Here is a 288358-nt window from a genome sequence, read left to right on the forward strand (position 1 = left end):
AGTATGCTTGGGGTCATTGTCCATTTGGAAGACTAATTTGCGATCAAGCTTTTTCTTCCTGACTGGTGTCTTGAGATGTTGCTTCAATATATCCACATAATTTTCCTGCCTCATGATGCCATCAATTTTGTGAAGTGCACCAGTCCCTCCTGCAGCAAAGCCCCCACACAACATGATGCTGCCACCCCCGTGCTTCACGGTTGGGATGGTGTTCTTCGGCTTGCAAGCCTCCCCCTTTTTCCTCCAAACATAATGATGATCATTATGGCCAAACATATCTATTTTTGTTTCATCATACCCGAGGACATTTCTCCAAAAGGTATGATCTTTGTCCCTATGTGCAGTTTCAAACTGTAGTCTGGCTTTATTATGGCAGTTTTGGAGCAGTGACTTCTTCCTTGCTGAGCGGCTGTCACGGAGCTGATAAGAGACGGACCAAGGCGCAGCGTTTGTTCCACATATTTATTTAATGTGAAACTTCTTCAACCAAAACAATAAACAAGCAACACAACGTGACTACGTGGTGCAACAAGCACCACCACAAACAAACAATATCCCACAAACACAGGTGGGAAAAATGGCTACCTAAATATGATCCCCAATTAGAGGCAACGATTACCAGCTGCCTCTAATTGGGAACCATACAAAATCCCAACACAGAAATATTGAACAAGAACACCCCCTAGTCACGCCCTGACCTACTACACCATAGAGAACCAAGGGCTCTCTATGGTCAGGGCGTGACAGCGGCCTTTCAGGTTATGTCGATATAGGACTTGTTTTACTGTGGATATAGATATTTTTGTACCTGTTTCCTCCAGCATCTTCACAAGGTCCTTTGCTGTTGTTCTGGGATTGATTTGCACTTTTCGCACCAAAGTACATTTATCTCTAGGAGATAGAATGCGTCTCCTTCCTGAGCGTTATGACGGCTGCGTGGTCCCATGGTGTTTATACTTGTGTACTATTGTCTGTACAGATTAACGTGATACCTTCAGGCATTTGGAAATTGCTCCCAAAGATGAACCAGACTTGTGGAGGTCTACAATTTTTTTCTGAGGTCTTGGCTGATTCTTTTGATTTTCCCATGATGTCAAGCAAAGAGGCACTGAGTTTGAAGGTAGGCCTTGAAATACATCCACAGGTACACCTCCAATTGACTCAAATGATGTCAATTAGCCTATCAGAAGCTTCTAAAGCCATGATATCATTTTCTGGAAATTTCCAAGCTGTTTAAAGGTACAGTCAACTCAGTGTATGTAAACTTCTGACCCACTGGAATTATAAGTGAAATAATCTGTTTGTAAATAATTGTTGGAAAACATACTTGCGTCATGCAGAAAGAAGATGTCCTAACCGACTTGCCAAAACTATAGTTTGTTAACAAGAAATTTGTGGAGTGGTTGAAAAACAAGTTTTAATGACTCCAACCTAAGTGAATGTAAACTTCCGACTTCAATTGTATATACTAGGCGGTGTCAGATGATGGCCCAATTTTTTTTCAAAAACTCCAGTCACCCAAGTGATAATAAAGTCTGCTCATAATAAAGCGCTGCTCTGCCTTCTTAACAACGCTATCAACAAGGCAGGTCCTACAGGCCCTGGTTTTGTTGCACCTGGATTACTGTTCAGTTGTGTGGTCAGGTGCCACAAAGAGGGACTTGGGAAAATTGCAGTTGGCTCAGAACAGGACAGCATGGCAGGCTCTAAAACGTACACGGAGAGCTAACATTAATGACATGCATGTCAATATCTCATGGCTCGAAGTGGAAGAGAGATTGACTTCCTCATTACTTGTTTTTGTAAGAGGTGTTGACAAGCTGAAGGTACTGAGCTGTCTGTTTAAAATACTAGCACACAGCTCAGACACCCATGCATACAAGACATGCCACCAGAGGTCTCTTCACAGTCTCCAAGTCCAGTACAGACTATGGGAGGCACACAGTACTACATAGAGCCATGACTACATGGAACTCTATTCCACATCAGGTAACTGATGCAAGCAGTAGAATCAGATTTAAAAAACAAGTAAAAATACCCCTTATGGAACAGCGGGGACAGTGAAGTACACACAAACATAGGCACAGACACATGCATACACACACATGATAACATACGCACTATACACACACATACACACAGATTTTGCATTGTAGATATGTGGTAGTGGAGTATGGGCTTGTGAATTCTCTAATGAATGTATTGTAATGTTTTTAAAAATGTATAACTGCCTTAATTTTGCCAGACCCCAGGAATAGTGGCTGCTGCCTTGCAAATAGACTGTTCTCTTTGCACGGCAAGCGAAACCAGAGTGCCAAGTCTACATCCAGAAAGGTCCTTAACAGCTTCTACCCCCAAACCGTAAGACTAATGAACAATTAATCAAATGGCCACGCTGACTATTTACATTGAACCCCCCCCACCCTTTTTGTTTTTACACTGCTGCAGCTCGCTGTATATTATCTATGCATAGTCACTTTACCCCTATCAACATGTACAAATTAACTCGACTAACCTGTACCCCCGCAAATTGACTCGGTACCGGTACCCCCTGTACATAGCCTTTATTGTGTCTTTTTTATTACATTTTTTACTTTAGTTTATTCTGTAAATATTTTCTTAACTCTATTTCTTGAACTGCATTGTTGGTTAAGTAAGTAAGCATTTCACGGTACGGTCTACACCTGTTGTATTCGGTGCATGTGACAAATACAATTTGATTTAGTTTGAAATATGGACCTGTAAGTACAGATATACAATAGGCAGAAATATCAACCATGAATATTTGTTATACTTTTTGGTAGTTGATTAATAGACAACTTTCCAAGTCAAATTTGTTTTCATTCAGTGCTGTATGGTCCTGAAAAAAATACATAGAGTTACACATGTCGTTTGATGTTAAGGCTTTTGTAATCGGCTCTAAGGAAAACAAGTGGGCTCCAAGATCAAAATTACATTTTTTGGGGTCTAAAGCTCCTTGAAGCATTTTGTATCTTTAGCCCCTACTCTTGCAATTTAGCCCCTACTCTTGCAATTTAGTCAGGGCGCCACCACAGATTATCTTTGGGGCCACCCAGGATATTGCCACAAATCCAATATGGAGTCCAAAATCCATAATGGCTGTCATAATACCCTTTGATGGAGGTTAAATCACATGCAAATAGGAATTTTGTATATGAGAGTCATTTTTTCAGAATTGTGTACAACACTCATGCTCATAAAGAGTGTTTTGGTTTATTAAATAAAAACATTTCTATGTCCAATATGTCCAATATGCCCAACATAATTCGTCAAGGTTTCGAAAGCGTTCCACAGGGATGCTAGCCCATGTTACCTTTAAATCTTCTCCCAGTTGTGTCAATTGGCTCGATGCCCTTTGGGTGGTGGACCATTCTTGATACACATAGTAAATAGTTGAGCGTGAAAAACCCAGCAGTATTGCAGTTCTTGACACAAACCAGTGCGCCTGGCTCCTACTACCATACCCTGTTGAAAGGCATTTGTCTTTCCCATTCACCCTCTGAATGGCACACATACACAATCCATGTCTCAATTGTCTCAAGGCGTAATCCTTCTTTAACTTCATACGACACCGGATTGAGTTTGACAATAGACAGCAAAAAATCAGAGCGCCAAATTCAAAACCACAAATTTAATAATTTCAATTTTTCAAACATACGACTATTTTACACCATTTTAAAGATACACTGCTCCTGAATCGAACCACGTTGTCCGATTTCAAAAAGGCTTTACAGCGAAAGCAAAACATTAGATTATGTTAGGAGAGTACATAGACAAAAATAACCACACAGCCATTTTCCAAGCAACTAGATGCATCACAAATACCCAAAACACAGCTAAATGAAGCACTAACCTTTGACGATCTTCAACAGATGACACTGCTAGGACATCATGTTACACAATACATGCATTTTTTGTTCGATAAAGTTCATATTTATATCCAAAAACAGCATTTTACATTGGCGCATGACGTGAATCAGCACAACAATTTACAAAAATACTCATCATAAACGTGGATAAAATATTAAACTGTTATTCAAAGAATTATAGATGAACATCTCCTTTATGCAGCCGCTGTGACAGATTTCAAAAAAGCTTCACGGGGAAAGCACACTTTGCAATAATCTGAGTACTGCGCTCAGAAAAATACACTAGGCAATACAGATACCCGCCATTTTGGAGTCATCTAAAATCATAAATAGCATTAGAAATATTCACTTACCTTTGATGATCTTCATCAGAAGGCACTTCCAGGGATCCCAGGTCCACAATAAATGTTGTTCGATAAAGTCCATAATTTATGTCCAAATAGCTCCTTGTTGTTAGCGCGTTCAGTTACCTACTCCAAATGTAGGAAGCGCGCGGAAAATGTCACAACGAAAAGTAAAAAAAGTTCTATTTACGTTCGTTCAAACATGTCAAACGTTGTAAAGTATCAATCTTTAGGGCCTTTTTAATGTCAAACTTCAATAATATTCCAACCGGACGATTCCATTGTCTTGAAAAACATTTTGGAACACAGCTACCTCCTCATGTGAATGCGCGCCAATGGACTGACGTCCTTCCCTGAGTCAACAACTTCCCAGCCTTCTTGTTCGCACTCTGTTCACTGCAAAAGGCTGAAACAAGGTTCTAAAGACTGTTGACATCTAGTGAAAGCCTTAGGAAGTGCTAAATGAATCCTTAGTCACTGTGTGTTAGATAGGCAATGACTTGGAAAGATTCCACGCATCAGATTTCCACTTCCTGGTAGGATTTTTCTCAGGTTTTTGCCTGCCATATGAGTTATGTTATACTCACAGACATCATTCAAACAGTTTTAGAAACTTCAGAGTGTTTTCTATCCAAATCTACTAATAATATGCATATCCTAGCTTCTAGCTTCTGAGTTTTAGGAGGCAGTTTAATATGGGCACGTATTTCATACGAAAGTGACAATACTGCCCCCTATGCGATTGGTGTCGTACACTGATTGAAGTAGATTTAACAAGTGTCATCAACAAGGGATCATAGCTTTCACCTGGATTCACCTGGTCAGTCTACAGTATAGTATGTCATGGACAGAGCAGATGTTCTTAATGTTTTATCCACTCAATGTTAATTGTCTTTGTTTATTTTGTATTGTGATATTCTATCTTTAAAAGAGTTTCATACAGTTCTTGGTATAACTATGACTATGTGTGGCACTGTCATGCCCCGTTGTGTTTGAATAGCTGAAGCCAACTAGCTATTCAATGTGTTCATATTTTTCACAACACAAGCACATAGCGTTACCAAGTTAGAGAAACGCAGCCTGTAATACAACAGTCAGCCAGTTCTGAGGCCTGACAAGTTTGCACAGCCAACTGGTCATTCTGGGCAAGCTGCAGTATTCTTCCTGTATGACTGGCTGGGTATTCAGGGCTGTGTGGTGATCAGTTTCCATTTTTTTAACAGTTTGGTAGAGGCACTCAACAGATGCAGCTTGCATGCCAACGAGACCCGTTGACTAATTGGAATGTTATCTCAACCTGAGTGATGCTGGGGATTCTCCAGTTCTGGAATGGTTGTTTGTCTGGTTGTGAAGGAGAGACTGTGAAAGGGCTGTCATAAACATACCTGCCCTTAGATCTTTCCAGCACCTACAGTATAATTTACTTGTGGATGGAGTTTTCTTATGTTGAATGTGGCAAAAAGACCTGCAGGTCACTTCCTACATATTCCTTTGGAAGTCAGGTAGTTTGGTTATTTGGCCGATATTTACTGTGGGTAGTTGGCTGTGATTACAGTCTGGGGCAGGCCCAGAAAGAGATGAGGAGAGTGACAGGTTACCTAGAGGTTACTTATAGTGTAGGTCATAGACTATCAATATGAAGCATTGGTTATAAACTTTCATTTGATTTGATGTATGAGGGACGTAGCACAAATCCACAAACATACAGCTAACCGCCAAAATAAAGGAAACACCAACATGAAGGGTCTTAATAGGGCATTTGGCCACCATGAGCCACCAGGACAGATTCAATGCGCCTTGTCATCAATTCTACAAGTGTCTGGAATTCTACTGGAGGGGTGCGACTTACACAAGAAATTCCATAATTTGATGTTTTGTTGATGGTGGTGGAAAATGCTGTCTCAGGCGCCGCACCAGAATCTCCCATAAGTGTTCAATTGGATTGAGATCTGGTGACTGAGACACACACACACACACACACACACACACACACACACACACACACACACACACACACACACACACACACACACACACACACACACACACACCCTTTAAACCCCCTATGCTCATTTGAGACCCCTCTTTTAGTCTTCTTGGAGCCATGATAGTCAAAAATAATGGGCAACTGGGCATTTTTATACATGACCCTAAGCATGATAGGATGATATTGCTTAATTAACTCAGGAACCACACCTGTGTGGAAGCACCTGTTTTCAACATACTTTGCATCCCTCATTTACTCAAGTGTTTCCTTTATTTTGTCAGTTACCGGAACATTTGAAGTTGATGACTGAGCTTTGATGGAAAGTAAAGGAGTTGCAGAGGTGGTGGAACGGATCAAGCATGGCGCACATAGACCACGATCTCACAGTCAATCCCCAGCCACCATACATGGTCGCATATAGCATCTTTGTTTAAGATTGACCATCCTAAGGGGCATCTTGTTTGCCATAGATGCCATTATGCCCTTATAGGGATGTTGGGATTACTGAATCAAGACCAATGCATGAGTCACAGCAGAACAAGAGCTCATTCTTCACATGCAACTCCAGTTAAGGTGTCACATTGGCTGGCCAGCCATGGGTGGTAGCAAAATAGGTACACATGAGGGCAGTGCACACCAACACTTTCCAGATAGCATTTAGGCTGTTGAATGGCCTCCTGACATGTGGCAGTCAAGCTCCATGGTGTCTCTATCTTTATTAACTGCCAGAAGGGGGACTGATGGTGGAGTGGGCCTATCGAGGACAGTTCTGGGAGATTCAGGGCGGCATTGACATTGGATAGGTTTGTTGGTTCAATGTGGTGAACACCTGCCCTATGAGCTTGTCATCATGGTTGCATCCTCCCCATACACCATAATGTCATCAGGTCAACATGTACAGCAACTCCAGGGCAGACTGGAAGATTCCGAATGGCAATGACATTCATTGGATCGGCACAATTCCTATGACATGTGAAGGCCCACTAAGTTGATGGCATCTCTTGTCAATGACTGTCAGAATGTGTTGGTTTATTGTAGTGAACACCTGTCTAATCCGATTGTCATCATGTGTGGTTGCATCCACCCGATACACCCAATAATGTCACCAAGTCAACATATACAGCAGTGGAGGCCCCCCGAGAGAGGAAGTGGAGGACCATCCTCCTCAGTGAATTTCATTAAAAAAAAAAATAGTGAAATATTAATATATATTGATTTTTTTGATAAAACAATACTAAATATATTCACGTCACCAAATAATTGATTAAAACAGACTATTTACAATGGTCTTCAGTAGCCTCAACAGCACTCTGTAGGGTAGCAGCATGGTGTAGCCGGAGGACAGCTAGTTTCCGTCCTCTTACTTCAGTACAAAACCTAGGAGGCTTGTGATTCTCACCCCCTGACAACTTCCCAGAGGACGTCCTCCAACCTTTCAGAGCTCTTGCAGCATGAACTGACATGTTGAACACCCAATCAAAGGATCAGAGAATGAATCTAGTACTGAAAACAGATGCTACAGCTAGCTAGTGCTGCAGTGCATAAAAAGTGGTGAGGAGTTGAATCAAAGAGAGAGAAAGACAAACAAATGAGAAGCAAGAGACAGCAAGAGAGACAGAGTGCTAGCTATATTTTGTAGTTTATTTCACTTTCACTTACTTAGCTAGTGAATGGAGGAAGCTAGTTTAGCCTACTCAAACATCAGGCTCAAACAAAGAGAGGGATGCTATGTTAGCTAGCTGGCTTTGGCTATCCAACACTAGAACTCTTCCAAGGCAAGGTACTCTTTTGGTTTTATTCATTTATTGCCACCGGGGCCTGCTGGTGTAACTGCTAAACTGCTTGCTGCTGACTGTACACTGTACTGCATGATTGTAGTGGGTTTACTAATGTGTTAGTTCTAGTAGCTATGTTGACTAAGACATTAATATGGTGACATACCTGAATTTGTCTAATAGAAACTCATATTTGCAATGTTGGACTAACGATTACACCCTAGATCAGCTACAGTAGAAGAGTGTGCACGGCGGTTTTGAATGTTTATTTGTATTTGTATTTATTATGGATCCCCATTAGCTGCTGCCAAAGCAGAAGCTACTCTTCCTGGGGTCCAGCAAAATTAAGCCAGTTTATACAATTTAAAAACATGTCAATACATTCACAGCAGATTTCAAGACACATCAAGTGTGTGCCCTCAGGCCACTAATCTACTACCACATATCTACAACACAAAATCACATGTGTGTTTAGTGTGTATGTTATCGTGTGTGTGTATGCATGTGTCTGTGCCTGTGTTTGTATCTCTTCACAATTCCCGCTGTTCCATAAGGTGTATTTTTGATTCTACTGCTTGCATCAGTTACTTGATGGGGAATAGAGTTCCATGTAGTCATGGCTCTGTAGTACTGTGCGCCTCCCATAGTCTGTTCTTGACTTGGGGACTGTGAAGAGACATCTGGTTGCATGTCTTGTGGGGTATGCATGGGTGTCCAAGTTGTGTACCAGACAGCTCGGTGCATTCAACATGTCAATACCTCTCATAAATACAAGTAGTGATGAAGTCAATCTCTCCTCCACTTTGAGCCAGGAGAGATTGACATGTATAGTATTAATGTTAGATCTCTGTGTACATCCAAGGGCGAGCCGTGCTACCCTGTTCTGAGCCAATTGCAATTTTAATTAAGTCCCTCCTTGTGGGACTTGACCACACGACAGTAGTCCAGGTGCGACAAAACTAGGGCCTTGTAATGATTTCGTTTAGAGAAGTATCGGAGTCAGGCGCAGGACACAGGGATGAGTGCAAACAAAACGTGTTTACTCAAAACCATAATAAAACTTCTCCCACAGCAATAATACATGGTTGGGAGAAACACCTCCAACAACCACAAAACAGGAAACAATCACGGACAAGACAAACAGGAAAGCCAGAGGGTTAAATAATGAACATAATCAGGGAATCATGAACAGGTGTGTACAATTAAGACAAAACCAAATGAACAGGGAAACATAGATCGGTGGTGACTAGTAAGCCGGTGACGTCGACCGCCGAACGCCGCCCGAACAAGGAGAGGGGCCAACTTCGGCGGATGTCGTGACAGGCCTGTAGGATCTACCTTGTTGATAGTGCTGTTAAGAAGGCAGACCAGCGCTTTATCTTGGACAGACTTTTCCCCATTTTAGCTACTGTTGTAACAATATGTTCTGACAATGACAGTTTACAATCCAGGGTTACTCCAAGCAGTTTAGTCACCTCAACTTGCTCAATTTCCACATTATTCATTACAAGGTTAAGTTAAGGTTTAGGGTTTAGTGAATGATTTTTCCCAAATACAATACTTTAAGTTTTTGAAATATTTAGGACTAACTTATTCCTTGTCACCCGTTCTGAAACTAACTGCAGCTCTTTATTAAGTGTTGTAGTCATTTCAGTCACTGTAGTAGCTGATGTGTGTAGTGTTGAGTCATCCGCATACATAGACACACTGGCTTTACTCAAGGCCAGTGCCATGTCATCAGTAAAGATTTAAAAAAGTAAGGGGTCTAGACAGCTGCCCTGGGAATTGTTGATTCTACCTGGATTATGTTGGAGAGGCTTCCATTAAAGAACACTCTCTGTGTTCTGTTGGACAGGTAACTCTTTATCCACAATATAGCAGGGGGTGTAAAGCCATAACTAGGGCTGTGGCAGTCACGAAATTTTGTCAGCCTGTGATTGTCAAGCAAATAACTGTCGGTCTCATGGAAATTGACCGTTAATTAACATAAACACATTTAGCATCTCCTGGCTTACACACAAGCCACTGATGCAGACCTTTGGAACATATACATTTAAAAAAGTCTAATAAATCCATTTAATATAGCCTACACAAATCCATTATTTATTTTAGACAGGTCTAAATAAGCATGATATGAAGAAAGTGTCGTCTATTTCAGAAGAACAGAATAGCATACTCTGAGGTGTCCTTATGTTAGGTCCTGATCTGGCTATGCTAAATGGCTGTGGGCTACACTAGTTCATTTAGCAGACAAGATTTGCTTAGAATTATTTGGCATTACTTTATAGTATGAAGAATACAATTGAACAAAGCTGAATAAAATAGAAAGGATATTTTCTCCAAACATACGGCTATTCTGTGTTGAGCGGTTAATAAAAAGAGGTATTCCTATATGCTTAATTTAAAGTTGTTAATGTAACTTGAGTTGTTCTACAAACGTTGGGCTATATGTTTAGATGTTTAATACATTGTAGGGCTGCATCATGCCACTCTAATGATGATTTGAAAAAAGTCACTTGAAAGGCATGAGCTCTGCTTAGTTTTTTGCACAGGCTGTACACCAGTCACTCATTCACAATTTGACAAGCAATTGATAATGCCTAGAATTTCACAGTGGCATCCTCTTTGTGTGGCCGTAATGCACCCTAAAAAAATCCATGCCTTTTGCGGCCAGTGGCAGCTGTGCCCTTCTCCCTGAGTGCTGAGCGCTCCGAATCACCTTTCACTCACATGGCTCTCCATCACCTGATCGGGTCTTTCTCACAGGCTACAAGTGAAGATGGACACATCGGGAACCAAACTGCGTGTGTCCTTATCCAATTCCGAGGTGCATATTGAAGATATTGAAAGAACTGTCCACATTTAGTTTTCGTCAGCCAACAAGATCAGTAGGCATAACGAACAGCAAAAGCACTAGCCTGTGTCAATCTACTATTCCCCATAGTACAAAAGTCGACCTATTCTATTCTGTGCGAGAAATAAATATTAAAAACATGGTCTGGGACAGTTGTGGGATGCAATAGATCCAAAATTAATACAACCAATAGAATCAAAAAAACTTTTTTACGCAATGTAGCTGACGCAACAGATCAGAACGTTTAGCTTAAAATGTTGATAATCTATTAGGCTACTTCTTCACATTATAAGCGGAGCAATTATAATGTGCACATGGTAGTAGGCTATAAGGGTGAATGTTCCATTAGTGGAAAACACCATTATCCAAAGTGACCTCAAATGCAATTATGCATGTAATGCTTTTATTATAAAGGTGAATTTTATGGTGAAAATGATCTTCCCCAAACTTGAAACTCACGTGCTGCTTATGTATGCCAGTTAGGCTCTACACTCCTTGTAAAGCGGATTAATGTGCTAACTTTTAAGAAGTTATTTGGCCACTTTAGTTGTGATACAAACCTTATCAAAACATATAGGCCTATGGGCTAGGCTACATGAGGTGTGCGACTACGATTCGAAAGAGTCGCAAAAAAGTAATTGTTTCTTATGCTGGGCGTCAATCTCAAGTGATAAAATATTATTCACAATTGATAGGCTAATATTGTTACCCATCAGACTATTCTTGATTTAATATTGTCTTGACACACACTAAATATTTACTGTGTTAAATTTGTTTTGATTTAGAATGGACCATTATCATGCACCTGTATCGAAACAGTGGCAGCAGGAACAAATACATGTCATCTATGCACTTAAATAACAAATGGAGGGCGCATTTCGCGTGGTTCATTTTCATGCCAGTCAGGTAGGCTATACTCCTGTTGTAAATATAAGCAATGTGCTTAATATTGGGAAAGTTGAGAAATAAATAAAGTAGGTCTAGCCTATAGAAAGCTGATGGGATCCTCCTCTTTTTAGTAGAGGCCATAACTCTTTCTTGCGCAATTGCATAGCCTATAGAAATGTTGCGCAACATGAGCTCATGGGCTCTCATGAAGTGTTTGATTAGATTTTCGATTACATTTGCATTGACGTCAGAGTGATTAGAGGGACAATAGAGTGCTGAGTACCAGGCAGTTAGCAAGTTTGGTAGACTACTAATGACCAGCAGCAGCATCAGAGTTTGAAGAATTACCCTGGAATTTGACAGCCTTCATGACTCTTGACTGCCGGTGTGGCAGTAATATGGTCACCGCAACAGCCCTAGCCATAACACCTATGTTTTTCCAGCAGTAGACTATATCAAAAGCCGCACTGAAGTCTAGCAAAACAGCCCCCACAATCTTTTTTATCATAAATTTCTCTCAGCCAATCCTCACAAATTTGTGTAAGTGCTGTGCTTGTAGAATGTTCTTCCCTATAAGTGTGTTGAAAGTCTGTTGTCATTTTGTTTACTGTAAAATAGCATTGTATCTGGTCAAACACAATTTTTTCCAAAGGTTTACAAAGGGTTGGTAACAGGCTGATTGGTCAACTATTTGAGCCAGTAAAGGGGGCTTTACTATTCTAAGGTAGCGGAATGTCTGTCACTTTGATTACTCAAATTTCTCTCAACCTTATGCACCTACGCTGTAAACTTTCATTCGTAATCTAGGTTGGAGCAATTTCATGATGGGTTTAGGGAAAATTTGAGCATCATGTAGTAGCCTAAACCGATCCATGTTACATTGAGCTGGGTGAATGGAATATGAATGACAGTCATCCAATATGTAAGGGATAATCAATGAGGGGCTATGTGTTCTATGGAAAATAATGAATGACGTGGCCCCATTATCCGTTTTATACCATGGCTATAAATTAACATATTTGCCGGGAGAAATGTGTTCAACATCCACTGAAGTAGATAGCATGTTTACTAGATAGCTACAGTAGTTGCCATAGTAACCAAACAAACAGGCCTGCTCGTTTAGCTAACCAATTCAACAATGCAAAAAATGTTTTCAATTCCACTTTTGCTTTTAAAAGCAGCTCAAACATAGAACATGTAAGAATGAACTACAGTCATTGAATTCTACCGTGCAAATATACCGTGCGTTATAGCGAAATAATGGATGCTCCATGCCCTACAAGCCAATAGGAAACAAGTATTCAACAACGCCATGGAATAAACTATATAAACTGGGTGGTTTGAGCTCTGAATGTTGATTGGCTAACCACTTGTATGACATAGCATTTATTTTTACTGCTCTAGTTACGTAAGTAACCAGTTTCTAATAGAAATAAGGCAGCTCGGGGGTTTGTGGTATATGGCCAATATACCACAGCTGAGGGCTGTATCCAGGCACTCCGCGTTGCGTTGAGTTGAGTTGAAGAACAGCCCTTAGCCGTGGTATATTGGACATATACCACACCTCCTCGGGCCTTATTGCTTAAATCAAAAAAAGGCCATGCTTATAAAAAAATCCTCAGAGGCTTGTGACTTGGAGTACTTCTGCTTGTCATGATTTCCGCCGAAGTTGGTCCCTCTCCTTGCTCGGGTGGCGTTCGGCGGTCATCATCACTGGTTTTCTAGTTGCCACCGATCCACGTTTTCTTTTTCCATTTGTTTTGTCTTCATTGTACACACGTGTTTTCCATTTCTTAATTATTGTTCCCTATTTAACCCTCTGGTTTCCCCATTGGTTTTGTGCGTGTTTGTTCCATGTTAAGCTGTCGCGTATGTTTGTGAGCTGAGTTTGTTTCCCTACGTGGAATATTTTGTTGTTTTACTGAGTAAAGACCTTTATTACTCATTCTCGGTGTCCTGCGCCTGACTCCGTCCCACCTGCTGCACACTGACTCTTGACACTGCTGCCTTTTCTATATCCAGGCAATAGTGTTTGAGTATAATTCTGGCAGGCCTATTAGATTACCAACATAGCTGAGTTCCAGAAAAATAGTATTAAGTACAGTACACAAATTTGAGCGATGTCTCTCATTTAAAACATATACAGGTGATTAAACAACAATTTAATGGTATTGTGGCTGCCATATTGGATTTTGGACGCCATAATGGATTTGTAGTCAAATCTAGGGGGGCCCCTAACGTAACTGCAAGAGGTGGAACATATAAAATGATAGTTTCCACTCTCTTAGCCCACTTGTTTTCCTTTGACGATTAGATTACAGTAGCCACAACATACACGTTTAGCACCATACAGCACTAAATGAGAGACATTTTTACTTGGAAAGTGTCTATTAATCACCTACTAAAAAGTAAAACTTACATTCATCATAAATATTCATAGTTTATATTTTCACCTATTGTATCTCTGTGTTCACAGGTACTGTATATAGTGTATTTCCAAGATGCATTAAGATATCCTAATGCTGTTTATTTGTGTATGTAGTATAGACAACTGACTACTTGTATTCCACATTTTAGCAAAATCAGAGCTTGTAATATAGAGTTACATGAGCTTATGTGCCCCCCCCCCTGCATGTTTTGAGTTTAGGGGGTGTGACAAAATATCTATCAATTTAACCACTTTTGCAGTAAAATATTTTTTTTTACAACCATCCATTTAAAAAATGGGAGACGTTAAAGATGTGAAAAAACATGGTTGTCTTTTGTTCAACCTCAAGTAGGGGTATATCAAATACTAAAGCCCTTTTTAAGGATTGGCCACTCACTGGCCTAGTGCCAGTGTGAGTGTGACTGTACTTGTCAGTGTGTTATATCAGCCAGTACTAGATGTAATCCATGCATAAATTAATAAAGGTCATGTCAACGGAAACTTTTCTTTGGTAATACAAATAAGAGTTTATCAAAGAACTGACCCACTTAAATTAAATTATTTTATCTTTATTTCACAAATTAGACAGGTACATAATTCTGTTGATTTCAAGAACCGTCATCGGGCACAGCTAACTGTTGATTGGCTGCATTAGTCAGGTGTAAGTTGGCGGTGTGACGTGATTGGCAGCATCGTGTCATAAGGTGGTCGGTTTTTTCTTCCCTCAGCAGGAAGTGAAGCCCTTCCAGTAGAAGTTCTTGCAGCCGGCTTTGCGCTCGCGGGGGGGCAGGTTGTTGGGGTTGCCCACTGAGCGCTCCAGCTCCACACGCAGGTCCTCTTTGGCTCCCGCTGGGGACACCTCACTTTCCTGGGCCTCAGGCAAGGACAGTTGGGATAGAATGTCCTCCACCGCTCGCCTACTCCACTCCTACATGCAGGAAAGACACACATACTTTGGGAGAATATAAACACACACATATACACATCGGCACAAGCCAATATCAACAACAGTAAACACAAACCTACACGTCATACACTCACACACAAGCAATCTCGTGTGTGTGCACAAACACACACAGACACACACAAATGTAATCACCTCCACATTAAGGCAGTCAGTGTTAGTTTTCATGTCTCATTATGGCCCCGATTCCGACCTCGGTTAAGCGCTGGTTTTTACGCACTTTTCTCTATGTGCGTATTCTGACCATGAATTTAAGCATGAGAATAGCATGATATTCACCTGCTATTCATTCAGAGTGGAGATCTAAGAAAATAAGGTGTGGTGGAGGTGTATCTACAGATAAGGAAACCATGAATAAGGTTGAGCATCTAGTTACTTTTTTCAGATTGAAATAACAGTATTCTCCATGCACTATAATTTATAAATGGATAAGAACTATTGATAAGAGCTAGGTAAATGAGTAATCTGTCTGGAAAAGGGAATTGTACATACACATAGCAATTGTTTTAGATGATTGTTCCTTAAGATCCCTGGGGACGAATGTGAAACCAGCCATATGGAAGCAAAGTTAAAATCATAACATGACATGGCCCCTTTTCCACAGTGAAATAGGCTTTAAATAGTTTTGTGATTATTCAAAATTGTAATTGTTTGCCCTCACAATTTGCATGAATGAAATTGGGGCACCCAAGCTATTGGCTTCTGTAGGGCTGAACCTGCCAAGTTTATGTATGCGCTTTAGATTGTTTTAATTATAGCCATTGCCCAGGCTTTTCTCTGATTTATTTTACAATTTGTATCATGTTAAATATTAGCTGCTATTGGGAGCCACCATCAGTAATACCCACATACATTTATAACTGTCACTTTAGCGTTAGTTTTTCTTCTTTGTAGCTTACATTTTGTATTATTCCATTCCGTTTACTTTTCTTTCCTCTGTTATGGCCATGTAAGTTGTTCCCGAGGGTTGCAAGCATTAGTGGATCATATTAGGCTAACGTTGTGCAATAATTTGAGACATGCAGCTTATTTGAATCATTATGGAACTCAGACCACATGTAGCAGGTTAAACCTGGAGCCTGGCGCACATTTAACGACGACTGGACCGTTGTCATACAGTTCCATGATTCGTGAGAATTAGGGTAGATTTATATAACTATTGTTCAACCCCTATTGTATGCTTTTTTCCACCTTCCAATATTTCATAAATTTAAATATGACAACTTTCAGGATGAATCAAACCACTGTATTTTTTATGAATCTACATATTTTGTGCGTAAAGGCTCTACAAATCATTTCTTCTACAATTAAAAAAAAAAAAAAAGATTTTGACATACTTTCCTAACCCTAAAGAGTATTTTTTTATCTACCAGTTGGTGCTGAAACTGAGACGAAGATGCATAGATTCTAAACCCGTTCTATCAATGTATTCTATTGAGTCTGTCAACAAAATTATCATTAAAGGTACACCGTATTTAAAGGGATGGCTGAAGATAAATATACTAAACATTTGTTGGCCAGCAAGTGGGGGGGGGGGGGGGGTTCAGCGGTTGAATTACATTTATTCAGGCTTATATTCCTAAATCGGAATCAGCCCTATCTGCACAGAGAACGAAAGCGTTGCTGTAGCACACTCTGATCCAGCCAACTGATTGACTAGAAAATGGAGGGGTGGATGCGGACAGAGATAGGAGGAGAAAGATTTGTTTTCCATCAACAGATAATTGAGAACAGATAACTGTTGTGTGTGCAAAAACACACAACAGCATACAAACAGTTCCAGTGACTTTTTCATGTTCGGTAGAAAACATTTGGTTTGTAAAATGAGAAGCTTTCTAAATGAGGTGCTGCAATATGCACTGTCTGGGTGAGCTGTCAATGACCTTAACTAGTGAGTCATTAGTATGAGAAAGTGGCACTCAGACAGACGTGATTGTCAGTCATAGGAGGGAATGATGGAAATCTCCTTCTTGAGAAATATCGGTGTCTATTGGATGTATCGGTGTCTATCGGTGTCTACCCCTATTACGTGTAACAACTGCATTTTCACAGTGTCTTCTATGCAGATGGATGTGTATATGACACAGAATTAATTAAGAGACACAAACTCCCTACTGGGCACACCACATAATTTCAACTTGGATGATTGGGTAATTGAGACGGTGATCAATGATATTACAACCTATATTCACTCACTCAAAGCCCAAAATGTGTTGAATTTCCAATGCATTAACACTATGGTTGAAAGAGCAGTTATAGACTCTTAGGTGACAACTAAACCAAAAGCCAGACATTGTTTTTCCATTTGAATTTGGTGTGCTTTTAGATGTTATCTAAAAGCACACCAAATTCAAATGGAAAAACAATGTCTGGCTTTTGGTTTAGTTGTCACCTAAGAGTCTATAACTGCTCTTTCAACCATTTAAAAGCACAGCAAAGTTCAAATGGGAATAAAATGTCAGAAATGTTGTTTATTTATACATCAGATGAATATATCACTGTGCTTCATCTAATACCAGAACCAAATTACCTGGATTGCAGTTGAGATTACATTAAAAGTACATGGTGCAAGTAAGTGATCAATGCCGTTCTAGATTCTGCGCAGAATATTATAGCAATTTTTTGAGCAAAATCTCCACAGACCTGCGAAGACCTATGCATGCTATCTTGAACATGCATGCTTTATATGATTACATAGCTATTTATAGCTACAGTAACCTCTAAATGTGGCCATGGATGTTTTACTCATGTTAAGGTTAAATGTTACATTAGTTTGTAAGATAGGCTTAACTTTAGGCTATTCACTGTATTATAAATGTAATACTGAATTGTGTTTGATTGACAATGCAACAAAATACAATTTAAAGGAGATCTGAGCCACTGGTTTAATCAAATTCTTCAAATTGGAGACGTAAATTCAACATATAATTTGTTAACTTGTCGACAAGTTAATAGGCTGTCTATTGTACTTCAAAAGTGATATTGAATTGTGTTTGGTTGTCAACACAAACAAATATCAACATTTGAAGGAGATGCATATTCTGCTTGGATAGTTCCACCGGTGCCACTGACTTAGTATGGCTTTCATTCCAGTTTGTCTACGAATTAATAATTGATATGTTGGATTCACATCTCCATCTCAACCAAAAATCTAACTTAAAGAATATGAGTAAATCAAATCAAACTTTAATTGCACTTTAAATAACATTTAATTTGATATAGTCCTATTATTTAATATTGATGTGCATGGCACAAATGAAACTATGCAAGCAGAAGATACCTCTCCTTCAAATGTTGATATTTGGTTGTTTTGGCAACCAAACAAATCAATATCACTAAATATCATTACATTTGAAATCAACCAGAGCTTGAACCCCTAGGCCTATTGTATTGTCTATTTTAAGTTGAATTCTACGTTGAATTGAAACAATAACTGTTGATTACTTTTCAAATGCTATATAAGCCTAACTAGCATTATTAATGATATGAGTGATAAAGTATGGTCACATTTCATTTGCTCTGTTAAACCTACCCTTTGGAATGTCTTCGATAGCAACAGTGAATCTATTTCGTTTTTATGTAGAGATCTTTCAACAAACATTCTCACGATAGCACATTGGTAATTGTGTGACAAATATCATCACTAAGCAGGGCTGGGCTTGGTTAAAACCCTGGATGGGAGACCAAAAGATAGCTGTAGATAAATACATTCTCCAGTAGGAGATGTTGCCCAACCTGTTTTTTTCTTCTTCTGATAGTGGATATAATGTTGATGTTGTTTTAAAGGTACAAATTCAACATATTTTATACAAGGTGTGTCTATGTTGAAATTTGGTTACCATGATGACATAATCCTGTGGTTGAAATATCACCCTCAAAACAACAGTTTGCGTTGACTTTTTTAAAATCCAATGTATTTTCCCATGTAGATTCCACATCACAAGACATTGACAAATTACATTGAAACAAAGTTGATTCACCCAGTTTATGCCTAGTGGGTCCTACTAGAGAGTGTGTTGACTCTGTCTACCAACAATGACCTTAACCAAACCGTTCCAAATCATGTCTTCAACACAAGAATGAGAGAAAATACTTATGGGATGGGAGTTCTGTATACAATAATGGTATATAACTAAAACAGCAATTCTACTGTATATAAATATCAGACCCCGTTCATACTTGCATGTTTTGGCATGACAACTGAAGTTATTACTTGTAGTCCAGGAGTAATCAAATCTGAGCCTGGAGGTCCTGAGTACTGCTGGTTTTCTGTTCAACCTGATAATTAATTGCACCCACCTTGTGTCCCAGGTCTAAATCAGTCCTTGTTTAGAGAGAAATAATGAAAATCAACAGTGGAACTGATTTGAGGTCCAGATTTGAATTTGCCAGCAGTAGTCACTGCTGTTACTATTGTTGCCAGATTAGAGAGGTACACCAGACCTGTCAGCTGTAGTGAGTCTATGCCCTAGTATGTGTCTGAGTATGTCATAACCTGAGCACAGACTGTTTAATTGAATTCCATTGTGGGTAGGTGTGTAAGTGTGTTCCACTGTGAAGCAAAGGGCAGTGTATGTTAGTCAGTGTGGACTATGCTGTACCTGTTTTACTAATGACACATTCTCATGTTCTCATAGTGTCATTAGTGGTGTTCCTGAATAGTTGTGTGAGTTGTACCCTACAGTACACATTTTTTTTGTGTCATGACACAAGCAGTGCATGCTATCTGCGTGAACATGCCATTGGCTTCTCACCTCACCTCACTTGAATAGTGTAATCCTGTGATCGCAATAACGTAACTGTTCTGTTTATTCCTGTATGGACCTCCTCCTTCTTTTAAGCCCTCTTTGTTTGGTATGTGTGTGCCACAGGAGGCTGCTGAGGGGAGTGAATGGAATGGTATCAAACACATGGAAACAATGTGTTTGTTACCGTTCCATTAATGCCATTGCAGACATTACTATGAGCCTGTTCTCCCCAATTAAGGTGCCACCAGCCGCCTGTGGTGTGTGCCAGTGCCGTAGGCTGCTTACCTGTGTGGCAATGCCAGCGGCACGAGCCCTCTGAAGGAGTCTGCGGCTGCGGAGGTCCAGGTCGGGCTGAGAGGCAGCTCCTTGGCTGCAAATGGCCAGGGCCAAACCCAGCAGGGCCAGGGCACAGTGGATTCGGCAGACCTTCATCTCCAACAGAGCTGGGTTTTGTTTGCAGGGATGAGACGCGGTGAGACGAGCTGAGCTGGACCGGGCTATGCTGGATCTGGATCAGTCGGTATGGAGCAGGCCTGGTTCTGTTGATGGGGGTTCTGTGGGGCTCTTATAAAGAGCTCGCCCTCTCAGCTCATCACTCTGCTTCCTGGGTTGAGTGACAAGTGTCCTGTCAGGGCGTGGGGGGCTGCCTGGCGATGATGGAATGCAGTGTTGTAAACCACTTAGAAACACTGGCTGCTTTCTTTTCGTCACAAAGGCAGCTCCTCTGAAACGTATTGATTTAATATGGAGGCGCGACAATAAAACAGTTAGCCAATATGGATTTAGCACACACGGCTAATCTTAGTCAAATACAACCAGAAAATGTCTGCTTCATAAAAGCCTTTATAAACAGGAAGCAGGAGTCATCACTTAAGTTTAAAATATTGAACTTAAGTGATGACATCACGGAAGACTGCCAAACAAAAGATTCCTCTAACAGATTTTTGGTGGGTTAATTACCAACACATATTGCCATTGTGGGATCAGTGGGATCAACTGATTAGGCTTTGTTTACATACAATATCAACATTATTATTTAGTTTGCAATGGTTAACACAGTTTCCAAGAATTAGGAGGTAAAAATTGTATAAACCATACCGTTGCACTTGCATACAGTATTGTGGATATGTATTTTGTTGAAGTGTGATTTACATATTTGTAAAAGCCTATTCTGAAAGGAATAATAGACTGAGTGCTGTCTGTCTGATATCCCTCAGACAGCATTACATGGAATGTCTTGGAATAAAACCAAATGTTTGATATCACAGACTCAATCTAATTAATTGGAAACATATTTTTCTATAAGAGTTATTTCAGTTTATGCTGAAATATCTGCTTATTTGCACAAAAGGCTGCATCATACTGTAGATCTTGCTACTGTGTTACATTTTACTGTAGCTCTTCACTGCTCCCCTGTGGCCATGGATTACAGACATAAACAACAATATGCTTTGCCGGATGTTGTCAATGCAATTTTAACCCTCATCCCCAGGCTTAATTGCAGCTGGTGGACGACATTAATGCAATTTTGATCAGGATAAAAACACAATAGTATACTTCTTCATAAAAACTCTTTGAATGTCAACAATATAAACTAGCAGGGAAAAATTAACACTCATTTATTACAATTAAATATTGTCATGCCTACTTACATTTCTCTAACTGTGTTACAACTACACTATTGAGCTGGGAAATTACAGATTAACTGTACAACTGTATGATTAATGGTATAGCAGAGCTTGAGGCTTGTTAAAAGGACATGTAAATTACATTTATGGGTTGCAGCATTTCAATGGCACAGCACATTTGCATTGGACGCACATGCACGCACACACACGATCGCACTGTGGCGGAATAATCAGAATTAGTTATGTAACATAGGTAACATAGATAATTAAGATGTCTTATCTGCATAATATGCTTATATGATATGCTTGTTATTAGAATGTATCCCTTTGGACTCTGATGTTGGCAGTTGCACTTCCTCCATCAGCTGGGGCTCAGTCACCTGGTACCCAGAGAGGGGAGAAGTCAGGCTTGTCTTTCACATGTCGCTGGTGCTATGCAGAAATAATTTCCACCACAGCACCAAAGCATGCACATAAACACACAGACAGGTGTGATGAACCCAGACAGATTCCATTCTGAACTGTTTCAGTTCATTAGAACCAGGGAAAAACAGGGAATGCTTCAGACCCTTATTTGTTTAATACATGTGGCTTCTGCTTGCAATACAGAATAACAAGAGCGACCTTTGAGTTAATTTCCATGGGCAGTTATACATGGCAGTTTAAGTTATCATACCCCTATGCTTCTGGCTGAGATAAATTAAGATGATACAGTAGATGTTATACACAGTAGTATGGCAGAAAGTAAAGTAATTCCTTTACCTTTGCGTTAATTTAGCACCTCCTGGAACAGAAAACCATTCAACTCAAGGCTGACAACATTCACCACACAGAAATGAGCATCGGAACACAATGTTAATGAAGTACATAGGTTATACAAAAGAGTGCAACATTATCCACTAATTCATTAAGACAACACTTGGGTATTTCTCTGAATAGCTTTTGTTTGTGTCAAGTACAGTACAATATTTTGTTTGAAAAGCAAGGAAGCACTTGGTACACTATGTCAGTTAAAAGGCTGGAGGCAAGGCACAACATTGAAAAGCTATAAGGAAACCAAGGTGATATTATTGTACAGATAAAAGGGAAATGTATAGCCTACTCACTTTGGTATTAAATGTGATCAACACAGTGGCCATGGTTCCATTGGAAAGAATCAAAATTGAAGTTTATGCAACACGCCAATGGACAGTGAAATTATGATAACTGTATCTCTCCATATAAATACTACACTTTTTAAAGGGCCAAGTTGAGAGCATGTTAACAAATTCTTAATCATATTATTCAATATCTCCCTGACAAAGTTATTATTACAACATAATTGCTCTATGTCCATTGTGGGTATACAGCAGTATTCAACCAACTACAGTGTTTAGAAATGTAAGATAAAGTTACTAAGACCTTCTAATGAAATCAGATCTAGTGATATGAGCGACACGTTTCATCGCTAAATGCTTTTTTGGTAATATTTTACTTAAGTCGGTATAATGCATTATGACTTGTTATAAGCATGTATTGGCTCTCAATCTTTTATACAGATAAATCTGTTCAATCTTTCTTTGTGACTCAAAAATATTGTTAATAACTCAGGATCACTGAGATGCTACTAAGATATTGTTAGAGTATCATATATTTTTATGACAGTGCATTATACTCGCTGGCTTTAAGTGTAATGATAATGCTTTTCCCTCAAAACTCAATTTCTGATATCAAAACTGATCCTAGTACAGCTGTCTGGCCTTAACGGCTGATCTGTAACTGACTGATCATCTTCTTCCATCCCCCTAATGGTTAAGATTAGCTTTGGGGGTAAGGTACCAATCTTCTACCAGATTGCTAGCATACTCAGAGCACCCAATGGACAACATAACATTCAACAAACAAACAGGCCATCAGGTAACTGGCCAGACAGTTAAAGTGGAATTCCACCACTTTTTAAACTTGTATCCATTATTTACAACACCATTATTACTTTTTACTGTTGATGACATCATCATGTGGCACTTTCTTAGGACCTTTTCTTCTTATGTGCCGTTTGCACATATGGTATGGTGCTGGAGATAATGAGGTTTAAAAGTGGTGGAATTCAATCTTAACTTTTCATTCAAATGTATATCCAGTAATGAGAAAAAGTTGTTTCTGCCCAGGCAAAATGTGTTCAGTCAGCATACTGTAGGTAATGGAGCAGTAGTAGCAGTAAGAAGAAGGAGAGGCTATGCACACTGCAAAACATCTCTGGATTCAGAGGGAAATTCATATTTTATTTGACTAAATGTGAAAGAGGGAAAGGTGCAACAGATGATCACTCTTTTTAAAAGCATGTTTCACTTTTGCACCATGAATGTTGCCTTATTTTAGATCTGGGTTTTTGGTGTGTGCATATTTTACTTTTGCACAATACATTTAGTATTATTTTTGACTTTTGTGTGAAGACAGCATTCCTCCTCCTTGTTACATAGCATCCAACAAGAGCCATCAGGCAGTCAGGAACTTTGTCAGGCAGTTAACTTTCCATTCAAATGTATCAAAAAGACTGGGGCCTAGATTCAATCAGTTCAGCGTTAACCCACAATATTCAACAACTGCATAGCATATCATTTGTTTTGTTTAGGGAGGTGTCGGTGGTGTAATTGCATCAGAGCTGTCAAATCCACAAGCTGCTCCCAGCTTTATACAACAAGTCGCATTAGTAAAAATCCCATGCCATTACAAGTTCAAACAGTGGAATGTGTGAATCCAGACCTTGATTAGGCTGATATAAATCCTTATTATTTTGTTTAATGATTTGAGTGTCATTATTTATATACAGCCAGGTATATATTTAGTATTTGGACAGTGACACATTTTGCATCATTTTGGCTCTGTACGCCACCTCAATGGATTTGAAGGGAAACAATCAAGATGTGCTTTAAGTGTAGGCTTTCATCTTTAGTTTAAGGGTTTTGTCAAAATTATTGTATGAACCGTGTAGGAATTACAACTATTTTTATACATAGCCCCCAATTTTAGGGGCTCAAAAGTAATTGGACAAACAATCATAAATTAAATTCTGAGTTTTAATACTTGGTTGCAAATCCTTTGCAGTCAATGACTGCCTAAGTCTGGAACCCATAGACATCACCAGATGCTGGGTTTCTTCTGTGGTGATGCTCTGCCAGGCCTTTACCCCAGTTCCTGCTTGTTCTTGGGGCGTTTTGCCTTCAGCAAGTGAGATGCATACTCAATTGGATTCAGGTCAGGTGATTGACTTGGCCATTGCAGAACATTCCACTTCTTTGACTTAAAAAAGTATTGGGTTGCTTTTGCAGTATGCTTCGGGTCATTGTCCATCTACACTGTGAAGTGCCGTCCAATGAGTTTTGAAGCATTTTGCTGAATCTGAGCAGATAATATAGCCCTAAACACTTCAGATTTCATCCTGCTATTTTTTTTTAATCAGACCAGAGGACATTTCTCCAAAAAGTACGATCTTTGTCCCCATGTGTAATTGCAAACCGTAGTCTGGCTTTTTATGACGGTTTTGGAGCAGTGGCTTCTTCCTTGCTGAGCGGCCTTTCAGTTTATGTCGATATAGAACTCGTTTTACTGTGGATAAAGATACCTTTGTACCCGTTTCCTCCAGCATCTTCACAAGGTCCTTTACTGTTGTTCTGGGATTGATTTGCACTTTTCGCACCAAAGTACGTTTATCTCTAGGAGACAGAACGCGTCTCCTTCCTGAGCGCTATGACGGCTGCGTGGTCCCATGGTGTTTATACTTGTGTACTATTGTCTGTACTGATGAACATGGTACCTTCAGGCATTTGGAAATTGCTCCCAAGGATGAACCAGACTTGTGGAGGTCTACAATTCTTTTTCTGAGGTCTTGGCTGATTTCTTTAGATTTTCCCATGATGTCAAGCAAAGAGGCACTGAGTTTGAAGGTAGGCCTTGAAATACATCCACAGGTACACCTCCAATTGACTCAAATTATGTCAATTAGCCTATCAGAAGCTTCTAAAGCCATGACATCATTTTCTGGAAATTTCCAAGCTATTTAAAGGCACAGTCAACTTAGTGTATGTAAACTTCTGACCCACTGGAATTGTGATACAGTGAGTTATAAGTGAAATAACCTGTCTGTAAACAATTGTTGGAAAAATGACTTGTGTCATGCAGAAAGTAGATGTCCTACCCGACTTGCCAAAACTATAGTTTGTTAACAAGGAATTTGGAGTGGTTGAAAAACAAGTTTTAATGACTCCAACCTAAGTGCATGTAAACGTCCAACTTCAACTGTATATATACGGACATCACACTGCTTATATATATATATATATATATATATATATAAAGCAGTGTGATGTCCGTAGCAGTGGTGGCGTGACCCAGATGCACAGTTGGGCTTAGGTCGACAGCTGGGGTCACTCTCTTTCTAGCGAGTTTAGCCCAACTGTGCATCTGGGTCACGCCACCACTGCTACGGACATCACACTGCTTGATTAGCGAGAACCACTTCCTCCTGATTTGTCTCACACTGAGGCTCAAACCCAGGACCTCTGCTTTGCTAGCACACGTGACAACGTATTAACTTTTGGAGCTATCAAAAATATTAATTTGATAGTACCATCGGCTCCAACGCAGTTACACCTCCGTCATCGCATGATTATGCTAAGCAGTTGTCGGATATCACGGCTTAATGCTGAACTGACTGAATCTAGCTCTGGATCACACTGACCATCTACCATAAAACAGTCCAGTGGTTTAACAATACAAACAAAATACAGACAAACCGTTAAACTGAGAACAAAACATCAGATTGAGCAGAGGCATCTCAATAGTATTTCCTAGTTTCCTTGTGCGCTCTCCTTCTGTCCTTCCCTTGCTGAAAACATCAAAGTGAGGCGAGGAGAGGACTGGAGGGGAGGAAACATGGAAACGAGGATCAGCACTTGTAAGAATTGAGACATCCTTTGGTCTCCCAGGAAGCACCATGATTGAAATGCAAGAATTAATCAGTCTCTTTGTCGCCCTACAGTGGCTGATAGTGGGAGGTGCATCTCCAGTTCATTCCCCATCAGTTCTTTAGCACTTAGGGTCGCTGCCACTGCTTCATACAGACCTGACAACGACTGACTATACTACCCGGGCAGTCTCCCTTCACTGTCTGAGGCCTGGGTTTACTGCAGGAGGAAGAAGTGTGAGCATACGTCAGACCACATTACAGCAATGCATTGATGAGTACTCTGCTGCGATGTTGCTGATGTATGCAGAAAGTCACTTATATAATTATTGAACTAACTGAGACATGGTTTTCAAATTAATATGAACGTCTGCATACGGCACTCACTAGAGTACTCGATAAAGTGAAAACTTTGGGTAAATTTGCACTGTATAATGAATGACTATGCTTGTTTTACCTGAACATGTTTTCGGGGTCCAGGGAGGCCAGCCAGTAGCTGTAGGAGTCAGTGTAGTAGTTGCATGTCCCTCGCCCATGGCACTCAATGAAGGGAATCTTCCGGAACTCTTCTAGGCAGGAGCCCGGAGAGGCCAGGGGCTGGCCAGAGCCCTCCGCTCCAGCCCCTGTTTGCTGTGAACACACGACATATATTACATGATATCATATGATATAGGACAGAATGTCATCTTCAGCACTAGAGCTCTATTACCTGCAAACCAAGGCTCTGAAAATCATTGTGGACATAAGCCACCCTATAGACATTTGTGGATAACATTTGCAGAGACAGTAGTCTAAGAAAGGAGGATCTTGCAGCGTCCATGAAGAATGGAAGATGGACATTGGTCTTCTGCTGTGCCCAGCCCCTCTGACACACACACACACACACACACACACACATTTGGGGCTCGATTCAATCTATATCTCTGAAGCGTTACGGATTGCGCGATCTAAATTTAAAGGTGATTTCCAATTGAGCCCGACATATGCAGCATTTACTGTGAATGCAGTCTCCGCTAGTGCAGGAACATTGCCTTTACATTTTAATCATGCTGTAAATCCGAACTTCAGCACTACGGATTGAATCCAGCCCTTGGTTGAAGAAGGTGGAGTAGTAGCGCTCACTGAGCAGTTTAGGGGTTAAGTGTCTTGCTCACGGGTACAACGGCAGGTGATGGCATCTAGGACACTGATGGCAGCAACCCCCCGGCCCACTCTCAAACAGACTTTTCCCTATCAGACATGGGATTCAAACCAGCAACCGGCCCACTTCTCTAACCTCTCTATTGCTATGGCATTGCGTCACCATAAGCAAGTAAGCATAGTTTTCAGTTACTAATTAACTGCAATTATACTATGGTCTAGATTTCTTCCTGGCCTTGAGGTTTTGCTGATCAGCTAAAAATTCTGTTAAGGTAAGAATGTACTTGCATTCCATTCAGCTACTGAATTAACCCATCCATACAAGTGTTCCTCTTTCTCAGACTGTAGTTCCTACCATGACAAAAGAGTAGCCAGCCCAGAGAGAGAGCCAGCCTCGTGGACAAACAGGGATCTGGTTGGTCTGACTGTGAACAGCGATGATGTTTGCTTTGGTCTCACACACTGCACACCTGAAAGAGAGGGAGAGACCACAAGGTTATCATACAGTGCAAATACGCTATGATTGATTGATTGATTTTATTTGCCAGTTTAAAAAAATACATACTGTATACACAGTATATACATCGGTTCATAAACAGACATCACATTGACTCCGAAGAGCATGCTTGGGCCAGCATAATTGTGAATGACATTTAAATCAACTCAGTTTTGCAAAATTCCGTTAACTTTTAAAAAATTCCCAGGTTTTCAAAAAATCCTGGTTGGAAGATTCCAACTAGAATTTCTGGATATTGGAAAAAGTTAACATCCCTTCAGGGGCATTTTACCCAGCAGAGTTGGGATTTCCCATATTTACTTATGGAGTGACAATCAAGTTCCTCCCTGTGTTATGTCTGGGACAATCTGTTCAAACCAGTGTAAACTAGAGCAGCACCTGCTGACATAGCTCTCCAGTGAACCACCAGAGATGAGGGCCATGTCGGATGGCATGGCCTCATCCGTGGACAGCCAGTAGGAGTAGTCGTTACGGGAGGCGTAGCGGCACGTGCTGTCCGTGTTGCAGAATAAGAAGGGCATAGTAGAGAAACGAGGCAGACAGCTTCCCAGTGTACCTGGACAGCGGGCAAACCAGAGAAATAGAATCAATGTATTTCTATTGGGCAGACAGCAACATATTCTGGAGACGGAACCGTTGTGTGAATGCGTGCATGTGTATGTATATGTGCATCCATGCATGGATGCGCATGCACATGTGTGTGTGTGTACTCATACCCAGATCCTGGCCATGACCTCTGTTGTTGCCATTGATGAAGAGGAGGGAGTATCCGGAGTAGATGAAGTTGCTGCCCCCTGGGCACTGGGGCACATTCTGCCTCTGGCTGTGACGGGTGAATAGGAAGCCGTCCTCTATTGGCCCGGCAAAGTAAGGACCTGGAGAGCCCCGGGGGCCTTTGGCTCCTGGAGTCCCCTGCTCACCTTGGATACCTGAGGAAACAATCCGATGGACTTAGTTTCTTTTCACAGACACTGTTTAACACTTTTGGGCACTCTGCAATTGAGACATTCAGGGATAATAAGTAAGATTCCATATATGGATGAGGAGCCTCTGACTTTTTCCACATTTTCGAGATGTTTCTACAACTTGATTGGAGTCCACCTGTGGTAAATTCAATTGATTGGACATGATTTGGAAAGGTGCACACCTGTATATAAGGTCCCACAATTCAGAGTGCATGTCAGTGGTCGAAAGAATTGTCTGTAGAGCTCCGATACAAGATTGTGTCTGGGCACAGATCTGGGGAAGGGTACCAAAACATTTCTGCAGCATTGAAGGTCCCCAAGATTACAGTGTCCTCCATCATTCTAAATTGAAAACGTTTGGAACCACCAAGACCCTTCGTAGAGCTGGTTGCCCGGCCAAACTGAGCAATCGGGGGAGAAGGGCCTTGGTCAAGGAGGTGACCAAGAACTTGGTCACTCTGACAGAGCTCTAGAGTTCCTCTGTGGAGATGGAAGAACAACCAGCTCTGCAGCACTCTACCAATTAGGCCTTTATGGTAGAGTGCCAAGACGGAAGCCACTCCTCAGTAAAAGGCACATGACATCCCACTTGGAGTTTGCCAAAAGGCACCTAAAGACTCTCAGACCATGAGAATCAAGATTCTCTGGTCTGATGAAACCAAGATTGAACTCTTTGGCCTAAATGCCAAGTGTCACATCTGGAGGAAACCTGGCACCATCCCTACGGTGAAGCATGGTGGTGGCAGCATCATGCTATGGGGATGTTTCTCAGCGGCAGGGACTGGGAGACAAGTCAGAATTGATGAAAAGATGGACGGAGCAAAGTACACAGAGATTCTTGATGAAAACGTGCTCCAGAGCGCTCAGGACCTCAGACTGGGACAAAGGTTCACCTTCAACAGGACAACAACCCTAAGCACACAGCCAAGACAACGCAGCAGTGGGTTCAGGGCAAGTCTCTGAATGTCCTTGACTGGCCCAGCCAGAGCCCGGACATGAACCTGATCGAACATCTCTGGAGAGACCTGAAAATAGTTGTGCAGCGACGCTCCCCATCGAACTTGGCAGAGCTTGAGAGGATCTGCTGAGAAGAAACTTCCCAAATACAGGTGTGCCAAGTTTGTAGCATCATACCAAAGAAGACTTGATGCTGTAATCGCTGCTAAAGGTGCTTCAACAGAGTACTGAGTAAAGGGTCACTGTTTTGCAAAAAAGGTCTACAGTAGCCTCAACAGCACCCTCTAGGGTAGCACCATGGTGTAGCCAGAAGACAGCTATTTTCCGTCTCCCTCTGGGTACATTGACTTCACAATACAAAATCTAGGAGGCTCAGGGTTCTCACCCCCTTCCATAGACTTACACAGTAATCAGAGCTCTTGCAGCATCAACCGACATGTTGTCCATCCAATCAAAGGATCAGAGAATCTAGTACTGAGAGAATAAGCTACAGCTAGATAGCACTGCAGGGCATATGTGGTGAGTAGTTGACTCAAATAGAGAGAATAGTTTAGAACAAATGAATTTCTTAAAAAATGAAGAAGAAGCAGCAGAGAGTGAGAGAGAGACTGCCAAATAGTCACCAATAGCTGGCCTCCGCCCAGTACCCAGCCCTGAACTTAGTCACTGTTACTAGCCACCAGGTAATCTACCCTGCACCTTAGAGACCCTATGTATATAGTCATTGAACTCTGGTCACTTTAATAAGGTTTAAATATTGTTTTACCCATTTCATATGTATATACTGTTCTAGTCAAGGCTCATTCTATATAACTACTGCTTGTCATACTTTTTCTATTCATATACTGTTCATATTGTCTACACACACCATCATATACTGTATATTTATCGTTCTGATATTTATTAATTCCTTTATTTATTTGGGGATTTGTGCGTTAGCTATGTTAGCTAACACCATAACATCCAACACCGCAACTCTTTCAAGGTAAGTTTTCGGTTTTATTAATGTATTGCCAAATACAGAATTTGTTCTTAACTGACTTGCCTAGTTAAATAAAGGTTATATATATATATATATATATTTTAAATGCCACCAGGGCCCGCCTGTGTAACTGCCTAACTGCTTGCAGTATGCTGTACTGCGTGATTGTACACATGGATTGGATTGTGGGTTTACTAACGTGTTAGTTTTAGTTGCCATGTTGACTATGACGTTAATATTGTAAAAAGCACCCTAAGGAAAAGAAAAGCTAAAAAAGTGTGTTTTAACCTGTTTGGGACAGACGTTCCGCTAGCGGAATGCCTCACCAATATCCAATGGTAGAGCGTGGCGCGAAATACAAATACCTCAAAAATGCTATAACTTCAATTTCTCAAACATATTACTATTTTACACCATTTTAAAGATAAGACTCTCGTTAATCTAACCACATTGTCCGATTTCAAAAAGGCTTTACAGTGAAAGCAAAACATTAGATTATGTCAGGAGAGTACCCTGCCAAAAATAATCACACAGCCATTTTCAAAGCAAGCATATATGTCACAAAAACCAAAACAACAGCTAAATGCAGCACTAACCTTTGATGATCTTCATCAGATGACACTCCTAGGACATTATGTTATACAATACATGTGCGTTCAAGTCACTATCCGAAGGGAGCGCTTTTCGTGACAAAAGATTTCTAAATATTCCATTACCGTACTTCGAAGCATGTCAAACGCTGTTTAAAATCTATTTTTATGCTATTTTTCTCGTAAAATAGCGATCATATTCCCACCGGCCGACGTTGTATTCATTCAAAGGCTGAATTCACGAGTCGTCTCGTGAACGCGCATCTCCATTGTCATTGTTCCCTGCCTGACCACTCACAAAAACTCCTGCTCACAAAAACTCCTGCTGTTTTTCGCCCAGAGACTGCAGAGACGTCATTCCACTTTCTGGCGCCTTCTGAGAGCCAATAGAAGCCTTAGAAAATGTCACGTTACAGCAGAGATGCTGTATTTTCGATAGAGATGCCACAGAAGGAGAACAAATTGTCAGACAGGGCACTTCCTGTATGGAATCTTCTCAGGTTTTGGCCTGCCATATGAGTTCTGTTATACTCACAGACACCATTCAAACAGTTTTAGAAACTTTAGAGTGTTTTCTATCCAAATCTACTAATTATATGCATATTCTAGTTTCTGGGCAGGAGTAGTAACCAGATTAAATCGGGTACGTTTTTTATCCGGCCATGAAAATACTGCCCCCTATCCCAATAAGATCTTTTAAATATGTTCAGTTTTGGCCTCTCTCTCTCTGTATGTAATGAGGCGGTTGCAAAGCACCTAAACTTTAGCCCAGTGGGCTTACACAGAGCAATCCTGGATGATCACATTTGAAAGGCTTTATGAATGAGTAGAATATATGTTTGTTTTGATGGAGGAATTGCCTGAGAAAAGGTACAAGAGGAACTCTTAGTAGGTAGTCCATTAAGCCCACCTTGTGGTCCAGGGAACCCTCTGTCTCCCTTGGCTGCCTGGAATCCAGGCAATCCTACTGGCCCATCTAGGCCCAAGACACCTTTTGGACCTGGGAGTCCTGCAGGGGACAATAACACATGGCTTCAGTGATGAACTGGACATAATACTGATGAGTGAATCCTTGATACACTTTAGTTTGAGGCCTATGAGGATCTGTAGGGAGTCATCTACCTATGTAGTGGTTAGTGAATGTCACACTCATTAGGCATGTTCACAGATGGCTGAAAACGTCAAATCTGCATGATTATTTTTTTAAATGTCAAAATTACTCAAGCATTTCATAGATAATGTACAGTACATTCAGAAAGTATTCAGAACCCTTGACTTTTTCCACATTTTGTTACATTACAGCCTTATTCTAAAATGTATTGAATTGTTTTTTCCCCTCAATCTACACAGAATACCCTAGAATGACAAAGCAAAAACAGGTTCTTAGACATGTTTGCACATTTATATAAAAAAATAAAAACAGAAATATCACATTTACATAAGAATGCAGACCCTTTACTTAGTTCTTTGTTGAAGCACCCTTGGCAACGGCTATAGCCTTCTTGGATATGAAGTTACAAGTTTGGCACACCTGTATTTGGTGAGTACTCCCATTCTACTCAGCAGATCCTCTCAAACTCTATCAGGTTGGATGGGGAGCGTCGCCGCACAGCTATTTTCAGGTCTCTCCAGAGATGTTTGATCGGGTTCAAGTCCGGGCACTGGCTGGGCCACTCAAGGACATTCAGAGACTTGCCCCGAAGCCACTGCTGCGTTAGGATCTTGGCTGTGTGCTTAGGGTCGTTGTCCTGTTGGAAGGTGAACCTTAGCCCAATTTGAGGTCCTGAGCGCTCTGGAGCAGGTTTTCATCAAGGATCTCTGTGTATTTTGCTCCATTCATCTTTACCTTGATCCTGACTAGTCTCCTAGTCCCTGAAAAACATACCCACAGCATGACGCGGCCACCACCATGCTTCACCGTAGGGATGGTGCCAGATTTCCTCCAGACGTGACACTTGGCATTCAGGCCAAATAGTTCAATCTTGGTTTCATCAGACCAAAGAATCTTGTTTCTCATCGTCTGAGAGTCCTTTAGGTGCCTTTTGGCAAAATCCAAGTGGGATGTCATGTGCCTTTTACTGAGGAGTGGCTTCTTTCTGGCCTCTCTACCATAAAGACCTGATTGGTGGAGTGCTGCAGAGATGGGATGACTTTTCAACAGGACAACCATCTCCACAGAGGAACTCTGGAGATCCATTGGGTTTTTGGTCACCTTTGTGACCAAGGCCCTTCTCCCCCGATTGCTCCGTTTGGCCGGATGATTCCAAACTTATTCCATTTAAGAATGATGGAGGCCACTGTGTTCTTCAGGACCTTCAATGCTGCAGTCATTTTTTGGTACTCTTCCGTAGAATTGTGCCTCGACACAATCCTGTCTCGGCGCTCTACGGACAATTCCTTTGACCTTGTGGCTTGGTTTTTGCTCTGACATGCACTGTCATGTGTGGGACCTTATATAGACAGGTGTGTGCCTTGTCAAATCATGTCCAATCAATTGAATTTACCACAGGTGGACTCCAATTAAGTTGTAGAAACATCTCAAGGATGATCAATGGAAACAGGATGCACCTGAGCTCAATTTGGAGTCTCATAGCGAAGGGTCTGAATTCTTATGTAAATAAGGTATCTCTAGTTTTTTTAGACAAAAATGTCTAAAAACCTGTTTTCACTTTGTCATTATGGGATATTGTGTGTAGATTGATGAGTCTGGTTAGACTGTAAACTCTCCTTCCAGACTCACATTAAGCATCTCCAATCCAAAATTAAATCTAGAATCGGCTTCCTATATCGCAACAAAGCATCCTTCACTCATGCTGCCAAACATACCCTCGTAAAACTGACCATCCTACCGATCCTCGACTTCGGTGATGTCATCTATAAAATAGCCTCCAACACTCTACTCAACAAACTGGATGCAGTCTATCACAGTGCCATCCGTTTTGTCACCAAAGCCCCATACACTACCCACCATTGCGACCTGTACGCTCTCGTTGGTTGGCCCTCGCTTCATACTCGTCGCCAAACCCACTGGCTACAGGTTATCTACAAGTCTCTGCTATGTAAAGCCTCGCCTTATCTCAACTCACTGGTCACCATAGCAGCACCCACTCGTAGCACGCGCTCCAGTAGGTATATCTCACTGGTCACCCCCAAAGCCAATTCCTCCTTTGGTCATCTTTCCTTCCAGTTCTCTGCTGCCAATGACTGGAACGAACTGCAAAAACCTCTGAAGCTGGAGACTCATATCTCCCTCACTAGCTTTAAGCACCAGCTGTCAGAGCAGCTCACAGATCACTGCACCTGTGAATAGCCCATCTGTAAACAGCCCATCTATCTACCTACCTCATCCCCATACTGTATTTATCTTGCTCCTTTGCACCCCAGTATCTCTACTTGCACATTCATCTTCTGCACATCTACCATTCCAGTGTTTAATTGCTATATTGTAATTACTTCGCCACCATGGCCTATGTATTGACTTAACTTACCTCATTTGCACTCACTGTATTTGCACTCACTGCACTCAGACCCCTTTTGTTTTCTTTTGTTCTACTGTATTATTGACTGTATGTTTTGTTTATTCCATGTGAAACTTTCTATTGTAGTATGTGTCGAATTGCTATGCTTTATCTTGGCCAGGTCACAGTTGCAAATGAGAACTTGTTCTCAACTAGCCTACCTGGTTAAATAAAGGTGAAATAAAAAATGAGGAAATTGTTTTATTTAATCAATTTTATAATGAGGCTGTAACGTAACAAAATATGGAAAAAGTAAAGGGGTCTGAATATATTTCGAATGCACTGTATACCGTACTCCGCACATCAGACATCTCAAAGAAACCCACACACACAGCCACGCATGCACACAAACCCACACCAGCTCACACCCACAATCCATTCATGTACCTGGTGGTCCGTTGCGTCCCTGAGCTCCTGTGGGTCCAGGCTCTCCTCTGCCCCCCAGGTCACCCGGCAGCCCCTGTTCTCCAGGGATCAGTTTCACCATGGTGTGAACATCATTCCCCTTAGGCCCTGCAAAACAGCACCATCAAACCTCAGGATAACCACTGAGTGTAACTGCACTCTCTTAGGAAAAAGGTGCTATGTAGAACATAAAAGGGTTATTCGGCTGTCCCCATAGAAGAATCCTTTGAAGAACCCTTTTTGGTTCGAGGAAAAACACTTTTGAAGAACCCTTTTTCGGTTCCAGGTAGAACCCTATTGGGTTCCATGTAGAACACTTTCCCCATAGGGTTCTACATGGAACCCAATAGGGTTCTACCTGGAACCGAAAAAGGGTTCTTCAAAGGATTCTTCTATGGGGACAGCCGAAGAACCCTTTTAAGTTCTAGTTAGCACCTTTTTTTCCTAAGAGTGCAGTTACACTATCTAGAACCTAAAAGGGTTCTTCGGCTGTCCCCATAGAAGAATCCTAGGCTGTCTCATCGTTGTCGGTGATCAGGCCTACCACCGTTGTGTCATCAGCAAACATAATGATGCTGTTGGAGTCGGGCTTGGCCATGCAGTTGTGGGTGAACAGGAGGGAACTAAGCACACACCCCTGAGGTGCCCCCGTGTTGAGGATCAGTGTGGCAGATGTGTTGTTGCCTGACCTTACCACCTAGGGGCGGCCCGTCAGGAAGTCTATGATCCAGTTGCAGAGGGAGGTGTTTTGTTCCAGGCTCCGTAACTTAGTGTTGAGCTTTGTGGGCAATATGGTGTTGAACGCTGAGCTGTAGTCAATGAACAGCATTCTCACATAGGTGTTCCTTTTGTACAGCTGGGAAAGGGCAGTGTGGAGCGCGATTGAGATCTTGATCATCTGTGGATCTGTTGGGGCGGTATGCAAATTGGAGTGGGTATGGGGTTTCCGGGATGATGGTGTTGCCTTTCAAAGCACTTCATGGCTAACAACGGGAGTGCTACAGGGGGGTAGTCATTTAGGCAGGTAACCTTCGCTTTCTTGGGCATAGGGACTATGGTGGTCTGCTTGACACATGTAGGTATTACAGACACTGACAGGGAGAGGTTGAAAATGTCAGTGAAGACACTTGCCAGTTGGTCAGCGCATGCTCGGAATACATTTCCTGGTAATCCGCCTGGCCCCGCTTAAAGGTCTTGCTCACATCGGCTACGGAGAGCGTGATCACATAGTTATCCGGAACAGCTGGTGCTCTCATGCATGCTTCAGTGTTGCTTGCCTCGAAGCGAGCATAAAAGGCTGGTAGGTTCGTGTCACTGGGCAGCTCATGGCTGGGGTTCCCTTTGTAGTCCTTAACCTCTACGGGCTAGGGGGCAGTATTGAGAATTTTGGAAAAAATATGTGCCCATATTTAACTGCCTCCTACACCAACTCAGAAGCTAGAATATGCATATTATTGTTCAGGTTTGGATAGAAAACACCCTAAAGGTTCTAAAACTGTTTGAATGGTGTCTGTGAGTATAACAGAACTCCTATGGCAGGCAAAAACCTGAGAAGGTTTCATGCAGGAAGTACCCTGTCTGACAAGGTGTTGTTGTTCTTGCTTCTGTGTATTGAAGAGTCAGGATCTTAGCTGTAACGTGACAATTCCTAGGGCTCCAATAGGCTCTCAGAACCCGGGAAAAACCTGAACGATGACGAGGCAGCCTCAGGCTGAAACACATTATCTCCTTTTCCAAGTGTCGCATCAGAGGACCATTGAATTAGGCGCGTGCGTGATTCGCCCCCGTGGAGTTATTTCATTCGGCTGTTTAGCTAATTGCAGATTCCCGGTCAGAATATTATCGCTTTTCTACGAGATAAATTGCACAAAAATTGATTTTAAACAGCGGTTGACATGCTTCGAAGTACAGTAATGGAATATTTAGAATTTTTTTGTCACGTTCTGCGCCATGCGCACGACCGTGATTTAGCATTCTGATAGTGTCTAGAACGCACAAATAAAACACCGCTGTTTGGATATAACGATGGATTATTTGGGACCAAACCTACATTTGTTATTGAAGTAGAAGTCCTGGGAGTGCATTCTGACGAAGAACAGGAAAGGTAAGACTATTTTTCTTATAGGAAATATGATTTTGGTGAAGGCTAAACTGGTTGGGTGTCTAAATAGCTAGCCCGTGATGGCTGGGCTATGTACTTAGAATATTGCAAAATGTGCTTCATCCGAAAAGCTATTTTAAAATCGGACATATCGAGTGCATAGAGGAGTAATGTATCTATAATTCTTAAAATAATTGTTATGCTTTTTGTGAACGTTTATCGTGAGTAATTTAGCAAATTGTTAGTAAATTCCCCGGAAGTTTGCGGGGGGTATGCTTTTTCTGAACGTCACATGCTAATGTAAAAAGCTGGTTTTTGATATAAATATAAACTTGATTGAACAGACATGCATGTATTGTATAACATAATGTCCTAGGTGTGTCATCTGATGAAGATCATAAAAGGTTAGTGCTGCATTTAGCTGTGGTTTGGGTTTTTGTGACATTATATGCTAGCTTGAAAAATGGGTGTCTGATTATTTCTGGCTGGGCACTCTCCTGACATAATCTAATGTTTTGCTTTCGTTGTAAAGCCTTTTTGAAATCGGACAGTGTGGTTAGATTAACGAGAGTCTTGTCTTTAAATAGCTGTAAAATAGTCATATGTTTGAGAAATTGAAGTAATAGTATTTCAAACGTTTCAAAAATCGCGCCACTGGATTCAACTAGCTGTTACGTAGGTGGGACGAATTCGTCCCGCCGGTCCCATAGAGGTTAATAGTTTGCAAGCCCTGCCACATCCAACAAGCGTCAGAGCCGATGTAGTAGGATTCAATCTTAGTCCTGTATTGATGCTTTGCCTGTTTGATGGTTCATCTGAGGGCATAGCGGGATTTCTTATAAGCGTCCGGAATAGTGTCCCGCTCCTTGAAAGCGGCAGCTCTAGCCTTTACCTCGGTGCGGATGTTTCCTGTAATCCATGGCTTCTGGTTGGGATATGTACGTATGGCCACTGTGGTGACGACGATATCAATGCACTTATTGATGAAGCCGGTGACTGAGTTGGTGTATTCCTCAATGCCAATGAACATATTCCAGTCTGTGCTAGGAAAACAGTCTTGTTGCGTCGCATCCGCGTCATCTGACCACATCCATATTGACTGAGTCACTGGTGCTTCCTGCTTTAGTTTTTACTTGTAAGCAGCAATCAGGAGGATAGAATTATGGTCAGATTTTCCAAATGGAGGACGAGGGAGAGCTTTGTATGCTTCTCTATGTGTGGAGTAAAGGTGGTCTAGAGTTTATTTTCCTCTGGTTGCACATGTGACATGCTGGTTGAAATGAAGTAAAACGGATTTAAGTTTGCCTGCATTAAAGTCCCTGGCCACTAGGAGAGACCCTTCTGGATGAGCAATTTCTTGTGTGCTTATGACGTTATACAGCTCGTTGAGTTTGGTCTTGGTGCCAGCGTCGGTTTTGGTGGTATACAGACAACTACGAAAAATATAGATGAAAATTGGTAGATAGTGTGGTTCAGAGGCTTATCATGAGGTACTCTATCTCAGGTGAGGAAATACCTCGAGACTACCTTAATATTAGACATTGTGCACCAGCTGTTATTGACAAATAGACACACACCCCCACCCCTAGTCTTACTGGACGTAGCTGTTCTGTGCTGCCGATGCACGGAAAAACTCAGCCAACTGTATATTATTCGCGTCGTTGTTCAGCCACGACTCGGTGAAACATAAGAAATGACAGTTTTCATTGTCCCGTTGGTAAGATCGTCTCGAACTGTCACGTCCTGACCAGCAGAGGGAGTAATTGTATTAGTATTTGGTCAGGACGTGGCAGAAGGGTATTTGTGTTGTATGGTTTAGGTTGAGGGGTAATATTGTAGGGGTGTTTGATTTATTATTTCCGGGTTTTGGTTTATGTTCTATGTTTTGTATTTCTAGGTTCATTCTATTTCTTTGTATTTCTATGTCTAGGTAATTGGGTGTTGGACTCTCAATTGGAGGCAGGTGTTTTTAGTTGCCTCTGATTGAGAGTCCTATATATAGTTATGTGTTTTGTTTGTAGTTTGTGGGTAGTTGTATTTCGCACTGCTGTGAGTATTAGCCTGTGAAACTGTCGGTCTGTCCTTCTTTGTTTTCTTGTTTTTCTGTGTTCACATTTATTTAAATAAATATAATGATGAACATGCAACCCGCTGCGTCTTGGTCCTCTCTACCCAACGACAACCGTTACACGAACGGAGCTTATCCAGTTTATTTTCCAGTGATTGCACGTTGGCCAATAGAACGGGTGGTAGAGGCGGGTTACCCACTCGCCGACGAATTCTCACAAGGCACCCTGATCTCCATCCCCTGTATTTCCTTATTTTCTTCATGCGAATGATGGGGATTTGGGCCTTGTTTGGAAGCAGCATTATATCCTTCGCATCAGACACATTACATAAAACATTTTTGTCCAGTTCGAGTTGCGTAATCGCTGTTCTGATATCCAGAAGCTCTTTTCGGTCATAAGAGATGGTAGCGTCAACATCATATGCAAAATAAGTTACAAACAATTAAAAAAACACACAAAATAGCAGAATTGGTTAGGAGCCCGTAAAATGACAGCAATTTTTACAGAATTCCTGGTCAGTTCGTGTCCATTGGAGGGCCCAACATAACTGACCATGTGCCCTGACCAGGAAAAACTCAGGACCCTAGGTGTGAGTGCTCATCCTACCTGGTGCTCCAGGCTGCCCTTTCTGTCCAAGGCAACCTACAGGTCCTGCAGGTCCTGCATCTCCTTTCTGACCTGAAACACCACACATTGTGTCATATATTTGTAAAAAAACACAATAAAAAGGACATTGGTTGATTCATTGACACTGATTTAGTTAAGATAACTGCACAAATAAATAACACTACAGTATAGGATGTTGTGAGATGTTTGCTATACAGTGAGAGTTGCTGACTTAGAGTATGTTAGCATGTCATTAACAGTCATGCAAGTATTGCGGTCTGAGACTACAGTCAAATTTTGGATTGCCACAGTAACATTATGGATTGCCTTCCCCAGATGAAGGTTGCAGCTCTGACCTACAGTATAGTAACAGAAATTACATTCTGAATGCATGTATAAAGTATGGAGGTTGTTAATAAGGTGTCAGATTGGTTATTACCGTTTGGTCCGATGTCTCCTAACTGTCCCATCTCCCCTTTGACTCCCAAACCACCTGGATTGCCATCATTACCCTGTGAATACACATCCTATTCAGCACACCCATTCAGTCTTGGGTCAGTTTTGCATTTTCCCCACTACTGGTTAAGGTTAGGATTGGGGGAGGGGGAAATGCTACTAGATTTGTAATTAGGGGAAACTTCACCCTTAATTCACATGTGTGTGTGCAAGGTGACATCTTTATGAATAATGACTAATTATTGGCTCTTCATGTGGGGACTCTCCCTTGTTACACATTCACATTGGGAAGGGGCAACAATTTATGTGGATATCTGTCTATAGGTGGGAAGTTGGCCCAACGTTTATGATGATGTCATCTCACGGAGTCTACCTTTAATCATGGGTGAGTAAATCAGTGGTGTGTGACTCACCGGTCTGCCCTGTACCCCTGTGTCTCCTCTATACCCAGGCGTACCGAGGAGGCCCATGGCACCTTTGTTCCCTTTATCTCCTTTAAAGCCAGGTCCCGGTGGACCAGGAGGTCCCCGTGGCCCCTGCATACCTAAATACACAGAGGGGGGAGCAGGCTCAGAGGTCATGGAAGCAATGAAGCCAAAAAAATAAAAAGAGGGCTCTAGTCACAAGTAGGGAAGAGGGTATCCTTTGAGATGCAGCCTACACACCTTGGGGTCCAGGGACACCATTTTGTCCACGGTCTCCTTTTAGCCCTTCAAAGCACATTCCATCCCGGCCAGGACTTCCAGACAGTCCCATAGGACCAGGGGGGCCTGGAGGTCCAATGTCCCCCAAAGGCCCTGAGGGACCAGGAGGGCCAAAGCGGCCAGGTATCCCCACATCCCCCTTAAGTCCTACAGAAACAGATCAGTGAATGAACAGATCAGTGAAGGGATATCTTTTTGTAGCATTCAACACTTGGGAGGGAATCATTACCATCTGATAGCACTATAGGTTGAGAGACCCAGAGCTGCTGAGCCTTGAGGTGACTTTACTAACCCCATTTCACTGTCTAAACATTCTAAACAACATGCTATTTGAAGGGAGTAAACGTCGCTAACTAGCATAGAGATGACAGGAGATATTATTGGGACGCACACATGGTTTACATGGTATATCCTATGTCATGACGTTGCTCTGTTGGGTGAGGTTTATGACGCCCCCCATAAATACCTTTCCCCCTTTTCTCTCCACTCTACAGAATGGACTCTTGGAAAGCCCTTTGTTATCATTGTGAAAGTATGGTAACTTCAAAAGGTTGGGGAATGGAACAATATTTCCCTTTCTCAACTAGTTGAAAGGGTCTGTTGGCACTTAAAGAATATGATGTCAGATCAGTTGTTGCCTGGGACATTATATCTGATGATAGGACGACATAAATTGTATCTTGGAAAGTCTACACATTCTAGTTATCAGATTTACATGGAATTGTTGTGCAATTTAAATGTTTAAATATGAAACTATTTGTGAGAAGATTAAATGTCATTTTAGCTTCTAAATGAGAGAATTGTTTTCATAAGTAAACTTATGCTCACTCAGTGGCCCCTCCCAAGTGAACAGACATTGGTTGGAGAGGGATGAAACACACCCTTCTCTTCCCCAGTACAAAAGCCACCCGTGACCATATTCACGTTAGACTAAGCAAACCCTGGCGTGAGCTGCGGTTGCGAACGGTTGAACGAAAATTCTATCTAACGGAATTTACATGAGATCAGATCACGTGGGGGTGACGATCACCATGCTGAAAAAGTTGTGATGGGGCTTCTCATGACATGATTAGTAATCGATGTATGATCTATCCTGTCTATATGTAATTCTGTGTGATTATTTAGGTATTTAGTAAACAAATAATTAAGCCAATTTTTGTATTGCTGATTCAACTTGTTAGCCAGGGTTCGTGCAGATAACCAAGTACTTTACGACCATCAGAATGAGACTGAATAAGGTGACGATTAATAATTGACTGCTATTGATATAAAAGATCTTCAGATCTTTAAGAGAGTGGATTCGGGAGATAATCTCTCTATATAAATGAATGCTTCCGTGGTACCCCAGGTTATTAATGGTTTAATTGTTGCATGGTTTAATTTAATCACGTAATCAATTAAACGTTAGGTAATCAATTTGATAAAATATCACTTTATATAATTGAATCATAGTCAGAGACACGACACCTATATTGTACAACAAAACACATGCATGCAACTACAGTATGTGGACACCCCTTCAAATTAGTGAATTCAGCTATTTCAGCTACACCCGTTGCTGACAGGTGTATACAATTGAGCACAAAGCCATGCAATCTCCATAGACAAATATTGGAAGATCAATGGCCCGTACTGAAGAGCTCAGTGACTGTCAACTTGGCACCTTCATAGAATGCCACCTTTCCAACAAGTCAGTTCGTCAAATTTCTGCCCTGCTAGAGCTGCACCGGTCAACTATAAGTGTTGTTATTGTGAAGTGGAAACTTCTAGGAACATCAAGCTCACAGAACAGGACCGCCAAGTGCTTAAGCGTGTAGCGCATAAAAATTGTCTGTCCTCAGTTGCAACACTCACTACCGAGTTCCAAACTGCCTCTGGAAGCAACGTCCGCACAAGAACTGTTCATCGGGAGCTCTATGAAATGGGTCTCCATGGCCGAGCAGCCGCACACAAGCCTAAGATCACCATGCGCAATGCCAAGCGTCGGCTGCAGTGGTGTAAAGCTCGCCGCCATTGGACTTTGGAGAAGTGGAAACGCGTTCTCTGGAGTGATGAATCACGCTTCACCATCTGGCAAACCAATGGACAAATCTGGGTTTGGCGGATGTCAGGAGAACGCTACCTGCCACAATGCATAGTGCCAACTGTAACGTTTGGTGGAGAAGAAATAATAGTCTGGGGCTGTTTTTCATGGTTTAGGCTAGACCCCTTAGTTCCATTGAAGGGAAATCTTAAAGCTACAGTATACAATGACGTCTAAAATATTCTGTGCCTCCAACGTTGTGGCAACAGTTTGGGGAAGGCCCTTTCCTGTTTCAACAGGAAAATCCCGCCATGCACGAAGCGAGGTCCATACAGAAATGGTTTGTTGAGATCGGTGTGGAAGAACTCTACTGTCCTGCACAGAGCCCTGACCTCAACCCCATCGAACACCTTTGGGATGAATTGGAACGACGACTGCGAGCCCGGCCTTATTGCCCAACATCAGTGCCCGACCTCACTAATGCTCTTGTGGCTGAACGGAAGCAAGTCCCCACAGCAATGTTCCAACATCTAGCAGAAAGCCTTCCCAAAAGAGTGGTGGCTGTTATAGCAGCAAAGAGGGACCCAACTCCAAATTAATGCCCATGATTTTGGAAGGAGATGTTCAACGAGCAGATGTCCACATAGTTTTGGCCATGTAGTGTATCTGTGTGTAGCACAGACTCACCAGATTGGCCCGTCTTTCCGTCTGTGCCTTTTGGTCCAATGCCAGGGGCTGTAGAGAGAACAGAAAATCAACACAGAGAGATCATTTCTGTGAATGTGTAAAGGACTATTTATATCACAAGTTTTTCAATTTTCGCATTTTAAATTCAAATCACTTCCTGGATTGACTGACTTCAATTGGAATTGACCCCAAACCTGGAGGGAGTGTTTTACACTCTTAGAAAAAAAGGTGTTATCTAGAACCTAAAAGGGTTATTCGGCTGTCCCCATAGGAGAACTCTTTGGAGAACCCTTTTTGGTTCCAGGTATAACCTTTTTGGTTCCAGATAGAACCCTTTTTTCTGAATGTAGCAGGGTTCTCTGACCTCCCATGTCTCCTTTCTCTCCTGCTGGGCCAGGGATGCCGTCTCGACCCTGGGCACCTCTGGGGCCTGCAATCCCTGGGTCACCAGCCAATCCTGGGCTCCCTGTGACACAGAGGCAGTGCTTAATTGGATCTCAAACACACACAGAAAGTCTAATGGCCTTTCAGTAGGTGTGGACATGCATTATAAATTACCTTGCAGGCCATTCTGGCCATGACAGCCACCATTGCCTGGGAGACCATTAATGCCCTTCTCCCCGGCTGGTCCCGGAGGTCCTAAGAAAGACGTGAGATAGAGATACCGTGAGAATAAATAGAGTGTGTGTGTGAGTGCATTTGTGCATGTGTGTGGAAAGTTATTTTTGTAGTAGTTATTATAAATCCGTTACTGAGGAGGTTGTGTGGGTTTGTATGTACGGCACAGTGATTGTTATTCAGTGGGCGACAGAGACCTCGTGATCCCTGTAGTCCTTCTCTTCCCTTGGGTCCTGTGGGGCCGGTGGCCCCCAGGGTTCCGAACCTCCCCGCTACACCCATCTCCCCCTTCTCTCCTGGAAAACCTGGAAACCCTGGCACTCCCTGAAAGAAAGAGGAAGAGAGCGAGAGAGATATGAGAATGAGAGAGTGAGAAGGAAAGAAAGAATGCAAGAGAGGAGAGAGAGAAGGGGGAGGAGGTTGGACTTAATTTCTGCTGAACACATTTGTACATTGCAAATAATTTGAAATATTAATTGTTGCTGTTCTATATCCGTATGTATGAGTTTTTCCTGGTCAGATCAGGTGATGTCAGGAAAAAAAAAACAGGCCCCTCACGGGTACTGTACTCGGTTTTCACCTTTTCTCCTCGTCGTCCTTTAGCTCCTGGTCCAGGGAGGCTGGGCTCTCCTTTCACTCCATTTACTCCATTTGGACCTGGTCTTCCCGATGAACCAGGCTCTCCACGGACTCCTGTTCCCCCTTTCTCACCCTTTACACCTGGTCAGCAAGGACACAAACCTGAATAGGGTGAAGTAGCCCCTAGATCCTGATCTTGGGTCAGTTTTGCAATACCCCCTCCAATGGTTATGGTTAGGATTCAGGGAGGGGAAGCTGATCCTAGTTCTATATCTAGGGGAACTTCTGCCGGGAGTGACACAAACCTGGGAGTGTCCTTCTGTATATGTCAAGCCTCTAAAAAGCCAAATTATGTATACGAAAATATAACATTTTAAAGTATGTGAAATGTAGAACATTTTGTATGCTTTAAATGCCAGGATGTCATATTAATTTCAGCTTTTTATCTACATGTAGTAGGAATTTGTTGTATGCTACTGAGGAAGAGAATCTTATTTTCAGACCCATGTGTGTCTGACAACAGCTGATAATCAGCTGATAATTCTGAAAGGGAAACGCTATACCAAAATGAATGAATGGCGAGAAACAACGCAATTGCGCATTAGATGACACATTTTTACTAACGAGTAAGTTCTAAATAATATGTAGTACGATTAGTACACAGTATGTAGATTTTAGTAAGTAGTAGGCAGAAGACAGAATCTGGACACAGCCTGTTTCGCTATAATTTGGAGTATGTTACCTGGCACACCCATATCTCCTGCGACTCCAGGGTTTCCATTGAAACCAGGACTTCCTTTCTGGCCATCTCTGCCTGGGTCGCCAACAGCACCTACAAGAAAAGTGTGAGGTCAAAATATTAGTAATAAACAATTGCCTTTGGGGATTAATAAAGTTTACTTAATCAAATTGAATAGCTAGGCATGGTAGTGATTTATTAAGAAGAGGGGTAGCGGGTAGGCAATTGAAACAGTTTTTTTTTCAATAGTGTGTCACGGTGCTTGGTACCTTGCGGCCCGGCACTCCCGGGAATCCCATCCTTGCCACTTACTCCATTGTGCCCTATCACACCTAGATCTCCTTTGGCACCTGTTAGGCCCCTTAGACCTGAGGAAAAAAGAGAGCAGAGTCAGAGATCAGAGGTCACTAGATCTAAAAGGCTTTGCGATTATTATTTTGCGATTATGCTGCGGTACTTAGAGGTAATTTGTGGTTTAGTACGGTACCCTGCGTCACCACTTCATTGCTCCAGACCAGCGCAAGGGGGAGTTAGAGCACTGATTATGCTTTTGGGTCCTACTGTGTCTCTAACTGACAATGAATGGGCGACATAAACCTAAATAGAAACTGATAATTGTGCACGACTTCAGTATTACTTACTAAAACTGTTGTTACACTAAGGTTTTTATTATTTTATTTTGTTAGGATTATTTTGCTCTTACTGTATTACTGTATCCCACTCCCGACCAGTCACATTGTACAGTGCCTGAGTGGCGCAATGGTCTAAGACACTGCATTGCAGTGCAAGCTGTGTTGCTACAGATGCTGGTTCAATACCTGTGCCAGCCTCAACTGGGAGACCCATGAGATGACCGTAGGTTTTTAGTTTCTCTCCCTCTAAAAACAATTGTAAAATATTGTTGATAACAAACTGGCTTTGTTAACAAATTAGCAACAATGTCTCACACCCTGTTCAAGAATGGCCTTTTTCACACTCATTTTACGTTATTTGAAAACAAAATCTCCAAAATATTGTTATTATTAATTTAGAATTATATAAAAGCCCCTTGGATATTCTCACAGATATATTATTAACCCTGTTATTAGCAGGACAATATATATATTGGTCATGGCTCCCGCACTCAATGGGATTGCCTTGCAGTTCTCCAGCTGTATCCACTGACAGCTTGCGAGGTTCAAGGCATGAGGGCAGGGGGCAAGGGATGGGCTGCAGAGCCACGCACAGAAGACAGACCTAGCCCATGGGGAAGGGAGGAGGGAAGAGGAGGGTAGCACACTGGGTAGCACAGAGCAACACTTTAAGGGGCATTGCAATAATAATGGCGCTGACTAGGGAAACGTTTCAGATGGAGGGTAGGGGGAGAATTCTATCGTCAAATGTATTTCTAAGTTAAGTATTATTATTATTACCATTATTATTATGTATCACATCCAACCATGATTGGGAATACCATAGTGCGGCGCACAATTGGAGCAGCGTTTCTCTTCCTCTAAAAAAGGAATAAATGTTTTGGCCTTTACAAATATTATTTTGGCCTTTATTCAGATTACAAAGACTCACTTTAGTTTTTTTGAAAACGAAATAACCTCCAAAATATTGTTTGAAATTATCAAGTTGATGGCACATTCATATAGCATCGCCTACTTAAAGCTGAGTGACTCACACATTCATGGCTTTGGATCAAAATAAGTATTCTTTCTGATAGTCTTTTATAAATAAATGTTTTGGTTATCCTGACCTGGACACCATGTACAGTATTATAATAGCCCGTTATGGGCTATTAGCAGGACAATATACAGTGGGGGACAAAAGTATTTGATCCCCTGCTGATTTTGTACGTTTGCCCACTTACAAAGAAATTATCAGTCTATAATTTTAATAGTAGGTTTATTTGAACAGTGAGAGACAGAATGACAACAAAAAAATCCAGAAAAACGCATGTCAAAAATATTATACAATTATTAGCATTTTAATGAGGGAAATAAGTATTTGACCCCTCTGCAAAACATGACTTAGTACTTGGTGGCAAAACCCTTGTTGGCAATCACAGAGGTCAGACGTTTCTTGTAGTTGGCCATCAGGTTTGCACACATCTCAGGAGGGATTTTGTCCCACTCCTCTTTGCAGATCTTCTCCAAGTCATTAGGGTTTCAAGGCTGACGTTTGGCAACTCAAACCTTCAGCTCCCTCCACAGATTTTGTATGGGATTAAGGTCTGGAGACAGGCTAGGCCACTCAAGGACATTAATGTGCTTCTTCTTGAGCCACTCCTTTGTTGCCTTGGTCGTGTGTTTTGGGTCATTGTCATGCTGGAATACCCATCCACGACCCATTTTCAATGCCCTGGCTGAGGGAAGGAGGTTTTCACCCAAGATTTGACAGTACATGGCCCCGTCCATCGTCCCTTTGATGCGGTGAAGTTGTCCTGTCCCCTTAGCAGAAAAACACCCCCAAAGCATAATGTTTCCACCTCCATGTTTGACGGTGGAGATGGTATTCTTGGGGTCATAGGCAGCATTCCTCCTCCTCCAAACACGGCGAGTTGAGTTGATGTCAATGAGCTCCATTTTGGTCTCATCTGACCACAACACTTTCACCAGTTGTCCTCTGAGTCATTCAGATGTTCATTGGCAGACTTCAGACAGGCATGTATATGTATTCTTGAGCAGGGGGACCTTGCGGGCGCTGCAGGATTTCAGTCCTTCACGGCGTAGTGTGTTACCAATTGTTTTCTTGGTGACTATGGTCCCAGCTGCCTTGAGATCATTGACAAGATCCTCCCGTGTAGTTCTGGGCTGATTCCTCACCGTTCTCATGATCATTGCAACTCCACGAGGTGAGATCTTGCATGGAGCCCCAGGCTGAGGGATATTGACAGTTCTTTTGTGTTTCTTCCATTTGCGAATAATCGCACCAAATGTTGTCACCTTCTCACCAAGCTGCTTGGTGATGGTCTTGTAGCCCATTCCAGCCTTGTGTAGGTCTACAATCTTGTCCCTGACATCCTTGGAGAGCTCTTTGGTCTTGGCCATGGTGGAGAGTTTGGAATCTGATTGATTGATTGCTTCTGTGGACAGGTGTCTTTTTTACAGGTAACAAGCTGTGGTTAGGAGCACTCCCTTTAAGAGTGTGCTCCTATTGTCAGCTCGTTACCTGTATAAAAGACACCTGGGAGCCAGAAATCTTTCTGATTGAGAGGGGGTCAAATACTTATTTCCCTCATTAAAATGCAAATCAATTTATAACATTTTTGACAAGTGTTTTTCTGGATATTTTTGTTGTTATTCTGTCTCTCACTGTTCAAATAAACCTACCATTAAAATTATAGACTGATCCTTTCTTTATCAGTGGGCAAACGTACAAAATCAGCAGGGGATCAAATACTTTTTTCCCCCACTGTACCTTTACCAACACCTCTCTGTATTTTGATACTTTGTGGATGGGGCCTTCCCAGTGGTGCAGCTGTCTAAATCACCACATCGCAATGCAAAATTGCGTTGCTACAAATACCCGTGTCGGCCGCCACCGGAAGACCCATGGTTTTAATTTAGAATCCTCCAATAGTCTATATGTAATTATTGGCGGAGGGTCACATCATATTTTTTTATATACTGTAGGCCTACCGCAGGCGACATGAGTCTCACTAGTGTTGAGTAATGTGCTGTTAAAAGTGGTGTAGGTCTTGTTTATTTAAAGAGCATATTGAAGTTAGAAGCAATAGGATTTGAAGCATTAGCGTACAACTATTTTAACACTGTTTCCAGCTGCTCTGAGACAAGAATAGGGACTGGCCTTGATAAATCAATGAGATTTTTATTTTGACTGAATCTTCGTTTGGGTATTGGTTAGACTAAAATTATGGTGTAGAAATGTTATGCTCTTAGTGTAACCTTTATTTAACTAGGCAAGTCAGTTAAGAACAAATTCTTATTTACAAATGACAGCCTACTCCTTGCTCCCCATCAGGGAATTAAACCCCGGTCTCCCGCGTGCCCCTCTCATGCCCACACGACACAGGGATTCTTTAGCTAAATAGCCCGGTACTGTGTAGCCTACTCCCGACCGTCACGTTGTACAGCTCCATATTTTCCGTTCCATCCTAACGGAAACCCAGGGTTTTTTCATTTTTCTTGGAATATAAACACCATAATTAATCAAATTAATCCCAAACTCTAAAGGTAATAGTATCATCAATTTCTCTATAGTCAAAACGTCTTGATGGACTCAAAAGTTTGGACACACCTAATTATTCCAGGGTTATTCTTCATTTTTAATATTTTCTACATTGTAGAATAATAGCGAAGACATCACAATTATGAAATAGCACATATGGAATCAGTTAAGATCAAATTCTTATTCACATTCATATTTAGTTTTGTGGCGGGAGGTAGTCTAGTGGTTAGAGCATTGGGCCAGTATCCGAAAGGTTGCTAGATTGAATCCTCGAGCTGATAAGGTAAAAATCTGTCATTCTGCACCTGAACAAGGCAGTTAACCCACTGTTCCTAGGCCGTCATTGTAAATAAGAATTTGTTCTTAACTGACTTGCCTATTTAAAAAAATATATATATATATACAAGGACAGCCTACTCCTTCCTCCCCGTCGGGGAATTGAACCCCAGTTGGCTGCATGACACAGGGATTATTTAGCTAAATAGCCCAGCACTGTAGCCAACTCCCGACTGTCACGTTGTACAGCGCCATATTTTCCGTTCCAAAGGGTTTTTCGTTTTTCTTGGAATAGAAACATCATAATATTAATCAAATTAATTAAGCGGCATTTCTTAAAATCAGTCCCATATACTATGTTCTTACAAAAAAGGTTTTAAATTCTCTAGTACAGCCACTATTGAAGGCTATCAAATGCTTCTCAAAGATGCCCTCTGGTGGTCAAACTAACACTAACTAGCATTAATGGTACCAGTGGTTGGCACTTAAATAATGTGCCATAGAATTCTGCGGCAGCCTGCAAGCTGTGCTGCAGTACGTTGCAAATTTTAAAGGACGAACCACTGTAAATGTTTCTAAAAACTCAAGGGGAGAAGGGAATAGTCTACTGCAGATACTGTGTGTAAGTCTATAAAGACAGGGTGCCGCTAATGTTCTAGAATTAGCATTGGAGTTTGTAGTGTTGATTGGGGGTAGGGGTCATTCAGAGTCAGGGGTCATTCAGAGACTGACCTGTAGGTCCTGGGTCCGCAGGGTCCCCAGGGACCTCGATGTATGTTGTGACTCCAATATCTCCAGGAGCCCCAGAATCTCCCACAGGTCCCCTGGCTCCTACATGGCCCTTCACCCCATCAGCACCCATCAGACCTGGAGACAGCAATCATCATCGTCAACATCTTCATCATCATCATAGCGTGTGTGTGTGCATAAAAGTATTGAACAGTTCTACCTTTAGGGCCAAGTCGTCCCCCTGGTCCTGGGCCTCCGTCTGGTGCTGGTGTACCACACGCTCCTGATGGCCCCATGTCTCCTCTCAGGCCTTGGAGAACACACACACAGGTTCATAACAGTTGATCACACAATGGCACATTATCTTCTTCACCTTAAGCAATAGTGGTCTAACCTGGTATCCCAGGTACACCATCTCTTCCTCTGAATCCTTTCAGGCCGGCAGCCCCCCCAGGTCCCTGGAGTCCATCAAAACCGGGCCGTCCAAACGGCCCCGTCAATCCTGGGGCCCCTCTGCCAGGCAGACCTGAATCGCCCTGCACCCCCTTCTGTCCTCTGGTCCCTGAAGCATGTAGAGATCCAAGGATACATAGAGAGGAGAGTGAGATGGGGGAGAGGAGAAAAAGAAAGGGTGAGAGGACAGAGAGATGGGGGAGAGGAGAGAACAGAGAGACAGGGGAGAAGAGAGAAAGAAAGGGGAGAGGAGAGGAGAGAGACAGAAATGGGGAGAGGAGAACAAGACAGCAGGGAGAGGAGAAAGGGGAAAAGGAGAGAACAATAAGGAGGAACACACAGAGAGGACTTTATGAGAGTGTCATACATGTATGTACAGTAGAGTCACAGCTAGAACTTTTATGAGCAGTGTTCTGACAGAGATGCTTACAACATCAGAGATGCTTACATGCAGTGTTCTGACAGAAATGCTTACATGCTTACATCAAAGCTGTCAATGCAAGTGGTTGCTATTTGAAGAATCTCACTTTATTGGTTACTACATGATTCCAGATGTGTTATTTCATAGTTTTGATGTCGTCACTATTATTCTACAATGTAGAAATAGTAAAAATAAAGAAAACCCTTGAATGAGTGGGTGTTCTAAAACCTTTGACTGGTAGTGTACATTCTCGGATAAAAACAAAAAAAACAAAAGGGCATCCTTTGCCACTTGTTTCGGTAAACAGCTGAGTTGTGGGGCTAAGGATATGTACCTGTGAAGCCAATGATTCCATTGAGACCTACAGCCCCCGGAGGGCCTGGAATGCCTAGCGTACACTCCCCAGCATCCCCAGGCAGACCAGGCAAGCCCTCAGCACCTTTACCGCCTGAGGATAGACAGAAGCAACAATCAGACTGTGTGTGTGGGTGTGTGTGGGTGTGTGTGTGTGTCTACTCACCTCTGTCTCCCTGTGGACCATCTCTTCCTGGTAAGCCAGGCGATCTACCAAGCCCAGGCAGACCAGAGTCTCCAGTCAGCCCCAGAGAACCATCCTCCCCTGGGGGGCCTGGTCTACCTGGCAGCCCTGGGAGCCCTGGTCTGAAATCACCCTAAAAACCCATACAACACAGAATGACTATGTATGGACACAAAAAGACAGCCCACAGTAGGACACACACACACGCGCGCGCACTCACAAACTCATTCAAACACACTCACGCATGTGCACACACACACACAAAATGTTTGCGCTCCACTGACCTTAGGGCCTGGCATCCCGGGAGCTCCGGATGGTCCTGGTCGTCCCATACTACCAATCCCTGGGGCACCAGCAACCCCCGGCTGGCTCTTCTCACCTGAGAGGGAAACAGTCTCATGACTGAGTCTGTACATGAGCTCTATCTGCAGTTTTTCTCAATCACGTTCAAGCATTTTTGGAACAGTATAGTTCGAAGATACGTTGAATTCTCTAAACAGCAAATACTTTCAAAACTATAAGATACTGTTAATTAAGCAAATACATGAATCATAAGAACTGCCTACAAAAAAGATTAACACATCAATGAAATGAGCCTGACTTAAAAAATTCCTATTTAATCATTATCACTAAACCATGATGATCAAAATTGGAAATAAAAATATCAAAAGGTGTAGAATTATGGGCAATTATTCTCCTTTTACGCATTTTTCACTAAACATTTACATTTACAATTTATATCCTCGGGTCGGAGGATTTAGGGTCATTAAATAAATTCAACAGTCGCAAGACAGGATTTTAAATAGGCCGATGGCATGTCAAGGGAACTGTAGCTTACTGTTTAGATGGGTTAAATGGAAACTGAAATCTGGACATTGACTAACCAGAATAACCTACTACTACTACTACTGTTTTTTGGCAAACTCCAAAGTCCTCTAATAATACTAGTCCCATGCGAATCGACATCCCTGTGTTTTGAGAGAAATTTCAGTTTTACAGGTGTTGCTCAGTGTTTGAGCAAGAAAACAATAACTGATTCGATAAATTTAACAAAGTGCTGCGTATAGCCTATATATGAAGGCCTTACATGTATCAACTTTCACAGTGAATGCTTTTGTTTTTACGTATTGTGCGAATGAACTGAACATCACCAAGTGCATCACAAAAAATATTGTGCCTATTTAATGCAACCCTTGTTGTTAATAGATCGCAAATCAGCATACAACTGAGCTAAACAAGTTCACTTTCTCCTCCATTGACCTAATAACGCATATCAAGAGCAAGTTAGCTGTTTAGCTCACATCTGAAAGCTGGTGGGCATTTAGGACTTCTTCCACTGCGGATCGCTAAAATATGCTAATGATTATGATCACACTTGCTCAATTACAATATTTTGGCGACACTTTACGACACGGTTTGGTATGGTTAAGAAAGCTCGAGTTCAGTGTAGCCTGACAAAAGAGAAGCTACATGTATCTAATTATAGTTGTAATTATAGTAATTCAAGTTGACTAACAAATAGCCTACCAAAATGTCAGAAATTATAAGCAGAAACATATTTAAATCACTTCATCACATATACTCGGGCGGTTGCGGATGGGTTATTAGCAATTGCGGGTGAGGTGAACAAACAGCTGACCCGCGCACCACTAGTTTACAAACACATAAAATCAAATATTTGTCTTAATCATTTCCGTCAGCAAATTGTAAAGACCCTGCAAAGGGTGGGTTGACTTTCACTAGGCACTGGGCCATGATTTATACCCAATATAGCCCTGATGGAGTGATTTAGAATATTGTGCACTAGTATTTATTGATTGCTGGAAATAGTGAACACATTTGTCCTCTGATAAAAATGTTGTGTTAATATTCTGAAAACAAAACAACATTGAATTTTGTCTTCACATGATGCCATTTGTATTCATAGTTTTGCAAATTGGCATCTAAGATATGTAATCCAAGGCAAGAAGGTGATCAGAAGTTTGAAAAATGTATTTGGGCATTTCATTTTTCATTCAAGGGTTTTTATTTAGTTTGACTGTTTTCTACATTGTCGAATATTAGTGAAGATATCAAAACTATTAAATAACACATAGGGAGTCTTGTAGTAAGCAAAAAAGTATTAAACAAATCAAAATATATTTTATATTTGAGATTCACCCATTGCCTTGATGACAGCTTTGCACACTCTTGGCATTCTCTCAACCAGCTTCATGAGGTAGTCCACCTGGAATGCATTTCAACAGAAGATGGCCCTATTTGGTAAAATACAAAGTCCATATTATGGCAAGAAAAGCTCAAATAAGCAAAGAGAAAGGACATTCCATCATTACTTTAAGACATGAAGGTCAGTCAATATGGAACATTTCAAGAACTTTTAAAGTTTCTTCAAGTGCAGTTGCAAAAACCATCAAGCGCTATGATGAAACTGGCTCTCATGAGGACCGCCACAGGAAAGGAAGACCCAGAGTTACCTCTGCTGCAGAGGATAAGTTCATTCGAGTTACCAGCCTCAGAAATTGCAGCCCAAATAAATGCTTCACAGAGTTCAAGTAACAGACACAACTCAACATCAACTGTTCAGAGGAGACTGCGTGAATCAGGCCTTCATGGTCGAATTCCTGCAAAGAAACCACTACTATAGGACACCATTAAGAAAAAGAGACCTGCTTGGGCCAAGAAACACGAGCAATGGACATTAGACCGGTGGAAATCTGTCCTTTGGTCTGACGTGTCAAATTGGAGATTTTTGGTTCCAACAGCCGTGTCGTTGTGACACGCAGAGTAGGTGAACAGATGATCTATGCATGTGTGGTTCCCACCATAAAGCACGGAGGAGGTGGTGTGATGGTGCTTTGCTGGTGACACTGTCAGTGATTCATTTAGAATTCAAGGCACACTTAACCAGCATGGTTACCACAGCATTCTGCAGCGATACACCATCCCATCTGGTTTGCGCTTAGTGGGACTATCATTTGTTTTTTAACAGGACAATGACCCAACACACATCCAGGGTGTGTAATGGCTATTTGACCAAGAAGGAGAATCATGGAGTGCTGCATCAGATGACCTGGCCTCCAAAATCACCCGACCTCAACCCAATTGAGATGGTTTGAGATGAGTTGGACCTCAGAGTAAAGGAAAAGCAGCCAGCAAGTGCTCAGCATATACTTTAAGACTGTTGGAAAAGCATTCCAGGTGAATCTGGTTGAGAGAATGCCAAGAGTGTGCAAAGCTGTCTTCAAGACAAAGGTTGGCTACTTTGAAGAATCTCAAAAATAAATAATATTTTGACTTGTTTAACACTTTTTTTGGTTACTACATGATTCCATATGTGTTATTTCATCGTTTTGCTGTCTTCACTATTATTCTACAATGTAGAAAAGTTAAAATAAAGAAAAACCCTTGAATGAGTAGGTGTGTCTTAACTTTTGACATGTACTGTATATATACACACACAGTACTCAGACCCATTGACTTTTTCCACATTTTGTTCCGTTACAGCCTTATTTTAAAATTGATTAAATTAATAAAAATCAATCTACACACAATACCCCATAATGACAAAGCGAACAGGTTTTCAATTATTTTTTGCAAATGTACTACAAACAGAAAACTGAAAAACATAAGTATTCAGACTTGAGACTTGAAATTGAGCTCAGGGTCATCCTGTTTCCTTTGATCATCCCTGAGATGTTTCTAGAACTTGATTGGAGTCCACCTGTTGGAAATTCAATTGATTGGACATGATTTGGAAAGGCACAAACCTGTTTATATAAGGTCCCACACTTGACAGTGAATGTTAGAGCAAAAACCAAGCCATGAGGTAAAAGGAATTGTCCGTTGACCTCCGAGACAGGATTGTGTCGAGGAACAGATCTGGGGAAGGGTACAAAAAAAATTCTGCAGCATTGAAGGTCCAAGTGGCCTCCATCATTCTTAAATGGAAGAAGTTTGTAACCACCAAGACTTCCTAGACCTGGCCACCTGGCCAAACTGAGCAATCGGGGGAGAAGGGCCTTGGTCAGGGAGGTGACCAAAAACCCGATGATCACTCTGACAGAGCTCTAGAGTTCCTCTTTGGAGATGGGACAACCTTCCAGAAGGACAACCATCTCTGCAGCATTCCACCAGTTAGGCCTTTATGGTAGAGTGGCCAGACGGAAGTCTCTCCTCAGTAAAAGGCACATGACAGCCCACTTGGAGTATGCCAAAAGGCACCCAAAGACTCTCAGACCATGAGAAACAAGATTATCTGGTCTGATGAAACCAAGATTGAACTCTTTGGCCTGAATGCCAAGCAACACGTCTGGAGTAAACCTGGCACCATCCCTACAGTGAAGCATGGTGGTGGCAGCATCATGCTTTTCAGCGGCAGGGACAAGGAGACTGGTCAGGGTCGAGGAAAAGATGAACAAAGAAAAGTACAGAGAGATCATTGATGAAAACCTGCTCCAGAGCGCTCAGGACTTCAGACTGGGGCAAAGGTTCACCTTCCAACAGGATAATGACCCTAAGCACACAGCCAAGACAATGCAGGAGTGGCTTCGGGACAAGTCTCTGAATGTCCTAGAGTGGCCCAGCCAGAGCCTGGACTTGAACCCGATTGAACATCTCTGGGGAGACCTGCAAATAGATGTGTGCAATGCTCCCCATCCAACCTGACAGACCTTGAGAGGATCTACAGAAAAGAATGGGAGAAACTACTCAAATACAGGTGTGCCATGCTTGTAGTGTCATACCCAAGAAGACTGGAGGCTGTAATGGCTGCCAAAGGAGCTTCAACAAAGTACTGCATAAAGGGTCTGAATACTTACACTACCGTTCAAAAGTTTGGGGTCACCTAGAAATGTCCTTGTTTTCCATGAAAACACACATGAAATTAGTTGTAAAATGAATATGAAATATAGTCAAGACGTTGACAAGGTTATAAATAATGATTTTTCATTGAAATAATAATTGTGTTCTTCAAACTTTGCTTTCATAAAATAATCCTCAATTTCAGCAATTACAGCCTTGCAGACCTTTGGCATTCTAGTTGTCAATTTGTTGCGGTAATGTGAAAAGAGATTTCACCCCATGCTTCCTGAAGCACCTCCCACAAGTTGGATTGGCTTGATGGGTACTTCTTACTAGAGGTCGACCGATTATGATTTTTCGACGCCAATACCGATACCGATTATTGGAGGACCAAACATCCGATGCCGATTAATCGGCCGATTCTTTGTTTGTTTATTTATTAATTTATTTATAATAATGATAATTACAACAATACTGAATGAACACTTATTTTAACTTAATATAATACATCAATAAAATCTATTTAGCCTCAAATAAATAATGAAACATGTTCAATTTGGTTTAAATAATGCAAAACAAAGTGTTGGAGAAGAAAGTAAAAGTGCAATATGTGCCATGTAAAAAAGCTAAGGTTGAAGTTCCTTGCTCAGAACATGGGAACATATGAAAGCTGGTGGTTCCTTTTAACATGAGTCTTCAACATTCCCAGGTAAGTTTTAGGTTGTAGTTATTATAGGAATTATAGGACTATTTCTCTCTATACGATTTGTATTTCATATACCTTTGACTATTGGATGTTCTTATAGGCACTTTAGTATTGCCAGTGTAACAGTATAGCTTCCGTCCCTCTCCTTGCTCCTACCTGGGCTTGAACCAGAAACACATCGACAACAGCCACCCTTGAAGCAGCGTTACCCATGCAGAGGAAGGGAAACAACTACTCCAAGTCTCAGAGTGAGTGACGTTTGAAACGCTATTAGCGCGCACCCCGCTAACTAGCTAGCCATTTCACATTGGTTACACCAGCCTAATCTTGGGAGTTGACAGGCTTGAAGGGGTGGGTATAATTTGTGGAACGTTCCAACAGGAATCTGTTCCAAAAAACGTAAAGTAAAAGGTTGCCAACCAACAACGCATACAAAGTAGCAACGCATACAAACCTAGCTAACTAGCTGCCGAATAGGCATCAACTCACCACGTAGCTTATTCTTAATGTTTGTCTATAGGCAACCAGAGTGAGGACAGACATTTTTCGGAATAAACGTGATGAGTGAAAAACGCAATGAAATAGACCACTCACTACCCGGTATCTTATTCTGCCGCTATACAACTTTGTATGCATTGTTTTTGGCAACCTTGTTATTTACAAAGTTTTTGGAATAGATTCCTGTTGGAACGTTCCACAAATTATACCCACCCGGTATGAAGTCATAAACAGCTTGAAACACAGCGAAGAGCTGCTGGCAAAACGCACGAAAGTGCTGTCTGAATGAATGCTTACGAGTTATGTTATGTCAATGTTATGTCAAAATTACGTAAAATTCTGGCAAATTAGTTCGCAACGAGCCAGGCGGCCCAAACTGTTGCATATACCCTGACTCTGCGTGCAATGAACGCTAGAGATGTGACACAATTTCATGTTAGCAGGCAATATTAACTAAATATGCAGGTTTAAAAATATATACTTGTTTATTGATTTTAAAGAAAGGCATTGATGTTTATGGTTAGGTACATTGGTGCAACGACAGTGCTTTTTTCGCAAATGCGCTTGTTAAATATAAGTGATGTACCGGATGCTGGAGTGAGTAGTCGTGCTGCACCTCGCTCCGCGGGTAATATTACATTTCATTACATTGGAACGATTTGATTAGTGTATTGTTAGCTAGCTACATAGTTGTCTCTGCTGTCTTTGTATCAAGGATAAAGGTGTAGCTCTGAGGAACTAACAAGGTTAGCTAGCCAGCTGTATTCGTTCGTTCGCGCCGTTTTCGAAACGGCGTCAAAACCATAACACCACAGCTAGCTAGCCAACTTTACCAATTACACCTGGATCTTGCAGCTAACTAGCTGCTACCTGAGTGACTATTGGCAACGTCGGTCACGGAATTAACACACATTATTGCGGAGCTGGCCAGCTAGCCAGCTGAGGAGTTCCGTCAGCCACTCGTGGGCTGTTCCTGAGCTAGCCAGCTGAAGTGTCTCCTGGGCTACAACTCACCTATCCTGACCCGTTTTACTGCCGATGCGGAGCCCCATCGGGTCTTCACGACTGGACCACCGACGTTATCTGCCCGAGGGAGTTATCCAACTGGCCCCTCCGTCGCGACGTAACCTGATCGCCCATCTGCGGCCGGCTAATCGTTAGCTGTCTTTTCGGCTGCGATCTGAATAGGTCTATCGGACACTTTTCTTGGGCCACTATAACTAACTATTTTGCCAACTTGGACAGGTCCCCCCTTCCACACGGAACCCCACTAACCCACAGACGGAAACGCACGAGGTGGCTAAAAACAGACCTCCCTCCCATCTTCCACCAGCTTGCTACCTATGGCCCGGCTAGCTGTCTGAATCTCACTGGACCCTCTGATCACTCGGCTAAGCATGCCTCTCCTTAATGTCAATATGCCTTGTCCATTGCTGTTCTGGTTAGTGTTTATTGGCTTATTTCACTGTAGAGCCTCTAGCCCTGCTCATTATACCTTATCCAACCTCTCAGTTCCTCCACCCACACATGCTATGACATCTTCTGGTTTCAATGATGTTTCTAGAGACAATATCTCTCTCATAATCACTAAATGCCTAGGTTTACCTCCTCTGTACTCACATCCCACCATACCTTTGTCTGTACATTATACCTTGAAGCTATTTTATCGCCCCCAGAAACCTGCTCCTTTTTCTCTCTATTCTGGACGTCACAGACGACCAATTCTTATAGCTTTTAGCCGTACCCTCATACTTATTCTTCTCTGCTCCTCTGGGGATGTAGAGGTGAATCCAGGCCCTGCAGTGCCTGGCTCCACTCCTACTCCCCAGGCGCTCTCTTTTGATGACTTCTGTAACCGTAATAGCCTTGGTTTCATGCATGTTAACATTAGAAGCCTCCTCCCTAAGTTTGTTTTATTCACTGCTTTAGCACACTCTGCCAACCCGGATGTCCTAGCTGTGTCTGAATCTTGGCTTAGGAAGTCCACCAAAAACTGTGAAATCATCATCCCTAACTACAACGTTTTCAGACAAGATAGAACGACCAAAGGGGGCGGTGTTGCAATCTACTGCAGAGATAGCCTGCAGAGTTCTGTCCTGCTATCCAGGTCTGTACCCAAACAATTTGAACTTCTACTTCTAAAAATCCATCTCTCCAAAAACAAGTCTCTCACCGTTGCCGCCTGCTATAGACCCCCCTCGGCCCCTAGCTGTGCTCTGGACACCATATGTGAACTGATTGCCCCCCATCTATCTTCAGAGCTCGTGCTACTAGGCGACCTAAACTGGGACATGCTTAACACCCCAGCCATTCTACAATCCAAGCTTGATGCCCTCAATCTCACACAAATTATTAATGAACCCACCAGGTACAACCCCAAAGCCGCAAACTCTGGCACCCTCATAGATATCATCCTAACCAATGTGCCCTCTAATTACACCTCTGCTGTTTTCAACCAAGATCTCAGCGATCACTGCCTCATTGCCTGCACCCGTAATGGGTCAGCGGTCAAACGACCTCCACTCATCACTGTCAAACGCTCCCTGAAACATTTCAACGAGCAAGCCTTTCTAATCGACCTGGCCCTGGTATCCTGGAAGGATATTGACCTCATCCCGTCAGTAGAGGATGCCTGGTTATATTTTAAAAATGCCTTCCTCTCCATCTTAAATAAGCATGCCCCTTTCAAGAAATTTAGAACCAGGAACAGATATAGCCCTTGGTTCTCCACAGACCTGACTGCCCTTAACCAACACAAAAATATCCTGTGGCGTTCTGCATTAGCATCGAACTGCCCCCGCGATATGCAACTTTTTAGGGAAGTTAGAAACCAATACACACAGGCAGTTAGAAACGCCAAGGCTAGCTTTTTCAAACAAAAATTTGCTTCGTGCAACTCCAACTCTAAAAAGTTCTGGGACATTGTAAAGTCCATGGAGAATAAGAACACCTCCACCCAACTGCCCACTGCACTGAGGATAGGAAACTCTGTCACCACCGATAAGCCCACTATAATTGAGAATTTCAATAAGCATTTTTCTACGGCTGGCCATGCTTTCCACCTAACTACCCCTACTGCATTCAACAGCACTGCACCCCCCACAGCTCCTCGCCCAAACCTCCCCCATTTCTCCTTCTCCCAAATCCATTCAGCTGATGTTCTGAAAGAGCTGCAAAATCTGGACCCCTACAAATCAGCTGGGCTTGACAATCTGGACCCTTTCTTTCTAAAATTATCTGCCGAAATTATTGCAACCCCTATTACTAGCCTGTTCAACCTCTCTTTCGTGTCGCTGAGATTCCCATAGATTGGAAAGCAGCTGCTGTCATCCCCCTCTTCAAAGGAGGTGACACTCTTGACCCAAATTGCTACAGACCTATATCCATCCTACCCTGCCTTTCTAAGGTCTTCGAAAGCCAAGTCAACAAACAGATTACCGACTATTTCGAATCCCACCGCACCCTCTCCGCTATGCAATCTGGTTTCAGAGCTGGTCATGGGTGCACCTCAGCCACGCTCAAGGTCCTAAACGACATCGTAACCGCCATCGATAAGAAACAATACTGTGCTGCCGTATTCATTGACCTGGCCAAAGCTTTTGACTCTGTTAATCACCACATCCTCATCGGCAGACTTAGTAGCCTTGGTTTCTCAAACGATTGCGTCGCCTGGTTCACCAACTACTTCTCTGACAGAGTTCAGTGTGTCAAATCGGAGGGCCTACTGTCTGGACCTCTGGCAGTCTCTATGGGGGTACCACAGGGTTCAATTCTTGGGCCAACTCTTTTCTCTGTATACATAAATGATGTCGCTCTTGCTGCTGGTGAATCTCTGATCCACCTCTACGCAGACGACACCATTCTGTATACTTCTGGCCCTTCTTTGGACACTGTGTTAACAACCCTCCAGACGAGCTTCAATGCCATTCAACTCTCCTTCCGTGGCCTCCAACTGCTCCTAAACACAAGTAAAACTAAATGCATGCTCTTCAACCGATCGCTGCCTGCACCTGCCCGCCCATCCAGCATAACTTCTCTGGACGGTTCTAACTTAGAATTTGTGGACAACTACAAATACCTAGGTGTCTGGTTAGACTGTAAACTCTCCTTCCAGACTCACATCAATCATCTCCAATCCAAAGTGAAATCTAGAATTGGCTTCCTATTTCGCAACAAAGCATCCTTCACTCATGCTGCCAAACATACCCTCGTAAAACTGACCATCCTACCAATCCTCGACTTCGGCGATGTCATTTACAAAATAGCCTCCAATACCCTACTCAACAAGCTGGATGCAGTCTATCACAGTGCCATCCGTTTTGTCACCAAAGCCCCATATACAACCCACCACTGCGATCTGTATGCTCTCGTTGGCTGGCCTTCACTTCATAATCGTCGCCAAACACATTGGCTCCAGGTCATCTACAAGACCCTGCTAGGTAAAGTCCCCCCTTATCTCCGCTCACTGGTCACCATAGCAGCACCCACCTGTAGCACGCGCTCCAGCAGGTATATCTCTCTGGTCACCCCTAAAGCCAACTCCTCCTTTGGTCGTCTCTCCTTCCAGTTCTCTGCTGCCAACGACTGGAACGAACTACAAAAATCTCTGAAATTGGAAACACTTATCTCCCTCACTAGCTTTAAGCACCAGCTGTCAGAGCAGCTCACAGATCACTGCACCTGTACATAGCCCATCTATAATTTATCCCAAACTACTACCTCTTCCTCTACTGTATTTATTTATTTTATTTATTTTGCTCCTTTGCACCATATTATTTATATTTGAACTTTGAACTTTCTTCAAACTACAAATCTACCATTCCAGTGTTTTTCTTGCTATACTTTATTTACTTTGCCACCATGGCATTTTTTTGCTTTTACCTCCCTTATCTCACATCATTTGCTCACATTGTATATAGTCGTATTTTTTTTTCTACTGTATTATTGACTGTATGTTGTTTACTCCATGTGTAACTCTGTGTTGTTGTATGTTGTCGAACTGCTTTGCTTTATCTTGGCCAGGTCGCAATTGTAAATGAGAACTTGTTCTCAACTTGCCTACCTGGTTAAATAAAGGTGAAAAAAAAAAAAAAAAAAAAAAAAATAGCAGTACTGTAGAAACTATATACATTACAATGGAAGGATTTGATTAGTGTAATGTTAGCTAGCTACATAGTTGTCTTTGTATCAAGATAAAGGCGTAGTACAGAGTAACTATCGAGGTTAGCTAGCCAGCTACATTTTCTAACATAGTCAACAACGCGCCCACTGCTAGCTAGCTAACCCTACCAGCTAGCTGTATCATTTTTTGTCAATAAGATTTTTGCAATGTAAGCTTAACTTTCTGAACATTCGAGATGTGTAGTCCACTTGTGTAGCTAGCAGGACTGACTTTGTGTTAGCTAGCCAACGTTTAAGTCAAACGACACCGCTAGTCCTGCTCACATTGCCCTACCCTATGCTTTGACCTCTTTCTCCCCTCTCTCTCCAGATGAAATCTTGCGTCTTATGACGGCCGGCCGCCCAACAACCTGCCTGCTTGACCCTATCCCCTCCTCTCTTCTCCAGACCATTTCCGGAGACCTTCTCCCTTACCTCACCTCGCTCATCAACTCATCCTTGACCGCTGGCTATGTCCCTTCCGTCTTCAAGAGCGCGAGAGTTGCACCCCTTCTCAAAAAACCTACACTCGATCCCTCCGATGTCAACAACTACAGACCAGTAACCCTAAAACTCTTGAACGTGCCGTCCTTGGCCAGCTCTCCTGCTATCTCTCTCAGAATTACCTTCTTGATCCAAATCAGTCAGGTTTCAAGGCTGGTCATTCAACTGAGACTGCTCTTCTCCGTGTCACGGAGGCCCGCCGCACTGCTAAAGCTAACTCTCTCTCCTCTGCTCTCATCCTTCTAGACCTATCTGCTGCCTTTGATACTGTGAACCATCAGATCCTCCTCTCCACCCTCTCCGAGTTGGAGAGGCGCGGCTCACTCTTGGATTGCGTCCTACCTGACAAGTCGCTCCTACCAGGTGGCATGACGAGAATCCGTCTCCGCACCATGTGCTCTCACCACTGGTGTCCCCCAGGGCTCAGTTCTAGGCCCTCTCCTATTCTCGCTATACACCAAGTCACTTGGCTCTGTCATATCCTCACATGGTCTCTCCTATCATTGCTACGCAGACGACACAAAATTAATCTTCTCCTTTCCGCCTTCTGATAACCAGGTGGCGAATCGCTTCTCTGCATGTCTGGCAGACATATCAGTGTGGATGACGGATCACCACCTCAAGCTGAACCTTGGCAAGACGGAGCTGCTCTTCCTCCCGGGGAAGGACTGCCCTTTCCATGATCTCGCCATCACAGTGGACAACTCCATTGTGTCCTCCTCCCAGAGTGCTAAGAGCCTCGGCGTGACCCTGGACAACACCCTGTCGTTCTCCGCTAACATCAAGGCGGTGACCCGATCCTGTAGGTTCATGCTATACAACATTCGCAGAGTACGACCCTGCCTTACACAGGAAGCGGCGCAGGTCCTAATCCAGGCACTTGTCATCTCCCGTCTGGATTACTGCAACTCCCTGTTGGCGGGGCTCCCTGCCTGTGCCATTAAACCCCTACAACTCATCCAGAACGCCGCAGCCCCTCTGGTGTTCAATCTTCCCAAGTTCTCTCACGTCACCCCGCTCCTCCGCACACTCCACTGGCTTCCAGTTGAAGCTCGCATCTGCTACAAGACCATGGTGCTTGCCTACGGAGCTGTGAGGGGAACGGCACCTCCGTACCTTCAGGCTCTGATCAGGCCCTACACCCAAACAAGGGCACTGCGTTCATCCACCTCTGGGCTGCTGGCCCCCCTACCTCTGCGGAAGTACAGTTCCCGCTCAGCCCAGTCAAAACTGTTCGCTGCTCTGGCACCCCAATGGTGGAACAAGCTCCCTCACAACGACAGGACAGCGGAGTCAATCACCACCTTCCGTAGACACCTGAAACCCCACCTCTTTAAGGAATACCTGGGATAGGATTAAGTAATCCTTCTAACCCCCCCACCCCCCCCCCCCAAAAAAAGATATAGATGTACTATTGTAAAGTGGTTGTTCCACTGGATATCATAAGGTGAATGCACCAATTTTGTAAGTCGCTCTGGATAAGAGCGTCTGCTAAATGACGTAAATGTAAATGTCAAATGTTAAATCAACACCCGTTTAGCGAAATAGGCTATGATTCAATGATAAATAAACAGGCACCGCATCGATTATATGCAACGCTGGACACGTTAGATAAACTAGTAATATCATCAACCATGTGTAGTTAACTAGTGATTATGTTAAGATTGATCGTTTTTTATAAGATAAGTTTAATGCTAGCTAGCAACTTACCTTGGTTTCTTGCTGCCCTCGCGTAACAGGTAGTCAGCCTGCCATGCAGGCTCCTCATGCGTTGGATTGGATTAGTAACCGGAAGGTTGCAAAAACGAATCCCCGAATCCCCCCTGAACAAGGCAGTTAACCCCCGTTCCTAGGCCGTCATTGAAAATAAGAATGTGTTCTTAATCTGACTTGCCTAGTTAAATAAAGGTGTAAAAAAAATAAAAAAATAAAGTCAAACAAATAATAAAAAAATTAATCGGCAAATCGGTGGCCAAAAATACCGATTACCGATTGTTATGAACACTTGAAATCGGCCCTAATTAATCGGCCATTCCGATTAATCGGTCGACCTCTACTTCTTACGCACCATGCGGTCAAGCTACTCCCACAACAGCTCAATTGGTTTGAGATCCGGTGACTGTGCTGGCCACTCCATTATAGACAGAATACCAGATGACTGCTTCTTCCCTAAATAGTTCTTGCATAGTTTGGAGCTGTGCTTTGGGTCATTGTCCTGTTGTAGGAGGAAATTGGCTCAATACCATCCACAGGGTATTGCATGGCGTTGCAAAATGGAGTGATAGCCTTCCTTCTTCAAGATCCCTTTTACCCTGTACAAATCTCCCACCTTACCACCACCAAAGCACCCCCAGACAATCACATTGCCTCCACCATGCTTGACAGATAGCATCAAGCACTCCTCCAGCATCTTAGAATTTTTTCTGCGTCTCACAAATGTTCTTTTTTGTGATCTGAGCACTTCAAACTTAGATTTGTCTATCCATAACACTTTTTTCCAATCTTCCTCTGTCCAATGTCTGTGTTCTTTTTCCCATCTTAATGTTTTCTTCTTTATTGGCCAGTCTGAGATATGGCTTTTTCTTTGCAACTCTGCCTAAAAGGCCAGCATGTCGGAGTCGCCTCTTCACTGTTAACGTTGAGACTGGTGATTTGCAGGTACTATTTAATGAAGCTGCCAGTTGAGGACTTGTGAGGCGTCTGCTTCACAAACTAGAAACTAATGTAATTGTCCTCTTGCTCATTTGTGCACCGAGGCCTCCCACTCCCCTTTCTATTCTGGTTAGAGCCAGTTTGCGCTGTTCTGTGAAGGGAGTAGTACACAGCGTTGTACGGAATCTTAAGTTTCTTAGCAATTTCTCGCATGGAATAGGCTTCATTTCTCAGAAGAAGAATAGACTGACAAGTTTCAGAAGAAAGTCCTTTGTTTCTGGCCATTTTGAGCCTGTAATCGAACCCACAAATGCTGATGCTCCAGACACTCAACTAGCTGTTTAATTGCTTCTTTAATTAGAACAACAGTTTTCAGCTATGCTAACATAATTGCAAAAGGGTTTCCTAATGATCAATTTGCCTTTTAAAATGATAAACTTGGATTAGCTAACACAACGTGCCATTGGAACACATAAGTGATGGTTGCTGATCATGGGCCTCTGTACGCCGATGTAGATATTCCATAAAAAAATCTGCAGTTTTCAGCTACAATAGTCATTTACAACATTAATATCTACACTGTATTTCTGATTAATTTGATGTTATTTTAATATTGTTTTTAAAAAATGCTTTTCTTTCAAAAACAAGGACATTTCTAAGTGACCCCAAACTTTCGAATGGTAATGTATGTAAATGTGATATTTGTATTTTTTATGATTTAAAACCTGTTTTTGTTTTGTCATTATGTAGTATTATTGTGTATTTTATATTGTATTATACAGGGTGCATTTGGAAAAGAGACCTAGGGCTCAATATGTCTTCCCTGTTTAAATAAAGATCATTGTTGTTGTACTATATGTATGTTCGACCACAGTTCCAAAAAACACCTGTATATAATGGAGTAAAACTGTAATACAGGATGTGCAGTGTGTGCAGGCTTTTGTTCCAGCCCATCTCTAACTCCTGTGATTCACCTAATGGCTGTCTTCAAATTATCATGATTACCTGAATTAGGTGTGTTGTTAGTGCTTGGCTGGAACTAAACTCTGCACACTATGTTGCCCACCTAGGATCTTACCAGGGTACAACAGAGCTAGGGTTCTTGGGTAGCGAAGTCATTCTCACCTTTAGGCCCAGGGTTGCCAGGAGGGCCCCGGACAGACAGACCTCTATCCCCCTTGGCGCCGAAGTTGCCAGGGAAGCCAGGATAGCCATTTATACCAGGATTCCCTGAAAACATATAGGCAATTATAAAATAGTTCACTGGGTTAGAAACTGGTGCTGGCAACCCCATGGATGAATGTTGGATTCCCACATGGGCCACATGTTGATAGTTAACCCTTGTGTAGTCTTAGCATGGTGTATACTCCCCTTGTCCTTCACTAAACCCCTAAAATAAAGCAGCTTAATTGAATGTTTAACGCCAAATCTGTTTTGCATGAAGAAACAACCTGTCATTCATCACAAACAGAAAGACTGCATTTAATCAGTGGACACCCCTCGTTTTTATTACAACACACCTGTCATAATAGTTTTCTTTCCTAAAGTAGAGGTTTATTATTATTATTATTATTGCTAAAGGTACTGCATAGATGTAAATGTAATTTTTTTTGCAAGCGATAGCTCTTGCATAGCCTAAGAAAGTTAGCAAAAATGTGCAGAAAGTAGTTTTGAATGCATTTTATTGAAGGGAAACAATAAGAGTCTTGAACTTTTTTGGCAACATAGTGATATATTCTTATATACTGTACAATGAGGAATTCAACTACAAAATACTAGTCTTCTCCAATGTTTTTAACCAATGCCCCCACCCACAAGGTGTATAAACAACAACAATAAATAAGAATAAAATAAGATAATAGAACGTGAAGAACATAAATCAATCAACTCAAATTAGCAAATGTAGGACAGTATGCAAGTGTGGTTGCAAGGACTTTGCAAATGTATTTCTCACATGTGCAGCACATAGTATTTTACAGTCCTTCTTTGGGGGGGAAGAATTGGCATCTCCTCCTCTTGCCTGCCCCAGCTGCAGACCCAGGTGGAGAAGAACAAGATTCAGCCCCATGGACAACTTTCACAAGCGCTGCAAACGCTGCTGTGTGGGGAAGGCACTCCCTTCTTTGAATGTGTGGGGTTACACGTGCTCTTCCCAGCTGCTCCAGGAACAGCCTCCTCTTGTTCTGCTTATCAGGCATCCAGGTAGGGTTGATCTTGTTCTATATCACGAAGGCATTGTATGAGACACATCAATGATGCTATGGAAGATGACCAGGGGCCAGCGGGCAGTCATCCTCCCGCAGCTGTATGTTTCAATCACATTGTCCAGGTTGTTCACGCCTCCTTTGTTGTGGTTGTAGTCCAGGATGATGGCTGGCTTCCTGTCCTCACGATCACTGATCTCAGCCGTTTTGTGCAGTGTGCTCAGGAGGACCACATTCTTGTTCCTCTTTGGGATGTAAGAAACTAGAGTGGTGGTGGGAGTGAAGGCCAACTTTAATGAGAATGCCTCTCTCCCCCTTGTTGTGAGGAGTGCAGGGGGGAGCTCAGGCTTGTTCTTTCTAACTGTGCCAACCACTATGATCTTCCTCTTCAGGAGCTGCTGGCTGAGTTCAATCAGTAGCACACAATCTAAATTTCGCATTGTGTGTGCACGTGTGTGTCTTTGTGGTTTTTGTGGTGTGTAAATGATTTTATAACTGCCGAGTCAAAAATGACCCTAAGACAATCTTTGTACCCTGGTGGTGTACAACTTTCATGGAAATATGAACAAAGGCAATGTTTCACTTTTTCTAATGTTGGGGTCACTCTAGGAAAAGTCATAACATTTTAAGTTGAAAAAAGGTCATTTAGGGGGTTTTCTCTGCTGTTAAACATAGTGGCCGGTCATTTTTGACCCTTAAGAGAACACAAGGGTTAAGTAATTTGCTGTGGATAAAAATGTATGCAAAAAAAAACCCCACCATGACCAGCCGATGATCCTATCAATTCTCTGCTAATGCCGTGATACTACTGCTGGGCTGTTGCTGTATGTATGATATTGTCTTTATGTCAAGAATCTCCCCCAGAGCTCATGGCTAAAGCCCTCACCTGAAGGTCCTGGGTTGCCTTGATGACCCTTCTCTCCCTTCAGTCCTGGGTCTCCTGTGGTTGTTATCGTCTCACCTGCTGAGCCTTTCTCTCCTGCAGGAGGAGATGAGTGAGAGACAACAGTGAGAAGAGTGAGAGAAGAGTGTGACACATTTACACATTCTGTAAAACAGATCAAGTGAGACACGAATTAGACAAGAATGAGACACACTCACACATTCTGTGATATAGGTCAAATTGCTGGGATGCCAGGTCTCTTGAAAAAATAATGATCTTACTTTACCTGGATCTCCAGGTCTCCCTCTCAGGCCTTGCACCCCCAGGTTGCCCTTCTGTCCAGGGCCCCCTGGGGGCCCCACACCTGGGGGGCCCTGAGTCCCCATCTGGCCTGTCCGTCCACGTATACCCTGAGAGCCGGCATCGCTCCGATCACCCTTGGGCCCCGGAGGTCCCTACAGCAAACAGACACCAAACAGTTAAGTCTGGGTACATCATGGGTAGGGCCCCATGTTTTTCCAAACCACATGGCCTGGCCATGAGAAAACTCAGGCACTAGTTACAGGCTATAACAACAGCCAAGAGCTTAGCCTGTTAAGACCTTGTGGTCAGGTCCCAAATCGTAGTCCAGCATGCTAACGCTGTTCACTTATACAATGGTTCTGATCCTTAACCAGATATTACTGTTACAATGACCCTCCTTCAGTCATTGGCATTGATTGTACAGTGTGTAATGGTGTAGGTGGAGTAGGTCACACTCACAGGGTTGCCCTTTAGCCCAGGCTGGCCTTTCAGTCCTGGGTATCCAGGGACCCCGTCAGTCCCATCGCTCCCAGGAACTCCTGGAGCCCCAGGTGAGCCAACAGGCCCCCTGTCTCCTGGGGACAGGGGACCTTTGTCCCCCTTGGGTCCTGTAGAACCTGGCACGCCTGGTAAACCATAGGGACCCTACAGATACAAAGACAAAGGACAAAATCATTAGAATAAAATCTCCCACATACAATGTAAAAACACCTTAACAAAAAGGCCTATATAAAGAATTTGTATCTGAATCTGGGGTTGACTCCATAATGTCTGTCAGTCCAGGTCAAGTCACCTGTGGACCTGGTGGACCTCCAAGACCTTTGACTCCTCTAAATCCCTTGGATCCAGGATCACCATCTCGACCTGGTGAAACACAAATGCTGTAAATACAGGGGCAGCTATAGAGTATTCTACACATACTAACCTATAGTAGAGAAGCAAACCTGTAAAAAGTGCTTGAGCTGTCATCCATGCTAGGCCAAAAAATGATGGGGTGATACAAAGTTAGGCCGGATGTCATGTGAATTTTTGATTTTTAATGCCATTTTCAAGTGGTCAACGGTCAAATCTGGTGAAAATATACATAATGAAATAGTAATAGATTTGGCATTAGGTTAAAGGTCAAACATCCTGAAATTCACAACAGAAACTGTGTGGATTATCAAAAATAAACACTTAAGACTATGGAAGGGATGCATTAATAGTTACTTTTCATACAGTTATTATGCATTCAGACATGCAAATATACAGAAAATATTAAAATTCAGACGTGTTCAGCTACAGTTGTAGTCTGTAGTGCCACTAAGGACCATTCTCAGATGATGATAGATGCTCTCAGAAAACTGTGAGAGACCCCACCGAACAAGGAAAACTTTACCTCATTAGAATCTGACTTTCTGGGCCAGAGATATTGGAACTTTAATGCCATTTCTAAGGGGTACATGTACAAGCAGGCAAATAGGATAGTCACAGATTCTGACCAAATTTACTGAGCATATCAAACTGACTATTTACTATTACCAACTGACTATTGAATCATTTATACATACATAGACTATTGAATAAACATAGTTTTGGCATAATTATTATGCTTTAACCTGTTAGGGCTAGGGGGCAGTATTTACACGGCCGGATAAAAAACGTACCTGATTTAATCTGGTTACTACTCCTACCCAGTAACTAGAATATGCATATAATTATTGGCTTTGGATAGAAAACACCCTAAAGTTTCTAAAACTGTTTGAATGGTGTCTGTGAGTATAACAGAACTCATATGGCAGGCAAAAACCTGAGAAGATGCTTTATTTTCTGTCGTCTATTTACCTAAACGCAGATTCCCGGTCGGAATATTATCGCTTTTTTACGAGAAAAATGGCATAAAAATTGATTTTAAACAGCGGTTGACATGCTTCGAAGTACGGTAATGGAATATTTAGATTTTTTTTGTCACGAAATGCGCCGTGCTCGTAACCCTTATTTACCATTCGGATAGTGTCTTGAACGCACGAACAAAAAGCCGCTGTTTGAACATAACTATGGATTATTTGGGACCAAACCAACATTTGTTATTGAAGTAGAAGTCCTGGGAGTGCATTCTGACGAAGAACACCAAAGGTAATCAAACTTTTCTAATAGTAAATCGGAGTTTGGTGAAGGCTAAACTTGCTGGGTGTCTAAATAGCTAGCCCTGTGATGCCAGGCTATCTACTTAGAATATTGCAAAATGTGCTTTCACCAAAAAGCTATTTTAAAATCGGACATATCGAGTGCATAGAGGAGTTCTGTATCTATAATTCTTAAAATAATTGTTATGCTTTTTGTGAACGTTTATCGTGAGTAATTTAGTAAATTGTTAGTAAATTCGGCGGAAGTTTGCGGGGGGTATGCTAGTTCTGAACGTCACATGCTAATGTAAAAAGCTGTTTTTTGATATAAATATGAACTTGATTGAACAAAACATGCATGTATTGTATAACATAATGTCCTAGGTGTGTCATCTGATGAAGATCATCAAAGGTTAGTGCTGCATTTAGCTGTCTTCTGGGTTTTTGTGACATTATATGCTAGCTTGAAAAATGGGTGTCTGATTATTTCTGGCTGGGTACTCTGCTGACATAATCTAATGTTTTGCTTTCGTTGTAAAGCCTTTTTGAAATCGGACAGTGTGGTTAGATGCTGTAAAATAGTCATATGTTTGAGAAATTGAAGTAATAGCATTTCTAAGGTATTTGAATAACGCGCCACAGGATTCCACTGGCTGTTACGTAGGTGGGACGATTTGGTGCCACCTACCCTAGAGAGGTTAAGCCATGCATATACACAAGAAAAGCATATGTTCCATCATTTTTGGTCAAACTTGGGCTTTAGCAAACAAAAATATTTTTCTCAAACAGTTTAAGTCCACTCTAGCTACCCAGAAAGACACTTCTGAACAATAAGCACTTTAAGACCATGTGCTACATGAGGATAGGACATTCTGAGGCAGAAATATTTGAGAGATACTACACTGGAACTAAGGCAGAGATATTGGACTAATGCAGTCAAAGTTGACAATGTTGAGGTAATGATAGATTTTGTCCATACTTATCTTCATCTCCATATGACTAACATATTAATGTATATTTAAATATGCAGTACATACTTGGAAAATGACAACGTCCATCATGACAGTTTATTGAATATTTGCTGATGATTCCAGCGTCAAATGTGTTCAATTATAGCTGTAGTATATGCGGGAAAATCAACTCGGGACTGTATGAGTTCTCTAGAAAACAATTAAACTCTGGAGGGTTATTGCCACTCCGCTAGCATGTCGTGGCACACACCTTCCACATTTTGCATTAATTTCCATAGAACGCATAGCCCCTTGTTGATTATCCCTCACTTGTGATACACAAATAAATACACATAATTTCTCAAGCATTTGATGACATGTGCTGTGTGGTACTATTCTATGGGAATTTAGCCACCCTCTCAAGTTTGTCAGGATAAAAACACTTCATCCAAGACAAATGTGTTATGCAGGGCCAGCCATTAGCATTTTAATATCATATCTAATGAATCGTTTGTACATATAATAGAAACCATAAACATTTGGATACGGTGATACATGTTTAGAATTTTCATTGAATACATCAAAGTGTATTTTTTATCTCATGTTTATATTTTATTGTGTGCCTGCTAGTAATGCTACCCCATAAAAAATAAGAACGAGAAAAGTATTGACTTTGTTGCAAAATTTCCAAAAGAATTGAGTACAGTAGCTAGATTGACACTGTAACTATGGAATATAGTCTGTACTATTGCTCACATACACAAAAACCTTGATTACCATAATTTCACAATATGATTACAATGGGAGATATTATCCATCCCATGACTTTGGTCATATTCACTATCATACCTTGATGAATGTTAGAGTGAATCTTCCACATACCCACACAACCTCCGTCAAACTGATATTCAGATCTTAGCACAGACATTTAATTTTGTAAGTATTACAATAATTACAATTCTGTGAAATGTTTGATATTTGTTGACATTCAGAGAAAACATTTGATATCTCTTACAACACTTTTTAAATATCTGTCTAATTTAACAGTAGCCGTATAATGTATATCACATTGTCTGTAAGTAAAGTGTGTTATGTTCCACAGAATCCTCCAGAATAGGGGGTGGCTTAAAACATCCAGCTTTTGTCATTCGGCCTATTTTGTAGTATTTATGGACTCATTGAATATGACATTAAAACATTTGTTATCTTATATGTTATGGAATACCACAGATTTCTCTTGGATGAAGTGTTTTTATCCTGACAAACTGTAAAGGGTGGCTAAATTCCCCTTGAAAGGCCATTGGAGCACAAATGGCATCCAATGCTTTAGAAAGTCTGTGTATTCGTATGTCATTAAGATCAGCATATATCCAATCAACTGTCATGATGGAAATTGCCATTTTCCAAGTGTGTATATTTAAGTATACATTCGGATGTTAGTCATATGGACGTGAATATGAATATGGACAAAATCTATCAACTTTGACTGCATTAGTTCCAATATCTCTGCCTCAGAATGTACAATCCTCACAAGGTAAAGTGCTTATTGTTCAGACGTGTCTTTCAGAGTAGTTAGAGGGGATTACACTGTCTGAGAAAATGATGCACATGCTTTCCTGTGTATATGCATGGCTTAAGCCTTAATGCATAATAATTATGCCAAAAGTAACTATAATCCAGTCTAAATATGTATAAATGATTAAAGAGTCAGTTTGTATTGATATACTCATTACATTTGGTCAGAATCTGTGGCTGCTTGTATATTTTACCCCTTAGAAATGGATATACAGTTTCAATATCTCTGGCCCAGAAACTCAGATTCTTACGAGGTAAAGTTTTCCTGGTTCAATAGGGTCTCCCCCCGCAGTTTTCTGAAAGGGTCAATCATCTGAGAATGGTCCTTAGTGGGCTACAGACCACAACCGTAGCTGAACACATTTGAATGTTCATATTTTCTGTATATTTGCATGACTTAAAGCACAATAAATGTATAAAAAGTAACTACTAATGCATCAATTCCATAGTGTAAGTGTTTTTGTTTGATTATCCACTCCATTTTTGTTAAGAATTGCAAGATATTTGTCCTAAAACTGTTACTATTTCCATTATATCAATTTTCACCAGATTGGAAGCCTTAAATCTAAATTCAATTTTGTGTATCCAACATTGTTTGATCTAGCATGGATGACAGCCTTCAACAAGAAAATAGTTTTTTCAAGCAGTTCTTCCAGATTGGCTCATCTCCTACTAAGCATAATAGGTCGACAACTGGAAATATTGCCTTTTTCCTGAACATGTGACCTAACATGGAAAAACTCAGGGCCATAGTGATATATATAGACAAAACTTCTGGACCTAGTCATTGAATGACATGATATGGCATAAAATAGTTGTTATGTCCATGTATTGGTGTTACCTGTATCTCCAGGCCTACCAGGCTCTCCGGCAGGTCCTGGTGGTCCAGGGCTCACATTAGTGGGCATGCAGAGTCGACAGACATCACCCTTCTCACCTAAGAGAGACATAATGACAGGGAGGAAGTGGTTGTTCAGTGGTTCTTGCCAGTGAAGCAACAAAGTAACTTGAGCTCTCATTGCCCCAGTGACAACTCAATGTACTCAAATCAAATCAAATTGTATTTGTCACATGCGCCGAATACAACAGGTGTAGTAGACCTTACTCTGAAATTCTTACTCAAGCTGGAGGCCATGGGTATCAACCCCTCCCTGTGCAACTGGGTCCTGGACTTTCTGACGGGCCGCCCCCAGGTGGTGAAGGTAGGAAACAACATCTCCACTTCACTGACCCTCAACACTGGGGCCTCACAAGGGTGTGTGCTCAGCCCTCTCCTGTACTCCCTGTTCACCCACGACTGCGTGGCCATGCACGCCTCCAACTCAATCATCAAGTTTGCAGATGGCACAACAATAGTGGGCTTGATTACCAACAATGACGAGACAGACTACAGGGAACAGGTGAGGACACTCAGAGTGTGGTGTTAGGAAAACAACCTCTCACTCAATCTCAACAAAACAAAGGAGATGATAGTGGACTTCAGGAAAACCCTGACAAAGTTTACAGATGCACAATCGAGAGTATCCTGTCGGGCTGTGATGGTACGGCAACTGCACCGCCTTCAACCGCAAGGCTCTCCAGAAGGTGGTGCGGTTTTCACAATGCATCACCAGGGACAAACAACCTGTGCCCCATGACACCTACAGTGCCCCATGACACCTACAGCACCCGATGTCACAGGACGGCCGAAAAGATCATCAAGGACTACAACCACCCGAGCCACTACCTGTTCACACTGCTATCATCCAGAAGGCGAGGTCAGTACAGGTGCATCAAAGCTGGGACCGAGAGACTGAAAAACAGCTTCGATCTCAAAGCCATCAGACAGCTAAACAGCAATCACTAACTCAGAGAGGCTGCTGCCCACATTGAGACCTGATCACTGGACACTTTAATAAATGGATCACACTAGTCACTTTAAACAATGCCACTCTAAATAATACCACTTTAATAATATTTACATATCTTACATTACTCATATCACATGTATATACTGTATTTTATACCATCTACTGCACCTTGCCTCGGCCATCGCTCATCCATATATTTATATGTACATATTCTCATTCACCCCTTTAGATTTGTGTGTATTAGGTAGTTCTTGGGGAAATGTTAGATTACTTGTTAGATTTGTGTGTATTAGGTAGTTGTTGGGAAGCACAAGCATTTCGCTACACTCGCATTAACATCTGCTAACCATGTGTATGTGACCAATAACATTTGATTAGACTTTTTTACAAGACCTTAACCAACAATGCAGTTTTAAGAAAATAGAGTTAAGAATATGTTTACTAAATAAAATAATGTTTTTTTGTTTTAAAGAAACAAAATAAAATAACAATAATGAGGCTACATACAGGGGGTACCGGTGCCGAGTCAATGATGTGCGGGGGTACAGGTAAGTCGAGGTAATTTGTACATGTAGGTAGGGGTAAAGTGACTATGCATAGACAAGAAAAAGCGAGTAGCCGCAGCTTAAAAATAAAGGGGGGGGGGGTTAAATGCAAATAGTCTGGGTGGCCATTTGATTATTTGTTCAGCAGTCTTATGGTTTGGGGGTAGAGTGTGTAAAGGAGCCTTTTGGACCTAGACTTGGTGCTCCAGTACCGCTTGCCGTGCGGTAGCAGAAAGAACAGTCTATGACTTGGTTGACTGGAGTCTTTGACAATTTTTTGGCCTTCCTCTGACACCGCCTAGTATATAGGTTCTGGATGGCAGGAAGCTTGGCCCCAGTGATGTACTGGGCCATACGCACTACCCTCTATAGCGCCTTACGGTCGGATGCCGCGGAATTGCCTTACCAGGCGGCGATGCAACAGGTCAGGATGCTCTCGATGGTGCAGCTGTAGAACTTTTTGACAATCTGAGGGGGAAAAGTCATTGTTGTGCCCTCTCCAAGACTTTATTGGTGTGTTTGGACCATGATAGTTTGTTGGTGATGTGGACACCAAGGAACTTGAAACTCTCGACCTGTTCCAGTACAGCTCTGACGATGTGAATGGGGGCGTGTTTGGCTCTCCTTTTTCTGTAGTCCACGATCATCTCCTTTGTCTTGCTCACGTTGAGGGAACGTTTGTTGTCCTGGCACCACCTTTCCAGGTCTCTGACCTCCTCCCTATAGGCAGTCATATCGTTGTCGGTGATCAGGCCTACCACCGTTGTGTCATCAGCAAACTTAATGATGGTGTCGGAGTCGTGCTTGGCCACGCAGTCGTGGGTGAACAGGGAGTACAGGAGGTGACTAAGCACATGTCCCTGAGGGGCCCCCTAGTTGAGGATCAGCATGGCATATATGTGTTGTTGCCTACCCTTACCACCTTGGGGCAGCCTGTCAGGAAGTCCAGGATCCAGTTGCAGAGAGAGGTGTTAAGTACCAGGGTCCTTAGCTTAGTGATGAGCTTTGTGAGCACTATGGTGTTGAACACTGAGCTGTAGTCAATCAACAGCATTTCTCACATAGGTGTTTCCAGCATTTCAAAGCACTTCATGGCTACCGACCTGAGTGCTACAGGCGGTAGTAATTTAGGCAGGTTACCTTAGCTTTCTTGGGCATAGGGACTGTGCTGGTCTGCTTGAAACATGTAGGTATTACAGACTCGGTCAGGGAGAGGTTGAAAATGTCAGTAAAGACACTTGCCAGTTGGTCCGCGCATGCTCTGAGTACACATCCTGGTAATCCGTCTGGCCCCTGTGAATGATGACCTGTTAAAAGGTCTTACTCGCATTGGCTACAGAGAGCGTGATCACACAATCGTACGGAACAGCTAGTGCTCTCATGCATGCTTCAGTTTTGCATGCCTCAAAGCGAGCATAAAAGGCATTTAGCTCGTCTGGTAGGCTGGCGTCACTGGGCAGCACGCGGGTGGTTTTCCGTTTGTAGTCCGTAATAGTTCGCATTCAGTCCTGTATTGACGCTTTGCCTGTTTGATGGTTTGTCTGAGGGCATAACTGGATTTCTTATTAGTGTCCTGCTCCTTGAAAGCGGCAGCTCTAGCCTTTAGCTCAGTGCGGATGTTGCCTTCTGGTTGGGATATGTACGTACAGTCACTGTGGGGATGACGTCGTCGATGCACTTATTGATGAAGCCGGTGACTGAGGTGGTATACTCCTCAATGCCAATGGATGAATCCTGGAACATATTTCAGTCTCTGCTAGCAAAACAGTCCTGTAGCGTAGCATCCGGGTCATCTGACCACTTCCATATTGAGCCAGGCACCGGTACTTCCTGCTTTAGTTTTTGCTTGTAAGCAGGAATCAGGAGGATATAATTATGGTCAGATTTGGCAAATGGAGGGCGAGGGAGGGCTTTGTACATGTCTCTGTGTGTGGAGTAAAGGTGGTCTACAGTTGTTTTTCCTGTGGTGGCACATGTGACATGCTGGTAGAAATGAGGAAAAACAGATTTAAGTTTGCCTGCATTAAAGTCCACGACCATTAGGACCGCCGCTTCATAAGATATTACAGTTTTTAATGTCCGTTGTCAGGATAGTCTCGAACGGAGCTCATCCAGTTTATCCGTTGCCGCCTGCTATAGACCACCCTCTGCCCCCAGCTGTGCTCTGGACACCATATGTGAACTGATTGCCCCCCATCTATCTTCAGAGCTTGTGCTGCTAGGTGACCTAAACTGGGACATGCTTAATACCCCAGCCATCCTGCAATCTAAGCTTGATGCCCTCAATCTCACACAAATTATCAATGAACTTACCAGGTACCACCCCAAAGCCGTAAACACGGGCACCCTCATATATATCATCCTAACCAACTTGCCCTCTAAATACACCTCTGCTGTTTTCAACCAAGGCCTCATTGTCTGCATCCGTAATGGTTCAGCGGCCAAACGACCTCCACTCATCACTGTCAAACGCTCCCTGAAACACTTCAGCGAGCAGGCCTTTCTAATTGACCTGGCCCGGGTATCCTGGAAGGATATTGACCTCATCCCTTCAGTAGAGGACGCCTGGTTATTTAAAAAAAATGCCTTCCTTACCATCTTAAATAAGCATGCCCCATTCAAGAAATTTAGAACCAGGAACAGATATAGCCCTTGGTTCTCTCCAGACCTGACTGCCCTTATCCAACACAAAAACATCCTGTGGCGTTCTGCATTAGCATCGAACAGCCCCCGTGATATGCAACTTTTCAGGGAAGTTAGAAACCAATATACACAGGCAGTGAGAAAAGCCAAGGCTAGCTTTTTCAAGCAGAAATTTGCTTCCTGCAACACAAACTAAAAAAAGTTCTGGGACACTGTAAAGTCCTTGGAGAATAAGAGCACCTCCTCCCAGCTGCCCACTGCACTGAGGATAGGAAACTCTGTCACCACCGATAAATCCACTATAATTGAGAATTTCAATAAGCATTTTTCTACGGCTGGCCATGCTTTCCACCTGGCTACCCCTACCCCGGTCAACAGCACTGCACCCCCCACAGCAACTCGCACAAGCCTTCCCCATTTCTCCTTCTCACAAATCCAGTCAGCTGATGTTCTGAAAGAGCTGCAAAATCTGGACCCCTACAAATCAGCTGGGCTAGACAATCTGGACCCTTTCTTTCTAAACTTATCTGCCGAAATTGTAGCAACCCCTATTACTAGCCTGTTCAACCTCTCTTTCGTGTCGTCTGAGATTCCCAAAGATTGGAAAGCAGCTGCGGTCATCCCCCTCTTCAAAGGGGGGGACACTCTTGACCCAAACTGCTACAGACCTATATCTATCTTACCCTGCCTCTCTAAAGTATTCGATAGCCAAGTCAACAAACAGATTACCGACCATTTCGAATCCCACCGCTCCTTCTCCGCTATGCAATCTGGTTTCAGAGCTGGTCATGGGTGCACCTCAGCCACGCTCAAGGTCCTAAATGATATCTTAACCACCATCGATAAGAAACAATACTGTGCAGCCGTAATCATTGACCTGGCCAAGGCTTTCGAATCTGTCAATCACCACATCCTCATTGGCAGACTCAACAGTCTTGGTTTCTGAAATGATTGCCTCGCCTGGTTCACCAACTACTTCTCTGATAGAGTTCAGTGTGTCAAATCGGAGGGCCTGTTGTCTGGGCCTCTGGCTGTCTCTATGGGGGTGCCACAGGGTTCAATTCTTGGGCCGACTCTTTTCTCTGTATACATCAATGATGTCACTCTTGCTGCTGGTGACTCTCTGATCCACCTCTACGCAGACCACACCATTCTGTATACTTCTGGCCCTTCTTTGGACACTGTGTTAACTACCCTCCACACGAGCTTCAATGCCATACAACTCTCCTTCCGTGGCCTCCAAAACTAAATGTATGCTCTTCAACCGATCGCTGCCTGCACCTGCCCGCCCGTCCAGCATCACTACTCTGGACGGTTCTGACTTAGAATATGTGGACAACTAGAAATACCTAGGTGTCTGGTTAGACTGTAAACTCTCCTTCCAGACTCACATCAAACATCTCCAATCCAAAGTTAAATCTAGAATTGGCTTCCAATTTCGCAACAAAGCATCTTTCACTCATGCTGCCAAACATACCCTCGTAAAACTGACCATCCTACCGATCCTCGACTTCGGCGATGTCATTTACAAAATAGCCTCCAACACCCTACTCAATAAATTGGATGCAGTCTATCACAGTGCCATCCGTTTTTTGACAACGAAGCCCCATATACTACCCACCACTGCGACCTGTACGCTCTCGTTGGCTGACCCTCGCTTCATACTCGTCGCCAATCCCACTGGCTCCAGGTCATCTACAAGACCCTGCTAGGTAAAGTTCCCCCTTATCTCAGCTTGCTGGTCACCATAGCAGCACCCACCTGTAGCACGCGCTCCAGCAGGTATATCTCTCTGGTCACCCCCAAAGACAATTCCTCCTTTGGCCGCCTCTCCTTACAGTTCTCTGCTGCCAATGACTGGAACGAACTACAAAAATCTCTAAAACTGGAAACACTTATCTCCTTCACTAGCTTTAAGCACCAGCTGTCAGAGCAGCTCACAGATTACTGCACCTGTACATAGCCCATCTATAACTTAGCCCAAACAACTACCTCTTCCCCCACTGTATTTATTTATTTATTTTTGCTCCTTTGCACCCCATTATTTCTATTTCTATTTCTACTTTGCACTTTCTTCCACTACAAATCTACTATTCCAGTGTTTTACTTGCTATATTGTATTTACTTCACCATCATGGCCTTTTTTGCCTTTACCTCCCTTATCTCACCTCATTTGCTCACTTTGTATATAGACTTATTTTCTACTATATTATTGACTGTATGCTTGTTTTACTCCATGTGTAACTCTGCGTTGTTGCATGTGTCAAACTGCTTGCTTTATCTTGGCCAGGTCGCAATTGTAAATGAGAACTTGTTCTCAACTTGCCTACCTGGTTAAATAAAGGTGAAATAAATAAATAAAACAAATTCTCCAGTGATTGAACATTGGCCAATAGAACGGATGGTAGAGGCGGGTTACCCACTAGCGACAAATTCTCACAAGGCACCCTGATCTGCCCCCCCTTTACTTCCTTCTTCAATCAAGTCAAAATGACATTTTATTCATAAAGCCCTAAATAGCAAAATGTCAAAACAAACAAACACATCACTTTACAGTAACCAAGCCTATAAAACATACCTTCCATGAAGCTATGAAAAAAATTAACTGTTACATTTGTCAAGAAGACACAACCCTTCACTTTTACTGGACATGACAGTTGCAAACTGCACCTTAAATTCCATATCCTTATTCCTACAATGCCCTTTACAGAATAACGTATTTGTCACAGAAAATACCTGTTTCTCCGAACCCGCCTCTATCTCCTGGTTGTCCTGGGATGCCTTTGATGCCTTTAGGACCGGGTGGTCCAGGGTTGCCTCTCAACAGATCTGTGCAAAGAGCAAACCCACCAGGCAAAAACACGTTGAATGAATATTGTTGCAACATCATATTGCAATGAACTTAACGTTAAACGCTAATGGAAATTTCGTTGAATTTGCTGAAAGTAAGTTGTTGTTCTGAGGTTAAAACTTCACCATTGTCAACCAAATAAAATATCAATGTACATCCAACGTAATGTCTCGTTGAATTGATTAATCCTGTCATTGACAAATGTTTTATCCACTCTCATATCTAAAACTACAAATATGGAGGAATTAATACTTCACCCTCTCTGAGATGGGAGCCTGTAGTCACAGGCTAGCTAGCTAACTCTAACCCTGCTAACCGTTGTTAGACAGGGGCTATGCAGGGACTTGAATTACATTACAGTGGAATAAGATTTTGGTCACAAGTTACTAAACCTAGATCCAGCCTTACCCCTTGCATTGCTGCAAATGTGGGATTATAGAGTATAGCAGCATAATATTAAAAGATAGCTAACTGCTCCTTCAGATAGTTTCTGAGTTAATGCTGTAGTAATTGTGGTATCTTTGTAATAACCATTATGTCAGACTTTTGAGGATGACCTAAAGTGGCCACTTGAGGACGATAAAGTGGCCAGGTGAGTTGAGCAGGTACCTGGAATTCCAGGGGGTCCACGGTCGCCTATGGGGCCATCGTTTCCAGGGGGCCCAGTGGGTCCAGGGGGGCCAGTTATGTAGGGGGCAGGTTCCCCCCTCTCCCCTTTATCCCCAGCTAAACCAGGGGGTCCAGGATTCCCAGGGGCCCCAGGGAAAGACAACCCTGAAAACACAATACAATGGTCAGCTTGGTGTCTGTGTGTGTGTTCGCACGTGTACAAGGGACCACGTCACCGTGAAGGGCGATGCGTGACAATGTGTGACAATGCGTGTGTGTATATGTTTGTCACTGTTCCTGACAGATTTATGGCAAAGGGCAACCACTGTTGGCCACTGTTTTATCCCGGTGGTCTCTAGTTAAACTATTAATGTGCGCTTAGATCATCCACACAGATGATCTTAATGGTTTCCAAAATGTCCCGCTCACTAAAAGCAGAGCTACATGTGAGGTCGGTGATAACTTAGTCCTACTTTCTCCCCAAAATGTTAAAGCTCTCTACAGGGTTTTATCTTCGGTAGAAATAAAACCTGGTAATCAAGCAGACTAAGGGGTGATTTAACTATTTGACAATCATTCAGTAAAATTGAAATAAAGTCATTTTTCGTTTAAGACAGCAATTATACTGTGGCAATATATCGTACAGGTTATATGAATGGAAAACTCATGTTGGTGACTCATTACTTTTACATTTTCCATGTATTTATTTTTTGTATTACATTTTTTTAGGAAATTCACCTTGTAATACTTCTGACAGCCAACTTTCTAACTCCGCACATACCTTTTGGATTTGATAACATTCCCAGAAGGCATGAATTATTGAGTCATTGTACATTTAATACTTAAAACATGAATCTGCTGTTGTGCTGAAGAATTTGTGAATTTGATCTCTTGTATAATACATTCTATACATTAGTTTATGCTGGATTAAGTGTGAATTTTAACAAATTTGGTTAGTGATTTGTTAAAATGTGTTATTTTTTTGTCTAGTTATTTTCCAAGTTATGAAATCCAATAATTATAATTTGTCTAATCGATTTGAAGAAGCCTCCTGGAGCCAATGGCAGAGAGCCCTTCTTCCATAAAATAACTGCACCTGTCATCTCCTCCCTCTCATCTCCAAAGACTTGAAATCTGCATATGTTCAACCACTGATTAAAGGTGGTGACATCACTGATCCCAGCTCCTACTGGCCTATATCCATCCTCCCCTGCCTCTCCAAACTCCTGGAGCAGATAGAAAACACCCAGTGTACCCAATACCTGAGCCATAACAACATTGTCTCTGAGTTCCAGTCTAGTTTCTGAAAAGGTCACAGCTACATAACTGCCAAAACCAAGGTTCTCAATGACATATTCTCCTCCCTGTACAAAAAACACAACTGTGCTGCACTATTCATTGACCTCTCCAAAGCATTTGACACAGTTGACCACTCCATCCTCATCAATAAACAACAAAGACATCAGCTTCTCTGACACCTCCCTCTGCTGGTTCTCCAAATCCTTAATTGACCACTCCCAAACCATCAGAATTGAAAACATTACATCCAAACCCCTGATAGTGTCCAGTGTCCTTTTTTGGATGCTTCAATCCACCTTTATGCTGACGATATCATAATCTACACCTCTACCCAACCCTCCCCTCTGCTATGGCCACTCTCCAAGCCAAATCCCAGCTAGCACATTAAGTTCCGTGGAAATTCTGGGAATGTATGTTTTTGGTTTCACATTGGTTGTGGGAACGAAGCCATATGTTTCCTTTGAAACGTTTTGAGAACAGAAGTGAACATTTCGCCTGCTCAGGGAACTTCTATTTTTAGGTTGCAGGGAGGTTCTGAGAATGTTTTACTCTGGTTCCTTAAAGTTTTTCCTGTGACTTTTTATTAACACTCTGGGAAAGGAAATTATAGTTTATTTGGAGGTATAGTTTATTAGGGGAGGATTTGGCTGGCCGGGATGTCCTTGTCCCATCACGCTCTAGCAACTCTTGTCGCGTGCCCGGGTGCATGCACGCTGACACGGTCGCCAGTTGTACGATGTTTCCTCGGCTGGCTTCAGGGTTAAGCGAGCAGTGCGGCTTGGCAGGGTCGCGTTTCGGAGGACACATGGCTCTGTCCCGAGTCCGTACGGGAGTTTCAGCGATGGGACAAGACTGTAACTACCAACTACCAATATCACGAAATTTGCTGCACGGTTTGTTGCTCCATCTTGGTCAGGTCGTTATTGTAAAAGACAACGTGTTCTCTATACAGCCTCACAGTGGACATGTCATAATACCCATAAATTGATAACCATGTAAATCTCTCCCAGACAAGATTACTTTTATCAATATATTCAGCTCTACTTACTCTTAGATTAAAACATGCTAATTAGCATCAAATTAGACATCATGCAAGACTACAAATCCCTGCAAGCTCCTACACGTCATCTTTAGCCAACACCTTTGCTAACAGGTATTGTGTCAATTTAAAACTTGCACAAGACAGTTCACAGAAATGTTGCCAGTTTATTAATTACTACATTTACTTAACATTAGCTAGTTAATCCAGAGATTCTTACCTTTGCCTCGATTCGGCAGTATCAGATGTTTGTATGAAATATAATCCTATATTCTTTAAAGTATTTTAGATTAATTATCAGCTTTGCAATTTCAATGTTCCTGGTAGGTCGATATTCATTGGGGGCCAGAGTAGAGAACCTAAACGCAGATGTCTGGTATCAAACTTGTTTGACAAGGTTTCAACCAGAGAGGAAGTGGCGAAGCGAGAGGTTTTACTCAAAGTGAGGAATTGTGTATGGAGGCTAATGAGAGTGTTGAATTTGATCAACAAAATGTTTTATTGTTAATCTTTGAGCTAGGCGTCCCGCTAGCGGGACAATTTCCAGTGAAACTGGAGGGCGCGCATTTCAATTAAGTAATCATTAAAATTATGGATATTTAACATTTATGTACATACAAGTGTCTTATATCAGTTGAAAGCTTAAATTATTGTTAATCTAATTGCACTGTCCGATTTAAAGTAGGCTTTGTAGCAATAGTATGGTGTGAGATTGTTTGAGGATGGAGCCCCACATCAACAACAAAAAAATCCACCGGCACAGGTTTCATAAATTCACAAATAGTAATTAAAAATTGACTTACTTTTTGAAAATCTTCCACTGATTTGTCATCCAAATGATCCCAGCTATAACATGTAGTGTCGTTTTGTTAGATAAAATCCTTCTTTATATCCCAAAAAGTCAGATTAGTTGGCGCCATCGATTTGAGTAATCCACTCGTTCAACAGGCCAAGATAGGAACCCGAAAATCTACCCCTAAACTTGGTTTCAACATGTCAAAATATGTTTCTATTTAATCCTCAGATACCCTAAAACGTAATTAAACTATAATATTTAATACGGAAAGAAGTATGTTCAACAGGAAAACGTTATTAGCAGGTGCGTGTCCTCTTTGTCGCACGCGCATACACGAATTTCCAAGCCTGTGTCCCTCTAGTAATATTTCTTACTCGTTTTGGAAGAAACAAGCCTGAAACCTTGAACAAAGACTACTGACAGCCAGTGGAAGCCATAGGAATTGCATACTGGGAGCTATATTTAATTATTTCCCTATACGTTCCATTGGAAGACCATGGGCTCTCAAAAAAAAATACATTCTGGTTGGTTGTTCTTTGGATTTTCTCCTACCTTATCTATTGTGTTATAGTCTCCTACATTATTTTAACATTTCTACAAACCTCAATGTGTCTTCTTTCCACTGGTACCAATTATATGCATATCCTGGCTTCAGGGCCTGAGTAACTGGCAGTTTACTTTGGGCACGTCAGTCAGGCGGAAATTGAGAAAAAAGTTTTAATTTGCGACATGAGGCTTATTTGATCGAATATACGTTTTTGTAATGGTTAGGTTGTTATGAATGCACTGATTTAAGTCGACGCATGTGGCATTTCGGCAACTTTGAAATACATCAACTATATATTGGAGTTGTGCCTGTTGTCAGAGATAGATATATGATAGGGTCAATTAGGTGGGGATTTCTATGAGTTAGGAGCAAAAAAAATGTGTTTGAGTTTATTCTTGTGGGTTTTGGTTGCAAGCAAGTTTGTCTAAACACACAGGTGCATGTAATCTGCCATTAGTAGCGTTTTAAGAAATCCAGCACTAACATACAGCTGAGTCTTCTGCCCGTTGGTTGCAATTGGCCAATAGTTCTAAGAGTAACATTGATAAACAGCAAATTAATGGATGGGAAACAAATAAAAATTGATTTACCTGGTTCCCCCTTCATTCCAGGAAAACCAATCACACCTAGAGTAGAAGAGAGACAGTACAGCTATTGACAACTGATCGAACATAACACTGGAATTAATGAGCTTTCTACTAGACCTCCCTCATATATATATATATATATATATATATATATGTGACAGAGAGAGAGAGAGAGAGAGAGAGACACTCACTCAGTGTTCTACAGTACATTTACATTTGTCTAACAAAGGCTGCATCCCAAATGGAACACTATTCCCCATATTAGTGTACTACTTTTACCAGGACTCTGGTCAAAAGTAGTGCATTATATAGAGAATAGGTAATTAGTTGTCAGTGTGCTGGTATACCTTGATTACCAGTATAGCCAGGGGGGCCCAGGGGCCCAGGGAAACCCGGCAAGCCTTTGATTCTCCCATTGATCTGAATCAACTGTAGGTGAAGGACGACAAGCAGCGGTTAAAACTAGCCAAAGTCCAAGGGACCAGCGTAGCAGATTGATACACAGTATAGTAGGCTGACTTTCAAGTGACACCCCATTCCCCTTAGTGCACTTATTTTGTCCAGAGCTGTTGCATCTGTGGTGAAAAGTGCTAAGGCTCTTGTAAAAAGCAGTGCACTATATGGGGAATAATAATAACAACAATAATTGATTTAACTTGTATAGCGCTTTTCATTACAGAAAATAATATCAAAGTGCATAAAAAGCAAAACAAACAAACAGCAAATGTACATTGAGATTGTAGAGTTGGAGATAGAATGTCTCAATTTAGAATAGGGTGTATTTTCAGATTTGCACAGGATGTGTATGTTAACTAAGTTAACTAATTGAAGGCACTATTGACTATTGTCAACTATTGATATGGTACTAACATGAACATGATAACAATATATTGTCACTCACATCCCCTGGAGGACCTGTGGGTCCGCGGTCACCTTTGTCACCCTGAATACACACAGCCACAGAGAGGGTGACCCACACGTATACATTACAAATACAGTAGAGTGAACGCAATACTCAACATGAGTGTAGGGCAGGGTTGGGGTCAATTCCATTTCAATTCCAGGTAATTCATGAAGTAAACCAAATTCCAATTCAAAATGTTCCTAATTGAAAAGCATTTAAAGAGAAGTGGAATTGGAATTTCAGTGTACTTCCTGAATTGAAATTGGCCCCAACCGTGGTGTCTAGTCTATTATTGAGGTCGGAATACTGACTTGAGATCCGTGCCCGAAACTCTGACTCTAACAATGCACGATACTCGTACAGAAAATAATCGCACAGATCTTAAGTGAGGATTCAGGCCTGTATGACTGGCTGACTGACTGACCGATACAATAGCCGATTGAAGGCAGTAGGACATACCATTGAACCTTCTGTTCCAGGAGGTCCCTGGTAGCCCACATCACCTTTCTCACCCTGACAGGAGAAAGAGAGAGAGAGATATTTTATTTAAGTCTATTCAACCTTTAATTATCCAGGTTTTGTGATAAAATATCTTACGCAAGAGAGATTTGAGGATTCATGTATACAGGGTAGGAGTGCTGCTTTAGGATCAGTTTTGCCTTTTTGTTCACAATGAATGAGATTACATGGAGACCTGGGCCCAGTTTTTCAAAACTTTTCATTTGGATAATAATGATCCGGATTCTGTGATCCCCTATTTTGTAATCCAGGATCAGATCAATCTAACTGATTTTGAGCCATTTTTTCAGAAATATCCAGTAATAGAGGCTGCAATATGACTTGTAAGTAAGTACATGCATTTATTTGACACTTCTCAAAACTGACCACATACCTGTGCTGCAGTCAATTTAAAATAATGAAAACTGTTCACACAGTTAGTAACCCTTGGTTTGAAGATGACATTTACACTGACATTTCTGATTCAGAGGGGTTGGGTTAAATGCGGAAGACACATTCCAGATGAATGCATTCAGTTGTACAACTGACTAGGTATACCCCTTTCCCTCTCCTTTCCCTTTCTCTGTTGTAGTGCCTTTCAACTTTCTAAATCCACATTGAATAAACCCTTCCAGGGGGATCAAGATTATCAAAACTGTTCAGAATCAAAACGATTCTTATCACTACTGCCTTTGAGCTTTGAAAAATGCAATTCCAAAATGTAATCTTGATTGAAGCAGTGGTGGAAAAAGTACCAAATTGTCATACTTGAGTAAAAGTAAAGATACCTAATAGAAAATGACTCAAGTAAAAGTGAAAGCCACCCAGTAAAATACTACTTGAGTAAAAGTATAAAAGTATTTGCTTTTAAATATTGTTGAGTATCAACAGTAAATGTAATTGCTAAAATATACTTAAGTATCAAAAGTAAATGTAAAAGTATAAATAATTGTACATTTCTTATATTAAGCAATTCCTTGTTTTTTATTTATTTACGGACAACCAGGGGCACGCTCCAACACTAAGATATCATTTACAAATGAAGCATGTGCTTAGTGAGTCTGCCAAATCAGAGGCTGTAGGGATGACCAGTCATGTTCTGTTGATAAGTGTGTGAATTAGGCCATTTTCCTGTCCTGCTAAGCTTTCAAAATGTAAAAGTACTTTTGGGTGTCAGGGAAAATGTATGGAGTAAAAAGTACATAATTGTATTTAGGAATGTAGTAAAAGTTAAAGTTGTCAAAAATATAAATAGTAAAGTACAGACCCAAAAAATTACTTAAGTAGTACATTAAAGTATTTTTACCTAAATACTTTACACCACTGGATTAAAGTTTAGATTGGATTACCAAATCCCAATCCGAATGATCGGAATCATATTTTTCAGTTTTGAAATACCCAATTCTAAGATTTATGGGTTGGGTTGGGGGGTTGGGTTGGGTTCAAGTGGAGTTGACATGGTAACATGGCAAAATGCATGTACATAATGTTGATTAGCAGATGTTTTTATCCAAACAAATCACAGTAAATTGAGTGCACACATTTTAGTATGTGTATGTGATCCCTGCAGGACTCAAATCATCAACCATAACATTGCTAGTGTCACACTTTTACAATGTACAGTACATACAAGTTATGATAGTTGTCTGGATATTTGTTTTACCTGAATTCCATAGGTCCCAGGGTTCCCATCTTTCCCAGGTTTCCCCTGAAAAACAGAACCTCTGTTAGACACAGGTGTTTGTCAGTATTTGTGCTGTGGGCCCTACTATTGTGAGTAGGACACATCCACATGTGAGAATGATAACATCCATTATACCATTGTAAAACTCTACAGTATTTTAAATATGATATGAAGTGACTGGAGTCATTGTGCTACCAGAGCCCCAGGTTCTCCTTGGTCGCCTTTGTCCCCTTTATTTCCACGACGCCCAGGGAGACCCTAAAAAAAGGAACAAAAAATATATAATACCGACAGACAGGCAAGCAGACAAACAGAAAAGAAAGGATGGACAGATGGACAGACGGACAGACAGACAGACAGAGCACAGCCCACAAGTAGTAGTATACATGCAATGGGATTTGAACTGGCAACTTTTGTACTGGCTCAAAGATCATGTCAATTATTAAATTAAAATCAATTAGTTTAATTTAATTCACTGTAATGATCCCCAATAGGTTATAACTCACATGCTGGCCTGTACACCCCTTCTCTCCTGTATCACCTGGCTCCCCCTGCAATGAGAAGAAAGTCAGAACACTGTTCTACTTGTGTGACAATATGATGTATATGGGTAATAATGATGATGAAGCTGATTCGGGTGATGGTGATTGGTAATTATGTTTGCCAGTAACCGAAAGGTTGCTGGTTCAAATCCCTGAGCTGACTAGGTGAAAAATCTGTTGATGTGCCTTTGGGCAAGGCACTTAACACTAATTGCTCCAGTAAGTCACTCTGGATAAGAGCTTCTGCTAAATGACTAAAATGTAAATGTGATGATCATGATTTGTGTCAGTGTGGATTAGTAAAAATTGCTGTGAGAGAAACCGAGTATGTTAAGTGTGGCAAACCTTCAGTTCCTTGGGACCCTCTGCATACAGCTTTATGCCCTTCTGTCCAGGTATCCCGGGAGGGCCTTGGTCACCCTGAGAACAAAACATTTACATTTTGTCACAATATACTGTACATTAGATACACTCAGCATGCATCCAGAACAAACTATACTGAGGCAGGATAATATGCAAGAGAGAGTTGTACTGTACGTGAAAGTAGAAAAGATCGATATCACACAGGTAGGTAATACCTTTTGACCTCTTGGGCCTGGAATTACAGGGCTTGGACCTTCCTGACCCTGAAACAGAAATAAAGCTGTTATAAATAGTGCAACACACCCCTCTAAATGGCAGGAACTGAAGAGGGACATCACTCAATATCACATTACTATATTGTTAGTGCAGTAATGTGAACGGTCAACACCATGGACAGCTCCAAAACATCCAGGAAGAAACGCATGCACATACACACAAACGCATGCACACACACACACAAATGGAAACAAGTATTTACAATGAGACTGACCTTCTCTCCTTGTACACCTGTTAACCCAGGTAATCCCTGGAAATATTAATAATAAATAAAAATTTAAAGTCAGCGATTTATACATTCAGGAAGAGCACATGGAATCATGAATGAGGACATTCAGAAAAACATTACAGTAAAAGCCTTTCAAAATAAACATAGGTTAATAAGTAAAGGGAGGACACATATTGAACTTCATTTAGGTGTCAACTGACTGGAGTCCCGCTCGGTCCCTCCAGCCCAGGAAGACCCGGCAGTCCAGGTAACCCTCGCTGACCCTAAAAAACAGTGGCCAGTCAGTCGATTGCACATAGAATTATTTTTTTCTATAATATTTTTTGTGATTTTGTATTTATTTAATGAGATAGGACAATGTTATTGAGGAGACAGCAAAGGTAGGAGAGATTATGAGTCAAAAGTGCAGTGGGTCGGATTCCAACCCATGCTTTCTCTAGTAGCCTCGGCTATACACATGTAACGGGGTCTGTGGCACTAACTACTCAACCTCACATGCCACGATACACATGAAAGTATAACTGTAATATAGGGCCCCAGGAGTTTTCCCTGACCATGTGAAAACTCTTGGTCCAAGTTACAACTATAGGGGCTGTGGTCAGGAAAGAAACTCCTGGCCATAGTAATGATAGGTACTAGGCAAGTCCATCCTTTTCCTATTGGAATAGAAGCATAAACTCAGAGACATGTGAGTAATGGGTTGCGATCAATACAGTACGCAAAACGTATACACACAAAAATGTTGATTTAGTCCAGGTAATCCCTCCCTGTGCTAGTCAGCTTTCTTCCGTTTGGTGCGCAATGAACAGAACCCAGGTGTAGGCAGGGTGGGAGGTCTCCTTACCTTCACACCATCTCTCCCTTGTGGTCCAAGATGTCCATCAACCTCAGCAGCGGGTGGGAAGTAGTAGGAGTCTCCCTGTAAGGACAATACTTTAATCTTAGGGTCCACAACAAAACACACAAATCGTTTACAGGGTCAGTAGATATATTTGGATGTACCTTAAATCCTGGCAATCCATGAACACCCTTCAATAAAAAAGACAAGTGTGAGCTGCGCATCACAAGTTTACTGTAAAAGCTAAACAAGACCTGACACAATTGTATCTACCACTGTGGGGGCAAAACCTGGAAGGGTGATAACTTGCAGCAAAGGTGATGGACAGCTACATATATATATATATATATATATATATATATGTTTATAATGATTTGTGGTGCTTTGTGGTTACACCATAGCCTATGACATTTTCATAGGACTGAACACGGGGATCTTGTTTAAAAAATAAATTAAACACATAATTTCCATTTTCAACAGTCATTTGTTCATACACAACACTTGTAAGAAGTATAATATATTTTGTATATTTAAATGTTAATTCATTAACTTTTATTTTGTTCACTCTTAGAAACCTTATTTATCAATTCCCATATAATAGGCTAATGATTAAGATCACATGATTGATGGCTGTGATTGATGACAGACAGACAGGAACAGTAAGGTGCTTAGTGACACTTGACAGGATATTGACAGCACTTACTGGTAATCCAACAGGTCCCGGCACCCCAGGTAACCCTGGGTATCCACTGTCCCCCTGAAACACACACAATGATAGGGCATCAGATATGTACATACGTCTCTCTGTGTGTGTGTGTGTGTGTGTGTGTGTGTGTGTGTGTGTGTGTGTGTGTGTGTGTGTGTGTGTGTGTGTGTGTGTGAGAGCTTCTATAAGTACTTAATATCCAAAAGCAAGACTGTACCTTCGTCCCATTGCATCCTGGGGTTCCTGATGGCCCCATTGGTCCTTCATTTCCTGGGATTCCCTGGAAGAGAGGAAGTCATAGGGCCATTCACATACAAACACTTCACATCAATACTTACATGATACGGATAGCTTACAGTACACTATACGAGGACAGAAGTTTTAACCAGTGTTGGGTTCAACATTTGAACATTGAGATATTAAATAAATGATAGAGAAAGAAGCATAGAATCAAAGGAGAAAGTTAAGCAGTCCTCCAGGACTGTTTCCAGGGTTCCCTGTAGAAGGACAGATAGCTGTGGAATGTGTTGGAATGTGTTGGGGGACGGGAGCAGAGCACCGTGTTGATATAGGAAGACAGATGGATATCTGTGGATCAGGAGGTAAGGGGTGAGGTCAGTTCCCCTTAAGGGAGTAATCAGGGTTAGTATCTGGTTACCTTCTTTCTCGTGGGCATAAACTAAGGATTGGAGAGAAGGAGTGTCTTAAGTAGGATGAATATAACCAATGGAAAGAAATGTTTTGCTGTCTGATTACAGCTGTACAGAACCTTTGGGAAGAATTAAACTTGGTTAAAGCTTCTCTAGTGTCCGTGAGTCCATAGCGCTAGGCTAAATATAGTGTAGGGTAGGTTCCATAAGGATTAGGTCCCGAGTGGAGGTTTTTCCTCTGCGAGATCCAGATAAAAATATAAGAGCCAGGCTAACATAAGTGAAGGGTAGGTTCCTTTTAATGATAGGTCCCAAGTGGAGGTTTTTCTCTGCGAGAGCCAGGCTAATATACGTGAAGGGTAGGTTCCTTTTAATGATAGGTCCCAAGTGGAGATTTTTCTCTGCGAGAGCCAGGCTAATATAGGTGAAGGGTTGGTTCCTTTAAGGATAGGTCCCAAGTGGAGGTTTTTCTCTGCGAGAGCCAGGCTAATATAGGTGAAGGGTAGGTTCCTTTAATGGTAGGTTCCAAGTGGAGATTTTTCTCTGCGAGAGCCAGGCTAATATACGTGAAGGGTAGGTTCCTTTTAATGATAGGTCCCAAGTGGAGATTTTTCTCTGCGAGAGCCAGGCTAATATACGTGAAGGGTAGGTTCCTTTAATGATAGGTTCCAAGTGGAGATTTTTCTCTGCGAGAGCCAGGCTAATATACGTGAAGGGTAGGTTCCATATAGGATAGGACCCTAGTCGGGGTATTCCCCTGCGAGATCTGTAAAAAGGACAAAAGTCCCCGTTGCAGTGAGTTTTAAGACGAGAGTTCTAGAAGGTAGTGAGTTAAAAACGAAAAGAAAAGATAGGATATTCGAACACTGTTTGATTTACGTGTAGTAGCAGTATCAATATGGAGAGAGGTTGGTTTATGCCCTATGATGAGAGGGCGCGGTGAGAAATGATGTGGGTTATCAATAATAGTGATATTGGAGGAAGTATTGGAAAAGGACATAAAGTTCAGTCCGTATTCTCCAGTACTAAATTCGCAGACACTATGGTATTGGTTCTAATACAAAGTATTAAGTGCCCGTGACCAATGAATTATTATCCGGGGAAGTGTGTAGTGCTATCTAAGAAAATAGTTAATAGAAGGTGTGTATTAGAGACGGGATTGAAGAAATATAAAATACCTTGAACACCGACGGGAGTGTTTATGAATAATAACTATTGATAGGGCAACAAACGAACCCATTTCTCTCTGTAATAAAGAGATAGCGGAATTTAATAAAGCCATGGAGGCGCTAAAAGAAGCGCACGAGCATTCTACCAATTCGGCTGGAATATGGAAAAAATTGAGCAAATTAGAAAAAATTTGACAACATTTTCCTGCTGACAGAGAATTCAAATCAAATAAAGAATTCAGGGAGGCAATTATGATCTGGCACAAGGACATGAAACCAGAATCAAAAGCTCAATATACCAGCGTTTTGATGTCAGCATTCTATCAATAGAAAATGCATAACGATAAACCCAGAAAGCGTAACACCAGTACTTTACTACAGAAGGCCTGGGAACGGGAGTGTATTGATAAAATTTGCGCTTCTGCTTTAATGACGGGGTTGAACCCTGTGAGCAAAATGGTAATTGCAGAGTAGTAGATTTAATTTGAGACAATGTTTTGAGAGTGGAATATGACTGCGCTCACCTCGCAGACGTGCGAAGGGTTAGTAGAGCCATAAAGAAAATCACTAACTATGGTTTCAATGGCCAGGATAAAACTAAGAAATGTAGCGAAAAAAACATCAAAACGTAAGGAGATGGCTCCCTGTTTTAGATGTGGGACTATCGGGCATTGGAAGAATGAGTGTAAGGTGATACTGGAACCAAGTACATTAGCAGAAAATGCAGCTATACAAAAGTTTGCATCTTTTTCAAAAGAGCAACAACTACTCGTTTTAAGGTTAGCAAGAATGGAACTTTCACATAGCAGTGTATAGTTCTGTTCGATTGATAAGTGGTTCATGGAGATTACGGTTTCTATGTGATGGAAGATGTATTAGATCATGTTTTACCTAACTTTTAGTAGAGTACCGATGGGATTTACAAATAGTCCCACGTGATATCATTTTGCATTGAAACAATCCTTAAAAGGGTGTCAAATGTAGGTTCTGTGTTGGTACAATACGTAGAGGATTTGTTATTAGCGTCAAAAAGACAAAGAAACTCACATGCGCGAACGCACCACATTGGTAGACAATTTGCCGGAACAGGGTCATAAAGCACGTATGACAAAGCACAACATGTTACTAGTGCAAGATGGACAAACTGGGAGTTAACGTTAAAATAGGGAAAATCTACAATTTCATAAGATTGGTGCTTTGAATCCTGCTTTGTTAATGCCGTTGTATGTGATTCACCCTCCCCATGCATGTGACCCAGATCAGATTACTCCAAAACCTAGGCCTGATTTGCAAGAGACAGCATTGGAATCGGGAAAAATATTGTATACAGATGGCTCTAGTTACATGAACATAGAAGGGAATAGAGTAAAGGGGTACGCTGTGTGTGGTAAGCATTTGGAGTAATTCATGATTTCGGTACATTGTGGTCACCACAGGGCATGTTAGCAGCAACAGGAACACCAATAAAAATGGTCTGGAAGTATATGTATTATTAGAATAATATCAGTTAACCAGTAAATTAGCAGTGGTGAAATGTGAAGCTCATACAAGTCGTACAGATAAAATCGCCATAGGTAATCGTAAAGCAGCCGAAATGGCTAAGCGGCTGCCTTGGTGAGAGAAAGTGTTATAAATCCACATGTATATATTGCGAATTCCTTACGATGAGACATTGGCTAAATTTGCCACAGGAAAACGTATTTTGGGTTGAAGATTCTATCCGAAGTGCCACGGGAATGGATTCTAAAGGTAACACATTTGAATTATATGACCGAACACTTATTGCAAATTCAGAAGGCCTTAGGGTTTGTTTATAGCCATAGACATTTTATGTGGTTTTATTTTTAAATACATTTACATTTGATGTCGTTTTATTCTGGAATGGGATTCTAGAATGGACGAAAGGGTAGAGGGGTCACACGGAATTAGCATTGGGGTACCAAACCTAAAATTAACTTACATTTTTTTATATGGTATGATGGTTATGGAGAATCATGCGGAAAAGGAGACCAGTGAATCGTTAGACTCGGTGGAGAGATACTATCGCCGTGTTGTGGGATTTATTGGAAGGAGTCTTTTCAATTCAGTTAAAATGGGTATGCAGGAGGATGAAATGTTTTGAAAAAGGTATTTAAATTGTTTACTTAGGACAGGGAAAGAAAGGGAGAGGAAACATTTTAATGGTGACGAAAGCCCTGAAAATTTAAAATTCCTAATGAAGAATGATCAACTTCATTAGGAATTAAATAGAAGGGGGGTTTCATTATAAAATTCATGGGAAACACTATTCTCTATCCAAATTGTACCATTACTTTAGGATTATTATTATTTCTGGAGGGAATTATAAAGAGTTGTAATTCTAAATTGTTTATTTTTGATTTAACATGTTTATTTTAATCACGTGTTTGAAAGGGGTAAATTACCAGTTCCCTGAGGTCCTGGTTATTGGGGTACCTATACAGTGGTACTGTGTTCAGGCTGCATATAGAAAGGAAAATATATGTTAATAAGGGATGACAGTAACTTCAAATGGACTGTGATATATGTATTGCTATCTTCATGATCTGGTAACTCTTCCTAGAGGTCGCCAGAAGAATAAGGGAGTGTTGACTAATTTATAAAATCTATTTTTTTTAGCAGTAACATTATGTTATGCTTTTTGACACCATGTCTTAGAGATGGTACAGTGAGGGAAAAAAGTATTTGATCCCCTGCTGATTTTGAACGTTTGCCCACTGACAAAGAAATGATCAGTCTATAATTTTAATGGTAGGTTTATTTGAACAGTGAGAGACAGAATAACAACAAAAAAATCCTGAAAAATGCAAAAATGCAGAAAATTGTTATAAATTGATTTGCATTTTAACCTGTCTGGGCTAGGGGGCAGTATTTTCACGGCCGGATGAAAAACATACCCAATTTAAACAGGTACAATGCATAGAATATGCATATTATTAGTACATTTGGATAGAACACACTCTGAAGTTTCTAAAACTGTTTGAATGGTGTCTGTGAGTATAACAGAACTCATATGGCAGGCAAAAACCTGAGAAATTTCCAAGCAGGAAGTGGAAAGTCTGAGAATTGTAGTTCTTTTGATTCTCTATCGAAGCTACAGTGTCTGTGGTGGACGTTGCACTTCCTAAGGCTTCCATTGGCTGTCTAAAGCCTTCAGAAAGTGGTTTGAGCATTTTCCTGTCACTGGGCAGATAATAGGAGCTCAGTTTTTGAGTGGACTGCCTGGCAACAAAGGGATTGGATATTCTCGGTCCTGCGAGTGCGCCCCTCCTTCTTTTTCTTCTTGAATGAATATGCTATTGTACGGTTGGAATATTATCGCAATTTTACGTTAAAAATACCATTGTTTGGGATAGGGGGCAGTATTGAGAATTTTGGAAAAAATATGTGCCCATTTTTAACTGCCTCCTACACCAACTCAGAAGCTAGAATATGCATATTATTGTTCAGGTTTGGATAGAAAACACCCTAAAGTTTCTAAAACTGTTTGAATGGTGTCTGTGAGTATAACAGAACTCCTATGGCAGGCAAAAACCTGACAAGGTTTCATGCAGGAAGTGGCCTGTCTGACAAGGAGTCGTGCGTCTTGCATCTGTTTATTGAAGAGTAAGGATCTTAGCTGTAACGTGACAATTCCTAGGGCTCCAATAGGCTCTCAGAACCCGGGAAAAACCTGAACGATGACGAGGCGGCCTCTGGCTGAAACAGATTATCGCCTTTTGCCAGTGGCCGATCAGAGGACCATTGAATGAGGCGCGTGCACGATTCGCCCCCGTGGAGAAATTTCATTCGGCTGTTTAGGCTCATTGCAGATTCCCGGTCGGAATATTATCGCTTTTCTACGAGATAAATGGCATAAAAATTGGTTTTAAACAGCGGTTGACATGCTTCGAAGTACGGTAATGGAATATTTAGACATTTTTTGTCACGCCATGCGCCATGCTCATGACCGTGATGTAGCATTCTGATAGTGTCTAGAACTCACGAACAAAACGTTGCTGTTTGGATATAACGATGGATTATTTGGGACCAAACCTACATTTGTTATTGAAGTAGAAGTCCTGGCAGTGTATTCTGACGAAGAACAGGAAAGGTAAGAACATTTTTCTTATAGGAAATGTGATTTTGGTGAAGGCTGAACTGGGTGGGTGTCTAAATAGCTAGCCCGTGATGGCTGGGCTATGTACTTAGAATATTGCAAAATGTGCTTCATCCGAAAAGCTATTTTAAAATCGGACATATCGAGTGCATAGAGGAGTAATGTATCTATAATTCTTAAAATAATTGTTATGCTTTTTGTGAACGTTTATCGTGAGTAATTTAGCAAACTGTTAGTAAATTCCCCGGAAGTTTGCGGGGGGTATGCTTTTTCTGAACGTCACATGCTAATGTAAAAAGCTGTTTTTTGATATAAATATGAACTTGATTGAACAGACATGCATGTATTGTATAACATAATGTCCTAGGTGTGTCATCTGATGAAGATCATAAAAGGTTAGTGCTGCATTTAGCTGTGGTTTGGGTTTTTGTGAAATCATATGCTAGCTTGAAAAATGGGTGTCTGATTATTTCTGGCTGGGCACTCTCCTGACATAATCTAATGTTTTGCTTTCGTTGTAAAGCCTTTTTGAAATCGGACAGTGTGGTTAGATTAAGGAGAGTCTTGTCTTTAAATAGCTGTAAAATAGTCATATGTTTGAGAAATTGAAGTAATAGTATTTCAAACGATTCAAAAATCGCGCCACTGAATTCAGGTGGCTGTTACGTAGGTGGGACGAATTCGTCCCACATGCGCCAGAGGTTAAATAATTGTTGTATATTTTGTCAACGTTTATGATGAGTATTTTTGTAAATTGATGTGCACATTCACCAGATGTTTTGGTGGGAATACATTTTCTGAACATCATGCGCCAATGTAAAATGCTGTTTTTGGATATAAATATGAACTTTATCGAACAAAACATACATGTATTGTGTAACATAATGTCCTAGAAGTGTCATCTGATGAAGATCGTCAAAGGTTAGTGCTTCATTTAGCTGTGTTTTGGGTTTTATTGACACATGTCTTTGCTTGGAAAATGGCTGTGTGTTGTCTTTGTCCTCTCCTAACATAGTCTAATGTTTTGCTTTCGCTGTAAAGCCTTTTTGAAATCGGACAATGTGTTTAGATTAATGAGAAGTTTATCTTTAAAATGGTGTAAAATAGTTGTATGTTTGAGAAAGTTGAATTATGACATTTTGTTGTTTTTGAATTTTCCGCCCTGATAGTTCACTGGCTGTGTCCCACAGGACGCTAACGTCCCACCTAGCCCATAGAAGTTAATGAGGGAAATAAGTATTTGACCCCTCTGCAAAACATGACTTAGTACTTGGTGGCAAAACCCTTGTTGGCAATCACAGAGGTCAGACGTTTCTTGTAGTTGGCCATCAGGTTTGCACACATCTCAGGAGGGATTTTGTCCCACTCGTCTTTGCAGATCTTCTCCAAGTCATTAAGGTTTCGAGGCTGACGTTTGGCAACTCGAACCTTCAGCTCCCTCCACAGATTTTCTATGGGATTAAGGTCTGGAGACTGGCTAGGCCACTCCAGGACCTTAATGTGCTCCTTCTTGAGCCACTCCTTTATTGCCTTGGCCGTGTGTTTTGGGTCATTGTCATGCTGGAATACCCATCCACGACCCATTTTCAATGCATTGGCTGAGGAAAGGAGGTTCTCACCCAAGATTTGACGGTACATGGCCCCGTCCATCGTCCCTTTGATGCGGTGAAGTTGTCCTGTCCCCTTAGCAGAAAAACACCCCCAAAGCATAATGTTTCCACCTCCATGTTTGACGGTGGGGATGGTGTTCTTGGGGTCATAGGCAGCATTCCTCCTCCAAACACGGCGAGTTGAGTTGATGCCAAAGAGCTCCATTTTGGTCTCATCTGACCACAACAGTTTCACCCAGTTGTCCTCTGAATCATTCAGATGTTCATTGGCAAACTTCAGACGGGCCTGTATATGTGCTTTTTTGAGCAGGGGGACCTTGTGGGCACTGCAGGATTTCAGTCCTTCATGGCGTAGTGTGTTACCAATTGTTTTCTTGGTGACTATGGTCCCAGCTGCCTTGAGATCATTGACAAGATCCTCCCGTGTAGTTCTGGGCTGATTCCTCACCGTTCTCATGATCATTGCAACTCCACGAGTTGAGATCTTGCATGGAGCCCCAGGCCGAGGGAGATTGACAGTTCTTTTGTGTTTCTTTCATTTGCGAATAACTGTTGTCACCTTCTCACCAAGCTGCTTGGCAATGGTCTTGTAGCCCATTCCAGCCTTGTGTAGGTCTACAATCTTGTCCCTGACATCCTTGGAGCGCTCTTTGGTCTTGGCCATGGTGGAGAGTTTGGAATCTGATTGATTGATTGCTTCTGTGGACCGGTGTCTTTTATACAGGTAACAAGCTGAGATTAGGAGCATTCCCTTTAAGAGTGTGCTCCTAACCTCAGCTCGTTACCTGTATAAAAAACACCTGGGAGCCAGAAACCTTTCTGATTGAGAGGGGGTCAAATACTTATTTCCCTCATTAAAATGCAAATCAATTTATAACATTTTTGACATGCGTTTTTCTGGATTTTTTTGTTGTTATTCTGTCTCTCACTGTTCAAATAAACCTACCATTAAAATTATAGACTGATCATTTCTTTGTTAGTGGGCAAACGTACAAAATCAGCAGGGGATCAAATACTTTTTTCCCTCACTGTATAAAGAAAAGGTTAATGTCATAATTCGTCGTATAGTCAATGTTTGTCTGGTTTCCTGAAACAGAAATGTAATGAACTTAACTGTTATTATGATCTGTGTTTTTTTTTTTGGTTATCATTCAAGGTGACGTCAGATCGTGTTTCAATGCATGGTAGAAATAATTTGACCATAGACAGTGTGTGTCAACCTCAAAACCTTCCCTAACCGGCTGAAGAAAGAGCGACAAAGGTGTGCAATGAGAGACAGTGACTTTTACCACTCCTATCTGAGTCCGAGCCATAAAACAGGGCCGGACTGCTGAGAGTGCGTGTGGAGTGAGCGTGGAGAGAGAACAAGCTCAGGTGAGAGACTCGTGTACGTGGGAGAAACGGAAGTATCTACTCGGATATTAAAACTTGGGACATTATCAAGGGCCATGAAATGTGACATGCAAAAGTTACATGTGCTAACTGTACACAATATGGGGATTTAACTGAACGTTACACATACCCGGACCACGGGATAAACTGGGTCACAGTTAGGGGGTATCTGAAAGTTCAGTCCTAGACTTATCAATAAAACACGAAGACAATAGGAGAGCAGGAGACAAATTCCGAGCAATAGCTAGTCTCACAGCAGTCGCTGTAGGGACAGTAACAGAAGGAGCAGTAGTAGAAGCGTAGAATGCTATATTGATAGCATGGAATTGGACTACTGCGCAAATGAGGGGTATTGTGAGACTATAGTCATGGGCCATGTTGGAAGTAGCAATGGTTACTTTTGTAGCATTGTTGGGATATCAGTTTATGATGACTTATGTCACATGGATTGGTTACTGGTAACTGATGCGGGGATGCGGTAATTAAAATATCACAAATTATGTTGTCAGGAAACAACCCATGTGTTGCAGTGTGCATACCCTCAGGTGGAAGCAGAGATATAACCAAGGACATGGGCTGAATTCTGGAGATTAAGTTTACATCAAAAGACACCAGGCGGGGTGTTGGAACAGCATTGGTTTGAGAGACACTACTCCGTACAGTACCTGCAATGGTTAAGATCGTCATGTCTCTCCGTGGGGGGTGCATAGTTTTCACGTGAAGTGAGGTCCAACTGCATAATGGGTGAGTGAAGACACCATGACACAGGAAGCGGAGCAAGAGAGAGACTAGATTCCACTGTAAGACATACAGATGGGTTGGGTCTGGGAACTACTATAAACATCATAGTTGGTTTGGGGTTTAGCTGCTTTATGGGTTAATGCATCATATGATAGAGGATAGAGGGGTAATTGTACTGTTAACAAAATGTTGAAGGCATTGATGAGAAAGCAGATACAGTGCTGAGTTACCTCAAGAGGATGGAACGTGGATTAGGGATACGCACTTGCATATCAGGTGTCATGCCTATCAGGTGAAATGGAGAAAATGGGGAACAAAGTGAAAATGACATGACTTGGTAACACCTCTCGGAACCTGGGGCCTAAAGGGGAAGACTGGGTGAAAGCATGAGGAAGCTTTCATTTTTGTGGAACCTAGCAGGAAATTATCCTGGAGGCATAGAGTCAGGTGAAGAGAGAGTGGGAATTGTCATGGTTTCAGACTTTGGTTTTCTTGCATATATAAATATGCATAGCTCATCACATTGTTAATACTGTTATGATTTATGTATTTTTGTTGCTTTCCAAGTCTTGTGCTATCAATCTCTCAGGAAGCAGAAGGGGGAAGTGGAGAAAACAACGCCCCTCCATCTGCCATTGAACAAGATGGCAGATTCAGCTGGAATGGCATTTTGTTGTGTGATCATAGTATGGAGGCCATGTCTCTGAATTTGTACACCTCGCGGTGACTGTTTTTTCATTGTTTGTTTGTTGTAAGTCATGTTTTATAATCATTTGTTAGTTTTTTTTATTCATGTTGTCATGACGTTGGCCTGTGGGTAAAGTTTATGACCCCCCCATAAATACCTTTCTCCCTTCCCCTCTCTTTCTGACCCTACTGAAGGACTGCTGTCCTGAAGGACTGCTTTCCTGTTAAATATAGAGTCTGGGAACATCAAACAAATGGGGAAAGGAACCATATTTTGATAATAAAATCAGTTGGAAATATGCTTTGGAACTTAATGAATATGGATGTCAGTTCGGTTGTCATCTGAGACATTATGACTGATGACAGGACGACATAAACTGTACCTGGGAAAGTATACACCCTCTAGTTATCAGAGTCACATGGAATTGTTATGCAATTGAAATGTTTGATATTGAAATTGTTTGTTAGGAGATTACATGTAATTTTAGCTTCCAAATGAGAGAATTGGGTTTTCATAAGGAAAGTGCCCTGCTTGATCAGTGGCCAGAGACAGGGGTTATAAACGATGAAACACATCCTTCCCCCTCTCCACTATATAAGCCTTTGACGAAAAGATAACCACATGTTACAGTACGTGAGGTCTGCAGCCTCTACGTTAGAAGGACACACGTCAAGTACAGAACTAAGCCAACCTCGGCGTGAGCTTTGGTGGCGAATGGTATGAACTTTGAGCTTATTCACTACAGAAGTGATACTTCCTAGCCGTTGAGTTAGCAGCGGCCGCTGTAGACGTGGGCTAGGAAAGGACGGACGACGGATCCAGTCTAACAAACAGACGAAGATACCACCACGTATCCAATTTACCACCAGAGACATTCTTCCGAGGACAGGAAGATCTGTTGGCCAACCCGGCCAGCATCTACGACCAATCTACCGAAGCGCAGCTCAGAGTAAATATTTATTGCATTTTCCTTTTCCAAATGGGCGGTAATTTAGAATGCATAAGATAATGTATTTACGATAGCATAGCGGCTGTTTTTTTGTTCCTAAGTCTTCCCGCTCTTTCATTCAAGCCCAACCCCCTTTCCTTTGTGTAACCAGCCATCATACAGGTTCCGTCCACCGGGACGTTTTCTGTATGACATCATTGTATTCTGTGTATTTGTAATTCTGTGTGATTGGTTTAGGTATTTAGTAAATAAATAGTTAAACCCAATTTTGTATTGCTGATTCAACTTGTTAGCCAGGGTTCGTGAAGATAGCCAAGAATTTACAACTTTCATTATGAGACTGAAAATAAGATAAGGGTTCATATTGACTGCTATCGATGTAAAATATTACTAAGTATTTTAAGAGTTTATTCGGAAGATAACGGCTCTATAAACGTTCTTCTGTGGTGCCCCGACTTTCTAGTTAATTACATTTACATGATTAGCTTAATCAGGTAATATTAATTACAGAGAAAGAATTTTATAGGTTAGCATGTCATATCACTTAATCCGGCATAGCCAAAGACACGACAATGTTTAATTATTGTTGTTTGTTTATACATTTATTAGTAATTTCCAAGTTTATATGAACTGGACATTAGGATGCTATAGTTCAAGAGGAGGGACTGGTGGGTTCGACATTTTGAACATTGAGATATTAAATAAATGATAGAGAAAGAAGCATAGAATCAAAGGAGAAAGTTAAGGGTTCTCTGTAGGACAAGGACAGATAGCTGTGGAATGTGTTGGGGGACAGGAGCAGAGCACTGTGTTGATGTAGGGAAGACAGATAGATTTCTGTGGATCAGGAGGTGAGGTCAGTTCCCCTTAAGGGAGTAATCAAGATTAGTATCTGGTTACCTTCTTTCTCGTGGGAATAAACTAAGGATTGGAGAGAAGGAGTGTCTAAAGTAGGATGTATATAACCAATGGAGAAAAATGTTTTGCTGTCTGATTACAGCTGTACAGAATCTTTGAGAAGAATTAAACTTGGTTAAAGCTTCTCTAGTGTCCGTGAGTCATTTACTCTGAAAAATAAGAACCTAACACCAGGAAAAGCCTGACTTGATCAGGAAAAACTATGGCCCCAATACTTATAATGTAGAAAGGGTATGTTTTCAAGAAAAATTCTGTGGCTTAATTCAGCTGATCAAAAGTATTTTTGATGTTGGTGGAAGAGGTTTAGAAGTTTGAATTGTTAGAGGCTAGAAGTAGTGACTGTAGTAGTAGTGGGAATAGTGACTGTAGCCCAGTAGTATTAGTAAACTCAGCAAAAAAAAGAAACGTCCCTTTTCAGGACCTTGTCTTTCAAAGATAATTCGTAAAAATCCAAATAGCTTCACAGATCTTCATTGTAAAGGGTTTAAACACTGTTCCCATGCTTGTCCAATGAACCATAAACAATTAATGAACATGCACCTGTGGAACGGTCGTTAACACTAACAGCTTACAGACGGTAGGCAATTAAGGTCACAGTTATGAAAACTTAGGACATTAAAGAGTCCTTAATACTAACTCTGAAAAACACCAAAAGAAAGATGCCCAGGGTCCCTGCTCATCTACGTAGGCATGCTGCAAGGAGGCATGAGGACTGCAGATGTGGCCAGGGCAATAAATTGCAATGTCCATAATGTGAGACGCCTAAAACAGCGCTACAGGGAGACAGGACGGACACCTGATCGTACTCGCAGTGGCAGACCACGTGTAACAACACCTGCACAGGATCGGTACATCTGAACATCACACCTGCGGGACAGGTACAGGATGGCAACAACAACTGCCCGAGTTACACTAGGAACGCACAATCCTTCCATCAGTGCTCAGATTATCCACAATCGACTGAGAGAGGCTGGACTGAGGACTTGTAGGCCTGTTGTAAGGCGGGTCCTCACCAGTCATCACCGGCAACAGCGTCTCCAATGGGCACAAACCCACCGTCGCTGGACCAGACAGGACTGGCAAAAAGTGCTCTTCACTGACGAGCCGCGGTTTTGTCTCACCAGGGGTAATGGTCGGATTCGCGTTTATCGTCGAAGGAATGAGCGTTACACCGAGATCTGTACTCTGGAGCTGGATCGATTTGGAGGTGGAAGGTCCGTCATGGTCTGGGGCGGTGTGTCACAGGATCAACGAACTGAGCTTATTGTCATGGCAGGCAATCTCAACGCTGTGCATTACAGGGAAGACATGCTCCTTTCTCATGTGGTACTCTTCCTGCAGGCTCATCCTGACATGACCATTCAGCATGACAATGCCACCAGCCATACTGTTCGTTCTGTGCGTGATTTCCTGCAAGGCAGGAATGTCAGTGTTCTGCCATGGCCAGCGAAGAGCCCGGATCTCAATCCCATTGAGCACGTCTGGGACCTGTTGGATCAGAGGGTAAGGGCTAGGGCCATTCCCCCCAGAAATGTCCGGGAACTTGCCTTGGTGGAAGAGTGGGGTAACATCTCACAGCAAGAACTAGCAAATCTGGTGCAGTCCACGAGGAGGAGATGCATTGCAGTACTTAACGCAGCTGGTGGCCACACCAGATACTGACTGTTACTTTTGATTTTGACTCCCCCTTTGTTCAGAGACACATTATTCCATTTATATTAGTAACATGTCTTTGGAACTTGTTCAGTTTATGTCTCAGTTCTTGAATCTTGTTATGTTCATACAAATATTTACAAATGTTAAGTTTGCTGAAAATAAATGCAGTTGACAGTGAGAGGATGTTTGTCTTTTTGTTGAGTTTAGTAGTAGTATTAGTAGTTGTATTGATTGTGGTAGAAATAGGCCTAATAGTAGTAAAAGTAGCAGTACACTGCAGTAGTAATTGTGACTGTTGTAGAGAGATGGGCTTAGTCAGGTAGTCATATTGGTTAGCGGTGGTTAGTAGGGTAGCTATTGAAAAGTATTTAGTTTGTGTGGGATTGTTATAGTGGGATATTTTAGTGAGTTGGAGTGAGCTGTGTGGCATAATCAGTCTTAGAATGTGTCCTATAACTAGGAAATTCTGAAAGTTTCATGGCAGTTAAGCAGTCAATCAACAGTGGGAAGTGGGCTTAACTTCTTTGGGATAGGGGGCAGTATTTTCACGGCCGGATAAAAAACAAACCCGATTTAATCTGGTTACTACTCCTGCCCAGAAACTAGAATATGCATATAATTAATAGATTCGGTTAGAAAACACTCTAACGTTTCTAAAACTGTTTGAATGTTGTCTGTGAGTATAACAGAACTCATATGGCAGGCCAAAACCTGAGAAGATTCCATGCAGGAAGTGCCCTGTCTGACAATTTGTTGTCCTTCTGTTATATCTCTATCGAAATTACAGCATCTGTGCTGTAACGTGACACTTTCTAAGGCTTCCATTGGCTCTCTACAGCCGCCAGAAAGTGGAATGGGGTGTCTGCTGTCTCTGGGCAAAGTATAGGAGCAGAGTTTGTAAGTGGTCAGCCTGGGGACAGTGAGACTGGAGATGCGCAGTCACGAGAACTCGCCATGTTTTTCTTTCTTTCTTTGAATGAATACAACGTTGCCGGTTGGAATATTATCGCTATTTTAAGAGAAAAATAGCATAAAAATTGATTTTAAACAGCGTTTGACATGCTTCTAAGTACGGTAATGGAATATTTTGAAACATTTTGACACGAAATGCGCTCGGATAGTGACCTGAATGCAAGAACAAAACGGGAGGTATTTGGATATAACTATGGATTATTTGGAACCAAAACAACATTTTTTGTTGAAGTAGAAGTCCTGGGAGTGCATTCTGACGAAGAACAGCAAAGGTAATCCAATTTTTCTAATAGTAATTCTGAGTTTAGGTGACCCCGAAGTTGGCGGATGTCAAAATAGCTAGCCGTGATGGCCGAGCTATGTACTCAGAATATTGCAAAATGTGCTTTCGCCGAAAAGCTATTTTAAAATCTGACACCGCGATTGCATAAAGGAGTTCTGTATCTATAATACTTAAAATAGTTGTTATGTATTTTGTCAACGTTTATCATGAGTAATTTAGTAAATTCACCGGAAGTTTTCGGTGGGTATGCTAGTTCTGAACATCACATGCTAATGTAAAAAGCTGTTTTTTTATATAAATATGAACTTGATTGAACAAAATATGCATGTACTGTATAACATAATGTCCTAGGAGTGTCATCTGATGAAGATCATCAAAGGTTAGTGCTGCATTTAGCTGTGGTTTGGGTTTATGTGACATATGTGCTTGCTTGGAAAATGGCTGTGTGATTATTTGTGTCTATGTACTCTCCTAACTTAATCTAATGTTTTGCTTTCGCTGTAAAGCCTTTTAGAAATCGGACAATGTGGTTAGATTAACGAGAGTCTTATCTTTAAAATGGTGTAAAATAGTTGATTGTTTGAGAAAATTGAATTGTGGTATTTTAGTTGGTTTTGTATTTCGCGCCGTGCGATGCCATTGGCTGTTGGCTAGGGGTTCCGCAGGCGGAACGGGGTTCCGCTAGCGGAACATCTGTCCTCAACAGGTTAACTAAAGTAGTTGATGCAGTTACTAAAACAGCTGTATCTCTTGATTGGTAGTTGGTGGTTCTGTTCTGATTATAGATTTGAATAGCATAGACTAAGATTTCATACACTTTCATACGTTTTTGTCCAAGTTGTAAGGAATGTGGTCAAAACGGCAGTTGTTTATAAAAGTTGTGAGAAAATATAGTTGATTCGGTTACTAAAACAGCTGTATCATTTGATTGGTAGAATATGTTTATATTTTGATTCCAGATTTGAATAGTGGCAAGGTAGATAATGATTTCATATGCTCTGAAGCACGGTACAGATACAACAGCCGGCATAAAGAGTGACGAGACGAGACAACACTAGTCAATTTTAGATGTTCTGTTGCATAACAGCTGACTAAAGACGGGACATTCAGATCAAAAAGACGAAATGCGCGGTTGAGACCATTTCCATGGTAATGGTGCCTCTTTACAATGACAGGATTTCAACTTTGGAACAAAGTGGAATCCATGCACCAGGAGAGCCTTCCCTTCCTCATCACTGCACCAGTGCACAAAGTCACCCTCGGCCTCCCGTGGCTCCAATGGCATGATCCCACCATCTCCTGGTTGAGCACGGAAATCACCAACCGGTCACCTGGATGCAGGAGGACCTTCTCCCCCGTCGCTCTCCAGCCAGACAACCTGGAGGTTTACCAGGCTCTTCGGGAGGTGTTCTCCAAGACTCAAGCTACCTGTCTCCCTCCTCATTTCCCCTGGGACTATGCCATTGACTTACTAGAAGGCTCTGCACCGTCGAATCTACCCTCTGTTGGTGGTTGAGACTGAGGCCTTCGAGGAGTACACCCAGGAAGCTCCCCAACTGGGTTTTGTCCGCTCATCCACCTCTGCTGCGTCGGCAGGCTTCTTCGTGACCAAGAAGGATGGGGGTCTGCGTCCCTGCATCGACTGCAGAGGTTCCAATTCCAAGGGGGTAACGTTACCCCCTTCAGCCATGGAACTGCAGTTTTTATATGAAGCTGGACCTGCTGAGTGCCTAAAATCTTATCCACATCCAAGAAGGGGATGAGTGGAAAACGGCCTTCAGCTCGACGTCTGGGCACTATGAGTAATTGGTTATGCCTTATGGACTTGCCAATGCTCCATCAGTGTTTCAGGCGTTCGTGAATGAGGTGTTCCGGGACATGATCGGGCGCCAGGTGGTCATGTATATCAACGACATCCTGGTCTACTCGGCCCCCTTGGAGAATCACATCGCTCATGTCTGAGTAGTCCTGAGACACCACCTGGAGAACTGCCTTTATGTTAAAGCTGAGAAGTGCCAGATTTTTAGGTCGAGGTCTCCTTCTTGGAATACTGGATTAGCTCGCAGATGGTGAGCATGGCTGAAAGGAAGGTCAAAGCAGTCAGGTCATGGTCAGTCCCAACCACCATAAAGGGGCTCCAACGGTTTCTGTGTTTGCCAACCTCTACCGTCGGTTCATTAAGAACTTCAGCTCCATCGGCTCTCCCCTCACCTCTCTTCTCAAGGGTGGTCCTTGTAAGTTGGTGTGAGTCCTGTAGCGGATGACGCCTTCCGCCTACTGATGGGTGTTTCTCCTACGCCCCGTTGCTGAGACACCCAGATCCTACTCTGCCCTTCGTGGTGGGGTGGATGCCTCGGAAGTGGACATGGAACCATTCTGTCCCAACACCAAGGTAACCCACAGAAATTGTATCCATGTGCATACTTCTCAAAAAGAGAGAGGAACTGCAGAGAGGAACTTTGATGTCAGCGACCGTGGCATTAGAGGAGTGGAGACACTGGCTGGAGGGCACCAAGGAGCCATTTCTCATCCTCACCGACCATGGGAAACTGGAGTACATATGGATGGCGAGGCGAATGAACCCAGGCCAAGCAAGGTGGGCCCTTTGCTTCAGCAGATTCCACTTCACCCTGTCATATTGGCCAGCTTATAAGAACATCAAAGCTGATGCCCTGTCCCGTCTCCACGATTCAGGAGAGGTTCCGATCCCGAGTGCTCCCATCATTCCACCCTCTAGAACCGTTGCTCCCGTGCTCTGGGACGTAGACGTGGACATCCGTAAGGCTCTGGAGAGTGAACCCGCGCCTGTTATATGCCCTCCAGCACGTATCTACGTTCCCACGGGGGTAAGGGATCGGCTGTTGATTTGGGCACACATCCCTCGCTGCTGGACACCCAGATATCACCCGCACTATCAATCCCTCTCCGATAAGTACTGTTGCCCACCTTGGCGCAGGACGTCACCCGCTATATAAACTCCAGCTCTGTATGAGCCCAAATCAAATCTCCCCAGCATGCACCAGCAGGGAAACTACTACCCCTTCAGGTGCCTCAGCGGCCTTGGTCACGTCTGTCCATAAACTTTGTAACTGATCTCCCCCTTTCGGATGGTTTTACCACTCTATTATGGTTGTTGACATTTTATCAATTTCTCTGGTCTACTTACCACTCTCCAGGTTGCTGAGGCACTATTCCAGCAGGTGTTCCAGCACTATGGCGTTCCGGAGGACATCGTCTGTCTCCGACCATGGTCCCTAATTCACATTGCGGTTATGGAGAAGCTGGGGGCCACAGTCAGCCTCACATTCGGGTACCAGCCTCAGTCCGACGAGCAGGTGGAGAGGATCAACCAGGAGCTGGGGAGGTTCCTAATGAGTCACTGCCAGAACCGACAGGGGGAGTAGGTCCAGTTTCTTCCCTGGGCGGAGTACGCCCAGAACTCACTTTGGCACTCCTCCACCGGGCTGACTCCCTTCCAGTGTGTCCTGGGATACCAACCGAGCCAGAACGTGGCCCCTGCAGTGGACGAGTGGTTCCGGCACTCAGAGGTGTGTAACGTCGCCCATGTGAGGCTCCAGCACGCCCTCCGTCATCAGAAGACATAAAAGGATGGTGAGATCCGGGAGTTGTAGACAATACGTCACCTCATTGACCCTCCGGAGGACCTTGATGGGTCCTATAAACTGGGGACTCGGCTTCCGGCAGGGCTGGCGGCGCTGGAGATTCCTGGTGGAGAGCCAGACGTGATTGCCAGGATGAAACACAGGAGCCTCACTACTGTCATGCTTACTCCCACTCCTTCTTCCCAGCGCTCAAGGTCACCGGTCTACTAACCATCAGCCCAGAAAGAAATCATGCTCCCCATCATTACACACACCTGGTCATCATTATATACTTGATTACTCCCCTTATATTTAGCACTCCATAGACAGCAGTCACTACATTTACATTTTAGTCCTATAGCAGACACTCTTATCCAGAGCAACTTACAGTAGTGAATGCATACATTTCATACATTTTTCTGTACTGGTCCCCTGTGGGAATTGAACCCACAACCCTGGCATTGCAAACACCATGCTCTACCAACTGAGCCACACTAGGTAGTATTGTTTTGATACAAGTTCTGTACGTGTCTTGTTTTTATTTATCTGCATTTATCATTATTAAACTTACCTTCTGCACTTGCTTCCTGTTTCTGGCGTATTACGTTAGTGTCGTCTTAGCTGTTGTATCTATACCGAGTTGAAGTATTTGTCTAACTTGTTGGGAAATTGTTCAACATTTGAGAAAAAAAGTAGTTGATGCGGATATTAAAGGAGCTGTATCTCTGAATTGGTAGACGCAATTTCTGTTTTGATTTGTATTTATTATGGATCCCCATTAGCTACTGCCAAGGCACTCTTCCTGGGGTACGTCAAAATTAAGGCAGTTATACAATTTTAAAAACATTACAATACATTCATTACAGAATTCACAACGCACTAAGTGTGTGCCTTCAGGCCCATACTCCAATACCACATATCTACAACGCAAAAGCCATGAGAGATTGACATGCATGTCGTTAATGTTAGCTCGCTGTGTACTTTTAAGGGCCAGCCGTGCCCTGTTCAGAGCCAACTTCAACTTTGCCAAGTCACTCTTTGTGGCACCTGACCACACGACTGAACAGTAGTCCAGGTGTGACAAAACCAGGACCTGTAGGACCTGCCTTGTTGATAGTGCTGTTAAGGCAGAGCAGCGCATTATTATGGACAGACTTCTCCCCATCTTAGCTACTGTTGCTCTGATTTGAATAGCAGCATAGTAGAGTAAGATTTCATATGCTCTAACTTATTGTGAAAGTGGTCAAAATAACTCATTTGTGTTAAGTCACAATGTTTTAGTAAATTGAAAACATCTCTTTAAAAAATATCTTCGGTTTTAGAGGACTACAAAAGCTAGGCACACTAGTCTGGACAGGTTTGCACTTTTAAAAGTTTACTTGGCATTTCTAGCTTAAACGGTGTATGAAAAATAGTTTCAAAGAATGTAGAAAAGGAGATGTAAATAAAATGGGTGTGCTTGCTTGCCTTGACGTATTTACGGTTGTGAGATAGTAAACTTAAGAGAAGTGGCAAATCCAAAATGCACCATTGAAGGCTATGGAGCTTTTATGCAAATGTGAAACATATAAATACTATCAAAAAGCTTCTGCCAAGTAATGTAAGTTGAGTCAGTCTGCACATTTCAACGTTGGTGTGGTGTTTGGAGCATAAACGGTTCAAGAACAGTGGCGAATCCATATATTTCCTATTGAAACCTATAGGGTGCCATCTGAGACAGCTAATAGTATTACTTACTGGCTGCCCAGGTGGTCCAGAGAACCCAGGTTTCCCAGGGAGACCCTGTTAAAACAATAGGTACTGTTAGAGTCGATCCTAGCAGTGGAGTCAACTGAAAAAACAGTGAATCAGAGAGAGTGTGGGTGTGACCAAAAACAATAGAGCAAACCCATTAGGCATAACAAGAGTCTAATAATGTAAACCAATAATCACGTGCAGTCAATCACACACACTGTTTTCCAAACACACTCCATACCCGTGAGCCTTTGGGTCCTGACAATCCAGGAAAGCCAAGATTTCCCTGTGAATCCAAATACACGCAGCCAGTTGGTAACACATTTAATGAACACAAAATCATTCTAAAATCTCACCACACAAAATGATTGTTTACTGATACAATGTTTCAACACACAGGCATGCAAACATACACACACTCACATAAAGAATAATGGAAAAGAGTATTTACTATGAGACTGACACACACACACACACACACCACACCTATATCTCATGTAATAACAAATATAGTGAGACTCTCACCTTAGGGCCAAAAGGTCCAGGATTACCTTCAAAACCTGGATAACCAACCACTCCAGGCAACCCATCATAACCTGGATACCCAGGCTCACCCTGTGAAGAGAGAGAGAGGAGAGAGAATATTGATAAATAAAGGAAAGAGAGACATGTTTTTTTCTTCTAGTTTTTCATTGTTAATCATGCAGAATTACTACAATGTCCAGTTATCAAACAACAGGCTAGAAGAGCTGCAGTACCACCTTCAGCTGATGTAACACCATATTCACTGACTAGCAGCAGTCATTTCAATTGAGAAAAACCCACTTCTTGATAGAACTGCTCTACAAATTCCTTACTGATTTGTGATCGAGAAATACATCACCATTACTGTTCCCAACACACATAGCAATCACACATCATTAACCAACGCACATTCTAGTGTCCCTTTCTTTAAGCTCAGTCATTCATACACAGAGGTACAGGTGTGTGACAGCAGTGATAACAGCTAGGCCTTTGGGAGTCAACGCCTTCACACACACCATGAGATATCGTTAGATAATTATAGACTCACACAAGCATGCACACGCACGCACGCACGCACACACCTGAGGTAATAAACTATCTGGGTGGCCAAACCCTGACACCAGTTCCCTAGCAACTAAACAGCTCAAGCTGCTCAGCAGCACAAGTTGGTTTTGTATCTATATACAGTCAGAAAGTAACAGTTCACACCCATCACAACTGATTCAGCAAGCTAACAAGCAATGTTAAATGGATTGCAAACAGGTTAGCATAACTTTAACCAAACAAAAAATAGTTGTTCTAAATATTAGCTAGCTGGTGTCATGACTTGCCCTCCTGGATGGAGATCAAAGGTGCCGGTTAACCAAAGGTTTCAAGACCCCCTCTCCTGGGGGAGTTGGCCAGTTTTATGACGGTCGTAAATACCTTGCAGGAACTGTCTTTCCATAGCCATGCAGTATTGAGGGGAAAGAACCCTTTTGATACAAGGATATTCTTCCCGCCAAAACTACAACATCCAAAAGTTGATAATGAAACAATATTCCTGACACAAAGAATGTGGGAAATGGTCGGGAGGGACTTAAAGAACATTCATGTCAGATCATTTATTGTTAGGTGATATCATTAAAAATGTTATTACGGAAACATTGTAACTTTAAGAGCTTTCACAATGTATATATCAAACTTACATCTAAATGTTGCCAAACCTATATGATTAAATATGAAACTATTTCTGAAAAGACAGCAACGTGATTTTAGCCTTCTAAATTAGAAATTGTATTTCATATAAAGTTTTATCCAGTCAGTAACCACGTCCACGTGAGCACAGACATTATGCCGGCATGATGGAACGCCCCCTTTGACTAGAGCACTTAAAAAGGACTCCTAACGAAATTTACATTAGACCAGAAAATGTGGAACAGTGGCTACACATTGAAATGGTTGCCATTTAAATAGATCAAAACATGCTGGGTTGCTACCGGTGTGTAGAGTGGTTCTAGCTGTATCCTCAATAATCAACCATTGAGACCAGCCAACAGTGCGAGCTGAACGTGACAAATGGTTTAAAAACTACAAGACCAGACAATGCTAAGACATTCAGACTCTCGATGAGTGAAGGCAAAGACATTCTCAGTCTGCAGCTGGGTAAGGTAACGTAGTCTAGGACACTCGACCGAAGATGAGAGACAAAGAACAATTTCCTTTCACCACCATAGATACCACTAAAGGATCTATTCTAACAAGCCTCTTTGAACACCGCATGGTACACCTCTGGAGGACCCGCTCGAACAGACACTCTGAGACCAAGAAGCTACGACTACAAAGGGCATGGTAACCTCTGGTGGACAACCAGAGACTTACACAACCAGTGACTTCTGTCAAAATGATTTTCCATTGATGGACCGGGCAATTTCAACAGAGAGAGAAGACAAATACATTGAAGCGTAAATACATATACATTGCAATTATTTTCAAATGAGCGGTCGTTCATGTGCAAAGTATTCACATTCCCATGAGTATAGTTTTCCAACTGTATGTACGATAAGTTGACTCTCTGTCGCTCCCTCTCCTTACATGCCCCTCCCTTTTCATTATGTACCAAGCCGTCATATCGCGTTAGTCCACTAGGGACTTTTCAATGCATTACGCTAGTAATCAATCAACCGGGCAATTTCAACAGAGAGAGAAGACAAATACATGGAAATTGTATTTCATATAAAGTTTTATCCAGTCAGTAACCACGTCCACGTGAGCACAGACATTATGCCGGCATGATGGAACGCCCCCTTTGACTAGAGCACTTAAAAAGGACTCCTAACGAAATTTACATTAGACCAGAAAATGTCATATCGCGTTAGTCCACTAGGGACTTTTCAATGCATTACGTTAGTAATCAATCAACCGGGCAATTTCAACAGAGAGAGAAGACAAATACATTGAAATTGTATTTCATATAAAGTTTTATCCAGTCAGTAACCACGTCCACGTGAGCACAGACATTATGCCGGCATGATGGAACGCCCCCTTTGACTAGAGCACTTAAAAAGGACTCCTAACGAAATTTACATTAGACCAGAAAATGTGGAAAATGTGGAACAGTGGCTACACATCTATCTTGTGGTTGTGTTTATGTAATTCTGTGTGTTTATTTCGTTAGTTAGTAAATAAATAACTAAGTCAATTTGTGTATCGCTGAATCATCATGCAGACTAGGGTTCGTGCAGATTTGAAGTCAACGACATTCAGAATGAGACTGATATGAGGTAATAATAATTAATGGGGAGGCAGCATAGCCTAGTGGTTAGTGTTGGACTAGCAACCGCAAGGTTGCAAGTTCAAATCCCCAAGGTACAAATCTGTTGTTCTACCCCTGAAGAAGGCAGTTAACCCACTGTTCCTAGGCTGTCATTGAAAATAAGAATGTGTTCTTAACTGACTTGCCTAGTTAAATAAAGGTAAAAATAATGATATTTCCTCCAATGTTATAATGAAAAGCTGCCTCTCAGTCTGAAAAAACACATGTTACTTGGAGACTTGTGGGGGAATGCTGATGATGTCGCCCACTGTATGAACTTTCGGTAGCCTGATTGAGTCCAGACAGGAGAAATCTGCACACAATGCATCCCTGACCACCTCCTGAAGTGCTCAGCCAGATCTGAACATAATCAGACCACAAAGTAACTTTTGTGCGTCTAGAACTGTCTTTTCAACGCGATCTTCGTATTCTGATAGCAGAAGTTGCATGTAAGTGTCACATGACCTTGCGGCTGGGGGCAGTCATATCACAGTTTGCAAGCTACGGTCACCGGGCCAAATCCGGTGAGATCAGGTTCCGTATTCACAAAGAAGATCTAGAATTAATTTAGATAAGATGTTTTCTTGCAGAGAATGGAAATGTGTCCCAAGAAGACACACAGGGGCTGGAAGTAATGGGTCGGCCGTAATGAGTGCCCCGGAGCAATTATTGGGTGCCTTGCTCATAAGCACAATAACAGGTGATGGTATCTAGAACGATGTCAGTGACCCAGATTTTACCGTCTGAACTGGGATTCAAACTGGCAATCCTCTGGTTGCTGGTCTACTTCTCTAACCACTAGGTAACCTGCCAATCTGTATCAGTTTAGCCTTTAAGATCATAATTAATAAGATAACATGGACAGGGGGACCTGATCCTAAATCAGCACTTCTACTCCAAGAAGCTTTATGAATACGGAGTGGCTGCAGATCCGACTTCTCACAGACCTTTTTGTCTGAGTGCTAAGTGTCGTGAAGATTCTTTGCATGTGCGGATCCATAGACATTTAAACTAGTAGATAGTTCTAGCACTGAATTCTTCCACGTATACCTATGGAAAACTGTCAATGGCGCATGAAGCCGGACTTATTTGAATTTGAAATGTGCCATATTGCTGAATGGCACCAAAAAAATCGCTAAGGATCATAGTGAAAGTGTCTGTAACTAGCAAAGGATCATGGTCGATGTAGACGTTTTAATCTTGCCTGAGCGAGTCAACCGGCAAAGAGCGTGCATGAGAATCTCCTCATAGCCTGCTGGCCGGTGATTTTTTGTATATGTATTTATTAAGGATCCCCATTAGTTGCTGCCAGGGCAGCAGCTACTCTTCATTGGGTCCAGCAACATTAAGGCAGTTATATACAATAAAAAATCTGACATGGTATCATTTTTCACAACACATTAAGTGTGTGCCCTAAGGACACTACTCTACTACAACATATCTACAATACAAAATCCATATGTATGTGTGTGTAGAGTGTGTGTATCATTGGTTTGGATGTATGTGTCTTTGCCTGTGTGTGACTGGTCTGTGTCAGCACGTGGTCCTGTGTGACGACAAACGTAGTAGTCAGAATGGATCACAAATTAATGAAATATCTTGATACTGTATGTAACAAACTTTTGTTTTAAAATTACCCTGGGAATTGAACTTGATCATAATAAACACATTTTAGAGGCCAAAACGTCAGAACCCCCCAAAAAATGGCCCGTTCTGGTGATCACAATTTGCATAGGATTTCTAGAGCAGCGTTTGGCACCACTAGGTTGCTATGCAGCAGCCGACCAGGAGAGCTCTTGATTTCACGCTCCAGAATGGACACTGGGGTCCTGTGAGGATCACGTTCTGCGCATTTGTTTGTTTATGCTCTACTTTGCGCTCTGCCCTACTCATAGAGAATAGGCTACTACGGCAAAAAACTGTAATATCTTGTGTTTCACCGAGTCGTGGCTAAATGACGACACAGATAATATACAGTTGGCTGGATATTCCGTGCATTGGCAGGACAAAACAGCTACATCTGGTAAGACAAGTGGTGGTGGTGTGTGTCTATTTGTTAATAACAGCTGGTACGCTATTTCTAATATTAAGGAAGTCTCAAGGTATTGCTCGCCTGAAGTAGAGTACATCATGATAAGCTGTAGACCACACTAGCTACCAAAAGAGTTTTCATCTATATTTTTCGTAGCCGTCTGCTTACCATCACAAACCAATGCCACACTCAACAAGCTGTATAAGGCCATGAGCAAACAAGAAAATGCTCACCCAGAAACGGTGCTCTTAGTGGGCCGGGGACTTTAATGCAAGCAAACTTAAATCCGTTTGACTTCATTTCTACCAGCATGTCACATGTGCAACCATAGGAAAAAAAACTTTAGACCACCTTCACTTCCCACACAGAGACACATACAAAGCTCTCCCTCGCCCTCCATTTGCCAAATCTGACCACAATTATATCCTCCTGATGCCTTCTTACAAGCAAAAACTAAAGCAGGAAGTACCAGTGACTCGCTCAATGCGGAAGTGATCAGATGATGCGGATGCTAAGCTACAAGACTGTTTTTCTGTGCCAAGAAAGTGAAGGTAACCAGCCTAAATTACTACCGCCCTGTAGCACTCACATCGGTAGCCATGAAGTGCTTTGAAAGGCTGGTCATGGCTCAGATCAACAGCATCTGGCAATGATGCAATCAGTCAGTATGCTCTCGATGGTGCAGCTGTAGAACTTTTTGAGGATCTGAGAACCCATGCCAAATATCTTCATTTTCCTAATGGGGAATAGGCTTTGTTGTGCCCTCTTCACAACTGTCTTGGTGTGTTTGGACCATGATAGTTTGTTGGTGATGTGGACACAAAGGAGCTTGAAATTCTCGACCCACTTCACTACAGCCTCGTTGATGTGAATAGGGGCGTGTTCGGCCCTCCTTTTCCTGTAGTCCAAGATCAGCTCCTTTGTCTTGCTTACTTTGAGGGAGAAGTTGTTGTCCTGGCACCACACTGCCAGGCCTCTGACCTCCTCCCTATAGGCTGTCTCATCGTTGTCGGTGATCAGGCCTACCACTGTTGTGTCACCAGCAAACTTAAGGATGCTGTTGGAGTTGTGCATGGTCACGCAGTCGTGGGTGAACAGGGAGTACAGGAGGTGACTGAGCAAGCACCCTTGAGGGTGTTGTGGATCAGCGTGGCAGATGTGTTGTTACCTATCCTTACCACCTGGGGGCGGACCGTCAGGAAGTCCAGGATCCAGTTGTAGAGTATGATGAAGAAACATGTGACTCAGGAGTTTTGTACAGTTGGATACTCTTCCAAACCCACTAATCTCTCCCCCATTCCTATCCGGAAGCAAATACTTGAAATGTCTCCCAGAAGATTGGGACCCGAGTGACGGTAAAAGGAAAGTGTCAGAAGATTGCTGCTTATTAACCGTTAGGACCCAAAGTTTACACTGTAACGAGGGTGTCCACAAAGGGGTGGGGTGTAGATCGGCCATGGGATGAGAGATGTGTACCTAACCTGAGCACAGGGAAGTATTATCCACAGATACTCACTGTCACTGTAGCAGAACATATGATATTATTGGAGATGTTGGTGGCTAAAAAAACAAGTAGGAGTTGGGAGACAGGTAGGGAGTATCTGAAAGATTCAGTCCTAGATCTATCAGTGAACCACAAAGGCAATAGGAGATCAGGAGGAGACAGATTCAATGCAATAGTTATTCATCAAGGCAGTCGAGGTAGGGACAGCAACTGAAGCAGCGGTAGTAGTGGTGAAGGATGCTATAGTAATAGCATGGAACTGGACTACGGTGCAAATGAAGGGTATCTTGAAGTATGCATCATCAAACGCAGTACTTACAAAGTTATGTCCAGAATGTGAGCAGTTTATTTTTGGATGCAATGTTCAGATATTCACAGATGTATCTATGGCATAACACAATCATCCAAACCGGAAAAATGTAGGCTACATTTGTCCTAGTGCTAACTGAGGAAAGATTGACGCAACACAAGCGGTCCTATTTTGTCCAGCGAAGAGCCCGGATCTCAATCCCATTGAGCACGTCTGGAACCTGTTGGATCGGAGGGTGAGGGCTATGGGCATTCCCCCCAGAAATGTCTGGAAACTTGCAGTTGCCTTGGTGAAAGAGTGGGGTAACATCTCACAGCAAGAACTGGCAAATCTGGTGCAGTCCATGAAGAGGAGATGCACTGAAGTACTTAATGCAGCGGGTGGCTACACCAGAAACTGACTGTTACTTTTGATTTTGACCCCCCCCCCCGTTCAGGGACACATTATTCCGTTTCTGTTAGTCACATGTCTGTGGAACTTGTTCAGTTTATGTCTCAGTTGTTGAATCTTGTTATGTTCATACAAATATTTATACATGTTAAGTTTGCTGAAAATAAACGCAGTTGACAGTGAGAGGACATTTATTTTTTAGCTTTTTTTTTGTTTATTAGCACTTCATATACTCTTGGGTAATAACATTCAATCTGGATAATAACACAAAACAAATCATAAGGCTAGAGAAATGTATCAACAAATATTACGAAAACAAGCAACACTAAAACATGACGGAGAGTAAACATGGAGAATCAATCTCCAAATTAAAACTCAACTACTCCACGGATATAAACAATTTATACTTTTCACCACTGGGACTGGTAAGTGTGGAAAATGATCTGTAAAATTTGATAAGTGACAAACTGGGCATACTTGAATTAGCATGTGAAAAAGGTAATTCAAATAACCAAATTCAACCTAGCTAATTTCCGATTTATACGAAATTGTTTGACCACAGAGGTAGCAAGACTGTACTTCAAATCGATGATACTCCCCCACTTAACATACTGCTTGACTAGTTGGACCCAAGCTTGCTATACAACATTAAAACCTATTCAGTCTGTCTACAAACAGGCTCTCAAAGTGCTCGATAGGAAGCCCAATAGCCATCATCACTGTTACATCCTCAGAAAGCATGAGCTCCTGAGTTGGGAAAATCTGGTGCAATACACCGACGCATGTCTTGTATTCAAGATCCTAAATGGCCTAGCTCCCCCTCCACTCAGTATTTTTGTTAAACAGAAAATCCAAACATATGGCAGCAGATCCACAAGGTCTGCCATGAGAGGTGACTGTATAGTTCCCTTAAGGAAAAGCACCTTTAGTAAATCCGCTTTCTCTGTGAGAGCGTCCCATGTCTGGAATACACTGCCATCAGACACACATAACTGCACCACATATCACACTTTCACAAAATGCATGAAGACATGGCTAAAGGTCAATCAGATTTGTGAACATAATCCCTAGCTGTGTATTACCCCTTTCCATGTTGTCTGTTGTCTGTAGCTTGTGAGGTGTGGAAACACTTTGTTGTTTTTATGGTTTTTGTCTTGTTGCTTTTTGTTCTATGTTGCTCTGTCTGTATGCTACATCTTGCTTGTCCTATGTTGCTCTGTCTGTATGCTATGTCTTGCTTGTCCTATGTTACTCTGCGTGTGCTCACTGTTCTATGATTGTCTATATTGTAATTGTTTTTAATAACCTGCCCAGGGACTGCGGTTGAAAATTAGCCGGCTGGCTAAAACCGGCACTTTTACTGAAACGTTGATTAATGTGCACTGTCCCTGTAAAAATAAAATAAACTCAAGCTCAAACAAACTCAATATAAAGGAGTTGAAGGCGAGCCTTGAAACAAGTGACGAAAGAGCTGCGATAATGGAGAAAGAAACAAACAAGCTAAACGAACAGTCAATAAGATAGAAACGAACGTTAATGAACTAGGATAACATCTTTCTGAGAGAAGCCTTACTAGACATACAGACTAGATCTATGAGAGAAAATCTAGTATTTATGGGTATCCAAGAAAGAGAAGGAGAAGTTCCCGAAAACATAGTGAAGGAATTATTTCTTACAGCGCTTCAAATCACACTCGATGCTGTTGATAAAATCCAACTCGAACGTGTACTCCGTTTCGGACAAAGAGGACAGAGATATGAGAGTCCAATCGTTGCCAAATTAGCTTTCTATAAGGATAAAGTAATGGTTAAAAGCCTGGGTAAAAGACTCGCTGGCATGAAAATAAGCATGAATGAGCAGTTCCCGAGGGAGATTGCAGAACGGTGCAAAGTTCTGTATCCAATCTTCAAGGAGAATAGATTAAAAGGGAAGCATGTAGCTCTCGTAGTTGATAAACTGTATATTGACAACCAACCAAATGTTCCGAGACACAAAGACTATTCCATGGCTATTCTAAAAATTACAAAGTTCTCAGAGTCGGCAAATAATGGAACACCCAATACTAGCCATGGTAGGGATTGTAATAATAAAATAAATAGATTGAAAAGCAATAAAATAAAATAATTGTTGAATAAATAAAGTACAACTACACTGTACCTTTCAAGTGAATGTTGTAAAATAATTAGTATGCAATTTTCCATTTATAGCATTTTATAAATGGATAAGACGGCATTAGAAGAAAGGATAAATAGGATAAATAGCAAAAGAACACATCTTCAAATATAACTAATTGGAACACAAAAGTACTCAATCAACATGGTGTGGATAAAAACACAGCATACAGAATGTGGGTATGTGTGGATGTATTGTGATGGAAGATGTGGTGTTTGGAAAAGTGTGATGTTAAGTGAGTGAGAAAGGAAATGGTTGCATATACCCGAACCAATGTTTGTCTGTGAGCAGAGGTTATGAGAGTGAGCTTTCAATTTTGTGCAGATGAGGGATATACATTTAAAAATAAATTATACAGTGAGGGAAAAAGTACTTGATCCCCTGCTGTTTTTGTATGTTTGCCCACTGATAAAGAAAGGATCAGTCTCTAATTTTAATGGTAGGATTATTTGAACAGTGAGAGACAGAATAACCTGTCTTTTATACAGGTAACGAGCTGAGATTAGGAGAAAACTCTTAAAGGGAGTGCTCCTAACCGCAGCTTGTTACCTGTAAAAAAATCACCTGTCCACAGAAGCAATCAGTCAATCAGATTCCAAACTCTCCACCATGGCCAAGACCAAAGAGCTCTCCAAGGATGTCAGGGACAAGATTGTAGACCTACACAAGGCTGGAATGGGCTACAAGACCATCACCAAGCAGCTTGGTGAGAAGGTGACAACAGTTGGTGCGATTATTCGCAAATGGAAGAAACACAAAAGAACTGTCAATCTCCCTCGGCCTGGGGCTCCATGCAAGATCTCACCTCGTGGAGTTGCAATGATCATGAGAACGGTGAGGAATCAGCCCAGAACTACACGGGAGGATCTTGTCAATGATCTCAAGGCAGCTGGGACCATAGTCACCAAGAAAACAATTGGTAACACACTACGCCGTGAAGGACTGAAATCCTGCAGCGCCCGCAAGGTCCCCCTGCTCAAGAATACATATACATGCCCGTCTGAAGTTTGTCTATGAACATCTGAATGATTCAGAGGACAACTGGTGAAAGTTGTGGTCAGATGAGACCAAAATGGAGCTCTTTGGCATCAACTCAACTCGCTGTGTTTAGAGGAGGAGGAATGCTGCCTATGACCCCAAGAACACCATCTCCACCGTCAAACATGGAGGTGGAAACATTATGCTTTGGGGGTGTTTTTCTGCTAAGGGGACAGGACAACTTCACCACATCAAAGGGACGATGGACGGGGCCATGTACCATCAAATCTTGGGTGAAAACATCCTTCCCTCAGCCAGGGCATTGAAAATGGGTCGTGGATGGGTATTCCAGCATGACAATGACCCAAAAGACACGGCCAAGGCAACAAAGGAGTGGCTCAAGAAGAATCACATTAAGGTCCTGGAGTGGCCCAGCCAGTCTCCAGACCTTAATCCTATAGAAAATCTGTGGAGGGAGCTGATGGTACGAGTTGCCAAACGTCAGCCTCGAAACCTTAATGACTTGGAGAAGATCTGCAAAGAGGAGTGGGATAAAATCCCTCCTGAGATGTGTGCAAACCTGGTGGCCAACTAAAAGAAACGTCTGACCTCTGTGATTGCCAACAAGGGTTTTGCCACCAAGTACTAAGTCATGTTTTGCAGAGGGGTCAAATACTTATTTCCCTCATTAAAATGCAAATCATTTCATAACATTTTTGACATGAGTTTTTCTGGATTTTTTTGTTGTTATTCTGTCTCTCACTGTTCAAATAAACCTACCATTAAAAATATAGACTGATCATTTCTTTGTAAGTGGACAAACGTACAAAATCAGCAGGGGATCAAATACTTTTTTCCCCCACTGTACATCAAATGTATTTATTGTCCTATCATGATGGAACGGTCCATAACCCTATACACGCACCTGAACGACCCATACACTAAATAGAAGTCCCTATCTGTTTCATGGGCCTGCTGTAAGCTGCCTAGATGTAGCCAAAACAGAAGGATAAATGTGGTCAGAGAAGCACTGCCCCCTCAAGATTCTGAGCCTGCCTGGCAGGGTTGGACCTGCAAAGCCAGAGCCCCCTGATGAGAAAGCATAATATACAGTCGTGGCCAAAAGTTTGAGTGACACAAATATTAATTTTCACAAAGTCTGTTGCCTCAGTTTGTATGATGGCAATTTGCATATACTCCAGAATGTTATGAAGAGTGATCAGATGAATCGCAATTAATTGCAAAGTCCCTATTTGCCATGCAAATGAACTGAATTCCCCCAAAACATTTCCACTGCATTTCAGCCCTGCCACAAAAGGACCAGCTGACATCATGTCAGTGATTCTCTCGTTAACACAGGTGTGAGTGTTGACGAGGACAAGCATGGAGATTACTCTTTCATGCTGATTGAGTTTGAATAACAGACTGGAAGTTTCAAAAGGAGGGTGGTGCTTGGAATCATTGTTCTTCCTCTGTCAATCAAGAAAGTCCAACAAGCGCCAGGACCATCTCCTAAAGTTGATTCAGCTGCGGGATCGGGGCACCACCAGTACAGAGCTTGCTCAGGAATGGCAGCAGGCAGGTGTGAGTGCATCTGCACGCACAGGAGGCGAAGACTTTTGGACGATGGCCTGGTGTCAAGAAGGGCAGCAAAGAAGCCACTTCTCTCCAGGAAAAACATCAGGGACAGAATAAAATTCTGCAAACGGTACAGGGATTGGACTTCTGAGGACTGGGGTAAAGTCATTTTCTCTGATGAATCCCCTTTCCGATTGTTTGGGGCATCCGGAAAAAAAGCTACCATCAGTCCTGTGTCATGCCAACAGTAAAGCATCCTGAGACCATTCATGTGTGGGGTTGCTTCTCAGCCAAGGGAGTGGGCTCACAATTTTGCCTAAGAACACAGCCATGAATAAAGAATGGTACCAACACATCCTCCGAGAGCAACTTCTCCCAACCATCCAGGAACAGTTTGGTGACGAACAATGCCTTTTCCAGCATGATGGAGCACCTTGCCATAAGGCAAAAGTGCTAACTAAGTGGCTTGGGGAACAAAGCATCGGATTTTGGGTCCATGGCCAGGAAACTCCCCAGACCTTAATCCCACTGAGAACGTGTGGTCAATCCTCAAGAGGCGGGTGGACAAACAAAAACCCACAAATTCTGACAAACTCCAACCATTGATTATGCAAGAATTGGCTGCCATCAGTCAGGATGTGGTCCAGAAGTTAATTGACAGCATGCCAGGGTGGATTGCAGAGGTCTTGAAAAAGAAGGGGCAATATTGACTCTTTGCATCAACTTCATGTAATAGTCAATAAACGCCTTTGTCTCTTATGAAATGCTTGTAATTATACTTCAGTATTCCATAGTAACATCTGACAAAAATATCTAAAGACACTGAGGCAGCAGACTTTGTGGAAATTGATATTCGTGTCATTCTCAAAACTTTTGGCCGCGACTGTACAAGGAAATTCTCAAAGCTGCTAATGAGAACCTTGACGACCTTGTACCTAGCCGGTGGGAATTCCGGTGGGGTATCCCCACCCAGGTAGTGGCAGTGCTGGCAACACTGGCTGCAGTAACCCATGGGGAGGGGGGGGTCACACTCCGACAATCAGAGAGGCCCTGGTGGCACAAAATAATCAAAGGTCTGACTGCGCAAAGATGCTTGGGAAAAATGGTCACAACTGGGGACCAGCGTGTGTGTGTTTCAGGGGAACATAGTGGATCTGATCTCCATCACCTAGGACTTGACAATGGTTAATCAAATCTAAAATTTTTGCCAAGTTTTGCTCAATCTTGCAGGCTTTCTCAAACAGATTTAACTGTATATGCATCCATAAATCAGGTCCTGTCTTGAGTTGGGCTCTGGGATGTAACAACCGTTGATTATCTGAGCTTATGGTTGATTGTGGGGGAAAGGGGTTGAGTGTGTGTGTGTGTGTGTGTGTGTGTGTGTGTGTGTGTGTGTGTGTGTGTGTGTGTGTGTGTGTGTGTGTGTGTGTGTGTGTATCCCATATCTGTTGCAAGGGTGTAAGGATATTAGGGATAATAAAGGAGGAATGAAAATAATTGTTTGCTAAAATAATTTACATAATTTGAGTCAATTTGAGGTGTACCTGTGGGATGTATTTCCAGGCCTACCTTCAAACTCAGTGCCTCTTTGCTTGACATGGGAAAATCTAAAGAAATCAGCCAAGACCTCAAAAAAAGTGTATACCTCCACAAGTCTGGTTCATCCTTTCCAAACGCCTGAAAGTACCACATTCATCTGTACAAACAATAGTACGCAAGTATAAACACCATAGGACCACGCAGCCGTCACACCGCTCAGGAAGGAGATGGGTTCTGTCTCCTAGAGATGAACGTACTTTGGTGCGAAAAGTGTGAATCAATCCCAGAACAACAGCAAAGGACCTTGTGAAGATGCTGGAGGAAACAGGTACAGAAGTATCTATATCCACAGTAAAACGAGTCCTATATCGACATAACCTGAAATGCTGCTCCGCAAGAAAGAAGCCACTGCTCCAAAACCGCCATAATAAAGCCAGACTACAGTTTGCAACATCACATGGTGACAAAGATCGTACTTTTTGGAGAAATGTCCTCGGGTCTGATGAAAGAAAAATAGAACTGTTTCGCCATAATGACCATCGTTATGTTTGGAGGAAAAAGGGGGAGGCTTGCAAGTCAAAGACACCATCTCAACCGTGAAGCACGGGGGTGGCAGCATCATGTTGTGGGGGTGCTTTGCTGCAGGAGGGACTGGTGCACTTCACAAAATAGATGGCATCATGAGGGAGGAAAATTAGGTGGATATATTGAAGCAACATCTCAAGACATCAGTCAGGAAGTTAAAGCTTGGTCGCAAATGGGTCTTCCAAATGGACAATGACCCCAAGCGTACTTCCAAAGTTGTGGCAAAATGGCTTAAGGACAACAAAAGCAAGGTATTGGAGAGGCCATCACAAAGCCCTGACCTCAATACTATAGAAAATGTGTGGGCAGAACTGAAAAAGCGTGTCTCGAGCAAGGAGGCTTACAAACCTGACTCAGTTACACCAGCTCTGTCAGGAGGAATGGGCCAAAATTCACCCAACTTATTGTGGGAAGCTTGTGGAATGCTACCCGAAACGTTTGACCCAAGATAAACAATTGAAAGGCAATGCAACCAAATACTAATTGAGTGTATGTAAACTTCTGACCCACTGGGAATGTGATGAAAGAAATAAAAGCTGAAAGAAATCATTCACTCTACTATTATTCTGACATTTCACATTCTTAAAATAAAGTGTTGATCCTAACTGACCTAAGACAGGGAATTGTTATTAGAGGTCGACCGATTAATCGGAATGGCCGATTAATTAGGGCCGATTTCAAGTTTTCATAACAATCGGAAATCGGTATTTTTGGGCGCCGATTTGGCCGTTTTTTTTTTTTTTTTTTAGACCTTTATTTAACTAGGCAAGTCAGTTAAGAACACATTCTTATTTTCAATGACGGCCTAGGAACGGTGGGTTAACTGCCTTGTTCAGGGGCAGAACGACAGATTTTTACCTTGTCAGCTCAGGGATTCAATCTTGCAACCTTACGGTTAACTCGTCCAACGCTCTAACCACCTGCTTTACATTGCACTCCACGAGGTTACGTGAATGCAGTAAGAAGCTAAGGTAAGTTGCTAGCTAGCATTAAACTTATCTTATAAAAAACAATCAATCAATCATAATCACTAGTTAACTACACATGGTTGATGATATTACTAGTTTATCTAGCCTGTCCTGCGTTGCAGGTAATCGCTTAGGTACACGTTGCTCCAACCATAAACATCAATGCCTTTCTTAAAATCAATACACAAGTATATATTTTTAAACCTGCATATTTAGTTAATATTGCCTGCTAACATGAATTTATTTTAACTAGGGAAAACGTGTCACTTCTCTTGCAAACAGAGTATATGCAGGGTATATGCAGCAGTTTGGGCCGCCTGGCTCGTTGCGAACTGTGAAGACTATTTCTTCCTAACAAAGACAGCCGACTTCGCCAAACGGGGATGATTTAACAAAAGCGCATTTGCGAAAAAAGCACAATCGTTGCACAACTGTACCTAACCATAAACATCAATTCCTTTCTTAAAATTAATATACAGAAGTATATATTTTTAAACCTGCATATTTAGCTAAAAGAAATCCAGGTTAGCAGGCAATATTAACCTAGGTGAAATTGTGTCATTTTGAGTTCATTGCACGCAGTCAGGGTATATGCAACAGTTTGGGCAGCCTGGCTCGTTGCGAACTAATTTGCCAGAATTTTACGTAATTATGACATAACACTGAAGGTTGTGCAATGTAACAGGAATAACGTTTTGTTTTCGAGATGATAGTTTCCAGATTCGACCATATTAATGACCTAAGGCTCGTGTTTCTGTGTGTTATAATTAAGTCTTTGATTTGATAGAGCAGTCTGACTGAGCGATTGTAGGCACCAGCAGGCTCGTAAGCATTCATTCAAAATAGCACTTTCGTGCGTTTTGCCAGCAGCCCTTCGCAATGCATTGCGCTGTTTATGACTTCAAGCCTGTCAACTCCCAAGATTAGGCTGGTGTAATGAATATGAAATGGCTAGCTAGTTGGCCCGGGTGCGTGCTAATAGCGTTTCAAACGTCACTCGCTCTGAGACTTGGGAGTGGTTGTTCCCCTTGCTCTACATGGGTAACGCTGCTTCGAGGGTGGCTGTTGTCGATGTGTTCCTGGTTCGAGCCCAGGTAGGAGCGAGGAGGGGGACAGAAGCTATATTGCTACACTGGCAATACTAAAGTGCCTATAAGAACATCCAATAGTCAAAGGTATATGAAATACAAATCGTATAGAGAGAAATAGTCCTATAATAACTACAACCTAAAACATATATTCCCAGGTAAGCCTGGGAATATTGAAGCCTGGGAATATTGAAGACTCATGTTAAAAGGAACCACCAGCTTTCATATGTTCTCATGTTCTGAGCAAGGAACTTCAACATTAGCTTTTTTACATGGCACATATTGCACTTTTACTTTCTTCTCCAACACTTTGTTTTTGCATTATTTAAACCGAATTGAACATGTTTCATTATTTATTTGAGGCTAAATTGATTTTATTAATGTATTATATTAAGTTAAAATAAGTGTTCATTCAGTATTGTTGTAATTGTCATTATTACAAATAAATAAATAAAAGTAAAAAAAATAATTTAAAAAAAGCAGCCTATTAATCGGTATCGGCTTTTTTGGTCCTCCGATAAATCGGTATCGGCGTTGAAAAATCATAATCGGTAGACCTCTAATTGTTATAAGGATTAAATGTCAGGAATTGTGAAAAACTGAGTTTAAATGTATTTGGCTAAGGTGTATGTAAACTTCCGACTTCAACTGTATATCAAAAGTTTGGGGTCACTTAGAAATGTCCTTGTTTTTGAAAGAAAATAATTTTTTTGTCCATTAAAATTACACCAAATTGATCAGAAATACAGTGTTAATGTTGTAAATGACTATTGTAGCTGGAAACTGATAATTTTTTATGGAATATCTACATAGGTGTACAGAGGCCCATTATCAGCAACCATCACTCCTGTGTTCCAATGTCACGTTGTGTTAGCTAATCCAAGTTTAGAATTTTAAAAGGCTAATTGATCATTAGAAAACCCTTTTATAATTATGTTAGCACAGCTGAAAAACTGTTGTCCTCATTAAAGAAGGAATAAAACTAGTCTTCTTTAGACTAGTTGAGTATCTAGAGCATCAGCATTTGTGGGTTCGATTACAGTCTCAAAATGGCCAGGAACAAAGCACTTTATTAGCACTGATGATTGGCTGAGAGAAATTGATGATAAAATGATTGTGGGGGCTTTCTTGTTAAACTTCAGTACAGCTTTTGACATTATCGATCATAGTCTGCTGCTGGAAAAACATATGTGTTATGGCTTTACACCCCCTGCTATAATGTGGATAAAGAGTTACTTGGCTAACAGAACACAGAGGGTGTTCTTTAATGGAAGCCTTTCAAACAAGTGTCTCCCGAGTCGCGCAGCGGTCTAAGACACTGCATCTCAGTGCAGCGTCATTACAGTCCCTGGTTTGAACCCAGGCTGTAACACATTGTAAATAAGAATGTGTTCTTAACTGACTTGCCTAGTTAAATAAAACGTGTGTATGGTGTTTAAATAAGATTATAAAGAGTCAATTGTGTGTGATGTCTGAATAGATAATGACCTGGCCAGTTTGCATGGTTGAGTGTCTATGTATGTAACATGAAGTGAGTATAGCCTTAATATGCAGGATGATAATTGTAATCTATAGTATAAACATCATAACTGCATTAAACATAATATTCATAGAAAAACAAATCCCTGCATTTCCATAGTAATTGACGTTTCACATTATTATGAAAGAGAAATTGCATTACTATAGACGGCTTCAATAAAGTACAAATGTACCCCTAACAAGATGTTATTCCCCAATATCTGATATCTTCCCATTGCTTGTTGTAAACATAGATGTACTGTAGACAAAGACAAACAAACAACAAACATATCGAATTATAGAAAGTTTTAGACAAGAGAGAGAAGGAGAGATTGAATCTTTTTGTAGTCAAAGAATTGAGTGAAAAAATGTGAACGATGATGAAGGCCAGTGATGAAGATGCGACTTGCTGATGCCAGCCTGGCATTTTGAATCAATTTGGCATTGTCAAGATGGATGGCTGTATATTTTCATCTCACAGGAGAAAGCCACACCTTCGCCGTTGCAATCTCCAGGTTGAGACATTCCCACAGAAGTCCTGGGGTAACTGAAATGTGACACCTGATGAAAACTTGAATTGACTAAATTAATGTAACTATGTGAATTAAATTGTTGTGTTTGCTTTGTTTCAAGAGCTTATAAAGAGCTGCCCATTTTGAGGTCTTATTGCATTGTATGTTTTCTGGTTGATGTATTTTTAAAGTGACTGGATTGAAATTGTATGTTAGGTTGACTGGTTATCAGGCACATTCCTGTTGTCTGGTCATACCATTCACATTTCGTATGATTAGATTAGAGTCTGGGTGTGTTTTCCTGCCTTTTGTTTCACTAGCAAAGTGCTACGAAATGTTAATTCAGGTTGGGGGTATGTTCACGCTTGAATTTGGTTTAAGGGCAGGAAATTCACTCAAACTTTGCGAACTTGCTACTAAGCTCCTGTGCGTATCAGACACACATGTATTTTTCTCTTAGATATTATTCTAAACTAAAGATGTGTAACATAGTAAATTACTAACAACTAAATAGACAACTATGTTATTCTGTAATGTAACATGTATTTCATGTACACTGGAATTGCTTGAGTGTCAATTATTTTGTGACTAATACATTTTTTTTGTTGAATTTAGTAAATGCATTCCTTGTTTTAGAGAGTAATTCTTTGATTGACAACAGTATATGCCTATAATTTAGTAGGTCTATTGATAGTTGTTATACTTACACTATACACATAGCACATGCTTGGCTACCAACTTGACATCCCTGAGCTGCTTGCCTCAATAAATGAATGCTAGAACATTGGTTGCCAGGATTAGCGATTTGTATCTAGCCTCTTAATAATTGCATAATGTTGCAAGATAGGCAAATATTCATTATAGTCAAAATGAGTCGGTAATGCAATGATTCACTATCTTGCAAGATCCTCCTATTGCATTTATTCACATAATTACATTTACATTTAAGTCATTTAGCAGACGCTCTTATCCAGAGCGACTTACAAATTGGTGCATTCACCTTATGATATCCAGTGGAACAACTCCTTTACAATAGTGCATCTAAATCTTTTGGGGGGGGGGTTAGAAGGATTACTTTATCCTATCCTAGGTATTCCTTAAAGAGGTGGGGTTTCAGGTGTCTCCGGAAGGTGGTGATTGACTCCGCTGTCCTGGCGTCGTGAGAGAGCTTGTTCCACCATAGGGGTGCCAGAGCAGCGAACAGTTTTGACTGGGCTGAGCGGGAACTGTGCTTCCTCAGAGGTAGGGAGGCGAGCAGGCCAGAGGTGGAGGAACGCAGTGCCCTTGTTTGGGTGTAGGGCCTGATCAGAGCCTGAAGGTACGGAGGTGCCGTTCCCCTCACAGCTCCGTAGGCAAGCACCATGGTCTTGTACTGGAAGCCAGTGGAGAGAGCGGAGGAGCAGGGTGACGTGAGAGAACTTGGGAAGGTTGAACACCAGACGGGCTGCGGCGTTCTGGATGAGTTGTAGGGGTTTAATGGCACAGGCAGGGAGCCCAGCCAACAGCGAGTTGCAGTAATCCAGACGGGAGATGACAAGTGCCTGGATTAGGACCTGCACCGCTTCCTGTGTGAGGCAGGGTCGTACTCTGCGAATGTTGTAGAGCATGAACCTACAGGATCGATTCACCGCCTTGATGTTAGTGGAGAACGACAGGGTGTTGTCCAGGGTCACGCCAAGGTTCTTAGCACTCTGGGAGGAGGACACAATGGAGTTGTCAACCGGGATGGCGAGATCATGGAACGGGCAGTCCTTCCCCGGGAGGAAAAGCAGCTCCGTCTTGCCGAGGTTCAGCTTGAGGTGGTGATCCGTCATCCACACTGATATGTCTGCCAGACATGCAGAGATGCGATTCGCCACCTGGTTATCAGAAGGGGGAAAGGAGAAGATTAATTGTGTGTCATCTGCATAGCAATGATAGGAGAGACCATGTGAGGATATGACAGAGCCAAGTGACTTGGTGTATAGCGAGAATAGGAGAGGGCCTAGAACAGAGCCCTGGGGGACACCAGTGGTGAGAGCACGTGGTGCGGAGACAGATTCTCGCCACGCCACCTAGTAGGAGCGACCTGTCAGGTAGGACGCAATCCAAGCGTGGGCCGCGCTTGGATTGCGAGAGAGGAGGGGATAGGGTCAAGTGGGCAGGTTGTTGGGCGTCACAAGACGCGAGATTTCATCTGGAGAGAGAGGGGAGAAAGAGGTCAAAGCACAGGGTAGGGCAGTGTGAGCAGGACTAGCGGTGTCGTTTGACTTAGCAAACGAGGATCGGATGTCGTCGACTTTCTTTTCAAAATGGTTGACAAAGTCATCCGCAGAGAGGGAGGGAGCAGGATTCAGGAGGGAGGAGAAGATAGCAAAGAGCTTCCTAGGGTTAGAGGCAGATGCTTGGAATTTAGAGTGGTAGAAAGTGGCTTTAGCAGCAGAGACAGAAGAGGAAAATGTAGAGAGGAGGGAGTGAAAGGATGCCAGGTCCGCACGGAGGCGAGTTTTCCTCCATTTCCGCTCGGCTGCCCGGAGCCCTGTTCTGTGAGCTCGCAATGAGTCGTCGAGCCACGGAGCAGGAGGGGAGGACCGAGCCGGCCTGGAGGATAGGGGACATAGAGAGTCAAATGATGCAGAAAGGGAGGAGAGGAGGGTTGAGGAGGCAGAATCAGGAGATAGGTTGGAGAAGGTTTGAGCAGAGGGAAGAGATGATAGGATGGAAGAGGAGAGAGTAGCGGGAGAGAGAGAGCGAAGGTTGCGACGGCGCAATACCATCCGAGTAGGGGCAGAGTGAGAAGTGTTGGATGAGAGCGAGAGGGAAAAGGATACAAGGTAGTGGTCGGAGACTTGGAGGGGAGTTGCAATGAGATTAGTGGAAGAACAGCATCTCGTAAAGATGAGGTCAAGCGTATTGCCTGCCTTGTGAGTAGGGGGGAAGGTGAGAGGGTGAGGTCAAAAGAGGAGAGGAGTGGAAAGAAGGAGGCAGAGAGGAATGAGTCAAAGGTAGACGTGCGGAGGTTAAAGTCACCCAGAACTGTGAGAGGTGAGCCATCCTCAGGAAAGGAACTTATCAAGGCGTCAAGCTCATTGATGAACTCTCCAAGGGAACCTGGAGGGCGATAAATGATAAGGATGTTAAGCTTGAAAGGGCTGGTAACTGTGACAGCGTGGAATTCAAAGGAGCCGATAGACAGATGGGTCAGGGAAGAAAGAGAGAATGTCCACTTGGGAGAGATGAGGATTCCAGTGCCACCACCCCGCTGTCCAGATGCTCTCGGGATATGCGAGAACACGTGGACAGACGAGGAGAGAGCAGTAGGAGTAGCAGTGTTATCTGTGGTAATCCATGTTTCCGTCAGCGCCAAGAAGTCGAGGGACTGGAGGGTAGCATAGGCTGAGAAGAACTCTGCCTTGTTGGCCGCAGACCGGCAGTTCCAGAGGCTGCCGGAGACCTGCAACTCCACGTGGGTCGTGCGCGCTGGGACCACCAGGTTAGAGTGGCAGCGGCCACGCGATGTGAAGCGTTTGTATGGCCTGTGCAGAGGGGAGAGAACAGGGATAGACAGACACATAGTTGACAAGCTACAGAAGAGGCTACGCTAATGCAAAGGAGATTGGAATGACAAGTGGACTACACGTCTCGAATGTTTAGGAAGTTAAGCTTACGTTACAAAAATCTTATTGACTAAAATGATTAAAATGATACAGTACTGCTGGCTGGTGAAGTAGGCTAGCTAGCAGTGGCTGCGTTGTTGACTTTGTTCGAAAGTGTAGCTGGCTAGGTAACCTTGATAGTTTCAGTACTACACCTTATCATGATACAAAGGCAACTATGTAGCTAGCTAACATAACACTAATCAAGACGTTCCTTTGTAATGTATTTAGTTTCTACAATGCTGCTCGTCGGTAATAGTTGGCTAGGTTTGGAAATGGCGTCGCGGGGGATGAAAATAGCTGGCTAGCTAACCTCGATAATTACTCTAAACTACACAATTATCAAACTATGACAAAGACAACTGATTGACTAAAATGATACAGTACTGCTGGCTGGTGAAGTAGGCTAGCTAGCAGTGGCTGCGTTGTTGACTTTGTTTGAAAGTGTAGCTGGCTAGGTAACCTCGATAGTTTCAGTGCTACACCTTATCATGATACAAAAGCAACTATGTAGCTAGCTAACACTAGCTAACCTGGCTAGCTAACCTCGATAATTACTCTAAACTACACAATTATCTTAGATACAAAGACAGCAAAGACAACTATGTAGCTAGCTAACACTACACTAATCAAATCGTTCCGTTGTAATGTATTAGTTTCTACAGTGCTGCTAGTCGGTAGAAGTTGGCTAGCTAGCAGTGTTGACTAAGTAGGAGAGTCAGATTGATAAATGAGAAAGGCACGCTTATCCCTCTCCCTCGGTTGCATGGATACAGTCTTTTGCAACTCTTCTGTACAGGATAGAGTCTTTTGCAACATTCCTTATCTCCTGGGGAAATTGATAATTAAGACCGAATATTGTCCCTTTGAGTTCCTTTCCCCTTCTTTTGATCAGCTCCTTTTGTTGGTAGTGATAACATTTTGCGTTGATAGGTCATTTCAAGCTCCAAGTCTGTGCACTCTGAGGCTGAGGAGGAGCCTAGAGTTTAGTCAGAGTGAAATTCTCACGCTCCATGGAAAGAACAAGCCACTCACAGCCAAGGTAAAACACATTTTATTCAAACATAGACTGTGTACTCAGGGAAAACAGGGTGATGAAGGAGTAGCTGTTGGACATACAAACCCGAAGCATGCTCTCTGGAGGAAGTTTCAAGACCTCTGGATTATTGGAAGCGTTTGGGAACTAGCATAGGTGTGATGAGGTATGATGCGGTAAGGTGATCAGGTGAGATGCAGAGCAGCAGTCTTTCTCTCTCTTTCTGGAGTAGGGTTAATGAATAAAGTAAAGTATAATATAGAGTGTTATAGTGTTACGCCACTTACCTTACTGCCTTTTACTCCATCACAGTGACACCTGGACTTTCCGGTGCAGCTACACACCTGGGGACAAACGGGACAACAGTCAGTTTCACACACCCAACTCACTAAGTTGGCGTGAATACAGTATAACATGGAATGGCAACACTCCAGGTAAAACCCTGACGTAACATTCAGCTGATGTTGATAGAACCTTGGTTCAATTTATGCTTCCTAGTGGAGAAAAAAGTGCTAAAGCATTTCAAGTGTTTGGAAGTGTGCTTGTTACACTGATGACTGGTCTATGTTTACTCTGTATTTGAGAAAATCCTCTAACACATCCTCTAACAATTATCACCAACAGCACTATTGAGTAGACAGAAATTCAAAGGATTCCTCGCCAAACACGACATTCTACAGTACCCCGGCACGTACATTTGCATACTGTATTATATTCTGTTTGTCTTCCACTACTAGGGCTGGGAGTGCAAGTCATTGCGTGTGTGTTTGAGCTGATTATCCGCAGCTCTGTAAAGAACAACCAATCTTCACAATGCCTGGAGAGGCATTTAACCAGTCAATTTGCTATAATTATCCTATATTGTGAAATAATCCTATATTTAGCATCTTGAACACTCACGTTGAGTCAATAATCCTCTCACAACAAGGCGTACCCACAAACCCACCCAGAAACCCCAGTGGTTCAGTTCTGCCATGCCCAGGATGCCATGTTGACCTGAAACGTGTCATAGCTCAGACCTTCTTATCTCAGGTGGGTACCTTCCTGAAGTAGGTCAGACACAACAAGAATGTATGATAATCTTGTATCAAGTTAGAGCTGCTGGTTTGATTTGCCTTGTTTTTCCTTGTTTCCCAAGGTAACAGAATCTCCTTTTGTTGACTGACTGTTGCGTGTTCCTAATGAATGAGATTGTCTGTGCCGGAAGAGAGACAGAGTTATCTGGGGAGATGCAGTGAGATAGACACTCTGTCCACAAGGATTGTTTGGGTTTCCGACAGATGGCAACACAAATGGAGCAGGGGTGGAGGGAGCAGGGGCATATTTAGTCATTTGGATGCTCCAGGCAGAGGGCAGTCTGAGGCCCCCCTCCATCCCCTCCTATGTGCTCTTGCACCATTTTTTTGAATGTCATTTTTTGCATTTAAAAAGACATGTAGTTTAACAGTAAAAATGTATTACCTTTTAATATGGCAAGAACACAACCAGTCAGGATGTTTTCATCTGATTTTCATCTGTCAAACAAATCATTTCAAAAAAAGTACGTTACCTTTGTATGTTCATCCAAAATAATTTGCAAGTGGCTAAAACTATCTTACCGAATAAAGCATCTGTGCAAGCGAAACAGCTCCCCTCTGGCTTACTATATGTAGCCCATGTTTCTGATGCTGTCTGGACAAAAACAGTATGACATGCCAAACTTTTTTGGGCCAGACAGCATCAGATACATGGGCTACACATACTGTACATGTCCTCTGCATCTGCCTCATCGACGATGGCAGTATTATCAAATATGCTGTTTGCAATCATATTGTGTGAAACAATGCACAGGAACGCTGTAAGCGTGAAAAAGTCCATTATTATGAACCAGTCTGTGAGTGATTAATGACACTTGTTTCTACTATTATGAGAAAATCTTGAATTATATTAATATCGATATGAAACACCGGATATGCATATGTATGTAAATAAATAATTGCTCTTTTATTAGATGGAGCCTCATTAACCTGGGCACAGTGGAAAGGCAAAACCTCCCTCCCTCCCCATTTCCTTTGCAACTTTGAAGCTACCTGCAGATTTTGCTGCTCCTCAAGCGGAGAATGGGGGGGGGGCTCAAGCAACAACAACAAAAAAAGATTACTAGTATTATTATCACGAGGCCCCTTGATGATGTGAGGCTGAGGCAATTGCCTCTTCTGCCTAATGTTAAGTCCGCTACTGTGGGAGGGAGACAACGAGACAGACAAGGTCCTATCTATTGTAGACAAACACGCACAAAATCTCTTTCTCCCACACATGAGCACACACACACACAAACGCATACACAGACACACGCACACACACAAACACATCCAGACATAAATAATTGTCAAACTTTTAAAAAAGATCAACAAAATAATGTATTGTATAGTGGTTTTACATTTTTATACTAACCATGTAAATAATATGATCATAGCAGAGGGATAGCAATGTTGGTGTCAAAAAACAGTGCAAGTGGGGAGGTGTGTGGAGCACTGTGTGCGTGTGTGTGCATCAGACTGTGTGAATTTGAATGATGTTATCGCCCTGGCAAAATCGCGGACCCTGTGTGAAGGCTATGGTTCCACAGTCCCCTGATAACACATCATCAGACAGAGACCTGCACACACCTGGGGCATGCAGGAGAGAGAGAGAGAGAGAGAGAGAGAGAGAGAGAGAGAGAGAGAGGCGGGGAGGGGAAAGAGAGGAGGAAAGAGAGCGGAGATGGAGGCAACATGAGGTGACAGGAAGAGAAGAGGAATCTGGAGTGAAAGAATGAAAAACAAAGTCGAAAAAGAAGAGGAAAGAGAGAGAGGAAGAGATTAAGGATGGACACAGGGATAGAGACAAAGACAGCATGTAGACCTAAATTGCTCTGTTCTCTCACAAAGATTAACACTAGTTACCAGGGAAAACTGTAAAAAAGGACTGTGAGCGGTCATAGACACTTATATCATAGTTGTCATAATCTAATAATATATTAAGACATTTTGAAAAGTCAATGAGTATGTGTCTATTTATCAGTAACGAAACACAGTTTAGAGGAGTTGTATTTCACTATGGTTTCATCACAAATAGCAACCTATTCTTTGTATAGTGCATTACTTTTGATCAGAGCCCTATGGGCCTTGGTTGAAAGTAATGCACTATATAGGGAATAGGGTGCCATTTAGGAAGCAGCTTTTAACACCACCACTCAGTAGTGTAAAGAGAAGAATAATGTGGAATCACTGTAAACACATTTCCTGACCACCTTTTTCAATATTTCCCTTTTGTCTAATAAATCACAATAGTGAATCGGTGTTTTGCCTATAGGCTTTAACAGACTCAGTAATCTGACCACAAACCCTTACACACACACACACACACACACACACACACACATACACCTCATCCAAACCTGAGCAAGCCAACGCCAGCAGCCTTCCACTCCAACCAACCTAAAGTGGGTACAAATATACTGTAGGCATGTGGCGCTCTCAAGAGATGGAGAAGATTAGAAAACACTGTATTCTCCAAGAATACCGGAGAACAGAAAACACTTTTCAAACCCATGGTGGCGGAACATCAAAGCCTGTAGAAAATGCAACGGATTCCAAAACAAGGAGAAACGCTATATGTCCGTGTTCACAGATGGGCAAGCCAGCATGCTGGTGACGGATGGTCTATCATTTTCAGAATATACATCTCCAGATCTCTCCCCACCTCACCTCACCCCTTATACCCCACACCCCACCTTGCCAGAAGCCTGCCAATATCCTCTGTAACAGTGAACTTCCTCAACCTCAGTGCTTACCTTCTTACTTGTCAACCTCTCTCACCCCTTCCTTCACCTCTCCCCCTTCTCTCGTCCACTCTCAACCTCTCACCTTAGCAAGCACATACTGGCTCTGTTCTTATCTCACACATCATAGTTGCCATAATCTAATAATATATTAAGACATTTTGAAAAGTCAATGAGTATGTGTCTATATATCAGTAACGAAACACAGTTTAGAGGAGTTGCATTTCACTATGGTTTCATTTCAAATGACAACCTATTCTTTATATAGTGCATTACTTTTGACGTCGAAAGTAATGCACTATATAGGGAATAGGGTGCCATTTAGGATGCAGAATGTGTTCTTAACTGACTAGCTTAGTTAAATAAAGGTTAAATAAAAATAAATAAATAATACTTAAACCTGACCCCATTTCATTCTAATATTGATCCCCCCTCCCCCATCTCTCTATCTTTCTCAATGTCAATTTAAGGGCTTTATTGGCATGGGAAACATATGTGTACATTGCCAAAGCAAGTTAAATAGATAATAAACAAAAGTGAAATAAACAATAAAAAATGTACAGTAAACATTACTCACAAAAGTTCCAAAAGAACAAAGACATTTAAAATGTCTTATACATTACATTTACGTCATTTAGCAGACGCTCTTATCCAGAGCGACTTACAAATTGGTGCATTCACCTTATGATATCCAGTGGAACAACCACTTTACAATAGTACATCTATATCTTTTTTTTGGGGGGGGGGGGGGGTTAGAAGGATTACTTTATCCTATCCCAGGTATTCCTTAAAGAGGTGGGGTTTCAGGTGTCTCCGGAAGGAGATTATTATGTCTATATACAGTGTTGTAATGATGTGCAAATAGTTAAAGTACAAAAGGGAAAATAAATAAACATAACTTCACACTGTGGTATTTCACCCAATAGATATGGGAGTTTATCAAAAACTCTCTCCCTAATCCCTCCATGCCTTTATACTGTCTCACTCTCTCACCCGGTCTCTCTCTTCTCTTGTCTCACTCCCTTTCTCACCCTGTCTCTCCCCTGGCTCAATGTTGTCTCACTCTCTCGTCCCGTCTCTCGTGTCCTGGCTCAGTCCTGCGCACAATTGGTTGGGGGGGGGCTTTACTTGCCTCATCGCGCTGTAGTGACTCCTTGTGGCGGGCCGGGCGCCTGCAAGCTAACTGATAACTTTGGTAGTCAGTTGACAATGCTTCCTCTGACACATTGGTGCAGCTGGCTTCCGGGTTAAGTGGGCGGGTGTTAAGAAGCTCTGTTTGGCGGTTCATGTTTCGGAGGACGCATGACTCGGCCTTCGACTCTCACGAGCCTGTTGGCGAGTTGCAGCGAAAAAGTCATAAGACGTGTATGATATTGGTATGGTTGCATTGGATGGCAGAAAAACAAAAAAAATGTCTGACTGACTAAAAGAGAAGACTGAATTATTAGCTAGATTAATTATAATTGTAATGCACTGTTCCTCACTCTTGTGCATCCTGGCTTTAGTCTAGCTTGGAAGATCTTGCTGGGGGACTTCATTAGTTATGTGGAGGGATCAGGAAGGGAGACGGGAACGTTAGAAGTGTGAAGCTTAAATCGGGCGGCATCGGAGGATTCACGGCAGCAAGCTTGCATACTTGAACCAGGCCCAAGTCGTGAGCCTCGATGAATAGAAAATATCACAACAACACCTTACTTTGTCTCGTTTTCCCAGGGCATGCCTGAGCTGGGACAGACCTGTCCCACTCATGGTGGCAGTAGGCAGCCCCCTGGTCCAGTAGGCAGCCCCCCGGGGAGCTCTATGCATAGATATTTAATCTAGTCATTGAATTTCTATGGCTCTGTGTGTGGGAGAGAGTGATCGAGCAGTCCTATATCTGTCCACTGATGCTGATCTGAGCTAATCAAACAGAACAGCTACACACATTCACACTTAGACTAGCTGTAGTGTGTAAGCGCATGGTTCCCTGACTCTAGAGTTTCAAAACAGTACATATTCTTCTACTGTTTCATCCTCACTGCCTCCCTCAACAAGCCAGGCGGGCAGATTGCCTCCCTACTGAGAGAGCAGGATGGAAGATAGGCCTACTGGCCTATTCTAATGTGACAATGTGCTGTTGTTATTGTAGCAACCTTAATCCAACACGTAGTGACAGTCGCTGGACCTGTCCTCGAGTCCCTGTCGGGGCTAGCCCCCCCCTCCCTCCCTCTAAATTTGTTACATTATGATTAAGGGGTAGAGCAGGGGTGAGTTTCCCAGAAGCCTTGTAGCGAACTCAGGACATTGTTTTTATTGACAAACCAGCCACACAGCCGTGAGAGAGGGACAACTATAAAAACTATTTTAGATTGTCAATCTGTTGCTGTTCTGCTAGTGAAATGGGTCTGGGGCGTCCAGAGAAATAGATGACCACAATCGCTAAAAGGCTTTCGGGAAACTCACCCCAGGTCAGTAAAGCAGTGATCGGCAACAAGGGATTGTCTCTGTTCCCTGAGGGTGATTCCCAGCGGGCAAAACAGGTTGAAATGATGGCGTCATTTCAGTTTGCCCAGATATGCCCGTGTGGCACATGGAGATATGTGAAACTTGCTCTTCAGCATTGTGTACACATTTTCGCCACTCAATTGCTAGTTTTTGTGTAGCGAGACCGGTAGAGATGCTTGAGGGAGGATGGTCAAAGTGTGTTTGTGAATAAGAGGTCCTGGGTTCGAGCCAGGTATGCTCCAAAACGAGAGGAAGTGGTACTCGCTAAGCAAGCAGGGTGACGTCCTTTACACCCGCTGGGATAACTTGCAGAGAATGGAAATTGGTATTTTATGCTCACAACCCAAACCCAACAAGACACACACACACACACACACAAACACCCTGAGGGGTTGAAAGCAATGGGTCAGCCGCAGTTCAGCACCACCGGAGCAATTGTACGGGGTCAAGTGCCTTGCTCAAGGAAACAATGGCAGGCGATGGTGTCTAGGACGCTGCCATCTCACTACTCACCAGATTTTTCTAGTCAGATTTGAGATTCAAACTAGCAACCCTCCTTCTCTAACCGCTACAATACCTGTGTTAGGCCTCATGCATGGTTAAGGAGTACCCAACGACTGTGTGTCACTGAGCAGAAACAAGAATGAACTGAGAAGAGGCCACATAGCATAGCAGTTTTGTCCCAGAGTTCCTGAGTACCTCTCTTGTGTGTGTGACTGGGATTTAAACCAATACCGCTATAATCCCTGAGGACTAATGTAGGGGGTGTAGGGGTTGGTGAGGTCGGCCGAGGGGGAAAATGGAGGGGGTTGGAGGGGTTTGAGGGGGGTCCCCATTCAAGGATGTCTGCGGTGCTGGGAACAGCACCCTCTGACCACCCGCTTTCCCCCGCCTCATTCCACCATCCCCCACCAGTGGGTGACTTCCTGGCGGATCGGCGTGCCTGTGGCTCTCTCTCATTCTGCTCGGGGTGTGAAACCACGCAGAAGACAAACAGGTCGGGATCCAAGCTGCCCATCGAAAGCCCCCAGGGAGGGACAGTGGTGGAGCTCTGGGCGCTTTGGTCTGAATAGGGGGGCACTCTGAAACAACAAAGCAACAGCACAAAGGGCTGAATAGGAAGACTAAAACAACATGGGTTGTGGCTGTGGCTTGTGGGATGTAGGGATGTGGGACTGACCAGGACCTGAGCTCTCTGTCTGTATGTCTGTATGTCTGTCTGGAGCAGAGCTCTGTCTGTCTGTACTTTGTCCGTCTGTCCATCTGTCACCACTGCAAATCCCCACTGGCTGTGGAGACTCAACTTGTTCAATACATATAAATCAAATGTAGGTGCTACCATATCAAACACTTTGGATGCACCTAAGAATTTCTGACTAAAGAGGTTCATGCAAACAGTACTAACATCAATGAATAGCCCGGTCCATGACAAAAGAGCACATACCTGTGCAGAAACTAATGTAAACCTCACAATCTGGCAATCTGATTTAATTTGAAACTTCAACAATGTGTGTTATAAGGAGGCAATTATTTTTAGGAGGCAATGCATAAATAGTTGGCTCCTAATAACACACATTGTTAAAGAAACGTTTCTGCCAGAGTGTCTTGTTGAGACCGAGCGCGTTCTAGATAAATGGTTGAACTGATTCCTGTCTCCAGTCTCATCATTATTGAATTGTTATAAAGACGTGGTTATAAAACCCACAAACTATTCTGTCCAGAAGAAGTTGGTTTTACATGTTCAAAAAATGTTATTTTCCATGGTACAGTCTAGGCTTATGTGAGCACAGTGTATTGCTAGCAGAGGCAAGTGCATAGTTGAGCTAGCAAGGAGAAAGTTAGCATGGTGATAGATGGCAGAAAGGAATTTGAGACGGACGTTGAAGCGGGAAAACAATGTGATGGAACAGTGAGTAAAGAACTTTGTAATTAAAAGCTTACATAGGTATTTATCTTGTCCAGCTGGGATGGGCAGTGTGCAGTGCAGTGGCGATTGCGTCGTCCGTGGATCTGTTAGAGCGATATGCGAATTGAAGTGGGTCTAGGGTGTCGGATAAGTTAGTTCAGTCACTTTCCCTTTATTGGGTACAAGAACAATGGTGGAATCAAGTGGGGACAACAGAGTGGGATATGAAGAGATTAAATATGTCTGTTAACATTCCAGCCAGCTCTGCACATGCTCTGAGGACGCAGCTTTGGATGCCATCTGGGCCAGCAGCCTTTCAAGGGTTAACACGCTTACATGACTTACTCACGTCGGCCATGGAGAACAAGAGCAAACAGACCTCGTGAGCGTCGGGAGCCCGGGTCGGTGACATGATGTAGTTTTCCTCAAAGCGGGCAAAGGTGTTTCGCTTGTCCGGGAGTGAGGAGTTGGTGTCCGCAATGTGGATGGCTTTCCATTTATAATCCGTGATTGTCTGGAGTCCCTGCTACATGTGTATGAGCCGTTGAATTGCAACACAACACTTTGTCCCTGTACTGTCGTGTTGCCTCTTTGATTGCCTTACGGAGGTTGTAGCTGGTCTGTTTGTACACGTCCATGGTTCGTATTTTCAGTTTTGCGTTAATGCTGCAATCTATCCACGTTTTTTTGTTTGGATATGTTCTAATCATCACAGTGGGAACAACATCCTCTATGCACTTCCTGATGAACCCAGTCATCAAGTCAGTGTATTGGTCTATAATATTCTCAAAGGCGACCTGGAACATTCCCCAGTCCACATGTTTAAAACAACCTTGAAACATAGATTATGATTGATTATTTAAGATATTCTTTGAAGAGGTAGGTTTCAAGTGCTGTCGGAAGATGGGCAGGGACTCTGCTGTCCTAGCTTCAGGGGGAAGCTGGTTCTACAGGGGTGGGAGGGCCAAGAGACCAGAGGTGACAGAACAGAGTGTTCAGGTTGGGGTGTAGGGTTTGAGCATAACCTGAAGGTAGGGAGAGGCAGTACCTCTTGCTGCTCCGTAGTCTCTGCTCCATGGTCTTGTAGTGGATGCGAGCCTCGACCGGAAGCCAGTGGAGTGTGCGGAGCAGCTGGGTGACATGGGAGAACTTGGGAAGGTTGAAAACCAGGGTAAGTTGCAGGGGTTTGATGCCACAAGCAGGGAGCCCAGCCAACAACAAGTTGCAGTAGTCCAGACGGGAGACAACAAGTGCCTGGATTAGGACATGCGCCACTTCCTGTGTGAGGTAGGGTCGTACTCTACTGCTGTTGTAGAGCATGAACCTGCAGGAGCTAGTCACTGCTTTGAATTTGGCAGAGATCAACATGGTGTTGTCCAGGGTCACGCCAAGGTTCTTTGCACCCAGGGAGGGCAACACTGGAGTTGTCAACTGTGATGGAGAGATTTTTGAGCAGGCAGGCCTTCCCCGGATGAAGAGCAGCTCCGTCTTGTTGAGGTTGATCTTGAGGTGGTGGGCCATCATCCAAGCTGAAATACACGCCTTTGCTGCCATTACAGCCTCCACTCTTCTGGGAAGGCTCGCAGTCGGCCTTCCAATTCATCCCAAAGGGGTTCGATGGAGTTGAGGTCAGGGCTCTGTGCAGGCCAGGCGAGTTCTTCCACACCGATCTCAACAAACCATTTATGTATGGACCTCGCTTTGTACATGGGGGCGTTGTCATGCTTTCTCAGAAAAGGGCTTTCCCCAAACTGTTGCCACAAAGTTGGATGCACAGAATCATCAAAATGTCATTGTATGCTGTACCGTTAAAATGTCCCTTCACTGGAACTAAGGGGCCTAGCCCAAACCATGAAGAACAGCCCCAGACCATTATTCCTCCTCCACCAAACTTTACATTTGGCACTATGCATTGTGGCAGGTAGCGTTCTCCTGGCATCCGCCAAACCCAGATTTGCCCGCACTTAACCTTTCCTGAAACAAGTCACATATACCCGGAGAGAGCCATGATTTCGTAAAACAGAGTATGTTACCATTCTTGTGAATGTTAGCGAGTAATATACTCAGAAGCAGTGTATGGTATGCACTCCGTCTGTCTGACTAGGGCCCAACTCCAATCTTTTCTCCTGTGTCTGTGTTTTGGTGCAGCTCCCGGGATAAATAGAGCTGTCTCGGGAAGCTCAAACAAAGGATCCATGTCAGGGAAGTCCAATTTCTGCTCGAATTTCTGGTAAGTGACCGTCAATCTAATAACCAAAAATGATTTCCGTCTGTAGGTAATGATACAATATATGCTCAGAACGTTTCTTGTAAGAAATAAGACAAAAAAAGAAACTAAATACTGCAAAGTTGGCTAGGAGCTAGAAACTGGGTGAAGTGTCTGTCGAGGCACATGTTGCCGCTGTGGCAAAGTGGGATATCAGGTGTCTAGTGTTGCAGGGTATACCGAAACATCAGTACTTGTTCGATACTAGAACATAAAAAACTATTTTGTACTAGAATTTGTTTTACTTTCGGGACTTCTGTAAAATGTGTCTCACGTCGTATACTGACTTGGAGGATGAAGTCTGTCTATCAGAGCAGCCGATATCCACTTTAGTACGAGCGCACCATGCATTTCTCTTGCCTGCTCTAATTACTCATTGCTAGAGCTAGCTCTCTAGTGTGGAGCTAACATGATGCAGCCCAGACGCCCAGTGCAGGAACCACTGCACTGGGAGTCTGGGCTGCACAAAAGTTAACACACTTGAATAATGCAACACGGCATGTAGAAATGTTAATTACAGTTAATTACTGTTTGCAAAACGATATCCATGAAGGCTAGAACACTTTTCAATGCAAGAAGATACAGTTAGCTTCCAGATTTATATGCTAACTTTCCTTGCTAGCTTACAGCTGAAGCTAACATCAATGCACTAAGCTAGTACTTTGATTGTGATAATATGCAAACCATAACACAAAATATGCTGATTTTCACAACTTTATTTATTCACTTAATCATCTCCCTCACGCAGAGATACTGAAGAAAAGCATATCTGCCTCACGTCTCCTTCAACCAACTGACTCTGTGCAAAGCTCATGAAATACATCATTACTGGGTTAAAGATACAGCGCACACTTTTATAAAAGAAGAGGCTTCTACTTCTACTCAAATGTTGATCAGTACAATAACATAAGTGCCAAATGTAAGAGAAACAGATTGTTTGTCATCTGCAGCCCCATGAAATCAGCCAAAACAAGCTCAATAACTCAATGCTTGCACACACTCCTATTGAATATTCGGCACCTGTATTGTGAATAAGCCCAGGCCACATCTTGATTTACCATTCAAATAAAAGTTTTACCATTAAATGTGATACTCCGTGTGTAACGGCCATTTTATAGTTTACTCCGCTACTTGAGTCTCTCCGTTCTCGCTCTCGCCATGCCGCTTTCCTCACAGGCCTAGCCCTGGCCCCTTGTCAATCAAGGAGTGCATTTGTTGTTGCTTGACCACGAGTCTGCATGGTTAATGCAGCACATGCAACAATGTTGATGATTACGATGCCGTTTCCACTTTGCTTCTTAATATAATTCCACAATCATTTTGTAATTACATTATTTGTTTGTGTTCCTTACATCTGCAAACAGCTAGTTTGTCTTTTTTTAGGAAGTTGTGGCTAAGTTGAGTGAGAGCAAACGTAGCTATACAGCCTGATGGTGTAGGCCTAAATCTACATGTTGTGCAACAGGATCTTCTAAATCAAAGAAGGAAAGGCGAAGCATGAATATATTAGCTACATGAAGTAGCTAAGAGTAAACATTTAATGTAGCTAAAGATTATAGGGTCTCCTAGAAAAAAAACTTACCAACACTTTGGTTCCTACACTGTCTCAATATCTCCACCATGGTATTTTCATTCATTGTCATGTCAAATAACACTTTATTCAAAATGCCCACTATTATCTTCTTACTATAGAATTATAACAATAATTTGTCTTCCATGATTCCAACAGTTCACCCAAGTGTGTTGATCTAAATCGCAACATTTGGTTATAAATCAAGCCAATATACTTAGCCCATATCGTGCAGCCCTACATGGCAGTGTGAAAATAATCTCAAATGAATGCAGGAAATGCAGAAATTCATGAAAATGCTGAAACTTATTTTGGGTTGAAGTTTCATTGAAAAGTATAAAACAATAAGAATGGAGAGAGACCCATTGAAATCACGTCTTTGAATGTATATGTTGCCACCCTAGGGTCACGCTGTCACGTTCTGACCAGTAAAGGGGTTATTTGTTATTGTAGTTTGGTCAGGACTTGGCAGGGGGTATTTGTTTTATATGGTTCGGGGTTTGTTAGTATATGTGTTTATGTAGAGGGGTGTTTGGTTAGAGTATTCCGGGGTTGTTGGGTTATGTTCTTTATTTCGTATTTCTATGTTCTGTCTATGTTGTGCATTTCTTTGTTGGCCTGGTATGGCTCTCAATCAGGAACAGCTGTACATCGTTGTTGCTGATTGAGAGTCATATTTAGGTAGCCTGTTTTCACCTGTCCCTTTGTGGGAAGTTGTAGTTGCATAGCTGTGTGTTTAGCCTGCAATTCTGGTTGTTCGATCGTTTTCTTGTTTTGTCATTTGTGTTCTAATAAAAGTCACTATGAGCACTCAACCCGCTGCGCCTTGGTCCACTATGTACGACGACCGTTACACACGCACTACCCATAAAGGACATTTTGATCTTTTATTATTCAGAAAACATAAAATACCATCAAATACCGTCATATCATAAAAATATGTTTTGGTGACGTTTTGGTATTGAGTATCGTGATGGTATCAACTATTGTGATACTAAACCTTGTACCGGTATCGAAGTCAAAATTCTAGTATTGGATTGCCGAGCCTGTGGTAAAAAGAACCACATCGAACAAGATTGCAGGAACAAAAAGAGCTCAGAGAAAACGTCAAAGACTGAAAAAAAGAGATTCCAACAAAAGAAAAAGAGACACGTTCATGATATTGAGCAAGAGAACGCAGAGATGAGTGACTCATTAGACGAGGAAGTCACACTGAATATATTGACTGTTGCTGGGGGCACGCATGGGTACTATGTCTCTCCCTTGCTAGAGGGGCAACCAGTGCGTATGGAGATTGACATAGCGGTAGCTGTGTTATTATAATTGTTTTACTTTTTCTCTCTGCATTGTTGGGAAGGGCCAGTAACATTTCAGTCTTAGTCTACACCTGTTGTTTACAAAGTATATGACAAATACCATTTTATTTTATCTCTTGTGTCAGGCACAGTCTATTAAAAGACACTGAAACACCTTCCACTTCAGCCAGCACACATTGTGTTAAAGACTTACACAGGTGAATCTGTCGCCATGAGAGGCATCACTGAGGTCACAGTTCAGTTAAACGGACAAACTGAAAAGTTGCCACTACATCACTGCTGGGGCGTTCGTTGTTGGAGAGAGGGTAGACCTGTGTCTCCAATTTTAAAGAAACATTGAGAAGTCTTTAACGGAGAGATGGGTAGTATGAAATACATTAATGTGAAGCTTGGCATTACGCCAGACAGCAAACCAAAGTTTCTGAAAACATGACCGGTACCTTATGCTTTCAGACCAAAAGTTGAGGCTGACTTGGATGCTTTAGTCAAGAACAAAGTACTGGAGCCAGTCAGCGTGAGTGAATGGGAAACACCCATCGTATCAGTCCTTGAGAAGGATGGTGGAATCAGGATATGTGAAGACTTTAAAGTTACAGTTAACCCAGTGTTGTCCGCTGAGCAGTATCCGCTACCACACAACAACCTTTTCACAAGTTTAGATGGGGGTCAAAAGTTCAGAAATATCGACCTCTGCCAAGCTTACTTGCAGATGCATGTGGATTAAAATTCAAAGGAGCTGCTGACCATCGTGACACACAAGAGGCTCTTCAGGTAATGTTGTCTACCGTTTGCAATCACAAGTGTGCCAACCCTATTCCAGTGGGTGATGGACCAGATCTTGAGTGGATTGCCAGGAGTACAATGCTACCTGGATGACATCCTCCTTGCTGGAAAAGACAAAGAGAACTATCTCCAGAACTTGGATACGACCTTACAGAGATTGAAGGACTGTGGAACGCAAGTTCGTAAAGACAAATGTGCATTCTTCCAATCATTGGTTGAATACCTCAGACAAGTCATCGATGCCACAGGCCTTCACAAGGATCTGTTCACGGTCAAGGCTATCTTGGACACCCCAACAGAATGTGAGCCAACTAAATTCTTTCCTGGGGTCACTGAACTACTATGGATGCTTTATTCCGAGCTTAGCAAAAACTGGAGATGCTGCATTAGTTGCTTTGTCAAGCCAAAATATGTAAATGAACTGAACAACGCGAGGAAGCATTTGTGAAAACCAAGGAACCGCTACTGAAATCTGAGGCACTGACACACTTCGACTTGTCATTGCCCATCTGACTAGCATGTGATGCTAGTCCATATGGTATGGGAGCAGTCGTGTCCCATATCATGCCATTCAATGAAGAGAAGCCGATCGCTTACGCATCGAGGACATTGAACAAAACAGAAAGTAACTATGCACAGATAGAACGAGAAGCCCTAGGCATAGTTTTTTGGGTAAATGCGTTTCACCAGTATCTATATGGAAGGAAGTTCATCCTTCTTACAGACAATCATCCGCTAACGAGCATACTGGGATTCCGTCACTTGATGCAAGCAGAATGGAAAGGTGAGCTTTGTTGTTGTCAGAACTGCACTGCAAAGCAGATGGACTTTCTAGGTTGCCACTACCTGTGGTCAAGCTGGAGCCATGCCACGTTGACATCTTCTACATCAGACAAGTGGAAAACACACCACTCACTTCAACACAAATGTGGAGAAACACCAGAGACGAACCGGTGTTATCTGAAGTGATGGAACATCAAAGGTAAAGACAATGCTTCAGAACGGAAACATTACCCTTCAAGGAGAACTGAGCTGTCAGTACAGACTGGTTGTTTGCTGTGGGGGAGGAGAGTAATCATTCCACCTTCGCTGAGGAAACCAGTGTTGCAACAGCAACACTCAGGTCATTGTGGAATGGTTCACATGAATGAAATCACACAGAGCTACTTCTGGTGACCTGGATTGGATGGAAGCATTGAGTTGAAAGTGAAAACATGTTCCTCATGTCAGAAGATTTGCATGGCAACGCATACACATCAACTTCCCAGGTCGATTCGACGACATAATGTTTCTTGTGGTCATGGACGCTCATAGCAAGTGGCCAGAGGTTGCCATCATCAGAAGCTTGGGGAGGTGTTTAGTCGGTTTGGATAGCTACACCAATTCCTTAGCAACAATGGACCACAGCTAGTGTCCCAAGAAATGGCTACGTCCCTACAGGTGAATGGCGTAGAGCACATCAGGTCTACACCGTATCATCAATCTACCAACGGGCTGGCGGCGAGGTTTGTACAGACATTGCTTTTGTACAGAACATGCTTTAAAAGCATCTCAGGGTCAAGCTTAACAGCTTCCTGCTATCCTACAGGCTTCGCCTGCATTGCTACTCATAACGAGAGAGCTACTCACAAGCTTTGACCTACTCAAACCTCAGAATGCAAAGGAGACAGTGCAACGTCAACAGGAGAGTCAAGTCAAACATTGTGAACTGTGAGTCAGGTTACTCTAGGAGAGATAGGCAGGCACCTAGATGCTTGGACTTGTAGAACACAGATTATTTATATATATATATATATATATATATATATATATACACACACACACACTTATTTATTTATTTTTTACTTTTATTTAACTAGGCAGTTAAGAACAAATTCTTATTTTCAATGACGGCCTTGGAACAGTGGGTTAACTGCCTTATTCAGGTGCAGAACGACAGATTTGTATCTTGTCAGCTCGGGAATTCAATCTTGCAACCTTTTGGTTACTAGTCCAACACTCTAACCACTAACCTACGCTGCCACCTTTATAAGGAGGTTTACAATATTTTTTAAATAGATCTGAGCTTTTTACACCACATAAAATGTGGTAACACTTGGTAACACCTTTGTGAAACCAGTCATAACACCTTTGAGTGTTGCAGTATCATTCATAACAGCCTTCCTAACACATTTGTTCAACATCCTTTATAAGGAGTTTTCAAAATAAAAGTCCCCGTATTTATCCATTATACAATGGAAATTTGTATTTTTACTGTCACAGTACCCAATGTCGTGTCTTTGGCTATGCCAGATTAAGTGATATTTCATGCTATTCTATAAAATCCTTTCTCTGTAATTAATATTACCTGATTAAGCTAATCATGTAAATGTAATTAACTAGAAAGTCGGGGCACCACGGAAGAACGTTTATAGAGCCGTTATCTTCCGAATAAACTCTTAAAATACTTAGTAATCTTTTACATCGATAGCCGTCATCTTAATCATCTTATTTTCAGTCTCATAATGAAAGTTGTAAATTCTTGGTTATCTTCACGAACCCTGGCTAACAAGTTGAATCAACAATACAAAATTGGGTTTAACTATTTATTTACTAAATACCTAAACCAATCACACAGAATTACAAATACACAGAATACAATGATGTCATACAGAAAACATCCCTGGTGGACGGAACCTGTATGATGGCTGGTTACACAAAGGAAAGGGGGTTGGGCTTGAATGAAAGAGCGGGAAGACTTAGGAACAAAGAAACAGCAGCTATGCTATCGTAAATACATTATCTTATGCATTACTAAATTACCGCCCATTTGGAAAAGGAAAATGCAATAAATATTTACTCTGAGCTGCGCTTCGGTAGATTGGTCGTAGATGCTGGCCGGGTTGGCCAACAGATCTTCCTGTCCTCGGAAGAATGTCTCTGGTGGTAAATTGGATACGTGGTGGTATCTTCGTCTGTTTGTTAGACTGGATCCGTCGTCCGTCCTTTCCTAGCCCACGTCTTCAGCGGCCGCTGCTAACTCAACGGCTAGGAAGTATCACTTCTGTAGTGATTAAGCTCAAAGTTCATACCATTTGCCACCAAAGCTCACGCCGAGGTTGGCTTAGTTCTGTACTTTACTGTGTCCTTCTAATGTAGAGGCTGCAGACCTCACGTACTGGAACATGTGGTTATCTTTTCGTCTAAGGCTTATATAGTGGAGAGGGGGAAGGATGTGTTTCATCGTTTATAACCCCTGTCTCTTCACAGGGGTGGGCCACTGATCAAGCAGGGCACTTTCCTTATGAAAACCCAATTCTCTCATTTGGAAGCTAAAATTACATTTAATCTCTTAACAAACAATTTCAATGTCAAACATTTCAATTGCAAAACAATTCCATGTGACTCTGATAACTAGAGGGTGTATACTTTCCCAGGTACAGTTTATGTCGTCCTGTCATCAGTCATAATGTCTCAGATGACAACCGAACTGACATGCATACTCATTACGTTCCAAAGCATATTTCCAACTGGTTTTATTACCAAAATATGGTTCCTTTCCCCATTTGTTTGATGTTCCCAGACTCTCTATATTTAACAGGACAGCAGTCCTTCAGGACAGCAGTCCTTCAGTAGGGTCAGAAAGAGAGGGGAAGGGAGAAAGGTATTTATGGGGGGGTCATAAACCTTACCCACAGGCCAACGTCATGACACCAAACTCCTGACACACAGGCTGGAAGCAGCACAGGGCCAGCCTTACAGCATTACCTTGTAACAGTTAAGGGGTTAAATACCTTGCTCAAGGTCACAATGGCAGTAGAGGATGGCACCTGTCCTGGGTGTAGTATCTTACATTTACATAAGTTAGCCGTGCTTGATTGAGCTTATCTGACGCAATGTAATCAATGGAACATTACCAACAGTACCCACCCACCCATCTGGCACTCCAGGCAGGCTCAAGCAAAAACTCAAATAGTATATAAAGCCATGGCACCTGAGCAATTGTTTGCCATTGTAATGTGCTAGTAAGCAATCTTATACACCTTTCAAACCAACACGTCTTTTAGTCAACTTTAGCATCCCGACAACTTTATGCACAATTTTCTTTATATCTGAAAGGTATTGCCGGTGACAAAGCCTCAACTTTTATTTCCGCCAACCGACCTAGTCATGATTGCGGTAAGGTTCTGTCTACGGCTTAATATGAAATGTAGCCATTATGCTGAGGCGACATTGGCATGCACTACGCTCTTGATAGTTGCTAGGCAGCGCCTGTTACTACTATCCTCCTGGCGGTTCTAAACTTTGTGAGGCATGTCACTTCACCCATCTGTTCGCATAGCCCACCACATGCACTGTTTTCTTAACCACAACTAGATGGATTCATAAAGAATTACTGCTTTCAGACAAGGGTGGGGACTCGTCTTGATAAATCAATCAATGTCATTTTTCTTTTCACTAAATCTCCGTTTGGGTATTGGTTATGCTACAATTAGGTTGTAGAAATGTTAGCTTAGTTGAGGTGAGTGCTGCTCATGATCATCTTGTCTAGTTGGCTCATTTATTATCTCTGATCAGAACATTTTGCCAGCATGTTATGTAGCTTAAGAAGTTCATTATTTTGCTCCTCACTCGCAGTCGCTTAGTAAATAGACTATGCCTAGAGGAGGAGAGCAGAGAAGAAAGTAACACGGGGCGAAAGTAACATGCCCATTTTCTCAGATAAGAAAGAAGATAGAATGAAGTAGTGAAGTCAGCATGTTTCTAATCTGAAAACAAAACACTCCATGTTTCGCCAAGTTATCAACAAAAATTGGTTTTGAGCAAAATAAGTTATAAAAAAAAATGACCCATTAGTGTTTTTCGGTTGTAGAGTTTTGTTTAGTTGTTTAAGGTTTCAAACATAGGTCATTTTCTTAACCCATCTAGTGACTTCATGAATCATGCTAGTTTGGGTGTTAGCCTGGAAGAAGTTACAGGAGAGACAGCTGGGACGAAAGAAACAAAATGTTAACTGAAGACCTGGAATAAAATAAAATAAATGTTTAAGCCAGGGTTAACACCCCTACTCTTACAATACGTGTCATGTGATCTTTAGTGACCACAGAGAGTCAGGGCACCTGTTTAACATCCCATCTAAAAGACCACACCCTACACAGGGCAATGTCCCCAATCACTGCCCTGGGGAATTGGGATTAAAAAAATGTTGACCAGAGGAAAGGGTGCTTCTTACTGGCCCTCCAACACCACTTCCAGCAACATCTGGTCTCCCATCCAGGGACTGACAAGGACCAACCCTGCTTAGCTTCAGAAGCAAACCAGCAGTGAGATGCAGGGTGATATGCTGCTGGAAAGTCTAAGAAGTGGTATATTTGTTCTATGTGTGCTATTTCTATGCTTCCCTTGCTTAAGTTTTGTTTTTGCATCTTTTACTTTCGGTTTCGTACACTAGCTTCAAACACCTGAAAATACAATATTATTGGTTATGGAAAATACATTTCACAGCGGTTTAGATGGTACATTGACTCCCCACACTACACTTGCTTGTTCTGTCACATAAACAGAAACTAGGCGAACTATTCAAATTTTTGCAACCTGCATTATGCATCTTTAAGTCAACATTGAATGACTGTAATTGAAACTGTACCCTCTCTGAATCGTGGCATAGAACGCTACAGCAGGATTCTTTCTCTTCACAACTGGCAACTTGATTATTGCAGCTCAATGAGTGTAACTTTTGTTGACAATATTGATTACTTTTGGAAACAAAACAAGCTTTATAAGGAGGATGGGATCCACCCAAATGATTTGGATTCCTGGATCCTTTCACGGCATTATAAGGCTGCATTACATTTACATTTTAGTCATTTAGCAGACGCTCTTATCCAGAGCAACTTACAGTAGTGAATGCATACATTACATTTCATGCATATATATATTTTTTTTGTACTGGCCCCCCGTGGGAATCGAACCCACAACCCTAGCGTTGCAACACCATGCTGGCATTGCAAACACCATGCTCTACCAACTGAGCCACAGGGAACTGAGCCACAGAGCCACATAGAAGGCTGCGTTGAGACAAGCACTTATCAATGACCCAGGCCCAGCTCAGTTAATCCCTAACATTGTGCCGCTGACTCAGCATAATGCTTTAGTAAATGTATATTATACCAGGGGTATTGGTAGACAATGTAACTGCTGATCCTACAGCAATTGTACGCAGCAATCATGTGCCTATGAACCAGATTTATGCTGTTAGCACACTGCGTGCCCTAGTCGGAAGTCCATTGTGTGCAGCTCACCCTGCACTATCATAAATAGCATTAGAATATCTACTTCTGCTAAGCTTCCCAGTAAAGCAGTGAAAACAATCAAGCATCCCAGAAAAGTCATTTAATTAAATAGCCCACGTTTACATAGGTAGCTTAAGAAACAAGGTTCTTGAAATTAATAACATGCTAGTAACCGATGACATTCATATTCATATCTTTGAAACTCACTTAGACAATACCTTTGATGGCACAGTGGTATCAATACAATGTTATACCATTTACAGAAAAGACAGAATTGCCAGTGGTGGAGGTGTTGCTGTTTCTATTCCAAACCACAATCCTGTAAAGATTACAGAAGATCTCATGTTAAATACTGTTGAAGTAATATGGCTACAGGTTCATCTGCCTCACCTAAAGCCCATTCTTGTGGGAAGCTGCTATAGACCCCCAAGTGCTAACAGTCAGTATCTGCATAACATGTGTGAAATGCTTGATAATATATGTGATATCAACAGAGAGGTATATTTTCTGGGTGGTTTATATTGACTGGCTTTCATCAAGCTGCCCACTCAAGAAAAAGTTTCAAACGGTAACCAGTGCCTGCAACCCGGTTCAGATTATCAGTCAACCTACCATTTTTTATTTAATCTTTATTTAACTAGGCAAGTCAGTTAAGAACACATTTTTAGTTACAATTACGGCCTACCCTGGGCCAAACCCTAACCCAGATGATCTTGGGCCAATTGTGACCCGATTCTGGAAACTAGGCGTATGTCGCAAATCACAACTTTTATTGTGAGCCGTTTGAACATTAAAAAAAAAATTCATCAAAATGCGTTTTTTGGCAGAAATGCCATCTCGAACATGTGAACTTTCATGTGCCTTAATAACAAACTTGTATGGCATCTGTAAATGAACTCAGCAAAAAAAGAAACGCCATCTCACTGTCAACTGTGTTTATTGTCAGCAAACTTAACGTGTAAATATTTGTATGAACATAACAAGATTGAACAACTGAGACATAAACTGAACAAGTTCCACAGACATGTGACTAACAGAAATGGAATAATGTGTCAAAAGTAACAGTCAATATCTGGTGTGGCCACCAGCTGCATTAAGTACTGCAGTGCATCTCCTCCTCATGGACAGCACCAGATTCGCCAGTTCTTGCTGTGAGATGTTACCCCACTCTTCCACCAAGGCACCTGAAAGTTCCCGGACATTTCTGAGGGAATGGCCTTAGCCCTCACACCACAATCAAACAGGTCCCAGACATGTTCAATGGGATTGAGATCCGGGCTCTTCGCTGGCCATGGCAGAACACTGACATTCCTGTCTTGCAAGAAATCACGCAGAGAACGACGGTGGGTTTGTGCCCATAGATGACGTTGTTGCTGGTGATGTTTGGTGAGGACCTGCTTTACAACAGGCCTACAAGCCCTCAGTCCAGCCTCTCTCTTTCTTCTGCGGACAGTCTGAGCACTTATGGAGGGATCGTGCATTGCTGGTGTAACTCGGGCAGTTGTTGTTGCCATCCTGTACCTGTCCCGCAGGTGTGATGTTCGGATGTACCGATCCTGTGCAGGTGTTGTTACACGCGGTCTGCCACTGTGAGGATGATCAGCTGTCTGTCCCATCTCCCTGTAGCGCTGTCTTAGGCGTCTCACTGTACGGACATTGCATCTGCAGACCTCATGCCTCCTTGTAGCATCCCTAAGGCACGTTCACGCAGATGAGCAGGGACCCTGGGCATCTTTCCTTTGGTGTTTTTCAGAGTCAGTAGAAAGGCCTCTTCAGTGTCCTAAGTTTTCATAACTGCGACCTTAATTACCTACCGTCTGTAAGCTGTTAGTGTCTTAACGACCCTTCCACAGGTGCATGTTCATTAATTGTTTATAGTTCATTGGACAAGCATGGGAAACAGTGTTTAAAATCCATTAGAATGAAGATCTGTGAAGTTATTTGGATTTTTACGAATTATCTTTGAAAGACAGGGTCCTGAAAAAAGGACAATTATTTTTTTGCTGAGTTTATGAATAAAATTGTTAAATTACGAGGCTTGTTGGTTAAGCCATAGAAAAAGCCAGCAACCTCCCACTAGCCATGATTGGCTGAAATAATGAGTGGGCTGTACATGCCGAGAGATGTGTTCGGATTGGTCTGCCATATAGAGGGCTTCTGTCTATTTGAGCTCGTCAGTCTGTGTTTGTAATCCTGGCTTTTAAAAAATATATATTGTGTAGTGGAGCTGCATAAGTGTTGCTCTCCACTTTCTGGAGGATCAAGCTTTGAAATCAGTGAAATTAGAGTATGATAGCCAAAGAGATGGAGAGAACACCTGTCTCCGGATTACATGTTCAAAGTAAGGGCAACCGTGGCTTGGCATTCCTGACAGGGAGACGCGTCCATCATGCATGATCATGTATACAGGTAAGATAGCTACATTTTCAGACATTACACATTTCCAATTCTGACAAAGTGGTTTCATTTCAAGCTAAAGTGTACTGTTAGCTAGCTAACATTGAACCTGGTTGGTTAGCGCCCAGCACTGTGGCATTGTTGGCACTTTGTTCATTGTTGTTTAACTAGCTAACGTTAGCTGGCTGGCTCATTAGCTAAAGTTATGTGACATGTGTACAACACCCGTTGAATATGGGTGTAAACGTCTGCAAAAAAGTGTAATGAAATTGTTACCAGCAGAGCTGGTTAGACAGTTTTTATGTTATCCATAGGTAAACAAATCATTGGCCAGAGCGTCAATTGTGCAACACCCTATGGGACTCAGAGCTAAAAAATGAATCACGGCCAGTGAAACAGCCTGGAATCGAACACGGGTCTGTAGTAACACCTCTAGCAATGAGATGCCGTGCACCACTCGGGAGCCCAAAGAATATACATGTCAATCTCAAAGTGGAGGAGAGATTGACTTTATCACTACCTGTATTTGTGAGAGGTATTGACATGTTGAATGCACCGAGCTGTCTGTTTACAACTAGCACACAGCTCAGACACCCATGCATACCCCACACAACATGCCATCAGAGTTCTCATCACAGTCCACAACAAATTATGGGAGACTACATGGAACTCTATTCCACACTGGGTAACTGATACAAGCAGTGTTTTTTTTTTTTACATTTAACCTTTATTTAACTAGGCAAGTCAGTTAAGAACAAATTCTTATTTACAATGTCCACCTATCAGGCAATATTGGGTTAACTGCCTTCTTCAGAGGCAGTATGAGAGATTGTTATTTTGTCAGCTCAGGGATTTGATCCATCAACCTTTCAGTTCCTGGCCCAATGCTCTAACCACTAGGCCACCTGCCACCCCTTAATAACACATGATAACATAAGCACTATACACACACACACACACACGTACACATGGATTTTGTGTTGTGGAAGGGGAGTAGGGGCCTGAGGGCACACACTTTGTGTGTTGTGAAATGTGTTATGAATGTAGTGCAATGTTTTTAAAATTGTATAACTGCCTTTATTTTGCTGGACCCCAGGAATAGTAGCTTCTGCCTTGGCAGCAAATGGGGATCCATAATAAATACAGCCTACGGACTTTGTTTGATGTCAGTCTTCATTGAGAATACCTGTGCTGGGGGACATCTGGTGCTGGTAGGCTTCTGGTGCTGGCAGCAAGATGGTGCTGGCAGGCTTTAATACATTTAAATCAAATCAATTGCACTAAGTCATTGTCCTTTTTGTTTGCTGTCACAGTTTACCATAAGGTGTCAAAAATTACCAAACTAAATTTAGAACTAGTACTTCATTAATTTTCTGTCCGGATACTTTTTTACTCTTAAGTAGTTTCCTAAGAAATAACATTTTACTTGAGTAAATTACAATCTAAGTAACATTACTTTTACTTAAGTACAGATTTTCAGCATCCACCTCTGCAAGTTATACATAGCCTAACTGTAAAACGTGTGCGAGCATCCCCCCTGAAGACATTTTATCGTTCTCACAGTAGGCCAACATCTGTCAATCAACTGATGGCCCAAATCAGTTCATCAATTTAGCCAGGGAAACAAACAGTAGTTTATCGTTTTTCACACCTTTCATTGTGTGACTATTGATAAGCTAATGGGACTGTATGAATTGGGCTCTAAAAAACACTGCCTGAGATTTTTTTTTTTACATGCAACATACCGTAAAATCGGTTTGTTAAGGTTATTAGCTGAGATCTGAAGACTTGTATTAGCGCCACATACGAATGCCTAGCCTTTAGTTCCGCAGGTTAACACACTGCTAGTGCGCAGGAGACCTGAACTTGAACCCACCCAGTCAGTATCACCAGGCACCATAAGCCTCACTCCAGATTTTTCTTATAAAACAATTATTGTACTATAATAAGTATTTATTTATTTTGAAGGCATGTTATGAATGATGTTGAATAAATGTGTTGTGAATGTTGTATGAATGATACTGCAGCGTTCTTGAAGGTGTCATGACTGGTTTCATAAAGGTGTTATGAATACCTTGTGTATAACCCCTTCATATAAAGTGTTAACAAAAATGTTGTCCATAGTTTATAGCATAGCAAAGATAAGATTTTTTTTTGTTTTAAGGCCATATGAATTGACTTAGTCACTAGACTGTGACATGAGACTGTGTGACTCCACAAACCTGGAAAATATGATATATTCTGTCTCTCTGCCTCTCTCTGTCCATCTTACCCTTTTGCCCAGAGGCAGATAGTTATTTTGAACAACTTTCTGCAGAACGCTATTTCCTCTAACATTCCAATAGTTTTCTATATTTCCTGCATTTCTGCTACTGAAAGCAGTCTTAAACTAGGGTCATAGATGTTTTGGAACTTCAAAAGTTGTCTTCTGTTGCGGTAAGTCTATGCCTTAGGCCGTCTGTTTTGTAGAGGCTATATGCCACAATACAAAATGAGTTGAAAAGATAAAGCACCACATATATTTGCTGTATTTATGTTTCCCATTACAATGGGGTTTAAATATACAGATGGATCAATACAAACTTATTCTGTATTATACTGAACAAATATATAAATGCAACATGCAACAATTTGAAAGATTTTACTGAGTTACATTTCATATAGGGAAATCAGTCAATTGAAATAAATTAATTAGGCCCTAATCTATGGATTTCACATGACTTGAAATACAGATATGCATCTGTTGGTCACAGACACTGTGCCTTAAAAAAAGTTAGGGGTGTGGATCAGAAAACCAGTCAGTATCTGGCTTGACCAACATTTGTTTCATGCAGCGCGACACATCTCCTTTGCATAGAGTTGATTGCTGTCCCCAGTCCTTGCTGTCCCCAGTCCACCTGGCCATGCTGCTGCTCCAGTTTCAACTGTTCTGCCTGCGGCTACGGAACCCTGACCTGTTCACCGGACGTGCTTGTTGCACCCTCGACAACTACAATGATTATTATTATTTGACCATGCTGGTCATTTATGACCATTTTAACATCTTGACCATGTTCTGTTATAATATCCACCCGGCACAGCCAGAAGAGGACTGGCCACCCCTCATAGCCTGGTTCCTCTCTAGGTTTCTTCCTAGGTTTTGGCCTTTCTAGGGAGTTTTTCCTAGGGAGTTTTTCCTAGCCACCGTGCCTCTTTCACATGCATTGCTTGCTGTTTGGGGTTTTAGGCTGGGTTTCTGTACAGCACTTTGAGATTTCAGCTGATATACGAAGGGCTATATAAATAAATTTGATTTGATTTGAGTTGATCAGGCTGTTTATTGTGGCCTGTGCAATTTGGCTGTGCAAAGTTCCTGGATATTGGCGGGAACTGGAACACACTGTGGTACACGTCGATCCAGAGCATCCCACACATGCTCAATGGGTGACATGTTTGGTGAGTATGGAGGCCATGGAAGAACTGGAACATTTTCACCTTCCAGGAATTCTGTACATATCCTTGCGTCATGGGGCCGTGCATTATTATGCTGAAACATGAGGTGATGGCAGCGGATGAATGGCACGACAATGGGCCTCAGGGTCTAGTCACGGTGTCTCTGTGCATTCAAATTGCCATCGATAAAATGCCATTGTGTTTGTTGTCCGTAGCTTATACCTGACCATACCATAACCCCACCACCACGGGGTACTCTGTTTACAACGTTGACATCAGCAAACCACTCGCCCACACAACGCCATACGCATGGCCTGCGGTTGTGAGGCCAGTTGGTCATACTGCCAAATTCTTTATAATGACGTCGGCGGCGGCTTATGGTAGAGAAATGAACATTAATTTATCTGGCAACAGCTCTGGTGGACATTACTACTGTCAGCATGCCAATTGTCAGCATGCTCCCTCAAAACATGTGTGGCATTGTGTAGTGTGACAAATCTTCACATGCAATGTCCCCAGCACAAGGCGCACCTGTGTAATGATCATGCTGTTTAATCAGCTTCTTGATATGCCACACCCATCAGATGCCTGGATTATATTAGCAAAGGAGACAAACTCACTAACAAGGATGTAAACACATTTCTGCACAACATTTTAGAGAAATATGCTTTTTGTGCATATGGAACATTTCTGGGATCTTTTATTTCAGCTCATGAAACATGAGACCAACACTTTACATGTTGTGTTTATATTTTTGTTCAGTGTATAAACTGAAAAACAGTAGTTTTAAAGACTGCAGATAACCTTAGTACCACTAAGTGGTGCTCATAGGTCTCTTCCCCAGTGGATGAGCACTAGTCCTTCAGAGGGGGTGAACATTGTATCTCGGGCAGTAATGAGTTCCTAGTCCAGAGTCGCAATACTGAACCTGTGTAGTCATGACTAGTACAGGTGATATGGAATCTATGATGCCCAAGAGGTGAGGCTGTGGAGCACGCAGCACACTGACTGTCAAAATGCAGAGTGGTCTGAGATTCATAGTGACAAGACTGAGCCTGTGCCCCATCAGATGTCTACTGCAGATAACAGCCGCTGTAAAACAAATACACACGACAAGGAGAATTGTTCTCACAGCAAACTTACACTGTGAACACAAGCCACCCTTACACCAGCCTGGCCCTCTTCTCACCATACACACGCACAAATGTACATGCGCACACACACTGAGGACAACATTAACACTCTAATTTGAGCATTATACTTTATACCTGCTGCCTCCATAACATCCCTCCCTCACCCCACCCCCAGTCTGCCATACATATAGGCTATATATTTAAAGATCTAAATATGCACTTTCAATCAGGAGTTGGCTATCCAATTTTAAACTGCATAGACATCAATCCTTTATTCGTCATATATTGTTATAATGATCAAAGCATTGTGCAAAGCCTGTGGTGGAGCGGTTTCGCTCCAGGCCAGTCACAAATATGCCTTCTCCGTTGAGCTTGTCTTAAGTCCAGGACTACGTTTATTCTGTGTCCGGGAAACCATCCCTTAACCTTCCACCAAGCCTTGCCTGAAGCAATTTCCCACACCAATGGACTTGATCAACAATAAAAACTATTTAAACATTAGTACCAACATCCAAAATACATTAGAGATGCCCAGTACAGTTCTCCAGCAAAAGACTGTTTTAAATTTACAAAAACAAAGTCAATATGTTGAAATTGCCACATATGCATGCATACATCCTTCCTACCGGTCGCCCCAACAGGAATTAAACCCATTTAAAAAAAAATATTTAACCTTTATTAAACTAGGCAAGTTAAGAACAAATTCTTATTTACAATGACGGCCTACCCCGACCAAACCCGTGTGACTTGGCATTGCAAGCGCCATGCTTAACCTAGTGAGCCACCTACTAATTTCAGCTATAGATGAGTCATAATGTCTGGAAGAATGGACCCATTGACAATCAAAAGGCATTTATGCTTGGTCTTCTCAGCATAAAATGAAACGTTCAAAGCATTCTTGGGCCCACAAAAACTACTGATAGGATCAAACTAAGAATCTGTTGCATGGTTGCCTCCGCGAAGAGGAATGTATCAGGCCCACATTTCTGTTTTTCTTTGTATTTTTTTGGTACAAAAACACATTAAATGTGCAAAACAAATGTTATTGGAACATTTTCACCACACATTCTTATAACCGTTATGGTATGTCCCTCTACTAATGGTTATTAAATAATATTGGGCCTTTAACAACATTAACAGTATGTTGTCATGATAAAATTAGCTGAAAACCAAATTGGGTCTTCATAGGACTGTTTATTTATTTTGGGGGGAGGGTAGATCAGCTTCAATATTGCAGATATACAGTGCATTCGGGAAGTATTCAGACCCTTTCACTTTTTCCAAATGTTGTTATGTTACAGCCTTATTGTAATTATTTTCCTCATCAATCTACACACAATACCCCATAATGACAAAGTAAAAACATGTTCACATTGTTTTGCAAATTTATTACAAATTTAAAAACAGAAATATCTTATTACATAAGTATTCAGACCCTTGTCTATGAGACTCGAAATTGAGGTCAGGTACATCCTGCTTCCTTGGATCATCCTTGACATGTTTCTACAACTTGATTGGAATCCACCTGTGGTAAATTCAATTGATTGGACATGATTTGAAAAGGCACACACCTGTCTACATAAGGTCCCACAGTTGACAGTGTATGTCAGAGCAAAAACCAAGCCATGTGGTCAAAGGAATTGTCCATAGAGCTCCGACACAAGATTGTGTCGAGGCGCAGATCTGGGGAAGGGTACCAAAAGATTTCTCCAGGATTGAAGGTCCCCAAGAACACAGTGGCCTCCATCATTCTTAAATGGAAGAAGTTTGGAACCACCAAGACTCTTCCTATAGCTGGCTGCCCGGCCAAACTGAGCAATCGGGGGAGAAGGGCCTTGGTCAGGGAGGTGACCAAGAACCCAATGGTCACTCTGACAGAGCTCCAGAGTTCCTCTGTGGAGATGGGAGACCCTTCCAGAAGGACAACCATCTCTGCAGCACTCCACCAATCACACAAAATGGAAGCCACTCCTCAGTAATAGGCACAACAGCCCGATTGGAGTTTGCCAAAAGGCACCTAATGGACTCTGACCGTGAGAAACCAGATTATCTGGTCTGATGAAACCAAGATTGAACTCTTTGGCCTGAATGCCAAGCGTCACATCTGGAGGAAAACTGGCACCATCCCTACGGTGAAGCATGGTGGTGGCAGCATCAGGCTGTGGGAATGTTTTTCAGTGGCAGAGACAGGGAGACTAGTCAGGATCAAGGGAAAGATGAAAGGAGCAAAATACAGAAAGACCCTTGATGAAAAACTGCTCCAGAGCGCTCAGGACCTCAGACTGGGGTGAAGGTTCACCTTCCAACAGGACAACGACCCTAAGCACACAGCCAAGACAATACAGGAGTGGCTTCGGGACAAGTCTCTGAATCTCCTTCAGTGGCCCAGCCAGAGCCCGACTTGAACCTGATCGAATATATCTGGAGAGACCAGAAAATAGCTGTGCAGCGACGCTCATTATGGGGTATTGTGTGTAGATTGATGAGGGGGGGAACAATTTAATCTATTTTAGAATAAGACTGTAAGGTAACAAAATGTGAAAAAAGTCATCTGAATACTTTCCGAATGCACTGTATATTTATACATACATTCCTAATTTCCTCTTTCTTCATTTGCTGGATTTTCACCCACAGCAGCCAATCCACTGTTCATTCTTAACTCCAACCCTCTAATGTCCACAGATGAACCCATCTTTCCCAGTGTAATGCCATTTTGTCATTTCCTTTTGCAATACATTCCTCCATTTTACTGTGACGTCTTACGAGGGTCCTGAACATCCCTATTTGTAAAGATTTTACTGATATTGCCCTAAAAAGAAATACTTTACCCAAGAGTATAATGACATTTCCCATTGACTGATCGTGTTTTTTCAGATCCCCTAACAATTCAGTTTGCAGGTGCATCTGAATCCTGAACAACCATTCCTGGACCTGACTCCAAAAGTGAGCCGATGCAAAAAGCGAGCAACCGATGGACAGTACCAGAAAATATGTTCCATAGATTCTGTTTCCTCCAGGCAGTCTGCACAAGGCTGACTGTTCAATGCCCCATATCGAGCATTCTTTTTGTAGGAAGTATAGAGTAATACAGGTGTGCGCTGCTCATGAGAATATCAATAATTGAAATTACCATTCCCAGATTCCAGACTGTAGCTTTAAGTGCTTTTAGATGGGACAATGATGATGAAGATTCTGAAAAATGTATTAATTAACAAACAGCTTAATGAGCTATCTGTGGTGTGTGTGTGTGTGCGCGCGCGCAATAGCGCCTCTGTTGGAGCTGGCTGAATCTTTTTAACCATTTACATTCTACCTTATTAAAATTGTCATCACTCTACAACTAAATGCAATCTTTACCAGTAACCTAAAGCTTTGTAATACACCCGTCATGAGCCCTAGACCTGTAGAGGCAAATGACATCAACATAATTGAACTCTGACATCAATGCATTTTATACCCAGCTTAGCTCAACATAACGCTCCTGCTACACTAAGTAAAACTAGGCTACCTGTATAAGTTAGGCTAACAATAATACGTCTATTGGAGGCTATTCAGGTGACACATCATTTGAAGTAATTTCGGCTTGGATGACACGTCAACTCAGCTATATCGTCAACTCAGATTCATGTACGCAATAAACAATGGTTGAACAATATTTCCCATACAAATCAGTTATAACACATGCATGCACGATATACAGCAGACTTTACTCTAAGCTGAGCCCTTATAGCCTAATTCAGCGTGGTATTTTCATACTTACATCATCTGTGTATGCAGGTGTGATGATGCCGCTGAGCAGTAGCAACAGGACGCTCAGGAGCAGTGCGGAAAAAGTGAGAAAATCTGTCATTTCATTACCTACAGCAGTTCCATACAACGTTGGCGTCAGCCCCGTTTCAGTTGGTTATCTTTGTAATTGTAAAATCAATGCAGCAGCCCCCCTGAATAACTCGCTTTTAGAAAGAAGAAGAAATAGTCTACTGCTCGATATCACTGCGACAGGTTTCTGCACTTTGACAGTTGGTGGTGTAACTCACTATCCGTAGATCCTGCGCGTGGCAAAAATAACCTCCCTCAAGACAGTGCCTTTACCTTTGAGCCCCATTCACACCTGCGACAGCTAAGTATTTTAAGGCTAAATAATACCCCCAAGTCATAGGCTAAAAAGTGGAACCACTGAAATATAATAAGAACGAGTGGGACATACAAGCGTCGAATAAAATATTGTCTATGTTGTGAAAGTGAGTGCTGTCAAATGCTGGTTTAAGAATGAGCGGTGTACAGGTTTACTTGGCTTAAATACCGTAATACTTTGTGGCTACGCTTCAATGTTTATGTTTAGTTTTTAATTAATAATGACACATGGTGATATGTTTTATATAGTATTATATACGTTTTTCTAAGGTAGGTATATTAATCCATTTGATAATATAAAAATAAACCTGTTAAATGTATTGTCAAATGTAGTTGCGCTCTTTAAGTTCGTTATGGTATGAGGTGCGGTGGCGAAGTGTTAGCCTCTATTCTTACTAGCAGTTGTTGAGCTGTAAGTGTTTCTGTTAAGTTTTACTTGTTGGTTCAATTTTTTTATTTATTTTTTATTCCATGATATGAAGCCAAATGACACTCAACGATTCTGAAATAGCTAGGATATTTTTGAATTTTAGCTTGACACTATTTGTGGATCAATTTGATGGTTTTTCGATTTATGGAACAAGTGCAAGCGAAAGTAACGTTACTGGTGGGATTTGAATTTGCACGACGTTTCGTCAACGGAGTGTGACAGTGATTAAGACTGGGGTAAGCATTTTTTTATTGCATAGCAACACCTATTTCCCACAATAAAACTGGATTGGGACGATTCTCTCACCCTAGCTAGGATATGATGGGGTGAGATTTGCTCAATAGTGCCCTAGGCCTAATATACATGTATTGGGTGGCATTTGCTACGGTTTCATTCGTTGTCTCTGCCATAACTTCACGACGCGCTCAGTTATATTGTAGTTTAATTGAATTCGCAGGATTATTGCCTAGACACATTTGAACCAATTTGAAATTTTGTTGGAACATACTCAGACCATGCCTTTCAAAGTATTTTTTTACTTGAGTAATTTAGGCTACACACATGTTTGATTCGGTAATTAATTTATTATAGTTTCAAGTTTATCTGGACTACTAGCCTATTCGCAGAGCAAGGATTGGGGACCTATTTTGTCAACGTAATTCAGTATGCATGTATCACAAAATCAGCACAATGTCCTCGCAATTCTTTACACAAGCACACTTAGGTTTATCGTGAATACAGTTACAGTGGTACACCATTGAGAGCTCGCCAACTGTTGTATACATGCAGAGTAGAACAAGTTGCTGAAGTTACTTTATAACAGCAATAATAATAAGAGGTCATAATGATGATGAGCATCAATATCATCGTCATCATCATTGTCATCATCATATCATAATTGGTTGTAGGTTTTGAGGTTTAGCCTAGAAATAAATGGGGCACAAGCAGTAATACTTTTGGGGGGAAATCTTCAACATGTGATCTAATGACCTGGCTTTCATTTTGATGTTTGAAAATATTCATACATTATAATGATAAAGGGTTTATCTCAGGCTGCCTGTCAATAAACAAGCTTGTTGTGGAATGAGAACTGATCCGCAAAGTCCAACGTGTTCACAGTTCATCAGGTCGAAAAAATGTGTTATGACTATGTTCAGTGTGTGTCTGAATTAATCTATACATCCATTCATCCACTCTCTCTACTCAGTAATTTATTGATATTCATTTTTAAAAATGAATTAATGCATTTTTAATTGCACCAATTAAGGAGATACATTTTAACCCATTTAACAAACGGATGATTTTTAAATTCAGGAATGAACATTTCTATTTGGTTTCTGAATTGACTACATTTCAATGGAATTGAATTAACACTTTTACTGTGCATCAATTTACTCTGCCTTCCTATCTGAGAGTATTTTGTCTCTTATCATTGTTTGTTTATATCACAGGAGAGGTCGAGAGGCAGAGACACATTGTTGGTGTTACACCAATCAGAGGCAAGGCAGAGGTCAAGGGCTTGTCTGGAGGCGGGACACGCCATAAGTGGCAGAGATGATGGTCTCTACCTGCTGCACCACCTGGGCCAAACTCTCTCTCTGGTCAGATTACCAACTCACATCTTATGGTGATCCCATTGTCTCATTTTCTCTCATCTCCTTCCATTCCCATCTTCTCCAGCTTTCATCTTCTCCAAATCTCATTTTCCTCGTCCTTGGCCAAAACAATCCATAGCCCCTTCCCAGCATGGTGGCACTTTAAAAATCGGAGGACAGGGTCATAATAATGGCTGGAACAGAATCAATTGAATGGTATCAAACAGATGGTTTTCATGTGTTTGATACCATTCCATTCACTCAGTTCCAGACATTATTAGGAGCTGTCTTCCCCTCACCATCCTCCTCTGCCCCTTCCCCCAACTAGCACCTTCTACTTTTGGTGTTTGCAGATCTGAAGGAGTCAGACAGGTGTAGCAATATAGAGGAAGCTCCCCTGAGTCTATTGGAGGGCTAGGTGTAGGAAACATCATCATTTTGTTTGTACGCCTATTCATTTCCATTTCGTCAGAGCCTATCGTTTCTCTCACACTCACATACCTCTACGATAAAAAGTTCCCTTATACCAGCAACAACAAAAAAGGTTCTGGCCATGATATTTATTAAATTTCCAATTACTTGTGGTCACCAACTGGTTGATCAAGATCGATTGGTCGATCTCCAATGAAATTATAATGCTCATTTACAGTAGCTGTGCCTCACAAGTAATACAACAAATGATCTATTACCAGTATGATCGTATAATTTAAATGGTATATAATTTCTAAATGGTCTGAGAAGAACAATAATGCCAGGGCAATTCAAGCATAGCCAATATGCCGTTTTAATTGGTTAATATTGCATAGGCTTACGATTTTTAAGTAACGTTTAGAAAAATCTGAGCAGTCGGCATGCATTTTGACTCAGAAAGTAATCTTGACCCAGAAAAGGTTGGTGACCACTGTTCTATAGCATAGACCCTAGGGCAGTGGTCACCAACCGGTCTATCGCGATTGACTGGTTGATCTCCAAGCCATTCCTAGTTGATCACCAAACATTTCTGTAAAAAAAAAATAACGATAAAGCCTTACCGGTGCTCCCTCCCTCCCCTCAGACTGACCATCAGATGCTCACTTAGCTTTTTCTCACAAGTAATACAACAAATTATCTATTACCAATATGATCATATACAGAATTTTTTTAAATATAATTTAAAAATGGTCTGAGAAGAACAACATTGGCAGGGCAATTCAAGCATAGCCAATTTGCAGTGAAAAGGAAGTGGGTCTTTAGCCTACTGCACAAAACTCATTGCTACATAACTGTTTTTATTTGGTTAATGTTGCATAGGCTTAAGTCATGTGTATATTTAATTTTTTAGATTTTTGCTTTTACCCCAATTTTGTGGTATCCAATTGGTAGTTACAGTCTTGTCTCATTGCTGCAACTCCCATACAGACTCGGGAGAGGCGAAGGTCAAGAGCCATGCGTCTTCCGAAACACAACCCAACCAAGCCGCAGTGCTTCTTGACACAATGCCCAGAAGCCAGCCACACCAATGTGTCGGAGGAAACACTGTACACCTGGCAACTGGATCAGCGTGTATGTGCCCAGCCCGCCACAGGAGTTTCTAGAGAGCAATGGGACAAAGACATCCCTGCCGGACAAACCCTACACGTATGTTGGGAACATATATTATACATGTATTATATTTTGTATTAGCACTATGGTGACACCACCAATATAATTTAAAACGAGCATAAATAAGTCAGAAGTGGGTGTGGACAAGCCAGATGCGAGACAGGAAGATAATAGTGGCGAAAAGCCAAGGGGTGTTAATAATTTACAAAAAGAGGAGTGACCATGTATGTTATGTAAGGGTTAAACTGTATAGAAGCAGAGTGCTGAGACTGGAGAGGTCAGTTGTTCCATGGAATTGCTCGGCTTCTATTACTTTTGTAATAAAGTCTATTTGAATTCACGAGTTCCGGTATCTGAGAAATATTTGGACCAATATTTCCACAACAAACTCTGCCTACCCGGCAGGCCATAGAGAGCAAATCCATTGCAACAATAGGCCTACCACTGGCCAATCAGATAGCTCAGATAACTGTCTGCACAGTTTCCTCGTGCTGATTTTATGAGTAAGTTCATGTTTAAGTTGTTATTCAGCACTGTCAACACTTTGTTCAACAGTTTTCTAAGCCATAAAATGTGTGTTTTTCCTACTTCCACTCACTCTACAACCACCACTGCAGCTGTAATTTATGAGTATAGCAAAGTGTTTCGATAAGCTTGCGATTGTTATTATTTGCGACTTGTGTCTTTTTTAATATAGAGTCATATTTCAACATGAATTGGTGCATGAGGCAGAAATAATGCATTGCGACTTAAGTTTCACCATCAGCTGGAAGACTGTGTCCCCTTTTCTCAGTGGAGGGAGGGAGAGAGGAGGGACGATGAGTCAGGTGAGAGGCAGCCTCACCGCTGCTCCCTCCCCAAAGACTGACCATCAGATGCAGGCCATCCCTTACCAACTGGCAAACAGTTGTGGAAAACCTTTGGCCAATTTGTCGCAAATTTGTGGAAAGCTCATATTTTCCCATGCAAATTAGTTTTATGGCACTGGGTAAATATTGGCCAAACACAGCATTGGTTTAATTCAACCCAGTTGGGTTGGGTTGTGCTTCTAACCCAGCACCTTGAGTTGAACACTTGACCCAGCTGCTGGGTAAATTAGATTATATTGTTGGGTTAAAACAACCCAGTGTGTTGGGTTGTGATGTAAACACATCACATTGGGTTGGGGGATTGACCCAGCACCTGGGTCATTTTATATTTTTAGTGTAAGCCTAATTTTAATTTTGCTTATATATTTTTGTCTTTCCTACCATCCCACCCCCTCCCTTTCCTACACAATCAAGATACAATGTTGAATTTCTTCTAATTTATTTGCATTGCCTGCATGAACTTCAGCTGAACTTGATGTGGACATCACTGGGGTCGAGCTCCCTGTCATCCAGGACCTCTATAGGAAGCGGTGTCAGAGCAAGGCCCAAAAAATTTTCAGACTCCAGCCACCCAAGCCATAAACTGTTCTGTCTTCTACCACATGGCAAGCGGTACCAGACCACCAAGTCTGGAACCAACAGGACCCTGAACAGCTTCTACCCCAAACCTATAACTGCTAAACAAGGCTGCTAAATTTACATTTTACATTTTAGTCATTTAGCAGACACTCTTATCCAGAGCGACTTACAGTAGTGAATGCATACATTTCATTTCATACATTTATTTATTTTATTTTTTTCTGTGCTGGCCCCCCATGGGAATCAAACCCACAACCCTGGTGTTGCAAACACCATGCTCTACCAACTGAGCTACAGGGAAGGCTAAATCAAATGGCTACCCGGATTACCTGCATTGACCCTTTTTTGCACTGACTCTATGCACACACACTGACACCCCAACACAAACACTACATATGCCCACACACACACACACTCAGATTGCATGCGTGTGTGTGAGACACTATCTTAAGTGGTATTAACAGATCTTTCTATCAGGCAGTGCCAGAGCAAATCGATAGATATTCACATTCACTGACACACTTCAGCAATCTTAGGCAATCACACATCATGCTATTTTGCCATATGATAATGTTCTACATTTGGGACAAGTCAAAACATCTACATTGTGACATCTACAAACTATGAAATAGCACATATGGAATCATGTAGTAACCCAAAAAGTGTTAAACAAATCAAAATATATTTTAGATTCTTCAAAGTAGGCACCCTTTGCCTTGATGACAGCTTTGGGCCCAGTTGTTGGGGGTTAACTGCCTTGCTCAAGGGTAGAATAGCTGATTTTTTCAACTTGCTGGTTCTGGGATTTGAACCAGCAACCTTTCGGTTACTGGCTCTTAACCGCTAGGCTTAAACGCTAGGGGGTAGATTAAGGCATAGTTTCACCCACATTTCTAAATTACATACTTTTAGAAGGGAAGGGTTGATAACACAGGTGAAATGGTTGAACAAAAGGGAAGGGAGTGAGGAAAGAGCAAAATGAGTAGGGGCAGTAGCTTTGATTTTCAGAAAGGCAGGCCGATTACCGGCGGGTTATCAGTTCGAACTAGGGCTGACCCCAATTAGTCAACTGGTCGATTGTTTGGTTGACCAAGATTTTATTCAGGTGAGCAGTAGAAAATATATACATGTGTGTGTGTGTGTGTGTGTATATATATATATATATATATATTTGTTTTTTTTATGCACACGATACACCTTCCCATCTCAGTGAACTAATCCATTGTGGAGGCCGCGGGATGGCACAGTTCAAGAAGGGGAGTATGGCTAAAATGTACAATGCACATCTCTCCACAATGCACTCTCTCCCGCCAATTTGTGCACATTAATTGTTTCATAACTTCATTGTGTGAATTGTTTGCATTTGATTGTTAGTGTCTATCAATTCCCCATGACATTTTAGTCATTATCTTTTGTTTGGAGCGCTCTTGTCAATGTTGAGTAAGGACGCGCCCCTGATTACGCATTGAAGTAGGGCTATAGGTTACCTGGGCTGCTCGCAAATGTAGGCATATAAATGTGCCAATTTGGGGATCTGATAGTATTTCTGATTGGATTAATGCACCACCACTAATGAGCTGCGGAGCTTCTCAAAGTAATGTTTTCTTCACCTCAAACAGAAAGCAAACTAAGTCTGTTTTTATATTAATTGAGAATGACAATAGTTCCTTAATGTATTTGAAAAATTATTCCAGCGCTCTCCCTTTCGATAACCACTCAGCTTGAAAGGGAAAAATGTCATGCTCTGATCCAGTGGAAACATCATAAAATAGACCTACCTGATGACCTCTTATCACTTGCACAAATAGCCTACAGTTGTGTCTGTCCCGAGCTTTTATTAACTTTTATTTAACCAGGGAAAACGCATTGAGACCTAGGTCTCATTTGCAAATGTGCCCTGGGAAAAATACAGAAAATAAAATTATACACAATTTAAAACACAAAATTAAATAAATAGCAAATATTATATAAAACAGTCAAACAAAACAAACACATGTATCAAAATAAAAATCCCTCACCTTTCTCCTAAACTGACCCAGAGACAACAACACATCCAAATGAAATGTTACTTTGAGATTATTCCACATGATAGGGGCCTGGTAGGAAAAGGCAGATTTACCCAACTCTGTGGATACACGTGAAGTCTCCATCATTAACTAATCCTGTGATCTAGTGTTGTAATCCAAGTTTCTATATTTCAACAATGATGTTAAGTAAATTGGTAGTTTATTGTGTAAGGCTTTATAAACAAAAACAGAATAATGAAGTGACCTACGTGATTTTAGCAAGGTCCAATCTGATAAAGAATGCAGTGGCGTTAAAACTGTCAGATGTTATAAAACGAAGTGCGCTATGATAAATTGTGTCCAAGGGCTTCAAACACTGGTCGCTGTATTCATGTATATAATATCGCCACAATCTATAACAGGAATAAATGTAGACTGAATGCAGCTGCCATTCAGTTACATTATTACATGATTTGGAAAATAACATGTACTTGGTTTTACCAGCATTTAGTACCAACTTCAGGTCAACCAAGGCTTTATGCAAGGTAGTAAAAGCAGACTGAAGCGTCAACAGAGCCTGAGATGCCATAGGGGCAGTAGCATATACAACAGTGTCATCTGCATACAGATGAAAGTTACAGTTTTGTACAAATAGACCAATGCTGTTAAATAATTTTCAAACCAGCTACAAGCAGCCTGACCTATGCCAATCGTAGAGAGTTTCTGAATAAGTAAGGTGTGATCCGTAGTGTCGAATGCCTTGGACAGTCAATGAAGAGGGCAGCACAGTGTTTCTCACTGAAGCGAGAAACTCTTGAGGTCACAGAATATTGTATACAATTTTGCAAGCACAAGCTAACTTAGCTAACGAGTGAAACAGTGTCAGACACAGTCCAGAAGAAGTGTCAAACTTAGCTAGCTAGCTAAGGTAGTTAGCTAACTAAGCTGCCGTTACAGACACAGGCATAGTTATCTAGCTAGCCAAACGTTTGCCCCACCAAGATTTACATGCTAAAATTGGCACTGCCATAACCCAACCTTAATAACCTAGCACCAACCACCCAACCTTGCTGTTTTTACAGATAACAACCGAACTATTGACCCAATGCATGCAACCCAGCAATTGGGTCATCCAAACAACCCAGCATTTTTTTATGTAACTTCCATCTCAAAGCCATGCATGCAAGAAGCTTTAAGCCTGTCTGGTGCACACATTTATCTGTCCTCAGTTTAATTGAAGGCCCGAATCTGCCTTTTTGCCTCACTGATTGCTTCTAGAACGAGAGAAAGAACAACATGATCAAGATGAGCTAGCTACTACTAGTTTAAAGCAAATAAATATCTAATTGTTACAAAGAATGAATGTCTGGGCTACATTTGAGAATGCATGCATTTGCTTACCTTATCAATCTTGAAGACAATACACTCATTTATCACTGAAAATAAATGTTATGAGTGATTGCATCACAAACATATTTCCAGGGTGTTGATGCATCCTCCTCCATGCTTCTTCCAACACTAAGGATAGGTGAAGAGTATCCATCTGCAAAATTGAAGTTTTGCTTTAATGCCAAATCAATTCATATTCTTTATACCGTAGCAATTGTGCTAGCGAACATGCTACTGATGTCACGTCCTGACCATAGTAAGATGTGATTTTCTATGGTAGAGTAGGTCAGGGCGTGACAGTGGGTGTTTTGTGTTTTTCTATTTCTATGTTTAAGTTCTAGTTTTTCTATTTCTATGTTGGTATTGGGGGGGTTGATCTCCAATTGGAGGCAGCTGGTCCTCGTTGCCTCTGATTGGAGATCATATTTAAGTAGTTTTATTTTTTTTCACCTTTGTGGGCAGTTATTTTCTGTTTAGTCTTTGTACCTGACAGAACTGTATTTCTGATCATTTGCCTTTTGTCTTTAGTATTTTTGAGTTAATAAATATCATAATGAGCACTCAACACGCTGCGTTTTGGTCCCCTCTATACGACGCACGTTACAACTGAACCTGTTGAACAACTGAAACTGTTACAACTGAACCTGAAGATATTTACATGAATATTAAGACAGCAATGTATTCACCTAAAAATATACACTACCAGTCAAAAGTCTTAGAACACCTACTCATTCAAGGTTGTTTTTCTTTTACTCTTTTCTACATTGTAGAATAAAAGTCAAGACATCAAAAACTATCATACTTGAAGGTAAGACCAAGATGCATACTGTCGGAGTAACAATGTTTATTACAGCAACAGGGCAGGCAAACGACAGGTCAAGGCAGGCAGGGGTCGATAACCAGAGTAGTGGGGGAAAGGTACAGGACGGCAGGCAGGCTCAGGGTCGGGTCAGGCAGAGGTCCAGAGACAGGACAGGCAAGGGTCAAAACCAGGAGGGCGAGAAAAAGAGAGACTAAGGAAAAGCAGGCGCTGAGACAAAAAAAACGCTGGTTGACTTGACAAACAAAACGAACTTGCAACAGACAACACAGGTATAAATACACAAGGGATAATGGGGAAGATGGGCGACACCTGGAGGGGGGTGGAGACAATCACAAAGACAGGTGAAACAGATCAGGGTGTGACAAAAACTGAAATAACACATATGGAATCATTTAGTAACCAACAAAGTGTTCAAAAAATCTAAATATATTTTATATTTGAGATTCTTCAAATAGCCATCCTTTGCCTTGATGACAGCTTTGAACACTCTTGGCATTCTCTCAACCGGCTTCACCCGGAATGATTTCCCAGTAGTCTTGAAGGAGTTCCCACATATGCTGAGCACTTGTCTGCTTTTCCTTCACTCTGCGGTCTGACTCATCCCAAAACATCTCAATTTGGTTAAGGTCGGGGATTGTGGAGGCCAGGCCATCTGATGCAGCACTCCATCACTCTCCTTCTTGGTAAAATAGCCTTTACACAGCCTGGAGGTGTGTTGGGTCATTGCACTGTTGAAAAACAAAAACAAAGCCCAAACCAGATGGGATGGCGTATTTCTGCAGAATGCTGTGGTAGCCATGCTGGTTAAGTATGCCTTGAATTCTAAATAAATCACAGACAGTGTCACCAGCAAAGCACCCCCACAGCATTACACCTCGTCCATGCTTTACGGTGGGAAATACACATGCGGAGATCATCCGTTCATTCACACCACGTCTAACAAAGACAAGACGGTTGGAACCAAAAATCTCCAATTTGGACCCCAGACCAAAGGACAAATTTCCACCGGTCTAAGTCAATTGCTCCTGTTTCTTGGCCCAAGCAAGTCTCTTCTTATTATTGGTGTCCTTTAGTAGTGGTTTCTTTGCAGCAATTTGACCATGAAGTCCTGATTCATGCAGTCTCCTCTGAACAGTTGATGTTGAGATGTGTCTGTTACTTGAACTCTGTGAAGCATTTATTTGGGCTGCAATTTCTGAGGCTAGTAACTCTAATGAACTTATCCTCTGCAGTAGAGATACCTCTGGGTCTTCCATTCCTGTGGCGGTCCTCATGAGAGCCAGTTTCATCATAGCGCTTGATGGGTTTTGCGACTGCACTTTAATTAACTTTCAAAGTTCTTGACATTTTACTGATTGAAGTAATGTAATGGACTGTCATTTCTCCTTGCCTATTTGAGCTGTTCTTGCCATAATATGGACTTTGTCTTTTACCAAATAGGGCTATCTTCTGTATACCCCCTACCTTGTCACAACACAACTAATTGGCTCAAACGCATTAAGAAGGAAAGAAATTCCACAAATTAACTTATAAGAAGGCACACCAGTTAATTTAAATGCATTCCTGGTGACTACTCCATGAATTTGGTTGTGAGAATGCCAAGAGTGTGCAAAGCTGTCATCAAGGCAAAGAGTGGCTATTTGAAGAATCTCACATATGAAACACATATTTTGATTTGTTTTTTGGTAGCTACGTGATTTCATGTGCTATTTCATAGTGTTGATGTCTTCACTATTATTCTACAATGTAGAAAATAATAAAAATGTATAATTACCCTTGAATGAGTAGGTGTTCTAAAACTTTTGACCGGTAGTGTAAGTGTGTAGGCAAATCATTAGTTAGCTATCTGCCTATTACATTAATTGTACAAACATACACTGCTCAGAAAAATAAAGGGAACACTTAAACAACACAATGTAACTCCAAGTCAATCACACTTCTGTGAAATCAAACTGTCCACTTAGGAAGCAACACTGATTGACAATAAATTTCACATGCTGTTGTGCAAATGGAATAGACAACAGGTGGAAATTATAGGCAATTAGCAAGACACCCCCAATAAAGGAGTGGTTCTGCAGGTGGTGACCACAGACCACTTCTCAGTTCCTATGCTTCCTGGCTGATGTTTTGGTCACTTTTGAATGCTGGCGGTGCTTTCACTCTAGTGGTAGCATGAGACGGAGTCTACAACCCACACAAGTGGCTCAGGTAGTGCAGCTCATCCAGGATGGCACATCAAGCTGTGGCAAGAAGGTTTGCTGTGTCTGTCAGCGTAGTGTCCAGAGCATGGAGGCGCTACCTGGAGACAGGCCAGTACATCAGGAGACAGGCCAGTACATCAGGAGACGTGGAGGAGGCCGTAGGAGGGCAACAACCCAGCAGCAGGACCGCTACCTCTGCCTTTGTGCAAGGAGGAGCACTGCCAGAGCCCTGCAAAATGACCTCCAGCAAGCCACAAATGTGCATGTGTCTGCTCAAACGGTCAGAAACAGACTCCATGAGGGTGGTATGAGGGCCTGACGTCCACAGGTGGGGGTTGTGCTTACAGCCCAACACCGTGCAGGACGTTTGGCATTTGCCAGAGAACACCAAGATTGGCAAATTCGCCACTGGCGCCCTGTGCTCTTCACAGATGAAAGCAGGTTCACACTGACCACATGTGACAGACGTGACAGTCTGGAGACGCCGTGGAGAACGTTCTGCTGCCTGCAACATCCTCCAGCATGACCGGTTTGGCGGTGGGTCAGTCATGGTGTGGGGTGGCATTTCTTTGGAGGGCCGCAGAGCCCTCCATGTGCTCACCAGAGGTAGCCTGACTGCCATTAGGTACCGAGATGAGATCCTCAGACCCCTTGTGAGACCATATGCTGGTGCGGTTGGCCCTAGGTTCCTCCTAATGCAAGACAATGCTAGACCTCATGTGGCTGGAGTGTGTCAGCAGTTCCTGCAATAGGAAGGCATTAATGCTATGGACTGGCCCGCCCGTTCCCCAGACCTGAATCCAATTGAGCACATCTGGGACATCATGTCTCGCTCCATCCACCAACACCACGTTGCACCACAGACTGTCCAGGAGTTGGCGGATGCTTTAGTCCAGGTCTGGGAGGAGATCCCTCAGGAGACCATCTGCCACCTCATCAGGAGCATGCCCAGGCGTTGTAGGGAGGTCATACAGGCACGTGGAGGCAACACACACTACTGAGCCTCATTTTCACTTGTTTTAAGGACATTACATCAAAGTTGGATCAGCCTGTAGTGTGGTTTTCCACTTTAATTTTGAGTGTGACTCCAAATCCAGACCTCCATGGGTTGATAAATTGGATTTCCATTGATTATTTTTGTGTGATTTTGTTGTCAACACATTCAACTATGTATAGAAAAAAGTATTTAATAACATTATTTCATTCATTCAGATCTAGGATGTTTTATTTTAGTGTTCCCTTTATTTTTTTGAGCAGTGTATAATAGCTAACGTTAGCTAGCTGAGCGCTAGCCAGTCAGTGGTGCTTACAGATTGAAACTGGTATCAACAAAATGCATTTCACTCTATCCCATACATTGCTATCTGGGCATCATTTAGCTAATAACATGTTAACGTTTATTAGGAAGTTGAATTATTAAGTTAGACACTCACCGGCCAACTTTGTTAGGTAGCTAGCTAAATATCTTGGTTTCCATTTTCCAATAGATGTTTCTAATTCTCCTGATTGGTCATCAATGGTTACTGGTCTTAGAACTTGTTGCCAAGGTGTACCACAGATTCAAATTGAATCTTGAGAGAATTGTCTACCAGAAAAAAAACCTTTGGCGAACTGTTTACCACTAGTGGCAATAAATATTTTTGTTGCCAAAGATTTGTCGCAGATTCACCACTAGTGGCAAACATTTGCAAGCTTCTGGCAACATTTTGTGCCACACTATTTAGTTTTCAGCAAATTTACCAAAGTTGTGGAAGTTTGCTGCAACAAATTCATTTTTTAAGGGTTCAGTCCAGTAAAAAAAAAAGCAAATGATTATGCTCACTCAGCTGTGCTTCAAAAGTAATTCAACAAATGATCTATTACCAGTGTGATCATACACCTAAAATGTTTAAATATAATTTCAAAATGGTTTTAAAAAAACAACATTGATAGGGCAATTTAAGTGTAGCCAATATGCAGCGATAATGTATTGGGCCTATAGCCTACTGCACAAACCTCATTATGACAGAACAGTTTTTAATTGGTTAATGTTGCATAGGCTTACAATTTTTTTTAAATCATGTTTAAAAAAACATCTGAGTGGTAGATCTTGTCTTACATTTTGACTAAGAAAGTTAGCTTGCAGCTGTTAAGAAATTTCATGAATAGGACATAATGTGTGGATTGCAGAAGAAAGGGTCTAGCTTTTTGGGTGCTTTTATTCAAACCTGGATTCAAATACAAATAATTTGTAATACTCTATCTGGGCTTGATTGAGCCTGCATGGTACAATGGAACCTATAGAATAGTCAAAAAGGTTAAAACCCTGCCCATATGGCACTCCAAGTAGACAAGATTTGAAATGGTATTGAATGGTATCAAATGGTATTGAATCCAGGTCTGCTTTTCTTCACTTCTGAAACCAACTGGTGCCAACACGGGCCCTAACTTTAATGTCTTATCTTCTACAGGTGGCTTGTGATAATGGTTGTTGCTAGACAGACCGTAATGGGGGTGAGTGAGTGGTTTCTCCGAAATATATAATAGGTTTAGGTTACCCAATGACACAGGGATACTTTAGGCCAGAGTGATAAAATACAGGTTAATGACTGTTTACTTGCTTAAAACCTCTCTGGCGCATGTGGGACGAACTCGTCCCACCTACGTAACAGCCACTGAAATCCAGTGGCGCGATTTTAGAATCGTTATAAATACTATTACTTCAATTTCTCAAACATATGACTATTTTACAGCTATTTAAAGACAAGAATCTTGTTAATCTAACCACACTGTCCGATTTCAAAAAGGCTTTACAACGAAAGCAAAACATTAGATTATGTCAGCAGAGTGCCCAGCCAGAAATAATCAGACACCCATTTTTCAAGCTAGCATATCATGTCACATAAACCCAAACCACAGCTAAATGCAGCACTAACCTTTTATGATCTTCATCAGATGACACACCTAGGACATTGTGTTATACAATACATGCATGTCTGTTCAATCAAGTTCATATTTATATCAAAAAACAGCTTTTTACATTAGCATGTGACGTTCAGAAAAAGCATAACCCCCGCAAACTTCCGGGGAATTTACTAACAGTTTGCTAAATTACTCACGATAAACGTTCACAAAAAGCATAACAATTATTTTAAGAATTATAGATACATTACTCCTCTATGCACTCGATATGTCCGATTTTAAAATAGCTTTTCGGATGAAGCACATTTTGCAATAACCTCTTACATCTACACGTTCCGCTAGCGGAACGTCTGCTCCAATATCCAATGATGGGCGGGGCGCGAAATTCAAACTCCTCTAAATCCGAAAACTTACACTTTTCAAACATATGACTATTTTACAGCTATTTAAAGACAAGACTCTCCTTTATCTAACCAAACTGTCCGATTTCAAAAAGGCTTTACAGCGAAAGCAAAACATTAGATTATGTCAGCAGAGTACCCAGCCAGGAATAATCACACAGCCATTTTTCAAGCTAGCATATCATGTCACATAAACCCAAACCATATCTAAATGCAGCACTAACCTTTGATGATCTTCATCAGATGACACACCTAGGACATTGTGTTATACAATACATGCATGTCTGTTCAATCAAGTTCATATTTATATCAAAAACCAGCTTTTTACATTAGCATGTGACGTTCAGAACTAGCATTCCCACCGAACACTTCCGGTGATTTTACTAAATTACTCACGATAAACGTTCACAAAAAGCATAACAATTATTTTAAGAATTATAGATACAGAACTCCTCTATGCACTCGATATGTCCGATTTTAAAATAGCTTTTCGGATGAAGCACATTTTGCAATAATGTAAGTACATAGCCCGGCGTTACAGGGCTAGCTATTTAGACACCCTGCAAGTTTAGCCTTCACCAAAATCACATTTCCTATAAGAAAAATGTTCTTACCTTGCTTGTTCTTCATCAGAATACACTGCCAGGACTTCTACTTCAATAACAAATGTAGGTTTGGTCCCAAATAATCCATCGTTATATCCAAACAGCGACGTTTTGTTCGTGCGTTCTAGACACTATCCCAACGCTAAATCTCGGCCACGAGCATGACGCAAAATATGACAAAAAAATTCTAAATATTCCATTACCGTACTTCGAAGCATGTCAACCGCTGTTTAAAACCAATATTTATGCAATTTATCTCGTAGAGAAGCGATAATATTCCGACCGGGAATCTGCCTGTCTGTAAACTGAGGAAAAAACCGAAAGCCGGGGGCGGGGCGTGTCACGCGCCTAAGGCTTAGTCCATTGACTGACCACTCAGCTTTTGCTCTCGTGTGCTTCAGCCAGGGCTTTGAATTACATCATTCCTGTTTTTCCCGGGCTGTGAGACTCCATTGTTGACGTGAGAAGTGTCACGTAAGAGCAGAGATCCTTTGTAAACGATAGAGATAATCAAGAAGGGCAAGAAATGTTCAGACAGGGTACTTCCTGAACAGAAGCATCTCAGGTTTTTGCCTGCCATAGGAGTTCTGTTATACTCACAGACACCATTCAAACAGTTTCAGAAACTTTGGAGTGTTTTCTCTCCAAAGCTAATAATTATATGCATATTCCAGTTTCTGGGCAGGACTAATAATCAGATTAAATCGGGTACGTTTTTTATCCAGCCGTGAAATTACTGCCCCCTAGATGTAAGAGGATAATCTAAGTACATAGCCCGGCATCACAGGGCTAGCTATTTAGACACCCACCCAGGTCAGCCTCCACCAAAATCACATTTCCTATAAGAAAAATGTTCTTACCTTGCTTGTTCTTCATCAGAATACACTGCCAGGACTTCTACTTCAATAACAAATGTTGGTTTGGTCCCAAATAATCCATCGTTATATCCAAACAGCGACGTTTTGTTCGTGAGTTCTAGACACTATCAGAATGCTACATCACGGTCTCGCGCATGGCGCATTGGCGTGACAAAAAATGTCTAAATATTCCATTACCGTACTTCGAAGCATGTCAACCGCTGTTTAAAACCAATTTTTATGCCATTTATCTTGTAGAAAAGCGATAATATTCCGACCGGGAATATGCATTGAGCCTAAACAGCCGAATTAAATTTCTCCTCAGGAGCGAATCGTGCACGCGCCTCATTCAAAGGTCCTCTGATCCGCCACTTACCAAAGGCAATAATGTGTTTCAGCCTGAGGCTGCCTCGTCAACCTTCAGGTATTTCCCGGGTTCTGAGAGCCTATCGGAGCCCTGGGAATTGTCACGTTACAGCTAAGATCCTTACTTTTCAATAAACAGATGCAAGACGCACGACTCCTTGTCAGACAGGGTACTTCCTGCATGAAACCTTGTCAGGTTTTTGCCTGCCATAGGAGTTATGTTATACTCACAGACACCATTCAAACAGTTTTAGAAAATTCAGAGTGTTTTCTATCCAAACCTGAACAATAATATGCATATTCTAGCTTCTGAGTTGGTGTAGGAGGCAGTTAAAAATGGGCACATATTTTTTCCAAAATTCTCAATACTGCCCCCTAGCCCAAACAGGTTAACCCTTGCAGGTACTGTATATGTGCTTTATTCTTTAAATTACAGTGATTGTTAACGTTCATTGATGTGCATGCTAACCTCACAATGTCACTGGATCTGTCCTGTTACTAGTATATATGAAGTAGAAAGAAGTCTCATCATGCTTTGACCCTTTAACCTCCACTTCCTGTCGAGTGTTCAGCATTTGGTTCGGACCAGGCCTGTGTCCCAATAATCTGTCCTTTCTCCTGAATTGCATAGCCACAGGAAGTAGGGGTGCTGCTACACCCCCTGAAAAAACAGAATAAAAAAACAATATTAATTTCCTTTACTAGTCCTATATTAGAAGAACGATATAGCCGTTTGTAGCGTGGGCAAAAAATTCAAAGCACCCCCACTCCCAAACATCTGCAGAATTGTACACTTGTTTACTTCCCTTCATGGATTTTAGAGGAAATTACTGATTTATGAAATAGACTGGAAATTCCTTCTAGCCCAGCGTTTCCCAAACTCGGTCCTCGAACCCCAAGGGGTGCTCAATTACTTGTTTTGCCCTAACACTACACAGCTGATTTAAATGATCAAAGCTTGATGATTAGGAGATTATTTGAATCAGCTGTGTGGTGGTACGGCAAAAAACAGGGACGCAACTTTGGTTTTAGAAGTGGGGGGGACATATTATAATTTTTTTAATCCAGCCGGATAAACACTCCAAACAGCCTACCGACTGCTCGGAGGCATCCACATTGTCCTAAAGCACACCATTACATTGTTTTGTATCACATTCCAATGATAAATCTGGGGGGGACAAAAATACAATTTCAGAATATAGGGGGGACATGTCCCCTTCGTCCCTGGCAAAAACACAAAACGTGCATCCCTTGGGGTCCCAAGGACCGAGTTTGGGAAACCCTGCTCTAGCCCATGCCTACACAAATCAAAGGCTTTTACATTTGTGGGGAGAAGTGTACATGTGTACACCTCAGGGAAAAGGGACGCAGGGCTGCTTGGCACTCTGCTTTTCTCAATGCTCAATGCATTATAGTAATGTTGGGCGAAAAAGTTAGTTTCTCCCCACCACAGCTCTTTTTATTTTCTTAATTTGAACAGGGACTCGCCATTGAGACCAGGGTCTCTTTCACAGGGGAGCCCTGCACATACAATTTATGAGGCGAAAAAGCAAATCAAAGTATAACAAACTTAATACAGTACAACACACATATTCATTAAAAAATAAAAAGTCAGGGCTATACAATTCTGGCTTTCAAGGGCCAAGGTAATGCTGGTTTTCTTTTCTAACAGATAGATGGCCATAGCCCCGTACGAACCAACCTGTAAACTCGCGAGATCAGGATGGTTCGTACGAGGCTGTTGGCCATGTCGTTCATTGGTCTTTGGCCATTGTCATTAATTTGTCATTGGCCATTGTCATTTGCCCAAGTAAAGTCACACTGTAGGGGTTGCATGCATGGGACAAATTGGTTGCCTTGGAGAGTTGGCATATTACATGAGATGTTGTTTTGTGTGTGTTTTGATGGTGTATCAGGGCAAGTATTCATTAATTTTACACAAAACTACCCTAGATCTTTCCACCAGTATCGCTGCATATCCAAGATGCATATCCAAGACGCTTAGATAGATTTGCAAGTACGTGTTTGTGTGTGGCGTGTGTGCGTTAGATGGATACAGAACATTACTTCTGATCTTAGATAGAACGTCTCATGGATATGCATGCACATTCTTTTTTTGCATATGAAAACCAAGCAGTAAGAGTTGGAGGCTAATCTTAAATCAAAAGGAGAGATAACTGCGCCTCTGTCTGCATGCCTGGCCGGCGCTGGGTTTACATAACCCCACCGGAATGTGGTAACACCATCAACACAAACAAGATTGGGGAAAAATATCAATCCATCTCACAGGAGTCCCTCTAGGCATAACACAACAGTGCTTATAGCCTTCTCGTTCCATATACCTGCATTGAGTGTGTGTTTGTGTGCGTGCGTGTGACATGATTTGTGTCTGTGGGGAGGTCTGAGATCTGTAGCAGGTCAGTATTTCATGCTGGTTGTGTCAAGAGTGCATCCTGTTTCATCCTGTCCATTGTATTCTGATCAGAGTGGTTGAATGAGATGGAGAGCGAGAGAAAGAGAGAGACAGAGAGAAAGACTGAGCGAGATTGAGAGTGGAAAGGGGTGAAAGACTAGGAAGGGAGAGAGGGGAGAGACAGGAGAGATTCCCTGATACTGCTTGAAACTCTTTCCCCATGGCTATTTTGTTTGGTTTCAGGTGTCAACAAACCACTTGATGCAGATAAGATATGGGCCAAGACTAATCGCATGTCATTTTGCATTAATTCATCGTGATTGAACTTTAATCAATTACTTCAATGAATGGAGAACTGCAAAGTTGATCATTTTTACTGCATGATGCCAATATCTGAAATGGACCAGTGTGTTGTGTGGTTAGTTACTGTAAATGCGGTAAGATTTTCATGTGGTAAGATTTAAAGTGTGCGTCTTTTTTAGAAGATGCCCACTTCTTTCCTACCAGTTTTGCACTATGTACTAAGAAAAAGCCTTGAATTTATCAAAATGCAGCAGACACCAATCTAAAACCTTTGGATGCAGTCTACCATAGCATACTTCGCTTTATCACAGGTGAAAGGTTTTATACTCATCACTGCATCCTTTATCCGAAGGTTGGATTGTCATCACTAAAGTCCCGTTGATCACTTCATTACTCCCTTTTTGTTGTACTGTTGTATTGTTGGATTGCTGTGCTCAGGGTACCTTCAAAAATGAGACCCTGATTCAGGTTTGTGGCTGTACTTTGCATGTGACATGTCCTGTGTCTGTGCGCAGGTCTGAGATCTGTAGCAGGACGGTATTTCAGGCTGGTTGTGTCCAGAGTGCATCCTGTTTCGTCCTGTCCATTGTATTCTGATCAGAGTGGACGAATGAGAGGCAGAGCAAGAGAAAGTGAGAAACAGAGAGTGAGAGAGAAAGAGACCGAGAGAGACCTACAGCAGATCTATAGCAGCACCTAGATATTCTGCAGAGATTCTGTCAGACCTGGGCCCTGACAGTAAATCTCAGTAAGACAAAAATAATGGTGTTACAAAAAAGGTCCAGTTGCCAGAACCACAAATACAAATTCCATCTAGACACCGTTGCCCTAGAGCACACAAAAAAACGATACATACCTCGGCCTAAACATCAGCACCACAGGTAACTTCCACAAAGCTGTGAACGATCTGAGAGACAAGGCAAGAAGGACCGTCTATGCCGTCAAAAGGAATATAAATTCAAGATAGCAATTAGGATCTGGCAAAAAATACTTGAATCAGTTATAGAACCCATTGCTCTTTATAGTTGTGAGGTCTGGGGTCCGCTCACCAACCAAGAATTCACATAATGGGACAAACACCAAATTGAGACTCTGCATGCAGAATTCTGCAAAAAATATCCTCAGTGTATAATGTAAAACACCAAATAATGCATGCAGAGCAGATTTAGGCCGATAACCGCTAATTATCAAAATCCAGAAAAGAGCCGTTAAATTCTACAACCATCTAAAAGGAAGCAACCTGGAGAAGAGCCCCCTAAGCAAGTGTTGGAGCCCCAAGACACCAACACAATTAGACCCAACCAAATCACGAGAAAACAAAAAGATAATTACTTGACACAATGAAAGAATTTACAAAACTAAGCTGCTCCTGAATGTACTACCTCGGGACATGAAAATTGATTCTATCGTAGTCCATGTGAGTTTTAATGAAATTATGAAGGACAGCTCTGAACAGTTAAAACAGGATTGTAAGAGCTGATTGACTCTCTGCTAGACACTAACATAAGACCCATCATATCTGGCCCTGTGCCGTCTCTGAATCATGGAATTGAACGCTTTAGCAGGATTCTTTCTTTTCACAATTGGCTACGTGATTTTTCGCTACCTTTTGGAAACAAAACACGTTTTATAAGGAGGATGGGATCCACCCAAATCATTTGGGTTCCTGGATCCTTTCACAGCATTATAAGGCTGTGTTGAGACAATGACTTATCAATGACCCAAGCCCAGCTCAGCTAATCCCTACCATCGTGACGCAGAGTTGTCATAATGCTTCAGCAAATGTACATTACACCAGGGGCATTGGCCGACATAATGTAAGTGATATCAACAGAGAGGTATATGTTCTGGGTGATTTAAATATTGACTAAATATTAAATATTCATCAAGCTGCCCACTCAAGAAAAAACCTTCAAACTGTAACCAGTGCCAGCAACCTGGTTCTAATGAAGACATCAAAACTATGAAATAACATATATGGAATCATGTAGTAACCAAAAAAGTGTAAAACAAACTTTTGATGGGTACTGAATGTGCAATTTAAGCATTTTCCATGAGGATGTTTTTATCATACTGTATAGTTAAATTAATGCAGCATTGCGTGAATCTTCCAGAAACATTGCGGGCACATTGTGTCTGTATGCCTAAGCTCCTATCAGTGCCCATGGCATTGTGCTTTGTGCTGGATCGGCTGTGTGTCTTTCCAATTCTCAAGGTTAATCATACACTGTCTTTGCAAAGGCCTTGCGGGGCAATGGTACAAGTGGCTTAATGGTGTCTTCAGCTGACTGCCTGATACTGCTTGAAACTCCCCATGGCTATTTTGTGTGGTTTCAGTTGTCAACATACCCCCTGATTCAGATAAGATATATGGTCCAAGACTAATCGCTTGTAATTTTGCATTAATTCATCATGATTAAACTTTAATGAATTACTTCAATGAATGAAGTACTGATCCTGGTTTGTGGCCGTACTTGTATATTGCTGTGTCCGAAATCTGTCTTGCCTGCTTATGAAAATAAAATACTGTGTTCTAATTGTACTACATACTAATTAGAAAGTACTCTGTAGTAGAAATGTATGCAGTAAGCAACAAATATTAACATACTAGCCTCATCCATGCTGAGAATGTGCCATTCGTTCATTTTGGCACAGCCCGTCTCCTTATCCCCTTATCTGATGCAGCGAATCCGTACTTGTTGAAAAGCCTAAATAAGTGAGACTTTCTGGCATTTAAAGCCTACTCAATTGTCGAAGTTTCAATTCGAAGTTTACTATAAAACGTTCCTATTTGTGCATACGCATACTCAATCAGTGCTGTTTAGAATGCAAATACAGGTATTTGGACAGGCCTAGTGTGTGTATAGTAGGGGAAGCATGGCTGTCACTCATGCGTCCACTCTCGTACCCCAGAACTCTTATCTGTCTCGTGTAACTGGGTTTGAGAGCGAGGCATGCGGACACTCTGATCAGGGAGAGAGCCAATCAGCCTCAACATCTCTAATGCCACACAGGTGATGTCATCGAGACCAGATAAACCATTAGGTCCTATATAAACCACTGCCAGATCCATTGAAATGTGTGTCTCAATTCACAGCCAATGTGTGTGTGTGTGTGCATGTGCGTGTGCGTGTGTGTGTGTGGGTGGACTCTGTTGTTGATAGTTGTTGTTGGCAGTGCTACAGTGCATTCGGAAAGTATTCAGATCACTTCCCAAATGGATTTAAAAAAATCATCAATCTACACACAATACCCCATAATGACAAACTGAAAACAGGTTTTTAGAATTTTTTGCAAATATATTCAAAATAAATAACTGAAATACGTTATTTACATAAGTATTCAGACCCTTTGCTATGAGACTCGAAATTGAGCTCAGGTGCATCCTATTTCCATTGATCATCCTTGAAATGTTTCTGCAACTTTATTGGAGTCCACCTGTGGTAAATTCAAATGATTGGACATGTTTTGGAAAGGCACACGCTTGTCTATGTAAGGTCCAAGCCATGAGGTCGAATGTCTATTGTCTATAGGATTGTGTCGAGGCCTAGATCTAGGGAAGGGTACCAAAACATTTCTGCAGCATTGAAGGTCTCCAAGAACACAGTGGCCTCCATTATTCTTAAATGGAAGAAGTTCGGAACCACCAAGACTCTTCCTAGAGCTGGCTACCTGGCAAAACTGAGCTATCGGGGGAGAAGGGCCTTGGTCAGGGAGGCGACCAAGAATCCGATGCTTACTCTGATAGAGCTCCAGAATTCCTGTGGAGATGGAAGAACCTTCCAGAAGGACAACCATCTCAGCAAAACTCCACCAATCACGCCTTTATGGTAGAGTGGCCAGACGGAAGCCACTCCTCAGTAAAAGGCAAATGATAGTCTGCTTGGAGTTTGCCAAAAGGCACCTAAAGGACTTTCAGACCATGAGAAACAAGATTCTCAGGTCTGCTGAAACCAAGATTAAGCTCTTTGGCCTGAATGCCAAGCGTCACGTCTGGAGGAAACCTGGCACCATCCCTACAGTGAAGCATGGTGGTGCAGCGTCAAGCTGCAGGGACAGGGAGACTAGTCAGGATCAAGGTGACAGATGAACGGAGCAAAGTACAGAGAGATGCTTGACCTGCTCCAGAGCTCTCAGGACCTCAGACTGGGGCGAAGGTTTACCTTCCAACAGGACAACGACCCTAAGCACACAGCCAAGACAACGCAGGAGTGGCTTCTGGGCAAGTCTCAGAATGGAGTGGCTTCCGGACAAGTCTCCAGCCAGAGACCGGACTTGAACACGATCAAATATCTCTGGAGAGACCTAAAAATACTGTTCAGCGATGCTCCCCATCCAACCTGACAGAGCTTGAGAGGATCTGCAGAGAAGAATGTGAGAAACTCCCCAAATACAGGTGTTCCAAGCTTGTAGCGTCATACCCAAGAAGACTTGAGGCTGTAATCACATGAATTGGAAGGCCGACTGCAAGCCAGGCTTAATCACCCAACATCAATGCCTGAGCCACTGTTGTATCAATATGTTTTGACCATGACAGTTTACAATCCAGGGTTACTCCAAGCAGCTTAGTCACCTCAACTTGCTCAATTTCCCCATTATTTATTACAAGATTTAGTTGAGGTTTAGGGTTTAGTGAAGTTCTTTCAGCAACAGAATATGATCAATAATGTCAAAAGCCACACTGAAGTCTAACAAAACAGCCCCCACAGTTTCTCTCAGCCACAGTTTCTGAAATGCATTCCAGGTGACTACCTCATGAAGCTGTTTGAGAGAATGCCAAGAGTGTGCAAAACTGTCATCATTGCAAAGGGTGGCTACTTTGAAGAATCTCAAATATAAGAACCCGATGGTCACTCTGACAGAGCTCCAGAGTTCCTCTGTGGAGATGGAGAACCTTCCAGAAGGACATCCGTCTCTGCAGCACTCCATCAATCAGGCCTTTATAGTAGAGTGGCCAGACGGAAGCCACTCCTCAGTCAAAGGTACATGACAGCCCGCTTGGAGTTTGCAAAAAGGCATCGAAAGCACTCTCAGACCATGAGAAGCCAAGATTGAACTTTGAATGCCTGAATGCTGAGTGCCTCGTCTTGAGGAAACCTGGCACCATCCCTACGATGAAGCATGGTGGTGGCAGCAACATGCTGTAGGGATTTTTTCAGCGGCAGGGACTGGGAGACTAGTCAGGGTCGAGGGAAAGATGAACGGAGCAAAGTAGAGAGAGATCCTTGATGAAAACCTGCTCCAGAGCACTCAGGACCTCAGACTGGTGCGAATGTTAACCTTCGAACAAGATAACGACCTTAAACACACAGACAAAACATCGAAGGGGTTTGAATTTCCTTGAGTGGCTCAGACAGAGCCCAGACTTGAACCCGATCGAACATCTCTAGAGAGACCTGAAAATTGCTGTGCAGTGACGCTCCCCATCCAACCTGACAGAGCTTGAGAGGATCCGCAGAAAAAAATGGGAGAAACTCCCCAAATACAGGTGTGCCAAGCTGGTAGTGTCATACCCAAGAAGACTTGAGGCTGTAATCGCTGCCAAAGGTGCTTCAACAAAGTACAGAGGGTCAGAATACTTACAGTTGAAGTCGGAAGTTTACAGACACCTTAGCCAAACACATTTAAACTCAGTTTTTCACAGTTCCTGACGTTTAATCCAACTAAAAATTCCCTGTCTTAGGTCAGTTAGGATCACCACTTTGTTTTAAGAATGTGAAATGTCAGAATAATAGTAGAGTGAATCATTTCTTTCAGCTTTTATTTCTTTCATCACGTTGACAGTGGGTCAGAAGTTTACATATACTCAATTAGTATTTGATAGCATTGCCATTCAATTGTTTAACTTGGGTCAAACGTTTCGGGTAGCCTTCCACAATCTTCCCAAAATAAGTTGGGTGAATTTTGGCCCATTCCTCCTGACAGATCTTGCGTAACTGAGTCAGGTTGGTAGGCCTCCTTGCTCACACACACATTTTTGTTTCATCAGACCAGAGGACATTTCTTTTCGCACCTTGATATCTAGGAGACAGAACATGTCTCCTTCCTGAGCGGTATGACAGCTGCGTGGTCCCATGGTGTTTAGACGTGCATACTATTACTTGTACAGATGAACGTAGTACCTTCAGGCGTTTGGAAATTGCTCCCAATGATGAACCAGACAGGTCTACATTTTATTTCTGGGGTCTTGGCTGACTTCTTTTGATTTTCCAATGATGTCAAGCAAAGAGGCACTGAGTTTGGTAGGCCTTGAAATAGGTAGGCCTTGAAATACATCCACAGGTACACCTCCAATTCACTCAAATGATGTCAATTAGCCTATCAGAAGCTTCTAAAGCCATGACATTATTTTCTGGAATTTTCCAAGCTGTTTAAAGGCACAGTCAACTTTGTGTATGTAAACGTCCAACCCACTGGAATTGTGATACAGTGAATAATACAGTGAAATAATCTGTCTGTAAACAATTGTTGGAAAAATTACTTGTGTCATGCACAAAGTAGATGTCCTCACCGACTTGCCAAAACTATAGTTTGTTAACAAGAAATTTGTGGAGTGGTTGAAAACAAGTTTTAATGACTCCAACCTTAGTGTATGTAAACTTCCGACTTCAACTGTAAACTTTTTTTTGCTTTTTCATTATGTGGTATTGTGTGTAGATTGATGAGGGGAAAAAACGATTTAATCAATTATAGAATAAGGCTGTAGCATAACAAAATGTGGGAAAAGTCAAGGGGTCTGAATACTTTCCAAATGCACTGCATGTACAAGGCGTGTGTTGGGGGAAAGGTGGATAGAGAACAAAGAGGGGTGTTAAAATGGTCCCAGTGTGTTTCTGGGGTAGAGAGTGGTAAAACGCAGCCCAGTGAGTGTGTTAATGGAGGAAGGAGGCTAATAGTGAGACACAGCTAATGGGATTAGCATTGTTCCTTATCAGGGGCCATATCCCTCACTGCACACACACACACACATGTGCGCGTGTCCTCAGTACCGATGCACACACACATACAAACATACACACCCTCCACACTCTACCCACCCTGCCGAGATGTCGGCACACTGACCTAGATGTGTGCCAGCCTGATGAGCCTTAGCATGCTGTGTTGCCATCACAGGTCTATATTGTAAATGCTATGCAAATGTTTATTCCGCACAACACATTACAGCAATATTCCATCTTCACATCTGCTGACACATTTTTCGTTAAGGTTATAGATAGGTACAAGGTAGGAAAGATTATTGTCAATGAGAGTCGGAGAGGTTTAGCTAAGTTGCCAGGCTGTTTTGTGTACTCTGGAATATGTTAGTGTAAGGGCACAGATGCCACAGAGGCAGCCAGATTCCCAATGATATCCTTTAACAGAAAAGTGATACATTTACTGCCTCCTTTTAAAGCAGAAGAGCACAGTTACAGTGAGCCTTGCAGTGAAGTGAGTGTGCATAGGTACTCAAATAAACTTCAAGAGCCATGGTAGACAAGACACAAATGCATGCATGCACGCACAGACATGTAAACAGAATACACACACGCATACGCATGTACACACACACACACACATGCACACACCTGTTCATTGATGGAGTGTCCTTTCAGAAGGCCTCTTCTTTAATCAGTCTATAGTGGCAGGGGGAGCCGCTGGTGCGAGGGGACCAGAGACATCCCTGGAATGTGGCAGGATAAAGAGCTCAGTCATAAATTAGTAAAGAGCCTCTTTTCACCAGATTCCTACAGCCACCAATGATTACAGCGTGGCACTATATCTACCATGAAGCATGGTGGTGGTGGCATCATGCTGTGGGGATGTTTTTCAGTGGCAGGGAATTGGAGACTAGTCAGGATTGAGGGAAAGATGAATGTAGCAAAGTACAGGGAGATCCTTGATGAAAACCTGCTCCAGAGCGCTCAGGACCTCAGACTGGGTCAAAGGTTCACCTTCCAACAGGACGAAGACCCCAAGCACACAACCAAGACTATGCAGGAATGGCTTTGGGACAAGTCTCTGATTATCCTTGAGTGGCCCAGCCAGAGCCCGACTTGAACCCGATCGAACATCTCTGGAGAGACCTGAAAATTGACACTCCTCATTCAACCTGACAAAGCTTGAGAGGATCTGCAGAGAGTAATGGGAGAAACTCCCCAAATACAGGTGTGCCAAGCTTGTAGCGTCATACCCAAGAAGACTTGAGGCTGTAATCGCTGTCAAAGCTTCTTCAACAAAGTGCTGAGTAAAGGGTCTGAATACTTATGTAGATTTCTAAAAACATGTTTTTGCTTTGTCCGTATGTGGTATTGTGTGTAGATTGATGAGGAAAAACAACAATTTAATCAATTTTAGAATAAGGCTGTAACGTAGAAAAATGTGAAAGGGTCTGAATAATTTACGAATGCACCGTTTGTAAGTCATTCAACCGTTTTAACCCTCATAAGGCTGCCGGCCCAGATGGCATCCCTAGCCATGCCCTCAAAGTATGAGCAGACCAGCTGGCAGTTGTGTTTTTGGACATTTTCATCTCTCTCTCGCTCAGGGCGTTACCTCCTGTTCATCGACTACAGCTCGGTCTTCAATACCATAGTGCCCTTTAAGCTCACTACAAAGCTCACGGCCCTGGGAATGAACTCCTCTCTATGCAATTGGGTCCTGGACTTCCTGACGGGCTGTCCCCAGGTGGTGATGGTAGGCAATGTTACCTGCTTGACACTGATTCTCAACACCGGGACCCCACAAGGGTGCGTCCTCAGTCCCTTCCTGTAATCCCTGTATACCCACGACTGCAAGGACTCGTACAGTTGGAACTCCATCCTCAAGTTCAACCATTGGGTGCACACTGCCTGCCCTCCAGGACACCTACATCACATGTCGCATGAAGCCCCCCCGCCCCCCTGAGTTGTGGCGTGCTGGCGCTCCAACCATAAATATAAATAATTTACAAAGTCTAGAATGGGTGTTCACTCCTTGGAGTGTGTCACTGAATTGTTGAGAAAAAAAGGTTCAGGGCGGCAACTTAAGTACATTCAATAGTCCTTAATGCTGACGCTGGTTTGAAAGTAAATGAAAATGGTGTTTTCTGTAGAGAATCTGTAGGGGGAAGATTCATTGGGAATCTGAATCCAGGCAAGAGACAAGGTCAAGGTCACACACCTTTTTATGAACTACAGACAAGACACTAGCAAATCATTTATGACAGCTATGGTAGTAAAATATTGAGAGCATATGTAGTCCACAGAGCAAACATTACACTACAAGGACCAGAGCTGTGTGGCACACGCTCACAGACACTGACTTTGACCTCTCTCCTCGATTTCCGCAATAAGTAACGGTCTTGCATCTCGACACCTCAACACATTCTTACAACTGTGACAAAACACACTCTAGCTGACACACCTGTCGTTATGTATGATTTGTGTGGTAAATACAGGCAAATGCTTCTTTGAAGTTATGTAAGAGTTGTTTAAATGTTGAGTTGGAACCACTACTTGTGCTGGTGGTGGGTGCACTGGTCAAGGCCTGGTAAGAGGCTGTAGGAACTACTAACTTGCTGTATCTGAGTTGGTCAAATGTTGGAGTTGGAGCCATTACTTGTACTGGTGGTGAGTGTACTGGCCTGCTTGCAGAGGCCTGGTGAGAGGCTGTAGGATTGACTAGCTAAGTTGTATTTGGACAGCTGGGGCGCGGCTGTAATTCGCTTTGCTAGCCTCCATGACCGGGCTCACACAATGGCTGTTGTGACATGGACTCAATGGGAATCAGGGGTCTTAGTGATTTTCACAGGCCTGCGAGCTGGGAGAAAGACGGGCGCACAGCGTGTTCAGCACTGAGCTTCTGTCACATCCACTCTGAACACGCCAGTCAACACCGGCTCTATTTCCTAGTGCTGCACACAGTCCCACTAAGACAAAGACACACACAAGTAGACACCCACGCATACAGTACATGTTCCCCGTCATACACTTTTCGAATCCAGACACAAACACTTTCTCACAATTTTGTTTAATTCACTAGCATAACATTACAGTTTTATTCAAGCAAAACGCACACTTTTACACTCACACTGTATGACTGTATCCACTAGGGTATTGGCTGACACTATGGCTAGAGTGTGTGGGAACAGCCTGCTACAGTATAAACTAAGTAAGAGCTGTGCCTCCCTGGTATAGACCTTGTCTCATAGAAATAGAACAACTTCCTACTTTACTCTTATGGGTAGCTACACCCACTATGGCTGCCGTTCTACCATCACAGAAAATGTACTTGAATGGGAATGTCTCTTCTAGTAATTCTATTTCTCTGCCTCTAGACCATGGCGACTAGAGGCTAGACTCTAGAATCAGACAGAAAATATGGATCAATATTTTAATCAGTGTGCGTGTGTGTGTGTACTTGCTACCCCCTACTGCCCCCTGTGACTTGAATGGGTCACACCCTAATTCCAAAGTCTTCTGACTATGTAAAATCATTACATTGACTTATTGAATGTCTTTGAATGCATCATTTAATGTTTATAGGGATTACTGCCACCACCAATCACTCACAGAAATAACCTGTACTGTATGTTGTCACAGTCTGTTTTTTACCAGGTTTGGTTGTCTGCAAAGAGAATCTCAGTTAACCCAGAACTAAAATCTTGAGCAATTTGGTTAGATGCTTATATTTACGTTGTCTGTCCACGAGAGATTAAACAGGAGAAGAAAGCAAATAGTCCTAGACTAGATGTTAGTACTCTGTTAAATACTGAAAAATATATATAAACGCAACAATTTAAAAGATTTTACTGAGTTACAGTTCGTATAAGGAAATCGGTCAATTTAAATAAATTCATTAGGCCCTAATCTATGGATTTCACATGACCAGGAATAAATATATGAATCTGTTGGTCACAGATTCCTTAAAAATGGTAAAGGCGTGGATCAGAAAACCAGTCAGTATCTGGTGTGACCATCATTTGCTCATGCAGCGCGACACATCTCCTTCGCATGGAGTTGATTGTGCCTATGGAATGTTGTCCCGTTCCTCTTCAATGGCTGTGCAACATTGCTGGATATTGGTGCGAACTGGAACACAATGTCGTACACATTGATCCAGAGCATCCCAAACATGCTCAATGGGTGACATGTCTGGTGAGTATGCACACCATGGAAGAACTGGGACATTTTCAGCTTCCAGGAATTGTGTACAGATCCTTGCAGCATGGGGCCTTCGATTATCATGCTGAAATATGAGATGATGGATGAATAGCACGCCAATGGGTCTCAGGATCTTGTCACGGTATCTCTGTGCATTCAAATTGCCATCAATAAAATGCAATTGTGTTTGTTGTCCGTAGCTTATGCCTACCCATACCATAACCTGACTGCCATCATGGGGCACAATGTTGAAATCAGCAAACCGCTCGCCCACACGAACCCATACACGTGGTTTGCGGATGTGAGGCCAGTTGGATGTACTGCCAAATTCTCTAAAACGACATTGGAGGCTGTTTATGGTAGAGAAATGAACATTACTTTTTCTGGCAATAGCTCTAGTGGACATTCCTGCAGTCAGCATTCCAATTGCACTCTCCCTCAACCTGAGACATCTGTGGCATTGTGTCATGTGACAAAACTGCACATTTTACAGTGGCCTTTTGTTGTCTCCAGCACAAGGTACACCTGTGTAATGACCATGCTGTTTAGTCAACTTATTGATATGCCACACATGTCAGGTGGATGGATTATCTTGCCAAAACAGAAATGCTCACTCACAGGGGTGTAAACTACTTTGTGCAAAACATTTGAGAGAAATAAGTGTTTTGTGCAGATGGAAGATTTCTGGGATATTTTATTTCAGCTCATGAAACATGGGACCAGCACTTTACATGTTGCATTTATATTTTTGTACAGTGTATATCATGTGCTCAGTAGGGGCTGCTAAAGACTTTCTATTAACTTAACCAAAAGTACCAAGGTCTCATCTAGACATGTTCATTTTGACCACGTTCAATTGCATCATGTTCATTAGGGCACACAGTGGAAAACGTTTTTTAAATGTTTTGCAGCTGAAAACTGAAATCTATGATTCTTACTAGTCAAGTCCAGCTAGTCCCTCCGTGTTTCAGTCAGTTTTCTTCCAATTGGTGCCTAACAAACATGACACAGGGCACAATGTTGTGGAACATTCAGTTCAGATATAAATATATGTTGAAGACAAGGCATGCCTCTCTGACAGACCAGCTTTATTTGTGATATACAGTTGAAGTCAGAAGTTTACATACGTTTATGTTGGAGTCATTAAAACTAGTTTTTCAACCACTCCACAAATTTCTTGTTAGCAAACTATAGTTTTGGCAAGCCGGTTAAGACATCTGCTTTGTGCATGACACAAGTAATTTTTTCAACAATTGTTTACAGACAGATTATTTAACTTATAATTCACTGTATCACAATTCCAGTGGGTCAGAAGTTTACATACACAAAGTTGACTGTGCCTTTAAACAGCTGGGAAATTCTAGAAATTATGTCATGGCTTTAGAAGCTTCTGATAGGCTAATTGACATCATTTGAGTGAATTGTAGGTGTACCTGTGGATGTATTTCAAGGCCTACCTTCAAACTCAGTGCCTCTTTGCTTGACATCATGGGAAAATCAGCGAAGACCTCAGAAATAAAATTATCGACCTCCACAAGTCTGGTTTATCCTTGGGAGCAATTTCCAAATGCCTGAAGGTACCACGTTCATCTGTACAAACAATAGTACGCAAGCATAAACACCATGGGACCATACAGCCGTCATACCGCTCAGGAAGGAGACGCATTGTGTCTCCTAGAGATTAACGTACTTTGGTGCGAAAAGTGCAAATCAATCCCAGAACAACAGCAAAGGACCTTGTGAAGATGCTGGAGGAAACAGGTACAAAGGTATCTATATCCACAGTAAAACGAGTTCTATATCGACATAACCTGAAAGGCCGCTCAGCAAGGAAGAAGCCACTGCTTCAAAACTGCCATAAAAAAAAGACTACGGTTTGCAACTGCACATGGGGACGAAGATCGTACTTTTTAGAGAGATGTCCATAATGACCATCGTTATGTTTGGAGTGAAAAGGGGGAGGCTTGCAAGCCGAAGAACACCATCCCAACTGTGAAGCACGGGGGTGACAGCATCATGTTGTGGGGGTGCTTTGCTGCAGGAGGGACTGGTGCACTTCACAAAATTGATGGCATCATGAGGCAGGAAATTATGTGGATATATTGAAGCAACATCTCAAGACATCAGTCAGGAAGTTAAAGCTTGGTCGCAAATGGGTCTTCCAAATGGACAATGACCCCAAGCATACTTCCAAAGTTGTGGCAAAATGGCTTAAGGACAAAATTCAAAGTATTGGAGTGGCCATCACAAAGCCCTGACCTCAATCCTATAGAAAATATGTGGGCCGAACTGAAAAGCGTGTGCTAGCAAGGAGGCATACAAACCTGACTCAGTTACACCAGCTCTGTCAGGAGGAATGGGCCAAAATTCACCCAACTTATTGTGGGAAGCTTGCGGAAGGCTACCCGAAACATTTGACCCAAGTTAAGCAATTTAAAGGCAATGCTACCAAATACTAATTGAGTGTATGTAGACTTCTGACCCCTGGGAATGTGATGAAAGAAATAAAAGCTGAAATAAATAATTCTCTCTACTATTATTCTGACATTTCACATTCTTAAAATAAAGTATTGATCCTAACTGACCTAAGACAGAGAAATCTTACTAGGATTAAATGTCAGGAATTGTGAAAAACTGAGTTTAAATGTATTTGGCGAAGGTGTAAGTAAACTTCCGACTTCAACTGTATGTGACTGGGGGGTAGTAAAATTAGAAATTGTGTTTTTTAAATTGGAAAAAGTAGAGAATCAGAGCTAGAAAATGTTATACAGTATGATACACTACAGTTGAAGAACAATGGGAAAGTAATTCTGCTTTGAAAGTTGATCAACTTGTAACCACACTTTTGAGAAAATGGTCCTTGAATGTTTTGGTACACCTACTGGAGAGCTCCTCTTTGTCTACACCCATTCAGCTTCATTTACACCCTCTTAAGTCTTAGCCCCACCTATCTCTTCAAGCATTCACATGTGAGGCCATGTGCTATACAGAGTGAGTACGGTAGTGTAATAAGCAACCAACGTTTTCAAGATTAAAGACTGGTTTATACTATGTCTATCAACATGTCTGTAGACAGTTGTCGCAGTGACATCATTAACATTCTATTGTCGTCCGACATCAAACTTGTTGTTGTCGTTATGAAAAGTATAAACACAAAAACTACAGGCTGCATGACATCAGCACCCTGGTGGTCCAAAATAACATAACTGGTGTATTTTAACAGCAATAAACCCATCTGTTTAAAAATGAATTTAGTATATGTTAAACTAGCAAACCAGGCAACTAAAAGCAACTTTCTAAGCAATGTTTTGGTTTGTTTCTAGCTTGTTAGCTAGCTAGCTAAGGTTAAGTTAGCTGACTAGCCAGTTCAATTACAGGAAAATAAACTCACACCAACATCATTATTTACAAGTTTATGGCAAGCTAATTACAGAAAATAGCTTACGGTTGTGGTTGAGACAAAATTAAAGCCGGGCATTCTAATGGAGAATTTTAGAACTTGGACACTGTGTCATTGGCCTAACGTTATATCTTAACGGTAGAGTGAAATGGTTACTTGCACAGTGGAGTCTTTTGTTTAGACATGTAGCTAGGTAGCTAGCTAGCTTAACAATTAACCATAGTCCCAACTCATAACGTTACTACCCTGCATGCATCTGCTGGTAGCTAAAGTTAACCAACTAGCTAGGTTCAATGTTAGCCAGCTAGCTAATACTAGGCAATAACTAGCAATGCAAATGGCTCTGAGATACAAATACTATTACTACACAGATCATGCACGTAATGTTAGCTAGCCAGCCAGCCAGCTAACATTAGCTAGCTAGCTAATAGACTCTCATCCATATACAAATAAAATTCCCCCTGAAGCTAGGACAGCAGAGTCCCTGCTCATCTGCCGACAACATCTGAAATGCTACCTCTTCAAACAGTATCTGAAATAATCCTCCTCACCTCGAACCCCCCCCCTCAAAAAATACAAAATTATACACTAAAACAGCACTTGCATTTGACCCCCCCCTTCTAGCTCTGACTCTACTGACAGCTACTTTATTGAGGAAAAATGTACTTTCTATGCCTGTGATATGTGGTTGTCACACCTAGCTATCTTCAGATGAATGAACAAACTGTAAGTTGCTCTGGATAAGAGCGTCTGCTAAATGACAAACATTTAAAATGGTAAATCAAATGTATTTATAAAGCCCTTTTTACATCAGCAGATGTCAGAAAGTGCTATACAGAAACCCAGCCTAAAACCCCAAACAGCAAGCAATGCAGATGTAGAAGCACGGTAGCTAGGAAAAACTCCCTAGAAAGGCAGGAACCTAGGAAGAAACCAAGAAAGGAACCAGGCTCTGACGGGTGGCCAGTCCTCTTCTGGTTGTGCCAGGTGGAGATTATAAGAGTATGTGGCCATTAATTCGAACTCATCTCTCGACATGTCCAGCCCATCCATTATCTCAGCCAATCATGGCTAGCGGGAAAGTATTTTTCCGTGGCTAAGCTAACTAGGCTCGCAATTTAACAATTGTATTTATATTTAAAGATGGCATACCAGTTTAATGCACATAAAAGTTCACATGTTCCAGAAGGCATTTCTGCCAAAAAAACGCAATTTGATAAAAAAATCATGTTTACATTCAAATGTCTCTCTTGTAAAGTAGCAACGCGCAACATACGCCTAGTTTCCTGAAACAAGTCACATATATGAGTCATGCCAGCTTTATTCATGATATTTTCAGTATATGTATTTGACCCCCACTGTTTGTGACGTGTCACTGTCATGTCCAGGGTGTTCCAGGAGCTTTAGGACGACAGAGTCCTCAGGGGCCACCAGGGTTCCTGGGCCCCCAGGGGCCTCTTGGAGAGAAGGGACATTGAGGAGACGAGGGCTTCCCTGCCGTATCTGGATCGAAAGGACGTGGTAAATTAAATACCTTATATTTACGGTTCTGCGTTTTACCTGACCACTTCACCTGATCAGGTCCCACTTGTGCTGTACTTGTACTGTAAATATGTACCCAGAAAAATCCCTGTCCATCACACACTCAACTGGTTTTAAGTGTCATAATGATAAGGAGAGGGACAAGGAGAAAGAGAGAGATCATGACAGGTTAAAGAAATATTAGATATTGTGTGTGTGTGTGCGTTCTGACTCATGATCTGTTTCTGCTATTTCAGGGTATCGCTGGCGTACCGGGATATCCTGGACTAGATGGTGTCCCGGTGAGTGTGTGTGGGGAATCCAAGCATGAATGCACATGTGTGTACCTGTGGAGAGTACACCAATTCCTTGCCATGGCATATACTAGGTTAGCTTATGAACTGCAAACTACTTTCTGCTCATTACTGCACAGTACAGTGCATATATCATTCCTATGCCTTTTGGACCTCATAACCTTTGAGGAATTTGTTTAATATTTTTCATTTCTTTAGTATATCAGAAAAAACAGGTTTGACTTTTAGAAAAAAACATATTGGCAAAGCTCAGGCTGTTAAATCCAAATTGTTCACCCCTGTTAGTTGCATAATCCTAACAGTGTGAAACCTAACAGGGTGAACATTTGGAGCCTAAATTAGCCATAGCTCTGTGGGTGATTGAGATTGAGCTAGTATAGTGGTAAATATGGTAAACACTGAAAGAGGATTTTAATTTATAACTCAACAAAAAAAGAAACGTCCCTTTTTCAGGACCCAAATAACTTCACAGATCTTCATTGTAAAGGGTTTTAACACTGTTTCCCATGCTTGTTCAATGAACCATAAACAATTAATGAACGTGCACCTGTGGAACAGTCCTTAAGACTCTAACAGCTTACAGACGGTAGGCAATTAAGGTCACAGTTATGAAAACTTAGGACACTAAAGAGACCTTTCTACTGACTCTGAAAAACACCAATGAAAGATGCCTAGAGTCCCTGGTCATCTGCGTGAACGTGCCTTAGGCATGCTGCAAGGAGGCATGTGGACTGCAGATGTGGACAGGGTGAGGGTTGGAAATAAAAGGCATGGATGAGATAGCTTGTCTATGTCCAAAGTGGGTCCTAAACTGAGACCATATCCTGAGTGAACTTTTCACAATAGCCTTCCCTGTAGCTCAGTTGGTAGAGCATGGTGTTTGCAACACCAGGGTTGTGGGTTCGATTCCCATGGGGGGCCAGCACATAAAAAAATGTATGATATGTATGAAATTGTATGAAATGTATGCATTCACTACTGTAAGTCGCTCTGGATAAGAGCGTCTGCTAAATGACTAAAATGTTAAATGGGTTGTTTGAGTGGTATTGTTTGCTCGGTAGGGGTGCACAGACAACGTTTGACATGAGTGCTTTTCCATAAGGAACCACACCTGTCCTTCCCCCTCTAAGAATGTAGAGACCCAAAAGGTTATCTTGTGAATATTAGCAGCCCAATAGTAATGGAGGAAATTGGGTAGGGCAAGACCCCCCCTCTCCTTTCTGTCTCTCCAAAAATGCTTTACGCAACCGTGGGGTCTTTTTATTCCAAATGAATGTAGAAAAATGTCTATCCAGTTCTTTAAAAAATAAATTTGCTATAAAGATGGGAATAGTCTGAAACAGATACATGAATCTTGGCATGATGACCATCTTGACTGAGTTGACTCTGCCAGCGAGTGATATGGGGAGTGTTGACCAGTGATTGAGGTCTTGCTGTGAGTATGAACAGATGCCTGAGGAGCTGAATACAGGGCCTTTATCCACGAGACAAAAGTAGGGTCAAATCCAAATGTCGTCGGAAAACTTAATGATGGAGTCGTGCATGGCCTCGTAGTTGTGGGTGAACAGGGAATACAGGAGGTGAACAGGGAATACCGGAGGGGACTAAGCACACACCCCTGAGGGGACCCCTTGTTGTGGATCAGCATGGCAGATGTGTTTTTGCCTACCCTTACCACCTTGGAGCGGCCCGTCAGAAAGTCCAGGATCCAGTTGCAGAGGGAGGTGTTTAGTCCCAGGTTACTTAGCTTAGTGATGAGGTTTGATGGCACTATGGTGTTAAACGCTGAGCTATAGTCAACAAGCAGCATTCTCACGTAGGTGTTCCTTTTGTCCAGGTGGGAAAGGGCACTGTGGAGTGCAATGGAGATTGTGTCATCTGTGGGTCTGTTGGGGCAGTATGCAAATTGTAGTGGGTCTAGTGTTTTGGAATGATGGTGTTGATGTGAGCCATGACCAGCCTTTCAAAGCACTTCATGACTACAGATGTGAATGGTACAGGGTGGTAGTCATTTAGGCCGGTTACCTAGGCTATGGTGGTCTATGGTGGTCTGCTTGAAACATGTAGGTATTACAGACTCGTTCAGGGAGAGGTTGAAAATGTAATTGAAGACACTTGTCAGTTGGTCAGCGCATGCTCTGAGTATGCGTCCTGGTAATCCTTTTGGCCCTTCGACCCTGTGAATGTTGACCGGTTTAACCTGTTGGGGCTAGGGGGCAGTATTTTCACGGCTGGATAAAAAACGTACCCGATTTAAACTGGCTACTACTCTTGCCCAGAAACGAGAATATGCATATAATTAATAGATTTGGATAGAAAACCCTCTAAAGTTTCTAAAACTGTTTGAATGGTGTCTGTGAGTATAACAGAACTAATATAGCAGGCCAAAACCTGAGAAGATTCCATGCAGGAAGTGCCCTGTCTGACAATTTGTTGTCCTTCTGTTGCATCTCTATCGACATTACAGCATCTGTGCTGTTACATGACACTTTCTAAGGCTTCCATTGGCTCTCTAAAGCGTTCAGAAAGCGGAATGACGTCTCCTGTCTCTGGGCAAAGTACAGCAGCAGAGTTTGTAAGTGGCCTGCCTGGGGACAGTGAGACTGAGATGCGAGTCCAAAAGACTTCTCCATTTTTTTCTTTCAGTCTTTGAATGAATACAACGTTGTCCGGTTGGAATATTATCGCTATTTTACGAGAAAAATAGCATAAAAATTGATTTTAAACAGCGTTTGACATGCTTTTAACCTCTCTAGGGTAGGTGGCACCAAATCGTCCCACCTACGTAACAGCCAGTGGAATCCTGTGGCGCGTTTTTCAAATACCTTAGAAATGCTATTACTTCAATTTCTCAAACATATGACTATTTTACAGCATTTTAAAGACAAGACACTCGTTAATCTAACCACACTGTCCAATTTCAAAAAGGCTTTACAACGAAAGCAAAACATTAGATTATGTCAGCAGAGTACCCAGCCAGAAATAATCAGACACCCATTTTTCAAGCTAGCATATAATGTCACAAAAACCCAGAAGACAGCTAAATGCAGCACTAGCCTTTGATGATCTTCATCAGATGACACACCTAGGACATTATGTTATACAATACATGCATGTCTGTTCAATCAAGTTCATATTTATATCAAAAAACAGCTTTTTACATTAGCATGTGACGTTCAGAACTAGCATATCCCCCGCAAACTTCAGGCGAATTTACTAACAATTTACTAAATTACTCACGATAAACGTTCACAAAAAGCACAACAATTATTTTAAGAATTATAGATACAGAACTCCTCTATGCACTCGATATGTCCGATTTTAAAATAGCTTTTTGGTGAAAGCACATTTTGCAATATTCTAAGTAGATAGCCCGGCATCACAGGGCTAGCTATTTAGACACCCAGCAAGTTTAGCCTTCAACAAACTCCGATTTACTATTAGAAAAGTTTGATTACCTGTGGATTATTTGGAACCAAAACAACATTTGTTGTTGAAGTAGAAGTCCTGGGAGTGCATTCTGACGAAGAACAGCAAAGGTAATCCAATTTTTCTAATAGTAATTCTGAGTTTAGGTTGCCCCAAACTTGGTGGGTGTCAAATTAGCTAGCCTGTGATGGCCGAGCTATGTACTCAGAATATTGCAAAATGTGCTTTCGCCGAAAAGCTATTTTAAAATCTGACATAGCGTTTGCATATAAATCATTCACTAAACCCTAAACCTCAACTAAATCTTGTAATTAATAATGTGGAAATTGAGCAAGTTGAGGTGACTAAACTCCTTGGAGTTACCATGGATTGTAAACTGTCATGGTCAAAACATATTGATACAACAGTAGCTAAGATGTGGAGAAGTATGTCTATGATAAGGAGATGCTCTACCTTCTTGATAGCACTATCAACAGGGCAGGTCCTACAGGCCCTAGTTTTGTCGCACCTGGACTACTGTTCAGTCATGTGGTCAGGTGCCACAAAAAAGGACTTGCAATTGGTTCAGAACAAGACAGCACGGCTGGCGCTTGGATGTACACAGAGAGCTAATATTCATAATATACATGTCAATCTCTCCTGGCTCACAGTGGAGGAGAGATTGACTTCATCACTGCTTGTTTTTATCAGAGGTATTGTAATAAATATATTCTTTATGTCTCTTGATACTAATGCGATATTGCCTAAACACTGCCAGTAACCTTACACAATCATTATACCAAGATAACATCTTGCAGAACAGTCAATCCTAACCACCCACACACACACACAATGCCTGGTTGTGGGGCCGCTCAAGGACAGGTGTACAGGAGGGGCTGGTAGCAGAAACTGTCTTAACTGTAGCATAAAAACAGGCACTGTCCTTGGGTGTCTGACTCTCGGGTACACACATGAAGATAAGCTAGAAGTAGTGTAGGCTGAGTAGACTCCTGACACACACACACACACACATCCCTGAGGGCTGGGTTTCAAGAACAAAACACTGTCAAGAGCCAATGAGAAGTCGACATTAGTCGGGGACGGGACCGCCCTCAACACTCATCGACCAGTCAGGAGAGCGAATCTACCAGACTCAACCTACGTCATTTCATTATTGTTACACTGTATAAAATGTAAACACAATATGTTCTCGGGGCTCTCTTCTGCTGTCTCCTTAAGAGGTGACAGAACGAGTCCGTGCACGCTATGTCAAATATCTTTGTATCTTAATAAAGCTGCCTTACGATAATTGAATCCACCCTGTCCGGCGTCTTGACTTGGTCTCCGTCTCATGAAACTGATCATCAACAAAACTTGGTAGCAGAGGATGGTTTCACACTTCTGAATTCGGTCCATGAAAGGTTGATGAGAGAGGGGACAAGTCAAGGGCAATCTCGAGGGAACGGGTGACCTGTCCGCAGGAGTCATCGGCGATTCTGCTTGCCCCGGGAAACTGATCAACGAGCTCGACTAAATAAGGTAAGCAGAGCCTGTTAAAACAAAAATCTGCATATTGTACTATAGTCTTATCCAAATTTTTGATCAGTAGTACTGGGCGTGAGTATGAATTGTTGTTAAATTTTATACTAAATTGTATTATGTTGACAAGGCTGATTACAAAGATATTTGACTGGATAGAGCGATCCTGTGTGGATCTGTGAGCCTGTGTGGCATAAGAGTGAAGATAGAGAGCCTGTGTGGCGATCCTGTGTGGGTCAAAGAGTCTGTGTGACTCTTCCCGGTTAAAACTGATAGCCTGTGTGGCACAACATTGATAGTGACGACTGCTAACTAGAGAAGGCCTCCTGAACTGGCTGACCAGGAGGGAACACTCAGCATAAGCGGGTCGGTTAAAGTAGATATAACTCAAATAATAATAATCCAGTTAAAATTATTTAGTTTCGTCCCGGATCTCCGGAATTTATTCTGGTTTCGGTTTAAGACTTCATTTAGGGAATGATTGGAGTAGCAAGTAGCTAGATAAGCCGATTTTGGTCGGAAGTCCCGAAATTTTATTGTGATAACGTGTTTAGTTTCGTCCCGGACATCTAGAAATAGTTCCGGTTTAAGACTTTGTTTAGGGAGGGATTCGTGCGCCTCCAGGGCGCCTGGAATCTGTTTCCGGCCCTGTTTTGAGAGCGTTTTGTTTGTACGTACCCCGAAGGCGCGAAGCGATACCAATAGTTTGGGTTTCAGCCCGGGTGTGCGATCTGTCTGTCTATAGAACTGAGTAAGGGTTTGATGTGTAAGTACCGAGGAGGACCTAAATAACATTGAACACCAAATTGAGGTAATCACCGGGGAGTTGGTATTGACCGGGTTAATGTTTTAGCCTATTCAGAATATTAGTCCTAATATTTTAAAATAACTTTGTTTACGAGGGTGGGGCACCAGAGGTAAGACAAGACTGTGCCGGCACCGTGAATACATCGTTGGTCTTGACCAACGACGGGCTAAGTATACAAAGGATAGTGGGTAATTCATAAATAAACATGGCGTCTATTCCGCCGACTAAACTTAAATTCAGTGAATATTTGGAACAAAAAATACAGGATAGAGCGGGAGGAGAGGAACAGTATAAAGCAATTAGAAAAGTGTGGGAGGAAGTGAAACTGACATGGACACAGGCGGGCTATTTTAGCGGGGGAGCTCCCACTAAAAGCCAGCTGATGGTGATGGAGGAAGGTTTGAAGGAGGTAGTGCAGAAAGGAATAGCAGGGGAAGTGGAAGGCAACAGAAAGCATATGTTTAAGAAACAAGGAACTAAAAACAGAGAAAAGGCTGAAGCAGAATTGAGAATAGGAGTTTGGGCCATAGAGGAGACTAGAAGGGCGCTTCCATATAAAAAACCAGATACCAGACGCCCATGGGATCTTACCCAGTACCCAATGCCTGTTTCCAAGACATTAGTATAGATTACACAGACATGGGAGCAGATAACGTGGTGGGAGGAAAAAGGTACCTGTTAGTAATGGTAGACAGGTTCTCTAGGTGGGTAGAGGCAATACCAACGGCACGGGAAGATGCCAAATCAGTCATCAAATGGCTGCAAAGAGACCTCATACCTAGGTATGGGGTTCCGAGACAAATCCGTTCCGGTAACGGATCCCATTTCAGCAATAAACACCTGAGACAGGTGGAGGAAAGGTTTGGAATTGTGCACAAATTCGGGTCAGTGTACAGGCCACAATCTCAGGGCCTAGCGGAACATGCAAATCAAACTCTTAAGGCTAAGATTGCTAAGGTATGTGCAGGTTCGAAGCTAACCTGGGTGGAAGCCCTACCACTGGCACTGATGGCCATGACTGGCGGGGACCCATCTCTCTCCCCATGAGATAATGACGGGGAGAGTCATGCCTGGCCCACCAAGGGAGGGAGGTCATATGCCCCCTCTTGATGTGCTGAGAATAGGAATGTCTGACTATGTGAGAAAACTGACGGAACTTTCTGTAGCTCTCTCTGCGCAGGTACGGAAGGCCCAAGAGGGGGAGCTGCCGGAGGACCAGTCACCTAAGGTAAAAGTTGGGGACTGGGTGAGGGTCCGGGTCCACAAGAGAAAGTGGTCCGAACCCAGGTGGACTGGACCGTACGAAGTGAAGGAAGTTACTTCACACTCTGTCCAGGTCAAAGGTAAATCAGGCGCACCTTGGCACCACCTGACACATTACACACCAGCCCCAACTCCTTCACGTACTCTTGCAGGAGTACGGAACGATTTGCGTTCCTCCAATTAGGACTCCAAAATGCCGCCTTTGAGGTGGACCTTGATGAAGGAGGAGGCCCAGGTGGAAGGGCGTAGGAGGCTAATATATCCCTGGGAGAGGTTGGGAATATCCACCAGGGCGTTTATTATTTGTATGGTAATTATGGGGCTTACTATTGGGACTATGTTGTGGCACCACCTTACACACTGCACTCCGGCCCCAACCCCTTCCAGAACTTTGACAGAAACCAGGGCCGATTTGCGCGCCCTAAAATTCGATTCCAACCACTGAAACCTTAGTTGGGGAAAATGGGACCACAGCTCCCGTTTCCACGACCTAAGGCGCCACGCCCAGGGTCGGGTTATCTCCCTCCCTGGGAGAGGCTGGGGATATCAGCTCCCCTGTTTGTTATTTTCATAATCATTGCCGGAGTATCCTTAGGAACTCTCACTGGTGGGGATTTGAACATTGCATGGAAAAATATTAAGTTAGTAAAGTGAATTGCAGGTGGAGTTAATTTTATTTTTACAGGGACGGTGCACATTAAACATAGTTGTGTATAATGGCAGGGTATTTCTAGCAAACCGAATGGGCCGTTTTGCAGACAAACTGAAGGGGTTTAAGGTTTTAAGCAATCTTGGGTTAAATTAGTCAAGCAGTATGTTAAAGTAGGGGAGTTTAATAGGTTTGAAGTACAGTATTGTATCCAAGGGTAGCGCATGTTCAAATAAGTTTAAAACCAATGACCGGGGGGAGTATAATGGAATTATAAAGTATTTTTAGGTTTTGTTTGTAGTTAACGTTTGGGTTTTTGAATCGGTGTAGTATGAGGAAATGCTGACCAAGTGGTTATTTTATGGAAAATGGAGCGCTTAACTGTCTTTGGAAAAATCCTAGGGACAGGATATCTTAAAGGGGTATACACACATGGCATTTTGTAAGTTTTGTTTTCTGAGTTTTAATAAACACACAAAATTCTTTTGATAAGGGATGTTCTGGGAACCTGGGATACAAATGTAGATAAAGTTCTTAGCTTTAATTTGTTTAATGTAGTAAGAAACACGGTTCTGAAAGGGTGGTATGACTTTTTAACCCCTCTGGTGACTTTTCCTGTGTGGTCTGATCAGCCACATTGAAAAGCCATTTGGATGGTGAATTTAAGGGCATTGGTGATATTGATTTTAAGGGAATTTGTAGAACTGATAATTATGATGGAGTTAAAGCTCTTAGACACAATTGATAATTTGAACCAATGATAGGACTAAAAGGGCAAAGCCTTAGACTAAGGGTAGGCTTCCTTAAGTCTATTTTCCTAGAACAATAAGGGTAAAATATTTTTCCTGGGTGGAGTAAATCAGATGAGTCATTTTGATCTGATTATGTGATTTTAAAATATTTTGACCAGTAGCAGGGGTATTTTATACATGATCTGGATATGTTTATTTTCCCTTAGGAAGTCAGCTGTTGTTGAATTCAGTGTAAGAGATTTAACACAACAAGGCTGTGGAATTGATATACTAGTATTACTATATTTTGTTGTGAATAAGTTTAATAATGGTAGACTTATGTCAACAGGACAGGGATACATGACATCTGTAGGTGATCCAGAATTATTGAGGGTATCGAGATAAATTTAAGTAGATATGCAATATCTAGACAGGTTGATTTTTCTAAAGTTCAGGAGTGCAACCAAGGAGACAATGAGACATTTAGTCAATATTTGGAAACAACCCAGATTTGATGCTTTCTGTTATGAGAAAAAGCTGGAGACAGATAGAAGGGCAGACAGAGAGATCCTCCCCTGCACTGCTGTAACCTTGAGGGTTGGGGAGTAGCGGGAAGAAAGAAGGGGGGCCAGCAGGAGTAGATAGGAAGAGAATTTGGTTCACTTAGCTTTAGGATATTAATTCATGGAGAGACTAGCGGCTCCATTGGCAGGCATGTATTTTAGTTTTGATTTTAAGTTTTTGTTTGGTAAATTCGCTAGGAGGAGATATGAAAGCTTAGTTGGTTTCAGGTGTTAGACTCTGAACCATTGCCCAGACACTATTCTGCACAGTAGGCCGAAATAGTAGCATTGACTAGAACCGGTGAAATAAGAAAGGAGAGAAAAGTTACTATTTACATAGACAAGCACATAGACATTTAAAACCATACAAAACAGCACAGATACATCTTAAAGAAGATAAAACACTTGACAGAGAATTGTTACAGAATAGCCGAGGATGAAGGCCCCAGGGAGAATTGGACATGTGGGAAATAAAAGGGGGCAATCCTACAAGAGAAGGGCTGACATAAGGATAATTTGTTTAGATATGCAGCAATATTGATACATGGCTTGAGCCATGTATAAATAGGGGGAGTATGGTAGAGCAGGTGATAGAACAGGTTAGGATAATTATTTAAACAAAAAACATTTTTTGTAGAATATCCATTCCAAACATTTGGAAATTGACTTATTGAACTATTCCGGATTGAGGGGAAGAAGGGGTGTTTAACAATAACAGATAAGTATAGCAAATGGGTAGAAGCGTTCCCAACTTACTTGGTGGACATGATTATGGTAGCTAGAATATTAGGTCAAGATATTATCCCTAGAGTTGGTTTACTAGGATCTATCTCTTTAAATGATGGATGACAGTTTAGCTAATCAGGTAGAGCCTATAGAATGCCAGAGTTAGAGATGCCAGAACAGGTAGACATAGAAATTAAAGATATACTAGCAGAGCACATGAGAAGACTGTTTGTTAACCAAACCCGTATGTCCAAGAATTTGTGTCCAACAGGTGAATTACAGGAGAAGGTGATTCACTCAATCCAACCAGGAGACTGGGTGTGGATCCAGTCCCTGAGGAGAAAAAACTGGAAGCAGCCCCGTTGGGAAGGCCCATACCAGGTTCTGTTAAACCACTGCCTTTGCCATTAGAAAAGCTGAGAGAGTCACTTGGGTCCACGTTACCCACTGCAAGGAGGTATGTACACATATGAGCACTGATGATCACACACAGAGTTAGGAGAAGAACCGAGTACCAACAGGGTCCGGGGGTTACCTCCTTAACGAAGATTTCCTATCCCGACCGTTCATCACTGTGTGTGCTCCTAGAGGTGTGAGTATGGGGTGATACCTAGCAGAGAGACTAAGGCCAGGAGGGGGTTGGCGGTTTTTGGGAAGAGTAGAGACTCTGAGCTGCATCATAGTCTAATCTGACTGATACATTCAGATCCACCACCTTCTGGCACTAATCATACGATACCGTTGTCATTGAGAAGAAGTAGAAGATAAACTATATAATACACTGATGAGTGACATGCAGAATAAGGAATCAAAGAAGATCAAGATGTAGAATTTAAGGTAAACATTAAACAATTTCCTGGGGAAGCAGACAACTGTACAGGAATTGGGGTTGGCCAGATTGAAGTACTCAGCCAACCCACCTCGGGTTCACCTAAATTCCTGATGAGCACCAGTGTTATAGATACAAGAATGGCACCGAGAACTTAGATGACTTTAATGGCTGAAAGTAATCGTGAATGTGACTGACTTAGGTTTGAAAGATGAATAGAAAATGTTTAACCTCACAGCACCTATAACTGATGAAGGGTGGGCTAGTACCAGAAAAGGACGCATGCGACAGAAATTACCACGAAGGGTGGTTAGCTTGCGCCCTGGGGTTATTGGTCCAGTTCGAGTTAGTCATCAGAGGCCAGTTATAGGAGGCTAAAGTAGGGACAGGAGGAGTTTTGACCAGGATGGGAGTAGCTTTGTCTAGATGGATGCTATTGGAATCCTCAGGAAAGTTCCAGATGAATACAAAGCTATGAATCAAATATGTGAAGTTTTTAACCCTACATTATTTTGGTGGTTGACAACAAATAAAAATGTGGATGGGATTAATGACATATTTTATAATCAACAGAGATTCATGAATGAAAACGGGGATGCAGTAAAGAGGTTCTCTGATCAATTATCCGCCACCCCCCTCATGACCTGGTAAAATAGACTGACTCTCGATATGTTATTGGCAAAGGAGGATGGTGTAGGTAGAATGATTGGGTTCATTGCTGTACGTACATTCCTGATAACACAGCCCATGTTTGGTAAATGGAAAAGTGTTGTGAGAACTGTATTATGGGCTGCTTTCACCGGTATGAGTGTTTGTGTTGTGTGGTTGTTGTTTGGTCCCGTGTGCGAGAGGTCTCATTTCCAGGATTCTGGAGAGATTGATAACGGAGCAGATGGGCAACCGGAATGATGCCTTTGATGGAAGTGACCCCAGAGGACACTGAATCCAGCTCTGGGCAATGATCATTGGTTTACTGTTGAGGAAGCAGAACCCACTTACATATTTCAAGACTAGATGTGTCACGTCTCTTGTGAGACGTGAAGAGGGGGACTTAAAATTTGTCTTTCGACAAATTTCATCTATAACTATGACTTTTGCTTATACATTGTCACGTCTCTTGTGAGACGTGAAGAGGGGGACTCACAAAATTTGTCTTTGACAAATTTGTGTTTTACTCCAACCTTGTGTAATCAGTTTGTGTAATGTTATTCTTCCGGGTGTGAAGGTTTTAAGTTCCTGGGTGACTGGTACCCAGCACATGTTAGGTGTAGCCGGAAGTTGTCACGTCTTTTAGACGTGAAGAGGGGGACTAAAAATTTGCTTCTGCAAATTTACTTTTAAACTTGTTTGGTGGTCACGTCTCTTTGGAGACGTGAAGAGGGGGATTTGTAATAAATATATTCTTTATGTCTCTTGATACTAATGCGATATTGCCTAAACACTGCCAGTAACCTTACACAATCATTATACCAAGATAACATCTTGCAGAACAGTCAATCCTAACCACCCACACACACACACAATGCCTGGTTGTGGGGCCGCTCAAGGACAGGTGTACAGGAGGGGCTGGTAGCAGAAACTGTCTTAACTGTAGCATAAAAACAGGCACTGTCCTTGGGTGTCTGACTCTCGGGTACACACATGAAGATAAGCTAGAAGTAGTGTAGGCTGAGTAGACTCCTGACACACACACACACACACATCCCTGAGGGCTGGGTTTCAAGAACAAAACACTGTCAAGAGCCAATGAGAAGTCGACATTAGTCGGGGACGGGACCGCCCTCAACACTCATCGACCAGTCAGGAGAGCGAATCTACCAGACTCAACCTACGTCATTTCATTATTGTTACACTGTATAAAATGTAAACACAACATGTTTTCGGGGCTCTCTTCTGCTGTCTCCTTAAGAGGTGACGGAACGAGTCCGTGCACGCTATGCCAAATATCTTTGTATCTTAATAAAGCTGCCTTACGATAATTGAATCCACCCTGTCCGGCGTCTTGACTTGGTCTCCGTCTCATGAAACTGATCATCAACAGTATTGACATGTTGAGTGCACTGAGCTGTCTGTTTGAACTACTGGCGCATAGCTCAGACACCCATGTATACCCCACAAGAATTGCCACAAGAGGTCTATTCACAGTCCCCAAGTCCAGAACAGACTATGGAAGGCGCACAGTACTAAATAGAGCCATGACTACATGGAGCTCTATTCCACATCAGGTAACTCATGCAAGCAGTAAAATTAGGCCAGCATCCCGGAGTCGCCTCTTCACTGTTGACGTTGAGACTGGTGTTTTGCGGGTACTATTTAATGAAGCTGCCAGTTGAGGACTTGTGAGGCGTCTGTTTCTCAAACTAGACACTAATGTACTTGTCCTCTTGCTCAGTTGTGCACCGGGTCCTCCCACTCCTCTTTCCTGGTTTGAGCCAGTTTGCGCTGTTCTCTGATGGGAGTAGTACACAGCGTTGTACGAGATCTTCAGTTTCTTGGCAATTTCTCGTATGGAATAGCATTAATTTCTCAGAACAAGAATAGACATGACTTTCAGAAGAAAGTCCTTTGTTTCCGGCCATTTTGAGCCTGTAATCGAACCCACAAATGCTGATGCAGACACTCCAGACACTCAACTTGCTGTTTAATTGCTTCTTTAATCAGAACAACAGTTTTCAGCTGTGATAACATAATTGCCGAAGGGTTTTCTAATGATCGATTAGCCTTTTAAAATTACAAACTTGGATTAGCTAACACAACGTGCCATTGAAACACAGGAGTGATGGTTGCTGATAATGGGCCTCCGTATGCCTATGTAGATATTCCATAAAAAATCAGCCGTTTCCAGCTACAATAGTCATTTACAACATTAACAATGTCTACACTGTATTTCTGATCAATTTGATGTTATTTCAATGGACCAGAAATGTGCTTTTCTTTCAAAAACAAGAACATTTCTAAGTAACCCCAAACTTTTGAACGGTAGTGGACATATTACCTCAAATAGCCTTACTAACCGGTGCACCCGCACATTGACTCTGAACCGGTGCCACCTGTATATAGCTCGATACTGTTATTTTTTACAGTTATTTTTTAAATTATCTATTGTTTACCTGATACCTATTTTTTACTTCAAAACTGCACTGTTGGTTAATGGCTTGTAAGTAAGCATTTCACTGTAAGGTGAAATGCACGTGACAAATAAACTTTGATTTGATTTGATCCAAACAGTCACCTTGAATTTGTTTAAAACCAGGTGTATTCATAAGGATGTCTGTGTTTTTTTTCTGCACGGTTTAACCGGTTCACCTAGCCTGAGAGGTATGCCTGTAAGTTCCTACCTTTATCTAGCTACTTGCTCGCTTACACTTTCACACATTTTTCTGTACACACTATGAAAAGGGATGATTTAATATTATTCCATGCCACAATTACATATTCTGTAACCTCCCTTGTGTTTATAGCATCCTAAATCATATGAAACACTAGTACACAGCTCTCTCCATAGGCTAGCTAGAATTTTATTTATCACCATCTTTCTGTCAAACTAAATCTCTCTTTCTCTCATTAATTATCTCTCTCTCTATCTCTCCCTCTCTCCATGTCACTTTCCCAGGGAGAGAAAGGAAGATCATTGCCATAGAACGCTTTTATTTTCTATGGTAGAGTAGGTCAGGGCGTGACTGGGGGGTTAGTCTAGTTTATTATTTCTATGTGGGGTTCTAGGTTTGTTTTTCTATGTCGGTGATTGTGTATGATTCATCATTTGAGGCAGCTGGTAATCGTTGTCTCTAATTGGGGATCATACTTAAGTAGCATGTTTTCCACTTGTGGGTTATGGGATATTGTGTTTTGAGTTAGTGCACGTAGCAGTCGCTGTTAGTCACGGTTCATTGTTAGTTTGCGTAGTTTCACTTTCTAATAAATCATATGGAACTCAACATTTGCTGCGCCTTGGTGTTTCTACAAATGAACGTGACATGAAGTGAGTAACCCACAAGTGTGTCCATGACATCCCTCATGTATGGAAATCAGCTCTTGTGCTGCCACTCCATAAGGGTGGGGAGTTAGGGGGAGTGATGAGCTCTACAGCAGAGTCTCACAACTCAATCGCTGGTTGAAAACTGTGTTCTGCCCCTCCCAAAAGATAGAATTTGTAGATAATTGGCCCTCTTTCTGGGACTCACCCACAAACAGGACCAAGCCTGGCCTGTTGAGGAGTGACGGACTCCATCCTAGCTGGAGGGGTGCTCTCATCTTATCTACGAACATAGACAGGGCTCTAACTCCCCTAGCTCCACAATTAAATAGGGTGCAGGCCAGGCAGCAGGCTGTTAGCCAGCCTGCCAGCTTAGTGGAGTCTGCCATTAGCACAGTCAGTGTAGTCAGCTCAGCTTTCCCCATTGAGACTGTGTCTGTGCCTCGATCTAGGTTGGGCAAAATTAAAAATGGCGGTGTTCGCTTTAGTAATCTCACTAGTATAAAGACCTCCTCCATTCCTGCCATTATTGAAAGAGATTGTGATACTTCACATCTCAAAATTGGGTTACTTAATGTTAGATCCCTCACTTCCAAGGCAGTTATAGTCAATGAACTAATCACTGATCATAATCTTGATGTGATTGGCCTGACTGAAACATGGCTTAAGCCTGATGAATTTACTGTGTTAAATGAGGCCTCACCCCCTGGTTACACTAGTGACCATACCCCCCGTGCATCCGGTAAAGGCGGAGGTGTTGCTAATATCTACGATAGCAAATTTAAATTTACAAAAAAAAAACAATGACGTTTTCGTCTTTTGAGCTTCTAGTCATGAAATCTATGCAGCCTACTCACTCACTTTTTATAGCTACTGTTTACAGGCCTCCTGGGCCATATGCAGTGTTCCTCACTGAATTCCTATCGGATCTTGTAGTCATAGCAGATAATATTCACATTTTTGGTGACTTTAACATTCACATGGAAAAGTCCACAGACCCACTCCAAAAGGCTTTCGGAGCCATCATCGACTCAGTGGGTTTTGTCCAACATGTCTCTGGACCTACTCACTGCCACAGTCATACTCTGGACCTAGTTTTGTCCCATGGAATAAATGTTGTGGATCTTATTGTTTTTCCTCATAATCCTGGATTATCGGACCACCATTTTATTGCGTTTACAATTGCAACAAATAATCTGCTCAGACCCCAACCAAGGAGCATTAAAAGTCGTGCTATAAATTCTCAGACAACCCAAAGATTCCTTGATGCCCTTCCAGACTCCCTCTGCCTACCTTGCGCAATACCCTAGATGCAGTTGCACCCCTAAAAATTAAAAACATCTGTCATAAGAAACTAGCTCCCTGGTATACAGAAAATACACGAGCTCTGAAGCAAGCTTCCAGAAAATTGGAACGGAAATGGCGCCACACCAAACTGGAAGTCTTCCGACTAGCTTGGAAAGACAGTACCGTGCAGTATCGAAGAGCCCTCACTGCTGCTCGATCATCCTATTTTTCCAACTTAATTGAGGAAAATAAGAACAATCCGAAATTTCTTTTTGATACTGTCGCAAAGCTAACTAAAAAGCAGCATTCGCAAATGGAGGATGGCTTTCACTTCAGCAGTAATACATTTATGAACTTCTTTGAGGAAAAGATCATGATCATTAGAAAGCAAATTACGGACTCCTCTTTACATCTGGGTATTCCTCCAAAGCTTCATTGTCCTGAGTCTGCACAACTCTGCCAGGACCTTGGCTCAAGGGAGGTACTATATCTCTTGACACAATGATGAAAATAATCATGGCCTCCAAACCCTCAAGCTGCATACTGGACCCTATTCCAACTAAACTACTGAAAGAGCTGCTTCCTGTGCTTGGCCCTCCTATGTTGAACATAATAAACGGCTCTCTATCCACCGGATGTGTACCAAGCTCACTAAAAGTGGCAGTAATAAAGACTCTCTTGAAAAAGCCGAATCTTGACCCAGAAATTATAAAAAACTATCGGCCTATATCGAATCTTCCATTCCTCTCAAAAATTTTAGAAAAAGCTGTTGCACAGCAACTCACTGCCTTCCTGAAGACAAACAATGTATACGAAAAGCTCCAGTCTGGTTTTAGACCCCCTCATAGCACTGAGACTGCACTTGTGAAGGTGGTAAATGACCTTTTAATGACGTCAGATCGAGGCTCTGCATCTGTCCTCGTGCTCCTAGATCTTAGTGCCGCTTTTGATACCATCGATCACCACATTCTTTTGGAGAGATTGGAAACCCAAATTGGTCTACATGGACAAGTTCTGGCCTGGTTTAGATCTTATCTGTCGGAAAGATATCAGTTTGTCTCTGAATGGTTTGTCCTCTGACAAATCAATTGTAAATTTCGGTGTTCCTCAAGGTTCCGTTTTAGGACCACTATTGTTTTCACTATATATTTTACCTCTTGGGGATGTCATTCGAAAACATAATGTTAAATTTCACTGCTATGCGGACGATACACAGCTGTACATTTCAATGAAACATGGTGAAGCCCCAAAATTGCCCTCGCTAGAAGCCTGTGTTTCAGACATAAGGAAGTGGATGGCTGCAAACTTTCTACTTTTAAACTCGGACAAAACAGAGATGCTTGTTCTAGGTCCCAAGAAACAAAGATCTTCTGTTCAATCTGACAATTAACCTGGATGTTTGTACAGTCGTCTCAAATAAAACTGTGAAGGACCTCTGTGTTACTCTGGACCCTGATCTCTCTTTTGAAGAACATATCAAGACTGTTTCAAGGACAGCTTTTTTCCATCTACGTAACATTGCAAAAATCAAACTTTCTGTTCAAAAATGACACAGAAAAATTTATCCATGCTTTTGTTACTTCTAGGCTGGACTACTGCAATGCTGTATTTTCCGGCTACCCGGATAAAGCACTAAACAAACTTCAGTTAGTGCTAAATACGGCTCCTAGAATCCTGACTAGAACCAAAACATTTGATCATATTACTCCAGTGCTAGCCTCCCTACACTGGCTTCCTGTTAAGGCAAGGGCTGATTTCAAGGTTTTACTGCTAACCTACAAAGCATTACATGGGCTTGCTCCTACCTATCTTTCCGATTTAGTCCTGCCGTACATACCTACACGTACGCTACGGTCACAAGACGCAGGCCTCCTAATTGTCCCTAGAATTTCTAAGCAAACGGCTGGAGGTAGGGCTTTCTCCTATAGAGCTCCATTTTTATGGAATGGTCTGCCTACCCATGTGAGAGACGCAGACTCAGTCTCAACCTTTAAGTCTTTACTGAAGACTTCTCTTCTGTAGGTCCTATGATTAAGTATAGTCTGGCCCAGGAGTGTGAAGGTGAACGGAAAGGCTGGAGCAACGAACCGCCCTTGCTGTCTCTGCCTTGCCGGTTCCCCTCTTTCCACTGGGATTCTCTGCCTCTAACCCTATTACAGGAGCTGAGTCACTGACTTACTTCTGTTCTTCCATGCCGTCCATGGGAGGGGTGCGTCACTTGAGTGGGTTGAGTCACTGACGTGGTCTTCCTGTCTGGGTTGGCGCCCCCCCCCCCCTTGGGTTGTGCCATGGCGGAGATTTTTGTGGGCTGTCTTCGGACGGTAAGTTGGTGGTTGTAGACATCCCTCTAGTGGTGTGGGGGCTGTGCTTTGGCAAAGTGGGTGGGGTTATATCCTGCCTGTTTGGCCCTGTCCGGGGGTATCATCGGATGGGGCCACAGTCTTCTGATCCCTCCTGTCTCAGCCTCCAGTAATTATGCTGCAGTAGTTTATGTGCCGGGGGGCTAGGGTCAGTCTGTTTCATCTGGAGTATTCTCTTGTCTTATCCGGTGTCCTGTGTGAATTTAAATATGCTCTCTCTAATTCTCTAATTCTCTCTTTCTCTCTTTCTTTCTTTCTTTCTTTCTTTCTTTCTTTCTTTCTTTCTCTCGGAGGACCTGAGCCCTAGGACCATGCCTCGGGACTACCTGGCATGATGACTCCTTGCTGTCCCCAGTCCACCTGGCCATGCTGCTGCTCCAGTTTCAACTGTTCTGCCTGCGGCTACGGAACCCTGACCTGTTCACCGGACGTGCTTGTTGCACCCTCGACAACTACAATGATTATTATTATTTGACCATGCTGGTCATTTATGAACATTTTAACATCTTGACCATGTTCTGTTATAATATCCACCCGGCACAGCCAGAAGAGGACTGGCCACCCCTCATAGCCTGGTTCCTCTCTAGGTTTCTTCCTAGGTTTTTGGCCTTTCTAGGGAGTTTTTCCTAGGGAGTTTTTCCTAGGGAGTTTTTCCTAGCCACCGTGCTTCTTTCACATGCATTGCTTGCTGTTTGGGGTTTTAGGCTGGGTTTCTGTACAGCACTTTGAGATTTCAGCTGATATACGAAGGGCTATATAAATAAATTTTGTTTGATTGTAGTGATCTTAATAACTATTGCCCCATTTCAAGGCTTCTTTGTCAAGCTAAGATTCTTGAATCCTTAAATGTACAACTTTGCTCTTTTTTTATCTAAGAAAGGTATTTAGTATGTAAACCAATCAGGGTTTAGGCCTGGACATAGCACTATTACAGCAACCACTTTAGGTCTTGATGATCTTGTCACTGCTGTAGACACTAAAATGAAATCTGCTGCTTTGTTTGTAGACCTGTTTTGATACTGTTGATCATGCTATTTTATTGAATAAGTTGTCCTTGATAGGCCTGAGCTCTGACACCTGTTCATGATTATCTTAGTGACAGAACTCAGGCCATCGTGACTGATGGGGTTAAGTTTGAATTTCTTGAAGTACATGAAGGTGTACCACAAGGTGTTGCTTTTGGGAACTGTTCTCTTCACTATTATTATAAACCATTGGTCAAGCTGTTAAAAATGGAAGAGTTAATCTTATATGCGCATGATGCTATTATGTATGCTATTGCCCCAACTGTTGATCTGGCTGTGTCAAAACTACAGTCAGGTTTTATAGCTATGCAGGAATCCCTTGCTGATTTGAAACTTGTGCTTAATAAGGGCAAAATACACGTTTTTAAACTTGCGTAAGAATATTTCAGATGAACTACATGTTCACTTACTAGTTCTCCAATTGAATGTGTTCCCTCATAAATATTTAAGCATTTGGATTGATATGGATTTTTCGATTAAAAAAAATAAAAACATATAGATGCGCTGGTTAATTAAGAAGCTAAGATTTAAAGTAGGCTTTTCCTACAGAAACAGATCATGCCTTTCTCTAAGCGGTAGGAAGCAGATTATTCACTCAAACGTTTATCTGTTCTTGATTATGGTGATATTATTTATGAAAGTGCAGCTGCTACTACTCTTAAACATTGGGATTCCATCTACCATGGTGCCCTACATTTTGTTACAGGTGACAGTTTTGATACTCACCACTGTATCCAAAGGTTTGCTGGAGATCACTGCATTACACCCTTTCTGTTTACAAGGCCCAACTTCATAAACTTCCATCTTATCTAACTTTTCGGTTGAAATGCGTAACCCATTCACAGGATTAGTTAACTCTTGAGGTTCCTAGGGTCTCCACCGAGCTAAGTAAATCTGCTTTTATTTTAATGCATCGTATTGCTGGAACAAAATTCTAAATTTCATTTTGATGTTCTGGTGCCATTTGGTCAATTTAAAGCGTTGACTGGGGACATATTTGTGATTGATATGTATTTGTTTTTCTGATTGATTTGTGACGTTTTATTTGTGCTTCCCATGAAAGTGTTTTTGTATGTTTGTTTCATACAGGGCGCGTTTGAAAGACCCACATCTCAATATGTTTTCTCTGTTAAAAAATAAGGTTGATTCTCTAATGAGAATATATTCTCAGTCAAATAAAATGATGTAAAAAATAAATAAAAGTGTGTATGAATGTGCTGACAACCTTGCCTGTGTGTTTAAGGGAGACCAGGGTATCCAAGGACCCCCAGGACCCTTTGAGTTTGTGGACCCCCCCCCCCCCAGAAGACTACTAAATTAAAGGAAGACAGGTGAACAGTATGTTTGCTATAGCATGATTCTCATTGGTTGTGTGTGGGGTGGCAGGTACTCAAGGTTGCTGGTTCAAGCTCTGGGGTGTGCATCACAAAACTGTGAATGGAACTCAAATGGCAGCTGGAAGGCTGCTGGTCTCTGAGTCCAGGTACCATCTCCTGCCTTTGTACCCTTGAAAGGCACTTAACCCCTACAAATAGCTCCATCTAGGGGGGCTGTACTGTAGCTGATCTGTGCCTCTCAACGTGTATGGGGTTGTTGGGAAAGGCAAAATACCAATGTATGTTCTAAACAATATACATTCAAGTATCTATTCTATATATTATTTCATGATTCTTATTGGTTGCCTTTGTTTTATTGCAGGGGATGAGAAATGTGAAGGGAAAGTGTGGACCCAGGGGAAGTGATGTGAGTACTCAGAGCCAGCTGCACGTTAATCATCACGCTTCCCTGCTTGCGTATGTACGTGCGAGGGTGGGTGCGTGTGGATCCATTGGGGCTTCTCTTTCCACTATTGTTAATAGTCTACACTCTTAGAATGAAGGGTTCCAAAAGGGCTCTTTGCAGAAGGATAGTGTTCTAGCAAGAACAATTTTCAACCAAAACATTTTTATAGATTCTTTGGAAGGTGAGAATGATTATTTGGAAAGCATTTTTGTTTTTTCTTATTTTAAAAAGTCCCTTGAGCATTAGTCTTTACTAAGACTGGTGGAGAGCATGCCAAGACACATGAAAGCTGTGATTGAAAATCAGGGTTATTCCACCAAATATTGATTTCTGAACTCTTCCTAAGTTAAAACAATAGTATTGTGTTTTAAATTAATATGAATGTATTCTTTGCATGGGATAGGATTAAGTAATCCTTCTAACCCTCCCCCCCAAAAAAGATATATCTACTATTGTAAAGTAGTTGTTCCACTGGATATCATAAGGTGAATGCACCAATTTGTAAGTCGCTCTGGATAAGAGCGTCTGCTAAATGACGTAAATGTAAATTATTTGAGGTCTGACAACACTGCATCTTTTTTTTGTTATTTTGACCAGTTGTCATTTTCTGCATTTTCTGCAAATCCTCAGAATGACAATTTTTATTTGGGAGAAATGTCAGTATTTTATGTCACGTCCTGACCAGTAAAAGGGGTTATTTGTCATTGTAGTTTGGTCAGGGGGTGTTTGTTTTTGTTTAGGTTCTATGTTTTCTATTTCTGTTTAAATCTAGTTTTCTATTTCTATGTTGGGTTTTTGGTAGGACCTCCAATTAGAGGCAGCTGGTTGTCGTTGACTCTAATTGGAGGCCATATTTAGTTGAGGTTTGTTTCACTTGTGTTTTGTGGGTGGTTATTTTTCTGTATAGCCTGGATGCCTTATGCAACAGTCGTTCGTTTATTTTGTTTAAGTGTCTTTAAATAAATTAAGAAGATGAGCACTATACCCGCTGCGCCTTGGTCCAATCCTTACGACGCCCATGACATTATAGAATGAAACAAATGTTCATTTTACCGAAACACATACCTGTAAAACCAGAAACTGATTATACATGTTTCTAGAGCTGTATATACAGTACTAGTGAAAAGTTTGGACACCTACTCATTCAAGAGTCTGTCTTTATTTTTTCTATTTTCTACATTGTAGAATAATAGACATCACAACTATTAAATAACACATGGAATCATGTAGTAACCAACAAAATGTTAAACAAATCAAAATATATTTGAGATTCTTCAAAGTAGCCACCCTTTGCCTTGACAGCTTTGCACACTCTTGGCATTCTCTCAACCAGCTTCGTGAGGTAGTCACCTGGAATGCATTTCAATTAATTAACAGGTGTGCCTTGTTTAAGCCAATCATTTGTGTTATGCCGAGGTAGTGGTGGTAATCAGAGCCCTATTTGTTAAAAGACCAAGTCCATGTTATAGTAAGAACAGCTCAAATAAGCAACAGTCCATCATTACTTTAAGACAAAGGTCAGTCAATCTGGAAAATGTCAAGATCTTTGACAGTTTATTCAAGTGCAGTTGCAAAAACCAAGCTCTATGATGAAACTGGCTCTCGTGAGGACCGCCACAGGAAAGGAAGACCCAGAGTTACCTCTGCTGAGGATAACTCCAACTTAACAGCCTCAGAAATTGCAGCCCAAATAAATGCTTTAGAGTAAGTCAATCAAATGTGTCTACATATAAAGCCCTTCTTACATCAGCTGATGTCACAAAGTTCTGTACAGAAACCCAGCCTAAAACCTCAAACAGCAAGCAATGCAGGTGTAGAAGCACAGAAGAAACCGACACATCTCAACATCAACTGTTCAGAGGAGACTGCGTGAATCAGGCCTTCATGATCGACTTGCTGAAATGAAACCACTACTAAAGGACACCAATAAGAAGAGAATTGCTTGGGCCAAGGAACCCAAGCAATGGAAATCTGTCTTCTGGTCTGAGACCAAATTTGAGATTTTTGGTTCCAACCACCTTGTCTTTGTGAGACGCAGAGTAGGTGAACGGATGATCTTCGCATGTGTGGTTCTCACCGTGAAGGTGCTTTGCTGGTGACAGTCAGTGATTTATTTAGAATTCAAGGCACACTTAACCAGCATGGCTACCACAGCATTCTGCAGCGATGGGCCATCCCATCTGGTTTCTGCTTAGTGGGAATTTCATTTGTTTTTCAACTCCACTCTCCAGAAGGAGAGTGGAGTGCTGCATCAGATGACCTGGCCTCCACAATCACCCGACCTCAACCTAATTGACATGGTTTGGGATGAGTTGGACCACAGAGTGAAGAGCAGCCAACAAGTGCTCAGCATATGTGGGAACTCCTTCAAGACTGTTGGAAAAGCATTCCAGGTGAAGCTTGTTGAGAGAATGCTAAGAGTGTGCAATGCTGACATCAAGGCAAAGGGTGGCTACTTTAAATAATATAAAATATATTTTGATTTGTTTCACACTTTGTTGGGTACATGATTCCATATGTGTTATTTCATAGTTTTGATGTCTTCACTGTTATTCTACAATTTAGAAAATAGTAAAAATCAAGAAACCAATGAATGAAAGTGTGTCAACTTTTGATGGGTAGTGTAGATTTTTTTTTTTTTGGTGTGTAACAAAAATGTATATCAACACTCAGTGCTGTAAATGAAACCCGGTGTTGGTGAACCAGAGTAGAGTGTGATTGTATCATGTTTACTCTGTACAGTAAAACACTCAAATCCACACCCATTATTATTTTTCCCAGCATGCTCTATAGCAGGTATATTTATTTGAATTGTTTGTTTCATGTACACTGAAGGAAAAAATGCCACTAGGCCTTAATCTATGGCTTTAACATGACTGGGAAAACATATCTGTTGGTAACAGATACCTTAAAAAAAAAAGTAGGTCGTGGATCAGAAAACCAGACAGTATCTGGTGTAACCACCATTTGCCTCATGCAGCACTACACATCTCTTTCGCATAGTTTCAGTGATCAGGCTGTTGATTGTGGAATGTTGTCCCACTCCTCTTCAATGACTGCGAAGTTACTGGATATTGGCGGCAACTGGAACGCGCTGTCATACACGTTGATCCAGGACATCCCAAACATGCTCAACAGGTGACCTGTCTGGTGAGTATACAGGCCATGGAAGAACTGACACTTTCAGCTTCCAGGAATTGTGTACAGATCATTGCAACATGAGGTATGGCGGCAGATCAATGGCATGACAATGGGTCTCAGGATCTCATCACAGTATCTCTGCGCATTCAAATTGCCATCAATAAAAAGCAATTGTGTTAGTTGCCTGCCCATACCGTAACACCACCATGGGGCACTCTGTTCACAACATGGACATCAGCAAACTGCTCGGCAATACGACGCCATCTGCCCAGTACCGTTGAAACTGGGATTCATCTGTGAAGAACAAACTTCTCCAACATGCCAGTGGCCATCGAAAGTGAGCATTTGCTCACTGAAGTCGGATATGACGCAAAACTACAGTCTGGTCATGACCCTGGTGAGAACGACGAGCATGCAGATGAGCTTCCCTGAGACTGTTTCTGACAGTTTGTGCGCAAATTTTTCAGCTGTCTGGGTTTCATCAGCTGTCCGGGTGGCTGGTCTCAGACGATCCCACAAGTGACGAAGCCGGATATGGAGGTCCTGAGCTGCCGTGGTTACACGTGGTCTGCGGTTGTGAGGCTGGTTGGACACACTGCCAAATTCTCTAAAACAACGTTGGAGGCGGCTTATGGTAGAGAAATTACAATTAAATTCTCTGGTGGATATTCCTGCAGTCAGAATCAACAATTGCACACTCCCTCAACTTGCGACATCTGTGGCATTGTCTTGTGTGACAAAAGGCCACTCTGAAAATGTTTGTGTGACCTTTTGTCTCCAGCACAAGGTGCACATGTGTTATCATGCTGTTTAATCATCTTGGTATGCCACACCTGTCAGGTGGATGGATTATCTTGGCAAAAGAGAAATTCTCACTAACAGGAGTAAAACGTGTGCAGAATATTTGAGAGAAATCATTTTGGGTGGGTATGGAAAATATCTGGTATCTTTTATTGCAGTTCATGAAACATAAGACCAACACTTTACATGTTCTGTTTTATATTTAAAAAATCTGTATTCATTGCATTCGGAAAGTATTCAGACCCCTTTTTCCAAACATTTTACTTTATCACCTTATTCTAAGATGGATTAAAACGTTTTTTTCCCCCAATCTACACTACCCCATAATACCGAAGCAAAAAACATTGTTTTTTTGTGCAAATGTACTAAAAATAAAAAACTGATCACATTTACATACATACATAAATTGTTGAAGCACCTTTGGCAGTCATTACAGCCTTGAGTCTTATTGGGTATGATGCTACAAGCTTGGCACACCTGCATTTGGGGGAGTTTCTCCCATTTTGTTCTCTGCAGATCCTCTCAGGCTCTGTCAGGTTGCATGGGGAGCGTCGCTACACAGCTATTTTCAGGTCTCTCCAGAGATATTCGATCAGTTTCAAGTCTGGGCTCTGGCTGGGCCACTCAAGGACACTCAGAGACTTGTCCCGAAGCCACTCCTTCATTGTCTTGGCTGTGTGCTTAGGGTCGTTGTCCTATTGGAAGGTGAACCTTCGCCCCAGTCTGAGGTTCTGTGCGCCCTGGAGCAGGTTTTCATCAAGGAACTCTCTGTACTTTGCTCCGTTCATCTTTCCCTCGATTCTGACTAGTCTCCCAGTCCCTGCCACTGAAAAACATCCCCACAGAATGATGCTGCCACCACCATGCTTCACCGTAGGGATGGTGCTAGGTTTCCTCCAAATGTGACGGTTGGCATTCAGGCTAAAGAGTTCAATCTTGGTTTCATCAAACCAGAGAATCTTGTTTCTCATGGTCTGAGAGTCTTTAGAGCTGTGCCTCGACACAATCCTGTCTCTGAGCTCTACGGACAATTCCTTTGACCTCATGGCTTGGTTTTTGCAGGTGGACTCCAAACAATGGAAACATTACACATCACTTTGCATGCCAGCATAATGTGGCTTAAAGGCCTGATGTGGTCTGTAAACCAGGTCTTTCCTAAAACAACTGTTAGGGTATAACTATGCCTTCAAAGAAAGGCCTTATGCTATACAGTATGTAATGTATTGTCATAGAGTTACATTTTAAAAACGAATTAAAACCTGGTGGAACCACTCAGGGTTCTAAGAAGAACCATTTACAGGTTGTTCTATGAATAACCCTAAAGTACATAGAGTTCTTTGGTTTGTCCCCATTGGTAGAACCCTATGGCAAAGCTGGCGGAAAACTTGTGGCGAGACAGCATTTACCCCAGTACTTTTCAATCTAGTGTGGTGCTGTCACACCACTATCAAAGCTGCAGCACCGACCAGGTCAGTAACTTCTCAGCACATTTTTGCATTCCAGTTCAACATTTACCTGCTCTGTCAGTCTACCATTGAAGACTACACGCAGAAAAGTTGTGCTATTTGTATTTGAGCAATATGATTGGCCGTTCATTCAAGCTACGCTCCCACAAGTCACAACTTCTCAAGCAGTATCAAAGTTGATAGCTACAATGGCCAGAAAAAGTATGTGAACCCTTTGGAATTACCTGGATTTCTGCATAAATTGGTCATAAAATTTGATCTGATCTTCATCTAAGTCACAACAATAGACAAACACAGTGTGCTTAAACTAACACAAATTATTGTATTTTTATTGTCTATATTGGATAAATAATTTAAACGTACAACGTGTAGGTTGGAAAAAGTATGTGAACCCCTAGGCTAATGACTCCAATTGGAGTCATCTAACCTGGAGTCCAATCAATGAAACGTGATTGGAGATGTTGGTTAAAGCTGCCCTGCCCGATTTAAAAAAATAAATATATATATATATATATATATATATATATATATATATATATATATATATTAAAAAAATCACACAATTTCAGTTTGCTTTTCACCAGAATATAGAATAGCAAACTCACATTTTTCTTGCCAGTGTGTTCACACAGCGCACGCGAGCTGTCCTGAGCAAAAATAAGTGCCCATCAATCCCCACTGGGCGCACACTGGTTGAATCAACGTTGTTTCCACATTTCAATGACATTACGTTGAACCAACGCGGAATAGACGCTGAATTGCCATCTGTGCCCAGCGGGTCTTCTTGCTTATTTATTTTAGGGAAAATGATTTAAATCAAAGTTTATTTGTCATGTGCACCAAATATAACAGGTGAAATGCTTACTTACAGGTTCTAACCAATAGTGCAAAAAAGGTATTTGGTGAACAATGGCTAAAGAAATAAAAACAGTAGCGAGGCAATAAAAGTAGCGAGGCTACATACAGACACCGGTTAGTCAGGCTGATTGAGGTAATATGTAGATATGGTTGAAGTGACTATGCATATGATGAACAGAGAGTAGCAGTAGCGTAAAGAGGGGTTAGCGTGACACAATGCAGATAGTAAAAACTGTTGAAGCCTTTTTGCCCAAGACTTGGCACTCCGGTATCGCATGCGGTAGTAGAGAGAACAGTAGAGAATTTACGAAAGTAAACCTTTAGGGAAAGTTATTTTCAAAAGTAAACCTTCAATAATGAACATACTAGCAATATGCTGGCTACTGTTTATAGCCTGCAAAAATTCTAAAGAAAAGAGTAATGGCCTGCATTGCTAAATTATATGAAACAGCTTTTAATACATATCCTATAGCCTATTTAATAGCTGCATATAGAGAAAGCATGCCAACCTATAGTCCCTGTATGACCCCAATGAATTTAAAACTACGCTGATGTCAGGGCCAGTAGAAATTCTGTTCGAGCCAGTAGATTTTTGGCTATCTGACCCAGTCGGGCCAGTGAGGAGGGGAGGGGGGGGAAGATAACATTGGACCCTGCCATAGCTTACAAATAGGACCCAGAGTTCAGGAAATACTCCAGGCCCCAGAAAATATACACGTTTTTTTTGCCATACCAATTTTGAACCTGTGGTGCCACCTCTGCTATATGGTTTTCTTCATTCATTTCTTCATTCAATACAAATTATGTTAGTTATAGATTGTGATCATTTGAGTAGTATATTACATCTGTTGGTCACACCATAGGACCAAGTGAATCTCATGTAGTGTTAAACACAAATAGGTTGCCTTACCCTGGTGTCTCAACTTACCCCTTTGGCTCAAATTACCCCACTCTCCCCACATAGATCATTAATTAGTTTAATATTACATTAGATTTGTAATATATATTTCACCCAATCAATCTTTAGTTTTCAAATCGAACTACTGTATGGTGATGTTTTCAGCTGCTGAAAGTGTATTGGAAAAGAGCCCTAATGCCTAACCTGTACTTTCCCTATAGGACGTTGTCACTGTTATGGGTTTCCTCTTACTTCTAAGAAGCTTCTCTTGTAGTTTGTGCAGAACTTTCCTGCCCTACTCCTACCTCTTTTCTACATTTCAGGGGCACGTTTTAAAACAAAATGTCTGCAGGGGATTGCCATCTTGTGGCGCATACACAACATCGCACTCAAAGACCAATCAACCCATCTCTTTACTGTAACACATATGCAGTGGTGTAAAAAGTATCCAATTGTCATACTTGAGTAAACTAAAAACACCTTAATAAAAAGTGAAAGTCACCCAGTAAAGTACTACTTGAGTAAAAAGACTGGTTTTAAATTGACTAAAGTATCAAAAGAAATATTAAATGCTAAAGTATTCAGATCGCTTCCCATGTTCCACATTTTGTTACGTTACAGCCTTATTCCAAAAAGGGATTAAATATTTTCCCCCACATCTACACACAATAGCCCATAATGACAAAGCGAAAACAGGTTTTTAGACATTTTAGCAAATGTATTAAAAATAAAAAACATATACTTATTTACATAAGTATTCAGACCCTTTGCTATAATACTTGGAATTGAGCTCAGGTGCATCCTGTTTCCATTGATCATCCTTGAGAGGTTTTTACAACTTGATTAGAGCCACCTGTGGTAAATTCAATTGATTGGACATGATTTGGAAAGGCACGCCTGTCTTTTTTTAATATATATTTTTTATTTAACCTTTATTAAAGTCAGTTAAAAACAAATTCTCATTTGCAATGAAGGCCTACACTGGCCAAACCCGGACAACGCTGGTCCAATTGTGGGCTGCATTATGGGACTCCCAATCATGGCTGGTTGAGATACAGTCTGGTCAATATAAGGTCCCACAGTAGACAGTGCATGTCAGAGCAGAAACCAAGCCATGAGTTGAAGGAATTGTCCGTAGAGCACGGAGACAGGATTGTGTCGAGTCAAAGATCTGGGGAATGGTATCAAAAAATGGCTGCGCCATTGAGGGTCCCCAAGAACACAATGGCCTTCATCATTCTTAATTGGAAGAAGTTTGGAACCACGAAGACTCTTCCTTGAGCTGGCCGCCTGACCAAACTGAGCAATTGGGGGAGAAGGGCCTTGGTCTGGTTTTAGACCCCATCATAGCACTGAGACTGCACTTGTGAAGGTGGTAAATGACCTTTTAATGACGTCAGACCGAGGCTCTGCATCTGTCCTCATGCTCCTAGATCTTAGTGCCGCTTTTGATACCATCGATCACCACATTCTTTTGGAGAGATTGGAAACCCAAATTGGTCTACATGGACAAGTTCTGGCCTGGTTTAGATCTTATCTGTCGGAAAGATATCAGTTTGTCTCTGTGAATGGTTCGTCCTCTGACAAATCAATTGTAAATTTCGGTGTTCCTCAAGGTTCCGTTCTAGGACCACTATTGTTTTCACTATATATTTTACCTCTTGGGGATGTCATTCGAAAACATAATGTTAAATTTCACTGCTATGCGGACGACACACAGCTGTACATTTCAATGAAACATGGTGAAGCCCCAAAATTGCCCTCGCTAGAAGCCTGTGTTTCAGACATAAGGAAGTGGATGGTTGCAAATTTTCTACTTTTAAACTCGGACAAAACAGAGATGCTTGTCCTAGGTCCCAAGAAACAAAGAGATATTCTGTTGAATCTGACAATTAATCTGGATGGTTGTACAGTCGTCTCAAATAAAACTGTGAAGGACCTCGGCGTTACTCTGGACCCTGATCTCTCTTTTGAAGAACATATCAAGACTGCTTCAAGGACAGCTTTTTTCCATCTACGTAACATTGCAAAAATCAGAAACTTTCTGTCCAAAAATGACGCAGAAAAATTAATCCATGCTTTTGTTACTTCTAGGCTCGACTACTGCAATGCTCTACTTTCCGGCTACCCGGATAAAGCACTAAACAAACTTCAGTTAGTGCTAAATACGGCTGCTAGAATCCTGACTAGAACCAAAAAATTTGATCATATTACTCCAGTGCTAGCCTCCCTACACTGGCTTCCTGTTAAGGCAAGGGCTGATTTCAAGGTTTTACTGCTAACCTACAGAGCATTACATGGGCTTGCTCCTACCTATCTTTCCGATTTGGTCCTGCCGTACATACCTACACGTACGCTACGGTCACAAGACGCAGGCCTCCTAATTGTCCCTAGAATTTCTAAGCAAACGGCTGGAGGTAGGGCTTTCTCCTATAGAGCTCCATTTTTATGGAATGGTCTGCCTACCCATGTGAGAGACGCAGACTCAGTCTCAACCTTTAAGTCTTTACTGAAGACTTATCTCTTCAGTAGGTCCTATGATTAAGTATAGTCTGGCCCAGGAGTGTGAAGGTGAACGGAAAGGCTGGAGCAACGAACCGCCCTTGCTGTCTCTGCCTTGTCGGTTCCCCTCTTCCCACTGGGATTCTCTGCCTCTAACCCTTTTACAGGGGCTGAGTCACTGACTTACTGGTGTTCTTCCATGCCGTCCATGGGAGGGGTGCGTCACTTGAGTAGGTTGAGCCACTGACGTGGTCTTCCTGTCTGGGTTGGCGCCCCCCCTTGGGTTGTGCCGTGGCGGACATCTTTGTGGGCTATACTCGGCCTTGTCTTCGGACGGTAAGTTGGTGGTTGTAGATATCCCTCTAGTGGTGTGGGGGCTGTGCTTTGGCAAAGTGGGTGGGGTTATATCCTGCCTGTTTGGCCCTGTCCGGGGGTATCATCGGATGGGGCCACAGTGTCTTCTGATCCCTCCTGTCTCAGCCTCCAGTATTTATGCTGCAGTAGTTTATGTGTCGGGGGGCTAGGGTCAGTCTGTTACATCTGGAGTATTCTCTTGTCTTATCCGGTGTCCTGTGTGAATGTAAATATGCTCTCTCTAATTCTCTCTTTCTCTCTTTCTTTCTTTCTCTCGGAGGACCTGAGCCCTAGGACCATGCCTCAGGACTACCTGGCATGATGACTCCTTGCTGTCCCCAGTCCACCTGGCCATGCTGCTGCTCCAGTTTCAACTGTTCTGCCTGCGGCTACGGAACCCTGACCTGTTCACCGGACGTGCTTGTTGCACCCTCGACAATTACTATGATTATTATTATTTGACCATGCTGGTCATTTACGAACATTTTAACATCTTGACCATGTTCTGTTATAATATCCACCCGGCACAGCCAGAAGAGGACTGGCCACCCCTCATAGCCTGGTTCCTCTCTAGGTTTCTTCCTAGGTTTTTGGCCTTTCTCAGGAGTTTTACCTAGGGAGTTTTTCCCAGCCACCGTGCTTCTTTCACATGCATTGCTTGCTGTTCGGGGTTTTGGGCTGGGTTTCTGTACAGCACTTTGAGATTTCAGCTGATGTACGAAGGGCTATATAAATAAATTTGATTTGATTTGATTTGGTCAGGGAGGTGACCATGAACCCGATGGTCACTCGGGCAGAGCTCCAATGTTCCTCTGTGGAGGTGGGAGAACCTTCCAGAAGGCCAACCAGCTCTGCAGCACTCCACCAATCCGGCCTTTATGGTAGGGTGACCAGACGGAAGCCACTCCTGAGGTAAAAGGCACATGACGCGCCCACTTGCAGTTTGCCTAAAAGGCACCTAAATGACTCTCAGACCATGAGAAACAAGATTATCTGGTCTGATGAAACCAAGATTGAACTCTTTGGCCTGAATGCCAGCATCACATCTGGAGGAAACCTGGCACCATCCCTATGGTGAGGCATGGTGGTGGCAGCATCATGCTGTGGGGATGTTTTTCAGCGGCAGGGACTGGGAGACTAGTCAGGATCGAAGGAAAGATGAACGGAGCAAAGTGCAGACAGTTCCTTGATGAAAACCTGCTCCAGAGTTCTCAGGACCTCAGACTCGGGCGAAGGTTCACCTTCGAACAGGTCAACTACCCTCAGCACACAGCCAAGACAATGCAGGAGTGGCTTTGGGACAAGTCGCTAAATGTCCTTGTGTGTGTGGTGGCTAATTTCTGTATTACCAAATGAGGAGAAACAAACTTCACACACCAGTCAGAGTTATACTTAAACTACATTTTTAATAATAAGAGCTTTGCAATAGCAATCAACTTTCAATGATGCGCCATTTCTAATGAACCATTGAAAGTGACAACACAAAAGTACAAAGATCTTTTTTAGCCAAGATACACCCCTCTCAACTTACATGACGAACAATGGATACATAGAATGGTCACAAGGTTAAGATTTGTATGAAAGTTATCTACTTCATTGTAAAGACCAATGTCTGGTCCTAATACTCCAAACTGGAACCGTCTCTCCCTGGTACGGTATAGAACAGAACCATTACCTCGTGTTCTCTGGAATGATCTTTAGGTTTTATCACCCAAAGACATCAAATCTCCCCTGTCAGTGTTCTCAGAGGCCCTCCTCAGTAGAACACACACACAATAGTTAACAGAATACTCTATTCTGTCGCATAAAACAACCATTATAATGCAATACAAGCATTATAACAGTCTTTCAATTTCCACGACAAGTGGCACAGCCAGAGCCCGGACTTGAACCCGATCGAACATCTCGTTAGAGACCTGAAAATACCTGTGCAGCAACGCTCTCCATCCAACCTGACAGAGCTTTTTGAGGATCTGCAGAGAAACTCCCCAAATACAGGTGTGCCAAGCCTGTAGCGTCATACCGAAGAAGACTCAAGGCTGTAATCGCTGGCAAAGGGGCTTCAACAAAGTACTGAGTGAAGGTTCTGAGTACTTATGTAAATGTGATATTTCTGTATTATATTGACCTGATTTGCTTTGTCATTATTGTGTGTAGATTGAGGGAGGGGGGGAACAAAACAGGTCTCTGCTACCGCATGGAAAGTGGTACTGGAGCGCCAAGTCTATGACCAAAAGGCTCCTTAACTGCTTCTACCCCCAAGCCATAAGACTGCTGAACAACTAATCAAATGGCCAACCCCACTGTCATTCTCTCTCTCTATCTGTTCAATAAATTCTGAAAATACCTTAAAATATATTTCAGAAAGCAACACTCAACTCTTAATTATTCACCATCCAATCTCACTGAAATCACCCATTTGATTATCTTTAATGTGGTGTTACTTAGTATCTTATGTGACATAACAATAGTGTGACATCTTTATACATTTCTCCAAGGGGTTTCAAGGATATCTAGGTCCCAAAGACTGACAGAGTTCAGGCAGGTCAATTATACAGGTAAGAGCTTTGTATTCTCAACATATAGTCTTCTGGATGTCAATGACCCTTTAGTGACATCGTAGTAGATTAATACTCTCATTAACCCATGGATGTTACTGTGACTTAGCTTTACATTAGACTTCTAGTTCTGTCTACTTCTGTGTTTTCTCAAGCATGGGACCTGACATAGTGATATGAGTGACGTCAAAACAAATGTTCTCACAAAACTGTTTTCCAAGACAAAAAAAAACACAAAGCAGACTTAACTCCAAGGTCCCCTAAGAACCAATGTTACGTTAAACAAATGCTACTCTGTTTGACAACATAAGGCTGTTTATTTCCAAAATTAGGACTGTTATCCTCAGAAAAGGAAGTCTGCTTCATGTTTACTTTTCTTGCCATGATGTATCGTGATACTAAGTTTCGCGACAACACTGTAGCAGCACTGCAGATGGAATGATGTGTAGACTACTCTATTTGTCTGTGTAGCTCTGTTTTTCAAACAAACCTGTTCTTCCCCTCAACATGTATTAGACCTTGAGTCCCTCACATTATGATATGCTCATCGTATGTCAAAAATGTATAGTTTCACTGCTTTTTTTCCCACCTATTGTGTCTGCTTGTTGGTTTATGTTTTGAAACTACATGCTGGCATGGTCAATAGCTCATTTACCATGATCCTCTTCCATTTAGTCGCTCACTCGCTCTCTCCATCTGTTCAGTCACAAACATGAAAATTGCATTTTATTAAGCTCGACGACTACATTGGAAATAAGTATTGTATAATGCTTTCATTTGTTTTCCTCTGGGCTTTGTAATGGGCTCCCGAGTGGCGCAGCGGTCTAAGGCACTGCATCTCAGTGCTAGAGGTGTCACTACAGACCCTGGTTTGATCACGGGCTGTATCACAACCGGCTGTGATTGGGAGTCTCATAGGGCGGCGCACAATTGGCCCAGCGCCGTCCGGGTTAGGGGAGTGTTTGACCGAGGTAGGTCGTCATTGTAAAATAAGAATTTGTTCTTAACTGGCTTGCCTAGTTAAATGAAATAAAACATTTTTACAATGTTTGAACCACCCCAAAGTAAATAGACAATCTAATCAAATGACATTTGAGTGAACAAAGTAGAGGGCAGATTGTGGGTGGAAGCAGGTGTAAGACATGATTTCCCTTGACTCATCTGGATCTCAACTGAGACTCACCCATAAGGAAATTGACGGGATAGACTGACTTACTGAACGATAAAGGTGAATGGGACTTTGTGGGCATATTGTGTGTGTGTCCTGGCATGATGTCATCATTGTTTGTCCCCCTGGCATGACATCATCATCGTGTCTTTTGGGTCGTGGTGTGTTACATGGCCGTAGTACTGCTTGTAGAGATGAACACATTGCGTGTTAAGAAATTCACTCTATCACTAAAACAACTTGATAAAAGAGATTTTCATAAAACAACCGTGATAAGACTTTATAACAATATGTCACTCTTGCCAGTTAGTCTTTATTGATTTCTCGGTCTTAGAAATACATAAAATACATGTGCGGGCTGTAACATCCATTCACACTATCCCAGATATCAAATAAATGGATCATGTTTTTCATACAGTCTTAGAAAAATTGCATGGGTTTGATTACTATTTACATTCAGTAGTATGGCTCATCCAAAATGAAAGTTGAGGAAAAAACTGGACAAAGTTACTAGACATTGATCCTACTGGTTGTATCAAATTGAGATATTGTCACGTCCTGACCAGTAAAAGGGGTTAATTGTCATTGTAGTTTGGTCAGGGCGTGGCAGGGGGTGTTTGTTTTGTGTGTTTCGGGGTATTTGATTTATGTTCTATATTTTCTAATTCTTTGTTGTGTTTTTCAATGACCTCCAATTAGAGGCAGCTGGTTGTCGTTGTCTCTAATTGGAGGCCATATTTAAGTGTGTTCGTTTTCACTTGTGTTTGTGGTTGGTTGTTTCCGGTATAGTCTGTGCACCTTGCTGGACTGTTTTTGTCATTTGTTTTGCTTAAGTGTTTTTTCTTTAATATAATAAAGAAGATGATCAATATACCCGCTGCATTTTGGTCCACTCCTTACGACGCCCGTGACAGATATGCCACCAAGACATGTGATTCAGCATAATATTTTAATAATAATAAACACTACTTACACAAAAACGTATGAACTCTTATTTTTTCTTAAGAAGCTTAAGTGCAATTTGTCACAGGCTGGCTCATAGCCTGTGGCAAAAATGAGAGGACATCAACAACCGGTATAGGCCAATTTCAAAAAGTTATTTATTATAAAACAAAACTATTAATTCTAAACAAAGAAAAAGGAATGAGGTGTGGAAATGTCATAATGTAGGGTGTATGTAGGGTGCATGGATGCGTGAATATGTATGTGTAAACATGACTGAGTGGAAACTAAATAAACCAACAAAGGAACAAACAAAACAGGATCATACCTGGAGGAACAGGGAGAGAGAGCAAGCCAAGCGAGACCAAGAGAGAGGTTAGTGGAGCAGTTGGTTAAATACCCTGAGCCCAGGTGGCTCCAATCACACCAGATTCAATCACTAACGACCCTCCTCTGCCTGCAGGAGGAACCGCCCCTGCACTGCAGAGGAGCCGTGACAAATTCCTCAACAATATCTTAAGATTTCATGATTTTCTTACGAACTTCTCAAATCTTTCAAAATTCTTATCTTCTTAAGATGATTGTTGCTAGACAACCGCTTTAGCTAGCTAGCAATGGCAATCATGAAAGCATATTGCGTACTGAGATTACTATTCTAAAACATTTTCTTGAGTTTCAAAGAATAAATACTGAAACTTTCAGATTAAGTTTGTGAATGAATTAAAGATGTTGAATTGCTTTCATTAGCTTATTTTCTTTTTTAAGACAAGGGTTTAGCTATTGTAATTAAGAACATTTCCAAGAACAAATCCAATAGCTTTATTTTAAAGAACCCAATTTCTTAACTTTTTGCTTAAGCAAAGTTGCTATTCCTCAAAGTTTATTGGAAATGCTCTTGTGCTATTTCTTATGTTTTTACTTAAGGTTTTTAAGCAAAAACTTAAGCTTAAAGTTCGTAAGTGCAATTTTTCAACAATATATTGATTTTATGATTTTCTTACGAACTTCTCGAATATCATCTTTTGTTTGTTGCTAGGCAACTATTTTAGCTAGCTATCTAGCTAGCAATGGCAATCATGTTAGCATATTTCTTACTAAGATTACTGTTCTAAAACATGTTCTTGGCTTTAAAATAATCAATACTGAATCTTTCAGATTAAGTTTGTGAGTGAATTAAACATGTTCCATTGCTTTCATTCGTTTTTTTTTCTCACTGCCCTGAGTTTAATACAAGGGTTTAGCTCTCTTGGAATTAAGAACATTTTCAAGAATCACATTTTTCGTAACTTCTTGATTTAAGGAGAAACATAAGAAATGGCGCAAGCTCATTTCCAATAACCTTTTTGAGGAATAGCAGCTTTGCTTAACTTTCTTCTTAAGTCTATAGTTCATGAAAAAAATGGCAGTTAAGAATACATTTCTTCTTAAGAAGGTTTTGTAAATCTGGGCCCTGGTGTCTAGTGTCATTATATACATGCTGAGACTCCTCACTTAAGGTTCCAGTAAAACCACCCAAAAAGAACCCATGCATGTAAACACAGATGAAATACAGTTAGAATAAAACAACCATAATCACAACATTATGAGAAATAATGCAACATATGAACAGTAATACACTACAGGAATACATTGCATTACCCACAACCATCTAACGAGAGGGTTCTTTGTAACCCTTCAGACGGAGAGAACCCTCTTTAAAAAAAGGGATTAGATGAGTAGAAAAAGTGCTACATAGAACCATTACTCACTTATAAGAACCTCTGAAGAACCTTTTTCTAAAGGTGTAACTGATGTTTTAATAATGAAGACAATAATCACGTTTCCATCCACAGTTTTTATGCAAATAAAGTCATTTCCGTAAAGTAGTCAGCTGTGATGGAAACAGGAAGTTTTGGTGCAATTTGTATAAATGCCGACAGATAATCTGTTCCAATAAATATCGAAGGTCTTATTCTGGTGACATGACGATCGATGCTTGACTGCCATATCACAAATAAAAATATTCTTGCTCTTATCCATAATAATCTCATGTAGACTAGCCAACTTGCACAGCCTACCTGCACTGTATCTGTGAGCTGTTGGCTAGAGCGCATATGCTAAAACCAGAATAGGCAGGTTTGCTATTTAATGCAACAGTTTTAGTGACAAAACTATTGGTAGAGTTGAAAGTGCGATGGAAACACATTTTTATTCGGTTCATTTTGTGTGCACTACACACTGATTTTTATCTGCAACAAGATTTCAGAATATTCCCATGGAAATCTGTCACCAATTAGATGGAAACCTAGCTAGTGAAGAGTTACAACTACTAATTAATTGAATGCAGTAATTATGACTCCCATGATAACCTGTTGTTTCAGGGATACTGGGGGAGTTGGGGCTGCCTGGAAGACTAGGACCCCCTGGGGATGTTGGGGAGATGGGGATGCACAGCCCCCCAGGGCTTAATAGCATTATCTACCAACACAATTTATACATTTTCAAGACAGAATCGAACATCAATAGATTAGTAGAAGACAGAACATGTTCTATGACAGAAGTGCAGTAGATGGGGACAAAATGCACTTGAGGTGACAAACTTGGGGATCCGCGCTCTATTTTCAGACCATTGAGGCCTACTGTGCCTGGTTTACCAGGCTTGCCGGGTGTAGGTCTGTTCTGGTAGTACCGTTAAACCCCTTGGTGCCAGTGATCCCTATTGGGCCAGGCTTTATTGTTTTTTAAATTTTTCTTCTGGGATGAATACGTATTGCCCGGTTGTAAAATTATCGCAATTTTACGTAAAAAAATACCCTAAAGGATTGATTGTAAACATCGTTTGACGTGTTTCTACAAACGGTAATGGAACTTTGAACATTTCGTCTATGGATTTGCGTCCACGCCATATGGCATTGTAAAGTGTTCTGGATGGGTCAACAAAACAGACGTATTTGGACATAAATGATGGACTTTGCAGAACAAATGAACATTTCTTGTGGAAGTGGTTGCCCATCCGAGTGCATTCCGCCGAAGATCAGCAAAGGTAAGTAAATATTTCGAACATATTGTTAGAGATTTGTCGATGCCGTGGTTGTAGGCTAACTGTATAGCTTAGCATTGAAGGCTAAGTTCTGTACTCAGAATATTGAACAACGTGCTTTTTCCGTAACGTTATTTTGAAATCTGACAAAGTGGTTGCATAAAGGAGTAGATTATCTCTAATTCTTTAAATAATTGTTATAAATTCTATCAACGTTTATGAGTTCTTCTGTAAATTAAATGTGCCTATTCACCGCTAGTTATGGGGAGAAAACATTTTCTGAACGTCACGCGCCAATGTAAAAATATGGTTTTTGGATATAAATATAAACTTGATCGAACAAAAAATGCATGTATTGTCTAACATGATGTCCCAGGAGTGTCATCTGATGAAGATTGTCAAAGGTTAGTGCATAATTTTAACTGTATATCTGGTTTTGTGATGCTATCGTGCTTGGAAAATGCCTTTTTTTTGTTGCTGAGGTGCTATGCTAAAATAATCTAATGATTTGCTTTCACCGTAAAGCCTTTTTGAAATCGGACAATGTGATTGGATTAACGAGTAGAGTATCTTTAAAATGCCGTATAATACTTGAATTTTAATTTTGAGATTATTTTGTTTTGAATATCGCGCCGTGCTCTCTCACTGGTTGTTGTCCAACCAATCCCGTTAGTGGGATTGTATCTCGAAGAGGTCCTCAAGAGGCTAGCTAACATTAGCTGGCTGGCTCGCATGAAGTGTATGATCTTATTATTCGTATCTCAGAGCCATTTGCTTGACTAGTTATAGCGTAATGTTAGCTAGCTAACATTGAACCTGGTTGGTTAGATACCTGCAGATTCATGCAGGGTAGTAATGTCATGTGTTGGGATTATGGTTCATTGTTTAGCTAGCTAACTACATGTCTTAACAAAAGACTCCACTATGCAAGTATCCATTTCAATAGAATGTCACTGCAACAACTACTGATAGCCAGAGCGAATTTACCAGCTAGTACGTCTATCTACTCCAATTCCAGACCACAGGTAAGATAGTCAGCTAGCTACATTTTCAGATAATACCGGCTTCTAATTTTGACAAAGTATTTTAATTACAATTTAAACTGTACTGTTAGCTAGCTAGCTAACGTTAGCTGCCTGGCTCGATAGCTAACATTACACGTATGTACTGGCGCCGGAGAGGATGGCTTCCATTTTACTGGCTCTTAACCAACCGTGCTATTTTGTTTTTTCACATTGTTTGTAACTTATTTCGTACATCATGCTGCTACCGTCTCTTATGACCGAAAAGAGCTTCTTGACATCAGAACAGCGATTACTCACCTTCGATTGGACGAATACTTTTTCTTTAATGAGTTGGATGGGAGGGATTTACCCCAGACACCTGAACAGGCCCTCATCCCCTTCATTTGCAGGGGAAGGAGATGGAGATTTCACAGATGGAGATCGGGGTGACTTGTGAGGATCAAGAGACGAGTGGCTAGTCTGCCTCTGCCATCTGTACTGTGAGACAACGTACAAATCGCTGGAAAATAAATGGGACCAACAAAAGGCACAAATATCCTACCAACAGGACATTTAAAAACTGTAAAATCTTATGTTTCACCGAGTCGTGGATTGAACGACAACATTAATAACATACAGCTGGCGGGTTATATACTGTATGGTACGACAAGGGGTGGCGGACTATGTATATTTGTAAACAACAGCTGGTGCACGATATCTAAGGAAGTCTCAAGGTTTTGCTCCCCTGAGGTAGACTATCTCATCATAAGCTGTAGACCACACTATCTACCTAGAGAGTCTGTATTTTTTTGTAGCAGTCTGTATACCACCACAGACCAATGCTGGCACTAAGACAACACTCAATGAGCTGTATACCGCCATAAGCAAACGGGAAAACACTCATCCAGAGGCGGCGCTCCTAGTGGCCCGTGACTTTAATGCAGGGAAACTTAAATCAGTTTTACCTAATTTCTATCAGCATGTTAAATGTGCTAGCTACTTCCAGACACAAACTCTAGACCACCTTTACTCCACACACAGAGACACGTGCAAAGCTCTCCCTCGCCCTCCATTTGGCAAATCTGACCATTTTATCCCCCTGATTCCTGCTTACAAGCAAAAACTACAGGACTGTTTTGATAGCACAGACTGGAATATGTTCCGGGATTCTTCCGATGGCATTGAGGAGTACACCACATGTCACTGGCTTCATCATTAAGTACATTGATAACGTCTTCTCCACAGTGACTGTACGTACATACCCCAGCCAGAAGCCATGGACTATAGGCAACATCCGCACTGAGATGAAGGGTAGAGCTGCCGCTTTCAAGGAGCGGGATACTAACCCAGAAGCTTATAATAAATCCCACTTTACCCTCCGAGGAACCATCAAACAGGCAAAGCATCAATACAGGACTAAGATCGAATCATACTGCACAGGCTCCGATGCTCATTGGATGTGGCAAGGCTTGCAAACTATTACAGACTACAAAGGGAAGGACAGCCGAGAGCTGCCTAATGACACGAGCCTACCAGATGAGCTAAATAAGTTATATTCTCGCTTCGAGGCAAGTAACACTGAAACATGCATGAGAGCATCAGCTGCTCCGGACAACTGTGTGATCACACTCTCCGCAGCCGATGTGAGTAAGACCTTAACTTCTTGGGGCTATGTGGGACGTTAGCGTGCCACCCGTGGCGCACCCTATCAACAGCAGGTGCATTTCAAGAGCGGCAAATTTGAAACCAAATAAATGTCAAAATTCAAATTTCTCAAACATACAACTAACTTACAGCCTTTGAAAGATAAACATCTTCTTAATCTAACCATGTTTTCCGATTTCAAAAAGGTTTTACGGGGAAAGCATAAAGTTAGGTTATGTTAGGAGAGTACATTGACAATAGCTGTGTGTAGTGTATTGTCGATTCAAAGACAGGCGTCACCAAAACCATAAAATCAGCTAAAATTATGCACTAACCTTTTACAATCTCCATCAGATGACACTCCTAGGACATTATGTTAGACAATGCATGCATTTTTAGTTCTATCAAGTTCATATTTATATCTAAAAACAGCGTTTTACTATGGCGTTGATGTTCAGGAAATCGTTTCCCTCCAATACCAGCAGTCAAGTCATGACAACAAAATAATTAATTAATATTAGAAAACATTGGTAAAATATTATATTGTCATTCAAAGAATTATAGATTTACATCTCTTGAACGCAATGGACTTGCCAGATTTAAAATTAACCTTACTGGGCAATCACACTTTGCAATAATCTGAGCACTGCGCCAGAAAAATACGCATTGCGATATAGACTAACTGCCATGTTGGAGAGATCTAAAATCGAAAATACTATGTAAATAATCCATTACCTTTGATTCTCTTCATCAGATGTCACTTCCAAAGAATCCCAGGTCCATAACGAATGTAGTTTTGTTCAAAAAAGCTCATCATTTATGTCCAAAAACCTCCGTGTTGTAGCACATAATCTAAGCCAGCCGGACTTCACTTCACTTCAAGAACGGAAAAAATATATTTACGTTCGTTCAAACATGTCAAACGTTGTATCGCATAAATCATTAGGGCCTTTTTTAACCAGAACATGAATAAAATTCAAGGCGGACCATTGGGTTCTCTTTTAAAACGTTTCGGAATGAGAGTACCCACCATCAACTAGCGCGCCAGGTGTCTAATGGGCCATCACGTTCCAAGGCTCTTCTTCAGTCAGATCTCACTGTAGAAGACTCAAAACACTTTGTAAAGGCTGGGGACATCTTGTGGAAGCAATAGGAAGTGCCAAAATATTCCTCAGCCCCTTTGTTTTTCAATGGTATAGGCTTAAAGTCAATTCAACACATCAGGTATCCACTTCCTGTCAGAATCTGTCTCAGGGTTTTGCCTGCCAAATGAGTTCTGTTATACTCACAGACACCATTCAAACAGTTTTTGAAACTTTAGGGTGTTTTCTATCCATATATATAAGTATATGCATATTGTAGTTACTGGGTAGGATTAGTAACCAGATTAAATCGGGTACATTTTTTTATCCAGCCGTGAAAATACTGCCCCCTATACCCTAACAGGTTAACATAGGTCAACATTCACAAGGCCACAGGGCCAGACGGATTACCAGGAAGTGTACACCGAGCATGCGCTGACCAACTGGGAATTGTCTTCACTGACATTTTCAACCTCTCCCTGTCTGAGTCTGTAATGCCAACATGTTTCAAGCAGACCACCATAGTCCCTGTTCCCAAGAACACTAAGGTAACCTGCCTAAATGACTACCGACGCTTAGCACTCACGTCTGTAGCCATTAAGTGCTTTGAAAGGCTGGTCATGGCTCACATCAATTATCCCAGAAACCTTAGACCCACTCTAATTTGCATACCGCCCCAACAGATCCACAGATGGTGCAATATCTATTGCACTCAACACTGCCCTTTCCCACCTGGACAAAAGGAACAGCTACGTCAGAATGCTATTCATTGACTACAGCTCAGCGTTCAACAACATAGTTTGTCAAAGACTCCAGCCACACTAGTCATAGATTGTTCTCTTTGCTACCACATGGCAAGCAGCACCGGATCGCCAAGTCTAGGTCCAAGAGGCTTCTAAACAGCATCTACCCCCAAGCCATAAGACTCCTGAACATCTAATTAAATGGCTACCCAGACTATTTGCATTGCCCCCCCCCCTCTATGGTGCTGCTACTCTGTTATCTATGCATAGTCACTTTAAAAACTGTACTTACATGTACATATTACCTCGACTAACCCGTGCCCTGCACATTGACTCTGTACCGGTACCCCCTGTATATAGCCTCGCTATTGTTATTTTACTGCTGTTCTTTAATTATTTGTTACTTTTATTTCTTACTTTAAGGTATTTTCTTAACTGCATTGTTGGTTAAGGGCTTGTAAACCAGCATTTCACTGTAAGGTCTACACCTGTTGTATTCGGCGCATGTGACATAACATTTTATTTGATCTTATTATTCGTTTCTCAGAGCCATTTGCTTGACTATTCATAGCCTTATTAATATTAGCTAGCTAACGTTGAACGTGGTTGGTTAGCTACCTGTAGATTCATGCAGGGTAATAATGTAATGACTTGGGATTATGGTTTATAGTTTACCTAGCTAGCTAGCTACATGTCTTAACAAAATACTCTCGTCTGAGTGTGTACGAGTGCAGAATAACTGATGAATTTACAAATGCGCAACACCTGTTGAATATGGCCATGTCAGCAAACATCGGCAAAAAAGCCAGCAGCACAGTTAGTCACAACGCTCTGGATAACTTGAAAACAGCCGAATCAGCTTTGCTAGGGAGAGTAAAATGCTCAGTGGGGATTTTTTTCATTTCTGTCTGGAAGTAGCTTGCAAGCTAGCCAAAGTTAGCCAGTTAGCTTGGGCGCTTGACTGCCCTTGTGAGGTCAGAACCTTCGGATCAACCCTACTCATCGACCAGAGTGTCCAGTGTGCGCTCTGAACGCTCCGAGAGCGAAATGCTCTGAATTTATGGATGGGCGATCTGACAGCACAGTTGCAATCACCAACATTCTGGATAACATAACAGCCTAACCAGCTCTGCTAGGGCGAGTGAAATGGTCAGAGTGGGGTGTTCTCTTATGTGTCTGGAAGTAGCTAGCAAACAGCCTAATCAGCTTTGCTAGGGAGAGTAAAATGCTCAGTGGGGATTTTTTTCATTTCTGTCTGGAAGTAGCTTGCAAGCTAGCCAATGTTAGCCAGTTAGCTTGGGTGCTTCACTGCCGTTGTGATGTCCGAACGATGCTGGAAGAGACAGGTACAAAAGTATCTATATCCACAGTAAAACGAGTCGTATATCGACATAACCTGAAAGGCCGCTCAGCAAGGAAGAAGCCACTGCTCCAAAACTGCCATAAAAAAGCCAGACTATGGTTTGCAACTGCACATGGGGACAAACATTGTACTTTTTGGAGAAATGTCCTCTGGTCTGATGAAACAAAAATAGAACTGTTTGGCCATAATAACCATCGTTATGTTTGGAGGACAAATGGGGAGGCTTGGAATCCAAAGAACACCATCCCAACCATGAAGCATGGGGGTGGAAGCATCATGTTGTGGGGGTGCTTTGCTGCATGAGGGACTGGGGCATTTCACAAAATAGGTGGCATCATGAGGCAGGAAAATTATGTGGATATATTGAAGCAACATCTCAAGACATCAGTCAGGAAGTTAAAGCTTGGTCGCAAATGGGTCTTCCAAATGGACAATGACCCCAAGCATACTTCCAAAGTTGTGGCAAAATGTCTTAAGGACAAAATTAAAGGTATTGGAGTGGCCATCACAAAGCCCTGACCTCAAGCCTATAGAAAATCTGTGGGCAGACCTGAAAAAGCATGTGCTAGCAAGGAGGCCTACAAACCTGACTCAGTTACACCAGCTCTGTCAGGAGGAATGGGCCAAAATTCACCCAACTTATTGTGGGAAGCTTGTGGAAGGCTACCCGAAACGTTTGGCCAAAGTTAAACAATTGAAAGGCAATGCTACCAAATACTAATTGAGTGTATGTAAACTTCTGACCCACTCGGAATGTGATGAAAGAAATTAAAGCTGAAATAAATAATTATGTCTGCTATTATTCTGACATTTTACGTTCTTAAAATAAAGTGTTGATCCTAACTGACCTAAGACAGGGAATTTTTACTAGGATTAAATGTCAGGAATTGTGAAAAACTGAGTTTAAATGTATTTGGCTAAGGTGTATGTAAACTTCCGACTTCAACTGTATATGTGTAAAACATTTCTTACCGAGCCTTTCCATAAGTCGACGCAAGTTTCTTCAACTGTCTTCTGACTGTGATTAGAGTGATGTTGATGTTGTGCCATGATGCCATCAGAATACACATTGCATTTGCCGATTGCTCATCATTCATCAGTGAGTCGATGGCTTGAATAGTCTTTGCTGGAAATGGAATTCAATGTAAAAATGTGCAGCATACAGTAAAGACCAGCAGTCGATTTATTTTGGTATTATTACTACCATTATTAGGCCAACTTTACAGTATTGTCGCCTACTGTACCTGTTCATTTTCCTGGGCTTTCGAGTTCGGCGTAAAACAGGCATCTGATAATATTGTTTGCGAATAGCACTGTCCATGACCAAAATCCCTAAGTCAGTATTTTTGAAATGTCTCCAATAGATTTTCCGTTCCTGCTGAAAGCCCTAATCTGCTAATTTAAATGAATAGAGATCCTGGTCAAGGTGCTACAGTATGTTGTTACAGCATAATCAAAGTGAGGACAATCGGCAATCTGCTGTATATTTATAGCCTATTTAACCAGCAAGTCACACCTTTCCTCACCCCGCTCAAAACTCCACTCTTAACACAGTTACCATTCAAAAGCGAGCTGTTATCTAAAAAAATTACATTGCGACCAAAGAAAACAGACGAAATGTACATAGTTTTCATCAAGCCAGCTTCTTTCTATGGTGCTACCCATTCCAGGGTTTGGTCTGTAACCACTAGAGGGCTTGAAAATGAGCCGGAGCTGAGAGGATCAACAAAACTAAAGGTATTTTGGTTTCAGTGCTTTTTATAAATATTATTTTTTTATATAGCCTGTCAATGTGTAGGCATACTGTGTAATAAAATTGATAATTGTATACTAAAAACGTGAATGTGTTTTTGCAGAGCTTACATCCATGCCGACAACCATCCGTGGATATCAGTGGATAAAGGGCTAGCGACACCGAAATAACGCATGGTTGCTAAGAAAGCGGATAGTTAAGCTAGATTCTTAAAATGTGTTCACAGCATTTGTGTGTTGGAGTCACTTTTAATTCTTAATTGAGTGACTGTTTCTATCATAGGCCACTGTAATCGATGGGGGCTCAGGGCGGTACCATTCTGCTCATCTGATGAAGGTTCTCATGGATAAAATTCAAACTTTGAAGACTGAGATCGAGTCACTTGAAGGCAGACCATCAGAAAGAGAGTCAAGAATTGTGAGTCAAGAATTCAGTATAGGAAGTTTGTATGAAGGTCTGGTTATTACATGGGTACATAGTTCAATAGTAATATCCTCTAAAACACTCTGGTGACAAACTTTGCTGCCCAGTTTCCAATTGTCCACATGGCTGGGAGAACCTATTCAAATAAGTAAATACATTTAGAAAATATATATATATTATTAGCTAACTAGCTACAGTGCAGGCTAACTCAAACGAGCTGCTAAATGAGCTAGCTGGCTATCTGGCCAACTTCACATACTGTATAGATAGCTAGCCAAGTGAATTAAATATCACCAGCTACCTAACTTCATATTAGCTATCTATCTTAATGTATTTATCATTGTAAAAAATAAACTCTAAATGCATTTGTAGGTAGCTAGCTAACAGCCTTGGGGCTGCTATCCTTTTACCCTCCTCCAACTGTCAAAGTGAGTAGGCTATTCTGGATAGGGCAGGTATTTTGTGTAGTTCCTGTCCCTAGAAGTGAGGACGGAGATAATATTAATGTAATATTCAGTGTGGTGTAATTTGGCTATAATGAAGTCTGTTACTTGTGAGGTTTCCTGTCCTCAGATAAAGAGAGCTAGCCTGTCTACATATAAAGAGGTCCCAATGAAGAGCAGTGGCTCTCAGTCCTGGTCCTGGGGACTCAAAGGGGTGCACATTTTTGTTTTTGCCTTAGCACTGAACAGCTGATTCAAATTGTATTTTTTATTTTTTTATTTCACCTTTATTTAACCAGGTAGGCAAATTGAGAACAAGTTCTCATTTACAATTGCGACCTGGCCAAGTTAAAGCAAAGCAGTTTGACACATACAAAAACAGAAAGTTACACATGGAGTAAAACAAACATAATATAGTAGAAAAATAAGTCTATCTACAAAGTGAGCAAGGGAGGTAAAGGCAAAAAAGGCCATGGTGGCGAAGTAAATACAATATAGCAAGTAAAACACTGGAATAGTAGATTTGCAGTGGAAGAAAGTGCAAAGCAAAAATAGAAATAATGGGGTGCAAAGGAGCAAAATAAATAAATACAGTAGGGGAAGAGGTAGTTGTTTGGGCTAAATTATAGATGGGCTATGTACAGGTGCAGTTATCTGTGAGCTGCTCTGACAGCTGGTGCTTAAAGCTAGTGAGGGAGATAAGTGTTTCCAGTTTTAGAGATTTTTGGAGTTCGTTCCAGTCATTCGCAGCAGAGAACTGGAAGGAGAGGCGGCCGAAGGAGGATCTGGCTTTGGGGGTGACCAGAGAGATATACCTGCTGGAGCACGTGCTACAGGTGGGTGCTGCTATGGTGACCAGCGAGCTGAGATAAGGGTTCTTGTAGATGACCTGGAGCCAGTGGGTTTGGCGACGAGTATGAAGCGAGGGCCAGCCAACGAGAGCGTACAGGTCGCAGTGGTGGGTAGTATATGGGGCTTTGGTGACAAAACGGATGGCACTGTGATAGACTGCATCCAATTTATTGAGTAGGGTATTGGAGATTATTTTGTAAATGACATCGCCAAAGTCGAGGATCGGTAGGATGGTCAGTTTTACGAGGGTATGTTTGGCAGTATGAGTGAAAGATGCTTTGTTGCGAAATAGGAACCCAATTCTAGATTTAACATTGGATTGGAGATGTTTGATGTGAGTCTGGACGGAGAGTTTACAGTCTAACCAGACACCTAGGTATTTGTAGTTGTCCACATATTCTAAGTCAGAAACGTCCAGAGTAGTGATGCTGGACGGGCGGGCAGGTGCAGGCATCGATCGGTTGAAGAGCATGCATTTAGTTTTACTTGTATTTAAGAGCAGTTGGAGGCCATGGTAGGAGAGTTGTATGGCATTGAAGCTCGTCTGGAGGGTAGTTAACACAGTGTTCAAAGAAGGGCCAGAAGTATACAGAATGGTGTCGTCTGCGTAGAGGTGGATCAGAGACTCACCAGCAGCAAGAGCGACGCCATTGATGGATACAGAGAAGAGTCAGCCCAAGAATTTAACCCTGTGGCACGCCCATAGACTGCCAGAGGCCCGGACAACAGGCCCTCCGATTTGACACACTGAACTCTATCAGAGAAGTAGTTGGTGAACCAGGCGAGGCAATCATTTGAGAAACCAAGGCTATTGAGTCTGCCGATGAGGATGTGGTGGTTGACAGAGTCAAAAGCCTTGGCCAGGTCAATGAATACGGCTGCACAGTATTGTTTCTTATCGATGGCAGTTAAGATATCGTTTAGGACATTGAGCGTGGCTGAGGTGCACCCATGACCAGCTCTGAAACCAGATTGCATAGCGGAGAAGGTGCAGTGGGATTCGAAATGGTCAGTAATCTGTTTGTTGACTTGGCTTTCGAAGACCTTAGAAAGGCAGGGTTGGATAGATATAGGTCTGTAGCAGTTTGGGTCAAGAGTGTCCCCCCCCTTTGAAGAGGGTGATGACCGCAGCTGCTTTCCAATCTTTGGGAATCTCAGATGACACGAAAGAAGGGTTGAACAGGCTAGTAATAGGGGTTGCAACAATTTCGGCAGATCATTTTAGAAAGAAAGGGTCCAGATTGTCTAGCCCGGCTGATTTGTAGGGATCCAGATTTTGCAGCTCTTTCAGAACATCAGCTGACTGGATTTGGGAGAAGGAAAAATGGTGAAGGCTTAGACGAGTAGCTGTGGGGGGTGCAGTGCTATTGACCGCGGTAGGGGTAGCCAGGTGGAAAGCATGGCAAGCCATAGAAAAATGCTTATTGAAATTCTCAATTATAGTGGATTTATCGGTGGTGACAGAGTTTCCTATCCTCAGTGCAGTGGGCAGCTGGGAGGAGGTGTTCTTGTTCTCCATGGACTTTACAGTGTCCCAGAACCTTTTTGAGTTTGTGTTGCAGGAAGCACATTTCTGCTTGAAAAAGCTAGCCTTGGCTTTTCTAACTGCCTGTGTATATTGGTTTCTAACTTCCCTGAAAAGTTGCATATCACGGGGGCTGTTCGATGCTAATGCAGAACGCCACAGGATGTTTTTGTGTTGTTTAAGGGCAGTCAGGTCTGGAGAGAACCAAGGGCTATATCTGTTCCTGGTTCTACATTTCTTGAATGGGGCATGCTTATTTAAGATGGTGAGGAAGGCATTTAACAAAAATAACCAGGCATCCTCTACTGACGGGATGAGGTCAATATCCTTCCAGGATACCCGGGCCAGGTCGATTAGAAAGGCTTGCTCGCAGAAATGTTTCCAGGAGCGCTTGACAGTGATGAGTGGAGGCCGTTTGACCGCTGACCCATTACGGATGCAGGCAATGAGGCTGTGATCGCTGAGATCTTGGTTGAAAACAGCAGAGGTGTATTTAGAAGGCAAGTTGGTTAGGATGATATCTATGAGGGTGCCCGTGTTTACGGCTTTGGGGTGGTACCTGGTAAGTTCATTGATAATTTGTGTGAGATTGAGGGCATCAAGCTTAGATTGTAGGATGGCTGGGGTATTAAGCAGGTCACCTAGCAGCACGAGCTCTGAAGATAGATGGGGGCAATCAGTTCACATATGGTGTCCAGAGCACAGCTGGCAGCAGAGGGTGGTCTATAGCAGGCGGCAACGGTGAGAGACTTGTTTTTAGAGGGGTGGATTTTTAAAAGTAGAAGTTCAAATTGTTTGGGTACAGACCTGGATAGTAGGACAGAACTCTGCAGGCTATCTCTGCAGTAGATTGCAACACCGCCCCCTTTGGCTGTTCTATCTTGTCTGAAAATGTTGTAGTTAGGGATGAACATTTCAGAGTTTTTGGTGGTCTTCCTAAGCCAGGATTCAGACACAACTAGGACATCCAGGTTGGCAGAGTGTGCTAAAGCAGTGAATAAAACAAATTTAGGGAGGAGGCTTCTAATGTTCTAATGCATGAGGAAGAATGGTTCCTTAATGGGTGCATGCTTATTAGTAACTAGGATAAGCAATTTCATAAATGTGTCAAGTAACGTCTGTTCATTACACACAACGGACCATATTCTTTACATCAACAACACAACAAAACTTATTGTATTATACACTATATTAGGCCCAGCCTGCACTGCTCACATGAGGCTGCAGGACATTATGAGTTTGTAAGGTGGTTGACGGTAAATAGCAGGGTTCTGGGTTTACCTTTGTTATTGTCAGTCATTTAAAAAAATGTTTTTATTTAACTAGGCAAGTCAGTTAAGAACAAATTCTTATTTTCAATGACAGCCTAGGAACAGTGTGTTAACTGCCTTGTTCAGGGGCAGATCGACAGATTTGTACCTTGTCAGCGCAGGGATTCAATCTTGCAACCTTTCGGGTACTAGTCCAACACTCTAACCACTAGGCTACGCTGCCGCCCATCATAGCAGAGTAGAAAGCTGATTGTACTGCTTTTAAAGCAGCAGGGTAGCTTGCCTGGTCATCTTTATAGGCCAGTAGGTTGACATGAGGCCATTCTTCCTCAAGACTTCAGTATCCCAAAACTACAATGTTGGAGAGTGTGGGGCATTCGGAGGTTATTTGTTCAGAAAACTTTTTAAAAAAGAGGTGCTTGTCTTGGGAAGGAAGTCAACAAGAATAACAGTGAGATTATTTGTTTGTTTACATTTATAAGCAAGGCACTCAAAAGACTGAAAATCAGCAACAGTCAGTGGGTTTAAAATAAAGCATCGCGGCCTTCGACGCTCACCTTTTCAATGTATTTGTATCCAGAAAGTTGATGCCATTTCTTAATCTTTGGTCCAGCCTTCAGTCCAGGAGATGAGATAAGATGAGAGGAAGATTTAGGCTGGTGTTTTAATCATATCAATTAGCTAGTCGATTGTAGAAGTAGGCTAATATTTTGTCTAGTTTAACATTTTCGGTTTAGATAACTAGATTTTTCTATTCAGAACTTGATGATTTTTTTTAATAGGTTGATAGTAATGATGCACATGAAAAACACTAAAAACAAATAATTATAGATACAGGAGTAAACTACCCAGGCTGCCACTAGGCGCCATGGCAACCATCATATGTCAAGGCTCTAACCATCATTTATTCACATTAATTTATTTAACCTGTTACAATTCTGAGTGATTGTTTTGGACCCAGTACTGGCTCTGGTGAGTTAGATCATTTTTTTGTCCGAAAATACAAAGTGACATATCATTTCAAAGCTACAGCCCTTGTCTATTTGGAAATCGAACTCAAATTCTACTGCTGCCAATGTCATAACAATACCCCCATTTTAGGAAAAGTTAATAGGAAAATAAGTTTGAAAATCCATTCAGCTATTTTGGCACAGTGACTCACTACCCAAACCAAACTGGTTTGAAGTAGACAAGAGACATCTTGTGACCTACGGCTGTCTAGTGGCTGAACTGGGAATCAGACAGGGGATAAACTCTATTTACATCATGGATAGGTAGAGACTTCAGCTTTTTCCTCATATGTACAGTGCCTCCGGAAAGGATTCAGACCCCTTGACTTTTTCCACAATTTGTTACAGCCTTATTCTCAAATTGATGTTTTTTTAAATTCTCTCATCAATCTACACACTAAACCCCATAATGATAACATAACCCCATAGAAATATTTGCTCATTTATTAAAAACCCTTTACTCAATACTTTGTTGAAGCACCTTTTCTCCCATTCTTCTCTGCAGATCCTCTCAAGCTCTGTCAGGTTGGATGGGGAGCGTCGCTGCACAGCTATTTTTAGTTCTCTCCAGAGATGTTCGATTGGGTTCAAGTCCGGGCTGTGCCTGGGTCACTCAAGGACATTCAGAGACTTGTCCCGAAGTCCTGTTAGAAGTTGAACCTTCCAGACCCCAGTCTGACATCATGAGTGCTCTGGAGCAGGTTTTCATAGAGGATCTCTCTGTACTTTTCTCCGTTCATCTTTGCCTTGATCCTGACTTGTCTCCCAGTCCCTGCTGCTGAAAAACTTCTCCACAGCATGATGCTGCCACCACCATGCTTCACCGTAGGGATGGTGCCAGGTTTCCTCCAGACATGAAGCTTGGCATTCAGGCCAAAGAGTTGGTTTCATCAGACCAGAGAATCTTGTTTCTCGTGGTCTGAAAGTCTTTAGGCACCTTTTGGCAAACTCAAAGTGAGCTGTCTATTGCCTTTTACAGATGAGTGGCTTCCATCTGGCTACTCTACCATAAAGGCCTGATTGGTGGAGGGCTGAAAAGATGGTTGTCATTCTGGAACTCCTATCGCCACAGAAGAACGGGCGGCCAGGTCTAGGAAGAGTCTTGGTGGTTCCAAACTTCTTCCATTTAAGAATGATGGAGGCCACTGTGTTCTTGGGGACCTTCAATGCTGCAGACATTTTTTGGTACCCTTCCCCAGATCTGTGCCTTGACACAATCCTGTCTTGGAGCTCTATGGATATTTCTTCAACCTCATGGCTTGGTTTGTCCTCTGACATGCACTGTCAACTGTGGGACCTTTATATAGACAGGTGTGTGCCTTTCCAAATCATGTCCATTCAATTGAATTTACCACAGGTGGACTCCAGTCAAGTTGTAGAAAAATCTCAAGGATGATTAATGGAAACAGGATGCATCTGAGCTCAAATTTGAGTCTCATAGCAAAGGATAAGAATACGTATATGCAGTTGAAGTCGGAAGTTTACATACCCCTTAGCCAAATACATTTAAACTCGGGTTTTCACAATTCCTGACATTTAATACCAGTAAAAATTCCCTGTTTTAGGTCAGTTAGGATCACCATTTTATTTTAAGAATGTGAAATGTCAGAATATTAGTAGAGAGAATGATTTTTTCAGCTTTTATATCTTTCATCACATTCCCAGTGGGTCAGAAGTTTTCATACACTCAATTAGTATTTGGTAGCATTGCCATTAAATTGTTTAACTTGGGTCAAATGTTTTGTGTAGCCTTCCACAAGCTTCCCAAAATAAGTTGGGTGAATTTTGGCCCATTCCTCCTGACAGAGCTGGTGTAACTGAGTCAGGTTTCTAGGCCTCCTTGCTCACACACGCTTTTCAGTTCTGCCCACAAATATTCTATAGGATTGAAGTCAGGGTTTTGAGGTGGTCACTCCAATACCTTGACTTTATTGCCCTTAATTTAAGCCATTTTCCCACAACTTTGGAAGTATGCTTGGGGTCATTGTCCATTTGGAAGAACCATTTGTGACCAAGCTTTAACTTTCTGACTGATGTCTTGAGATGTTGCTTCAATAAATCCAAATTTTTCCTGCCTCATGATGCCATCTATTTTGTGAAGTGCACCAGTCCCTCCTGCAGCAAAGCACCCTCACAACACGTTGCTGCCACCCCCGTGCTTCACGGTTGGGATGGTGTTCTTAGTCCTGCAAACCTCCACCTTTTCCCTCCAGACATAACGATGGTCATTATGGTCAAACAGTTCTATTTTTGTTTCATCAGACCTGAGGACATTTCTCCAAAAAGTACGATCTTTGTCCCCATGTGGAGTTGAAAACCGTAGTCTGGCTTTTTTATGGCGGTTTTGGAGCAGTGGCTTCTTCCTTGCGGAGCGTCCTTTCAGGTTATGTCGATATAGGACTCGTTTTACTGTGGATATAGATACTTTTGTACCCGTTTCCTCCAGCATCTTCACAAGGTCCTTTGCTGTTGTTCTGGGATTGATTTTAAGTTTTCGCACCAAAGTACGTTCATCTCTAGGAGACAGAACTCGCCTCCTTCCTGAGCGTTATGACAGCTGCGTGGTCCCATGGTGTTTATACTTGCGTACTATTGTTTGTACATATGAACGTGATACCTTCAGACGTTTGAGAATTGCTCCTAAGGATGAACCAGACTTGTGGAGGTCTACAATTTATTTTCGGAGGTCTTGGCTGATTTCTTTTGATTTTCCCATGATGTCAAGCAAAGAGGCACTGAGTTTGAAGGTAGGCCTTGAAATACATCCACAGGTACACCTACAATTCACTCAAATTATGTCAGTTAGCCTATCAGAAGCTTCTAAAGCCATGACATCATTTTCATTAATTTTTTAAGCTGTTTAAAGGCACAGTCAACTTAGTGTATGTAAACTTCTGACCCACTGGAATTGTGATACAGTGAATTATAAGTGAAATAATCCGTCTGTAAACAATTGCTGAAAAAATTACTTGTGTCACGCACAAAGTTGATGTCCTAACCGACTTACCAAAACTATAATTTGTTAACAAGAAATTTGTGGAGGGGTTGAAAGATGAGTTTTAATGACTCCAACCTAAGTGTAAACTTCCGACTTCAACTGTAAATAAGGCGTCTTGTTTATATATTTAATGCATTTGCAAAAAATATTTAAATCCTGTTTTCGCTTTGTCATTATGGGGTATTGTGTGTAGATTGCTGAGGAAATTGTTTTATTTAATCAATTTTAGAATAAGGCTGTAACGTATCAAAATGTGGAAAGAGTCAAAGAGTCTGAATACTTTCTGAAGGCTCTATATATCATTCCTGACCAAATTATAAAACATGCACAAACCCTGAACTTTTTTAAAATGGCTGTGTTTCTTTGGAATTTTGCTAATGTTTTGTTTGACACCATTAGGCAAAAGATCTGACATGTAAAAACATATTCTTATTCTTTTGGAACGTTAATTGGTGACATATTTTATGTCAAACCTTTCAATTGGGGGACCCCCCCAGAGAAAAATAAGAGAATTAAAATAACATTGTTTCTGTAACTCTTTATCAGAATCCCACAATTCTTACCGTTCTAAAAGTAATAAGCATGTGTCTTTAGGACTTATATAGTTTTGAAACCGAAATGTACTTTGACGGTAGTATACAGTATTCTATGTCGTTCAGAAAAATTCCACCGGAGGGCAGCAGAATTGAATATGTTAAATAAAATGTCTTGATTGTTTATAAAATATTTGTTTTATTATTTTATTAATAAACCCCAATAATGGTAGTGACTACCTACTACTGTTTGTCACTTAATAAACCATATTCACATTACTTTTCTTTAATAAAATATTTCAGTTGTTGTATATGGAGAAAATAAAATCTCTGCTCATGCAAAAAAAAAAAAACAGGCAGCTGTAGGTGCAATGGATTCTGGTCATTGTAGTTAGTTACCACATTTTCTGCACTTAACTATGATGTTGAAAACCTTCCTACAACTTCCCATAGTTCATGATTGATATGATTTCTCTTTAGAGAAATGGTGTTAGCTGAAATTTCCATTTATTTCCATTTTTTGTTTGTATTTTTTATTTAACCTTGATTTTAACAGGGAAGACATATTGACACCTATGTCTGTTTTAAAAATGTGCCCTGTATATACAACATAAATATACACATTATATCCAAGCTATATAATATAAAATACAAAACCAGTCAAATAAAGCTTCACAAATCACCGCAAAAAAACAGTTACCTTCCTCCACCAATAAGTCCCCAATCAATACTTTAAATTGCCCGAACAGCACCAAAAAATCAAGATGAAAGGGAGTAATGTAGAGATCTACGGATCTTTAGCGAAGTCCAGCCAACCTTTTGATACACGAGGCAGTAATGAGTATCAAAACTGTCACGATGGTAGATGGCGTCCACGATGGTAGATCGCGTCCAAAGGTTTAAGAGTAGTAGCAGCTGGACTTAAATAATATCACCATAATCAAGAACAGATAAAAAGGTTGACTGAATAATCTGCTTCCTGGGATCCAATTGTTCGGCCTCTGTGGATTTCTTGTTGTCTATTGCTAGCAAAGCATCCATAACTTATTTTTTTTTAAATTGCCTAAAAAAAAGCTTTTTCACTTCTCTGATCATTCAGCAAGTTTCCCCTATCAGCATCCAGCCCAATATAGGCTTAGAAGTTCTTTAAAAGAGAGAGGCCGCTGAAATAAAATGGTGATTAAATGCATCAATGATGGCATTTTTTTCTGTGATGAGGCCAGTGTCTGAATTAATTTGTTGTGGCAGAGAGGAGGAAGTAGAACCCTTTGGAGATTTGACAGTTTTCGTGAATTTAGCCAGGTTCCTATTATTATCCGAAAGAGTGGTTACATAATAATCAGATTTATCTTTCTGATTTGTCTTACACAATGATTCCTCAGTTGCTGTAAAAGCATGCCAGTCCGGGCCTAAGCCTGTGTTCCTGACCTTGACCCAAGCATCATCTATTTTATGAATGACTTCTGATAAATCCTGAGTGTACCAGGCATTCAATCTACCCTTAACCATTAATATTTTGAAGGGAGCATGATTATCCAGAATAGTATTGAAGACATCTTAAAAAAGCTTAAAGCTAAATCAGGTTCAGGGATAGCTGAAAACAATCCAGGTCACTAAAATAAAGATCATGTAAAAAAAAGCCTGATTACTGACATTTTTAAAATTCCTCTTTGTGACGACACAAAGCTTTTATTTTCACATCTCTAACACAAACAACTGGGCAATGGTCACTAATGTGTTGGGAGAATACACCAGTAGAAACATTTATCTGGTGTATTTGTTCAGATAAGATCAGAGTACTTTGAAGGATCTTTAGGGTTGGGGCGTGTAGGCTTAGCCACCAGCTGGGTTAGGTTTAGATCATTACACATGTCTTTTTGATTGTCTGAAGCCTGAATTCTTCAATCATATTTTAGGTCACCCAGGATACTAACTTCTGATTTAATAAAAGAAGACAACAAAGTAGTAACTCTTTGAGTGCACAAGGTTAGCCAAGGGATGACGTTAAGACCCCTGTAACAGCCATGGAAACATTTTCCCCCAGACAAAGGCTTACAGATAGTAGCTCAATGGATTTCAATAAAGAGACAGTGAAATTATTTTTAATAAGAATGGCAACTCCACGACCTCTACCTTGTCTGTCAGCTCTGAACACATTATATCCCTCAATATTAATATCAGAGTCCAGAATGTCCCCAGAGATCCAAGTTTCAGCCATACCAGAATGTCCTGATTCATCTTTATAGCCCAGATCTTAATTAATGTAATCCAGTTCAGGAAATAAGCTCCTAATGATCAGATGCATCAAGTCCTTTACCATTTTTAAAGTCACTTGGAGTCTCCAACTGAAACGAGCTACTTCCAATAGGCGATTGCAGGCCCTGTCTGATAGTTGATATTGATATAGTTAGTATGGCTATAAGATTACATAGAACTGTACAATTTGGTCTATCCCTGTTAGTAATAGAGGAAGGAGTAGAAACTGGAAATACTTTTCCAAGGTTAGCGCCATAGGGCCTGAAGCCGCATAAAATGTCTATGTGACCGACCGCCTTGATTCGGTCTTATGTAGCAAAAGTGAAATGGTGTTTTTTACATTGGATAAAAGCAGAGACACAGAGCTCCAAAATGGTATATCACACACTGCATTTGAGGAACAATGGGAAAGTAATTCTGCTTTGAAAGTTGATAAACTTGTAACCTCACTTTTGAGACAATAGCCTTTGAATGTTTTGGTACCTACTGGAGATCTCTTCTTTGTCTACACCCATTCAGCATAGTTCACACCATCTTATGCTTTAGCTCCCACCCAAACTCAAACCATTTTACTCACCCTAGCAGAGCTGGTTAGACTGTTTTCATGTTATGCAGAGCGTTGGTGACTGTAACTGTGCTGCTGGCAACAATTGAATTACACTTACACAATTACAATTACATGTTTACTGACCATATTCAACGGGTGTTCCGCATTCGTAAATTCATCAGTTATTCTGCGCTCTGGCACACGCAGACGAGAGTGCTCTGAACTAAGAATAGAAGGCCAGACTTAAAAAGCACCTGAAATGGTTACTTGCATAGTGGAGTCTTTTGTTAAGACATGTAGCTAGCTAGCTAGCAAGCTAGGTAAACAATGAACCATACTCCCAACTCATGACATGACTACAATGCATGAATCTGGAGGTAGCTATCCTAGCAAAGCAAATGGCTCTGATAAACAAATAATAAGATCATGCACGTAACGTTATCTAGCGAGCCAGCCAGCTAATATTAGCTAGCTAACAGTACACTTTAACTTGAAATGAAACCACTTTCTGTCAAAATTAGAAACATCTATTATCTGAAAATGTAGCTGGCTTCACTATCTTACCCCTGTACATCGTGGATGGACGTGTCTCCCTGTCACGGATGCCATGGTTGCCCTTAGTTTGAAGATGTAATCCAGAGACAGGTGCTTTCTCCATCTCCTTAGCTACCATACTCTAATTCCACTGATTTCAAAACTCGGTCCTCCAGAAAGTGGAGAGCAACACTGCAGTTCTACTACGCAATCCATAAAAAAAAAAACAGCGTTAGACAGGATTAGCTACACATACTGACCAGCTCAAATAGACAGAAGCGTGCTATATGGCAGACCAATCCGAACTTCTCTTGGCATGTCCAGCCCATTTTTATTTGAATTTACAGATGGCATACAAGTTTGTTATTGAGGCACATGTAAGTTCACATGTTCCAGAAGGCATTTCTGACAAAAAACGCATTTTGATTTAAAAAAAAAGGTTTACGTTCAAATGGCTCTCGTGTGAAGTCACCCGCGACATACACCTAGTTTCCTGAAACGAGTCACATAAACTCAGCAAAAAAAGAAACATCCTCTCACTGTCAACTGCATTTATTTTCAGCAAACTTAATATGTGTAAATATTTGTATGAACAGAACAAGATACAACAATTGAGACAAACTGAACAAGTTCCACAGACATTTTCTGACTAACAGAAATTGAATAATGTGTCACTGAACTAAGGGGGGGGGGTCAAAATATCAAAAGTTAGTCAGTGTCTGGTGTGATCACTAGCTGCATTAAGTACTGCAGTGCATCTCCTCCTCATTGACTGCACCAGATTTGCCAGTTCTTGCTGTGAGATGTTACCCCACTCTTCCACCAAGGCACCTGCAAGATCCTGGACATTTCTGAGGGAATGGCCATAGCCCTAACCCTCCGATCCAACAGTTCCCAGACTTGCTCAATGGGATTGAGATCCGGGCTCTTCGCTGGCCATGGCAGAACACTGACATTCCTGTCTTGCAGGAAATTCCGCACAGAACAAGCAGTATGGCTGGTGGCATTGTCATACTGGAGGGTCATGTCAGGATTAGCCTGCAGGAAGGGTACCACATGAGGGAGGAGGATGTCTTCCACGTAACGCACAGTGTTGAGAATGCCTGCAATGACAACAAGCTCAGTCCGATGATGCTGTGACACACCGCCCCAGACCATGACGGACACTCTACCTCCAAATCGATCCCGCTCCAGAGTACAGGCCTCGGTGTAACGCTCATTCCTTCGACGATAAATGTGAATCCGACCATCACCCCTGGTGAGACAAAACCGCGACTTGTCAGAGAACAGCATTTTTTGCCAGTCCTGTCTGGTCCAGCGACGGTGGGTTTGTGCCCATAGGCGACATTGTTGCCGGTGATGTCTGGTGAGGACCTGCCTTACAACAGGCCTACATGCCCTCAGTCCAGCCTCTCTCAGCCTATTGCCGGCAGTCTGAGCACTCATGGAGGGATTGTGCATTCCTGGTGTAACTCGGGCAGTTGTTGTTGCCATCCTGTACCTGTCCCGCAGGTGTGATGTTTGGCTGTACCGATCCTGTGCAGGTGCGTTTACACGTGGTCTGCCACTGTGAGGATGATCAGCTGTCTGTCCTGTCTCCCTGTAGTGCAGTCTTAGGCGTCTCACAGTACGGACATTGCATTTTTTTTGCCCTGGCCACATCTGCAGTCCTCATGCCTCCTTGCAGCATGCCTAAGGCACGTTCACGCAGATGAGCAGGGACCCTGGGCATCTTTCTTTGGATGTTTTTTAGAGTCAGTAGAAAGGCCTCTTTAGTGTCCTAAGTTTTCATAACTGTGACCTTAATTGCCTACCATCTGTAAGCTGTTAGTGTCTTAACAACCGTTCCACAGGTGCATGTTCATTAATTGTTTATGGTTCATTGAACAAGCATGGGAAACAGTTTTAAAACCCTTTACAATGAAGATCTGTTAAGTTATTTGGATTTTTACGAATTATCTTTGAAAGACAGGGTCCTGAAAAAGGGACATTTCTTTTTTTGCTGGGTTTATCCATAACACTAAATCCATGTGTACATGTGTGTATACTGCATATGTATGCATGTGTCTGTGCCTATGTTTGTGTTGCTTCACAGTCCCTGCTGTTCCATATGGTGTATTTTTATCTGTTTTTTTAAATCAAATTTGACTGAATGTCTTGTATTTTACTGAATGTCTATGCATGGGTGTGCCAGTAGTTCAAACAGACAGCTCGGTGCAGTCAACATGTCAATACCTCTCACAAATACAAGTAGTAATTAAGTAAATCACTCCTCCACTGTGAGCAAGGAGAGATTGACATGCATATTATTAACCTCTTACATCTACACGTTCCGCTAGCGGAACGTCTGCTCCAATATCCAATGATGGGCGGGGCGCGAAATTCAAACTCCTCTAAATCCGAAAACTTACACTTTTCAAACATATGACTATTTTACAGCTATTTAAAGACAAGACTCTCCTTTATCTAACCAAACTGTCCGATTTCAAAAAGGCTTTACAGCGAAAGCAAAACATTAGATTATGTCAGCAGAGTACCCAGCCAGAAATAATCACACAGCCATTTTTCAAGCTAGCATATCATGTCACATAAACCCAAACCATATCTAAATGCAGCACTAACCTTTGATGATCTTCATCAGATGACACACCTAGGACATTGTGTTATACAATACATGCATGTCTGTTCAATCAAGTTCATATTTATATCAAAAACCAGCTTTTTACATTAGCATGTGACGTTCAGAACTAGCATTCCCACCGAACACTTCCGGTGATTTTACTAAATTACTCACGATAAACGTTCACAAAAAGCATAACAATTATTTTAAGAATTATAGATACAGAACTCCTCTATGCACTCGATATGTCCGATTTTAAAATAGCTTTTCGGATGAAGCACATTTTGCAATAATGTAAGTACATAGCCCGGCGTTACAGAGCTAGCTATTTAGACACCCTGCAAGTTTAGCCTTCACCAAAATCACATTTCCTATAAGAAAAATGTTCTTACCTTGCTTGTTCTTCATCAGAATACACTGCCAGGACTTCTACTTCAATAACAAATGTAGGTTTGGTCCCAAATAATCCATCGTTATATCCAAACAGCGACGTTTTGTTCGTGCGTTCTAGACACTATCCCAACGCTAAATCTCGGCCACGAGCATGACGCAAAATATGACAAAAAATGTCTAAATATTCCATTACCGTACTTCGAAGCATGTCAACCGCTGTTTAAAACCAATATTTATGCAATTTATCTCGTAGAGAAGCGATAATATTCCGACCGGGAATCTGCCTGTCTGTAAACTGAGGAAAAAACCGAAAGCCGGGGGCGGGGCGTGTCACGCGCCTAAGGCTTAGACCATTGAGTGACCACTTAGCTTTTGCTCTCCTTTGTTTCAGCCAGGGCTTTGAATTACGTCATTCCTGTTTTTCCCGGGCTATGAGACCTCATTGGAGACGTGTGAATTGTCACGTAAGAGCAGAGATCCTTTGTAAACGATAGAGATAATAAAGAAGGGCAAGAAATGTTCAGACAGGGTACTTCCTGAACAGAAGCATCTCAGGTTTTTGCCTGCCATAGGAGTTATGTTATACTCACAGACACCATTCAAACAGTTTCAGAAACTTTGGAGTGTTTTCTCTCCAAAGCTAATAATTATATGCATATTCCAGTTTCTGGGCAGGACTAATAATCAGATTAAATCGGGTACGTTTTTTATCCAGCCGTGAAAATACTGCCCCCTAGCCATAACAGGTTTTAATGTTAGCTCTCTGTGTACATCCAAGGGCCAGCCGAGCTGCCCTGGTCTGAGACAATTGCGATTTTCCTAAGTCCCTCTTTGTAGCACCTGACCACACTGAACATTAGTCCAAGTACGACAAAACTAGGGCCTGCCTTGATAGTGCTGTTCAGGCGGCAGAGCAGCGCTTTGTTATGGACAAACTTCTCCCATCTTAGTTACTGTTGTATCAATAGTTTTTGACCATGACAGTTTACAATCCAGGGTTACTCCAAGCAGTTTAGTCACCACAACTTCCTCATTTTCCACATTATTAATTATAATATTTAGTTGAGGTTTAGTGAATGATTTGTCCCAAATACAATTATTTTAGTTTTTGAAATATTTAGGACTAGCTTTTTCCTTGCCACCCATTCGGAAACTAAATTCTGCCCTTTAAGTGTTGCAGTTATTTCAGTCGCTGTAGTAATTTACGTGTATAGTGTTGTGTTATCCGCATACATAGATACACTGGCTTTACTCAATTGGTTGGCTATTTGAGCCAGTGAAAGGCGGTCCTCAAAATTACTTTTGCTTCCCTCCAGGCCTGAGGGCACACACTTTCTAGTGGGCTTAAATTGAAAATATGGCAAACAGGAGTGGCAATATTGTCCGCTATTATCCCCAGTAATTTTCCATCCAAGTTGTCAGACCCAGTTTTTTAAATTTTTTATCCTTAAGATATATATATGAGCTATATCAAATGAGATTTTGTTTTACTACAATGTAAAAACAATTTAAACTGAGCCATGTTGGTTTAAAAAGCTGACTCTTCCAAAATGAAAAATTGATCCACACTGTAATCAAAACAAACAGAACAGCTAGGAAGGGATATGCTTGACACCAAAGGACATGTGCTTTGCAGCATCCTTAAACACAAAATTACAGAAATTATTTAGTAATAAAAAAAAAAAAATCCATTATAGACAACAAAAAAAGAAATCACCTCTTCCACACTCCTTTTACAGAATTGAAAATTACAATTCTTGTCTTTCATAATTTGGTCAGATATACTTGGTATGCCTAAATGTGCTAATCTTGCAAATTACATCATTAAAGTAGTTGGCAATATCAGTGGGTTTTGTTATGAATGAACCATCTGATTCAATGAATGATGGAGTCGAGTTTGCCTTTTTGCCCCACATTTCATTGAAGGTGCTCTATAGCTTTTACTGTCATTCTTTGTCATCCATCTTTGCTTCATAGTGTAGTTTCTTTTTATTCAGTTTAATCACACGATTTCTCAATTTGCAGTACGTTTGCCAATCAGTTGTGCCGCCAGACTTTTGCCAAATCCCTCTCAACCATACCATTTTTCAATTCATCAATCTACAGGGATTTTACAGTTTTTACAGTAATTTTGTTAATGGGTGCATGCTTATTAGTAACTGGGATTATAAGGTCACACGGCGAGACCCAGATGCAGACACAGGAGGCAGATGGTTAGAGTCCAAGGTGTTAATTAACAATCCAAAAGGGGAAAGCAAGAGAATGGTCGTGGACAGGCAAAAGGTGAAAACCAGTTCAGAGTTCCAGAGGTACAGAATGGCAGGCAGGCAGGAATGTCCAGAAAAAGAGGCAAAGGTCAAAACTGGGAGGACTAGTAAGAGAAAATAGAAAAGCAGGAGCACGGGGAAAACACGCTGGTTGACTTGAACATACAAGATGAACTGGCACAGAGAGACAGGAAACACAGGGATAAATACGACACCTGGTGGTGGAGACAATAAAGAGGACAGTTGAAACAGATCAGGGCGTGACAGTACCCCACCCCCCCCTCTAGGGACACCACCTGGCGTCTACCTGACCGGGGTGTCGGCGGTGAAAAGTCGGTGATGACGGCCGGGATCAGGATGTCTTTAGCTGGAACCCAGCACCTCCCCTCCGGGCCATAACCCTCCCAGTCAACCAGATACTGGAAACCCCTGCCCCGTGGTCGAACCGGCAGGAGGTGTCTTAACGTATCAGCTGGTCGGCCATCGATGACAAGGAGGGAGGGATGGGTCTAGAAGCAGAAGACAGAGCCAAGGGTTTAACCTGATGTGGATAGGGGGCAGTATTTTCACGACCGGATTTAAAAACGTACCCGATTTAAACTGGTTAGGTTACTACTCTTGCCCAGTAGATTTGGATAGAAAACACTCTGAAGTTTCTAAAACGGTTTGAATGGTGTCTGTGAGTATAACCTCCCTGGGCAAGGTGGGACACTTGCCCAGGGAGGTTATACTGCATATTCTCGTTTTTGGGCAAGAGTAGTAACCAGTTTAAATCGGGTACGTTTTTTATCCGGCCGTGCAAATACTGCCCCCTAGCCCCAACAGGATAACAGAACTCATATGGCAGGCAAAAACCTGAGAAAAAGTCAACCAGGAAGTGTGGGATCTGAGAAATGTAGTTCTTTCTAGTCCCTTTCGAAACTACAGTATCTGTGCTGTTACGTTACACTTTCTAAGGCTTCCATTGGCTGTCTAAAGCCTTCAGAAAGTGGATTGAGCCTTCTCCTGTCTCTGGGCAGAGTATAGGAGCTCAGTTACTGAGTGGTCTGTCTGAGGACAAAGAGAATGCATATGCGCGTTCCCGCAAGCACACTTTTTTATTTTTCTCCTTGAATGAATACACTATTGTCCGGTTGGAATATTATCGCAATTTTACGTTAAAAATACCATAAAAATTTATTTTAAACAGCGTTTGACATGCTTCTAAGTACGGTAATGGAACATTTTGACTTTTTGTTTCTCGAAATGCGCTCACGCATTACCCTTTGGATAGTGACCTGAACGCACGAACAAAACGGAGGTATTTTGACGTAACTATGGATTATTTCGAACAAAAACAACATTTATTGTGGAAGTAGCAGTCCTGGGAGTGCATTCTGACGAAGATCAGCAAAGGTAATACAATATTTCTAATACTAATTCTGAGTTTGGGTTGCCCCGAACTTGGCGAGGGTCTGAATAGCTAGCCGTGATGGCGAGCTATGTACTCATAATATTGAAAAATGTGCTTTCGCCGAAAAGCTATTTTATAATCTGACACAGCGATTGCATAAAGGAGTTCTGTATCTATAATTCTTAAAATAATTGTTATGTATTTTGTTATTTATGATGAATATTTTTGTAAATTCACCGGAAGTTTTTGGTGGGAATACATTTTCTGAACATCATGTGGCAATGTAAAAAGCTGTTTTTGGACATAAATATGAACTTGATTGAACAAAACATACATGTATTGTATAACATAATGTCCTAGGAGTGTCATCTGATGAAGATCATCAAAGGTTAGTGCTTAATTTAGCTGTGTTTTGGGTTTTTTGACATATATGCTTGCTTGGAAAATGGCTGTGTGGTTATTTTGGTCTATGTACTCTCCTAACATAATCTAATGTTTTGCTTTCGCTGGAAAGCCTTTTTGAAATCGGACAATGTGGTTACATTAACGAGAGTCTTATCTTTAAAATGGTGTAAAATAGTTGATTGTTTGAGAAAATTGAATTGTGGTAGTTTAGTAGTTTTTGTATTTTGCGCCATGCGATCCCATTGGCTGTTGGCTAGGGGTCCCGGTACTCATAATGTCCACTACCTGTGTTGAATGCCGTCTTCCATGCATCTTCTTTTCGTATCCGAACCAGGTGGTAGGCATTCCGAAGGTCCAGCTTGGAAAAAATGGTGGCCCCTTGGAGAGGTTCAAACCCCGAGGAGAGGAGTGGTAGGGGGTAATGATTCTTAATCGTAATATCATTAAGACCCCGGTAGTCAATGCACGGACGCAGGGTCTTGTCCTTCTCCACAAAGAAAACCCTGCGCCGGCAGGAGAAGCAGACAGACGGACAGCCCCAGTAGCCAGAGACTCCTCCATCGCCTTGGTCTCCAGCCCAGATAGAGAATATAACCTACCACGAGGTGGTGTGGTCCTGGGAGGAGATCAATGACACAATCATAAGGACGATGCGGGGGAAGAGAAGTAGCCTGTGCCTTACTGAAAACCTCCAGGAGGTTGTGGTACTCTGCGGGGGATGGTAGAGAATGCCGAGACCTGATTTAAGCCCTGAGGAGGCTGTCTTGGGGAAGGCTGCACTGCATTGAGGCAATGGGAATAGCAAAATGGACTCCAACCCAGGGTTGAACTCGTGGTCCAATCAATAATAGAGATGTTTTTTACATTTACATTACATTTAAGTCATTTAGCAGACGCTCTTATCCAGAGCGACTTACAAATTGGTGCATTCACCTTAAGATATCCAGTGGAACAACCACTTTACAATAGTGCATCTAAATCTTTTTTTGGGGGGGGTAGAAGGATTACTTTATCCTATCCCAGGTATTCCTTAAAGAGGTGGGGTTTCAGGTGTCTCCGGAAGGTGGTGATTGACTCCGCTGTCCTGGCGTCGTGAGGGAGCTTGTTCCACCATTGGGGTGCCAGAGCAGCGAACAGTTTTGACTGGGCTGAGCGGGAACTGTGCTTCCTCAGAGGTAGGGAGGCGAGCAGGCCAGAGGTGGATGAACGCAGTGCCCTTGTTTGGGTGTAGGACCTGATCAGAGCCTGAAGGTACGGAGGTGCCATTCCCCTCACAGCTCCGTAGGCAAGCACCATGGACTTGTAGCGGATGCGAGCTTCAACTGGAAGCCAGTGGAGAGAGCGGAGGAGCGGGGTGACGTGAGAGAACTTGGGAAGGTTGAACACCAGACGGGCTGCGGCGTTCTGGATGAGTTGTAAGGGTTTAATGGCACAGGCAGGGAGCCCAGCGAACAGCGAGTTGCAGTAATCCAGACGGGAGATGACAAGTGCCTGGACTAGGACCTGCGCCGCTTCCTGTGTGAGGCAGGGTCGTACTCTGCGAATGTTGTAGAGCATGAACCTACAGGATCGGGTCACCGCCTTGATGTTAGTGGAGAACGACAGGGTGTTGTCCAGGGTCACGCCAAGGTTCTTAGCACTCTGGGAGGAGGACACAAGGGAGTTGTCAACCGTGATGGCGAGATCATGGAACGGGCAGTCCTTCCCTGGGAGGAGGAGCAGCTCCGTCTTGCCGAGGTTCAGCTTGAGGTGGTGAGCCGTCATCCACACTGATATGTCTGCCAGACATGCAGAGATGCGATTCGCCACCTGGTTATCAGAAGGGGGAAAGGAGAAGATTGATTGTGTGTCGTCTGCGTAGCAATGATAGGAGAGACCATGTGAGGATATGACCGAGCCAAGTGACTTGGTGTATAGTGAGAATAGGAGAGGGCCTAGAACAGAGCCCTGGGGGACACCAGTGGTGAGAGCACGTGGTGCGGAGACAGATTCTCGCCACGCCACCTGGTAGGAGCGACCTGTCAGGTAGGACGCAATCCAAGCGTGGGCCGCGCCGGAGATGCCCCGCTCGGAGAGGGTGGAGAGGAGGATCTGATGGTTCACGGTATCAAAGGCAGCAGATAGGTCTAGAAGGATGAGAGCAGAGGAGAGAGAGTTAGCTTTAGCAGTGCGGAGAGCCTCCGTGACACAGAGAAGAGCAGTCTCAGTTGAATGCCCAGTCTTGAAGCCAGTCTTTAAGCCAAGAAAATCCCAATACTGCAACATTGTAACGAGTGTCGTGTGTGGAGGACTAAGACGCAAAAGGGAAGTGTATACTCATCTTCTCTTTTTAATATAAGAAGGAGAAACAAAATAAACACATATACAATTAACAGAAACGACACTAACAGTTCTGTCAGGTGAAGAACACAAAACAGAATACAACTACCCACAATCCACAATACAAACACACCCCTAATTATAGGACCTTCAATCAGAGGCAACGATAGACATCTGCCTCCAACTGAAGGCCCCAACACCAATTAACTAAACATAGAAATACAAATGACTAGACAGAACATAGTTTATTTCTAACATAGAACAATAACCAAAACCCTGGACTAATAAATCAAATACCCCTCTCTACATGGACACAACCACCCTGAACCACATAAAACAAATACCCCCTGCCACGTCCTGACCAAACTAAACACTAACAAATAACACCTTTACAGGTCAGAACGTGACAAACATGGGGAGAATTCAATGAGAAGCAGCTATATAACCTCACTGTGATTTCCTGAAATCCGTAGATTAACAGGAACAGTGCTGTGGGTAACTCTACCAATGGAGCGTCCGTCCAGTGCTCTAGCGTCCATGGCTATATAATGTCCTGCAACCCTACAGTACAGACAGCTGTTGGAACTCAGCCTTTGTGAACGTTCCTTAGGCGATAATCTAGCTCTGCCCAGTTGCATTGGTTCCGGAGTATCTGACTCACCCTCGCTGATGATTCTCGAGGGAGCTCGGGTGGCTTCAGATGCTCTCTGAAAAATAGCCTTAGGGAACTTCTGGATTCCTTCGAAGAGGAGCGAGTGTGACCCAGGCCAGACCTCCTCTCACTCCTGCGTTCCCTTAGCTGCCCATCAATTTTCATGGTGAGGGAATCGAGGTCCACCGGCAATTCCCGAGTGGTTAACTCATCCTTTATCTCCTCAGATAGTCCGCGAAGGAAGGTATCAAAAAGGGACTCCGGATTCCAGGCACTCTCGGCGGCCAGTGTGTGAAAGTCAACGGCATAGTCTGCCACAATATGAGAATTTTGACGTAAATCCACCAGTTTATGGGTCGCCTCTCTCCCGGATACCGGAGAATTGAAAACCTTTCACCTTTGCCATAAAGTCCTCCAGATGACGACAAATGGCGGATTGTTTCTCCCAAACAGCCGTCGCCCAGGAGAGCGCCCTTCCCAACATTAGTGTAATAATATATGCTAGGTCCGAAGGAAATGAAGATGGCTGTAGCTCAAAATAAGGGAGCATTGAGAAAGAAAACCCCGGCAGGTACCAGGATCCCCAGAGTATCGCTCCGGAGGTGGTAAGCGGGGTTCTCGGGGAGCCGGGGTAGGCTGTACAACCTTACCACTCACAGGGAAAAGGTTGAGTGGTTGGGGGGGTGTTTCAGAGGTGGTATGCTGCCTATGAGCTAACTCCCTGCTTTGCGCCATAATAGCCTTAAACAGGTCAACATTCACAAGGCTGTGGGGCCTGACGGATTACCAGGACATGTACTCAGAGCATGTGCTGACCAACTGGCAAGTGTTTTCACTGACATTTAAAAACATCACCCTGACAGAGTCTGTAATACCTACATGTTTCAAGCAGACTACAATAGTCCCTGTGCTGATCCACAACACGGTGCCCCTCAGGAGTGCATGCTTAGTCCCCTCCTGTGCTCCATGTTCACCCATGACTGCGTAGCCAAGCATGACTCCAACACCATCATTAAGTTTGCTAACAACACAATGGTGGTAGGCCTGATCACCAAAAACGATTAAACAGCCTATAGGGAGGAGGTCAGAGACCTGGCAGTGTGGTGCCAGGACAACAACCTCTCCCTCAATGTGACCAAGACAAAGGAGGTGATCGTGGACTACAGGAAAAGGAGGGCAGAACACACCCCCATTCAGATCCACGGGGCTCCACGGGGCTATCGCACAGAAAGCGGTATCGGAGCTCCAAGTCTAGATCCAAAAGGCTCCTTAGCAGCTTCTACCCCTAAGCCATAAGACTGCTGAACAATTAATCAATTGGCCACCCGGACTATTTGCATTAACACCAAGCCCCCTTTGTTTTTACATTGCTGCTACTTGCTGTTTATTATCTATGCATAGTCCCTTTACCCCTACCTGTATGTACAAATTACCTCAACTAACTTGTACCCCCGCACATGGACTCGGTACCGGTACCCCCTGTACATAGCCTCATTATTGTTCTGTGTTACTTTTAAAAAAATAGCATTTTTTTACTTTAGTTTATTTTGTAAATATTTTCTTAACTCTATTTTCTTAACTGCATTGTTGGTTAAGTGCTTGTTAGTAAGCATTTCACGGTAAGGTCTACACCTGTTGAATGTGGCGCATGTGACAAATAACTTTTGATTTTATCACTCTGGTTCATTGCCAAATGATTACTGCATAAAATATATGTTGGATCAATAGAAGCATTCAGGGCAGTAAGAGGGACATAAATCAGGTTACTTACATTGTATCTTCCAATGCACCTGAGATAATGTATATTTGCTGAAGCATTATGACAACTCAGCGACACAATGGTAGGGATTAGCTGAGCTGGGCTTGGATCATTGATAGAGCATTGTCTCAACGCAGCCTTATAATGTTGTGAAAGAATCCAGGAGCCCAAGTTATTTGGGTGTATCCCATCCTCCTTATAATAAGAGCTTTGTTTTCAGAAGGTAGCAAAATTGTCAATAATTGTTACACCCACAGAGCTGCAATAGTCTCGTAGCCAGTTATGGAGAGCTAAAAGTCTGCTGGACCATTCAACTCCATGATTTAGGGAGGGCAGAGGGCCAGAAATTATAGGGTGTTTGTTGGTGCCAAATAGTGACTAGGGCTGTGGCGGTCATGACATTTTGTGAGCCGGTGATTGTCAAGCAAATAACTGCCGGTCTCACAGTAATTGACCGTTAAATAACATCAACATATTTAGCATCTCCTGGCTTCCATGCATAGACTACAAGCTACTGATGCAGGCCTTTGGAACATTTTAATAAATCCATGTAATATAACCTACACCATGACAATAAATCCATTATTTATTTTAGACAGGTCTAAAGAAACGTAGTATGTTTCAGAAGAATAGAATAGCATACTCTGAGTTGTCCTTATGTTATACTAGTTCGTTAAGTAGACAAGATTTGCTTAGAATTCCGTGGCATTATTTTATAGTATGAAGAATACAATTTGAACATAGCTGAATAAAATAGAAAGGATATTTTCTCCAAACCATTTGAAGGAGTGCGCACATGCGGCTATTCTGTGCTGAGCAGTTAACAAAGAAACATGTACTCCTAAGTATATGCCTAATTTAGAGTTATTTATTAAACTTTAGTTGTGATACAAATGTTGGGCTATATGTTTTGATTTTTTATACATTCTAATGCTGCATGATGCGACTCTAAGGATGATTTGAAAAAAGTTGCATGAAAGGCATGAGCTCTGCTTAGTCGTTTTTGCGCAGGCTGTACCCACTTCATCAGTCTCTCATTCACAATTTTACAAGCACTTGATAATGCCTCGAATTTCCCGTCTGCATTTCCTTTGTGCTTGTAATTCCCCCTAAAAAAATCCATGCCTTTTGTGGCCAGTGGCCGTTGTTCCCTTGGGCTGAATATAATAATTATAATTCCCTTCTTCTGGCTGCATGTCGAAGCACCTCTCATTCACATGGCTCTCCTTCACGTGATTGGGTCTTTCTCACAGGGTACAAGTGAAGACAGACACATCGGGGACGCAACTGTGTGCATCGTTATCCAATTTTGAGGCGCGTGCTGAAGATATTGGAAGAACTGTCATTTACTTTTGTCAACCAAAAAGATGAGTAGGCCTAAGAAACAGCAAAAGCACAAGCCTAGAGGCCCATTCACTTTTAGGCTAGGTCTATAACTAGAACCTGGGGGGGTTTTCTGGTAAACAAAATCCCAAATTACTGTGAGGATGGACAGAAACCTTCCTCAGCAGCATAGCAACAAACACACTGACACTGTAGCTAGCTAGTACTTGAGAAGCCGACTACACACTGTATGCTGTAAAAGGGGTCCTTCAGCAGCAGATAAATCACGCCCGTCAGCAGGGAGAAAACAGCCAGCAGGCAGTCATAGAAGCTGCTTACCAGCCAGGGCTCCAGCTTGACGCCCTTCCACAGGAAGGATGCCATGTTGAATGAAGTACAGGTGCCAGCTGACCTCCCCCTCTGTCTGTTACGCATCCTCCTCTCTCAACTGCGGTAGCTCAACCTGGAGTGATACACAAACAAATTTGTACAATTAAATACAAAACCATACAACTTTCTTTGTCCATTGTGAAACAGAGATCTGTCATTACACTCCCAGATAATCAGTAGTAATGACCCTGGCTCTTGTGAATTCCGTTTGGGAAGTTCACTCTAATCATCCAGAATTCCTCCTGTGACATTCTCTACCACAAGTTCTAACAAGGGCACTGTTATTTGGATTCATTGCTGACTTCTCAAACGCTACCGTCGCCTCCATGATGGGTCAATTGTAAGCTGTGGTGCAGAGAGAGCATTGTGCTCCAGACAGCTTCCACACACAGACAATACCACAGACACCCACCACAGAGAGCAAGACAAAGGCACCCACATGAAAAAATACTATAGTATACTATAGATGGGTTAGCTGACAATGTCACGTGTGTGTATGCTTCAATGGGGTAAAAGTCTGTATGATTGCTATGATTCTGGATGTCCAGATAGCTAGCAACAATGACAAGAAAGCTGCCACGTGGGGAATCGTAGGTGGCTCCTTTTTATCTTGTTTTTGATACCATGTCTTGTTTTGAAGTGTGTTGATGTCTATGCTTAATATGGCAAACATTCGCTAGCTCGCTAACCAACAACGATGTATTTGAGAGAAAACAGGAGTTCATTGTGCAAATGTATTTATGTTTTCAATAAACATTGGAGATGAAATATAGTTTACATGTTGTCAACACACTTACAAAAAAAGATTGCAGTCAAAGTGCAGCAAAGCTGCTGTATGTTGCAAATACTGCATCCAAAATAACACCGTTTTTTTGTGCAGTAATTTTGTAGTGTAACACTGCAGTTATTCTGCAATGACTGCGTCCACAATACCGCAGTCGACTGCAGTTACTGCACTTTTACTGCAGTTACAAAAAGGACAATCTATGCCAACCCCATCTGTTTTGCCCCATAGTTGCGCACACATCAGTTTTGTTGCTAAACAATCAACCTGTCTATGGTATATATACTATAGTATTCACTGTAGACTTTACTGTAGTATTCACAGGACACTGATAAATCACTGATTCCCTTGAGACTGATTCCCTGACATGTCAATGTTTGTAATTTGCTGTTTTTGATTTTGTTATACTCTTGTGAATTCTATGGTTTTTACTAGATTACTTGTAGTTTTTCATATTGTTTGTCTGTAATTTTTGTAATGACTTGGCACTGCCTATCTTGGCCAGGACGCTCTTGAAAAATAGATTTTAAATCTCAATGAGCCCTTCCTGGTTAAATAAAGGTAAAATAAATAAAAATAGTCTATACTTGGCATTTAGGCTTCTCACTTATGGGTGGCACAAATTAGGATATGAGGGAAGGGAATGGGCAGGGTTATATGCAACTGAAATACTGTAGTGAATACCAGAGGTGGGACCAAGTCATTGTTTTACAAGTCACAAATAAGTCTCAAATCTTAGCACTCAAGTCTCAAGTTAATTCCCAAGTCAACGCAGGCAAGTCCGAATCAAGTCTCAAGTCAAGACCGTCAAGTATCAAGTCAAGTCTCAAGTCGTAAACTTTGAGTTTCTAGTCCTAAACAAGTCATAATGTGCTCTTCACCAAATGTAATACCATTTTATATTTTTAACAAGAGTAAAAGTTAGTATATTACATTTACGCAAATCATGAATGCTTTTAAAAATATCTATATTCTTTTGTTCCATGGAAATACATGGGTAGCCATGAGAAAGACGCCCCCCAATAGTAATCGACTATCAAGGACCGCAATGGGGCGCAATCGGGCGATGTAGGCTTGTACACAATTGCCCAACCTTCACACACACACACACACACACACTGTGTGTGTGGTTACAGTAGGCTAATAAATGTCAATGACTTTAGGAACAGCCGTAACATAAGGCAGGATTTAGGCTACCAACTGCCTAGCCAGTTGTAGCTCAATCTTGGGTGCAATGATCACGTTCCCGCACTGACTGACTGTGTGGAGGCTCATTGTGTCACAAGCGTCGTTTTGAACAGACCAAGGCGCAGCGTGTATAGTGCTCATCTTCCTTTATTAAGGGAACACTTGAACAAAATAACCAAACGACAAAACAGTTCCGTCAGGTACAATAACTATACGGAAAATAACCACCCACAAAACCCAAAGGAAAACAGGCTGCCTAAGTATTGCTTCCAATCATACACAACGAAAGACACCTGCCTCTGATTGGAAACCATACTCGGCCAAACCTGGAAAACGAAACATAGAAAATGAAAACTAGAACACATTCCCCTAGACACAAACAAACCCCAAAACACACAAAACAACCCCCCTGCCACGCACACATTGACACATTGATTTAACATTACGTTGACTACATGCTACACCAGTAAAGTTATAAATTATATAGCTGTCGGTGTCACGTCCTGACCATAGAAAGCTGTTATTTTCTATGGTAGAGTAGGTCTGGGCGTGATAGGGGGGTTTTCTAGTTTAGTTTTTCTATGTTGTCATGTTCTAGTTTTGTATTTCTATGTTGGGTTTTGTTTGGGATCGTTGTCTCTAATTGGAGATCATACTTAAGTAGGTGTTTTTCCCACCTGGGTTTGTGGAAGATTGATTTTGAGTAGGTGTATTTTGTAACTCTGCGTCACGGTTTGTTGTTTTGTTCGTTCAATTTATTTTGTATGTATCGCATAGCTTCACAAAATAAAATGTGGAACAACACACATGCTGCACTTTGGTTCGCTCCTTCCTACAACAGCCGTGACAGTCGGCTATATAAGCCACGACTTACCATTCTTTGTGCAGCTTCAAATGTCGAACAAAGTTGGAAATTGTTGTGCCTCCGTCTGTAATTTTCTTCCCGCATGTTTTGCAAGTTGCAATCCGTTTTTTGTTGATACAGCATCGTCTTTATATCTGAAAATAATAATTTGGGGCTCCATCTGAATTCACCCGCCGACGTTCCTCTGCACTGCCACGCACAACTTTTTCTCAGCTGGCACAATTTGATTGGCTGCTGTCCGAAGAGTTGATGCACTGCACTTTTTTTAATTGCATCATTTTTTATGGGGTATCAGGTCGAGTCAAAAGGCTTAAGTCGAAGTCAAGTCACGAGTCATTGGTGTTAAAGTCAAAGCCGAGTTGCAAGTCATCATATTTGTGACTCCAAGTCATGTGACTCGAGTCCACACCTCTGGTGAATACTGTATACCAGGGGCGTAGGCATGGGTAAGCCAGACCCTCCCAATCAGATTGAGCAAAAATAAAGAAATAATACATTATTATTACAAAAATACTCATCAGCAAAGGCATCATTTTCCTCCTTAATTAACTTGAATGGCGAGAAGGCTGAAAAAAACCCAGGGGAAATATATATACTTTCTTTGTAAAACACAAATTTCACCATGATGCTAGTGGCTAATGCCTAGGAATGCTAGCTACTTCCTGATGATACACAAAATCAGATAGCGAGAGGAACATTTTTCCAACCTCTCCCCATTAAAGTTACAATATGTAACTTTTTGGGTGACCTGACAAAATTCACATAGAACTGTGAGTTAAAGATCTGTTATTCTCATTGAACTGAAGTCTAAGAAGCAGTAGATGTCCTGTCTGGGTTGGCGCCCCTCCTTGGGTTGTGCCGTGGCGGAGATCTTTGTGGGCTATACTCGGCCTTGTCTCTGGATGGTAGGTTGGTGGTTGGAGATATCCCTCCAGTGGTGTGGGGGCTGTGCTTTGGCAAAGTGGGTGGGGTAATATCCTACCTGTTTGGCCCTGTCCGGGGGTTTCATCGGATGGGGCCGCAGTGTCTCCTGACCCCTCCTGTCTCAGCCTCCAGTATTTATGCTGCAGTAGTTTATGTGTCGGGGGGCTAGGGTCAGTCTGTCACATCTGGAGAATTTCTCTTGTCTTTTCCGGTGTCCTGTGTGAACTTAAATATGCTCTCTCTAATTCTCTTTCTCTCTCTCTTTCTTTCTTTCTCTCTCTCTCTCTCTCGGAGGACCTGAGCCCTAGGACCATGCTCAGGACTACCTGGCTTGATGACTCCTTGCTGTCCCCAGTTCACCTGGCCGTGCTGCTGCTCCAGTTCCAACTGTTCTGCGTGCGGCTATGGAACCCTGACCTGTTCACCGGACGTTCTACCTGTCCCAGACCTGCTGTTTTCAACTCTCTAGAGACAGCAGGAGCGGTAGAGATACTCTCAAAGATCGGCTATGAAAAAGCCAACTGACACTTACTCTTGTGTTACTGACTTGTTACACCCTCGACAACTACTATGATTATTATTATTTGACCATGCTGGTCATTTATGAACATTTGAACATCTTGGCCATGTGCTGTTATAATCTCCACCCGGCACAGCCAGAAGAGGACTGGCCACCCCTCATAGCCTGGTTCCTCTCTAGGTTTCTTCCTAGGTTTTGGCCTTTCTAGGGAGTTTTTCCTAGCCACCGTGCTTCTACACCTGCATTGCTTGCTGTTTGGGGTTTTAGGCTGGGTTTTTGATTTGATGTGTTCTAGGTGTACTATTTCTATGCTTCCCATTTTTAAGTTTTGTTTTTGCGTCTTTTACTTTCTGTTTTGCACACCAGCTTCAAATAGCTGAAAATACAATATTTTGGGTTATGGAAAATATATTTCACAGCGGTTTACATGTTACAATGACTCTCAACACTATACTTGTTTGTTTTGTCACATAAACTGAAATTAGGCAAACTAGAATTTTAGCGACCAGGAAATGGCATATTTAAGGAGGAAAATGATGCATTTGCAGCCTTAATGGAGGATGCTTTATGTAGGGGCTGGTCATGAGGGGTTAGGACATGAGAGTATTACCGGGAATGCACATCAAGCTTAGACGATAATGCAGATCTAAGCTAAGATTATGCCTACATTCCTGCTTAAGACTGTCAGAAAGCAGAGCAATACACACAAAACACATTTATAAAATGAAAGGAATATAGTTAGCTGGCTTTCATACTGTAGCAAACAAAAAACAGACCTTGACATACAACCTGAAATGAGACACATATCACATATGGTTGATATCTGATGGCTGGCTGGTTGATTTTGCCCCAAAGTTGTAACTTACTTCCTGGCACCACGCTGACAGTAGGCCTTTGAATATATCACTGGTATTGAAGGTCTCTTTGTAATGTTTTCAGTCTTTTGACCAACAAAACACTTATTAAAGAGCACCAAGGGATACTGGGGTTTACTTACACGTAAGGATATATGGTAAACCTTTCAAGAAATGTCATCATATCGCTATGTAGTCAGATGAATAGAATTGACCATGTGATCATAACATTGTCGTCTAGCGCACACCGCACAAACCATAACAAAACTATTTACAACGGAAAACGTTTTGCAATAAAAACGAGCGTTTCTTATTGGACAAGTTCAGGTTAGACCCTCCCCGTACGCTTCCGTTTGGTTTCTAGTGAATACACCCCCCTTTCTGTGGGAAAATGGTGGGGTATGCATGTGTGTCCGAGCTGTGTGCCAGTAGTTCAAACAGACAGCTCGGTGCATTCAACATGTCAATACCCCTCACAAATACAAGTAGCGATGACGTTAATCTCTCCTCCTCTTTGAAGGAGGAGAGATTGACATGCATATTATTAATGTGAGCTCGATGTGTACTAAGGGTCAGCCGTGCTGCCTTGTTCTGAGCCAATTGCAATTTTCCTAAGTCTTCTTTTTGTGGCACCTGACCACACGACTGAACAGTAGTCCAAGTGCGACAAAACTAGAGCCTGTAGGACCTGCCTCGTTGATCGTGTTGTTAAGAAGGTAGAGCATCGCTTTATTATGGACAGACTTCTCCCCATCTTAGCTACTGTTGTATCAATATGTTTTGATCATGACAGTTTACAATCCATGCTTACTCCAAGCAGTTTAGTCACCTCAACTTGCTCAATTTCCACATTATTCATTATAGGATTTAGTTAAGGTTTAGGGTTAAGTGAATGATTTGTCACAAAATAAAATTATTTTAGTTTTTGAAATATGTAGGACTAACTTATTCCTTGCCAACCATTCTGAAACTAACTGCAGCTCTTTGTTAAGTATTGCAGTAATCCTGTCATTGTAGTAGCTGACGTATATAGTGTTGAGTCATCCGCATACATTGACACACTGGCCTTACTCAAAGACAGTGGCATGTCGTTAGGAACGTTTGAAAAAATTAAGGGGCCTAGCCCTGGGGAATTCCTGATTCTACCTGGATTATGTTGGAAAGGCTTCCATTAAAGAACACCCTATGTGTTCTTTTAGACAGGTAACTCTTTATCCACATTATAGCAGGGGGTGTAAAGCCATAACACATACGTTATTCCTGCAGCAGACTATGATCGATAATGCCAAAAGCTGCACTGAAGTCTCGCTCCAATTTCGCTCAGCCAATCATCAGTCATTTGTGTAATTGCTGTGCTTGTTGAATGTCGTTCCCTATAAATGTGCTGAAAGTCTGTTGTCAATTTGTTTACTGTAAAATAGCTCTGGATCTGGTCAAACAATTTTTTACCCCGAAGTTTACTAAGGGTTGGTAAGAGGCTGATTGGTCGGCTATTTGAGCCAGTAAAGGGGGCTTTATTCTTCATAGGTAGGGGAATGACTTTTGCTTGCCTCAAGGCCTGAGGGCACACACTTTCTTGTAGGCTTAAATTGAAGATACAGCAAATAGGAGTGGCAATATAGTCTGCTATTATACTCAGTAATTTTCCATCCAATTTGTCATTGGCTTGTCATTGTTGATAGACAACAATCCGTTTTTCACTTCTTCCAAACTCACTTTACAGACTTCAAAATGTCAATGCTTGTCTTTCATAATTTGGTCAGATATACTTGGATGTGTAGTGTCAGTGTTAGTTGCTGTCATGTCATGCCTAAATTTTCTAATCTTGACAATTAAAAAAATAATTAAAGTAGTTGGCAATATCAGTGGATTTTGTGATGAATGAGTCATCTGTTTCAATGAATGATGGGGCGGAGTTTGTCTTTTTGCCTAACATTTCATTTAAGGTGCTCCAAAGCTTTTTACTATTATTCTTTATGTCATTTATTTTTGTTTCATAGTGTAGTTTCTTCTTTTTTTACATTCAGTTTAGTCACATGATTTCTCAATTTGCAATACGTTTGCCAGTCGGTTGTGCAGCCAGAATTATTTGCCATTCTTTTTGCCTCATCATTCTCAAGCATACAATTGTTCAATTCCTCATCAATTCATGGGATTTAACAGTTTTTACAGTATTTTTCTTAATGGGTGCATGCTTATTAGTAAGTGGAATAAGAAATGTCAATAATGTGTGCAGCATCTGTTTGCTCCTCATTACACATCACGGACTAACAAATATTATTTACATCAACAACATAGAAATCACTACAAAACTTATTGTATGACCTCTTTTTCACTATATTAGGCCCAGCCTTTGGAACTTTGGTTTTCCTAGATATGGCTACTATATTGTGATCAATACATCCGATAGATCTAGATAATGCTTTCAGCATTAGAAAATATGTGATCAATACATGTTGATGTTCATTCCTGTGTTGTTTATAACTACCCATGTAGGTTGACTGATAACCTGAACCAGGTTGCAAGCACTAGTTAGTTTGAAGCTTTCTCTTGAGTGGGCAGCCTGATGAAAGCCAGTCAATATTTAAATCACCCAGAAAATATACCTCTCTGTCTGTGTGTGTGAGTATGGCACAGCAGGGAGTATGCATCGCTCCAACAATGTCTGTCCATCCGTCTTTCTATCTGTTTGATTGTTTGCAAAGCAGAGAGGGCAGGGGACATATCTAGGGGACGTTTCCCCATGAAAAGAACATCTTCATTCAGAACCCGTCCTGGCAAGGCCCCTTAATCTTTCCATTTTGCAGGCTAAATCGGCCCAGGGATAATAATTCCTGACCAGTGAGATCACCACTCAACAGCCAATGTGTGAGCACTTCCTCTGTCCCCAACACCAGTCCCAGCCACATATAACCATGTGCACAAACACACACACTGAATGTACACGCATAACAGCACACTCATGTGAATGTACACACATACACATACACACATGCACTCATACACACAGACACACACACCACTGACACAGACAACTGACACAACGTAGAGGACACTGACTCTCACAACTGACACAATTTACAGTACACACCATTGACTTACAGTATATAAATATACACTGTGTACAAAACATAATATTGAGTTGCTCCCCCTTTTGCCCTCAGAACAGCCTAAAATCTTCAGGGCATGGACTCTACAAGGTGTCGAAAGTGTTCCACAGGGATGCTGGCCCATGTTGACTCCAGTGCTTCCCACAATTGTGTCACGTTGGCTGCATGTCCTTTGGATGGTGGACCATTCTTCATACACACAGGAAACTGTTGAGTGTGAAAAACCCAGCAGCATTGCAGTTCTTGACACACTCAAACTGGGGCACCTGGCACCTACTACCCTACCTCAAAGGCACTTAAATCTTTTGTCTTGCCCATTCACTCTCACAATCTATGTATTAATTGTCTCAAGGCGTAAAAAGCCTTCTTTAACCTCTCTTCCCCTTCATCTAGAATGATTGAAGTGGACTTAACAAGTGACATCAACAAGGGATCATAGCTTTCACCTGGATTCACCTGGTGAATCTATGCCATGGAAATAGCAGGTGTTCCTAATGTTTTGTATGCTTAGTAGCAGGGTGAGCAGGCTGTGGCTCGAGCAGCTGAGGTCTTTGATGAACTTATTGGCCTTCCTGTGACACTGGGTGCTGTAGATGTCCTGGAGGGCAGGCAGTGTACCCCCGGTGATGCATTGGGCTGACGGCACCACTCTCTGGAGAGCCTTGTGGTTGTGGGCGGTGCAGCTGCTGTACCAGGCGGTCTGACATAATGCTCTCGATGGTGCATCTGTAGAAGTTTGTGAGGGTCTTAGGGGCAAGCCGCATTTCTTCAGCCTCCTGAGGTTGAAGAGGCGCTATTGTGCCTTCTTCACCACACTGTCATTGTGGAAGGATAATTCAGGTCCTCAGTGATGTGCACGCTGAGGAACTTTTGACCCTCTCCACTGCAGCCCTGTCTATGTGAAGGGGGGTGTGCTCTTTCTACTGTCTCCATAGTCCACTATCAGCTCCTTCGTTTTGTTGAGGGAGAGGTTATTTTCCTGACACAACTCCGCCAGGGCTCTCACCTTTACCCGTGTAGGCGTTGCTGGCAATCAGGCCTACCGTTGTTGTGTCGTCAGCAAACTTGATGATTGAGTTGGAGAAGTGCATGGCCATCCAGTCATGGGTGAACAGGGAGTACGGGGGGGGGGGGGGGGGGGGGGGTTTGTACGCACCCCTTTGGGGGTCCCCGTGTTGAGGATCAGTGTGGCATAGGGGTTATTGCCTACCTCCACCACCTGGGGTTGACCAGTCAGGAAGTCTACTTCAAATCCAGGGCCCTGAGCTTAGTGATGAGCACTATGGTGTTGAAGGCTGAGCTGTAGTCGATTAACAGCATTCTTACATAGGTATTTCTCGTGTCCAGGCGGAATAGGACAGTGTGCAGTGCAACGGCAATTGCGTATTTTGGGGTGGTATGCAAATTGTAGTGGGTCTAGGGTGTTGGGTAAGGTGGAGGTGATATGATCCTTATCTAGCCTCTTAATGCACTTAATGATGACAGAAGTGAGTGCTATGGGGCGATAGTCATTTAGTTCAGTTATCTTTGTTTTTTGGTTACAGAAACAATGGTGGACATCTTGCAGCAAGTGGGGACAACAGACTAGGATAAGGAGATCAAATCAAATGTTATTAGTCACATACGCTGAATACAACCTTACAGTGAAATGCTTACAGTACTTACGAGCCCCTAACCAACAATGTAGTTTCAAAAAATACAGAAAAGAATAAGAGATAAAAGGAGCAAGTAATTAAAGAGCAGCAGCGAAATAACAGTAGCGAGACTTTATACAGGGGGGTACCAATACAGAGTCAGTGTGCGGGGGCACCAGTTATTTGAGGTAGTGTGTACATGTAGGTAGAGTTATTAAAGTGACTATGCATAGATGACAACAGAGAGTAGCAGTGATGTAAAGCGGGGGTGGGGGGGGGGCACTGCAAATAGTCTGGGTAGCAATTTGACTAGATGTTCAGGAGTCTTATGGCTTGGGGGTAGAAGATGTTTAGAAGCCTCTTGGCCTAGACTTGACGCTCCGGTACCGCTTGTCGTGCAGTAGCAGAGAGAACAGTCTATGACTAGGGTTGCTGGAGTCTTTGACAATTTTTAGGGCTTTCCTCTGAAATTGCCTGGTATAGAGGTCCTGGATGACAGGAAGCTATACCCCAGTGATGTACTGGGCCGTTCGCACTACCCTCTGTAGTGCCTTGCAGTCGGATGCCAAGCAGTTGCCATACCAGGCATTGATGTAACCAGCCAGGATGCGCTTGATGGTGCAGCTGTAGATTCCAAAAATGTAGAACGAGGAACAGATATAGCCCTTGGTTCTCTCCAGACCTGACTGCCCTTGACCAGCACAAACACATCCTGTGGCGTTCTGCATTAGCATCGAATAGCCCACTTCAGGGAAGTTAGGAACCAATATACACAGGAAGTTAGGAAAGCTAAGGCTAGCTTTTTCAATCAGAAATTTGCATCCTGTAGCACAAACTCAAAAAAGTTATTGGACACTGTAAAGTCCATGGAGAATTAGAGCACCTCCTCCCAGCTGCCCGCTGCACTGAGGTTAGGAAACACTGTCACCACAGATAAATCCATTATAATTGAGAATTTCAATAAGCATTTTTCTACGGCTGGCCATGCTTTCCACCTGGCTACCCCTACCCCTACCCCTGTCAACAGCCCTGCACCCCCCACAGCAACTCGCCCAAGCCTCCCCCATTTCTCCTTCACCCAAATCCAGATAGCTGATGTTCTGAAAGAGCTGCAAAATCTGGAACCCTACAAATCAGCCGGGCTAGACAATCTGGACCCTCTCTTTTTAAAATGATCTTCCGAAATTGTTGCAACCCCTATTACTAGCCTGTTCAACCTCTCTTTCATATCGTCTGAGATGAAAGCAGCCACGGTAATCCCCCTCTTCAAAGGGGAAGATACTCTAGACCCAAACTGCTACAGACCTATTTCTATCGAAGCAAGTGGGGACCCTGCATACCCTGTCTTTCTAAGTTCTTTGAAAGCCAAGTTAACAAACAGATCACCGACCATTTCGAATCCCACCGTACCTTCTCCGCTATGCAATCTGGTTTCAGAGCTGGTCATGGGTGCACCTCAGCCACGCTCAAGGTCCTAAACGATATCATAACCGCCATCGATAAGAAACAATACTGTGCAGCCGTATTCATCGACCTGGCCAAGGCTTTCGACTCTGTCAATCACAACATTCTTATTGGCAGACTCAACAGCCTTGGTTTCTCAAATGATTGCCCCGCCTTGTTCACCAACTACTTCTCTGATAGAGTTCAGTGTGTCAAATCGGAGA

The 288358-nt window shown here is 42.1% G+C and overlaps 2 protein-coding genes and 1 long non-coding RNA gene across 3 annotated transcripts; 1 reads left to right on the forward strand and 2 right to left on the reverse strand.

Annotated features, from left to right (window-relative positions):
* Positions 1 to 14714: 14714 nt before the first annotated feature.
* Positions 14715 to 20431, reverse strand: sst1.2 (somatostatin 1, tandem duplicate 2). The gene is made up of 2 exons (XM_029772165.1): positions 20164 to 20431; positions 14715 to 15094 (listed from the first exon to the last, which is right to left on the reverse strand). Exons 1-2 carry the CDS (start codon positions 20308 to 20310, stop codon positions 14891 to 14893), a joined length of 351 nt encoding a protein of 116 aa, XP_029628025.1. The 5' UTR covers positions 20311 to 20431; the 3' UTR covers positions 14715 to 14890.
* Positions 20432 to 26017: 5586 nt separating this feature from the next.
* On the reverse strand, positions 26018 to 168908 carry LOC115205824 (collagen alpha-5(IV) chain). Its single transcript, XM_029772166.1, has 52 exons — positions 168610 to 168908; positions 137776 to 137832; positions 114850 to 114939; positions 114566 to 114610; positions 114328 to 114372; positions 94061 to 94123; positions 93841 to 93894; positions 93302 to 93328; positions 93144 to 93218; positions 92500 to 92562; positions 92285 to 92320; positions 92010 to 92057; positions 91777 to 91851; positions 91396 to 91440; positions 91085 to 91147; positions 90869 to 90913; positions 89167 to 89220; positions 88705 to 88746; positions 88151 to 88232; positions 87807 to 87842; positions 83536 to 83700; positions 82812 to 82904; positions 75879 to 75974; positions 71201 to 71271; positions 70867 to 71052; positions 70391 to 70559; positions 70108 to 70200; positions 68143 to 68247; positions 52982 to 53076; positions 52680 to 52830; positions 52494 to 52607; positions 51680 to 51847; positions 51506 to 51595; positions 51289 to 51423; positions 46374 to 46472; positions 46108 to 46197; positions 45367 to 45506; positions 44984 to 45110; positions 44727 to 44807; positions 44533 to 44634; positions 44169 to 44216; positions 41420 to 41605; positions 41168 to 41298; positions 40738 to 40810; positions 40299 to 40370; positions 35505 to 35630; positions 32510 to 32608; positions 28822 to 29034; positions 28484 to 28661; positions 27944 to 28058; positions 26906 to 27078; positions 26018 to 26668 (listed from the first exon to the last, which is right to left on the reverse strand). The coding sequence occupies exons 1-52, from the start codon at positions 168697 to 168699 to the stop codon at positions 26578 to 26580; spliced, it is 5010 nt and encodes a 1669-aa protein (XP_029628026.1). The 5' UTR covers positions 168700 to 168908; the 3' UTR covers positions 26018 to 26577.
* A 215-nt stretch (positions 168909 to 169123) lies between these two features.
* Positions 169124 to 172449, forward strand: LOC115205826 (uncharacterized). The gene is made up of 3 exons (XR_003880686.1): positions 169124 to 169649; positions 170865 to 171040; positions 172407 to 172449. It is a non-coding gene; the product is annotated as an uncharacterized LOC115205826 (long non-coding RNA).
* The last annotated feature ends 115909 nt before the right edge of the window (positions 172450 to 288358 follow it).

The sequence above is a fragment of the Salmo trutta genome, chromosome 13, assembly GCF_901001165.1.
Source record: "Salmo trutta chromosome 13, fSalTru1.1, whole genome shotgun sequence".
Classification (NCBI taxonomy): Eukaryota; Metazoa; Chordata; class Actinopteri; order Salmoniformes; family Salmonidae; genus Salmo; species Salmo trutta.

Excerpts from the sequence above, each read along its gene's own strand:
- LOC115205824 (XM_029772166.1), bottom strand. The coding sequence starts at position 168,699 with ATGACAGATTTTCTCACTTTTTCCGCACTGCTCCTGAGCGTCCTGTTG. Across the intron at positions 88,747-89,166 it reads CTGGAACAGAAGGTTCAATG|GGTGACAAAGGTGACCGCGG; the intron begins GTATGTCCTACT and ends GTGTGTATTCAG. Across the intron at positions 27,079-27,943 it reads CTGGCTACTCTTTTGTCATG|CAAACAGGGGCTGGAGCGGA; the intron begins GTAGGAACTACA and ends GTGTGTTCACAG.
- sst1.2 (XM_029772165.1), bottom strand. The coding sequence starts at position 20,310 with ATGAAGGTCTGCCGAATCCACTGTGCCCTGGCCCTGCTGGGTTTGGCC. Across the intron at positions 15,095-20,163 it reads CCGCTGGCATTGCCACACAG|GAGTGGAGTAGGCGAGCGGT; the intron begins GTAAGCAGCCTA and ends TCCTGCATGTAG.